The sequence below is a fragment of the Thamnophis sirtalis genome, unplaced genomic scaffold (genome assembly GCF_051295495.1).
Source record: "Thamnophis sirtalis isolate CommonGarterSnake01/CBP01778 unplaced genomic scaffold, rThaSir2_p1.2 scaffold_9, whole genome shotgun sequence".
In the NCBI taxonomy this organism is placed as follows: domain Eukaryota; kingdom Metazoa; phylum Chordata; class Lepidosauria; order Squamata; family Natricidae; genus Thamnophis; species Thamnophis sirtalis.
In genome coordinates, this window is record NW_028261389.1 from 34,106,645 (window position 1) to 34,350,864 (window position 244,220).

Genomic DNA, 244,220 nt, shown 5'->3' on the forward strand with positions numbered 1-244,220 from the left:
TGTACGGTATAGCATATTGATCTCCAGATAAATCTGAACATACTCAGAACATCCAGAAGAGACTTGATTCTGGATTCTAGTTAGAGTCAGAAAAATTGGGGAGTGGGGACTGGATTATCTGCAAGAGCTACTGCATGTCTGGGAAAACTCTGTCATTGGGAATAATAAACTTTTTTCAGGTAACAGATATTGGGTGAAGAGAAAGAAAATATATGTTGTAGGACTTACACTAAAAATTGAAGTTTCAGAGCAGGAATCATTAATTACAGTATGTCAACAGCCAACTGCTACTTCACACCAATTCTGAAAATCACGAAGAAAGGTGCCTCTTAAGCCAGGGGAAAGGTGGGGGAAAGAACTGTTGGGTTTCAATTTCATTACATATAGGAGGGCACCACAATCCTTCAATGACAGAAGAAATGAGCTACATAAGTGGCTTCCTTTTAGCATGTATTAAAGATTCTTATCTAACAGTGCTATGCTGTGTTGAGCTTCTAAGTAGCTTTTGTTCAGATAAGCTGGGAATCCTGAGTAATATGACAAGTTGGCAGACAAGTTGTATATGTGCCCTGAGCAATATATGCACCCTGTTTATATATCCTTAAGCTAGCCAGCTGCCTTCAGGTAGGGAGCAGCCAGCCAATGGTTGAAGGCAGACTCAACAGCCTGTCTGGCCAACTTCTAAATGAGGGAGGGTAGTGCCTTTTCTATTTGCTTTAGGCAGCAAAACATTTTTGTTAGCCTAAGCCATGAAGAGGAAAACAGGCAAGAACAAGCCATCCACTGCCTGAGGTAGAGCAGCAAATTCACATCTTCTGACTTGCCCGACTTCAGGGCAAAATAACCAAGGCCACCCAAGCTCTGGCAGCTGAGGCGGAACATTTCAAGCTCATTTCTCTCCCCCCTCCCTGATGGTAAGAATATACTGGTATGTAATAAGTAACAGTTTGTTACTTATTTCCATGGTACCCCAAAACTGATAATGCTCACTTAGGGTACAACCAGATGAATACCTGTCCTGTTTTCTTCCAGCCCACTAGACACAAAGTATGGCAGCACTAAATTGTTCTGTTTACATAGCTGATTTCTACCCTCACTCACTCTCACTCACTCGACGCCTCTTCACCCAACGTGGGTATAGGCGACTTCCATGGAAAGTTATGGCGATCCATGGAAGCTGTTTCGGCTGGATATACCCAAGGGGACGCCAGTCCCAAGGGTCAACAGAGCCCGATTGGTGGGAACAGGGGGCACCACGTGAAGGCCGGGTTGTCGTTTGATAGTGGAGAGGCTATATTTGGCGCATCAACTATCCTTGCCCCCCATTTCTACCCTATTATGGACCTGGGTCACTGCCTCATCAATGAAGCCGATGAGTGATATTGTTTTACCACTTTACTATGGGCAAATTAAGGTACAATGATTGATGGCTTTTCTAGGGCTGGAATTGCTCTGTCTACCAATTGCTCTCCTTTAATATCGCTGGAGACTGAGGCTGGGAGAAGTGAAAATTTGTAGATAGCTGGAACACTGCAAAGGGATGGGATGGTAGAAGCTTAACCGGCTTCAATAAAGTAACCAACTGTGAGTTCATGGCCTTTGGCCTGAACTGCTCTGCAAAGCAAACCTGTCAGTCAAGGATCACTCTGGGGGATAATGCAAACTCAAGTGTCTGCACTTCCCCACTGTGTAAATGATCAGTAATGTGAAATGCTGAACGGCATGGGCCCTTCGATCTGCTACATCCCATTAAATGATCTGATAGTCAGTTGGAGCACTTCTTTCTAATATAGGAAAAAAATCTACTTTTAGAGCCCCACCTTTCTCCCTGGCAAAAGCAGCCAAAAATCCAAAAAAAAAAAAAATGCAATCATTTCTTCTTTTTCTTTGTATCCATCTGAGTTTGTTATCTCTGCCTCCCTTGTTCCTTTTTTTGTTTTGTGTGGTTTTCTTGTTTTTAACATTTTTAATCATTTATGAACTATCTAGGATCACTAGGAGTTGAACAGCATATAAATGTAATTTATTATTATGTGGTTAATCTTTGGTGAGATTCACAGCCTTTGGGGCTGGTTGGCAGCTCAACAGCTCGAGTCCTAACCAAGGACCTGGGAACTATTAAGGTAATGTCAGAGGATATAAGCTGTTCCAAGTAGGGTGGTTTTTGGTAAAATCAGAATGTTCAAGTCTGATAAATTTAAAATTTCCAAATAGAGAGGTAGCCTTTTAGGTATTGCTCCAAGGGCTCCAATTACAATCGGGACAACACACAATTTCTTTTTCCACAGTTGCTCAACTTCAATTTGCAAGTCCCGGTACTTTGTAATTTTTTTCTTGCTGTTTATCTTCAACTCGTGCATCTCCAGGTATTGCAATGTCAATGAATCATACTTTTTTCTTTTCAACTATTGTTATGTCAGGTGTGTTGTGGGCCAAGTGCCTGTCAGTCTGAATTCTGAAGTCCCACAAGATCTTGACTTTCTCATTCTCTAAAACCTTCTCAATCTGATGTACTCAGTGGTTTTTGCTGTACTCAAATCCAAACTTTTGGCACAATTTCCAGTGAATGATCTTAGCAACGCAATCGTGGCATTGTAGGTAGTCAGTTTGTGAAATTTTGCTGCACCCGCTGATCAAGTGGTTGACTGTCTTGTCTTTCTCATTACAGAGTGACATTTGCTGTTGGTGGTAATATGTTGAATTTTTGCCTTCATGCAGTTTAATAATAATAATGATAATAATAATAATAACAACAACAACAACAACTCCACCGTTGCCAGTCCCAAGCCCGGATGAGAAAGGAGGAGGGTTGGGGTCAGGTTGGCATCTGGTCCCATAAAAACAAACCCGCCAACCCATACAATATGGTGAAAAAAACAAATAAGAATTCCATACCGCATCGGTCGTCACGCGGGTTAACAAGGGCCGCGGCGGATGTTGGGGTCCCTGGACATCCGTCGACAAGTGGGCTACAAGTGGACCAGCCAACAAAACGACAAAAATATAGTGCAGATGAAAATCGTGCTATAATGGCCTGTTACTACAACTCAGAGCCAAAAAAAAGAGGTTATTTAAAGCGAATGTATGAATTATGGAAAGAACAATATCCAGATTCAAATGTTAGTGAACAACAACTAGCAGATCAAAGGCGATTTATTATACGGAATAAAGTGTTTAGTGAAGTTGAACATGAGGAAATTCAGGCAAATTGCAAAACCCAAAAAACAATATCACAAGCGGAAATAACTGATATTCAAGACACAACTAAAGACATTATAGTAGAACTCCCAGAAGAAGCTCTCGGGGAGGAAATAACATCACCACCACTAGAACCAGTTATCACTGAACCAACTGATGAACTAACTCAAAAACAAAAAGAATTGAAGGATAAGATCATGGAGCATTTTCTGCTTAATGAGGAAAGGCAACGTTTACCATCACTAAAAACTGTGCCTAAGAAAATTTTGGCTACTATCATGAAAATGGTTAATGCAGTGTTTTCAACAATTGAACCGGGATCCATCTTGGAAACAAACCAGTTAATGTACAGCGCAGCTGTAATAGTCACTAATGAACTAGGCATTAAAATTAAAGTACCTAGTCACACAACAGAAAAAGCATCAAAGCCAAAGTGGAAAATCCGTTTAGAACAAAAAATCAAAAAATTAAGGGCAGATGCTACTAACTTAAAGAACATGCATGAGCAACGGCTTAAAAACAACAAAATCATAGATCGGCTAATCAGAAGATATAGATTGGATACAAGAAACATCAATGAAGCTGTGGAGATTGTAAAACAGCAGATAACAGCAACAGCTAGAAAAATTGAAAGATATGAGGCACGAATCATCCAATATAAACAAAATCAGCAATTTTGATCAGACCAACGGCGTTTTTATCAAAGTCTTAATGTGAATGGTGACACCAAAAGTGAAAAACCAGAAAAGCAGGCCACAGTTGAATTCTGGAAAGAATTGTGGGAAAATGCAAAGGATTACAACAAGAAAGCAAAGTGGATACATGACTTTGAGAAAAGTATTGGCAACAAACAAATGCAAGTATTAGAAATAACAACTGAGATGGTCAAAAATCGAGTTAAAAAGGTAAAGAATTGGGCATCACCTGGAAAAGACCAACATGGTTTCTGGCTCAAATATCTGACCAGTTTACATGCAATATTGGCCAGGCAACTGAATGAAATTTTACAAAAGGGCCAAATTGATGAATGGTTGACAACTGGAAAAACATACTTGATTAAGAAAGATGCAACTAAAGGAACAACACCTGAAAACTACAGACCAATAACATGCTTGCCAACAACCTTCAAATTACTCACAGGCATTATTGCAGATAACATGATGGATTATTTGGAAACAAACAACATCTTGCCAGTAGAGCAAAAAGGCAACAAAAGAAGGAGCAGGGGCACAAAAGATCAGCTTCTAATTGATAAAATGATATTAGAAAATTGTAAGAACACAAAAACGAACTTGAATATGGTCTGGATTGATTACAAAAAGGCATTTGACTCACTGCCACATAGTTGGATCATAAAATGCTTAGAAACAACTGGCATTAGCAAAAATATTACATCCTTTACTGAAAAGGCGATGAAACAATGGAGAACTGAGTTGGCAGTAGGGAATGAGATCTACGGAATGGTTAATATCAAGCAAGGAATTTTCCAGGGTGATTCACTTTCACCTCTTCTCTTCATCATCGCAATGATCCCACTATCAGTAATCTTTAAAAAAAATGAAATTAGGCTACCAAACAGCCAAAGAAGCTGAAAAAATTTCGCATTTACTATATATGGATGATTTGAAACTCTATGGAAAGTCAGAAATAGAAATCCAATCATTGACAAACACAGTCCGAGTATTCAGCACCGATATTTCAATGCAGTTTGGCATGGAAAAATGTGCCACTGTATCCATAAAAAGGGGCAAAATCACTGTATGTGAGGGAATTGAAATGCCCAATGGCCAATTAATTAAATGCAAAGAAAATGAAGCCTACAAATACTTAGGCATTCTGCAGTTGGATAACATCAAGCATGGAGAAGTAAAAACTATTGTCAGGCAAGAGTACACCAACAGAGTTAGGAAAATTTTGAAATCTAAATTGAATGGTGGAAATACAATCAAGGCCATAAATACCTGGGCAATACCAGTTATAAGATACACAGCTGGTATAGTTAACTGGACACAAGCTGATTTGGACCTTTTGGACCGAAAAACCAGGAAACTAATGACAATGCACTACAGTTTACATTAATGCCAAAATCGAAAACTCCTCTGATGATGCCAAATGCAGACTCTGCAAAGAAGTTGATGAAACTGTTGATCACATACTCAGCTGCTGTAAAAAAATCGCACAGACTGATTATAAATTGCGGCACAATTCAGTAGCACAAACAATCCACTGGAATTTGTGCAAAAATTATAATATTAAAACAACAACAAACTGGTGGGAACATAAGCCTGAAAAAGTCACCGAAAATCAGATGGTAAAGATCTTGTGGGATTTTCGCATACAAATGGACAAAATACTGGCACATAATACACCAGACATCACACTGGTTGAGAAAAACAAGGTTACAATCATAGACATTGCAATATCAGTTGATAGCAGGGTCGATGAGAAGGAATATGAAAAAATCGCAAAATATCAGGACTTAAAAATTGAAATTCAACGATTATGACACAAACCAGCAGTGGTAATTTTAGTGGTAATCAGCATACTGGGTGCTATTCCAAAAGCACTGGAATTACATTTAAAACAGTTAAAAATTGACAAAATCACCATCAGTCAAATGCAAAAACCTGCACTGCTTGGATCTGCACGCATATTACGAAAATACGTTACGACGTCCTAGGCCCCTGTGTGGGGCTCGACTAGTAACCAATGCCAAATCCAGCGAAACAACTGGCCGCTGTGATACAAACTGTTGTTGCGATAATAATATACCCTTCATCCAATATTCCAAATATCTAGGAAATTCTTGATTTTTCCTTTAATAGACTGAGAGCATTTTGTCTCATCTAGATTAAGAATCAATGTACTTTCTTTAATACCGTATATTATTGATATCAGATACCTCTTTTCAAACTTTCTTGGATAAATCTGTTGTTCCCAGAACAAGCATGTAGATTTAAGAATATCTGAATCAAAGGAATTAAATTTAAAGGAATGTAAAAATTGCAATTTTTTTAGCTGTTGGGGTGGGAGTGATTTCTCATCTATTTATATCTAAACCACTGGAAAAGACATTGCACAAAAAGCATCTCTTGCTACTCATTATAAGATAGCCAGCATCCTTTTCAAGCAAAAGACACATAGGGAGTCTGTTCTCTATGTGCGGAAGTTTCCAGAATTCATTTCCAACCTCTTCAGATATGACCAAGAAACATTCCCATTTGCTACTCTGAGCTGCCAGCGAGTTTCTGTGTTAGTAGGAATGAAAAAGAAAACTCATAAGATAGCTATAGTTGTTTTCTGTGTTGATGTACAAGTGTGGTACATCAAGGGTCAGATTTGAGGAATTTTTGAAAATTCCTCCCAGGTCATATTTGCCTCACGGAACAAAATATCCTGTGCCACTGCTGAGTCTTTTATGATCTTAATCTCTATTGCAGAGTTTCTCAGCCTGGGCAACTATAAAATGCCTGGACAACTCAGCTCCTCAAATTCCTCAGCTAGTTTAGCACTGTTCTAAACTGCATGATGCTATGGACGTTGACACTGACTAGATTGACCCTCTGTTAATCAAATTAAATGTGAGATTATCAAGATGAAAGACAACTAGGTTGGTGTTTTCTAACCAGGCTTATACTATTACAGCTGAAAAAAAGGCAGTCCTGTGCCTTGAATATAGAACAGGATTTGCACCAGTGGTGGGATTCAGCCAGCTCGCACCTATTCAGGAGAACCGGTTGTTTACTTTCGAAGCAGTTCAGAGAACCGGTTGTTGGAAGAAATCTCATTTTGTTTTTTCCCACTTTACAGGGCTAATCCTGTAAGGAAGGCAGGAAGGAAACATTCTGGTGTTGTTTCTAGCCTAATCGTTATTGCCCTGCTTACAGAAACTGCCTCTCCAGTTAACCCTTATTACATTGTAACACCTAAGGGAAAGTGCCCATCGGCCTGAGTGACGCTGAGTTGGCCACGTCCACCCAGTCACATGACCACTGAGCCCTGCCTACTCACTTGGTCATTAGAGCAGAGAACCAGTTGTTAAATTATTTGAATCCCACCACTGATTTGCGCATGCTGCATTGACCTGATTTGCGAGTCATATCTGCATCAATGCCCTTTTGCATAAAGTGTATTCTGTGTGCAATTGGCCTCACCCTGTAGTGAGTATGGCGTTCAGAAAAGAATCCCAGATGATGCTGATTTTTTTTCTAATCTATTCCTTGAACAGGAAAGGTTATTATGCATCCCAGCCCCAGAAAAGTCTCCAGATTGCTTAACCTTTGAGTCCCATGGTCTACAGAAAAAAAATCACAGGCATGTCAAAACAAGGCATGGATGTTATTTATCCACGAATACTGACATGTATGCAAAATGAGGGTGAAATTATGCCAGCCTGAGGCTACGTAAGGAAGGATGAAAGGGGGAGGAAAGTTTCTCAGCTCCTGCTCTGCTTTTTATCTGCTCATACAGATTTCCTTAATATTTTGGCTTCACTTTTCCCCCCCTCTTCTTAGCTCATTCAGCAATAAGGTATGAAAATTGTTTGCCAGATGCTCCTGAAAAAATGCAATCAAGGGAGTGACAAGAATTTGTATTATTTCTTTTCTAGGTTGCTGATTATGAAATAATTCTTATCTCCTTGTGATTCCTTGCACTTGGGAATGGGAACAATACGTGGTCCACAACTTACAGCCATTTGTCTAATGACCATTCAAATTTACCACAGCACTGAGAAAAGTAAGCTGTTCTGATCCCCCCTCCGTATGGTGAGGCACGCTGACACAAGATTACTGCTAGACAATTTATTCACAGTAAATTAACACACTGACAAGACTTTGGCAGCAACCCAGACTTCCAAGATAAGAAATACATATGAGAGCTTCTCCAGTGTTGGTATATTAGTTGAATCCTGCAAACAGCCTCCTCCCAAAGTCTCTCCTTATATACTCTCTTGGGAGGGGGCCTAATCACAACCACCTGGGCCCAATTATCTCCTTTGTCTCCTTAATTGCTGCCGGTGTTTATCCGCCCGCCTCTGCCGGGCATCCGGGACAAATTCCCTCTGAACCTCATCACTGCTCAAAGGCCTGATGTCTTCACCATTGCTCCAGGGCCTGACGTCATGGGCACACTCCCTTTGGTTTTCACAGCTGCTCCATGCTTCAGGTACCTCCTGGTGACCAACCAGCCTCTCTGGTCCCTGCTCAGAGTCTGAACCCTGTCCAGGGTCCCCCACATCTTCCAGAGCTGACCCATATGGCCCCTTGCTATCAGAGACTGTTTACAGCTCCAATGGCTCTTGCTGGGCCACAACAGTAAGCTATGACTGTTTTTCACACCTACAACCATTGCAGCATCCTCATGGTCATGTGATCAAAATTCAGATGCTTAGAAACGGATTCATACAGTATTTTTGATGGCTGCAGTGTCCTGGGGCCTAATGATCACCTTCTGCACCTTTTTGAGAAGCAAAGTCAATGGAGAAGCCAGATTCACTTAACAATCCTTTTACTAATTTAACAACTGCAGTGATTCACTTAATTGCAGCAAAAAAGGTCGTAAAATGAGGTAAAGTTCATTAACAACTGTCTTACTTAACAACAGAAATTTTGGGCTTAATTGTGATCTTAAGTTGAGGACTACCTGTATATTTCAGTGTATGTGCCTCCCAGTGGTGGGTTCTGGATTCCATTCCAACCGCTACGGCATCACCCACATGGACATGCACAGTGCACTTATGCATGGTGCGCATGCATCATACTTGCCTGCAACGCTTTCGCAAGCCTCCGCGACACTCCAGCTGCTCATGGAGCATCGCACAGGCGTTGTATGCCCCATGCACGTGCACGGAAGTGTGAAAAGCTTAAAGCTTAAAGCACAGGTAAGGAGCATGGGCTCCAGGCAGGATCCTATACGCCCGTACCGGGGCATACTGCCTGCAACCTACCACTGGTGCCTCCTGAAATGTATTTTGGATTAGAACAGTCTTTCAGAAAAAGGAATCAAGGTCTGAAAAGAGAAGACTATGTACACACAATCTAAAACTCTTCAACTATATCAGTTGAAAAACATTTTTCTTAATATAATAATAAATGTATTTACAGCCAAAGGATCCATGTAGGAAATTACAAATATAATCTAAAATTTGGCATTAGATAAAACAATTTAACAAAAAAAAGTAAGAACTGCACAAAATATTTAAAACTCTGGCTTATTGATATGTTATCAAAGACCTTGTTTTTATAGCTATAGTTAAAAATCTGTTGCCAATATAACTATAGGAATTTAATTTGTGAGGAAAATTAACATACTGAGAAATATCTCTTCTTGTCCTGATTTTGAAATAGGCCAGATAATGTCCTGCCTTGTAAACTCTTGTAAAACTCTTGTAAAATCCAAGTACAAAGAAGTATACTCCACTGTTTCAAGATGAATACCACTACAGGGACAACATCTTTGAGAGATAGGTTTTTTTTTAATCTATCATGCACCAAATGTTTTTTTAAGATTTATTGTGTCCTACTTTTATTATTTTTATCAATAATTCAAGGAAGTGAACATTCTTAATACTTCTTCCTATTTTCCTCACAACAAAAAACGTGTGAGGTGGGATAAGTTGAGAAAGAAAGTGATGGCTCAGAGTCACCCAGCTGACTTTCTTGACTATGGTAGGACTAGAACTCAAAGTGTCCTGACTTGCAGCCTTGTGTCTTAACCCCTACACCAGGGGTACTCAACCTTTTTATACTTACCACCCACTTTTGTATCTCTGTTAGTAGTAAACATTTCTAACTGCCCACCAGTTCCACAGTAATGGTGATTTATAAAGTAGGGAAGTTAATTAAATTTAAAAAAAGAAAGTGCTTCAGTATCGGACAAAACTCCTACCGCCCACCATGAAAGCTGGAACGCCCACAAGTGGGCAGTAGGGACCAGGTTGACTACCACTGCCCTACACCAAACTGGCTCTATTTTATCTATTTGATGGCAACCCATTTAATCTGGCTTTTGAAAAGGCTCTTCTGTATTTAATCACATGTGAACTAAAGTTAAATCTGGAGCTGAACAATATATTTGCAATTAATTCCAAAAGGAGATATGAGGGGGATTTGGTTGCAATGTCAGCCACCTGATTGAATGCCAGGGTTGATTTTTATTTTTTATTTGTTTTCTTTTATTAAGGAATGAAATGAAAATGTTTTACTAAGCCAGTTTTCAGCATCTGTATCCTTTCTCATGCTCTATAAATAAATGTAGACTATATGACTTCAGCAGCATCATTTGGCTGTTTTTGATGTTTTTTTAAACAACTTGTCTGACTGAGATTTCTGGGAAATCTGGAAGTTTCCATTTTTTATCTTGATTGTTAAGCTGCTAAGCAGCTGGCTTCAAAATTGTTCTTGGATAAGAAATTATCCGGAAATCTGAGAACTGTAGACTAGATTGGAAAAAATTTTAAAAATCCAGAAAGAAGGCGAGAGTGAACCATTTCTGACTTATTGCCAAGAAAAAAAATGTGTCCATGTAATTATTAGTTGAGCCCAATTCTAAGGAGTCTTTATATTAATAGCATATTCTAATGCAGAATAAACACAACAAACTTCATTTTCTTAAACCAATTTAAGGGACTTATGAGGACTTCATGATTACTCTGAACTTCCTAAAGATGTCTCTGCTAATGGGACAGTTTGTTCTGTGAATAAAAAAATATTTTATCACCCCTTTTGGCTAGGATGTAGCAGCAATTGAATTTGCCTTGTAATTTTTTATGTATACAGATAACAACACATCTTGGTATTAGAAAACACATGTTAATAGAACAATGGAAAATTTATGGTGATGAGCTGCACTCCAATGATAATAAATATGTAATATTTTAATAACGTGCTTTAACTTAACTGCAAACCAGCATGGGGAACCATTGGAAATGCTTCATTAAAGAGAGCCCCCAGGTGGGAGAAATATATGAGGTCCTTCATTGATAATGGTTTGAGGTCCTAGAAATCCAGTGATGCATTGGTGGCTATATTTGAAAGCATGAACCAGGACAAAACAAAAACTAAATTTAATATAATTTAAATTTCTTGTACTTATTTATTCCTAGTATTTAATAATTTCTTCCTTCTATAACAGTAAAAGTTACAGTTCACTGACAATTTTTGAACTATATTCACAAAATTGCTTTGTCTGGTCTCATTCCTAGATTCAAGCTATTATGCCAACCCAGAAATCTACTCAGTTTCCAAGCCCAACAATTGGGTCAGTTGTTCATTAAACCACTTTCTCTCGTTAGAGTTGTACAAACTAGAAATCCAAATACTTCTAAGCCACTGGCCTTCCATTGCCAGTTAAGAAATGAGGACCTTGCTAAAAAAGCAGCTGAAATTTTGTACTCATGCCATTACATAATGTATTGCAAAGACTAAGGAGCCATAGAAATGTTTTCCAAGCATTGATTGGTTGCAGCTTTCAAATATTCTCACTACTCCCAAGGGTGCTTTTTCCTTGAAGACATTTCACTTCTCCCGCAAGAAGCTTCTTCAGTTCTGTCTGTCAGAATATAAGCTTCTTGAATGAGAAACTAAATATCTTCAAGGAAAAACAAAGGTAGTTCAGTTGCCTTGAAAAAGCACCTTTGGGACAGCCATGACCAAGATGACTCAGAATTTCCATGGTCCTTCTTACTACTCACTGCCTGGCCAGTTTGGAAGGGTATGTTGATAAAATGAAGATCCACTTGTACTCTCTGGCACAAAGACTTGTGGGATATCTGGCAGGACTATTTCCCAAAATTGTAATCCTTGAGGCAGCCCACATTATTGTGTGCTGCTAGAGCCAATATAAAGGAGTTTACACTGAGTAAATAGCTGTGAGTTAAGCATATTGTGGGATTAATTCTTGAAACTATACCCAAGCTCTACAGTCTGATATTATGCACCCTTATGGAAGAATATTCTATTCCCTATAAAAGTTAATCAGAAATATTGAGAAAATACTTAACAGATAGGAATACATTTGTATGATTCCTGCTGCAGTACCTTAAAAGGACCTTTTATTTTATTTATTTAGTTAGTTTGTCAAACATGTATAAGATAACAGGTCTAAATATAAATATGGACATGAACAAAGGAAATGAGTACAAATAAATGGGAACAGTAGGACAGGGACGGTAGGCACCCTGGTGCACTTATGCACGCCCTCTTTATGGACCTCTTAGGAATGGGGCAAGGTCCACAGTAGACAGTTTAAGGTTGAAGCTGGGGGTTTTCAGGATGTAACAATGGAATCAGGTAGATCATTCCAAGCGTTGACCACTCTTGCTGAAGTAGTATTTTCTGCAATCAAGTTTGGAGCAATTTACCTTGAGTTTGTATCTATTGTTTGCCCATGTATTATTGAGGTTGAAGCTGAAATAGTCATGTCCTAATGTCCTATAAACAGTGTGGATTCCAAACAGATGAGCTGTATTTGAGAACTGGTCTGACAAAGGTTTTATATGCCCTAATTAGCAGTACAATGTTACTAGAGAAGAAGCTTTGCAAAATTAGGTGAACAACTCTTAATGCCTTTTTGGTAATGCTGTTACAGTGAGCTCTGTACCGACAGAGCAAGGGTTCTGACAGAGTGAGGGTCATCTACGAGGTCGTATCCACCCAGCTTGTATTTGGTGTTCTGATTTTTGTTGCCAATGTGTATCACCAATGTCAGCTGTGTTTGCGCAAAAGGTGGAGTGGAAAGATGGAAAACAACAAGAAGTTGTGGTCCTGCTAATTGACAGCAAACCAAAACAAGTGAGTCAAAAGATATATACGGAAATAAGGCAGGTTGAATTTTATGAGCAACCTCCCCCATGTCTGGCATCAACATTGCTCATTCTCAGCAGGGTTCGGTTAGGCAGAGCATATGCTTCATGTTGTATTATGCATAAATATGTGCTTATTTTGAAAAGCACACAGCTGGATTAAAATGTAAAATTGGATTCAATTTGCCTCTTTCAAATTTTTCCATTTCTGTGTTTTCAAATGCTTAGGAAAATATGAGCTGCACAAATACGTTTATAGTCATGAGTGTTGTATTCTGGATTTGTAACTGATTTAGTGAAGAAATAATGTGTTGGATATTTTAAGTTGAGTTAGTTTAACCTATAGGGTAAAGCAAAAATATAAATCAAGTTGATAATATGAACCAGCTGTAAGAATTTGTGGCATAATAGGGACAGAGAGCAACAGATATAGCAACTTCAGTCCACCTGTTTTTCCATCCTTTGCACTGCATATCTCCATATATAAAAGGCAAATACCACTCACTCATCACGAAATCTCCAGAACCGTAAAGCCTACAAACTTGAAATTAGGCATATATGTTCCTCTTGGCTTCTATCTTCCAAATGCCAGTGTCTTATATTAACATGCTCTGATGCTAAGGAGATAAACATTCTACTACCCCTCCCCACCTGAAAAGAATTCTGTTCCAACTGCCAGTTGCCTCACATTCCGTTACCTCAGTTCAAACTGGCAGATGTTGCACTCCTTCACTCAGGAGCAGTCGGGGGCTCCTTACAATACTAAACATCGGTACCTCATCAAAATGTCTACGCCTTCCACCTATGGAACGGCTTCCAGACTCAAGGTGGTGGGAGCGATATTCCCTTATGTGTTTCAATCACTGACCACCACTAAACCAACGGATTGAACCGGAGTGAACCGTATTTCTCCTGCATTGCCTGATCACATAGTTTCATCACAAAGCACAGGTATTCAGCTAGTTAAATACAAGGAGAATACTTTAGTTTCCTTTGCAGATCTAAATTGACATCTATAGTTTATGCACCATGTCATCTAACAACTCTTTTTTCTTGCTACTTTCAAACTGCTCAGTAGGGAAGTCCTGTTTCTTCTAATCTGCAGATCCTGCCCACTGGGCATTTGAACTTTTACAGGAACTAAACGAGCGAAAATCTGTTAATTCCCCCTCCACAAAAATAAAACAATTCTTTTTTTCCTCTCCCTTTTAACTGTTAATCCCAGTATTTATATGAAGCTACTTTGTTTACACTTGCAAAAGGGAAGAAAAGAAAACCCTTCTGAGAGACTGTTGATGGAGAAGGAAAATAAATAATTATAACATGTAAACAAATACCTCTGGATGGAGCAGCAGTGTGGCAATATAGTATATGAAACCTTCCAGGAGAAGCCTTCCTAAATAGCAACAAATATGATATAGCAGCAGCAAGAAAGCTGCATTCAGAAGCCCTCCCATGTGACAGCAAACCTGATGGTATTACTTTAAGCTGAATACAAAAAACTTTCTGTACCATTTAGGTGGCTCAGTAACTAAGACACTGAGCTTGTCAATCAGAATGGTTGGCAGTTCAGCAGTTCAAATCCCTAGTACAGGTCTCCTGTGTGAGCAAGAGGGTTGGACTATATGACCTCTAAGGTCCCTTCCAACTCTGTTACTGTTACCGAGATCAGAGAAAAGTAATGAATTCACAAATACCAATATATGGCTGCTCCATGAATGAGGAGGTAGATGCAATACTTTTACAGGTTCAGGGAGAGAAAATTGATTACATATCTGTAACCTACTGGTTACAGATGGAAATAAAATTCTGAAACTCTGTACAAGGGTAAGGATATATGGTTTCAAAGATGGCCAATAGGATCAGACCCATTTGAACAGAAGTGAGAGTTTGAATTGGTTTTCCATAGGGCTGCACTCCAACTGTGAAGGCCTCCTGGGTCCTGCCAGATGAGATTATTTTGTAGAGTTGCCGAGCCTGCTGGATGAGATAAACAAAGGCAATTGGAGATTGGAAATTCGGGAAATAATCTGGCCCTATGCCATGAAGAGTGATAGAGGTGATAGATAACCAGCAACTTGAATTTCATCCAGAAATCTATAGGAGGTAGTGCAGCCCACAAAGTAGAATGTTACATGGGCTCATTAAGGTACCCATAACTATTTAGGCCATGCAGTCTAGATCATTTGCAGCTTCTGGATAATTTTCAAGAGCAGATTCATGTTAAGAGCATTATAGTGGTTCAAATGGAAACGAGTGATTGTGGACAGGACTTCTTTATCTGGGTACATGTACAATTGGTGCTTAAGGTGGATCTATGCAAAACTCTTCCCTCCAACAGCAGTCAAAAATTCAAGAAAATCCCTAAATAGCATACCACTTCAGTTTGGGGGAGTGCAGTCCCATTCAGAATTAAAGGAGGAGATTCCCCTAAATAAGGCATCATAAAGTCCACAGCCACCTGATCTTTTCTATGCTTGTCTAAAAATGTTAATAATTTGTATGATCTTTTAAACATTTGTTTGGAAATTCTGTTTTGTATATTAAACAAAGGTATGTGTTTGGAAGTATCTACGTATAAGTATCTATGGATGATGTATGCATCCATATAAAATGGCAAGTATGTACAGTATGCTAGAATTATCAAATCTAGGCTGCAGGAATCTGGGTGATCTGCATATAGGAGTAATGATGTAGAATTTTCTGTATCTCTTTGTTACTGCCTCATGAACATCTGGATTTCTGCAGCCCTAATGTATACCATTAGGCACTTCCCTCAAAAGGTTTTCAATGTATCTCCTGTGCTCACGATCTGTAAATTCAATTTTTTTTAAGATGTAGATTAAATGAGGGCTGAAGTGAAACGCATAATATCTAAGAGAGAGGAAAGATTAGAAAATTGTAATTATCTGTTGAAGGGAAAGTCAGTAGTCATTATTTTTCATAACGTTAGTTTCCTTCCTTCCATTCATTTTTTATTTTCAATAAATTTCAATTTAAAAAAAGAATGCATGAGTCAAACTGCTAGGCACAATGGGAGTTTAATCTGCAGATCTTAAAGGCAGCCAGTTACGGAATATCACCTTATGGATTTTGTTAAAATGTATGACAGATTGGAATCTTTATCTTGAAATGTTAATCCCCCCCAAACATTCACAGCACGCAAGTCTTAAGGCATAATAACATTACATGGTCTGGACTCTAAATTTGTTTTTCAGTCACAGTAAATTCTCTGACACGGCATTAATGCATTTAAGTGGGGGGAAAGCATGAGTTGAGATTTGACTTTTACCAGTAGAAATAGAAGCTCTCTTTTTCTCAGTTTGGGGTTTTGGATGTTCTAATTTATTAAAGCAGGGGAGGGGAAAGATTAAATACAGTTTATATTAAACAGCATACACCCACATTTTTTTAGAACAGGATAAGTTTTCAAAATATTGAGCTTCCCGGACATATGACTAATATCAACTGATATTTTTCAGTGCTTTCATTAGGAGATCGTTTCCTCTCAAGTTCGGTTCAAGAAAACACATTGGAGGGTTGTTTTAATAAATCTAATAAAGTTTGTGTGCTTACCATTTGGGGTACCATTCAGAGGTAACATTTATGACTACTACCTTATCCTGAATGGCCCCTTCATACTCTATTATGACATGACTCAGTGAATATTATGATGGCAGATTTTTATATGGTTACTTGGAAGGCCAGAATTGTGTATATCTTTGACACTTATATATTTGTCAGAAATGTTAGTCCTGTTTTCTTTTTGTTATTTTTGTTATGGTGTTATATTGTTAGCTTGTTGTTTTTGCTTTTAAAGGAAGGTATGCCTTTACGGATTATGTGCCATCAAGTTGGTGTCCACTCACAAACAGATTTTCTCCATGACAATTTGTCCCTAACCTGGTCCTTCAGGTTTTCCAGAAGTGATGGTTATCCTCTTCTTCTCTAGGTATTTGCATAATATGTCTGAATATGTCAGGATCATTTGGACCTGGTCATTTGGACCTCAAGTGAAAATTCTGTATTACTCTGTTTTATGAACTGTTTGTTTCTTTTTCTTGGCTGTTGATGGTATTCTCAGGAATTTCCTCCATCAAAGTTCAAAAGTATCAATCTGTATTGTATCCTGCTTCTTTAAAGTCCCACTTTTGCTTCTACTATATCACAAAGAATATCATTGTCCGTTTTTTATATGTGTAGAAACATCGTGGCCCCTGAATATCTTTTTCAATAACTTTATGGATACTCTACCACATACTAATCTGAGGTTTATGTCTTGACTGCTTGTTTCTTTATTAATCTGCTAGTCAGTGTTGACTCCTGATTACTCCCTGGACTAGTCCCTGTAATTCTCATGGCAACATGTTTGGGAGTGAATTGCCCTTGCCTTCTTCCTTAGAGAGAGAGAGTAACTGACCCAAGATTACAAGGCTGTTTTATGCCTAAAGTAGAATTCACAGGCTTATTGGTTCCTAGCCTGATGTCGTAACCACTATACCAAACTGGCTGGTGGTTGATCCTAAAAAGCAGAAGCTATCTATCACTTCAATATGTTTGTTGTCACTTCTAAGGCTGGTTGTTGTGCCCGTTATCATTAGTTTGGTCTTCTTTGTATTAATTTTAGTCCTGTTTCTTACTGGGCTCCTTGACTTATTTCTAGAACTTGTAGATCCTTTGCAATTTTTGACTATTGGTGTAGTATTATCAGCATAATGCAAACTACTGATATTTCTTCTGTTAATTTTAAACCACGCCCCTCTTCTTTTAATCCAGCTTTCCTTCATTAATTAATTCATTATATGGGGTGAATAAATAAGAGAAGAGTATGCAGCCTTGTCTCCTTCCTTTTTCAGTCTACAGCCATATTCTGTTCATACTGTGACTTCTTGACCTGTAAATTAAGTTTCCCATGAGGACAATGTGATCTTCTAAGATTCCCATTTTTCTAAGCACTTTTCACATATAATCAACACAATCAAACACTTTTCTATTTTCTACTGACTCCTTTTTTATATTCTTTGGCTTTCCCAACTATCCAGCATGCGTCAGCAATAACAACTTATGTTGCTCTGCCTTTTTTTAAAGCCAGTTTGAACTTTTGACATCCCCTTTTCTGTGTAGACCTCTAATCTAATCTACATTGCATGATCCTAAGCATTAGTATGTTAGCATGTAAAACTAAGATTACCAAGTGACAGTTTGCATACTCTGTTAAATCTCCTTTTCTTATATTGGAATTTGACTTCTTCCAGTCTGTTGGCTATTGTGTTAATCCTCAGATTGGCTGCCAAAGCTTGATTAAAATCTTTACTGCCTCTTGGCTTTGTTGCTTGCCATGTTTCTGAGGATAGTCCATCAGTTCCTGTAGCCTTCATACTTGGTAATGACTGGATAATTGATCTAACTTCATCCTCTAGTACTAGAGGTTCTTGTAAGTAGGGAATATTTTTTTAACTATATCAAATGTTGATGTATTTCAGTATACTCCTTTTCCAAATCACCAGAGGGCAGGACAAGAAACAATGGATGGAAAGTAATCAAGGAGAGCAGCAACCTGAAATTAAAGATAAACTTCCTAACAGCGAAGACAATTAACCAGTAGAATAGCTTGCCTTCAGAAGTTGTGGGTGCTTCGTCACTGGAGATTTTTAGGAAGAGACTGGACAGTCACTTATCTGAAATGGTATAGAATCTCCTATTTGAGCTGGTGGCTGTACTAGAAGATCTCCAAGATCCCTTACAGCTCTATTCTGATGAAATTAGTATTTGTCCATTGGTATCTTTCAGTACACCAATTGAAGGTTGGAAACTTCTTCTGAGTTCTGATATCTTTGGAAGGCTTTCCTTTTTTTTTTCTATTTCATCTTCTATGTGTTTACATATGTTATTGTAATACTACTACTTGTGTCAGCATTCCAAATATCATGCAGAATTAAATCAGAGTCCAAGGCAAAGCTATCCTTAATGTTCCAATTTAATAAGACAGACATGTTGACATCGTGCTATGGAATCCCAATACTGGAAATGATATCAGAATTCCATCCAGTTAAAAGTTCATGATCTTGTCCCCACACCCACAATTCATCACATAGTCCAATCTTCTTCTTCCACGCTGGCATCCACACCCAGCTGCTTCCGGTCAGGTGTGCTAGTGCTGAGACAAAAGACGACCTTGGCTTCTAGAAAAGAATGATAACAATATATTCCACAATCTTACTCCTGTCTATTCCCCCCTCCCATCAAATATACTAATAAAACAGCATATTGAAATAAGAGAAAGTGTGGCAGGCCAAAATTCTAAAAGGAATATAATTGCAGGCCTGACAACTTGTTTCTTCTAACTGGTCTCAGAAACTCACTGTTAAGAATCTTCTTGAGATTTTTGTCTTTCTCGCCTTTGGTTTCTATTCCCTTCTTTACAATTACTATGGTTTGTTCAGACATCAGTTTGATTTCTTCTGTTTCTTCGTTTTTAGTATTTTCTTTTCACCTTCATGTTTGATAGCATCTTTAAATTTAGCCCACTATTCCTCTCATTCTCTATTAGTGAGGTTAAGGATGCCAAAGTGATCCATTATGTTCTCCTTGAAAGAGTAAGGATATGCTCAAGATCATATTGTGGAAACCGGTTGGCTTTTTTCCGCTTTAGCTTAACTTGGAACTTGCATATAAGCAGCTCATGATCTGTTCCATAGTCAGCACCTGGTGATGTCTTTGATGTTATAAACGAGTTATGTTTTTTATCCAGGTGGTTTTCTTGGTAAAAAAATACAGTAGTGGTTTACTATTGCCTTATTCCATACAAACAAATAAGCAAATGTTGTGTTTCACAGTGTGTTCTTCCTGTCACAAAACATCTTCATAAAGGAGAAGTGTGGGATGATGAGGCTTTGGCATTTAACCAAAGTGACCCCATGCACAAGCTAATGCATTAGGAAACTCCCTTGGGTCTATGTCACTTTTTCCCTTAAAAATAATTGCTATGTAGCTAAAGTTTTATTTTTACTTGCTGGTGCAGAATAAGGATCTGTTGTTTGACAACATAATGACACTTAGGAAATGTTTCTTCCTGTCTCTCTATGAGATTCTGGATAAATCACTGAATGTCTCCAAGAACATGTCAATATTGCATCATTTATATTACTTGTTTCACTTTTATATTCAAGCAATTATCGCTTGCTTACAATTCATTTTCAGCTAAATATTTAGTGTTCATGCATCCTTGATTTAATAGGGTAGTAGAATATCCTACCTTTTGTTTTAGTACAGTTTCTAGAATTATCAATCAATCATTCTTTTGACATAGAAAAATAATTATAAACAATCATTTAATTATTCAATATCTTTTTATTACTCATCAACTGAAAACCGCTAGAACATGAGACTTTTAGAATAGTTTTCAATGGCAACTGTAATGTATAAACCTGTAAATTTAAAGATGTTCGATATCCAAGACGTGGCCAGAAACAATCCAGCATGCTTTCCCTCTGGACGTTAGCATTCTGTTCTTGTTATAGTCATGAATTCTAGAATGACAGATCAATGTGTATTTCAGCCAACATTTTTCCTATGTTGGCGACAGCAACTTCCCTTTTGACTCCAATTTCTTAAGAGGTTGTTAGCAGTTTCAGGGCAAATGGTTAAGCAGAAAAGTGACTCAGGTTTGATTCTGCTAATTCTAAAATTGTGTTTATAAATCTCACATCATAAGAATCATATTTATAGGGATTTATAGTCTAGTATATTTCAGAATTGTAAATGGTGGCTAGCCTTGGACACCAGAAAAGCAAAAGAACCAATCTGTTATTAATAAATTGTAAGTAGAATTATCTAAGTGAAATCACAGGGATCATATTCTAGTTTTCTAAGAAACATTAGGAACATTAGTAAAGATTGAGATGAAAACTAAAATGCATAGAAAATTATATTCTTTGCTGCCATCTTGGAGTTTGGTTTGTTTCGAAGTCCAGATCCAGTAGTCATAGTGTTTAGATATTTGGGGACTGGATTTTGGATCTGCTACAAGACATAAGTACATTGTTCCTGTTGATTGTAGTAAAAATTAGACAAATTAAAAAAATAATGCAAGCTAAATTAGGTATGCACTGTGTACAGTTCTTACATTTTTTGTCCAGGAATGGGAATTTTAACAAGTAAATGTCTTAAAACAGGAGCATTTCTCTTTTTTCAGTCTCATCCAGAAACCTGAAAAAAGGTTAGGTTCCTTTGAAAAATAACAGAGAGATGCCACACTTGCACAAGATCCTCATCAAATGTCTGTTTTTTGAAGGACGCGTAACCTAAGTGCCTAGACATGTTGATTCCATATCTCAAAAATGCAGTTTTGAAATTCTTAAGGAATTCACTATCTTACTGCTGAACTCTTCATAACTATTCCAGTAACTGAAGGACTTCTGAGGACATCATATTATAGCCTTCTATATTTTAGTATTAGTTATGGACAACTATGTGGGAAGATTGGGGCCTTCTTAAACTGTGGTTCAAAGGTTTACTGTTTGAGATGAGCTCATCTAGACAAAAAATAGGGGAGGGGTAAATTTGCCAGTGTGCACAACAAGTGTCTTTAAAAAGTTGTCTCTATAATTATCTGTGTAGACGTGCAAAACAGTACTGTGTATAATTCTTCTTCCAAGGACATAAGCATAGCCACAGAACCCTATTACATTGTGTTTTATTTTTCCTCTACTTTGCGTGTCTAAAAGTTATTTTCATTATTATACATGAGAGGCTAATCAGTGAAGCTGTTCTACCCCTTCTTTTGTTAGGATGTAGCTCTTCTCTACTCCTTACACAATACTTTTGGCCAAGCCATTTCCCTATTTATAAATATTGCAAGTATTTCAGGAAACTCTGAAACATTCAGGATTCTTTCAACACCTAGTATTCAAATTGAGGAAACAATTTTAGCTTCAATGTGGAAAATATCCCACATGCAGACATCATTATATTAATAAAAGAGTTCACTACACTGTTGGATTAATTATGCATACACATATAGCCCTTTCTTTCAGGTGTTTGTGGTTGAACTGAGTTTGAAATTTCTCCAGGGAAAATAAAAAAAATTTTTTTTAACAATTTCTTAAGGGTAGGATTTTCTGTAGCACCACTGCTGAAGAAATCTAATTAAATGAATTCCTTCTTAATCTCTTTTCGTGGGATTTAATGGACATGAAGAAAGGATTATACAATAAAAGTCAAGCCATTCAAACACAGCCTTCAACTACCTGATAACAAATAATGTAGAACAGGGCTGTCAAACTCGTAGCCTGCAGACCGGATGCATCATGCGCTGGCCACACCCACACCCAGTTTAGCGAAGGGGGTGGGGAAAGGCATGATACATCACATGATAATTCCGTGATGACATGAGTTTGACACCCCTGATGTAGAAGAAAATCACAATCCACCATAACAATTTCTTCTTTGATAGAATTTCTAAAGCAAATTGTCTTTCCTCTAATTGAATGATAATTTGTAGGGTAAAGAAGGAGCATCATTTAACTGCAAAATGCTATTCTGCAGGAACATGAAGACTTCAGTGGCATGGTAAAAAAAAGTGTGAAAGCCTAATTTGTAATAGCAGGCATCAAAGTGATTTACAGTTGACAGATCTTCATAGCAACCTTAATATTAAATTGGCTTTAATCAAGTCACATCTGAAAGGCATTGGGAGAGGTGATCCAATTTAAGCAGAACAGCCAATCCAATACATTATACACAATATAGCTCTCTGTATGAGCCTTCCATCTGTCTCTGTAGCTCTTTTGAAAGTTGACTTACTACTTTTTAAATAGGTAAACTTGAAACTGATGTGAAAATTGTACTATTGGAATCAAAACATTTGAGTGTGGAGTATTTTAAACACTAGGTCCATGCAAAAGGGAGGGGGGAATCCTTCCAGATCAAAATTACTATTGGTTCCTCATGAGAAGGGTTATTTTAGTACTCTTCAAAAACTGAGCCTTGGACATCATTACTGTTTTCTTACTCAAAGTTCTACTAATAGATCCTGATCAATCTCCCAATCAATCTTGGTGCTTATTAGTTACTTATTAGAATAGAATCAAATAACACCCATTAGTTAAAAAGAGAGATATTTTCTATATTTTATTTTTCCATTTGGGGACCAGATTTGCATGTGATTTGTGTGACAGTGCATGCAACTGAAATGTGTGCCTATGTATATTGTTGGGTGTTTTTCAGATTGGATGCTTGGCATATTGCAAGAGATTTGCTTTGGCAGGTCTAAGCATTGAACAATCCACTCCTCAACTGTACCATTTTGATTCATGCAGCTCTGGCAAAACAGCATGATTTTGACTTAACAATTCTGTGTGTTGATTAGTTCAACTAAGAGTAGAAAAGTGAAGTTCTGGGATGAAAAAAAAATTAATGAGATAAAAACGAGACACCAAAAGCATAAAAGATGATGATTTTATGATTCCTCATTTTCTCTTTTTCATCCTAGAACTTCATATGGTAAGACAGAAGTTTCCTTCAGAACCATTTTCCTTACCTGGATTATTATCATACATTGATTTTGGAAACTTCAGGCATCAAAGATGGTGACTGAAGAAGATAAAGAGAACAAACCTGTTTTTTACTCTCAGCTCTGCTCTTTTGGCCAGTCACACACAGGAGCTATTTTATGATTTCTGCATTTGGCCATTCTGAGAAGTTCTCTTAAAGCTGAACCCTTTTCAAAGAGACAGTGTGGTGACTGATGGCAGTAGCAAACATTTGGGCTAGAAAGGGCTAGCCATTCATGAGACAAGCACCTTGGCATGGCTTCAATTGACTGAATCAATGTAAAGGAACAAAACTGGCTACTTAAAGTGCCAGTGACAATACTTTCCTTGCAAAGGGCTTTTCCTTTACAACAAAATATTTAAAAAGAAGGTGTTTTTACAGGACTCTGATTTCCTTTTTCTAAGAGCAATGTGTAAAAATAAACAACACCTCCTTTCATGATGGATATGAGAGAACAAAAAACCCATTTTTTATTTTTCTACTTAATATTTTCTATTATTTCTTCAGCCAAAGTTTTCATTCTGATAATGAAATGGTTCTCAATGGCCTTCCTTATTTGTTTGTTTGCCTTCTTTCGTATTTCTTATCCCCACATCCTTTATCTTTTGTATTTCATATTCATTTGGTTGAAATGTCTTTCTTTGATTCATTTATTTCATGTTAACTCAGAAGATTCCTCATCATGAAAAGTGTCTGTAAAAGTTCCTCACTTTTTAAAAAAAGGAGACAGCTGAACCTACATCTATTCCTCAAGTATTTTAGGAAGTTTTAAACAATTTGTGAGAAGGAAAATTTCCTATCATGTAGGCATGTTAATTGATTCTGTTGCAGAGTTCAGACAAGTTTATGGCATAAAGCAAAATCTGAAAAATGCTTATCAGAGGCAAATAAAACTTAGATAAATGCATACAAGATATGCAGAAATCCTAGTTCAAGCTATATTCAATATTCTGTAAAAACTATTGTCTATTTCTACCATTCCATATGAACATTCTTCCAATATAGTATATATTCCTTTTATCTCACAACTTTATTTATTCAGCAATGTAATATAATTTATTCAGAGTATAATGCAAAAAGTATGTAATATCTCAAAAAATCAAAATGAAAGAACACAGGATTTGAGAAAGCAGCCAACACTTTTATGGAAATTGATTCCAGAACAGAATCATAATCGGATTTAAATGACAAGCTCATTACAGAGAGGACATTTTTCTAGGTTGCTGTTGATTCCAGTAATTGCAGTTGTCATATTTCTGTTGCGGAGCTGAAAAAAATTCAGAGCTCCTCTCTGAAAAGGTTGTCCTCTGGTTTAGAAGTTTTTTTCTGAAACAATGCAGAATAAAGAGAAACACATCATATCATGAAGGAATATAGCTTGACAAAGGAGTTAAGCTTAAGCCCTTCCACCTCCAATTTATTTTTCAATTTTAGCTCAGTGTCACTTGTACAAATCAGAAACATATAATCCTAAAAATAAAACTACCTTACCATAAAAGTGAATCATTTCTTGTAGCTTAATGACAAAACAGATGTTATGTATTTCAAAAGTCCCAGATTCCGTTTCTATCATCACCAGGTAGGACTGGGAAAGTCTCACCTCTAAAAACTTGTAAAACTTTATGCACTATCCTTCATTACCTGGACCAATAGCCTCCTTCAGGAACAAAGCATTTTCCTCTTGAGTAATACATAAATAGGATATTGAAACTGAATTTTAATACTTTATAACAGGGGTCCCCAGAACCTGGGCCGTGGTGAGCAGTAGTCCATTCAGAATTGGGTTGTGTAAGTGGAGCTGTGCACATGAAATGGAGTTGAGCACACACACCTGCTGCTTACACAGAACCATTTCCTCTACACAAACACAAACACACAGCACACTGCTCCGCTAAGCCAGAAAGGTTGTGGACCACTGCTTTAAAAAATAGAGGTTTTTTAAAATTTAATTATCCTTATGAAAGGAATATATATCTTTCATGGAATCTTTCTCCTCTTCAGGACTCCATATTACTGAAAGTAAAATTATGTTTAGATTCTCTTAATCTTAGATAGGCAAATGCTGGACAAATGGGCAGATGCTGGAAAATATTCTTGTGCTCTGTTGATACTTAATCATCACTCAATTACATATTCCTTGATAGAAAGCAATTTCTTCCATTGTCCTCATGATGCTGTTCTCAGCTCTAAGTGTTCAGGTATTAAAGTAGTCTGCTCCCCCCCTCCCCATTTCAATACCATCCAACAACCGAGGGCAGATAAGTAAACGCTGGTAGGTTTTGCCACCTATTTAAAGAGAAGATATTCAGCTGAAGAAAAGTGGGTATGAGCTTGTCCAGCTGCCATTCTGTGACTTAAAGAGGTATATACTGGCATGTGCAATCTAAAAATAAAAAAAAACGCCCACAAAGAATCGAACAGTGACAGACAAAGCAGCCTCAGGAAGACAGAGCCTTGAAATCATACTCTCTCCATTTTGTCTCATAGATGGGTGTTTTTCTTATTAGCTGGTATAAAGTAAAGATGGAGGAGGACACTGCCAGAGGATTAAATTAGTTACTTTGCATACAAAAAGTGTTACAGAAAAAAGTAGAACGCCATTATTGGCAATGATGGCAGATGGAAGAGAGTGTGGCAATAGGAGCTGTATATTGCATGCCAATATTGTTTTCTGACAACTGAGAAATTCGTGGAGAGCAGCACTTGTGTTTAATAGTGGAGAAAGGGCCTAGGGTGTTTAATTAGCAGATTGTTGCCCTTTTTGGCTAACCGCCTAAGAATCTATGCAATGACTGCATTCGAATGATACATGGCATCTGATGTGCTGAAGTAATAGTAGTCATGAATCAACTGTTAGGCTGCAAAACAGGTTTGAAAACAATAAGCTAATTATTGCTCAAAGACTAAGTATTTTACAAAACTGTTAAGCCTAAGACTTTTTCCATAAATGGGTGGGCTCCTAAGTGTTCCTATGGTTTATAATAGAGACAGTCAAGTGCTGAAATTCAATTTTTTTTATACCGGTTCTGTGGGCGTGGCTTGGTGGGCCTGGTGTGGCTTGGTGGGCGTGGCAGGGGAAGGTTACTGCAAAATCCCCATTTCCTACCGATCAGCTGGAACTCGGGAGGCAGAGAATAGATGGGGGTGGGGCCAGCCAGAGGTGGCATTTGCCGGTTCTCCAAACTACTCAAAATTTGCACTACCGGTTCTCCAAACTACTCAAAATGTCCATTACCAGTTCTCCAGAACTTGTCAGAACCTGCTGGATTTCACCCCTGGCATCAGGGCTTTTGACAATACATTGTATGCCATTTCTGATTATTTACATTACAAGAATGGCTCTTGGTTTTTAGCAACATCACTAAGGTTTATAATTAATTCTTAAGATTGCTTCTGTCAAAGAAGTGAATCAATTTTATGCTTATTAATTCCCAAACCTTGCCCAAGGTCTGAAGTATCTGTACACACAAAGTTTACCACACTTCTCTATTTTTCCATGAGTCTAAAGCTTCCTTTCTCTAATCCCTAGAAACACATAAATAAACATAAACTCAGAATTTCCAGAAGTTGGAAAAACAAATTGTGCAAAGGAGAAAACATAAAGCACTGAATGTAATCATTCAAACTAGTCCAATTTGTATTACCTATTCCAATTCTAGAGTTTCAGGTTTAAAGATTAATAACTAATAGAACACGTCTAAATGTTATGGAATTGCACAGCTTTTCAAAAGGAGGAAGCAGTTCTTACATTAGCTAATGAGGTAACATTTTCATGTGATCATCTTTCCGAGGATGAGCATGAACTCCAAATACACTTAGGGAACACTAGGTGGGAAAAAGCTGATAGGGGATAGGAAGAAATGTTTTGAAACTCTATAGTTTTTTAGGCATAAATTTGGAAATGATGTTGACAAGAAGAGAAAAGCTAGCACCAAATTTCCAGGATGATGTCAAGGATATCGCAAGCTGTTGACTAGTCAAGGAATCATGTGTGCAAAAACTCATCTGTATACTCACTTCTCCCTTTTTCTCCAAGAAGGCATTACAAAAATCTGTTATTCTCTCCACAGAGACTTCATCCAAGAGCAGCACATCCTGCTCCTCATCAGCAGTGTAGAAGGCAGCCAAGGCAGGTAGCTGGGACTTCTTTAAGTGGAAATAAGACAGAACCCGATCATTACCCTGGATGTTGATGTCCACCAGGATAAACAGAGCCTTCAAAGAAAGAACAAAAACATAACTTTAAAAAGTTCATGGAGCAAATAAATATGATAACACAGATTTATCGTGATGAGGAATTAAAGGACGATAAGGTTTCACCAGAGTTGTCTTTGTAAACCCTAAGGCTTGTAAATTTATCCAAAGAAGTGTAAACCTGTTGCAAGTATATTCATTAATTTTTTTTATAAGTAATCATAAAGAGTATTGTAATTTAAATTCCACTAATGAAAAAAGAGCATGAGAAAAATATTTGTATTAGCAAATCGTGCATGCACCAAACTGGCAGTAATGCCAGCAGAAACCTACCCCTGCCCAGATACTATATAATAGAAAAGCTAAAGAAATATAAACATAGTAAAATATACCCTGGATGTGCTATAAAATATTCAATATTTTTACAGTCACAGTTGTCTAGCAATATTAAACAAAAATGATCCAATTAACTTTTCTTACTGCTGACAAAATAATTATCATTGTAGCATGGTGCCAGTAAATGGGTGGTGGAATGGAACAGCTGAATATTGAGCCTTCTTCATTGCATCAGCTTTCCTCTAGAAAATGTATGTGGATGGAGTATATGTTCCAAGTCTGTATTTACAAAAATTTGATTTCTGTTTGCTAACCTAGTTTTAACACACACACACACACACACACACACACACACAAATACACACACACTGAAAATATGATTAAGCTTATAATTTGAATTAATAATATGAAATGATAGAGAGAAAGAAAAGATTAAAAACTCTTAGGTAATTTTTCTAATCAGAAATGTGCACTTAAAATTGGGTCCTTCCAATTCCATGTATTTATTATATATAAAATCAAAAGTTTGCTGTGTCATTCTTAATTTGAGCGGGGAAGTGGTGGGGTTTTGTGCAGTATCACACTCACATTTAATCCTCCTACTTCCCCCATTTGTATTTTAATATATGAAATATGATGTAAGCAGAACTAGCACTCCCCAAAAAATCTTTTGTGGTATTGACTAGGAATATTTCAGACTTACCTTGCTTTGAAAGTCTACTGCTGCTTCACGGTACTTGTTAATCCTCTCAGTATGCAGTGGGGACGTCTTGTCACTGAACAGAAGAAGATGGGTCTGAACTGCACTATCAAAGAGGCCTACTGCAGTCTGTCATGATTAACAGATGAAGTAATATGTTGATTAGAGAATGGAAGCATTAATCCTCACATGTTCAAAATAATCCTCAGCCACGAGATAAATTTATAATCAGGGGTTGGAAGAGAATGCAACTGAGTTGAAGGGCTAGAGAAACAACAAAGGCAGATGATACTCAATATCAGAAGTAGGCATTGTAGAAATCACAAACACCTGTTTTGGTATCTACAAAGCTCCATTTTTTTAAAACTGTCCTTTAAATCACATTTACTTTTTTTAAAGTGGGAAGTTTGTGTTTTCTAGTTGAAACTGAAACTGTAAATAGCAAATAAAAATGGTGAGTGACTGCAGATAACTGCTTAGTTTGGAACTGCATCCACCTGCCCAGAAAAATGACACAGGTACATCAATTATAACAGGACTAAAAAAGTTCCAAGCATGTCTGCTAAGCTTTGAAAAACAGACTGAACTGACTCAAAATTGGTTACTCTTTTGAAGTTTGCCTGATGTTTGATCTGTTTCATTTTGTGGAATCTCTTTGTTTCTTTTTAAGCCATTTGCTAGTGGCATTGCTGATATAAACACAATTTCCAAATGATGTATTTAAGGCTATTGAACCAAGATATAGGGTTGGTTTCAACAAAATAAATATGGAGAGGAGGAAAGTATGACTAGTGTTGGCACACCTTCTACTGAGTAATCTGTATACCTCATCCCCTATATTTGTACAGCAAACAAGACATTGATAAAAGGACATGAAAGAAGTTGTGTCAAAGGCTAAATCTCCAACCTAGAGCCCTGATGCAATCATCACTGGAAGTGGAACATTTTCTTTAACTTTCATTTTAATGTTGTTGTTTTTTGTATTTGCCATAGTTGTTGCTATTGTACATCTAAATATTTATTTGAAGATTGCCACCCCTCCCTCCATTTTACTTTACTTGATACCTTAGTAGTACTCATCCTTAATTGGTTCCAGGAGGTGCAAAGAGTACCAAAAACAAGGAGTACTAAACAATTTTTTCCCATAAGGAATAATATAATGAGTCATAAAACAGCTGGCACTGACAAATTCTAACTTATGTGTTGAGTACCAAACAAATGATGAGTACCAGGACAAATTTTTCATGCCAAAATGCATTGAGTACCAAATTAGATGAATTTCAAAACAGTTGAATACCAAGGTACCACTTTACTTTACTTTACTTTGCAATTTAATAGAAAGAAGTTTCAATAAATTTAATGCTACATTTTTTCAGTTTCAGTTTTCTTTGTTTCTTACTCATTTAAATATTTAAATACCATGAAATTTCATGTCTCAGTAATTTTTAATAAATGGATTGTTTGCTTTCATCATGAATTTAATTAAAATGGCTGTATGACATGGTGTGCTCTTCTAAGTCAGAACAGAGTGAAAGCAAACCTGCTGAAAATACTGAAATGACCACATGTGTGTTCTCTCTAATATTACACTGATAAATTATAAAAACATAGCAGAAACCTGGAAAACACCATCTGGAACTGGAAGCCACAAAGTTGAGGCAGGTTGGGAGAGGACACTAAAAGAAGGCACACATCACCTGGGGGTGGGATGATGGAGCAGCACACACTAAGTCTCTGTGAGCAGCTTCCAGTCCCCCTTGGCATTTATTGCATAGTCTCTAGGTGGTAGATAATTTGTCATCTGACTTTTCCTTTCCCCTTTCTCCCCCTGACACTTCCTGAACTGCAGTTGCTGCTCCCACAAGCCAAACAGAGAACTGGAGAGTCTGCAGCTGAGCTGCTGCTCCCTCATGTGCCTCATAGAACCACAGTGAGAGAAAGAGAAAGACCTCTGTGTCAGAGACCCTGCCAGCTTTTACATTAAAAAAGAGGAATATGTGAGAGCATTCCAGAATTAATAAGAAAAGGTCAGTGAGTGCACTTCTTGAAGTACCTTCCAGCTCAGGCCACTGGGACTCTACATTGTGGGAGGTCCAGAATATTCTGGCCTTCGGTTTCAAAGCTCCATTTCTCTTTCCATGAAAATAGCTAGACTACAAAACTCAAGAAAAGACCAAGTCAGACATGGGCGATGCTCTGACTATTAACACACAACGGGGACAAAAAAGAAATCTCAGCAAGAGATGCATTCCTCACATGCAGAGTTGAAATGCAAAGATCTATTAAAACCTTCAATTATACCTGTGCAACTTTTTCCAGAGCAAGGACTCCAACTTGCTTTTGAAAGGCATTGCTTGCAGGTCATATTTCAAAGGGGAGACATTAGAGCAAGAAGCAGAAGAAAGTATGATGTTTACATTTAATTACAATTAAATATACTTATAGCAATAGCAGTTAGACTTATATACCGCTTCATAGGGCTTTCAGCCCTCTCTAAGCAGTTTACAGAGTCAGCATATTGCCCCCACAGTCTGGGTCCTCATTTCACCCACCTCGGAAGGATGGAAGGCTGAGTCAACCTTGAGCCGGTGAGATTTGAACCGACGAACTGCAGATAGCAGTCAGCTGAAGTGGCCTGCAGTACTGCATTCTAACCACTGCGCCACCTCGGCTCTCTCGCAGTTATTGCTCTTTTTTAGAATTGCAGTGGTATATTGGTGCTCAGCTGCTTTGAAATTCATTAACTTTGGTATATAACGCATTCTGACATGAACATTTTGTCCCATTACTGATGGTTTAGTGCCCAATGCACAAGCTAGAACTTGTCAGTGTCAGCTGCCTGGTGACTCACTACATTATCCTTATGGAAAAAAAATTCATGGTACTCATCATTTTTGGTACTCATTACACCTCCCAAAACCAATTAGCAATAAGTATTGAGATACCCTGTATTAGTCATTAATTTTAGAGGTCTCTGGAAATCACATGCAACCTAACTCTGCGGTCAACATAACTCTGAGGTTTGCCCTTTCTGCTCACATGACACACACCACACATATGCCACTGTGAATTGTTTAGGGTAACAGATAATCTGACATTAAAACTTTCCTTCTAATATATCAATTCTTTCCCTTATAACAATAAACTGAACCTATTATTATAAACTAAAGCTAGATCATTATAAACTCAGCAGTCAAATAAACTGTACTATTTAGCTTGTAGAAAATTCATTTGTTACCATGGGGTTGTACTCAGTCACCCAACGGAGTTCATTCATCCGGACAAAGCGACTCAACATTGCAACATCGACTTTATTACTGTCCTGGATTTCCAAATCTTGCCTTTTGTTATCCACCTGAAATAAAGCAAATAATCTTGCTATCACCATTGCACTTCAGCTACTGTTCTTTAAAACACTTGCAGAAAGCATTTCAAGGGCAATAAGAAATAATAGCCAATAATAATCCTTCAAGACCCAGACATTACTTCCCCACTTTTGAGCATTATGTTTTTTACACAGATATTTAGCCTTCTGCCTCTCTCCAAACTTGGCTTGGCTAGATAAATAGCTAACATAGATTTCTGAACTATTAGCAGTTGAATTAAACTAGCCTGGATTCTAAAAACTAAGGTGGATTATTAGGTGTTTGTGGGACTTTGGGAATGAGACCTTTTTTATTTAAAAAAAAACCTAATTTCTACTTTTTGCAAAAGTTCATCTGCTAATTTCATTACTTCTAGGCTTAATAAACACTGGCATAAGCATGTGTGGATTTCCTGGAAACATTGTGCAAGCAAGAACCCTTTCCAATAAATACAGGCATTTTTCCAGAAGATCAAGGAAAAATATTCAGACTCCAAACACTCCATTTTGGGGAACAGATTTCCCACTGACATTTTCTGGGATCTTATTGACAGTTCCTTAACAAACATGCAAGTAAGAAAAATTCAAGTAAGTAAGCAAATTCCAGAGGATTAAGTCAGTGCTCAGATAAATTTCCTTATTGATGTATATATGGCTCTACAGCAGAGATGTCTAACCTTTTTGTCCTTGTGTGCCGAAGTGTGCGCTTGCCAGTGTGCATGTTTGTGCCCACACCTATAATGCAATGTATGCACAACAATCCCCTTTTGGGCCCCAACCCCCTGCGCATGCACGCACAAATCCCCCATACAACCAGGCCCCTCATGCATGTGCATGCGACTCTTCCTCCCACAACCCATTTTGGGCCTAGCAGGCATCCCTGAAGCCTCCTTGGACCAAAATGGGATTCAGGGGGGCGTGCTGTTCCCCCCATCCTCCCTCTCGTCCTCCTGACCATGCGCACATGTGTCCTGCATGCGCAGCAGAGATCCTAAAATCAGCTGGCCAGGGGGACGCAAGCACGGTGGAGCTGAGCTGGGTGACGGCTCGTGTGCCCGCAGAGAGGGCTCCGCGTGCCGCCTGTGGCACGTGTGCCATAGGTTCGCCATCGCAGCTCTATAGAGTATAAGTGAATGATTTGTATGAGAAAGGGAGGGAGAGAGGGAGAGGGAGATCCTGGGCAATGCAAATCTCCATATTCTATTATATCCACCAAGCATATTTGTTCTTTTCTCCAGAAATACCTATCCCAGTCCTTTTTTTAAATAGAATCTGTTTTGACTTTGTTATTACTATATGCCTTCAAATATCAAAGCAGCCATTAATGTCAATTACTCTTTGACTGCTGTGGGAAGAAATCAAAAGTAACTCCATAGAAAATAAGGTACAAAACAAGTGAGAGCCAGAACACATAAACTCTTGAGATACTTCCAGTGACCATTGGAGTCAGTGGAAAAGCCTTTACTAGAGGTTGGAATGGGCTACAGACTGTAAAAACAGATCAGCCTTATTCCGACAGTGTACATATTTGTTGTTGCATAAAGAGTCTCCTATATCAGAGAAACAACATGTATATGTATGATCAGATAGACCTTCTTAAGGAAATTATTTGGGGAGGGTGAGTAACTAATCTAATGCCACTGGATTGTGCCTGGATTAGTGTGGTTAGTTTTGATTGCAAAACTCTGGTACTTATATGTCATCTTAATATATCCAGAAACCCAAAAGAATTTCAAGTATTGAACATAAACCCACCAAAAGTATTTAATAATCTACCCAGCTATCCCCAGTTTGATGTTTTCAACTTGTATAGGACTGTAATTCCTGTTGCCTTCAGTTTACATGTTAGCTTTATATAGTAATCCAATACAGCAGTTAGTTGGTTATTTATCCCTCCATCTCTACATAACAAGGGAAGTCCTCATTTGGTATCTGGACCTGGGACCAGCAAATTTATTACTAAGCACAATAGTCATGTGACCGTAATGGACTTACCATAAGTCATGGTTGTGACTTATGATTTTACTTCCATATTCTCCATTTATCTGCTTGTCAAAGTCATTTGGGAAGTACACAAATGTCAATCATTAGATTAGAGAATGCTGCAACAATCATAAATGCATATTTGTTGTGAAGTCCCTAAATGGCAATCTTGTGATTGTGGAACACTGCAGCCATCATGTATGTGAGGATTGATTGCAAGCTGTTGTTGTTGTAAATTCAAATGGTTAGGAATGAAACAGTCAGTAAGCAAGGACTATCTGTAATTGACTGGGTTGAACAGGTCCTCTTCAATAGTGGAACGGGAAAAGAGGCCTTCAAGTGAATCTTGATTTCTGGCAATTACTGTACATGGATAGGTCCATGCAGTGTTCTTGGCAACAATTTTGGAAATCGGCTTACCACGGCTTTTTTCCTAGAGTTAAGAGAAAGGGTCTTGTCCAATGTCACCCAGCTGGTCCATTCCAGCATCTTAACTACTATGCCACACTGGATGTCAATGGAAGTATTAATTGGATGTGTAATGGGAATTGATTTTTTTTATCAAGTAGATACATTCTGTAATAGTTTAAGATGATAAAAAGCACTTATTCAGACATCATACTAACTGGCCAAGGAAATCTGCTACCAGTATCTCTACTCAAAGTAACTTAAAGATTTTTCTGTACAAATCAGTCAACTGAAAGTTCAACTTAATGAGTGGGGACTGCATTTGTAATGCCTACCCTGTGCCTCAATAAGGAAATTGTTAGTTTAGCTACCTCTCAAAAGGGGGGAAAACCATACTTAATTTGTAGGTATGATTTATTTTCACTCTCTACCTCTTAGTATTAAGCCTAAAAACAGGGGGGGGGGTGTTAAGGTTTATACTAGAGAAACAAAATATGGTGAAGGCCCTAAAACACAGGTGTCAAACTCGATTATGTCACGTGATGGATTATGTTGTAACACAGTGTTTTTTGCCCTTGTGGAGCCGGAGTGGGTGTGCCCTGCACGTGATGTATCCGGCCATGGGCCACCCCTGCCCTAAAATATGCAAATGGAACATACAAGAACAACCAGACATACCCTGATTTCCAGTTTAACTGCCTTATTTTTTTTTTCAATATTGTTGGAATGATCTATTTTGAATGTTGAAATGTTGATACTAAAGTCAAAATAATGTTGGAACACTTCTGGTAAGACAGAAACAGCCAGTTGGAATAGGACTTTTTAGAACTGGGTCATTCCAACCACAAAATCTTTTAAAGCAGTAACAGACAGTGCCAGTCTTTTCAGATTACAGAAAAGCAATTGGCTTGCTTAATGCTTTTGCATGTTTAGACATACATACATACATACATACATACATACATACATACATACATACATACATACGTAAATACAGAAGCAATCCAAGCCAAACCTATCAAAAAGACATTTTATAATATAGAAATATGCTAGAATACTAGTGCAATAAATAACTAAATGTTATATTAGCACTGTAACTCAGCCAATCGTTCAACAAACTTGCTATTTCTCTCCCTTTCACTTTTCAAATTCTGAAGGAGAACATTTAAGAAAAAAGGTATTGTATGCTACTTTGGGTTTCATGGAGCCAAGCTGGATAAAGCAGGTCATTTATTTCTTCATAAAGTATATAATCTCCATGCAGTTTGTACAATTCTCCTGGGATGAAACTAAGCACAAATTCTCCAAGGTAAAATGGGGATGCATGGATTTGGGGGCAGCAAGACAATGAACAAGCATATTACAGAGAATAAGCACAGCAGAAATGCTACTATTTAGCTTTGGGTGGGGGAGTATAAATTACCCAAATGTATACAAATGTGTACTGATTAATATTATTTGATCTTGCTTTTTTCAATGCTGGAGTCATTCCAAAACATTCCACTGACTTTGAGGAGAGAAGTTCTTTTTTTTAAAAAAAAAGAAGGATCCCCATTGGATATCTTTCCTATGCAATATATTCATAATTTGTTTCTACTACTCCTGGAACCATCTCTTCATATCTCTATCTCTGCCTTCATGAAGGTAATTGCTTTGCCATGTTTATAGTATCTTAAACCAGACTCAACAATGCTGTTATCCTTCAGCTGTAACACTCCCGTTTTCCTAATGCATCATTTGCTATTTTTTCCTACAAAGGAGGAGGACAATATGGGATAGTTACAGGCTGTTTTTATTGTTTGCACTTAAGAGTTTTCCCCATTCAAGTACTCCTAGGTAAATGATCAGTGAAACACGTAGTCATGGAAACTTGTTTGACAATTGCAATTTAGGTAAATGAAGAGTTCATACCAAATAAGTTCACTCCTGCTTTTATCCCTTAAGTCCTTGTCCTTGGAGAATACTGTAAATTTTTGTTCTGTAAATAGTGCCTCCTCAATTGATAATATTGTTGTTTTTAACATTTGTTCTGCTTCATTGTACAATTTACTTGTTTTGTATTTGAGCTCTCTAGTTCTAGATACTCAACAAGTTTAGCTTTTCAGCTACTTGTTATAGTATCTAATACTACTTTGGGGGCTTCATTGGCCCATAAACATCCAGCTGGTGTCCATGGAAAAGGGAGGATTAGAACATGGACTTCCCTAATCTTAGCCCAGCATCCTAACCATTATGTCATGCTGGCTTTTATTCCTCATTGACATGATATAAACCATCAATATTGAGAAGGCATGATTCCATAGTTAACAGGATATAACAACAAGTTTTGTAATGAAGCATCTTGTGGTTTGGGCAACTCTTCACTCAGCTTCATCACTTTACCTTTGAGGACTGCCTGAGCAGGATGCTCAACAGTCCATTGAGTTTTTAAATTCATACAGCGCAGCTGAATCTAATGGAAGAAAAATAATTCAAAACTTGTCCTAATATAGATTAGGGTTAAAACTAATTTCGTCTTACTCCAAAATTTGTTGAGTTAGGAAGTTGCAAAACACTATCCTTGTGACTAACTCACTCAAGCTTGTTTTATGAACCAAACTTTAGAATATCATATAGATTCCTACATACCATAAATATGACTGAAGACAAGTCCCCATTTATACCTATTAGCTGTAACATTTAGATATTATTCAAGGAAGAAGCAGAACTGCAAAACAAAACCTACCATACGAAAGAGGGAGATGGTATTTTGGGTGATATTATAGTGAGAAAGAACTTGAGAACTGGTGCAGATCCCAAATGGTACATCTGGTATATTTTTTACCATGGTAAGGAACTCTAAGGCTTCGGGTTTTTCTGAATCCTGAAAAAATAATGAACAAATTGAGAAAGATTTTTGCAACACTATGACGTATATAGAGATTGGTTTTTGTCCCCAGAGCTATCCTATTCATAATTCTAGGAACAGGAAAGGGTATAAAAATTCTCTTAGAGCTTTTCCTGCAGTGCAATTTTACCATCACAGAGCATGTCCCACTTCAGAAATTTAATTTAATGCATTATTTAAAGAATGGTTTATCTGCTGCTATCATTCAATACTGAAGCTCTCAGAACAACAAGCAAATTAAGCAAAAGTGTATTTGAGGTTTTGCCAATTTTTTAAATTTATTTTAGGTACAAAGGTAGATGAAGAGGAGGAGGAGGAAGATACAGTAGATAGAAAGATGATAGAGATAGATATACAAACATACAAACATACAAACATACAAACATACAAACATACAAACATACAAACATACAAACATACAAACATACAAACATACAAACATACAAACATACAAACATACAAACATACAAACATACAAACATACAAACATACAAACATACAAACATACAAACATACAAACATACAAACATACAAACATACAAAAAGAAAACAATGAAAGAAAATGTCCCTGCATCCTGCATCACATCAAAGTTACCCTGATTATTGACAATTAGACAATCTGTGTCCCCTTGGGTCATCGTTCCACAGATACTTTATTATTAGATTTCTCCACACCTTCAACAGTAGCAGAGCTTCTAATGTACTGCCTTCACTGGAAAATTTCTCTAAAATTCAGGGAAATATTCAGACATATAGCTTTCTTGAAAATAGCCAATGTTGAGCTATGTAACATAGTCAAACATCTACAGTTGATTACAGAAAATATGTTGTAATCATTTTTATGTCGTAAAATGTTTTATAAAATTTGCAAAAATTCAACTCTCCAGGAGCCATGGGTCTGGGATTTTGGATACATTCTGTAAATTAGCCATTTGATGTACCTTAGTTCAAAAATTATTGCCTTGTGATGCACCATTTCAATCAGTTAAAGGTTACAGAGTTTAAATTATGTGTGTTGTGTATGTGCACGTGCACACACACATATACACACAGAGAGATTGCAGGAAATGGTGGAAAGAAACATCAACCTGCAACAGCCTCCCCCAATATGTGGTTATTCAGAGGGCCAGTTGGGAAACAAGAGAGTTACAAGCCAGCTCTTGACTATGCTTCAGGGGTGGGTTACTGCCAGTTCTAACCTCTTCTATAGAAGAGGTTCCACAAATCTACAGTGCCGTTTAGAACCAGTTCCAGCTCCCTCCCCCCGCCCGTCCGCACATCATCAAGATGAAGAGTGAGAGGAGGAATTCTGGGAGTTGAAGTCCACAAGTCTTAAAGCTGTCAAGTTTGAACATCCCTGGGTTTTGTTCTAAAGGGTTAGGGGTGGAAGGGTCTTATAACTTGACAGCTTTAAGACTTGCTTACTTCAAATGCCAGAGTTTCTGAGCAAACATTTTGGTTGCTAAGCAAGAGTGTTGTTAAGTAAGTTTCACCACATTTTACAAGTTGGCCATGCCTACCCAGTCACATGACTGCCAAGCCACTCCCACTCACTCACATGGCTTGCAAGCCACTCCCACCCGGTCACATGGCCGGCAAGCCACTCCCACAAAGCTGGCCACACCTACAGAAGAGGTTCTAAAAAAATTGAAACCCACCACTGCTATGCTTGTAAGAAAAGTTGCCCTATGGCAGCAAACAGGTTATCTGTGATGGCCCAGTTGTTGGTGAATTAGAACTTCCAGCATCTTCTTTACTAGTGGTTGTTATGGCAGGATTTGGTTGGCAGTTCAATGGTTCAAATCCCTAGCGCCGTTTAGCAGAGTGAACTCCTGTTACTTGTACCAGCTTTTGCCAACCTAGCAGTTCGAAAGCATGTAAAAATGCAAGTAGAAAAAATAGGAACCACCTTTTGTGTGAAGGTAACAGCGTTCCGTTTGCCTTCGGCATTTAGTAGTAATTCAGTAAGAATTTCTTCCATTTTGACTGTCTTTTACACTTAGCAGCAATTTAAGGGGAGAATGCTGACATCTGGTGGATATTTATTTTCACAGACTCCATTGAAGATGCATTTTAAGATTACTTAAAATATATAAAACTCCAGAAAGGTCTTTTATGTTTGTAATTTCTTATAATCTTCTCTAATAATAATGAAACAGCATGATTTAGAGAGTTAAAACTGGCATATTGGTTTATTACAAAGTGTTTATTATTGCTGTTGTATTTCTATTCTTAGAAGCGTTCTTGGAATATTTTATCACTGGTGTCAACAATATTTAGCTATGTTCAGATATAATATCCTTGCTACAGGAAAGGAGATTCCTGTTCCCCTCAAATAGCATAATGTTTTGGACTATCTTCATGGAAAGTTTTAAAAATGCCCTTTTAAAACCACAGTAGAAAAATATCTAATGTGATCACATTTTTGTAGGTAGAATTTACATGGGCCTTCCTTAATTTCACATCTGTTTGATAAATTGGACTATAATTATCATAATTCCCAAACAATGTGGATCAAGATTGTGAGTTGTAGATCAATCATGTTTAATAGAATTTATTGATGCCCTTTGAGGAGACTCCAGGGGAGACCCTCTTGTAGCTCTGGCAGCTGCAGGAGGGTATCATGTTCTCCAGCTGGCTCTGATTATGAGAAACAACCTTCAGAAAACATGTTGAGAAAATAAACATACTATGTGCCCTTGAGGTTAATTTGGCACTTATTCGATAATGCAGCCTTCCCTAACCTGATGCCCTCCACACTTTTTTGTCCCAGCATATCCTGGAGGGTAGCAGGTTGGAAAGTACGGCTCTCATGATTTTTAACTCAGATTTGTCTTGTGTCCTGTAACAGGCAGATTAATCTTTCCTGGATCAGTTAATATTACAGCATTTTATAACATGCTAATTACCGGTATACCTTTCCAACTTCCCACAATAAGTTTCTCAATTAGCAAAAAGTTGTCAATTTAAAAAACTTCTATGGCATTTTTTTTTAAAAAATCTTTAAAAATAGTATAGCATGGAGAAATAATAATATAAAACATTCATACAGAGTTTTCAAAACAATGTTAAAGTAGCAAGGACTGTTTAAAAGTTTGAATTAAAAAGACAAATCTTGATTCTTTTTGAGACCAATGAGGAAAAAGTATTTCCTGTGGGATTGAAAACTGAAACTGGCCACAAGAAAGATGGTCCCTTAGATCAGTGTTTCTCAATCCAGCAAGTTTAAGATGCATATTCTTCAATATACTATATATTATTATAAGGGACTTATAATATATGCAAAATAAATAAATGGGGGGGGATTGATACGGCATGCTAAATATAGTTCCCTTAAATATAGTTTATGAAATCAAACACATTTTTCATAGTTGACACAATGTGCTAAGCTATGAATCATAGGTAATAAGCATAATAGCTAGGTTCGACAAGTACTAAACCCAAAGCAGGCAAACCACAGTGCATTTTCTGTAAAACCAATTACTTAGTATCTTGTTGCATTTCAACAGACCTCAAAGAATCCAACAACTGCCACCTCAGCTCCATCAATGAAGGCTGCAGTACTTGGGATATCTTCCAGAAGCACAGGCTTCCTTTCCTCTTCGATAGTATCTGGAGGAAATAGAAGGAAGGTACTGTTTAACTAGCATCTTTTTATGGCCAATTTCTAACGATTGTCATGACCTGCTTTGAATTTTCATATTAGCAAATCTTCATCTGGACAAATTGTTCTTTCACATATTTATCTTTAAACACTGCCTGGGAATAACATAACCAATAGAAAAAAAATGTCCTTTTCTGGTTTTGGTGCCACCTGCCATTAAGCAAGATCTGTTGCAGCATGGAGCATTCTTGGATGAGGTACCTAATGTTTAAAATTCCACTTATCAAGTAAGGCCCAATACCATTGGATTTTTCAGATGGGGAAATCTGCTTGTTCATTTGGTTTTTAAGAGATGGATGGAGCTGAAGGATGACTAACTGCATTTAGGCTTCAACTCTTCCTCATTACAGATATATTTCCTCTTAGTGTTTCTTTTCTGCAGGTCAATTTTATTCTTTTTTGTTGTTGTTTTCAATACAAGACCAAAGCATGAATTGTTTTACTATGATCCATGGCATTATTTCCCATCATGAACAACTGAGACTGCTGTTTGAGTAATTTCATAATAAACAGGAATGAAAGAGAAATTTGGTTTACGGTGATCCCACATGATTATACCGATGAAGGGGGCCAGTCTGTTCTACAATCTCTTTTTTCAAGGTTTCCTAAGAAAATCATGCATTTGATTTTCCCTGAGTTTTTCCTAACCTACTTAGATACTGAAAATTTTGTTCTAGCTGGGAGTTGAGCCTGGTGCTTACTATAACAGCATCCCCACCATATCCCTCAGATAGGTTACCTTTCCTTAATCCAAACTAGTATAGTAACTATTTTTCAAGGCACCTGAGGGTAGAACAAGAAGCAATGGGTGGAAACTAATCAAGGAGAGAAGCAACTTAGAACTGAGGAGAAATTTCCTGACAGTTAGAACAATTAATCAGTGGAACAGCTTGCCCCCAAAAGTTGTGAGTGCCCCAACCCAGAAGTCTTTAAGATGTTGGATAGCCATTTGTCTGAAACGGTATAGGGTTTCCTGCCTAGGCAGGGGGTTGGACTAGAAGACCTCCAAGGTCCCTTCCAACTCTGCTATTGTATTGTATTGCTTACTGTAGGTGATGAGGGCAGGAATCCAGTACCTTTGAAGAGCACTAACTTCTCAAAGCTGATTTAAATGTTGCTGTCCTAGACTATTGGTATGTTTCTTGGTCTATTCACTATCCCCTTTTCTAAATTTGAGACAGGCTTTCTTACCTTCAGAGGAAGAATTTTTCTCTCCAGATCCAAAAAGGAACACACCACTGAGGAAAACTAAAAGAAAGGTAAGCAAGAGGGAGTTTTCCATTGCTCTGACTTCTTTTCTCCTTGTCAGCTCTTCTGTTTCAGGCAGAAAAAACACCTTTGAGCTGTCACTTAATCAGACGTGACAGCTTCAAAAACTGTGGGAGTGAAACAGTTGGGAATGGCCACCTGTACCCTTTTTTCCCTCTGATGTAATAAATCTAATTATTGTATTGTGCGACAAACTCCACTTTCACAGCTTAGCAAATAAAAAGCAAAAACACTGAAGTTCAGGTAAGTTAACATAGACAGAATTTGCTGCTTATTTCTGTACAACCGGGCTAGCATTAAAACCGTTTTTAAAAGTTTGTTTAATGTTTTAAAAATCACTATAGATTTTGAATTGATTAAATCTTTATATGTCATGAATTCCCACCCCACCCCCCCGGGTGCCTGGGGAGACGCAGAGGAAAGGGAAAGGGGGGGGGGTTTCAAAGATGTTTGCACAGATACTAGCATGTTGTCAAACATTAACTTTAGAACTTCATTATCTGTGAAACTAGATAGCAATATTTTAATTATAAAAATCAACCTGCCAATTTCACTACATACGTATTTTCAATTGAAACAAATATTTTCAATTGGTTAAATATTGCAGTTCAATTTTCATAGATGTTATTTGTACTTGTTTGCTGGCCTTTATTAATGCCACCCAGAAATCTTATGGACTGGAATTTAGAGTCTGGAAAATCTTTTTTTCTGAAACTTTGTTTTGTGGCTGTTTCATTTAACCTCTCTTATCTCATGTACATTTTGCCTGCACCACCTTCCACCGTTGTATTTTAGGTTTCTATTAAATGAGCAGTGGTTTCTCTTACAAATTTCTGCCTGTTACACAGAATAGCATTTGTAAATGGAACATTCTTCAAGTTATTTGCTTATTTATTTTGTTCCTTAATTCTGTGATTCTCAATATAGCCTTAAATCGTCAACTAGTTCTCATTTCACCTCACCTCCCAGATCAACTAGAGCAAACTGTTGGTTTTTTTTGTAGCAAAATGGTTTATATTTTAGAGGAGAGAATGTGACACAGATGCACTCACCTCCTGCAAAGAAAACTCCAAACCCTACAGGTTCAGTCATCATTGGCCATTTTAAAAAAGGGTGCTCCCCCAAGCAATATGTACTGCCTACACCTAACTTAAGCAAAGGAATAAAAAAAAATAGACCCATATACTGATGACAAACCATATTCTTCCTATAAAATGATGCAAAGTCTGGATCTTTGGGCGGGGGAGGTGTGAGGCAAGAACTTTGCTTGATAGTCCTAATGTGTAAAGGGGAAAATACCATATTTTTCGGAGTATAAGACACACCATTTTCCCTCAAAAAAGAGGTTGAAAATCTGGGTGCATCTTATACACTGAATACAGCATTTTTTGCCTCCTGAAACCCTGCCCTCTTCACCACAGCCTTTAGGAGGCTTTCAGAGTCCTCCTGGGGGCTGGGGAAGGCAGAAATGAGCGAAAAACAGGTCAGTTTTTGCGAAAAACGGGTCTTTTTTGCTCATTTGGGGGGGGGCATTCTCCCAGGAGCACTCTACAAGCCTCCTAAAGGCTATTCATGCCCCCTTTTTGGAAAAAAAACGGTCCCATTTTTACAAATGCAAAAACTTTTTTTTTTAATTTGCCTCTTCAAAATCTTGGTGCGTCTTATACTCCAGTGTGTCTTATACTCCAATGTGTCTTATACACCGAAAAATACTTAAATCTCTGTATTGTGAGAAACACAAGAAGTTCACTCTGAAGCAAAGGACAAAATTGGCTTTATTTTCAAAGACACTGTTATCTTTACAGGCCAGGTCAGGAAGCGCATCCTATATTAATAGACAAGGCAACTCCAAATGCAATTCTGGGAACCAAATTTAAACAAGACACTATCTGTTGACAGAACTTTTCATATAAGGCAAGGAGAAAGAGAAATTCTAAAGCCAACTTTCTTTCAGTCAACTGATGTGCCATGATAGCAATTGGTTAAAGTTGGTGACTATGTATCTTCTGACCAAAGGCACTTCAAGAATTGATCCTGTGCAACCAGAGAAATGCTTTGTCCCTGTTGATTTTTGTGTAATTATTTTCAAGGTAGAAGGAAGAGAGACAGATTCTCTCCAATAGCCTATACTGGCTAAATTTCTTTTCACAATAGAAGGGTTGGGTTATGTGGAAGAAGCATGGCATGCATGTGCCAGAAACTGACACACTTGGAATAAGCACAAGCAGCAGAAGAAGCAAAAAGAGAAAATCGGGCAAAATTCATTCTGTCCATTCCTTTTTAATAGCCAAGTTCCATTCCCAGGTGAGATGGTTGTGCTTATCATCATCAGTGAAGAGAGACTTATTGCAGTAGTTTCCTCGGGCCACTAAGCCCTTTGGTGCTTCCTCAATAGGTGTCATGAATTCATACTCTTCTGGCCGTGGCCCATAGCTACCCACCATGAATACAGCCTTATCCACTAGGAGAGAACAAGCCATAGAAAGACAATGTATCAGAAGGTGGGACAGAAATAGAATGGAACACAAAACACAAACAATTTTAAAATGCAATACAAACATTTAATGTAATAATGATTGGAGTTTTCCATCACCTGGATTGAATTCAGATTATATCATCCTTTAGTAGATTTATCAGCAGTTGCTACTGCAACTAACACTCAGAAAACACCCCAGAAAGGAATTTTAAACATTAATTAATTTATATTCTCTATATGATAGAAAATAACAACAATAGCATCCCCAAAACTTTCAAAATGCAGTTTGTAAAAAATGCCCCAAATCCTCCCAAGATTATTAAATGTTTCCACATTTCAGTGTTTTCACATAGGTTTTCAACTTCCCTCAGTTTCCCTAGCGATTAGATCATTGCTTCTTCAGAATGTCATTAAAACCTAACTGTTTCAAAGGATCATGAGAATGGACTTGCTGTGAGTGGAGAACTTCTGGTATTGAGAATCTGTTTTCTGCTTGATTATTTCTTTGGGGTGGAGGTTTATTGAAACGGTTTTACATTTTTTGTTTTATGTGGGTTTTCTTTGTTAATACAATTTATTGTGAGCTACTGTATTTTTCAGAGTATCAGACGCATCTTTCCCCCCCCCTAAAAAGGGTGAAAATTTGGGTGTGTCTTATACACTGAATGTAGCCAAACACACCCACCAGCTCCAACCTTTTGGCCTCTGTCTCCCAGCAATTTATCTCCTTGCAGCGAACGGAGACTTGCGAGGCTGCAATAGGCTATAGTAATCCCTGCCGCCTGAAACAGCTGATGATCAGGAGAAATTGAAAGTGAAACTTGCTGTTTGCTCCACTTGGCAAATTGCTGGGAGGCAGAGGCAGATTTTTTTTTTTCTTGTGCTAATCGGGCTGTTTGCTGCAAGGAGGTAAGTCAATAACTATAAATGCCTATAGAATGCTCAAATTATTAGACTTGAGCCAAGGTGGCGCAGTGGTTAAATGCAGCACTGCAGGCTGACTTCTAGATCAGCAGTTCAGCGGTTCAAATCTCACCGGCTCAGGGTTGACTCAGCCTTCCATCCTTCCGAGGTGGGTAAAATGAGGACCCGGATTGTTGTTGGGGGCAATATGCTGACTCTGTAAACCACTTAGAGAGGGCTGAAAGCCCTATGAAGCGGTATATAAGTCTACTGTTATTATTATTATTACTTATTTTTTAAAGACTGCTTTATTATTGTTCTAGACAGCTTAACAAAATGAAGAAGCTTTTTAAAATAAATGCTTGATTTGAAGAGGCCCAGTGCTATTGTATCTTCTTTTAAATAGCAGAGAATAACTATACTTCCAAAAAGCACATCAATTTTAACAGCATCTGTATAAGTATAGTCTGAAATGTAACACTATAAAGTGTATATTGTCTGTACTGTTTGCTGTTTATTGCGAGGAGGCAAATTGCTGGGAGGCAAAGGCAGATATTTTTCCCTTGTTTTCCTCCCCAAAGCTAGGTGAGTCTTATACTTTGGAGCGTCTTATACTTCAAAAAATATGGAATGTAAGCCTTTTAACAGATTTTTCTGAAACTTTTATACAGGGAGGGAGGGAGGGAGGGAGGGAGGGAGGGAGGAAGGAAGGAAGGAAGGAAGGAAGGAAGGAAGGAAGGAAGGAAGGAAGGAAGGAAGGAAGGAATTAAAATTAGGATAGAAGAGGCAGCCTAAGTTAGCTCAAGTACTGTGATATTATACATATAAGATAATTTTCTCTCTGGTGTCTGAGCAAACCATAAAAATTTCTCTAGATAAGGGGTTTTCAGGCATCTCTATATATATGCCCAGTGTTTACCCAGTGAAATATCAAGAGAATAATTTCTGCTCCTGTGGATTGCAGTCTCTGTATTATAGTTTAGAGGCAAAGGCTTTCTGCCATATTTGCACTGTGCAAAAAGGGAAAGGATCACTTTATCTACAAAGTGTGAACTGTGAGTTATTCAGTGCAATCGCATCAAGGTGATTTTTGAAAGAACACACAAGCAAGGCTATATTTATAGTAGTATCATCTACAGGTATTGAAGAGAAGAAAAAATGATTTCACATATTCACCTTTCACTCCTTTTCGGTAAGTATTCTGGAGATATTTCAAACCAGATACAATATCTTTGTTTACCTGCAAGAGAAAAACTGCCCATTGAGTGAGGTAATTCAGTTCAAATTATCAATACCCTTACTTTGGGATATTGTAGGGAGAAAACACCATTCTGTAACTAAACTAAACAATTTATTCATTTATTATTTCAGTTTATGAGGCTCCTGTGATTAGGAGACTAATCATCAAAACCTAAATTGAAAATACAGCAAAGGGTAAGTTTAACAGCCCAAATCTTCATAAACTCAACCATAAAGGACTGTAGTTCAATTTAAGATTCCTCACAGCAGCTTGGATAAGTCACATCAGATCTTCAGCTAGTTTTTATGTTGTGCCAACAAATGAAACTGCTTAACTGCCGCTATCTCTTAATGAGACATTTGGAATTTGAATTGATGTAAATATCAGTGGAAATGAACCGCTATATCTAGCTATTACTAGCTATTTTTGTCCAATTTTGGTTGCTCTTCTTTAAGAGGAGGAGGAAATAAAGCAGTTTTCAGCAATGTAGCCTTTCAGTGTGACCACTTCTGCATTTTGCCTAGATGACACTTTCCATTAAGGGGCCATTTTACATTATAGTGATCAAATAATGTTTGGGGGAATGGCATATTTCTGAACAGATTTTTAAAGACCAGCAATTGCATATATTCGGGATTAAATATATTTGGGGAACCTAAATATATTTTGGGACAATACACTTCTTAATGATATTTGTTGCAAATGCACTGTTCTGAAATATAGTAATAGATCTGTAACCTAAACAATGATAAATATTAAACTAAAACAATAAAAAAGCCAATTTAAGAAAAGTAATGGAGTACACATTTCTTTTCATTTTTTGCTTCTAATTAAGCTGCACAAGCAAAAAATAAAAACTTTTTATCACTTTTGCTGTATCATAATGTTTCATTTAAGTTTATTTTGTCTTTAGTGGAATACAATTAATTAGTCCAGTCAAAAGAATTAAGGAATACAAGATTCACTGGGAATACTTTCCTTTCTGCCTGTAGCTAAGGAAAATGTCTTATTTTGGTTAATGCTTTATTATTTTAGTTGACAGGTGTGACATTTATGAACCAGCAATGTACACATTTGCACGACAAGAGGCTGTAGTGAACATATGCAGAATGGAATGGAATTCAGGTCCGGAAATTTTCTACGAGAAAGACACTTACTTTGAAGTGGATCTTGACTCTATATTCAGCTCCTTCTTTTAATACAAAGGTCTCTTTCTTCAGAGCCTCAAGGTCCCCTGGAACAGGGAAAATGCCTTAATCAATCAGGTTAAAAGATGTGGAAGAGAACAGCTTTCTTCCTATGGATTCATTTGATTGCTGTACAGTGGAGTGCCATACATTCTGTGCATAAGCAGTGCTGTGCTGGTACACATTTAAATAAAGGCTTTGCTGGCTCCATTGCTACCACACAGCTTGTTACCAAATAGCTGATAGGCACACTAGGCACAGTAGCTCAGTTCTGCTCTCACCCAGCTGGCAAAATTCCAGAAAATCAGCTCTCACAAGCCAATAGGAGCCAGCTCTAGCACTTCGTTGCATATAAGCATACTTTTGTTGCAAACATCTGTTAGTATTATGCTTGTTTTAAGCAGCATGTGGTAGTTTTAAAATAAACAAACAATAAAGAAAATAACTTCACTCAAAGAATTCTAAAAAAAAATCACATGGAAAGAGGGTTTTTTTTAGTTCTAACTCCCAACTCTTCCACTGCAACATAATGTTTTTCCAAGGAGACAGAAGCCACCATTTTATGTTTAGTTTATTAAATATGTTATTTAGATGTACCAAATAAGTATGCAGTATCTTGCCAATGAACATGAAATGTGAACGTGCATGCATTAATGAACCAGAAATGTCTATAGAATGAATTGTGAATATGTGCAGAGGAGCACACTTGTATCATTCAACTAAAAAACACTATGCACTGGAAGCATTCTTGCATAGCTATCAAAATGCGTATTTGTGTAAGTAAAAGCTAGCAGCATTCACCCAGATTGTATAATGCATTTATCAACCAAGCATTTGTGGACTTGCTTCCCCTAGAGATTTCAGCTACAGAGGAAGCATCTTTGCTTTGCTAAGCCATGACTTCCTCTCTTATCAAGCAAGAACCCATATAAGGCAAACTGTGACTATTTCTTGCTGATGTTAGACTCCTGGGAACACAGACTGTTACTTAAGTATGCAGAAGGAATTATTGCACTGGTGCTGTGCCAACAATGAAGAGATCTAAGCAGGCAGCCTTCTGGCTGTACTTGGAACACACTAAAAACTTGATCTGTGAGAAAATTGACTATATCCACTACCACTATATTTTAGCTATTTAGTTCATTTAAATTATGTACTCTCTCAACATACAACTCAGGACAGTGTATAAGTAAAACAACAATAATGCTATAAAATATTTATTAGGCCAGAGGCAATTGAACAATCAAAGATAAACTCTCTAGGCAGATTCACAAAAACGCCTGTAAAAAAAAAGCTAGATCTTCAAGGTCTTACGAAAGGCAGGAAGGATCAGAGCTATCCAGTTTTCATAACATTTCTCAAGAGATATCTCAATTCTGTCAGAGATTATCAGAACAGACAGAGATAATCAGAGACAAGTGGTTCCACAAATAACTAGGCCCCATTGCATTAAGAGCTTTACCAATGATAACTAGCACATTGAGTTGTGTCCGGAAGCCTATTGACAACCAATGCAGGTTACAAAATAACAGTATAATGTAGGTAGCCTATAAGATGAGCCCATAATTCTATGCCATTACATTCTGGACCAACTGTTAACTTCAGAGTGGATTTCAATGACAGCCAAACACGCTAATTCAAAGAAGAGAGGATGAAAGCATGAGTGACTATGAGTTGGGAAAGAGATTTCTGCAAAGGGCCTCTCAATCATGATTTCCACCTTCTCTTCAATAGATGTCATGAGTTTATAGGTTGCTAGCCTGAACACTGGATCTGTCTGGCTGAAAGCAATTCCATTCAGAACTAAAGGTGGAAGATTTCCAGGTTCACCATGCCTCAAAATCTTCAGCCACATGGATTTGTTTAGGATTAAATTGAATCTGTTCCTCCTCATACAGATACCAGAACCTACAAACATTGAGTCAGTATCTTGAAAATATTGCTTCGGCAACTAGAGGCTGAGATGTATAATTTGGTATCATAAGCATATGGGCAGTACCTAATCCTATGCCAAAGCAGTGGTGAAATTTAATTTTTTTTACTACCGGTTCTGTGGGCGTGGTAGGGGAAGGATACTGCGAAATGTCCAAGACAAGACTGTTAAATTGGGTATCAGAGCCTTAGGAAGTTCTCCAAGCATTGTCTAAAACCCAATGGGGTCCATAATCAGATCAGTGGTGAGTTGCCAATTTTTTTACTACCAGTTGCATGCACACACACAATGCTTCTGCCCATTTGCAGAAGTGTCCAGGTGGGTGGGCAGAGCCAGTACTGGTTTGCCCGATCCAGACCAAACCGGGAGCAACCCACCTCTGAATCAGATGCCTGAGACAGACAGTGGGTTTCAGAGACTGCCTGGGAAAGTTCCTAAGGTGATTTGAACTCCTAAACCACTTCAGACTCTGCAACTAAGGAAGTTAGGGCACAGTCTTCCAGTACCATAGGTTTAGGAAACTCCAACCCCAGTCAAAGCAACACAGCCAAAACAAAGCCACAACACAACAAGGAGGCTAGCATCAGCAATAGCAATAGCACTTAGACTTACATACCGCTTTGCAGCCCTCTCTAAGTCGTTTACAGAGTCAGCATATCGCCCCCAACAATCTGGGTCCTCATTTTACCGACCTCAGAAGGTTGGAAGGCTGAGTCAACCTTGAGCCTGGTAAGATTTGAACTGCCAAATTGCAGGCAGCCGACAGTCAGCAGAAGTAGCCTGCCATACTGCATTCTAACCATTGCGCCACTCATTGCCAACAGCAATCCCATCTGTTCTCTGGAACCCAGCTAAACAAACAGGGTTTCATATCTAGTCATCTGTGGAAAACAACTTCTGAAAGCCACGAGGGATTTCCAGACAGCAGTATCCATCCTCCTATCCCTACCTGGGAGATGTAGCTGGTGAGACACCCCAGGCCCAATTGATAACATTTCTAAGAGCCCCATTCTCACCCACTAAGTCTCAGTAATACACAGCAGGTTGTCTCTGAAGAGCCTTCATTTCAGGCAGACCTGGCATTAAGCTGTTATAGCTTAAGCCAAGGACTATTGAGCACATAATATCCAGGCATGGGAGCTAAGCCAAGGAGGCTAAAAAGCAATATCAGTGCTAGCCACTAAATGCACTTTCCCAGAGAGTGGCCCACCATGCTTCCTACCTTATCTCCCTCTACCCTTCCCTACTGAGATGTTGCTATGTGCCCCCACACACCAATCAAGTCAGCATAATCCAAACCTTGTCCCTTTTTCCTAGTATATGACCCCATCCCATCCAACAACGATATGTCACCAACCAATTCCAACTAATCCCATTCTAGCTGGTCAACCACCATAGACACAATCCCCATTATAGCATTCTAAAGTTAGAAAGAGCTACAAAAATGCAGCTTTAGAATCTCTAACAGATGGCCATCCAGCATCTACTTAGATACCTCCTACACTTCGTTAGTTCTTTTTAAAGTTTACTTTTAAATCTTTTTTTTAAAGGAAATAACTCATGGTGGCCAGAAGAAATAAGAATATAAGGACATTAGATAGGTTAAAAGTCAGAAATCCCCTGTTCAAAACCTCTCCTAACTGGTATCTCAGCAAACAGGCCATAAGCTGTTTGTAAGATTCATCACACTCTGCTCCCAACCCATCTGCAACTTATATAAATGCTTAAAACACCTTCCTTGTAAGGAAAAAAATGAAGAATTAGTGTTTTAAATTAGTTGTGAGAAAATGTGGAGCAGAGACTTCTGCTAGAAGTTTATATAATTACATAAGCTAGACAAAGTGAAATGTTTACTTTTCTCTCATAATTATTAGACCAACTTAAACTGGTTGATAATGGATTTAAGTCCCTGCCACAAGAACTGTTCACTGTTGATGATGTAAGGCAGGGGTCCTCAAACTTTTTAAACAATTCACGGTCCCTCTGACTGTTGGGGTGGGGGGGCAGACCGGTTGGGTGGATGTGGCTAGGTGGTCATGTGACTGAGTGGGTGTGGCTAGGTCATGTGATTAGGTGGATGTGGCCAATTTAACAGTCTATTGAACAATGCACACAAATTGAACTTTGTTTTGCTCCTCGGCGTGTTTTATTTGCTTTGTTTGCATGTTGTTCTTTTGGTTGCCTTTTCTTCTTACTAGATCATTTTTTCAGTTGATTAGGAATCTAGTGGTTCATTCAGGAAACTCAGTTTCCCAGCAATTCTTCTCAGCCTAAGGAGCTTGAGAAGTCTCTCCCTCCCTCCCTCCCTCCCTCCCTCTCTCTCTCTCTCTCTCTCTGTATATCCATCTCTCTTTATCTATGTTCTGGAGGCAGGGGAGGTGCCTGTTTTTTGGCCTCCTGAGGTGTCTGTGTATCCCGTTTTTCACCCCACCTCCAAAAGCATTCTGCAGGCCACAAAAAGGCAAAAACGGGCCATTTTGCCCATTGTTGACCTCCTGGGGTGTCTGTGCACCCCATTTTTCACACACCCCACACACTCACACCTTCCCCACCTCCAGAACGTCTCTGCAGGCCAAAATTGTTGGCCCTCCCTTCCAGTTCCAGCCCACAGGGCTCACAAAGGTAAGTCCTGCACTTGGCCAAAGGGGGGGGGGCAATGTGGGTGGGGAAACCTTGTGGTCCTGCGCAGAGTGGATTAATGACTTTGCCAGGCCATATGCGGCCCACCGGCCAGAGTTTGAGGACCCATGATGTAAGGCACTGGACTAATAAATTTTCTGAAATTCACAAGTTCAGTTTTGTACTATTTTTAGATATTAGTTTAAGGGGAAGAATGATACAGGCCAGGAGGCTACCCACTCCTGCCTTAAATTCCCTCCCTCCAATTGTCCAAGAACCTCACATTCTTTCACGTTACATCACTGAATCACCAGTTTACCTTAAATAGTCTTCCAGAAGGTTGAGGACTATAAAAATCTAATACCTAGAAGATATCCATCCCAATCCTATTTTACTCAACATTCATAAAATCAATTTCAAAATGAAGCGAGCCCCAAGAATTCCATTCAACCTGCTATATAATGTGGAGGAAATGTTTCCTACCAGTGAGGTCCATGGTGATTGGTCCTGGAGCAGTGTCACATACAAGAGTAAGTCGAGTGACAGTCACATTCGGAAGTGTTGGGTCTGTGGTGTTAGGAAAAGGATAAAATGTTTATTAACCAAACATTGAGAATCCTGGGGTGCTTCTTTTTTTTATTGCAAATGTATCTTCCTACAGCCTTTATGTGCACAGGAAATTAGCATGTCACTTAATAGCTAATATAAACCTTTTTTCTGACACACTAATAGTTTCGGTCATGCAGGGAAATTCAATCAGATTTCACTGTTACCACTCACACCCTCAGGAGAGGGACCGTAACATTACCTCTCTTCTAGTTTGTTTCTTTAATAAATTTACAAAGATGTCCTATCTCTGGCTAACAATTAAAACAGAATAAAAGCAGAATGAAAGCACAACCTATAATTAAAAACATAAATAATATGACACAGCGTAAACTAGCTGCCAAAAATAATCAAATAACTTCCAAGAATAAATATAATCAAATAGGTAGCAGTCAACATAACCAAAAGGTTATATGAGTTGCATGAATTATCGTTGCTGAAATATAGACCAGGGGCAGTAAATTAGTAATGCTTCAGGTTTTGTTGCTAACTTCAAATATTAATAATATAAATATGTCTCAACTAATTTCTTCATATGCTAAGGAATAAGTGTCTACCTAGTACTGTTGTCAACTTGACTGGTAACTGGTAACTTTGACTAGAAGACTCTCTCAGCATTGTTGATTTGATCCTATTAAACTATGTTCTTGTTCCTATGCTGAATAGTGAAGTCCTCCACCCAACTAAGAGCACAAAAGTAGACTTGCGTACTGAAAATAGAATCTATGTCACCTTAAAAGCAACATTGAAAGTTGATCTTCAATTATGGTAAAATACACTCAGATCAACACAATACAGCCACCTACAATCGCTTTATCAGTGAGATGGCAGCACAGGAATTAAATAAATAAATAATCACTTCTCTTTCATTTTTAGAAACAAATTTAATATTCTCCATCACTGACAATATTAATTTCATCACACAGCAAATACAAATACTCCCTTCTTTTTCTACCCCAAAATATGGTTCTTCCAAAGGACCTTTTCCCAGCTGTACCTGCAACCACTGGTGCATCCCCCAGCAAAGACTTCTTGTACTTTGCAAGGCTTTCGTCATCTTTGTCCAGCTCCTGTAATTCCTGAAGTGTCTTTTGAGGTGGAGGCTTGTAGTTTAGTTTATCATCCAGCTCATCATCATCCTCTTCCACATGCACCTCAGGATCTTTCTCAGTCATGACTGTTGGCTGGGGAAGAAAGATATGCCAGTTACTGTAAGGATACTGAGTAAGGTACTGATTACAAGGTTTGTAAATCCTTGGCTGGCTCGCTTTCTACTATAAAAAGAACAATTGTGGGAGTGAAGGTCACAGGCACAGCCATTTAAATACTTTTACAAGCAAATGGATCCAAGACGTTTAACCTGGCAATAGATATTTTGTCAAATTCTGATATCCAGTAGCTGGACTGCTTTTTTCTGCTCAGGAGAGATGCCATTACTAGATGGAAGGATATAATTGCTCTTAACTATTAGACCAAGAAGAGCCACTTTGCTGAATATTCTCCTCACTTGTAATTTGCTCATCCCAGATTTGTGACATTGGCTGTAATAAAAGAACCCAAACTAATCCTCAGAATTTGTCAATTATTCCAGCTCTCAAACACTTTAATGGTGGGGGACATAGCAAAAAAGAAAGCACCTGATCTGGCCACTGAAACAGCCACTGATATTCCTGTCTTCCCAAAATAGATATAATCAATAACTAAAGCAAGATAATTTTTAAATGATATTCTCTCCCTTTCTGTTTACACACACACGCACACACGCACACATAGATTTAAAATGCTGTACATGCTGAGTTCTCTTAACAAAGCAATATGAGCTATAAAATATAACCATTTTAAGAGGTGTGGACTCTAATTCCCAGAATTCCCTAGCCACCATTTTCTAGGTTAAGAAATACTATACTAGATTCATGCATCATGAAGAAGATTCCCTCTAACCTCTGGACATCCATCACCGCCTCTTTTTCTTTACCATTCACACCTATACCTATCAACAGAAAGAGCAGCAGAATCTCAACTGCTGCTATAAAAGCTTGATTATATTTCTTGACATTTATATTTGTGCTACCGTAACCAAAAAAATAATTCCCTGCTCTCTGTGAAAGTACAGATTCTGGAATATGAGCTATTTGTCCTCATCTTATACAGCAAACATGATTGCATACTAAGGCATCTTTCACAATCTTGTATCTCTAGACGTGTGGAATTTCAATTCCTATATTCCTGGAATTCCATACTGGCTGAGAATTCTGGAGAGGGATGCTAATGTGCGTTTGTACTTATATACTTCCCACAATATACTCACCTTCTCTCTATGACATAAATCGAAACATAGTCAAACATGAGGATTCACCCTGTGGGTAACAACTGAGAGCTCTAATTAACCAGCCAAACCTTTATAGGCTAAGGATGGAAACTAGATTCAGTCACATTTTTAAATACATGCTAGTATGCTGGGTTTGAAGTTCTTGAGCAGAAAAATAAGTACATAAGCTTATTATTTGTATCGGTAACAAAATGCTTCACACTGCGTCCACAATGACCAGCAAATCCTCCAACTGAAGAACCTCTTTGTGTCACATTGACAAAGACAAATAGACTTTCAGAAGCCAGAGCAGCCCCATTACTGAACAATAATTATTTCAAACCTTCATTGAGACGGCAGCAATAGAAATAAATTGAACAGTTCATGCAATACCATACAGAGATTTACATCAAAAGCAGACAATGAAGGAAAATACCTGAATGGAGCTTATTAACAATTTTTTTTTAAAGCTGATCAGTCCAACTGCAAATATCATGTAATTTCCCAACTGCACAACATTTAAAATAGCTGTTGTCTGTGTGGGTGACCAGGTCCCCTTCTCATGCAGTAAGGAAACATGTGCCTTGTTCCTATGACAACCCATGCCCTGGCTACAGACTCCAAGGAGCTACCACAATCTGTAACATTGAAACTTCTCTGAAATTGGGGGAAGTAAGACAAAATTCAGTAAGCAATATGCTCACAAAGGACTTAAAATGAAACTCCCTTTTCAGCACCAGAAGAATCAGTCTGCTGTTAGGTTCTTGGCCAAGGAAGGATAAACAAAATACAAAGTAAAGAACATGAAAGCCGAGTAGAAAATTATTGCTAATCCATGGCACACAGTATCATGTTGCTCTTGTTTTTAATCTGAGGTTCTTGAACAACTACAATGGAAGAGACATATGGCATTTGGCTCAAGAACAGATGTTCTGTTCTAATATCCCCCAACCTCACACATTCCAGATGCATCAAGGTAGCCAAAATTCATGCGTGCAATGTTAAAGAATAGCATAAATTTTTGCTAACCTTTCATGCCTTTGCATGGATAACAGGAATAATAGATAAAAGCAAAATATGGCAGCCAGCCTATTTTGCTCAGAAGAACATTTACCTTTCTGGCTCTATTGCAGTCCAGGTTTTGTTATTTGGATGTGGATATTTTTCAGTGCAGATCATAACTTGAATTATGGCTAGTTTAATGCAAGAGTTATTCATGAACCATACTAAGAAGTTGGTTTATTTGAATCCTTAATTTGTCATATTCAAGCAATACAAAGTAACTAATCTAAGCTAGAAGTAAAATTCTCAAACCTGCAAGTAAATACAAATTCAGCAACTTACAGGATGCTGAAAGTTGTAATTCAATAATTCTATTTTACTCTGATAGTAGCGAACTTAGTATAAGACTCCAACAATTATAATCCTCCAGCTTCATCTTAATTATACGATACTTCAATACGATACTTCTTTTTCATTCAAATAGACCTAATATGATGTTATGGCTTGCTCAACATCATAGAGTGACGCCTAGCCAAGTTCTGAAGAACCTGTTATGGTCTCATAAAAATATAAATCTGAGATCTCACACAGGTCAGTTTTTTGTTATAGTCCAAAGTGAGTTTACTAAAAAAAACTCTTTTTTTTAATTGTAAAAACAAGATAAAGGGATTGACTCATGGTTCAGAAGATATGCAAATGAAGTTCCTGTTTATCTAAAGCAGATACTTTCTGAAGAGAGGGGATTGTGCAATGATAGATAGGTCATTAAAGTGTAAAGAATGACAAAAAATATTAAGAAATTAATTGTGCCTCAGATAGTGCAGACAGCTGCTGACCCCCTAGTGATCTCATTTCAATGCCTCCATCCTGCTTCTCCTCGACCTCTCGGCGGCTTTCGATACCATCGACCATGGTATCCTTCTGCGACGACTGCGGGAGGTGGGGGTGGGAGGCACTGTTTTGCAGTGGTTCTCCTCCTACCTCTCGGACAGGTCGCAGTCGGTGTTAGTGGGGGGGCAGAGATCGACCCCTAGGCCCCTAACATATGGGGTGCCGCAGGGTTCGGTCTTATCCCCCCTACTATTCAACATCTACATGAAACCGCTGGGCGAGATCATTCGGAGGCACGGGATAAGATACCATCAATACGCGGACGATACTCAGTTGTATCTGTCCGCCCCGTGCCAACTCAATGAAGCGGTGGACGTGATGAGCCTGGGTCTTGAGGCCGTTATGGACTGGATGAGGGCTAACAAGCTTGTACTCAACCCGGAGAAGACCGAGTGGCTGTTGTGTTTTCCTCCCAATGATTCGATCAGTGTTCCATCGCTCAGGCTGGGGGGTCAAATTTTATACCCCTCAGAGAGGGTTCGCAACTTGGGAGTCCTCCTGGATCCACAGCTGACTTTCGACCACCATTTGACGGCTGTGACCAGGGGGGCATTTGCCCAGGTTCGCCTGGTGCGCCAGTTGCAACCCTACCTGAACCGGGAGGCCCTCACAACAGTCACTCGGGCCCTTGTGACCTCTAGGCTGGAATACTGCAATGTGCTCTACATGGGGCTGCCCTTGAAGAGCATCCGGCGACTTCAGCTAGTCCAGAATGTGGCCGCGCGAGTGATTGTGGGTGCATCTCGGTTTGCCCACATAACACCTATCCTCCGCGAGCTGCGCTGGCTACCTGTTGATCTCTGGGTGCGCTTCAAGGTGCTACTTGTCACTCATAAAGCCCTCCATGGTAGTGGATCTGCGTACTTGAGAGACCGCCTCCTGCCAATTACCTCCCTGCGACCAATTAGATCGCATAGATTAGGCCTCCTCCGAGTTCCATCTGCCAGTCAGTGCCGACTGGCAACTACACGGAGGAGAGCCTTTTCAGTAGTAGCTCCGACCCTTTGGAACGATCTCCCCGTGGAGATTCGTACCCTCACCACCGTCCAGACCTTCCGCACAGCCCTTAAGACCTGGCTAGCCCGTCAGGCCTGGGGATAAAGATAATTTGTCCCCACCCGAATGATGAATGAATGTTGCTTACTATTTTACTTTTATGTATTGTTTGTGTCTATTGTCTGTACCCTCCCTTCCTTATTTTGTGTAAGCCGCCCTGAGTCCCCTTAGGAAAAAGGGCAGCCTATAAATACTAATAAACAAACAAACAAACAAAAAACAATGAGTGCAGAGAAGAGCAACAAAGATGATTAGGAGACTGGAGGCTAAAACATATGAAGAACAGTTGCAGGAACTGGGTATGTCTAGTTTAATAGAAAGAAGGACTAGGGGAGACATGATAGCAGTGTTCTGATCTCAGGGGCTGCCACAAAGAAGAGGAAGTCAAACTATTCCCCAAAGCACCTGAAGGTAGGACAAGAAGCAATGGGTGGAAACTAATCAAGGAATAAAGCAACTTAAAACTAAGGAGAAATTTTCTGACAGTTAAAACAATTACTCAATGGAACAACTTATCTCCAGAAGTTGTGAATACTCCAACACTGGACGTTTTAAAGAAGATGTTGGATATCCATTTGTCTGAAGTGGTGTAGGGTTTCCTGCCTAGCAGGGGGTTGGACTAGAAAACCTTCAAGGTCCCTTCCAACTCTATTATTCTATTCTATTCAATTATGGAGGATTTTGGGACAGCTGGTACAAGCAGAGTACTCTGGGATCTCTTTGAGTCAGATTGCATCCAAGCACGGCTAAGTACCAATAGGGTTTAGGATTTAAGTTATGATATGGATTGCTCATTGCCAATTATTATGAAGGAAACAATCTTTTAAATTAGAAGGTCTGGAGTAACATGCCAATTAGTTAGCATTTGGAAGCAAAAGAGTAAACAAAGATAATCTGAAAGTTTATAGATTTTTAGTAACTGTTGGTTACAAAAATATTTTGAATTATTTTAAATTATTTAGGACATGACAAAAATCTAAATTAGAGGTAAAATATATGCATATGCTTAAATACTATGAAACTTTAACTGCAGATAAATTATTCACAAGTTACTTCTCTGCTTTTTTTAGTTTTCTGTTAAAATATTTTATATACATAAGCAAATGTTTTCTTTCTTTCACATATTATTTAATTGTTTTTACTACATATCTCTTGTAGTGGTTCTGTGTTTATACTCTCTATTTTAAATTCTGAACATAATACCACTATGCTTTGATGTTCCCAGATTTTTTTTTAAAAAAATCTTAAACAGTTACTGCAAAAAAGGAGGAAGATGGAGCTAAATAGGAAGAAAAAGGTACCAGTTTCACAGGTAGCAGTTTCTCAAGAAAGATAAATTCATCCACTCCCTTTAATTAGAATTCCATAAATTAAAAGCACAACAAAAGAACAGCAAAATTCTCATTCTTCTTGTCATAACTATATAATCGACCATAGTATCCTTCTGCGACGACTGCGGGAGCTGGGGGTGGGAGGCACTGTTTTGCAGTGGTTCTCCTCCTACCTCTCGGACAGGTCGCAGTCGGTGTTGATTGGGGGGCAGAGATCGACCCCCTAGGCCCCTAACATATGGGGTGCCGCAGGGGTCGGTCTTGTCCCCCCTACTATTTAACATCTACATGAAACTGCTGGGCGAGATCATTCAGAGGCACGGGATAAGATACCACCAATACGCGGACGATACCCAGTTGTATCTGTCCGCCCCGTGCCAACTCAATGAAGCGGTGGATGTGATGAACCGGGGTCTTGAAGCCGTTAGGGACTGGATGAGGGCTAACAAGCTTGTACTCAACCCGGAAAAGACCGAGTGGCTGTTGTGTTTCCCTCCCAATAATTTGGCTAGTGTTCCATCACTCAGGCTGGGGGGCCAAATATTATACCCCTCAGACAGGGTTCGCAACTTGGGAGTCCTCCTGGACCCACAGCTGACCTTTGATCATCATCTGTCGGCTGTGACCAGGGGGGCATTTGCCCAGGTTCGCCTGGTGCGCCAGTTGCGACCCTACCTGAACCGGGAGGCTCTCACAACAGTCACTCGTGCCCTTGTGGCCTCTAGGCTGGAATACTGCAACGTGCTCTACATGGGGCTGCCCTTGAAGAGCATCCGGCGACTTCAGCTAGTCCAGAATGCGGCTGCGCGAGTGATTGTGGGTGCACCTCGGTTTGCCCACATAACACCTATCCTCCGCGAGCTGCGCTGGCTACCTGTTGATCTCCGGGTGCGCTTCAAGGTGCTACTTACCACCCATAAAGCCCTCCATGGTAGTGGATCTGGGTACTTGAGAGACCGCCTCCTGCCAATTACCTCCTTGCGACCTATTAGATCACACAGATTAGGCCTCCTCCGAGTTCCATCCGCCAGTCAGTGTCGACTGGCAACTACGCGGAGGAGAGCCTTTTCAGTAGTAGCTCCGACCCTTTGGAACGATCTCCCCGTGGAGATTCGTACCCTCACCACCCTCCAGACCTTCCACACAGCCCTCAAGATCTGGCTATCCCGTCAGGCCTGGGGTTAAAGATTATAATCCGTCCCCTCCCGAATGATGAATGAATGTTGCTTCTCTTTTTAATTACGTACTGTTTTTATATGTCATTGTGTGTACTCCCTTCCCTATACGTTGTAAGCCGCCCTGAGTCCCCTCAGGGAAAAGGGCGGCCTATAAATAAATTTATCTACATCTACATCTACATTAGCAATATTATGGAAAAAGTACTATGTTCCAGAAATGCCATTTTACATCTCTGCTACTTACCATATTTTTCGGAGTAAAAGAGGGTGAAAATCTGGGTGCGTCTTATACACTGAATACAGAATTTTTGGCCTCCGAAACCCTGCCCCATGTATCCCATTTTTCTCAAAAATGGACACACAGAGGGTTTGGGAAGCCTGCAAAGTGTTCTGGGGGCTGAGGAGGGCAAAAATGAGTGAAAAACTGGAGTTTTTGAAAAAAAATGATTTGTGCAGAGGGTTTGGGAGGCCTGTAGAGTGCTCCTGGGGACTGGGGAAGGCAAAAACAAGTGAAAACAGGCCCATTTTTTGTGAAAACGGACCCGTTTTTTGAAAAAACGGAGGGGGTGCCCTTCCAAGCCCCTGGGAGCACTCTGCAGGCCTTCCAAACTCTCTGTAAAACAGGTCCATTTTTTGCTCGTTTTTGCCCTCCCCAGTCCCCAGGAGCACTCTACAGGCTTCCCACACCCTCTGCATGCCCCGTTTTTGCAAAAAACGGACCCGTTTTTCACCTCCCAAATCCCCCACGTGTCACATTTTTGCCCTCTCCAGCCCCCAGGAGCATTTTGCAGGCCTCCTAAACTCTCTGCATGCCCCAATTTTCACAATAAAATGTTTTTTTTAAAAATATACCTCTTCAAACTATTGGTGCGTTTTATACTCTGGTGCGTCTTATAGTCCGAAAAATACAGTATCTGGTTTAGGACTCATCAAGCAATTCTTGTATCTAGAATGCTCTTGAAGGTTTCTATTTCTGTAAAGCTTCAAAATATGCAGCTTACTTAATACAAGAATATATTTTAGTATGATTTCCTGTGCAACCAGCCATTAACACACTTGCTTATTATCTACAAAGCATGTGCAAATTGTGGAGCTGATTAAATTACTTCTTCCTCCCAAGAAACTTGACCACATCTTGCATATGTCAGCAGTACTTTTTAAAATAAGGAGCAGAATCTTTCCAGATGAGATACTTGGGTTATGGGACTTTTCATTAGCAGTTTGATGAGCTTTTATAATCATTCTTTAGCCTAACTAGAGCCGTACTACTTCTCACCTCTGTTAAGAGCTTTCTGATTATCCTCTTATTGCATTTCTGCTTTAAATACTAAATTTTGGAGTTCATTTAGCCAAGAGAAGGGAAACAAAAATTTATATAAATTCATTAAATATATATGGTTTTTCTCTTGGCCAATTATTCTTAATGGTGAATATCTAAATTCCTCATTCAGTATTGTGAGGACCTTGGATAGAATACATGTTCTTAGAAGAGTCAATCCAGAATCCATGTACTTGTAACTCACATCTGTGAACTGTCAGGAGTCAGCGCATCTCCTAAGTTACAAAAGCTAAAATCTTCCACAGAAGACTGTCTTTACTGTCAGTCAATAAGCCCAGTTAAGGAGCTTGCACCATCACCTTCCTCCTGATTACATGCTCTTAAGCTTATTATGTCATCAGCGCTTATATTAGCTGCCATTTGGAGCTTCTCAGACGTAAAACTTATTGTTATCACTCTTGGTGGTCATAAATTATGGTACACATTATCTAAAAATGCAACTGCTTCAGATTTGGTTGTCACTGTATGCCAGTCATGATGGGAAGGAAGGATGAGAAGGCAGCAGGCACTTGCTAACCAGACATATTGGTTAAGAATACCATAGGAAGTCAGCCACACCCTTAATCCTTTGCAGCCAACAAGCAGCTACTGCTTCCTGCCTGAAATTCAGATAAGAATGGGCAATAAATTGTCACATTTCTCAGCCCCTGTAACTCTAGGTTATTTGTTCTGGGCTTCCTGGGACCTTGGTGACTGCAGGACTAATGGCAGTTGCAGCCCCAAATATCGAAAGGTCACCAGGCCACCTATTATTAGCCCATGCCTGAATATCACTGAATATCTATAAAATAATGGGGGAGGGGGGGGAGAGAGAGAGATTCATTCTATAGATATGCGCAGGAATAGGATGCGCAATGGATTTTTCCGTGGGTAAGGGCTGCTCCTTTCCCATCCCCTCACCCTCAAATTGTAGATCAGGCAAAAAAAAAAGAGGGGGGGGGGTTTGCAGGAAAGACGCCAAGCAGAGCCTTTTGCAACCTTCCTTCGGCCGTCTCTCCAAAAAGTGACACCCCCACCCCTAAAGCAGCGGATTGTGCTAAAGCTTTCCCTGCATTGCAGAGCCATCGCCCTGAAGGCGCTGCTCCTCCTAACCTCCCCCCTCCCCTTTGCTCTAGACTAGAGCCACCTTTTCTGCCCGGTTTCCCCGGTTTAAGGGAACCCTTGCAGGGGGCTGCAGGAGCCTCTCCCCATCGGGAGTGCTGGGCCGCCCCGCTTTTCGCTTTCTTCTTCCACTTGCCCTGATCGTACTTACTTGCTGGCGGCTGCGTCCGGGGTTCCTTTCTGTCTCAGCGTTGGCAGTTAAAAGCAGGAAGGAAGTTGGCTAAAAAAAATAATAATCATTTGCAAAAAAAAAAAAAAAAAATCCGACTCGAAGAGGAAGCTGCGGCGTTGCTAGTTGTTCTATCGCGCAATTTATTTACAGCCCCTCTGTTCCGGGCACACATACGCACAAAATACAATAAAGCATAAAAGATAATTAGCTGTATGTGTGAACTCCCTAAGTATCCTCGCTTGTGGTCCTTAGGAATTCGTGCGTTATTTCTCCTTGCTTATGATATGTATGCATTCCTTCGGTATGTAGATTTTGGAAACTGTACAATCAATGATAGGTGCCTTGAATGATATTCATGTTTGGCTGTGATGTGACCGAGGTTTCTAAAGGACGCTATTTCTGGGAAGAGAGGAATTATTAAGAGTAAGAAAAAAATCCCATTTTCTCATTTTCCATCCGCTCCATTTAAAAAGTCAGTGTTTCATTTTTATGCCATCTGGATGTTCTGCCTTGACTATAATCACACACTTGAATCAGAAGTATTAGGTATTTGGAGAGGAGAGCTATGTTTTTTATTAAATCCTAACCACAATAGGAAAATTATTTTATTTTGTTTATGTCTCTATGTGCAAGCTACTTCATGAAATTGTTTTGCAAACATCTATAGAATCTTAAGGGATGTGGTGGCTCAGTGGCTAAGACGCTGAGCTTGTTGATCAGAAAGGTTGGCAGTTCGAATCTCTAGAGCCGCCTAACAAAGTGAGCTCCTGTTACTTGTCCCAGCTTCTGCCAACCTAGCAGTTCGAAAGCACATAAAAATGCAAGTAGAAAAATAGACCACCTTTGGTGGGAAGGTAACAGTGTTCCGTGCTCCTTCAGCGTTTAGCCATGCCAGCCACGTCTTCGGAAAGTGCTGATTCTTTGGCTTCGAAACGGAGATGAGCACCACCCCCTAGAGTTGGGAATGACTGTCACATATGTGCGAGGGGAACCTTTACCTTTATAGAATCTTAACTACTTTATGGGCTGTATTTCAACAATGCCCAGTCATGTATTCTTTCATTCTGAATAAAATTTGAAAACAGGAAAATTATTGCTGAAAGACCTGGTAAATACATCCCCAAAAAGTAAATCTGCTATTAATTGCAGTGGTACAGAAACTTGTTTTCATTGAGATCAAGTGACATCAGAAATTCCTTATAGAGGTGAGTCGAACTTTTTTCCTTAGGGGAAAAAATGGACATCTGTAATGCTGTACACCCTAACAATCTGGGTATTAATTCATAAACACATTCTATGCATTTTTGGATCTTATTGAGAAGAATAAATAAACTTATCATGTACAGATTACGGCCAAGATTGAATACTTCCAGTCCTTGACTAAAACAATCTTAAGAGTGTTTTTTTTAATCATATCAGTATTAAAGTAATGTTTCTACCCCAGGTCAAGAGCATCCAATGGCAGCCAAGAAATGTATAAAGTTAAGATCTGTCACTCATTATCCTGAAACAGAAATCAGGGGAACAGCAGTGTGTGATAGCAGAGCTGAGCCTAATGGCTGCTTCAAGCTAATGTGGACATGCCTTTCCCCTCTGGTCACTCATCTGCCAACAATCTCTTGTCTCCTAAAAGAGATGGACACAGCCACCTCAGGCCAATGGTCTGTCAGAATGTGCATTAGCAATTGATTGCTCAGCCAGCAGTATTGCACATGCTCTAGTTCTGTGGCCACAAATGGTTAGCTCAAGGCGGAAACAGTGCAATAACAGGAGGACCAAACAATGTGGAAACCAGCATTTGTTGCATATAGAATGGGGTTGGGGATCCTAAATAGCTTTGTAACTCAATTTCCTCAAATCTTTTGGGAGGTTATGATGGCTTGGAACTTAAGTACCTAAAGATCAGTGACAGAACCCTGCAGCCAAAATCTTTCCATTCCTGCCAAAGCACCCAAAGTGATGGAAGATTTTCCCCATTCATTGTTCATATATAGAAGAGGGAAGACAGCAAATCAGAGGGAATCAAACAATTGCTTTGCTTATCATGGGCTGCACATACCAAACCAAGAGAAAACCATTCAACAGCAAGCCCAAAATTCATTAACAGAGGCAAAGTAAGTGTTGCTAATAGGCACAACAAATTTCATATACATATAATTTTTGGTTGACTCAATGCGGGATGGATAACATTCAGAAGGAGAATGTTTATTCACCAGACATGAGGTCACTTTGAAATAGAAGTCCTTCTTTTTTTAATTGATATATTCAAACAAACATAAGTGCAGAATTTCTGGCTTTCTAGCCACTGTTGAACAGTAGAAACATCTGTAGTGGGCTTTGATTCTGTCGGTGTGGACAGTGTCCACAGATACCTCATATTCACAGCATTCATTATTTGGTCTCATCTATGAATTAAAGTGAATTGATGTACAGTAAGAGACACCAAGGCTCTTGCATATTTAACAATTATAGAGAAGATATTTCAGTTCAGCTATTTCCCTGAAAATAAGACCTCCCTGGATAATAAGCCCTATTGGGCTTTTGAGCGCATGTACTAAAATAAGCACTTCCCCCAAAATAATCCCTCCCTGAAAACATTGCAACACAGCAGCAGCCATGAGGTGACCATGCTCGCCATGTCCTGCACCTCAAAATAATAAGACCTCCCGAAACATAAGGCCAAGTGCTGTCTTATTTTGGGGGAAACATGGTAGTGTACTGTAGGTTATCATATACCGGTAAGCTTTTCTAAAAATGGAATTTATAAAATGTAAAAAATGCAGACTGATAGTCTAAAAACAGACTTTTAAAAGTAACTTCAAAGAATTATGACTGTTATTAATGTAAATTCCTTGACCTTGAAAAAATTAGTTATGCAGTTGTTTTGGAATGTTAATAATTTCCCCTAAAAACAGCCTCAAATTCATATGAAATTTCATGGTCATTCTCAATTCTCAAAAATAACCAATATTATATATGTAGTTTTTTATATTTGCCAAATGAGACACTGGTACTATGTCTATCTTTTCATCAGTAGAATGATTTTTGGAAGCTAAACAGAAGTGAGCCAAATTTGGTGTGGAGAAGAGAAATTGGCAAAGGAAAAATCAAGTTCAAAAACAAATCTGCAGAGGGGAAATGGGGCAGAGCTTGTTGCTGATTCCTTCATTCTAAGCCCCTTCCTTGCTACTCACATGACCCAAATAGAGCTATTTATTATTAAAAGGTTGGAAGACTTCCAGAAGTTATACCCTAACACTTTCCTTCCTTGTTTGCAAAACACTTATTTCTAAGGCTAACTATTATGATTGCCTCACACTGAGATTTCTTTGAGTTCTTTGAAGTTGAGTTCATTTTCAGAAAAATAACTTAGTGATATGCATCAGTATGCAAGCTTCTCTTATTGCTAGTTTCCTGTTGGCAAACTGTACAAATGATTCGTAAAATACAACAAGCCTACTCAACTCTTGGGAGGTCCTTTTGAATACATGTACATTTAACCTCCCCAAAAACCATATAAGAATCCCTTATATATGTATTTTGAAAGGCAAATAGTGTATCAAATTATTTTCTAGTCACTTAGCAGTTGATAACTATGTATCTTATTTAATTACCAGTTTAATACTATTCAATCCTTAGGATATAGCACAAATTATGTTCAAATGAAGATTGGTACTGTGATGAAACTGGTGCTAACACATGTATACTAGATACATGCTTAAATATACCCAATAAAATAAAATAAATAAAGGCTCTTGAATGCATTCCTGTCATCTACATTTTATATACAGCTCATTTAATAATTTAATAAATTATTTATTTAATCTTTATTATTTCAAAACCGATGGGCTAACTTGCTTAGTTTAATTTTTCCTGAGTACTCACAATGCATTGAACTACATCTGAACCCTAATATAAATTTCCTTTATGGTTTAGTGACTCATGCAAACATTTAAAAATGGATTAATTCAATAAACAGCTCATTTCACAATGAGTTAGCAAATTGACAAACACCAACAACATATCAGTCTATAATGTATGGATTACATGTAATGAATAAATCCTCTTTGTTCATCATGTGATGCACACAGGATGGTGTGAACCTGTTCAACAAACAATGAAAAACAAACAGTATATGAACCAAGCTACTGATTCTGGTCTACAGACTTTAAGAAAAAATATGGTTTTAGCTATACTCTAAAATGTTTCAAATAAAATCTCCCAAGTTCAACAACATATTTTCCTCAGTCATGCACTGTAGATCTGGCAATGAAAGAGGAGTCATCTACCAAGAAGTAAGTATTCCCCAAACATCGAACTTAAGTACTTTTATCTAACTGAAAACCAAGATATTGTAACTGAACTTTTGTTACAGAGAAAACTGCTCTATTTTGGTGACAATCTTTGATTCCACGTCATAGTTGCAGATGTTTAGCCTCTGATTCATGCCACAAGGCAGCTGCTTAATTCATGTCCCTAATTTAAAACTGAGTAAAATTCATAAGGTAATTTACCCAACAAAAATTTTGGTGAATATCCTTTTTGAAAAGTTGTTTGGTTCATTGAATCAAGAGCATTATGGAGGGTAAGAATCACTGCAGTCTTTTACCTCTCTAAATAAAGTGGAAAGATCTATTGATTTTAATAGAACATGCTTCCAAGTAGACATACCGGTATATAGAACTTCAACCTTATTATGTTCTCTTGCCATATACAGTATTTAAACCTTATTCTCTTCCTATTAAGTCTTGTATGGAAAATATTCCTTGTTTCTTCATTCCTAGATATTGCTTCAGTAATTTTAAAACTGTTGATTCTTTGCATTTTAAACTTATTTAAACTTATACTATGTTATTTTAAAATTTAGTCCATGCAATTGCAATATAAAATTCACATTTTCTTCTAATTTGAGTTATTTTTATTGGGCAATAAAACTCATGCATATTGTTTTCATAAATACATTAATAAAACTTACCAAGAAGATTGGTAAATAAAGAAGACAAATATGGAATACATAACATAAATTATGTTGATTTGTTAATTTTTATTTTATTTTTATTACTGAACATATTCAGATTTTACAACTGCAGTAAAAAACAATAGGTACTTTTTAAAAAAAAATGTCATCTGTGTACTGTGTGTGTATGTAGCTACTGCTAACTGGAGAAAATTCTGGGTATGGAAACAGCCATCTAACCAAGTAAAACTGGGATTTTGAACAAGAACTATTTTAAGCTTCCTTTCTCCCATATAATTAATCACGGGCAGCAAGCTCCTTGTCTTGCAAACTGCCATTTCATTACAGCAGCTTTCAGCTTCTGTATAAATCAATCTAACAAACCTATATTATTATCTAAAAATAACATGCTGCTGTTGCTAGTACTAAATGCCGGATTGGTATACAATAAGGATCCTACATCCATGATTTAATAGTGGAGAAGGCCAACTTGGCATGGATAAATGAAATCTGGTAGGGCATAGAGGGAGATGGAGCTTTACATCTCTACACTGGGCTGGTGATGTCCTTTCCCAGTTATCTGGAAGGAGGGGAGATTTAGATGGGAAAGAACCAATGGAGGACTAGTAACTCTGGGGTTTAGGGCCTTCCCCCAGAATGTGAAGACTTCCACTCAAAGGAGATTGTCTCTCCTAGATTTAACTGGTGCACAATTTAGGACTTTTCTTCCATTCCCATCTTCTGAATGAAGGGCAGGTGGAAGCCATGGCTAAAGGGCCTTGGAATAAGTCCATTATGTACCTCATTTGCACCTATTTCCTGGATCCACATTTAGATGGTTCCAGTCAGTGGTGAAATTCATTTTTTTTTACTACCGGTTCTGTGGGTGTGGGTTGGTGGGCGTGGCAGGGGAAGGATACTGCAATATCTCCATTCCCACCCCACTCTGGGGCCAGCCAGAGGTGGCATTTGCCAGTTCTCCAAACTACTCAAAATTTCCGCTACTGGTTCTCCAGAACCTGTCAGAACCCGCTGAATTTCACTCCTGGTTCCAGTCTGCTAGCCTTCTGAAAATAAATAACTGATGTTTCCATAGTTTGAGTTATACATCAGTTATGGCCTTTTCTGGACTGGGGCCCTGCCAATGGTCACTCAAGCCCTCTTGACCTCTAGATTGAACAATTGCAACATGCTGTACACGGGGCTGCCTTAAAGAGTGTTTGGGAGCTTCAGCTGGTGCAGAATGCAGTAGTGCAAGCAGTTAATAGCAATATGTGACACCACCACTCCATGAACTGCATTAGCTTTCTGCTGGGGGCAATTTCAAATGCTGGTAGTATTTTAAAGTCCTTTAGGGCTAGAGACTGGGCAACTATGAGACCATCTCTCTCCAATTGTTTTTACCTGGTCCAGCAAGCAGGGCATGGTCTGGGTGCCATTGGCTGAGGAGTGTCAGCTGGCAAGGCTTAAAATGAGGATTCTTTCTGCAGTGATGCCCACCGTGTTTAACACCATTCCTCTTGAGAGTAGATTAGCCCTGGCCCTCCTTGTCCAGGTGTGCAACAGAGCCCATCTCTTGACTTTGTTCAGAGTTATTTTATAAAGCTCAGCTGCCATGTGTTTTTATTTTATATTATGTATTTTATTTATGTTCATCTATTTTATTGTAACCTGTGTAGTCACATATGTGAGACAGGTGATTATATAAATTAAATAATTCCCCTTACAGCTCAATGTTCTGATGAGCTTTTCAGTCATCTTACAGGGATGCTTTAAATTCCTGCATAAAACAGGATGATGAAACTAAATGCACCTTTACAAATGAACATTCATCTGAATGTATTAGGCTGTTCCTGAACAAAGCAAATTTGTAGGTGCTAAAAGACAAAAACTGTGCAATCTTAATATTAAAACAGACTCTTGCAGTACGTATTTGCCAACACCATGGTCTTAATAATCCTTTTGGTCACACAGCAGTGAGACACTTTCAGTGCTTGCTATATACAAGCATACATTTACAAAGAAACTGCAATTTTCTCACCCTGCATGTGCTATAAATATTAGGTTGACTCTCAAAAATGTAACTAGTGAAGAGGGAAGAAATGATAGCTAGAATCTATATCACACAAAAGTTAATTTTGTCCTTCCTGCTTAGCTTGAGCAAAATGGCTTATAGACTGTTTGAATATTGTTAAATTCTTTATTAAAGTGAAATTTGACAAAGATAAAATAAAACTGGAAGATATTTTGCATATAACAGCCCACTCCTACCTCAGGAGAAGTCTACGCTGGCTTCCAGTTTCTTTCTGGGTGCAATTCAAGGTGTAGGTCATCATCTTTAAAGTCCTGTATATGGCACATGGCCAAGCTATCTGCAGGATTGCCTTTCCCTAAGGACACCTATCTGACCTATCAGATCAGATAGAGTGGGCATGCTCCTAGTCTCTTCCCTTAAATATTGCTAACTGATAGGAACTAGAAAGCATGTCTTTTCTGTGAAAACCTTAGCCCTATAAAATACTCTGAATTACTTAAAATTTGGCAGCCTCTACCCTCCTAGTCTTCCTTAAAGCTTTGAAGACCTGGCTTTTTCCCCAAGTGCTGGAATAAGATGGAATAATTGTATGTTAAAAGGTTGACATGGCTCCAGGTTTTGTTGTTTTTCTATTATATATGCTGCCTTAATTTTTGATTGAGAGATGGGTGGGTATGTTATTTATTCTAAATAAATAAATCTCAGATACAACTTGCAAATTTTCTTTAAAGTGGAATATTCTACAAAGATCAAACTACCAAGGCAAGAGTTTTGAATGTTAGTCCTCATATAGCGCACCTGAAAGGATTTATTTATTTATTTATTTATTTATTTATTTATTTATTTATTTATTTATTTATTTATTTATTTATTTATTTATTTGACTTATATACCACTTCATAGGGCTTTCAGCCCTCTCCAAGCGGTTTACTTTTTTTTTTTAAGCAAATTGAGTCAGCAACTTGCCCCCACAGTCTGGGTCCTCATTTCACCCACCTCGGAAGGATGGAAGGCTGAGTCGACCTTGAGCCAGTGAGATTTGAACCGCTGAACTGCAGATCACAGTCAGCTGAAGTGGCCTGCAGTACTGCGCCCTAACCACTGCGCCACCTCGGCTCTTTTTAATTAATTAATTAATTCAAAAATTAATCCTTTAGAGTGTGTGTGTGGGGAAGTGGGGTGTTCAGTCCAGTGCCTAAGAGAATAATTTAAGTAGGTGTTGTATTAGTAGCTCAGTATCAGTGGTGGGTTGCAGATGGTACAGCCTGGTACAGGCGTACCGGAGCTTGCCTGGAGCACCGGGTACCGTTCCAATATGGTGCTCCAGAGGGCCCACCCACCTGCCCGAGCTCCTTACCTGTCCTTTAAGCCTTTGGCACATACGGAGCATTGCAGAGGCTTGCGGAGGCATTGCAGGCAGGTGCGACACATGCACACGTGCACCGCATGCATCCATGTGGGCAATGCCAGGCCCGTACTGGTTGGAACGGGATTTGGAACCCACCACTGCTCAGTATATGTAGCAGTTTTAGTCACATCGCTCACCTTTTTGATGTGGAATATATTAAATGACAGTAGGACACTAACACATAAGCATGTATTTTTCTCTAAATCGTCCTTAGATATGATCTTCCATTAGTTTTGTTGTTTGCTTTTGCTCTTTTAGCCAAGTAAAAACTTTCCTCAATCTTGTGCTTCTTTAGAAAGCTAAACAGCAAAACTTGAAATGATTAAGAAAAATAATTATTAATGTCATTGTTTTTGCTTTTTATTTCTTTAGTTACTACACTTTTGAAAAACTGTGTCTTTTGGGCAGCCTGTGAAGATTAAAAAATTCCCAATTGTCTTGGGCTTTGAAATATAAATTCTCTCAAGGCTTTTCTATTGGATAGCTTTAAGCCACATGACTCCTGGCTAAAAACTGGCTGGGAATGAATCCAGTGTCAGCGTTCCAAATACCATGTAGAATTAAATCAGAGTCGAAGGCAAAACTATGCTTAAAGTTCCAATTTAATAAAGCAGGCATGTTGGCACATAGCTGTGGAGATACCAACTCTGAAAGTTACATCAGAATCCCACCCAGTTAAAAGTTCATGATCTTGTCCCCACACCCACAATCCATCACATGGTCCAATCTCCTTCTTCCACGCTGGCATCCATGCCCAGCTTCTTCCGGTCAGGTGTGAAAGTGCGGAGACAAAGGATGACCTTGGCTTCTAGCAAAGAATGAAAAACAATACATTCCAAAATCCTACTCCTTCTAATCCCCCTCCCACTGACTATACTTAAAGAAACAGCATAAGAGAAGTGTGGCAGGCCAAAATTCTAAAAGGAATATAAATGCAGGCCTGACATCCAGCTTAAAAATTGCCTTTCATCTTCAGCCCTTTTCTCTAGCTACAATGATCACCCACTATTCTCTCTGGACCAGCTGACCAGAGTTGATGATCCCTGATCCTTTATCCCTCCCACCCATTCCAGGAGAGCAAATAATAGTTGCTCTCTTTTCTGTCCTTTCTAGAAGAAAGTTTGTATGCACACCTTTAAGTGAATCCCCTTCATATCGTCTAGAGCAGGGGTCAGCAACCTTAAACACTCAAAAAGCCACAAAGGTCCTAACCGGAACCACCACCATCATCGCGGTTCAATTCTGGAGCCAACTGGAAGTCCGGTTCTACCACCATACAGTCTTCTCCTAGCGCATCATCCTATTTCTTCTACCAGTCCTAACTGAAAGCCCTATCAATTGTGGAGCCGACAGGTGACAGGGAGCGCAGCAGAGGGGTGATAAAGCCACATGTGGCTCCAGAGCCGCGGGTTGCTGACTCCTGGTCTAGAGCATCTACAAATAGACCCATAAAAAGTCTTTTATTATTATTTTGGTACAGTACTTGAGTTAAAAGAGGAAGCTGGCAAAACTCTTGTTAATTTCAAGGAAGAAATGAGTGACTCAGCATTCTATTATTTCATGTGTGAACTTGTGCAAAAAAAACCAGAAACTCACTGGTCAAATCAGTTTTGAAGTCTAAATTTCAAGAAATTTGTGGTTCAAATCATACTACATTGGGCAAGCATAAGCATTGCATCTGATGCAGTAACTTGGGAATACTGTAAAAAGACTTAAGCTTCCATAGTTTAGTAATAGTTGCTCTTTCCCTTATGGAGTATTTCATGAAAATGGATAAAAATGAACTGGTGATTTCTTAATTTACCATGGCTGTATATGGGAAGAAAGGAATTTATGTAATTACATAATGTATGAGGGAAAGTGCTGTAAAGAAGATTGGAAATCCCTTTTCAAGTATGCTTTTCTTTTTCTCTTTTTCTTTTTTCTGTTGTTTTCAACACTTTTTATCTTTCCTATTCTTCTATTTTTTTCCTGTTTATCTTTATTTTTTTTAATAAAAATTATTTAAGAAAATTATATCAAATGATCTTTCCATGAACCAGAAAAATGGTCCTATTGAACTGGGGGGGGGCTGCGTGAGTAGTTTTTTCAAGGCAATAAATAAAAAAAAACATCAGAAACATCTCTATTTTGTCTAGCCTTGTTAAATATATCAGCCCAAGGATCTAGTTTGCCTCTCCTAAGGGATCAGAGATTAAAACTGAAAAAAGAATAGATTAGGAAGAAACTAAATCCAATTAGAATAGAAACATTCCTATTTACAAGTCAACAAATAGGAGGAAAGAAGGACAGAGATTAAGATAGAAGTAGGTTGCATCATGATAAGAACCTTCTAGGGACAGATTAAACTAGGTAAAATTAGCCATCAACGCAAGCAAGATGGATTGACTGCTATGCTAAACAAGGATATGTCAGAGGCAATTACACTGAGTTTCACGTTGAGAAGGGCAGAGAAAAGTGGGACGAGAAAGAACATCATTTGTACAGTAGTCTTCAAGTCTTACTTCACTGCTATTGCTTACATTGATTTGCTCATCATAGGATTACTTTTTCCAAGAACTGTGAGCAATTTTATTAAAAGAATCACTTTGGACATTTCTTGAGTAAGGTAAGATTGTAAAGAATTTTTTGCTTAAGACATTGAAGGGAAAAAATCCAAACATAAATAGGTAGGCAAGTGAGGGGGTGGAGAAGAAGTTCAGTTAGTGTTAGGCACCGGATGTCTTATAGTGATGTTGAACTCCTAAATAATTTATTTTAAAGTATATAAATAAAGTGTAGTCTGTTTTGATGAAAGCTACATACAAACAGATTCATTGATTTATAATAAGACAAGATCATTGTAGAGAACTCATGGATGTTTCTGGTTTTGGTAGGAAAAGATTGTTATATGACTTGAGAATGTGAGAACCTTTTGTTATGGATGAAGGGTTTTTTCTTACCGACTGTTTTTCATGTGAAGACAAGCAAAATAAGTTCATTTTAATTGTTCCCATTTTTTGCCATTTCTTTAAACAGCATGTTCACATACAAAGAAAAAATTGTGTAGATCTTGAGATCTGTTTGTGCTTATAAAACTGGCCCTATAAAGGCAGTCAGGAAATCAGGAGTTTAACTAAATTTTTGGTTCTGCAATAAATGTCACTGTCAGCCTGTTTAATGATTTCTTCTCACCCTCCTATTTGCAAAAATTACATATTCCTTAACTCAGGAATGGGTTCTTAAAGCAAAATACAATATATAACTAAAATTGCTAGTCCAACATACAACAATGATTCAATATCTATTTACTCACATATATATGCATACATATTTACGCTCATACTGCTTTTAACGGGAGTTCCAAAGTAAAAACAATATTACTTTCCGATTAAATCCCCACTGAATTCAATATAACTTTTTTTCTGAGTGAACAAGCTTAGAATTTTATACAAATGATATGTCTACCGGCAAAATTTAATTGCAGATATGGCTCTTAGGCGTATAGTTATAGGAGATGTAAACCTAAATTGTATGAAATTGTATGCTACATTTTCATGATTCACTTTGGCCCATGACACAGCATATATTTTATCAATACAATCAAATATACAAATGGGTATGGAGATTTTATGTTGCAATACATTCTCTCACTTGACAATTGCTAGAATATCTGTTTTGTCCAAGTGTGACACCCTTCTTCTGCCACATGTCAGTAATAATAAGAATCAAAAGAACAAAAAATAAACGAAAATATTACGTGGCCAGTACATTAAAAAATAGCAGGCGAACTAGATAATAACAAGACCTGGTTATGGTTTAGAGTAGGAAAGTTGAAGAAAGAGAAAAAGGGGCTAATTCTGGTGGAAATAGAATGACGGTGGCAAAAGAAAGCAAAGGCAGTAATAATAATAGGCACTTTGGGTGCAATCCCAAAACAACTGGAGCACTATTTGAATACCATTGGCACTGACAAAATAACCACTGGTCCATTGCAAAAGGCAATTGGAAAAACTTATATTCTGCCACAATACCTTTAACACCATATAATATCAGCATCTGCCTATCACAAGCCCTTGAAAAGGACTTGCTAGTTTGCCAAATTCAACTTAAAACATCTGGTTGATTGTGTGATGATCCAATAATATGTTATTAAATATATGTGCAAACAAATTCCCACCAAGTGAAAGACATAGCTACTAAGATGTGCCCCAGTGGTTTTGTAGATGTAATTTTTATTTATGAATATTCTCAGTGCTCTGAATGATGATTTTTTAAAAACTGATCATGTGAAAAGAACTCAAGACTGTATTAAGAATATACTGTTATGGTCTGATAATAATCATTCATTTTAAAAAATAGCACTCCCCCTCATATTTCTATGAGTACATACAAAGAACAAATAAAAGTATAGAAATCAAAATACTTATAAGGAGCAGAAATTAGCAGCATGTGACCTTCCATATATGAGAGAGAAAAGGTCAAAGACAAGCACTTTTCTTGGAGGCACTTGATAATACATAGTATTAAGATCATTAGCAACATAATGTTGTCCTAACAAACATTGGTCTTATTCTGATGTGAAATAAAAGAATCAGATATGGAAGAGGAGGAAGTGGAGGGGATTACATTTATGTAAGCATAAAACCTATAGACTGCAAAGGAACAGATTGTTATCTGAGCTAAAGAAAAGAACTCTAATTAGTACATTTATTTGTATTTAGTAAATAGACTTCCATAAATTTACTGAAGATAATTTAAACTCATTGCAGCATTATTTTATGAGTGTGTTTTTAAATATAAAAAAATAAATTGGAGATGAAAAAATATAAATAGACATAACTTCTCTTTTTGTCAATGTATTTCTATGACCACATTAATCACTATGGCATAAACTATCCATATTAACTGCTCTAAAATTTTGTCCATTTTTTAATTCAGGGGTCATTTTATCAATGATAAAGAAGAAATAAAGATTTATACATGAAACAACACAAAAAGGAAAACCAGATTCTCTGTTTCGAGTGGGTGGGAGGAAAGAGAGGAATAGCCTTATGTAACAGTATTAATTAGTCTATCTAGCTTGAAGTGTATAATGACTCTGTACTAGTTAGAATTTTCAATCTTTGTGGCATCAACTGTTATATAAGACCCTCTCTTCTCCAACTTTATTAACCACATTATTTTCTCTTTTAGAAAGGAGAATCTTAAAAAATCTCACTGTAACTCAAGATGTCTGATAATGCTGCAGCTACTACCCTCAATGCAAAAGAATCAACAGGGCCAACTACCCCACGTAAGGGCCCTCCTAAGTTCAAGCAAAGGCAAACAAGACAATTCAAGAGCAAGCCTCCTAAGAAAGGTGTAAAAGGGTAGGCGTTATTATCCAGAAATCAAATGATTACATATCTGAAGATTCTGCAACAGCCTTCTCCAACTTGTTCCTTCTAGAAGACTTAAATTGTGGCTTTCTTAATTTTCTTTTCTCAACTGGTCTAGTCATTGGCTTTTTCAAAGACTTCTTGTGTCTGGGCTGTCTGACATCTTGATAATGCCCAATTACACTTACTAGAGTATAAGTATTTAGTAATTACAATTACTAAAGGCATGACCCTAATATTCCCCATTCTCCATTATAAATGATCCAGTACATACCACCTTAGAAGGTTTTTGAGTCGTGAAACTTTCAGATAAATATGAATAGCAGTAAAAATGCACATTCTTGGTGGGAGGGAGAATATGCATATAAATTAATAGGTTTGTATGAGAATGTGTGGGTGTGTATTCTTCCTTCATTTATTGCTGCCTTTAATTTTCTTCTTCGTTTTTCTTGTGTTAATTCTCATTTATAGATGATAGATAGATAGATAGATAGATAGATAGATAGATAGATAGATAATACATAGAAATTATATTATATTTCAAACCATAGCACACGTTGCAAGTGCTACAACTATCTTGGTGTAATCTTAATGATGTGCAAGGGAATAAGCCTCATGATACATAATGGTGTTTATTTCTGAGCATACATGCATAGGATTGTATTGTAAATGGAATTAGTAAGTGTCCTGTACTTGGTAAGAGCTGGTCAACATAGTACCCCTTTCAGAACTAAAGATATAAAATTAGTTCAGTTTCTTGGACTGCTTATAAAATGGAATGATGAAATTTTCTGAATTATCAAATTGAATAACTACTGTACTTGCCAAAACCAGTACACTAGGACTATTGGCTTATATATTAAATGTGTACATATATAATTATATTTAAATGGGACATTTGTCTATGTTTAATTGTTTTATATTTTAGGCCTTAGGTAAGGCACCTGTGATATGTGCATAGACATCTATGTTAATAAAGTCAATCAGGGTGGCATGATGACAGAAATATTTTCAAATGGCTGCAAGAATTATGTTTATTTGGTCTTTGTTTCTTTTTAATTGAAATAGCATTTCCTGTTCTGTTCTGTTATTTCCTAAGGCAGCCAACCTGGACACTGAAAGTTCATTAGATATTAAGGAGTCTTTAATGCCTCTGACTTAAACAATTAGCATGTAACTTGTTTCAAGAAATAGATTACATCTTAGTTTATATTGTCCTTCTATTTGTCCAGACAGTCTATATTTTAGATCAGAACACTAAATGGCAAAACATGATAATTCAAATGTAATATGCTACTGAAAGCCACATTCAAGTCCAATAGTTGAAAGAGTTCTGACATATTAATTTTTTGTCATTCAGCTACTAGGTAAAGAAAAAAGTATTGGTGTGTGTGTGTGTGTGTTATATTATATATAATTGTGTGTTATATATAAATGTGTGTTATATAGTATATATAATTATATATATATATAATTTTTCCCTTCCTCTCATTCATCTTCTTTCTCTACTTTCTTTGTCCAAAGTTTTGGAGATGATATTCCAGGAATGGAAGGACTTGGAACAGGTAAATAATTGTGTTATTAAATATTCTTACTATTTAATACAGAGAATAATATTATGACTTGGTTCATTTACCTAATTAATCTCCTAAATATAATCAGTAAATTTTGCACCAGGCAGCTTTATGATAAATTGACCAATTGGTTGGTGCAGGTCACTGTATAGGGCAGAAACAAACTGGCAGTTTGATCAATCCTTTATCATTGTACGTGCCACCATTTGAAAAGTCTCTGATTTAAAAACAGTATTTGACTCAATTCTTATTTATGCCATTATCAGCACATATATGGAGTACTGCAGTGCAGTGTACATAGAGTGCTTTTCCAATCAGAAGATACAAAATGTTGTAGTTTATTTCCTATAGGTACTAATGCCCAATAGCCTATTAAACTTTTGCTTAAGGCCTAGACTGGATGCCAATAAGCTTCTGAATGAAATTTAAAACACTAGTTTTGCCATATGTAACCTTCTAAATTTGGCATCAATGCATCTGCAATATCATTTTCTTAAGAATCTATCCACACAATATAATCTAAATTATTAAGGATTTTGTTAAATTTCATGTTCTTCATGGACTTCATGTTCTTCATGGACTTCATGTTCTTCATTGTACTTTCAGTTCTTTATTTCATTTGAAATCTAGACTAGCCCTTCTAGAATCATACATGTAGCTCACTTATTTCAAATTCTGGCTACAGTGTTTTAATTGATGGTCTCCTTAATTCCTTTGGGGAGCGTTCCATTATTCTAGAAGCTACTGAATATGATCTAATATATTATGAAATCACAGTGCAAAATTTCATCGCATATAGTTTTGAAAGCATTAAAATGTAACCAAGTATCTATACCACAGTTTAGCTGAAAGTACAACACTCAGCTATTAAGGAGGTGATCGATCTGGAAGACTTTTTATTTCAGCCAATTATAACCTGTGTTTGCCTTACTGGCAAGCTTTTTGTTTGACCATGTTAATGTTCTCAGTCTATATTAATGGAAGGGAAATAAAATAAAATAAAATAAAATAAAAGCCCAATGAAAGTTTGTTTACCCACGCTTGCTAGGAAAAACTGTGATCTTTATGTGTGTATCCTAAATGGCCTGGTAGTGCACAAAGTTAATGATACTCCTTTATTTAATAATTTGGTAGGCCAGAAAAAGAGAACATTTGTTTTACTGCATTTGTCTGTGAAAAAAACCTTAGGGAACTATATCAGTTGTTACAAATAAATAAATAAATTATTATAATTCTATATATCACTAAGAGCTGATTATTTGTGCCATATTTGGTATACTATTTCATGAGGCATATAAAAGATTCAAGTACAATGCAAAAACTGACATAATTCACTAAAGCTGGACTTATGACTCTAACAGAACATCTGCATGCTACAAAAAGATTTTGATAGGATTCAGAATTGCCTTTAGCTATTTTTCCTAATTGCCTTCTTTTGTGAGGCACCATAAATAAATAAATAAATAAATAAATAAATAAATAAATAAATAAATAAATAAATAAATAAATAAATAAATAAATAAATAAATAAATAAATAAATAAATAAATAAAAGAAATAGCCACAAAAAGAAAATAAATGTAATTGGCAAATAATTTATATTGGTTTTAGAAATGAAATTTCAGACCAGAAATAGAACAAAGTAGCCATCAATTCTTAATCTAACTAATAGCATGTGTTAGATTAAGGGCTGCTTCCTTGCATTTCATATCCTCCATTTTCTGTGTAAATGTACACTTTAAAGTCACTTTAGAAATGTCTTTCAAAAGAATAGCTAAATTCTTCTTGAATGCCATTACTGTTTGTCACAACATTATTTAGTTTTCCTTGTTCCTTTTTTGTTTAGAAAGTTATAGATCCTCAGAGCACAATTTTAAGACTGTCATTTTCTGATTTCACAATATTGAGTAAAAGACAGTGATAATTCACAAATTTATATTCATTTATTCATATCAATCTTTCAAGAGCTATCATTTCAGTAGCCAACCATTTTAGTTAGATTTGAATTAAGTCTCTTACTGATCTTTCAGTAAGACAAGCAACAATTTGTTTTAGTAAGTAAATTAGCTTAGAGCAATTTTTGCTTTGTTATACAATACTCCATTTTATTTTTATTTTTTGAAGTTATACTGCTTTAGTCAGACTATAATAATGAAGTTAACTACATTTTAAGAAAAAAATGTTAATGTGAGATGTTTTTGCATGAAGTTTCAACTCACAGATATCCTTCTTATATGACCTTGTTATAGTTTGATCAGTTGCAGAAATTTCTTTGTCTCATTTGCAGATATCACTGTGATCTGCCCCTGGGAAGCTTTCAGCCATCTGGAACTTCATGAATTGGCACAGTTTGGAATAATATAATCACCCAAAATTCCTGCTTGGCTCTGATGGCATCTGAAGCTCTTATATTCGTTACATACAATTCTCGTTTTCATCCTTCCATCTAAAATATTAACATTTTACACAGCAGATGGTTTTGTAAATAAGGGTCAGCAATGTGAAACTTTGGTCTTGGATTCATTTTTCAGAAAATTATGAAAGTCTGCTGAAGTATTCACCTGGTTAATCAGCTAAGAACCTTGAAAGCTTCTGTTTCCTATGAAATAGCTTGCATTTTTTGTAAAATAAAATTGTTAATATAGAATTTTGTAATCTAGAATTCCTCAAGCATGGATTCATATTTCCTAATTTTGTACATTTTGTGTTCTGGGCATATACATACACACACACAAACACACACACTCCTTGATTTGAGCCCATGCATTGAACTCCCCCATGCATGTCGGCAAATTTGATATGCTAATCTCATAATCATTCCCTTGTGCTATTGCATCTCTAGATGGAAATTTCCAAAGAATTAGAAAACTAGGAATCATTTTGGGAAAAGAATTTGTAACTGTTGTATGAATCACAGCACCAGAAAAAAAAAACAAGGGCTTTATAATACTGTAAAATTTTTGGCTTGGTTTAGACATAATATGGTTTGGTTTTGCCTTAGTTTTTCTTGTGAAAGGGGTTTCTGGCAAGTTATATATGTGTGCTATGTATATATATAACACAATCTTGTTTTCATGAATGGAATATTTCAAAGAAAACTGGTTCAACTATTAAGAATACTGAAGTGGCCACTTCGCACTTCAGATATTGAAGAACACAGAGTGGCAGTAATTTAGATTACACAATCTGTCCTATTTACCTTAACTTTCCTTTAGTATAGAAGAGGCAACCTGCATTTAAGTGAGAATCAGCTGATAGTTTAGTCAGTTTTTGTAGATTGAATGGTGGTGGAGTAGGGACCTATCTTAACTTTTCCTGATTTCAAAACTAACTAGTTTCAGATATCATAGTTTTACTGGTGGATTTGGTTGGTAGATTTTACTTAACAAAAAATGATGGTTCTGAAATGAATTAATAGTTTTCTGTACTTTTTGATTCCAAAATAGGATGAATTCTCAGTAAAAACTAAGCATCTTTCAAAAATATTGAGTTTTCCAATAAAGACTATAATTTTAATAGCTGTTTTTATTAATAATGTGTTTTCCAATACTTGATTTTAGAGAGAAAATCTTTTTGCCCTATCAATAGTGATGATCACTTAAGTTACCTTACTTTACTACACCTATTCAGCATGAAATAGAATTTTGCATGGTTCTGATTTATGGGTTTTCCTCCCTTATACAACTCAAGAAAACTTTATTGTGAACCAGCTAAGCTGTGTAGTATATACGGTAGATTCCGATGGTTTCAGTTTTTTTTATTGGTGCTTCCAGACACAGCATTTACTCTCAAATGGCTGATTATATTCACATAATGTTTTGGTGGATCTATAATTGATTGTTTTTAACTCTCCAAAATTTGTATGTCTTCTTCCATCTTTTTCCTTGCCAGAATGTCATTAAGAAAAGGAAAAGCAGAATAGTGATACAGTGCCTTTTTATTGATAGTATAAAATCTATCCATTTGGACCCTCCAATTATTTATGGAAGCACAATTATTACCCACGGTTTCCTCTAGCTTATCTTTGATATCTCATAGCTGCTTATATTGTTATTGCTGTTGCTCATCTACTCCAATTTACCCTTGCTATGGTGTTACACAATTCCAGTAAATATTACTATTTATCTGCTAATTATTATATATTCCCCCAACTCTATTCTACCACTAAGTTTTACTGTGTTATTGTTTTTTTATGCTTCATTGAGCTCACTTGGAATAGGCCCAGAAAGTTGAAAATGTTACTGATTTAGAACTCCCAGAATCCCTCACTATCAATAATGCTGATACAAGTTCTTGGGAGTTGCACTTTAGAAATATTTGAAGGACAGCTAGATTTCTGTATAGTGTAGTAGGATTTCATCTTTAATGTCTTCTATATGATATTCAGGATGAAATATGTTATAATATTTCACTGTCTCATATTTTGGGGACAATTTTTCCCTTTTACTATTGATTTTGATTTGTATCTTTTAGAGAAGTATAGGGGTTGTCAGAGACTATTTTATTTACTTATTTATTCATCAAATTACTACACAGTACATCTCATCTAAGTTTACAAACAGCGAGCCATTAATTTGCATATACAGGACTACTTCTGAACATGCATCTGTGATTCGGTTATTAATTGGCTTCAAGGCAAAATTTTCTTGCATTTTTAAACGTTTTTGTTTTCTAATTATTCTTTTTCCCCCTGAAATTCCTGGTTTCTCTGCTCCCTGAATCCCATATTTCCTAATATATTTTTATATGGCAACCCAGACACACACTGAAATGAATGGGAAATCAGTCACATAGATTGGAAAATAAAGTTTTTTTTCCCATAAATGTGTTTAGGATTATAGTTCAAATCATATTCCTCTGCAAAAATAAATAAGTAAATAAAATTCCTTTCTTAATTCTTGTTCTCAATTTCCTAAGAGGGAATGGTGTCTCAGTCATGGCTTCATCTTCTAATATTTATAAATATATTTAAGAATATAAATACGCCTTCGTTCTTTTACTATAAACCTGTTTTAAAAATTGCAGTAATGCTTGGATTGAATCTTCTTTTTAAAACTGATACATGCTTCATATCAATAACATTCCTGGTAATTAATTCCCAAAAAATAGTTCCGATAGGAATGAAGAAGGTGGGGTCAGAAAACTGGCTGCGGGTATCCTAACATATAGTAGGTGTTTAATATGCTTCACCATCAACTTCCATTACAAGCATCTTATGAAAGCTTACTACTGCAGCGTGCTCTACATGGGGCAGCCCTTGAAGAGCATTCGGAGACTTCAGCTTGTCCAGAATGCAGCCGTGCGAGCGATCGTGGGTGCACCTCGGTTCACCCACGTAACACCTATCCTCTGCGAGCTGCACTGGCTGCCTATTGGTCTCTGGATACGCTTCAAGGCGCTAGTCGTCACTTATAAAGCCCTTCATGGTATTGGACCTGGGTACTTGAGAGACCGCCTGCTGCCAATTACCTCCACTAGACCGATTAGATCCCACAGATTAGGCCTCCTCCGAATTCCATCCGCCAGCCAGTGTCGACTGGCGACTACCCAGAGGAGAGCCTTCTCTGTGGCTGCTCCGACCCTCTGGAACGAACTCCCCGTGGAGATTCGAACCCTCACCACCCTCCAGGCCTTCCGCAAAGCCCTTAAAACTTGGCTGTTCCGACAGGCCTGGGGCTAAAGAGCTGTTGCCCCCGTCTCGAATGGTATGACTGTTGTGTGTTTTAAATTATGCATTGTTATGTTTCGTTTTTTAATTTTTTGTCTGTATCCCCCTTCCCTGGTTTGAGTTGTGAGCCGCCCTGAGTCCCCTTTGGGGGGAAAGGGCGGCATATAAATATAATAAACAAACAAACAAACAAACAATACTAAGAAATTTGACACAATTTCAACAGAGATCTTCAAAATTAATCAATGAATGCTATACTATTTATCTATTAGTGTATATATAATGGATATCAGATCACAAGTTCAGTATAAACCAATATGAGTATTTGTACACAAAGAGATACAATGCATTGTCAGGCTCCCTGGAGTATCTTATGCCATTAGTATAAGTGTATTACCATAGAAACCACCAGTGTTAATATAAATAATTTATAAAACTTCCTCCTTAACCCCTTTTGTACTGTATATATATATTATCCAACAGTGTGTATGCTAAAGAACTACTGAAATTGTTTTCAGTCTCCCTAAACTTGAGTTCTCTGGATATGCTTCCCATAATTTAGTGGTTATTACGGGAATAATAATTTAACATGTCTAGAGAATGCCACGAAAGAAAGAAATATCTATATTATAATGGCACATGCAAAAATATCTTCACTGAACTGGTCTCTGAACTATATTCTATGATAAGAAAGCAGTACCTCATCGACTATGCATCCTAAACTGACCTCAAGTCACAAATTCTGCTAGATTCCAAGAGACAGAATCATTCAGAATCCCAAATGAGCAAATTAAACACTTGTGTTTGCATAGGGAACCAAAGTGGATTTGATTTTACTGTTTATATAATATATGATCAATGTTAAAGCTGTGCGATTAATGATTACATTTTAACAATCTTTTATAAATTGAATGTGAACTTGTAACCAACTATTCTCAAAATGTTCATGAGCAGAATAAGACAGCTCCTATTTCTTTTCATTTATTGAAAGCCATGGATTACTGATTCACATTTCCCATGGATTGTCTTCTGCACATGGAAGGGAAGCTTGGTAGATTCTATATTTCATAATTTGTATTTATTCCTTTGGCAGGCTATGTATAAGAACAAGCTGCAAAGATCTTTAAAAACACTTTTCCAACGATACATAAAAATATGATTTATACTATTATAACTCATTTGTATTATTTATTCATTTGCTAATTTTTTCCTATCCTTGCTTCTCACGCCACATTTACATTTTTGAATCATAAGCATTACATCTTTGTTGTTCTTTTCAATGATCCATACTAATGCTTAGAAACATAATTTCCAGGATTGCTACAGTAAGCAAGCAAACCACACTACTTAAAGCTGAATTTAACATTACTTGTTAAAGATATTTAGTATATTTCAAGAATTAGGAATCTTTCAGTTCACAATCTTATTCCTATTCAATTTAGCTGATTTTAAAATGTGATGTAAAATTATAAGTGCATAAAAAGACAGCAGCAGAAACAGCAGCAAATTTACTCAACAGTTCTATGCTTAGCAACATTTCCATGTAATCAAATTCCTTGCTGTTCCCAAATTTAATTTAGTGTTGGGAAAAGACACAGCCCACACTCTCTCATTTCCCATATATTATATAAACAGTGAAACCAAATCCACACTTTTGGGAAATGAGAGTTTGTGGGCTGGTTCAAATTTCTTACATATTCTAAAAAATATGTCATATGTGATATGCTTATAGGTGTACAATTGGCAGTGCAGACATGCCAAATGCTTCCAAAGTCAGAACCAAAATACATATATAACCAATTTTTTTCTCCCATAAATTTTCAGTTAATGTACCTGTTCAAATATAAAAGCATGATAGGCTCTGTGGCCGATTATGTCAGTGTGCAGAAATGTGAACAACTACAGCCAGAAGTTGCAAGCCTTTCACTGTATGGGGGATTCAGAGCTGAGATGAACTTTTGTCAATCTCTGCCGGATCTTTCCAGGATAGGAAGGCTGGGAGGGAAACTCACAATCTTCACAATGCCACCATGCAGGTAAGCGTACTTCTCGGCAATCTTTTCCCCCCTTTTGTGCTCCTGGGAAGCGATTTCACCAACTCTCTCTCAGTAAGTAGCAGAGTTGCGAACAGGGCGAAGTGCAACCAAAGAGTGTAAGCTATTAAGAAAAAGACATTTCCCTCTTTTCTCCTTCCGAGTCCTACGCCCGTTTTCGAAGGGAAAGCGGAGGCATCTATTTCTCGCCCCTCCTGCCGCGAAAGCGGGGCTGCCTTTCCAAACCTAGGCGCCTCTCGGGAGAAGGAGCGGAAAAGGCGAACGATTCTAGGAAAGAACCGGGTCGCTCGGGGTCGCCATAGCAACGCTCTCCTCGTTGGAATTCACGGCCGCCGCCGCCATCACAGGCCACGAGAGAGTGCCGAGGCCACGCCCTGGCAGCGCAGCGGTTTGACATTGCTGCGGGCTGGATGCTGAGGTCGAAACTGAAATTTAGCCATGCGTGGTTAGGGATTCCTCTTCTTTGCCCGGCACTCGGGAATCAGCAGTCACGCGTTATACCAAGGTAAAGGAAGAGAGAACACAGAATACAGTGGAAGTGTGCATCGCTGAGCTCGAATTATTCTAAGTGTAACGGAAAAGCATCGCAGGCAGTGGGTTACGTTAAGGCGATAGCTTTATGAAGCCAAGCAGATTGTCGGCTAATAGCATGCAAGATTTTGAATTCTTCAAAATGCAAGTGAGAAGGGGGAGAGATAATCTGATTGATGGATTAGGAGGAGATAATTTCCAGACTCATCTACTGAATTTTGAGCCATAATCTTCCCCGTTCAACCAAATAGGACTTGCGATGCCTTCAAATTGCACTTTGGACTTTCTCTAGAGCTCCTGAAATAATCACAGTACAGAGTTATTGACCTCCTGAAAATCCCCCATTTTGATGTCATAAATCCATCTGTTTAATTGGATCAGTCTCCATTTAGCAGAAACTGCCTAGAAATTATTTAACTAGTGTTTCTGCAGAGTTGATTTATTAAAGAGGAAAACCTTAGAGCAGTGTTGCTCAGTCTTGCAACTTTAAGTGTGAACTTTTAAACTCCCAGAATTTCCTGGAGAACTCTGGGAGTTGAAGTCCACATATCTCAAAGTTACTTAGATTGAGAAACATCTCCTTAAAGTATGTGTCTGCATATTGCTTTCAGTAGAAAAGAATATTTGTAGCTTACCTTTGAACTGTGATGTCCTTGGTGCCTCTCTGAACTTGGTTGTTTTTCTGCAGATGTTTCATTACCCAACTAGGAACTATGTACGTTGATAAACAAGCTAACCGTAAACAAAAGTCTAATGAAGGAACCATCAAGAACACTTCCACCAACACTGACAGGGCAAGCCACTAGTATATAAATAGAGAAAATCCCATTCCCTTCCAGCACTGAAGATGTTACCTATTTGGGTAATGAAAGAAAACAACCAAGCTCAAGAGAGCAACAAGAGCCCACATACTGTTTTAATGTGCACTAGGAACAGATACTTTAAGGAAATGTTTCTCAATCTAAGTAACTTTGAGATACGTGGGTCTATGTTGACTTTTTAGCTTGAATAACAGCTTTTATCAGCTACCACAAGCTGGGGATTTAAAGGGTTATAATTTCAGATGGAATAATTATATACCCATCCTTGGGCCAAAATACATTTTTTTCCAGGCAGAAAAATTGCTTGCAGATACAATCATGTATTGTAGGCTGAATAACACAACTCTTTAAAGCTGGAATGCTCTTTTAAAAAGTACCCACCTTTCTCAGATACTTCTCTGCCTGCCTTCTAACTGTAGCTTAATCAAAGACCATCTTTAAAATACCCAAGACTCTGTTGGGCTTAGCTGTCACAGGGCCAGGGCAGTGCAGTCACTAGAGGCAGGGGAGGTGTGGCCTCACCAGTCATGAGGAAAAGAAAAGAATTGTAAAGAATTTTTAAAATAATTAAAGCCAAGGTAGTTGCTGCCAGATCACTATGACTTGGAGTTTGCTTAGTGTTAACTATTGGAGGAGGCGAGAGAAATAGGGGCCTCCTGTGTATAAGCAATTTTTCACCTTTTAAGAGTTAAGCAAGGGTTAAAAAGCAAAAAAATTCGTATGCAAAGGAGGCACGGGTTCTCTCGCCTCCTGTAGAGGGCATTTTTAGAGGCTTTTTAGAGTTCTCTGGGAGCGACTAGCTCAGTCTGACTCACAGCTCTGGCAGAACCACGTTGCCTTTTCAAACACACACACACACACAGAGAGCTGGATAAAAGTACATAAGCCCAGCTTCACTGATTACAACGTCATTCACCTGCAATCAAAGGTTCCAATCAGAACGCAGCAGGGGAAGGGGGGGTATGGCAGAGGGGCTGCTTTCAAGCATTTGGAAAATATATCCAATTCAACTTCTGTGTTTGTGTTTGTTTGAGAGTGAGTGAGTGAGAGAGGGGTCCAACTTCTCTGTGTGCGTGTGTCTGTTTGACAGAGGGGGGAGGGAGGGAGAGAGGGAGGAAGGAAGGGGAGGGAGAAGAAAAAGAATGGGAAAACTTATTTTGCAAGGGGGGGAAATGCTGTCACTTTAAATCGGAACTGAGCATGCCTGGCTGTGGAATTCTGGGAGTTGAAGTCCACAAGTCTAAAAAGCTGCCTCACCAGCCATAAAGCTCACCGCACATCACTGCACAGGGCCTTTCCCAAAATTGCACCTATATCAATACAACAACCTTCCTTTTCTTGTCTGGTCTTCATGACAATGATTTTGAATTCTTCAAAAGATTTATCTCACCCTCAACCAGTATAAATATATAAGGTAACCACAAGACTAGCAGCCCTAAGTTCTTAGACTTTCTAGTCAGTTAGTTGCACCTTCAATGGATACTTATTCTTGATTTATGTTTTACTGTCAAAGGATAAGATTACTGGGAGGCAATGGAAATTACTAGCTTTTTCTTTACAAATATATTTAAAAGTTAAATTTTTATAGCATTATATAGTAGATCTTAAGAAATTTTACCAGACAGCAAAAGTGGTACAGAAGAGGCAGTCACTGTGTCATACTTTTCTGTTCCTATGTTGGTACACCTCACATGGCATAAAATAAAATAAAATAAAATAATAACAACAACAACAATAACAATAATAATAATTTATTACCTGTATACACTGGTTGGCTCCCAGCAATTCTGAGCAGTTTACAAATTATTTAAAACATTAAAAATAAGAAACCAGAAGAGTAAAGATGGCAGGATGACAAAAAGGTAAAGATAAAGATAAATTATAATTAAAACACAGTCAAATGTGTCCTCAATTGAATAAATGAAAAATGTGGAGGGATATTTATCCTTTCCTCAATTTTAAACCCATTAATATATCAGTAATGACATATTTAAATAAAGTATGAATATTATATAAGTGTCCGGAAAAACATATATGGATAGAACTGAGACTATAGTTCAAATTACTGTCAACAACAAAACGTGCAAGTGACTGAAAATTATTAATATTTTTGGTGGAGAGTATTGCAGATAATTTAGGGCTATTACAAGATTGTTCATGGGGCTATCTGGATATTTATGCAAAATATTTAGGTTGATACAAAATAAGACAGCTAGAATACCAAGTGGAATTGTGTATTATCATGGTAAAGACAGTACATATTTTACTTATTGGTTCCCAGTTTTCTTCCAGTACGATTATGTCTTGGGGCTTCACTATGGGGAAGAACATCTGCAACATGTATTCCTTTTTAAGTCCTGAGATCATAGAGTAAGGCCCTACTCCCAATGTTTCAGGTGCCTACCTGGGTGGGTCATTTGAAGTAGGTATTCCAAGATAAGGAATGCTGTTTCCAGAAGTGTCCATGTAGCACCTATTGAGTTGCTATTTAACCCTAGAGCTTTTTAATTTCCTAGAACTTCATCTGATACGTAGTACTTTTAATTAGTCTGTTTCAGTGGTATTTTAATGATTGCTTCTTTAAACTGTACTTTTAATCTTTGATTTTTAATCATTTTATTTGTGTTTTTACAGTATGTTATACTACTATACTGAAAGCTTTCAATAGCTTGACTAACATGTTTTTAGAAATATTAACAAAGGAGACTGTATATTTGCAGTGTTCAATATAATAGATTTTGATTATGTTTCAGTCTGTGGAGGAAAAATAAAGGGCCTGGTTTCAGAAGATTATGTCCGAAGATTCAAATAAGGTCAAGCAGTACATACAACAATTAACGAGTGAAAATTACAACTCAGTATGTTTAACCTTCAGTTTTGTATATTCTTCTAACATTTAATTAATTAATTACTGGGTTTGTATGCACTTTAAACTTAGCTAATTCTAAGCTATATAGTCCATTTATTTGTTAAAGGAAATATACAGTAGATAACTATTCCTCTCCTACTTGTATATTTCCTCATACGCATTTAAATTGTATTTGCCTAGGCAGTAGATACCATAACAATTATTTAAAATATACAGTGTGCACTTCCTTGTGTTATCTGTGCAATATTTTCTCCACATTACATTTTTTATATCCAATATTTTTTTAAATCTGCAGTTATAAAATCCAAACCTGCTAATCCCAACATTGTACTGCCTCTTACGGAAATGTATTGCATTTAAGCTATTATCGAATACATGTAGCCATTCTCCTAGCCAAATGCCACATATCCAGACACAGAATCGTTTTCCATAAATAATTATCACATTTCCTAGTGCTTAATAACTTTAGTAGAAAACAGCATCTATTCATATTTACTTCTTTACTACCATCATTTTTATGTACCTCCATTCAAGTCTCAAGGCAGTTCATGATCTAATAGAAACAACAGAATAATAAAGCAATTATCTAACAAACAATATAAATTTATAAAAATATATCTCAGTCATTCCTTAGCAGCCCAGACGTGAGAACTTGTTTGGAATATTCCGTTCCAAATACTATACAAGACAGGATCATCTTTATAGCCTCATTAATAGGCCATAATGTCAATAGCCTTTTTCAACCCAAATGATAAAATGTTGCAGGGGAAGGAGCTGGCACTGAGAAGGTCTGCTTCTAGACCAGGAATGTCAAATTCTTGTCATCAAGGCAATGTCACGTGATGTATTGGGACTTTTCCCCCCATTTGGTAAACTCGGCATGGGCTTGGCCAGCATGTGATGCATCTGGCCTGCGGGCCGTGAGTTTGACAGCCCTGTTCTATACCTTCAACCTCCTGATATCTAAGAAAGTAACCTCAACATCCTCTCAGCCTTTTCGTACCAGATGGGTAAAATCTACCAGACGGGCAAAATCAAATATAGTATTTCAGAGACAGAAATCTTAATTCATAGTAATCTTGCCTTATCCAATAATATAAGATGTATTGAATTACATTTCCTTCCCCTACCACTCCTATGAGATGCTGAGACTACTGTGATATGAATTGTAGTCTATTGTGTACAACTAAAAGATATGCATAGTTTGGCTTAAGTACCATATTACTCTCTGCTTTGATCTCTAGCAATCCACGCTGTGTTCTTTACCAATGGTACACTGGGATTAACCTGTATTTATTTATCTAGGAAACATATGACTACCTTATACATGATAATCCCAGGCAGCTCACAATAACATTGAATAGATATATAGCTAATATAGCAATACATTTCTATAAGAATTCCACAACATATTTATATGCCACAACATCCAAACAACTTTACATTTATAATTAGATTAGCTGTTCTCATTCCATCCTAGCCCAATACCTGGGTAAAGAACCAAATCTTCATTGCTCTCTAGAAAGCTAATAAAGTGGGAGCCCTCTGAATCTCAAAGGGGAGATTTTTCAAAAGGGCTGGGACTAACATGAAAACATGTCTGAGATCCCACCATATGGCAACATTTAAGAGAAAGGACTGGAGCACATTCACCCTATTTGATGCCATAGGACAGGCCATCCTAATATGCATATTTTCCATATTGTATTCCAAAGCCCCGAATCTATTTTTCTTTTTACCTCATTATTATTATTTTTTAGTTTTGTCCTACAAAATTAATAATAAAGCATGAATTTTAATAGTTATTTTTACCAAATTGTTAATTTTCATTTTGCAGGAAAGAATCACATTTTCTCTTTTATTTTATTTGGATTTTAGGATGAGGATTCCTTTATCCCATACGGAGCAGAAGATCTTGAGCAGTGTGCATTTGTTGCAGGTCTGATTAGTCCTATTTCTTGCAAACTGAGGGTACATAAATATGGGTAATATTAAAAATGAATTGCCATGTAGGTGTAGCAAAAGGTTGGCATACATAATGCCTTCTAAATATATTGGAACACATCTGAAGCAATTGTGTTCACTTTTTTTGTGGATGAATTATCTCTTATACTAAGAAATAAACATATCTATATGCTCATCATAATTGGAATTTTAATTAGTAGCCCAGAAAAGGAATTAAGAAAGTATAATCTACATATGTTAAACCATCAGATCATAAGAAAATATATCGAATTCTAGTTTACACAACAATATTTACTGTCTGTTGTTATTTTATTATTTATACTTGTTAAGTACACCATTCCTATTGCATTCTGTTTCAATTTTTCTGATATATCTAATATCTAGTGGACTGGGAGTGGAAGTTTGTTCTACTTCATTCAGCAAACATTTATTCCTTGCAAAAACCATGTAATTCCTGCTTTCTGCCAGCATTTGTACATCTTCAGATTTCCTCAATTGTTTTTTTACCTTAATCAAACAATTCTGCAAGGTGTACACATCTATTTCATCTAGCTTTAGCCATTTATGTAGCATATGGAATAATTCACTACATTTCCCCTGACAAAAACTACCATATTTTTCGGAGTATAAGACACACTGGAGTATAAGACGCACCAAGATTTTGAAAAGGCAAATTGGAAAAAAAAAGTTTTTGCACTCTGCAGACCTCCCAAAAAGGCCCGTTTTTTGTCAAAAAAAAGTGCATGCCAAGCCTTTAGGAGGCTTGTAGAGTGCTCCTGGGGGCTGGAGGGGCAAAAATGAGCAACAAATAGCCCATTTTTCACTCATATTTCCTCTCCCCAGCTCCCAGGAGCACTCTGGAAGCCTCCTAAAGGCTATGCACAGCCATTTTTGCAAAGGGGGCGGAGTTTTGGGTGGCCAAAAATGCTGCATTCAGTGTGTAAGATGCGCCCAGATTTTCACTCTCTTTTGGGGGGGAGGTGCGTCTTATACTCCAAAAAATACAGTAATTACTATAGTATTTGATACATTAATTTTCAGAGTTACATGTCTTGTTATAAATTGATATCATCCAAGTTCTAAAAAACATAACATCATCTGCATTAAGAGATATATGTATATTCACATTTCCAACCAATACACCTCTAATGTGTCAGATTCCAAATGCCAAGAAAGGCACACACAAGTTTTTCTAAGCAGTTTCCTTTATCATTCTCATCCTATAGACAGAAATCTTGCCAAACTAAAGCAGACTTACTTGCACTATTAAAATATACTCTGAGAACTCTTGGGGATGAACTGTTTTAATTCTCTCTCTCCCACACAAACTTAGTTTTCTTTTGCTCCTCTGGAATGCACACCCTCCCTCCGGGGAATCTGGGCTACATTCCCCCACAAATGTCACCAAAAGCATTCTGTCTATATTTACTTATAAATCCATTAAAAACTATTACATATCACATGCACTACATTCAGCAGTTACCATCATCTCCATTGTTAGACAAAACATACCAAAATTCAAGCTTATTATTATCACATATTTTATCTGAGTAAACATGTGCACAATTAATTTCCTTTCTCACATTGCTACATTTCTCAGTGACTTGCTGGGGGAAAAAACATGGCTTGGGTACAAACATACACATCCCACAAAAAGGCTCTTTCTAACATTCCATCATTTCAGTTTATCACTTTTAATTCCATTCATTCCACTTATGGTTCCTAACTGAAGATTTCTTTTCCATACTTCAATTTTCATTAGAATAGTTCTAAATTTTCTATGCCCCTTCATTTTCACTATTTTTGTTCTTTTTACTGCATTCTTGGCAATCTTTTTTCTGCAAACTATAAATATGTTACTACCATCCAGTATAATTCCATCATTGCCTCGCCTGTTTCATCATTCTGTCAGGTTTCCTTTTTCATACTTCCCATTCGAAGAATAACTCCACGGTCTTCTGTGGCACTCTTAACATTTTTTTCATTCTTTTTTCACTTTTCACAGTTCTTTAAGTCCACTTTCACTCATTCTGCTGGGAGATTAATCTATATTCTAATAGCTTTTTCATACTTACATGTTTTATTCCTGTCATTTCCTTTCCACTTTCTTCCTTCAAATTCATTTTTCTCAAGTTCTTGGACTACCAAACTGGTCTGTTCCACATTCAGAACTATTCTTGTTTGGGTCTTTAAATGTTCCAAATAATACAATCTGCATTAGATCATCTTATTCTCATTCATTTATTCATGTTACATTACAGAATATTTTCTCCTAGTTGTATTGATTCAAAATGTTGCAACTTCAGTCATCTTTATTTTTCCACTGCCACTGTGCAATTCTCATCAAACAAGAATTATTTCAAATATACCCCCATCAAACTAGATAATACCATATAAATGTCTAACCCTTCACTCAAAGTCAAGCCTTATAAATTCTGCATTTGTTTTGTGGAGCAGTTTTTGTTGCTATTTTGGCTAATTTGCAGCTTTTGCAAAGTTTGCAATATGCCACAGTCATAAATAATATTTTTATTTGAGATATAGAGATGACAAGATTTTTGATTTGTTTGAGAAATACAATTCCAAGATTAAAAAAACCTCAAAACTAACAAAATAAGAATTTATTACCGTCTAAGATCAGATCCTAAAAATTAAATGCAATCTGCCACAACATCATAATGAATAACTTACTTCTTTTGTCAGATCTGAATGTGGAGGAGGCTTATAGCATTTAACAATCATATAAGTGATTTTGGAGCACTTAAGTTTTAGGAAAAAACATTTGAATTCTATTAGTCAGATCAATTTATTTCTACTTATTCATAAGTCTATGTATTAAGTGCTGGGTTAAGTGTGAGAACACAATTCTATAACTGTTTAAATCTACCACCCATGATTGCAGAGGGAAGGGTATTGAAACATCAAGCTCAAAATTGATCTGTGATCAACATATGCACATATTTGTCTTACAGATTCTTTTTGTGATCAACTTTTGCCACGGACCACACAGATTTTATTGGAATATAACTCTGGAAAATGGGTGCCACGACTTCGTGAACCACGAGATTTATATGGCCTTTCTTCTGCAGGAGATCTGCACTTAGTACGCTGGCCACATCAGTATGAAGTTATCAGAGAAAAAATTAAGCATATTGGTAAGTAATAATTTAACCTTTTCTAATGTGACATTTTATTGATAGGTAGGTCACAAAGAAATATTATTTCCAATAAAGCACTCTCTGACTTGCTGCAACCAGTTAAATATTTTTTTCTTGATTCATCACTTTGCATTGCTGCAGTTAATTCAGCTTTCAAATTTAAATGTAAACAAATGGAAAACTCAATTATAGGAGATTTGACATATTAAAAGAACAGTTTTAACAATTGACTATTCAACTACATTAAGCTTAAATATTCTCAAAATTTGTATATCTTTTTCTTGTCAGCAGAGCAATCCCATCCTCAGTTACAGTTCTATACTAGTTGGAAGAGGATAGGAGTGCAATTGTGCCTATTTGGATAATCCAATATTTATGAATGTGTTATTGCTCTGTGATTTGATCAACTTAACATTTCTTTGAAAAAATTGCAATGGCAGTGAAACACTGAAGTTAGACAGGCGGATGGGTTTAAACCATTGCAGTCGATAACAGCAGAGACTTCATGATAACACAAGCATTTTCTGGGATCACCAACCCTAATTTCCTTGCTCCAAGGACTTTTTAAAGAGAGAAGCATTTGCTCCAAAGGGTGACTGAAATAAGGAGAGACATCTAGAGAGATAGAATGTAATGCCATTGTTTTAGCCTTATCATCTCCGGCAGCAGGCCTCCCCTACAAAGGGAACTGTCCATGGCAAAATGGAATACTAAATGAATACTTTGTTTTGGGTATCTTCTTTTAATTTAATTTCAGATACAGCAAGTGGGAAAAATCAAAATTAATTTAATACTCTTAAGATGACAAACCTGACCTTTTATTTTGAAGACTAGTCTGCTTTTGTGAATCTCCATTTTTTGTTGTGATTATAGGCCAACCTTGATAACTGGTTTTGAGAAGCTAAGAAAAGCCAGAATCTGTTCAATATTTTGATTGTGAACACCAGGAAATTTCAGAACAGTAGATGGGGAAATTTTCTACATTGAAGCAATTAGTGGCAAATTGCTTCCTTATTATTCCAACTAAACGATATGGAAATGCCTATCTATCTACTTCCTAGAAATTGTGTTGGAAAGAAATTTCTATTTGTTTAAGGTTGCATTGGGCCTTAGCAAAAAGAATTGTGCAGGGTTTTTTTCTGCTAAAGTCTTGAGTTCCTCTGATGACACCTTCTGGCAAAAGAAGTCTTTTGCTATTTAAGATAAAATTGAATAACTTGAAGGTAGGTTACATAAAGCTACCCCTACATATAACAAAGGAAGCATGTATAAAAAAAATATGCTAACATATTTTTAGTGGAATGAAGTCACTCCGTTTAGAAGCTCTTGTGGCATGATAGAATATTCTACCAGTACAAATACACTTGATTTTTTTAACTGGTCAACCAATATAACAACCAAATGTAAATGCACTGTACAAAATTTTACACAAGTATATAATTATTATATATTTCAGTATAATTACTATATTTTGTTATGGTTTTAAAAATTTCTACAGATTCTCTGAAAAAAAATCTGAACAGGAATATAATTAAAATAATTAATTAAAATACATTAAACCTATTTATAAAATACAGATTAAAGTAATAATGAAACCATAATAAAAAGTAAATACAACAAGATCATAGTTGCAGAGTTGTACACACACGTTTCCCTGAAAATAAGACCAGTCTCATTTTCTTTTGGGCTCCAAAAAAAGCACTAGGGCTTATTTTTAGGGTGGGGTGTCTTACTTTCCCCCCCATGTATAGGAGGCCCAATTCTGCTTGCTTGTGGTGAGGCAGGAGGCTGCATGGCATGCGAATGCCGCTGCCACCACGAGGCAAAGAGGCGGAGCTGCCCCACATGCCCATCACCACCTTCCCTCAGGGTCCCTGCCACCAGGTCACCCACACCCCGACACCTGCATCACCTTGTGGCGGTGGCTCCAGCAGCCTCGTCCAGCAGGAATCCCATGCAGCCACTTCTGCTTACTCGGGGCTGCAATGGAGCAGAAGGCTGAGCAACATGCTGGTGCCATGGCCATGAGGTAAGGCAGGGTGATGGTGGGTGCAACTGCCCTATGCGCCCTGCACTGGCTTACCTCAAGGCCCCCATATTTATGCCATGCATGACTTGAAATGCCTCGTGGCTGTAGCATCAGCACACCACTCAGCCTCCTGCTCCGTTGCAACCACAAGCAAGCAGAAGAAGTGGGCCGGCAGCCATGTGGACTCTTGCTGCACATGGCTGCTGGTGCTACCACCGTGAGGCAGGTGTCAGGCTATGGATGGCCTGGCTAAGGGGGCCCTGAGGTAAGCCAGTGCAATGTAGTGGGGCAGCTCAATCACCCCTCACCTTGTCTCGTGGCCGTGGCACCACAAGGAACCAGACGGAATGGGTGGACGGCCATTTGCACAGGTTGTTCAGTAAAGTTGATTTTGGGGGTAGGGCTTATATTAGGTGCACAGGTAAAAAAAACCATGCTAGGTCTCATTTTTGGGATAGGTCTTATTTTGAGGAAAACGGGATATTTTTATTTTTGGTTTTTAACACATCATTTTAAAGCTATTTTCTTTCTTTTTCTTTCCAGAATGGATTCCATCTCATCCGGAGCCTCTCTATAATCCCACAGGTTTAGAGATCGAGCCTCCGTGTCCAGATTCAGGGGAAGGTGCTGTCGTGTATTTATCAGATGAAGGTTTGACCACATTTTATTGAGAACACACATATAACTTAATTATTTACATCTTTATTGTACAAAATAAAATAGAATTCTACATGCACATTCTAATACAAAAGGCAAAAAAAGCTCTAGAATTTAGAATCATAAATTTAGCAGCATAATCTTTGTAACACTAAATGTACAATTCTCAGCATTTTCCATAATCCATGCCACAATTCTTTTGAAGTATATTAGTTTTAACGAATTAATTTTCTTTCTGCCAGAATTGGTTCTTTTCTTTGGTTATCCTTTTAGTTAATGTAACAGATTATTACTTTTTAAAAGGTTTTATTGTGCCAAGTAATAGGATCAGTGTTTTTGAAGATAATTCATACCCTGTTATCTCCTTAAGAGTTTAATCCAATCAAAACTATGGCTCTATTCCCTTTCCTTCCTTCCTCTCCCCTCCCTTGGTCTCCCCCTTCCCATTTTTAAGCATCCTCGGGATAGTGCTCTCTTATATATGTTTCTTGGCTACATTTATCTTTCTGCCATTGTTCTTATTGCTTCACTGAAATGATTTTAGATCTTAGATTTTTGAAGGATGAGAGAATAAAAGAGTAGTGGTGAAGATATGCCTTACGCAGTTATGGCTAAGGTGCTAATCAGTTTGATAAACAACCACATTCTGCTTTAATTATTCAAGTATTTTGTTTTTAAGCACTTGGCTTGAATAGAAAAATTGCATTTTTGATTGAATGCAGTGAAATATCTCCTTAGCTTTTCCTGTCTATCTTCTACTCCCCCTTGAATTACTGTATGTCTTGAGCCCAATTTCTTGAAGTTCTTTTTTCCCCCCTTACAGGACCTTTATTAATCTAGAAGACTTTCCTTGTCATTATGTTTCCAACCAAATACAGTCCTGAGATTTCTTTTGCCAAATGAGCCCACAATACTTGCTGATGTCGTCAATCCCTCTTGTTTTAGGTCTCTTTCATGGACACTTTTTATCAAAATGGAATCCATTTTATGACCACCTGGCGTCAGTTCTCTTGCTATGTGATCAGTCCATTTCCATTGCAATTCTTTTACTCCCTTGGTGATATTACATACTTTTTTTTGTTCTTTAATCCATGTTCAGGTCTTTCTATCTTGTATTGTAATGCCAAGTGTTCTGACCCCCCTCGTTCCACACCAAAACACACTCCGAGCCAAAGATACTTTATGCAATTTATTAACAGACAGACATGTCCTTGGCAGCAAACCAGCACAGACAAGCTGGTCAGCAATCCAGCACAGAGAAGCCCTGGCAGCAATCCAGCCTGCCAAGCTCACAAAAATGTTCTCCAACATTCATTCCTGTGTTGACTTCTGCAAGAGGGGCGTGTGCACAAGCAGTCTTTTTATACTCTGGAGAGGAGCCTAATGACCCCCAGCTGAGTGCAATTACCTCCTGTAACTGCACAACTGTTCCTTACACCTAGTAGCTCTTCGGTGCCGGGCATCCAGGAACAACTCACTGCTGACCTCAGGCTCACACTCCCTTGTCTCCTCCCCACTGGTCCAAGGCTCAGGTGCTTCCTGGTGGCCAACCAGCCTCTCTGCACCCTGCTCGGAGTCGGAACCCTGTCCAGGGTCCTCCACATCCTCCAGAGCCGACTCATAGGGCCCCTCACTGTCGGAGTCTGGTGGCAGCTCCAATGGCTCCTGCTGGGCCACAACAGCCAAGCATGTATCTTTTCATGGTTCTTTGCACCACTTTGTAGCTTTTGTATCTATTGTAAGGTTAGTGTCGTGTTTCACTGGCCTATGCTAGAGCAGGTAGTACACGCTGATTGAAAACTTCTCTCTTCAGGCATAGGGGAAGGTTGTTCCTGAAAATGCTTAGCTTGCTGACTGTCTGCCAACTACATTTAAGTTGCTGCTCAATTTCCTTCCTTGTATCGCCTTCTATTGAGATTCATAAATGTAGTCGTCTACAACTAATTATTCTCCAGATATATATTTTTTTCTTTCTTTGATGAATTTATTAAACATAATGTGGCACTTTTTCAGCTTTATTTCTAAGACAAATGGTTTTCCTTCTTCATGCAGCTTGTTATGGGTCTTTGTAGTTCTTCTCGGTCTTGTGAGAAGAGAACAACATCATCCGAAAATCTTAAGTGATTTAAATAGATTTAAATAGATTTTTATTCCATCTTTTTCCCTTTCTAATGCGAAATACTTCTTCAAGGCAGGCTGAGAAAAGGATAGGTGACGTTGCATTGCCTTGTTGGTTTCCACTTTAAGATCATTAAGGGAAATTGTTGCCATTGTTTTTTTATATTGATTGTAGTAACTTTATGTAAGCAATGTCTACACCTTGGTTGAGCAATGCATTAATTATTGCTTACTGAAATACTGAGTCAAAAGGCTTTTCATAATCAATAAAATATATTAAGAAAATGTTTTTTAACAATAATTTGCCACTGAAGATTAAGTATATTCTATTCTTCTCAACAGCCAATAAGGACCCCAACTTTAGATATTCTCGAATAGGGGGAAGTTTCCCTTCAAAGCAAGTGCTTCCTCAAACATGGAATGACTGGGATAATACTTTGATCTTTGAAGCACGATTTGAAAGTGGAAATCTGCAAAAAGTGGTCAAAATGTAAGTTGCTTCCCATTTAATTTGCAAAATAGTCCATTTTTCTGAGGCATTAAGCTAATCCTTGGTAGACCTTGAATTTAGACAGCATGAAATAAGATTCAAAGTCCAATTCACTGTTTTAGGAAAATAGTCATTATTAATAAATTGTACTTCATATTTTCTTCAATGGTCTTTTCTTTGCTGATTTCCTGGCTGTCACAAATGAAGCAAAAAATTATACCTGCAGTCTAGATATGCATTTATAATACAGATAGTCCTCAACTTACAACAGTTTATTTAGTGACCAAAGTTACAACGGCACTGGAAAAAGTGACATGACCATTTTTCACTCTTAGAATTGTTGTAGCATCCCCTTGGTCACATGATCAAAATTCAGATGCTTGCCAAATGGTTCATACTTATGATCATTGCTGTGCCCCAAGGTCACGTGATCACCTTTTACCACCTCTGACAAGCAAAGTCAATGGGGAAGCCAGATTCATTTAACAACTATGGCAAGAAAAGTCATAAAATCAAGCAAAACCCATTTAACAAATGCCTCACTTAACAATAGAAATTTTGGGCACAATTGTGGTTGTAAGTTGAGGACTATCTGTATTTTAATTTTTTTATTCCATATTTTACATTTTTATCTCTTGGGCTTTTAAATCAAAATATGATGTGAATGTGCAATACGATAAATAATCTTCAATGGTAATTTAGCAAATACTGCCCAAGTACAGGATTGAAGTATTTATTACATCAATTTATACACAGTTCCATTTATGAAGATTCTAAATAGATTCTAAAATAATATAAGAACATTAAAAAGAAAAGAAACATTTAGTACAGTTACAAACGCACCATCATCAGTTTTCCTCTGTAAAGCATAAGATCTAGCCAGCTGAAGCACTGTAATTTCTGCTCATATTATATGGTTTGACAGGCATATTTTGTGCCTTCTGCCTATTACACCTGTTATGCTGCACCCTCGTCTTTTTCCACTTTTCTCTCTGCATTCATTCTCCCAACAGTTCAAGGGAATGATAGACATCCCATTTCTTCCCTCTTTGAACTTCACTGCATCCATCCAAAACGGTAAAAGACAGACTAGAAATAAAAATTAAAATAAGCAAGAAAATAGTAAGAGAACACCTGTCTGACCTTGATGAATATAAATCATCTGGAGCTGATGGATTACATCCCAGGGTTCTGAAAGAGCTAGTAGATGTTTTCTCAGAACCACTGTATCATATCTTTAAAAAATCTTGGAGCACTGGGGATCTATCAGAGGATTGGAAAAGGGCTGATGTGGTTCCCAGCTTCAAAAAAAAGGGGGGGGGGACAGACCCAGGAAACTACAAACCAATCAGCCTAACATCAATACCTGGGAAGATACTTGGGGGGGGGAGGGGACAGATCTGTAAGCATCTAGAAACAAATAAAGTTATAACTAGTAGCCAGGTTTGTTAAAAATGGATCTTGCCAATCCAATCTTATTTCATTCTTTGACAAAGTGACTGAATTAGTAGACCAGCAAAATGCTGTGGACATAGTATATTTAGACTTCAGCAAGGCATTTGACAAAATAGACTACAACCTTCTACTTGGTAAGCTAGAAAAATGTGGGATAGACAGCATCACCACCAGATGGATTTGTAACTGGCTGGCAAACTGTATTCAATAAGTAGTCCTTAATGGTACCACATCCACATGGAGGGAAGTAAGCAATGGGTACCACAAGGTTCTGTTCTCGTACTCTTCAATATCTTCATAAATGACTTAGATGAGGGAATAGAAGGAGAACTCATCAAATTTGCACATGACACTGAACTGGCTTCAATACCCCAGAAGACAAGCTCAGGATCCAAAAGATCTTGACAAATTTGAACAATGGGCCCTATCCAACAAAATTAAATTTAATATGGAGAAAAGCAGACTTTTACACCTGAGCCAAAAAACCTAAAGGTACAAGTACAGATTAGGAGAAACCTGGCTTCAAAACAGTAACTGTGAGAGGGACCTTGGGGTCTTAGTGGATGATCACTTAAATATGAGTCAGACGTGTGGAGGAGCAGCCAAAAAAGTTAATACAATCCTTGATTGTATAAACAGAGGCATAGAATCAAAATCACATGAAGTTTTAGTATCGTGTAAGGCCTTGGTAAGACCACATCTGGAATACTGCATCCAGTTTTGATCACTACATCACAAAAAATACATTGAGATTTTGGAAAAAGTGCAAAGAAGAGCAACTGGAGGCTAAAACATAGAAAGATTGGAGGATTTGTGTTTGGCTAGTCTAGAAGGACTAGAGGTGACATAACAGCAGTATTCCAGTATTTGAGAGGCTGCCACAAAGAAGAGGGGGTCAATTTATTTTCCAAGCACTAGAGGGCAGGACAAGAAACAATGGATGGAAACTAATCAAGGAGAGAAGCAACCTGGAATTGAGGAGAAACTTCCCAACAGTGAGGACAATCAATGGGACAGCTTGCCTTCATACGTGGGTCCTTCATCTCTGGAGGTTTTTAAGAAGAGACTGGACAGTCACTTGTCTGAAATGGTATAGGGTCTCCTGCTTGAGCAGGGAGCTGGATTAGAAGACTTCCTAAGTACCTTCCAGCTCTATTCTGATTCTGAATCATCCAATTATCGCTTTGGAAAAGTCAGTATGAGCAATTCATCCATCTACATATGAGAATGCAATCCATTACAGCCCAATCAACCTTCCTAACCCCCTATATACTGCTCTTATTTAAGTAAAAAAAAGTTTCCCCACAATTATTATTTTAGAGGGGGAAACTACTACTACCCCTTATAACATCAGCATTTCTCCCAGTCTAATCTACCACAAACTCCAGTTCAGCCATCAGACCCTCTTCAATTCTGTATTTTCTCCTCCCAACAAACAAATCCATTACCTTAGATTTTGAGTGACCTGTAAAATGAATTCTTATCCACTTCTCCTTGCTTCTATTTCTGGAGTCCAGGAAACTGCTGACCTAATTCCTTGACTACAGTTACTCCCTTTACTGAATGTCTTCCTGGAAGTAAGAAAGGGGTTGCCAGTGACAAACACAAATGTCAGATTCTGAGAAGACCTTTTAATAGCTTTGGGAATCAGCTGATGTGCATGCAGTAAATGTTAGCAATGGTAGCAGCAGTAATTCACACACAGCCCCACTAGACTCCAAACTGCATTTATAACATCAGCAATCTTTTTTCTTCTCTAAGACCACACCTGGCAGTTTCAAACAAAAGATTGTCCTTTTGAATCTCGTCAGTCACTTTATACTGCGTGCCCTCATACGAGCCGTCTTGCTTTTAATGTTCTTCTACATCAAATTTCCCTTCCTTATTATTTATTTCCATTTCTCCATCTCCAGAATCTTCTCTCCATACTTCTCTCCTTTCTGCATGGACCCTTTCACTTTTCTTGCCTTCACCTTCTCTGCATTTTGTGGAAGAAAGCCCAATTGGCTTTCTTCCACAAAATTCTCTTATCTCTGTTTCAACCCAAACCATTTTATTAATTTATTTGATTAAGCTTTATCATGAGCAGCTTAGTTTAAAAATTATTTTTCTTCTGCAGCAGTATACCTATTGAGCTGTCAGTTCCTTTGGTACTAACTGCCAATCAGTCTATTTATATGCTTTATAAGACAAAGACAACAGCTAGTTGTCAGGAAAATAATGTTGTTTTTTTCAAGTACAATTAACTCTGGTTGGCAGAAATGCTGCTCTGCTTACCAAAATCTTTGTAAATGCTAAAAAAAACAACACCTAAATTAGGCATCCATATTTTCTTGTAGAACTATTCCAATCCACAGCAGGAGCAGGAACATACATATTTATATTTGCTATACTTAGTATTTTAGAGGGAGGAATGAATATTATTTAAATTTTTAAGCAATTCTGAACTGGTAATGCACCTGAAATTGGATCCCAAAAATAACACAAGGTATTTGTGTATAGTTTGCACCACTACTGAGATCTGAGTGTTCACATTTGTAAACTGTTATCTTTGCACAATAAAGTAATAAAGCCTCCCATTGAACCTTGTTTGGGCATGGAGAGAAACTTGGATACCTAATTACTTCCACACAGATGTCAGCTTCTCTCATCTTTTTCAATTCCCTGTAGTACTTGGCATGTATCTCATTGTTCACTAACATCTACTGTTGCTCCCTCCAGCTGGCCAGCTGGACTTTTAAAAGCTGGAAGCAACACATGCTTTGCCCCTGCTGTTCACCTCGCTATAATTAGCTTTATATTAAAAAAAAAAAGAATCATTACTGTGGGAGTGACAGTTATTTATCCAATCAATAATAAAGGACAGACGAAGTCAAGGCACTTTAGCCCCTTGGCTTCTGAAAAAGGAAAGAAACCCAGAGGTGGGTGGTGGAATGAGGTGGGAATTCCTGTCATTGGGAAACTACCCTACCCACCATTCTAGAGGACCTTTTGAGACTGACATCATAGCATGAGAGCCAAACTTATTAATGATTTGGAGAGGCAAAAATATTATGGAGATAATTAGCTCAACTTTACAAGGTCCATAATGTTGTGAGGCATTTATCTCAGATTGGAGGGGACCTTGGACATTGAACTATAGATCAAGACTGGGCTAGTGAGGGCTGATAACTACTCATGAATTTCAAATATTCAGCTGGATTTTTTAAAATATGGGTTTTATTTCTTTATTTTTGCTTTCATTGAGTTGATGTATGCCCAGGTTGGGTATTCTAGATTTTTACTTATTTATTTGTATCCCATATTTATTATTTTTACAAACAACCCAAGGCAGTGAATATATCCAACACATTTTCCTCCTTCTATTTTCCCCACAACAACCTTGTGAGGTAGGTTAGTCTGAGAGAGAGTGACTGGGCCACGGTCACCCAGTTGACTTTCATGGCTAAAACAGGACTTGAACTCACAATCTCTGGTGACTTAGTCACTAGACCAAACTTGCTTATGGAACCATATAGATTTGTAAATCACATTTGGAGGGTACCAAATTAAAAGCTTATTTTTCAAGTAAACCGTTAAAATAATCTCTGCCCTGAATTTCCACATGTATCCAAATTCTAATATTAAAACAATTTCTTGACATTTGTTATATAATCGAATTAAAAATGCCATTCCTGGGAAATTTAATACCTACATATGTATGGTTTCACATCTGTAGCCTGTTTTACTTCTAGTAAATTCAGGACAGCAAACTTTATTTTTCTTTTTCCATTTATCCTTTTGTAGCAAACTTTATTTTTCCTTTTCCATTTATCCTGATAACTCTGCAAAGTAGATTAGCCTGATACATTGCAATGGGTTCCAGATTACTAAATGAATTTTGTGCCAGAATGAGGTTTGGATCTCTCATCACCCTCAATACCACTCAGTTTGTTTGTAACTCAGTATAAATGTTAGTGCTTATTTTTAAATGTTAAAATATGTCCATAAAAAAGTTCCATTCAAAGCTGAAATCAATAATTGACAATGGGACCCTGTAAATATAATTTCAAATAAATTTGGCTTTAAAAAAATATGTGTCGTTAAAAGGGATGAAGGAAATACGAATGGTCAAATATGAATAAATGACACAACATAAATTACGTTCTATGTATAATTTATATTAAAAATATTTTTCTCCTTTTTCCCTTGCTAGTAATGATTTTGAATACCAGTTGACACTGCGTACTGATCTCTACACAAATAAGCACACCCAATGGTACTACTTCCAGGTTACCAACACCCAAGCAGGAATGCCTTACCGATTCACCATTGTCAACTTCACCAAGCCAACAAGTTTGTACAATCGTGGCATGCGCCCATTATTATATTCAGAAGCAGAAGCAAAGATCCACAAGGTGGGGTGGCAAAGGACAGGAGATCAAATCAAGTACTATAAAAACAATTTCAGCAATGATGGGCACCAATATTTTTCCTTGACATGGACTTTCCAGTTTCCACATGACAGGGATACTTGCTATTTTGCCCACTGCTATCCATACACTTACAGCAACCTGCAAGACTACTTGTCAGCCATCGCCAGAGACCCAAGGCGCTCCAAATTCTGCAAAATCCGTATATTATGTCATTCTCTGGCTAGGAATATAGTCTATGTTTTAACTATTACCAATCCCTTGAAAGATTTTAATAGGGAAAAATGCAAGTCAGCAGTCATTTTGACAGCAAGGGTGCATCCTGGTGAAACAAACAGTTCATGGATGATGAAGGGCTTTCTGGATTACCTTCTGGGGGATTCAGATAATGCGCAATTGCTCCGAGACACTTTTATTTTTAAAGTGGTACCGATGTTGAATCCAGATGGTGTGATTGTGGGCAATTATCGCTGCTCTTTAGCCGGCAAGGACTTGAATCGCAATTATAGATCAGAACTTAAAGAATCTTTCCCTTCTATTTGGTATACCCGCAGCATGATCAAAAGGTAAAAAGGTAACACAATCACTTCTATCTGCTTAATACATTTATTCTCTGTTCAATATTAGTTCACTATTAATGAATGCATGATTTTATTATCCAACCTGTTTCCATTTTAGTTCAAAGATTACTGGTTTTTTTCTATATAGTATGTAATTTTTATTGTAACTATTATTTTTTTGTAATTTACATGTGGAATGAAAAGACCAATTTCTGGAAGAGAAGAAAAGAATAGGTACTATATATAACAATAAAAGTCATACACTGAGCTTTAATTAAGTTATATAAAATGATGAAGCTCATACATATGATTTAATTTAAAAATATTAACCTGCTATGGAGACAGCATTTTAATATTGTATATTTAATATTTCCAAAAATTAAGGGAAATGTGACAAGGAGATGATGAAGCTGAATCTCCAGTATATACAATGAAAAAGCTTCTGTTGAAACTGGATCATTACTTGTGGTTGTCATGCCTACATATAATGGGTAACCTAAAACCTAAACTATCTTAAAATGATGCCTACAATCAGTGGTGGATTAAGGCTCATTGGTGCCCTAAGTACTGACAAATCTTGGTGCCCTTTTGTACATACTGTACAAATCTTCATTGGTTTCTTTTTTCTTTCTCAACTTTGTGATGCCCCCTTGAGCCTGGTGCCTTAAGCACGTGCTTAGTCTACTTAATGGTTAATACACCACTGCCTACAATTCCTAGTGTAACCCAATCAGAGTATCTAAGTTTCAATAACCAAAGCTCTCATAATGTGATTTTGTCTCTTGTAACAGAATAATGGAAGAACGAAATGTTCTTCTATACTGTGACCTTCATGGTCATAGCAGGAAAGAAAATGTCTTCATGTATGGCTGTGAAAAAAAAGAACAAGATGAAAGGGCATGCGTACTCCAGCGCATTTTTCCTTTCCTCATGAGCAAAAATTGTCCAGATAAAGTAAGCCAACTTTTAATATTATATCTCAGATTATTAATCAAATCCCTTTGCATATTAGTTTAATATTATACTGTAATGATTGTAAACTCAGAATCAGTCTGTCCCTCAATCTAATATTTTAAATGTAGATTTCAGATATATCATGTTAACTATTAATTCTATTAAGATATAAATGCATAACTCTTTTCATGTTTGGGACAATACTCAGTCTTTGAGTGTACTGTACTGGGCGGTAGTAGGATAAGGAGAAAAATGTATTTAAAATTTAATAAATTAAACACTGTAATTGTATATTAATAACTTTTCTTTATAGTACCAACTTTTGAACAAATATGTTCAACATGTGAACAATTTGCCCAAACCTTTGAGCAGAACTTTAGGTTGTGCATCTCTATACTAACGACAGCTTCATAAATCTACCTCTAGAAGTTTGATCAGATTTTACAATTGCAGTGGGATTTTTAGTTCATATAAAACAATAACTACTGCAGCTGCACACTATTTTCTCCCATATCTTAAAAGCATTTTATTTTGGCTATGCTCTGCTGTTCACATTATTTTTATGCATTACTCCAGTTTTTTCTATAGGAGCAGAATGTTACATTATACACTTGCCTTTTTCTTTCAGAAATGATGTGAATTATGCAAAGGAACGACATGAACTGATAGCTTGATATTATAGCTTGCATATTGAAGGGAGAGCATTATCCAAGGAGGTTGTTTTAAATCATGTCTGTGTATCTGCTCTGTAATGAGTAATTTGTCTCTTTAGCAGGAATTCCTAAACTTTATTTCATTTCTTATCCTATTAAGTTCTCATTCCAAGATTGCAATTTTAAAATGCAGAAAGGCAAAGAAGGAACAGGTCGAGTAGTTGTGTGGAAAATGGGCGTCAACAACAGCTATACCTTGGAAGTAACCTTCTGTGGCTCTAAACTGGGTAAAGGAAGTAATATTACTCCAGAATTAATAATTAATGTATTCAATAGCAGCTCTTGCATTGGAGAGATAATTGCTAAATAAAGATAAGATAATCAATTCCTGGTGTCCAAATGGACATGTTCTCTCTTGGCAAACCATGAAAGTGGTGTTGCCTTCTTTGAATATTTTTTTTCCTTAAATTGCCAGCCTAGCCTGCCAAGTACTAAGCAGATCAAACCATCCTCAAAATTGGCTAGGTTGAAAATAGATGTTTACAAAAGTGTCTTAGAATTTTATTTAACTAAAGAAAAAATAGTTATGAATATCAATTATCACAGATGAGCAATTATGTTTCAATTACTACAGTGTGCTACTTTTAGCCCTATGAGTGAAATGGGAAAGCTAGCAGTTCCTAACAAAATTCTTAATTGCCAGAAGGTTTGGAGTAGAGTCAAGAAGTAACCATTGTGCAAAATGAACAAAGTAAAGACACTTTAAAATATAGCTAATTCTTCAACTATAGTTTCAGCACTTTGTACAGATTGTACAAATTCAACCAAGATCCATCAATGATTTATAAAATGTATAAGAATATTTTCATAATTTTTTTATTTGATAAATTTGTAAAACAGTAGCCAGAATTCAGTTTTCTTATGTTCTCCAGAGCAGGGATGCTTAAAAGCCTGGAAATAGCAATGGACCGGCCCGCGGTACCTCTGGCAGCCAAAATGGGGCACGCCCCATTTTCAGCCTGGACAGTCTCCTGCAGCATTCCACTGGCCAAAACGTGCATCTTGTTTTGGCCAGCAGGATGCTGCAGGAGGCGTCTGTCCCATCTCCCTCCCCTCCTCCTGGTTGGCCCGTGGAGAAGAACTACAATACTGATCCAGCCCTCGAAGAAATCCAGTTTGACACCCCTGCTCCATAGTATATAAAATTATTGCTGGACAATTCTTTTTTCCAATATGGTTTCCCTTTTGTATTATAGGAAATAGAAATGCTACCCACTTCAGTGCTAAAGATTTGGAGTCCATTGGATACAATTTCTGTGATTCATTATTGGCATTTTGTACTGAAAAGAAGAGCAAGGTAATACAGAGGAACATTTTTTTCCTACATAACTGAATAATAATAGGCACTGACTTTCACTGCTGACTCTGTGATCTCTCCTAGTACAATGAATGCCTGAAAGAATTGGAGGAACTAGTAAAACAGGATGATCCAGCTGCCTCTCTCAATGATATAGGAGACAGAGGAGATTCTAGGTAAATGGATTGTTTCTCCAAAAATATTTCTAATCGTATTAAAAAATGAAATCATTAGCTATGATATGTTTCCCAGTTCTGTTATCTGATAAGGTAATTAAGTATTGTTATAAGAGTATCTTATTGTTCACAATCCTGTAAATTAAAATAACATACTTGTTTTCTTTTGCAGTTCAGACAGTTCGGACTCTAATGAGTTTACTGATAAAACAGAAGGCCAGGTATAGTAAAATTATCATTCAACTATTTACATCACTTTTATACTTGAAATGTATTTTCTTGGCATTTAATATAGAGATAAACAAAATTGTTGGGATATATCAAAACATTATCATCTCCCCTCATTTAATTTAGAAACAATGTCAAAATAAAGTATATGAGACAAAGTGTGTGTTAAAAGTAATTTCAAACATTTATATACCTCCTACATGCCTAGGATTGAAGCTGAAGGATATCAGTGATTTTATTTGCCTTGTTTGATTATTAGCTATTGGCTAAAAGATTAAGAATTCTATGGTATCATGCTTTTTTTTACAAAATAATGTAAGGGAAAGCAATACTTAAGATAAACTGTTGCATGATAAACTATTGCATTGACTAATTTGACAAAAAAAATTATGTTCAACCATAATCTGACACTAAATTCAATAAACCAGAGGATGCAAGTTACCCAATCCAGACTAAGAGAAGTCTTTTGATCTTCACAAAAGCCACAGATGATAATTCCCATTCTTCTAAGATGGAAGTAGCCATAACTGAATAAATTACCTTTTTAAAAGATCTTTAAAATGAAGGGACCTTTTAAAGGTCTGAACTTGGAAAGCCATAAAGAACAATAGGGTCTGAAAAGATCCATTAGTGAAATGCAGCTTCCATATTGTCTCTTTGGCCTGGTATAACAGAATAATAGAGTTGGAAGGGACTTGCTGCTCAAGCAGGAACCCTAACCATTTCAGACTAATATTTGTCCAATCTCTTCTTAAAAAATATTGTGCAGAAAATTAGATAAATCATTTATGGCAGACAGGCTCTCTGAGCAAGTTACAAGTAGCTAATTTACTGTACATTAGACTTTACTCCAGTTACCTTGCTATCCAGCAACAACTTTATCTTTTGAAAGGCACTGCTATCATTGCAATTGAGCGACTGAGAGGAAGAAGTATCTGCTGCAGGCCAATAATAATTGTTATTATCCTATATTATGTATCCATTTCATGTTAGTTGCAAACAGGCCAGAATGCAAAAGTAGCCACAGAAGCCAAGAAAAAGAGATTCCCAAGTGCCAGTGAAAATGATTTTATTAAAGCTGAATGCAGATCAGAAATATAATCCTTTCTCAAGGATACTCTAAAAACATAAGTGTTGCCAGAAGGAATAGGCATTCTGTTAATTAATGAGTAAATGAAACACAAAGTTCACTTTGTACTTTAAAGAGGAAAGATATATCAAGCTCTGGGTCTATGTACATAGTTATATATTGATAGACACGCTTGGGAAGGAACAGAAGTCAATAACAAGCAAGCTCTATCTTAATGAGTGTTGCAAAGAAAGAGCAGGTCTCATCACAAGTGACTGCAGCACGCAGAGGGAGCCAATGAGAGACCGCCTTCTGCCGATTACCTCCCTTCGACCGATAAGATCGCACAGATTGGGCCTCCTCCGGATTCCATCTGCCAGTCAATGTCGACTGGCGACTATACGGAGGAGAGCCTTTTCTGTTGCAGCTCCGACCCTGTGGAACGATCTCCCCGTTGAGATTCGTACCCTCACCACCATCCAGACCTTCCGCACGGCCCTTAAGACCTGGCTCTCCCAGCAGGCCTGGGGATAAGCTTTTAAATTACCCGCCCGAGTGTTGACTGTTGAATGCAAGTTGGTGTTTTATTATCTATCTTGTTTACTCACTGTTTGTCTTGTATTATTGCACCCCCTTCCCGTGATTGTAAGCCGCCCTGAATCCCCTCAGGGAGAAGGGCGGCCTATAAATCGTAATAAATGTAAATGTAATAAAAAAAAATGAAGCAGGCAAAACAGAATCTCTCCCAACTGTAGTAATAAAATCAGAAAAGTTGGGTGAAAAGCAATGGAAAACCCATAAAAGTAGTCATTAGTGACAGAAGCAGCAATAAATAAATTAGTAGATCCTGGCTCCTTTTCCTGCCTTAAATCAACTTGTGCTAGTGCTCTTTTAAAAGTGCATTTGACTGATTAGAAAGCATAATTTCAGTCATTTGCAAGATGACACTACAGTAATCAGATGTCCAATTTCTTCTAGGAGCAGAACCAAAATACCCAATACCCTGGAGGCAGGTGCCAAAAACCAAAGCAAAAGAGGGCATACCTCAAGTCTAAAGCAGTCATTAGAAACCAGGCAGATCCCAACTCTTGGTCATATCAGCCACCTATAAAAATGGGTTGGGAAAAGAGTGAAAACACTATATTGAGTTGCTTCAATTATGGGTGGATATGAGAGCATTGGAAAAAGTTACCCAGGCATATCAGAATAATTATAACAATTTGGAAATTGTGGGAGTTGACAGAGATGTGTCATATTTCTTATAAGGAATAGGAATAAGTTTATTTATAGGCCACCCTTTTCCCTGAGGGGACTCAGGGCGGCTAACAACTTATATGGGAGGGGGATACATACAGTAACATATAACATAACACGTAATTAAAAGAATAAACAACATTCATTCAGCATTCGGGTGGGGGCGAATCAAATCTTTACCCCCAGGCCTGACGGGATAGCCAGTTCTTGAGGGCTGCGCGGAAGGTCTGAAGGGTGGTGAGGGTACGAATCTCCACAGGGAGATCGTTCCAAAGGGTCGGAGCTGCTACAGAAAAGGCTATATTTCTTATAACATTTGTATTTGCCTTTAAATATTTTGGAGATAGGGATGGTATAGTTTAATAATTAAAATAGACTTAAGTAAATATTCTACTATCTTTATCTTGTTAAGCTTAACTAATTTAATTTTCTCTTTCTTGGCAGACAAAATCAAAGAAAAAATATTTGAAAGTAAAGAAGGAAAGAAGCTTTGTTTTGGAATCCTCAGGAAGAAGATATTCTAAACATTTACATGAACCAGTGGTAGATTATATAATTATTGTATAGTAACTATTCAGTAGTTTGTTGAGTCTTACAGATGTTCACTACATACCAGTTATGCTATTTCCTTTTGGGATAAGAAATGTTAGGTGGAATAGAAGTAAGAAATAATAAGGCAAAAAACGAAGTCTTGAAATAAGGAAAAGTAAAGAAAAAGTGCAGAACATTGTTTACTATCACTATCAAAGCACTGTTGCTTCCACTATATCTGTTTTCTTTTTCATAAATGTATTCTTTAAATTTCTTATGTCCCTCAATTCAACCATGGCTTTTAGTCTTTTTAAATTTTTTATTATGATTTCCCTACATAATGTAGATATTCGCATTTCTGTATTATATTTAAAAAGGGAAAGAAATTGGAAGAATAAACAATATTTGCTGTAGTTTAGAAAGAACCAGAGGTGGTATTCAGCAGGTTCTGACCAGTTCTGGAGAACCGGTAGAGGAAATTGGTGATTTTACAGTATCCTTCCCCTGCCACACTCACAGAACCGGTAGTAAAAAAATTTGAATCCCACCACTGGAAAGAACTATAAGATTAGTTCAGACTATTTATTAGCCCAGTAAATGAACCATTTCATAAAGATACATTAGTGCTGTTGCTGGGATTACGTTTTTTCATTTCGTCTACAAAATTCTCCATCATAACATCAGGAGAGGTTTTAATCAAGGGCAATTTATCTCACAGAACATTTAAAAAACATACTTATAAATTTAAATACAATATTTTCCTATTATGGGATACACAGTAATTCAGAAAGATTGTATTCTGAACGTTTTGTTCTTCTGTGGAAATAGAATTAGAAAGGAAACATAGAGTCTTGAAAATCTGGAAATAGTTATATAATATCTTGAGTGATCGTTCCTTGCAGTGATAATTTTTTTCTTATTTAGAATGAATCCAAAAAACCAGAAGACCTTTCTCACAGAGTTTCCAAGACTCAAGAACAAATAATTAAAAATGTAAATATTTTATTGTATCATTAAATTCCAATATAAAGCTCAGTAATCTTGTACAATAATTCTACAGAAAATAATAATTGACATAGGAAATATTATGTTTGCAATAAGTCATCCTAGCCAATCACATTTGTTTATTTTATTTTGTTGCACATTTCTGTCTATGCATAACAATATCAAATGAAAACATCTTAATTTCATTGATTTTTTTCTGAAATATTTTCAACTGTCCTTCAATAGTTAGACTAATAAGAAATATAACTGATAATTTATCCAACCATAATTTTTACAGCATGATCGTAACTTGTGAGGTAACCTTGATATAATTTAAAAACTGCCTGAGTAATTTTCTACAAGTCATTAATGTAGAAATGAACAATTTCTGAATAAGTTAATTATTGTTAGGGGAAATGCTGTGTATAACTGTTGCTACAAGTAATATTTTTATAATTATAAAATACAGATACTTCATTCCAGCTAAAGACATTACAGAATGTTTTTATTTATTTATTTAATTAGTTAGTTAGTTTGTCAAGCATGTGCGAGTTAACAGGTATAAGTATAAACGTGGACATTAACACAGGAAATGGGTGTGAATAAATGGGGACAATAGGACAGGGATGGTAGACATGCTTTTGTGCTTATGTACGCCCCCTTACAGACCTCTTAAGAAAGGGGTGAGGTCCACGCTAGACAGTTTAAATTATGGGGGGTTTGAGGATGTAACAACAGAGTTGAGTCGTGTATTCCAGGCATTGACCACTCTGCTGCTGAAGTCATATTTTCTGCAATCGAGTTTGGAGCAGTTTATCATGTATCTACTGTTTGCTTATGTATGATTGCACTTGAAGCTGAAGTAGTCATTGACAGGGATGACATTATAGCAGACTAGCCTTCCTCAGTGAGTGCTTTCCAGCTGTGTTTGATTGTAACTTCATAGTTCCTAACAAACATGGCATGTAGGTACAATTTATAGAAGTTGTAGTCTCTATTTCTAGAGACATTGGTTTTAAGTCTTGACAGTCAATTGCCTCAAAAGCAAGATTCTCACAGAAGTCTCTTTAATCAGATTTATTGAAGCAGAAAAGGGATTAGGTTACAGAAATCTCAACACATGGATTGTTTTCATTTTCAGGATTCATTTTATTTCCCAGCCTTCTAAGGCAGAAATCTCAGTCTCTTAACTATGGCCTCTAAGTGAACTGGAAAAAAGGCATTAAAAAATGTAAGAGAAGAATATCCAGGTGTCCAAAAGGGAATCTGTTTGAGGCACTGAACATAACATTACATCCAGATTGAATTTTGTCAGTGATTTGTGAAGTAATTTTTTTTTACCTCAAGCTTTCTTTCTGTTATTGGTACATGTTTAGTTCTGTACATTAAGTATATTTGTTACCCATTTATTTTTCTCCACAGGCCCAGGTTTTTCAAAAATTAAAACTGATGGAATTACAAAACATTGAAAGAGAAAAATATGAAATTACCAAGAATGTAGAGAGTTTTTCTAGAACAACAAATGCAAAAAAGGTTTGGCTGTCATCTTAGTAGAATAAATTTTGCAACATAAATAAGAGAATGTTGACTTCTTTTTTCTATATACTTTTAAATCTTATTGCTTACACTGTTGCCATTTGCAAATATTATATTCATGCAGTGCATCATTTAAGTTATTGCTGATGCTTAAATATATGTTTAAATTACTGAAATGGAATTATATTGTAGAACCAATTCTGCATTTCCCATTTCTTGCTTTTCCCATTCCTGATGTCATCATAAATGCTGTAGGAAGTGTGTGTGTGTGTGTGTGTGTGTGTGTGTGTGTGTGTGTGTGTGTGTGTGAATGTTGCATTGTTTCTGTTAATTGGAATAGTACCATTATTGTTCCTCTCTACAAAGATAAAAATAGCAAAATTAAATGCAAAAACTAGGAGGTCACATTGGTATGTTTGGGAATGCTGAAAGCTTGGGATAACCATATAAGGAATGGTTAAATGACTTAAATGGGATTGGTTGTCGATTTGAATATATATGTATGTGGCTGATGGCTAACAGTCTGAATCATTTGCAGTGAATATTGATTATATGGTTCTGAAAATTAATGTACCAAATTAGTGGATTTAACAGCAATTGCAAGTTATACATAGTGAAAAGCAGAGCAATAATATGAATATTGGTGACTTTATAGAATTTCACTAATATGTAAACTAAAGTTGAGGAACTAAGTGGAGAACTGTAAAGATGTGCAAACACTGGTAGAAGACACCGCTACAATAGTATATAGGCTATTGCAAGGAAATATAATATGTGACTAGCATATAAGCAGTTGTGTGTTTTATTGCAAGAATGTTGTCCATGATATTGTAAAAGAAGGTGACATTTTTATGTTTAAGAATATACTTCTGCCTGTTTTGTTACACAAAATAAAAGCTGGTTATACCGGGAAGAAAAGTAAATTGAATGCATTGGAAATGGAGTATTTAACATGTAGGTATGGAAAACAAGAAGAGATTTCAAGAAAGATGCGAGCTAAGTGAATTAATGTGGATCTCGTTCAAAAATGACCTGTGTGCAAAAAATGTGTTCAGGTGATTTGATCATATACCAACCATGTATGTCAATCAAATTGCAAAACACACACACACACACACACACACACAAGTGACTTTGTAAACTAGACTTAGTGTATAGTGTTGGTGTAAACTAGATTTGGCTTTTTTTCCCCTTTGCTCATGCATCCTGGTCTTTTGCCTTAATATTTCCTACTCCTTTCCTATTCTTTTCTATTATTGTTCTTCATTCCAAAAGAGCATGGTATGTGCATGTGCATGTATTAAGGTTAGTTTTTATAATTTTGTGGAATAACTCAATTATGTCTGATTAGAAATAAAATAGATGTGTTTATGCTTTAAAATGTTGACTTTACGTGCAGAGAGAATATTTCATCTATAAGCATTCCATTCTTTAAACCAGTCTTCCTCAGCCTGGTACCCTTCTAATACGTTAGCCTTCACTTTCTCACATTCTCTTAATTTAGACTACAGCATCTACCTACATAATTCATTGGAATTATGGCCAGACATAATGAGGAAAGATGCAGCAGTATTTAGCATACCCAGACTACTTATAGTCTGTGCCATAAAACTATTTATCACAGATTTTAATTAGTCTTTACATACAAAGAAAGAAATTAGGGAGTTCAGTAATGTGGAAGAATAATAATCATGCATTTGTCTCTGTTTTCTCTAATAGTCAAAGACTTTAGCAGGGGTTCATGAATTGTTTAAAGAAACTAGTTCCATTTTAAAAAGTAAACCAGATCAAATGGCTTTTCCCTCTAAAAAAGGTAAGAACATTTTATCAGCTTGTACATTTTGTTAGTTACATGGTGCATTATAAATAGGGTATGTTCTACATTTTATATAATCTTCCCAGTCCTGTATAATGTCCTTATAACTTCCATGGTCTATTTTAGCCGTGAAGTAGCTGGTACCTGCACTAGTGACCAACTTAAAATGTATTAAAGATTAGATTAGAGTGACTTAGGTTAGATGACTGGAGTAGAAGTGTGAGGAATAAAATAAATTGCATACATACAATAATTATGGTTTGAGGGAAGGAGTTCCACTGGTAGTTACAACTTAATCTGAATGAATGGGTGAGTATAAGTCAAGCATATTAAAAATAACACCTATAATAAAGTAAACTGTTTACTCATTTTATGACATTAAACATTACAATATTAAAAATTCAAAATACACAGCCAGGAATTGTTAAATGCCAGTTTAAAAAGATAATTTTTAATAGCAGTAGACTTATATACCGCTTCATAGGGCTTTCAGCCCTCTCTAAGCGGTTTACAGAGAGTCAGCATATTGCCCCCAACAATCTGGGTCCTCATTTTACCCACCTCGGAAGGATGGAAGGCTGAGTCAACCCTGAGCCGGTGGGATTTGAACCGCTGAACTGCTGATCTAGCAGTAGCCTGCAGTGCTGCATTTAACCACTGCGCCACCTTGGCTCAATCTTTTTAGAGCCTGATCTTGTTTGCAGATTTAATGATACGGTGAGAGGATGGAGGAAATTTTTTTTTGGTGATAAGATATCTGTAAAGAGATTTGATCATGTGCTCTAACACTATACTTGCATTGGACAATTTAAAAAAAATAGCATAGAGGGAACTGGTCTTTCATTCCCTTTGGACATTTCACTCTCACTTTAAATTCCCATCCAGCATAATTGCAGGCAAGGATTAAGGAAGAACTGGAATTTATTCTCAGATTAGATTGTTTCTTTTAGAGTCCGAACAAAGACTTCTTGTATTTTATATTGTTCACTTAGTATATCTACTGGGCATTTTCTGTGTTCCCAATTCTGTATTTTAATAGGAAATTAAGTGTAGAAACTTTATGTAAAAAAAATATGATTCTTCCAACCTGCCATATAATTTCTGATAAACTCATGGTGCATATAGACATGCTAGACATTCTGGATACATTCCAGTTCTACAAAACACTAGTTGAGCATGTCTTGAGGTCTGTCATTTCATTTATTCTTTAGTGAACCTTAATGTGTGTATGTATGTGTCTACCACTTTCTTGAACTTTTTATATTTGATAAAAAAGACTTTTTTTCAGAAAAATCTACTACAAGAAAACATTTTTAAAGTTAGCATTAGGGTTATTTCTGGTCTCATAGATATTTATACAATAATACAATAGCAGAGTTGGAAGGGACCTTGGAGGTCTTCTAGTCCAACCCCCTGCCTAGGCAGGAAACCCTATACCATTTCAGATAGATGGCTATCCAACATCTTCTTAAAGACTTGCAGTGTTGGGGCATTCACAACTTCTGGAGGAAAGCTGTTCCACTGATTAATTGTTCTAACTGTCAGGAAATTTCTCCTCAGTTCTAAGTTGCTTCTCTCCTTGATTAGTTTCCACCCATTGCTTCTTGTTCTACCCTCAGGTGCCTTGGAAAATAGTTTGACTCCCTCTTCTTTGTGGCAACCCCTGAGATATTGGAACACTGCTATCATGTCTCCCCTAGTCCTTCTTTCTCTTAAACTAGACATACCAAGTTCCTGCAACCGTTCTTCATATGTTTTAGCCTCCAGTCCCCTAATCATCTTTGTTGCTCTTCTCTGCACTCTTTCTAGAGTCTCCACATCTTTTCTACATCGTGGCGACCAGAACTGAATGCAGTATTCCAAGTGTGGCCTTACCAAGGCATTATAAAGTGGTATTAACACTTCACGTGATCTTGATTCTATCCCTCTGTTTATGTAGCCTAGAACTGTGTTGGCTTTTTTTGGCAGCTGCTGCACACTGCTGGCTCATATTTAAATGGTTGTCCACTAGGACTCCAAGATCCCTCTCACAGTTACTACTATTGAGGAAGGTACCACCTATACCAGTGATGGCGAACCTATGACACGCGTGTCAGTGCTGACACGCGTAGCCATTTGGGGTGACACGCACAGGATTTCATGCGATTCATCCTCGGCTCTGCACGGCCGCCGAGGATGAAAGAATCTGTGCTGGAGGAACGGGGGGGGACGTGTGATCTCCCCCGCCCACACTCACTTACTGTATCGCCGCCGCCCCTTTCTGAGCGCAGGGGCTGCTGGTAAGGCGTGCGTGCCGTGCGCACACACGTCATCAGCGTGGCGAGGGAGGACCCGCAGGAGAGGAGCGCGGGAACAGTGCGCGCCTCTCTCCAGTCAGGCCGGCACAGAGAGTCTACTCCTGGGACTGTCGGTTACGACCGCACCACAGCAGGGAACAGTGGAGTGCCAACGGGAACTGTGAGCGCCATTAGCAGCAACTATAAATTGCGCAAAATTATGTTTTTGTTGAAGTGACACACAACGCGAGTTATGCTCGATTTTTTGCCGATTTTTGACACACTACGCCAAAAAGGTTGCCCATCACTGACCTATACGGTACCTGTGCATTTCGTTTTTCTTGCCTAAATGTAGAACCTTACTCTTTTACCAAAGTGTATGCATTTTAGAGAGTTAGAATGTGACCTTGAATCTAAAATTCTGTTAAGTCACAAAATCTATCATATGTTTTAGGCTAATCAGTTACCCGTCTTAGATTATTATACCTTAATTTAATAATTGTAAATATGAATACAAATTGCACTGTCACATCAGTCCCTACTTTTCCTCTTCTCACTATATCATGACTAATTTTCAAATTATTTTGTTAAATGTCGATTGTCTTTGCATTCAAATATGGAAATTATTATTACAAAATCTTTAAACTGTAATTTAACATTCTGGATTATTCCAGATCTGGTAAACATAGTTTCCTGGTGTACACATAGTGGTATAAATGCAATATTTTATATTATTATGTTACAGTACAGTACTGTATACATCTATACCGTATACTTTGAGATGAGAATGGGAAGGAGCAATGCCAGGATAGAAGGAAAACACATAAGCCTATTGCTTGTGTTAATTTATTTATTGAAATAAGATTTTTTTTTCTTAGGGTATACTAATTAATATTAATTCCATGAAGTTATATAAAAACTATTCCAAATATCTCTGTTTATCTCATGAAAATCAAAGCAAAATAGACATACTTTTAAACAAACTTTTCTGGAGTTTACATTTTGTGGGCATCATCATCATTATCTGTTAAATTTATATGAAGCCCAACTCTGCGCCATTACCAAATTTTATCGTACCTTAAAAGCTAACAGATAAACAAATGTCTTATCATATACAGTAAATCTTAATAAACTACGGTATAATTCAGACACATGAAGTTATGTTTGAGCAAGTGTAAACTGGGAAAGGTTGAGGATACTTATTGATTGCTGCACATAAACAACACAACAAGATAAACATTATCATACAATAAAGGACGTATCCATTGGTCTCTGTCATATATCCTACTCTATAAGCATTAGTCACCTTTGCCAGTGAACAAGATGGCTCATTTTGTTCATTTATCTGTTTTATTGATACAGATAAAAGCAACAGCCATAGGCTTCTATGGTGATGAGGAAAGAAATGAAATGTGTGCAATGACATCCCAACACAAACTTTGTGAATCATATTTTTCCTCCAATATTAGGATACAAGTACAAGAGATAGGATGGCATTTTTTATCATCATGAATGTCTATGGCCACAATAAATCCATTACTGTTATTGCCTTTTATATCTTCAATTTCTTTTTCTCAGATGCTATACCGAATGTGCCAAGTAAATATACTCTTCAGTATCTGAGTCATTATTTCCCTGAGCAAGGATTAAGTGAGTAATTCATATATAAGTACAATTAAGATAGAAATGCATGTATAAACAGTTTATTTACAGGCAGCGCAGTATAGTGAAATTATGTCTATGTCAAGCTGTTTCAACAGTGCTTATTCCCAGGTCTAGTCACCGTTTGCAACAATAAATTCTTTAATTCTGCATTTTATTACAGTGGAAGTGGACTGTGCTTCTTGATTTCCTTAGGCAAATTAAGAATTAGATTCCATTGTGACAAATTAATACTATAGAGAAACTACTGAAGAGTAAATATTGTTACAGAAACATAAACAGTAAACATACATAAAAAGTTCAAATGAAATCTAATCCTTAAAATGCTGACAGCTAAAATGTCCCTAACAGTCTTTTGGTTAAAAATTATCTTGTCTGAGGTTGGAAGTGGAATGTGGTGTGAAAGAGGTGAAAGTGTTAAGTGTTTGATACTATTTTTATGGCCAAAGACAGACTTATAAAATCAAGTTGACATTTGCCATAATTCTTTTTGCGATTTTGCGATTCTTGATAAAATAATTACGCTTCCAGCTTTTATGATTATGGAAAACTAAAAACAAAATATGATTATAGTAGTGTTTTACAAAATAAATTCATTAATGTGATTTTTCATTTTTCTTAATATCCAAGCTTAGTTATATATGTCAGTTCACTTAATTGTATAAAAATGTGCACACATTCTGCCTTTTGTAGTTTATATGATTGTATATACAGTACGAGAGAGAAAATCTAGGCACTTAAGAGCTAGATAGGTTCCTTAACAATATTTGATACAGTCAACTTTTATCATGTCAAGATTGTATTACAGTACTATGTCTGGGTTTGGTCTTTTATACAAACAGATTTGGGATGGGACCTAACCCACCCTTTTAAGCACGTTGTTTCCCAGAGACTTTTCCTACCTCCCACTGCCCATAACCAAATGTGCAATACACCAAGGAAAAATAGTGCACTTCTGGGTTGCCGATTTCCTAGAGTGGAAAATGTGAAGAAGGAAGTAAGCATCCATCAAAAAAGTTAAGTATTGTAGCACAATATTATGAGATGGAGGAGGGGGAGGCAATGCATAATAAGTGATCAACCATGCAGATATAGTAAATATATAGTAATTCCTTTCATATACAAATCTGATGGTAGTTATAGACAGTTTTAGAAGCCTTCTGTAACCTGACACCCTTCAGTTGTGTTAGGACAGGGGTATCAAACTGGCGGCCTGTGGGCCGGATGCGTCATGCGCAGCCCATGCCCACCCCAGCTCTGGGAAAGGGAAAAAAGTCACAATACATCACTTGATGGCAACGTGACACTGCAACTTTGACACCCGTGTGTTAATGCTATGACTCTGTTTACTGGTTCTCAGGACACCCAAAAGGAAGACCAAGTCATTTTACTCAGAATGATGTAGATATTAGAAAAAATGTAGATATTAGAAACCATCAAACATCCTAGAGGTGCTTAGAAATTTTTGCATTTTTATCTAGACCAGGGGTGTCAAACTCAAGGCCCGGTTGCCAGATCTGGCCCACAGAGTGCTTAGATCTGGCCTGCAGAGCCAGTCTGGAAACAGCAAAGGACCAGCCCGCAGTGCTTCTGCTAGTAAAAATTGAGCTTGGGGGGGGAGGGGCTGCGTGTATTCACTAGCAGGAAAGGAGAAAGGGAGAGAGGAGAGGGAAAAAAAGGAAAAATGGGAAGAGAGCAAGGAAGGAAAAAGAAGGAAAGAGGGGAAGGAAGAAGAAAAGAAGGAAGAGGGAATAAAAAAGAAGAGGAAGGAAGGAGATTATAATGAGAATGAGGGTCTCAGGGAAGTCCTGCCTTAGCACTTGGCCACCATAGGTGTCCCCAATATGAGTTCTGTGTCATGCCCACCATGGCCATGCCAACATGGCCACGCCATACGCTCCCCCCTTGGCCCTCCAAGGTCAAACACAAACCTTATGCAGCCTTCAATGAAATCAAGTTTGACACCCCTGATCTAGACAACTATCCAATAAAGTGTGCTAAGTTACAACTTGTCCAACTCCTAGTGTAGAGTTTAAGACTAGATAGGGTTTTGAATTTCATCTTATTTCATCAAATATAAGAGGCTTAACAGCAAAACCATTGCCGGTTGTTAATATCTGGCAATCGTTAGGGTTGGAGTTACACCATACAAAAATAAAAGGTTATCCTTTCTTGAATATTACTTACTTATATCATTGTAGAATAGTTAAATATACAAGACCTCAAAAACAAATGTGCTTAATTGCTTGAGTTCTTCAACAATAATCTAAAATATCACAGCAATAATTTTGATGTTCACAATTTTTATGAGTTGTTTTTTCATAAATTCTATATTTTTATATAATCATAGTTGGAAGAAACTATTTAGGCCATCCAATTTCGTTTTGTTATAAATCATTACTAAAATCAAATTGCTTTTTTTAATGATAGCAGCTAACATTTTGTGTTAAAAGTTGATTATTTAAAATAAGAGGCCATCCCATCTGCATAATTTGAAGTGTCCAAATAAACAAACAAAAATAGAATTATTTTCTTGTACAAAAACTACATTAGTAATTGAAAATATTAATGTGGTTCTCTAATGTGGAAGAGAATAATGATTTTCATTCTTAACATAAGAAAGGATTGAAATCCATGTAGTAAATAAGGACCATTATTTTTAATTATATCATATGCCATCTTTGTATCTTATTTGTAGCATCACTCATACAAGTGGACAGTCACCCAAGGTAGGAAAATATACTGTATTTGTTATTAGCGATTTCTGAAATCCTATTAAACCTTGGGAAAAATCTCACAGAATTTAATTTAATTTAATATGGATCAGTCAGGTATATAAGAGTGGACATGTGCTTTATAAAATTATTTTCTTTAGTCTTTATTTTAGTTAATATCATTCTCTCTTACAATAAATTTTACATTGCATGTTTCGATGCCAGTACTATTTAGTGGATTTATTTATTTTAATCAAAAAATTCACTCTAATTAACTGAGCAATATTTTTTAAATAAGTAATTATTAAAGAAAATCTGCCAAGGGTAAAACATTGTTCTAATTTCTTCTTTTTCATATTGAAGGTTGAAATGCTCTCTTCTGGGAGAAAGCTTGCATGACGCTTACATATAATCTAGAGAGAGAGAACACTTCTTATTTTAGAAATGATATTTTATTAGTTCAGATAAAACCAGTAGGTTATTCAGAAGTCATAATTTCATATTTTAAATGGATTGTAGCCCAAGTGGTAATATCTAGATTTTAATTTATTCAGCATTTTAATATGTTTTATGATTCTACCACGATAATACGTTTTCTAATTCTAACCTGAAAAATACTGAATGCTATGAAGTCATTTTAGTGTTTATCTATACTTTAAGAATCCACTTATTTAAAGTGAATTATGGAAAATTTGCTTATAAAAAATAGAAAAGAAACATTTGCCAAGAATTCCTGGAAGATCAGAAGTCAAAATTTTTCAACATCAAAATTTTCATATCCAAATATAGCATAAATGTAAGCATAAGTACTATTTCACAAAATGGTTGAGTTGACTGTACTGTATATTTCAGAAGCCGAAACATTTTTGAAGTGTATCTTTTTTGTATAGCATCTAAAAATTGGTTCATTTTGCATGTTATTTTCTTTTGAGTTTTGAGATGCTTAATTTTACTTTGTGTTTCAGCTCTTTATATCTGTCTCAGCCAGAAGAAGAAAATCACTCTGAAGGGGGCTGTGTCACGCTACAGTTGGAAGAAAAAGAACTACAAAATATTGCTCTAGCTCAAGAAATCCATTTAAATGCTCCATATAACAAACCTGTAGTCTGGAGATTAGAAAAGTATCAAACTGGAAAGACCAATAGTTGCAGAGAGAAGACATCTCCAGGAATCAAAGGTTATTTCTCATATTGGAAATTAAATCTTTATCAATTACAAGGGGTTTTATATTCTCATCAAAATTTCTAAAATATATTGGCTAGTTACTTGTATATTAAAAAGGGCTGGACCTTACAGTCTTTCAAGTCTCAATGAGCAACTTGTTACATAAAATATTTTAGTCGATTCATTATCTTTCTTAGGAAAAGGAACACTAACTTTAATGTAAGGATTTCTTTTTAATTGATGAAGAATATTTTGATAGATTAATCAACTATGACATAAAGGCCAATTTGAAATAGATTTTTTCCTAATTGAGTATAAGAAGATATACACTCACATGACTACAAGATCTGAAAGAAGGATACTGCAGGGTGGAAGATAATTTTTCTTCTGTAGAATAGGTTAATGTGAATTTATTAATATATCACAGAAAAAAATTCATGTAAAAGGGGTTAGGACTGAATTGTTGAATTTTAGGTTAAAGTGATCTTTGGAAAGATTGTCTCAAATTTACTAGCACCTCCCGCCCCCATCATTGGAATCGACGTTCAGGTAAGTACCAACATTCGTTTTTCATCACAGGTTTCCTCGAGGCACAAAAAAGTATTTTACCTGGAAGCAAAGAGAAAGTAAAGGAATTGTCACCAGCAAGGAATGCTAAAACTAACAAAATTGGTGGAGGGAACTGTGAAGGTGGTCTTAAACTGAACAGGTCTTCCATTAATCAAGATTTACTGCTCTCCCTTCCTTTGATGTCTGAGGAAAAATACAGTCAACCCACTGAAAAATATTTGAGGAGTGAACGACATCTAAAATCCTTGGGCCGACACCGGTAAGTAAAATGTAGTAGTATCCTGACTTTTAATGCTTCCATCCAAAATTGTTTTGTGATTCCTGTTTTTAATGAGAAAAGCAAGTTTGTGTAACAATGGGTAAAAATAGATTCAAACAGAAAATTTAGCAAAACTGTACAATTCCAGATCAGAAAACATTTCACTGAAGCAAGTTTCAATTAAATTATTTTGAAAATAATATAAATAAGTATTCTGAATTCACTGAATAAAGAATATGGCCACAGCAAGTCAGGAAGAAAAAATATACTTCTAACTATTTAGCCTTATAGATAAGATTTTGTACTTTTTCAAAATAAGCAGCTTCTAGTCATCCATGTTTTACATCCTGAACTCTGATTCTTAAAAAAAAAACATGGTCTCTGTTGTTGTGGGCAGCCTGGACAACAAGCATGTTATGAACCATATATACTGTGTAACTAGCAAAATAATTTTAAAGTATTGCTCTTTAAAATTACTTCGTTTTGCTTATTTGTGCAGACCACGCCTGGCTACTTTACTGACTACAAAAGGGTCCAACAAAACAATTTTAGTGAAACATTCTGAAGAGGATGAAACATCCAGCCCTCTACTACAAAGCAGGCCAAAAATGCCACCAAGAAACCTGCTTTGCCAGAGTGAAAACAAAATTTTTCCTAAGAGATGTAAAAGTGACAGACCTTCAGTGCAAGATCTTCCAAACACAACTGAGAGGATTTCTTTTCATGCGTAACACGAGATGCCGTTTCTTTTGTACCGTTTCAGACGACCCAGCAGTGATACCATCTGAGCATACTGCTTTACCTCTTTAGACATCATATTGGGAAGATGTTGCATGCAGAGCAGTTGCACTTTCATAAGATTGAAATATTGAATACAAACTAGCTGTCATCTGGGAGGAAGGTGGCTGTGAATAATATAAAGAAAACTAAAATATGATCTGACTTATTTATTTATTTTTATTGTTAGCCAATTGCCCAGGGAAGCAAGTTGAATCATTTCATTTCTAAATATAACATTTCAAGAAAATGATCTAGGAAAAAATGAGATGGGAATTGGGATTCTCAGTGCTGAATCATATTAAATATAAAATTTTCATTCCATAAGGAATCTAAGAGGGAAAAAATCTATAAACTTGAATGGTTTCTCTTTGGGGTTTGTCTTAAGAATGCATTAGAAGAAGTAAGGTCACTTTTCCAATTTGGAACTGCTGTCATTAACTCCCTGTTTCTTATGAAGAGGCAAAATATACATTGCTGTATATAAATGTCTTGGACAATCCTTATAATTAGCTATTTTCCATTTCCAATGAACTCCAGCTTAATAATGTCAAATCTACAAATAGCTGCCATGTGACCAATTTTGTATTGGACAGCACCAGTTTTTGCTGATCTGCTGTAATTTCCAAGTATCAATAATTATGTGTACCTGCCAGCTGATAGAGCCAGTGAACCAAAATCCCATCCATGAAAACTTATGTTTTAGCACATATAGTTGCTTTTAAACCATGCTCTTATTTTTTGTCACTTGCTAAGGCAATGCTGATGATAATGTTATCCATTCAGTCAAGTCCGACTCTTGGCGATTCTATGGGCCAGATCTCTCCAGATCGTCCAATCTTGCACTACTTTCTTGCGTTGTTCTATGCTGTGGTTGGTATCATGTTCAGTGGTATCCAAGCACTATGTTATTTGGTGCTTTGATTTTCTTTTTACTGCTAAATCTTCCAAACATAATTGTTATCACCAATGAACATGTTAAGGCATTGCTTTTGCAGAATTACCTAGAATTAGAAATAAATGGAAATTCCAGTCAGCATTTGATTAAACTTCTAATAGCCAACCAAAGGCTTCTGAATAGCCAAGATCCTCCTAAAGTAGGAGCAGGTTATTAATTTTTCTAAGGAGCTACATGGGAAAATGGGACTGTGGTGAAGGGCCACCCACCTCCATATCCTGTCACATGGCACTGCCCCACCCCTATCCCCAAAGTCTGTCCTAGAGTGTTCATGCACAATTAAGTTCAACAATGGATTTTGGAATTTTCAATGAAAATAATGACTATTAGTTAGCCCCATTCCTTCCTATTGATCCTTGCTAGGATCATTAACTTTTTGTTAATTTTCACTTGAATTCCTCCTCTCTTCCCATTGGAGCATTAGTGATTTTTTTCTTTCTCTTTAAAAAAAAATATACTTCTACGTTACTATAAAAAAAAGATGAAAAAATAATCAATAAAAGAGACTTGAATGAGGAGGAGCAGTTAAGATAGTCGATATTTGAAACATTTCATCACTTATGTGCTGCTGGAGTGGCTCAACAGATGCCGATAGACTAGAATAGTTTTAAAATACAAAAATTTGAAATATCAGTAAAAATTGAAGTATTTTTGTCTGAACAGGATGCTTTTCAGATTTTTTTAGTTAAGATAGGAGGGAAAATCAAAATTAAATGAATCCCATTTCCATTTCTATTCCCACACACAACAGGAAAGTGAACTTGCTCATTTTCAGATATAAAAGTATAAAGAACACCAAAATTTCATCTTAGCAGGTGCTTCTATGCTGGGTAGACATTATACCTGTAACAAGAAAGGAATCCTTGCTTATCGACTTATTCAGAGGCTGTTCATAGTTACGCACAGTGCTAAAAAAGATTTACGACCAGTTGCCAAAGTTCTCCCCATAGTCACATGATCACCATTTGCAATCTTCACAGCAGGCTTTGGAAAAGCGAAGTCAGTAGGGAAGCCAGCAGAAAAATACAAGTTGTAGTCCAGTGACATGCTTAACAGCGGCAGTTGGAACTGGTGTCCTATAATCATCATAATAACGTGATATTTCATTCTATGATCGTGTCACTTAGCCAAGGAATTGCCAGATCGAGTTGTAAATGAGGACTAGCTGTATATATACATTAGGCTGCAAGAATGGATCACTTTTAGATTTTAGTAAGTTTTTTCGGATCTTATGTGAAAGGATCCTGAACAATAAGATAGCAATGAAATATTCATCGATGAAAGCATTAAAAAAATCTTGTTAGTTCAACTTAAGAAAAACCCTGATAAGAAGCCAAGCAACAAAATCCTAACCTACAAAAACAGAAAATAGGAAGGAAGCCTACAATTACAACAGTTATAATAATAACTGCCTAGAAACAATGTACCTTATGCCTTGCATTACATTTTTGTAGATGTGCCCGAAGCCACACTATTTCATAAAGGTCTCTGCTCTCTTACTATTGGTGTTTGGAGACAGGTGCTTGTTCTGCTTCTAAGAGGAAATCTTTTAAGAAGTGCAATGTGTTAGGAGCGATTGCGCAACGCATCCCAATCTCTACCACCTCTCCTGGAAAGTGTCATCAGCCCAGGAATACTGGAGTGCCTTACTTAGCGGGGCCATTTTAAAAAGACCATGTTTCTCGATTTCAACAACTAAGATGCGTGAACTTCAACTTCATACAGACTGAGGAATATTGGGAGTTGAAGCTCGCACGTCTTAAAATCACTGAGGTGGAGAAGCATTGGCCAAGACCTCCGCCTAACAACAAATGACTTCTGCTGTCTTCTGCAGGGCCACCGAGAGGATTAAGTGCTGGAACAAGACTAATATGGGCCCCCAAAATGCAATGTGCACGCACCCTTGCACATGCACACCCCCACCCCACCCCCGTGCATGCATGTGTGACACCCCCCCCCCCAATGTGGCCCCTGCATGCTGTGGGGGATGAGGCATGTGCTGGGGGGGGTGTATCACTGCTTTGCCAAAAATCCATGAGGTCATTGTTTCAACCTCTGTCAATATCTGCAGTTATTAAGTGAATCACATGGTCGTTAAGTAAATCCTCCTTTTCCCCTTCGTGGTCCACCTTTGAGCTCCATGGGCTCCAGAACAATGTCCTCGGTTGTCACCCCCCTTTCCTCAGGCCTGCCTCTCTGTATTTACAAAAAACGCTTATAACAGACCAGCTCTGAAATTTGGAGTGGTTGGCTCTTCTGTGTTTTGCAAAAGCCAGGAAGGACGAAACAAAAGCGCCTAAAACAACCGGACATTTCTGCTTTGACGCCTAGCTTTCACCCTCTAATAGTTAGAGCAGAGGTCTTAAAACTTGGCAACTTGAAGTAATGTGGACTTCAACTCCCAGAATTCTCCAGCCAGCTATACTGGCTGGAGAATTCTGGGAGTTGAAGTCCACAAGTCTTCTAATACTCTGTATTAGAGTATTCTATAATTCTGTAAATCTTACAGAGGCGTGCCTACACTGTGAGGTAAATATTTAAAAAGCGTGTAAACAACAAAATGTCAGAGTGTTTCTGAAAGATGACTGGATTCAGTGGGGAGATGCACGAAAGCAGCCACGGGACAACAGACTCACCGGCCTCACCCACTGATAGGAAAGCACCCGACTGCGGAGAAACATAAAAACGAAACCGAAAGGGAAATCTGCGTGATCCGAAAAATAAAAACAGACCACGCAGTAAACAAGAGTGAAAGTGAGTGAGCCCGACCTCTAAGGAGGATCGATTCCCAGCTGTGGGACTTTAATGCCTTTTGATTCGCCGGCAAGTATTTTAACCTTTTTACTTTAATTATTAAATTACTACTACTCCTAGCTACTAGTTTAAGCGTTCACGAGGTGTATGGCCATTGTAATGCGGAATTAGAGATAGGCAAGATGACTCTTTAATTCTTCTCGGTTATTTTGCAAATAGTCTTGCATATTTGGCAGCCCCCTGCCTCCGACGCTTCCCGATTAGGGCAAGAGAACGGAGGCCCTGCGGGTTTTCCAATTGACTTGGCTTCAACGGCGGGCACCCTAAACGAAAGCAAAGCGGTCTTACGCCCCTTTCCCTTCCTTTTCGTACTAAGTCAGAAGATTTCGAACGAGGTCTTTCACCCAGCCTTCCTAATGCTCCGCGGATGGGATGGATTGCGCGTTGCCTGCGATTCTGAATATGTTCATCAGACTTTCCAAACAGTAGATTTGTTTTTCTCTTAATGCCTATGACTAAAGTTGCCTTTTTAAGGCAAACTTAATTCACCCATACATCTTATCCACAACCCAAAGGGCATTCTTTGCCTACTGGATTTAAAGGAAAAGGGTGTAATGTTGTATTACAGGGTGTAAATATTGTACACATGCTTATTTTACTTTGCAAAGGAAGCATGTTTAGTCAATATCCAAATATGAGAGCCATAGAAGAAAGCCAATGATTGTTATGATTTGCTTCAGCTGCTCCTGGTGTAAGGGGCATATTGCCTATGAAACTGGAGGTAATATATAACTAAATATTGCTAGAACTATTATCTAGGAACTTGTATAATTACCACTTTAAAACATTTTCATACTGTCAACCATTAGTAAGTATTGTAGTGAATTCCATTTTTTCCAGGCATCTTCTGAGAAAGCATATTTTGTTGTTGTGAATTTTCTACTGTTTATTATTACAATCTTCATAATGTGCTAGACTTGTTTTCTTAATCCCCAGCATATCAACTGACTACAGACTATGATGGTTAAAATTCAAAATAGGACTATGAGTAACACCAGTTTAGGTTATTTGTAATATCAGATTATGAAATATGAGGGAGAATACCTATTTGTTTCTCCTTAACATGCATAATTTTATAACACTGTTCCTTTTCTGTTTTTACTGTTCCTCCCCTTTAAAAAAATTATCTCCAACAGGCTAATATTTCTTACCAGGTTTAGAAAAGGAATTGAAAAAAAAAGACTCCAACATTACATTTGAAATCTTCTGTTAACATAGTTAACCTATTTAACTTGGTCTTTGAAAGATCTGTTGGAAGCATGTACAAGCAAATTAAAAGCATTCAAGTTCATTCCATTTCTACAGTATGAAATTCTTTTTTATCATTTACAAATTATAACTTTTGAAAGTCTCAATAGCTGCATTCAAACATTTCCAGGAGGAGCTGCATCCAAACATTTCCAGGAGTGATATATGATATATGATATATATATTTACCAACTGTAGATTGTAAACCATCACATATGGCTTGATATTGTGTGAACTAGGCAAATTGTAATTTTAAAAAAAACACTGTTGATAGTAGAAACATGGTTAGAATAAGGTTGTTATAACATTGTATAGAACTGGTCCCTAAGACAGTTGGGAAGTATTTGACAAAGTGGAGATATAGTTCCTAGAAGCCAACCTGACTGTTTATTTTCTTCTGCTAGGTATTCAGGTGAAAAATGCAGCTGAAGATCCAAGAAACCATTGTTGAATTCATTAAAGGGTTCAGAGAGACAATCCACAGTTCCTTCCTCTTGTACCTGAGTCATTTCTCCCTTGCCATTGGTTATAATGCTTTGCTATTTTATGCCCTTGTCTGGGAAGCTGGGAATATCGTCAACCTTCCCACCAAAAGAATTGGCTTCTACAATTTCTGTTTGGGGAATCAGGCGGCACAACTGGACTGCCTCATGATCGAAGAAATAGAGAAGCTGGTAATCAGCAAGGTTGCACTGGTGCTATCAAGATTCTGTGTATACATCAGCCCGGTTTTGTGTCTCTTCAGTGCCAATACAATCATGCAGCAGGCCCTGTGTTTCAAAGACAGAGATGGGTGGAAAGTGGCTCAGATTCTTCTGTCTATTAGCAGTGTGAGTTTGCCTGTTGGTCTCCTTTTGTTTACCTTTCCCAGTCAGAAATGGATTACAGTCTCTGAACTCAGTGAGGGATTTGCAGCCCTAGTTGGAGCTTACATTTTACTTCTCTTCCACCTGCTCATAATTACCCTCTATCTTGCAAAGTACAAAGACACTCTTCATAAGAGACCTTTCACTGCTGTCTAGAGCCTTCCGTAAGTTTTTGTTCAATTGACACATTGAACTGCAAAATAGACTACAAGAATTGGCCATGCAACACTGCTGTCTAGCAGTTCAGTGCACTGCACTCTGTTTGTTTATGGTTCAATGAACTGTGTGTGAATCTAGAAAACTGAGTTCAATAAATCTTAGTTGGATAACTTCTGTGACAAATGTGAGGCAGCATCTGAATGTAACACGCATACTGTAATGAGTTGAATGGCGGAATCAGTGCAAAAGCACCTTCCAAGGTCTGAATATGTTGAATTCAGAGAATGTTTTCCAACGTAAGTGAACTGGAAGGGAGGTAACACTCTTAACACATACACTTAATGCATAGCTTCCCCTGTTTCAAAGGCTGGAAGATCAACTAAGCTCTCTCAAGAGGAACCACACTTAGATTTAAGAATGTATGAAGTTTGAGGAAAGGATTAAGGTAAAAAGGAGTAAAGCATTTGAAGAGTCATAAAATCCTCCCACAAATGGTTTTAGTCTCTTCTATTTTTGGAGCACAGTGCTTGCCATAGGAAGCATGGTATGGCCTGTAAACTGAGAGAGAGAGGGAGGGAGGGAAGAAGGAAGGGAGAGAGAGAGAGAGAATTTCCATTGCTGAAAAGGATTGTTAGTTGAAATCCTAGCACATAACAGAAGACATATTCAGTTTCCACAAATAATATAGGTATATCTCAATATTTTGTTATTGTACAAATAAAATGGTTGTAAAATTATCTACAAACCAATGCATTGCCGTTAATCCTAAAATGGGAAGTTTTGCTTTCTCCAGCGTTCTAATTGCATATGAACAATGCTATTAATTAAAACTAAATTGCTTGTATTTTTATGTTAGTATATGGGAAGCCCATCAATCAACTTTTTGATGGAAACCAAGTAATTTGTAAAGTAAATAAAACGATTTCAATTAATAGATGTGTCAGAGTTGCATTTGTAAATAGCAATAGGTCTTAGACTTATATACCACTTCACAGTGCTTTACAGCCATCTCTGGTTTACAGAGTCAGCATATTGCCCCCAACAATATGGGTCCTCATTTTACAGACCTTATAAGGATGGAAGGTTGGGTCAACCTTGAGCCTGGTGAGATTTGAACTGCCAAATTGCAGGAAGCCAGCAGTCAGCAGAAGTAGCCTGCAGTACTGCATTCAAACCACTGTGCCACTGCTGCAGCATGTCAAGGATGTTTTTTTTCTAAATAGCATTTTTATAGCTTTCCCTGTCTGATGGATATTAGCACAATACTTTTTAAAAAAAGAATATGTCCCTGATCTGTGGTTTAAAGCTACCACATGAGTAAGAAATGCACTGAGATCATTCCTCGGTTCTTAGTCATAACCCAGCTAATTGTCAAATAGTCTGAACATTAGTGGAGAAGAGACACCTATTTAAAGAATACATAATAGAACCTGATCCAAAAATACATGTCTCCAGGGTACTTGAGCACTTAGCAGATTTTTCCTATTATTGTATTATATTCTTGCATCATAGGAGTTTAATCATAAATTAAAATACAGGTAATTCTCATTTACTGACCACTCATTCACCTACTATTCAAAGCACTATTGCGATGGTGCTAAAAGAGGGGCAATTACAACCGGTCCTCAGAGTTCTGGCTGTCACAATGCCTCCATGATCACAATTCAGGTGCTTAGCAGCCAGCTTGCACTTAACAATGGTTGTAAGAATCCCAGGGTCACATGATCACCATTTGCAACCAGCCCTGCCAGCTTCCCACAAGCAGCTAATGAGAAAGCCACCTGCCCAGGTTTTGTGGCTCCCGGTGTTTTCTGTAGGAAACTGGTCTCTCTCTCTCTCTCTGCCTCTTTCTCTCTTTTTCTCTCTCCCTCCCTCTCCTGTCTCCCCCACCCTCTCTCCCGTCTCTCTCATATGTCTCTCTCTCTCTCTCCTGTCTCATCTCATGTCTCCTCTCTCTCTCATCTGTCTCACTCTCTCGTCTCTCATCTCTCCCCCCCCCCTCTCTCGTGTGTGTGTGTCTTGAACCATTTCCAAAAATGGGAGGGTTGGTTGAGGTTTTTTTGCTGATGTTCTTTCTTCTTCTTTGGGTGCTTTTTACCATGATTTAAATCGAGCCCTTGTGATCTCCCAGGAGCCAAGGTGGCGCAGTGGTTAAATGCAGCACTGCAGGCTACTGCTAGATCAGCAGGTCAGCGGTTCAAATCTCACCGGCTCAGGGTTGACTCAGCCTTCCATCCTTCCGAGGTGGGTAAAATGAGGACCCAGATTGTTGGGGGCAATATGCTGACTCTCTGTAAACCGCTTAGAGAGGCCTGAAAGGCCTATGAAGCGGTATATAAGTCTACTGCTATTGCTATTGCTATTGCTATCTCTAAGCTGGAATACTGCAATGTGCTCTACATGGGGCTGCCCTTGAAGAGCACCCGGAGACTTCAGCTAGTACAGAACGCGGCCGCGCGAGTGATTGTGGGCGCACCTCGGTTCGCCCACATAACACCTATCCTCCGCGAGCTGCGCTAGCTACCTGTAGATCTCCGGGTGCAATTCAAGGTCTTACTTACCACCCATAAAGCGCTCCATGGTAGTGGATCTGACTATCTGAGAGACCGCCTCCTGCCAATAACCTCCCTGCGTCCCATCAGATCGCATAGAGCGGGCCTCCTCCGTATTCCATCCGCCAGTCAGTGCCGACTGGCGACCACCCAGAGGAGAGCCTTCTCAGTTGCTGCTCCGACGCTATGGAACAATCTCCCCGTGGAGATTCGTACCCTGACCACAGTCCAGGCCTTCCGTACAGCCCTCAAGATCTGGCTAGCCCGTCAGGCCTGGGGATAAATTCTCTTGCCCCTCCCGAATGCTGAGTGAATGTTGTGTTTTAGTACTTTTTAGTTATTTCACATTTTTTTTCTGTATTTTGTCTTTCACTCCCCCTTCCTTACTATTGTAAGCTGCCCTGAGTCCCCTCAGGGAAAAGGGCGGCCTATAAATGCTAAATAAAAAAAAAAAAAAAATCAAGAATCACTTCAGGTTCCCAGATAAATGAAGTTCTTTCATCCCTCTGCTATAGCTCCCTGTCAGCTGAACCCACCACTGGCTGCCCCTTTCCCTTCCCTCCCAGTCTGACCTGAGAAGGTAAGGGCAATGATGGGTGATGGAAATTCCCTCCATATTCTAGAGCAGAAGCGAACAGCCCCTGTATTTGCCTCATCTTACGGGTGCTTCTTCTGACCCTTGTTGGTGCTGCATGCACCTCGGTCGCTCAGCGAGGCGCACAACTTTCTCTCTGCCCTGAAACACTGGCCCGGCCAGGCTGCGGACAATGCTCCATGTCGTAATGGGCTCCAGGATGAGACACCATCTCCCCCATTGTGAAGTGCACTAAATTTAATTGTGCTGTGTAAACCGCTGTGAGAGCAGTGGGCAGGCCATAGGGACGGCGAGAGCAGCAGTGTTGGCTACAACTGGGCCAGGCCAATGTTTCAGGGCAGAGAGCAAGTCGCATGTCTCTCAGAGCGACCAAGGTGCATGCAGCACCAACAAAGGCTGAAAGAAGTGCCCGCGAGATGAGGCAAATACAGGGGTGCTTTGCTCCTGCTCTGGAATATGGAGCTAGTCTCCATCCCCTGCCATCACCCTTACCTTCTCAGGCTAGGCAAGGAGTGACGGGGAGGGGAGGGGCCAGCCAATGATGGGTTCAGCCGACAGGGAGCCACAGCAGGAGGTCGAGTCACATGTAGCTCTGGAGCTACAGGTTGCCGACATCCGCATTACGTCATTAGCATTCTTGAAACCTTTTTCTTCCAGAAATCTCATACTTTGTCGCATGTGCTCGAGACACCCCCTCCCTGTCACCAGGCCCCCTGTGCACCCTGCCCCATCCAGAAGAAGTCACCTTGGCCCTGCCACACTCACACCACAGCCGCCATTTGTTGAACTGTTGGCCTGTTTGCAAGTTATCTAGGATTTCCCAATGACTTTGTTGAAAACTGACAGTAAGTTGTGAGGGCCTGAATGACAGCAAAAGGGACTGTCAGAATTGCCATCACCAAGCGATGCAGTCATGTGATGTTGCCTTTTATGACTGCATTACTTTAGCGCTGGAAATTCCAGTCCTAATTACTGTTGTTAAGGAAGAAGTACCTGTTTACAAAATGTAACAGTGCTGAAGATTGGATATTTTGCTTCTGGGAGTCCAAAATTAGAAAAATAATTTTCTGAGTCAGGAATTAAGTCAGATACTTAAGGAAGCTGGAGGTGAACACTACTCTTTCTATGACTGGATTCACACAATTTGCTAAGCCAAAACATTTGCTTGTCTGTAAGCTGGTATAAACTTAGGCACATATACACTGAACTGCAAGTAAAAAACTGTAGCTCTTAATTTGTATGAAAATGGCCAGTGTAAAGAGAAGTAAGAACTACTTACATTTATTCTTTAAATACAAAATTCAAATCTTCAAAGTCAAGAAAAAAAAGTGCTTATCGAACCAGGGAACCCAGTGGGATATTCCTCCATTCTTCTCCCAATGCATCCCATTAAATCTCCAATTATAAAAGTAGTTTTCCAGAGTCCCTTCTCCTGATCAGTTATTTCATGAAATCCTGCCGTTGTGATTCTCCATTACTTCACCTCTGGTATATAAGCCACCACTACCCTAGCTGTATCTCCTATTTATCAACTTAAAAAAAACTAGATGTTGCTTATAAATGTTAAAATTATGTAAAGAAAATCTCCCTGACATATTTTAAGGAGTCATCATCTTCCTCCAGTTTGGTCTCCTCACTGCTACTTGAAGAAGCTGACTGATCTGGAGGTGTGGATTGTACAGGAGAATCCTTGGCAATGTTGACAGCAGTCCTTGGAAGGTGACCATCTATCGATTCCTGTTGACGCTCTTGAACCTTATCTTCTGATGAAATCAAGTCACCTTCTATAGCCTTGCAATTCTAAAAAGGAAGCAATCATATTTTCTTTCATTTTAGGATCAAGACCAAGTTTCTCTCTCTGCCATCTAAATCAGGATAAGTGAGGCTCGATGCCTAGTAGAATATCTACAATCATGCCTGGTTGATAAACTTATAAATAATTCTCTGTGGTCAAAAGAAATGTGCCCAAATGTCCTTGAACTTATAGGTGAGTTTGATCACCTAGTACAATTGGCTGTACTTAGGCCCAATTCTTTTTTACAATTCTCAGAGAAGAAGATATTCTGGCAAAAATTAAACTGAAGAGCTGCAGCCTCCATAACTGCAGGTAATCAATCATATGGAAAAAGGAAGAAGTTGCCACCTGGGCAACATCTTTACATTGCTCACCTCAGCTAAAATACAAAGAGCCATGTCGACCAACTCAGCTTCATTCATACAATACACAGTTTCAGTCCTATAAAAGAAAATCATATTGTAAAGTAATGTACAGTAAGAAGGAAGATCAACCCTCCCTTCAGTAAATATCAATTTATAGACAATCAGCAGATATCAGAAAATGCACATTAAGTCTTGTCAAATTCTCTGTAGCCTTATTCAGTATATCTATCTATTTCAGTATAACTATATATTTTTAGCCCTGGTGTCAGGAAAAATAGCAAAGACCAATTCATACATCAATCATTTTTTTTAAAAAAATTACGGTCAAAGACCAGCATATAGTATTACAAAATTTGGTGGCATTCAAAGAAACTATTTCATACAATTGATAACAGCAGTTGTAGATAAGAGATCAGTACTTCTCAGGTATTTTATTAGGTGAGGTGCAGTGATGGGTTTCAAATTTTTTTAGAACTTCTGTAGGTGTGGCCTGCTTTGTGGGAGTGGCTTGCCGGCCATGTAACCGGGTGGGAATGGCTTGCCAACCATGTGACCGAGTGGGAGTGGCTTGCCAGCCATGTGACCGGGTGCGAGTGGCTTGCCAGCCATGTGATTGGATGGGCGTGACCAACTTGTAAAATATGGTGAAACTCACTTAACAACTCTTGCTTAGCAACCAAAATGTTGGCTCAGAAACTCTGACATTTGAAGCACCCAAGTCTTAAAGCTGTCAAGTTACAAGACCCTTGTACCCCTAACCCTTTAGGGAAAAAAAACCCAGGGGTGTTCAAACTTGACAGCTTTAAGACCTGTGGACTTCAACTCCCAGAATTCCTCCTCTCGCTCTTCATCTTGATGATGTGTGGACGGGTGGGGGGAGGGAGCTGGAACCGGTTCTAAACGGCACTGTAGATTTGTGGAACCTCTTCTATAGAAGAGGTTAGAACTGGCAGGAACCCACCTCTGGTGAGGTGTTACAAAGTGAATCAGTGAATCCTCATAGAAGATACAGTATAGCAGGACATGAGCTGTAATTCCAATGGCCCCTTGTCCACTGGGGCAACCATCTCGAATATTTCAAAGTTCTTTCCTATATCTCAAACAGCTTTTCACCATGATCTGCCTTTATTTTTGTGTAACCTGTCTCCCACAATTTCTGGACTGTATAACAAAATTGTGGCTGTTGTTTATTTTTAGTTTCCTACTCTTCAAACTGTAGAGGGAAAGCTTTTTAACATTTAATCCTAATGTAACCTCAACTGAATCTGAAATATAGTTTCTCACAACCAAACTATTTATGTAACCACTAAGAGTCCACACTGATTGGATGTCCCCTAGCCTATCAATAGCTCTACACACACAAGATAAGAGTTTAGCTATTTGGGATGACATATTCTGTAAACAGTAAAAATATAGTAAATACCTTTTTAATTAGTCACAAACTGATTCCATGGACTATATTGGATGTGTGTGACTATTTAAGGGTATAGAAACAGAAAGATAAAGCTGAAATCAAGAAATGTGATAGTTCTACAATTATGGAGAAAATCTATTTATGTAACCACTAAGAGTCCACACTGATTGGATGTCCCCTAGCCTATCAATAGCTCTACACACACATCACACAACACACACACACACACACAAACACAAAAAACCCTCATCCCAATTTGGCCTTTGGGAGTAAAAAAGGAAGTTTAGAACAACCCATTCTTCTCTGATTTTTAAGAAACAGGTAGGCACCATACCTTGCTAAAGCTGTCTTTTTTCTTCTCTTTGACCTCATTTTTGTACATTCTTCTGGTTCAGCTACATTCTTGGTCATCCATGCTGGGAGGATCCTCTTCTTTGCTGCCTCAGGGGAGCCCATTTCTGTTAATTAAAAAAGAACAACAACAATTTGTGCAACAAGAACACTTGAAATTAAACTTTGGCAACTGAATTAAGGGTTCCATGCAGCCTATTGTTCCTCTCCAAGACAATGTTTACACATCTCAGCCATTTGGTACTAACCATAGGCAATAACTGAACTGGCAGCAAACAAAGGAATTGAAACTACTTTTGGTGCATCAATCAAAAAACATACTGGCTCATCTTTGCCATAGCTGGTCAGCTAACACTTTATTTTATAAATATTCTAATAAATAAATAAAACTATGCAATTACACTCCGAGATTGTGGGAGAAAATTAAGTATCACCCACTCCATCTTGTGTCCCTCATTTCAATAACTTGAAGGTACAAGCACATATGTAGAAAAAGTAACAGATGGAGCTAGACAGTTTTAAATATTCTAAACAAAGGACAAGCACTGAAGGTTTTTACGTTGCTTTAATTTGCTTCCGCTCAGCCCCTCCCTCCCACCCCCAATGTTCATCCTTGGACCAAAAGATCTACAAAAGGTTTTCTGCTTCTGGCTTCTTCTACACAAGCAGCTCCTGAGCCTCTTGAATTAAGAGTTAAGGAGGCAATCTTTACCCTATAACTCCTTACCTGTAACAATCTGAATTTAGGGATTTATAGACACTTGTGGGTCATTCAATTCCTAAATCGGGCCAAATCCACCCAGTGTTGGAACTTGTCCAATAATAAGGACCTCTCCACTATCTCCCATGGTATTATGCTGCAAGTCTAAATAGAAAGAAAACAAAACAAAACAAAACAAAGAAAAAGAGTGGGAGTTCTGGATGAGAACCAACATTAGATTTTTCAGGCATCGAATATTTCAGAGATTTATCGACATCACTAATCACAACAGGCAATTTTACTCGTTTGCATTATCTATTTGGAGCCATAACGACCAGGCACAAGAATAAAATTAACAGATTAACAGAGTTGAAGGCACCTTGTAGGTCATCTAGTCCACCCCCCAAGCAGGAGACTCTACACGATTTCTGATGGAAATATAAAGGCAGGCACGAATACTGTTGTGCACTAAATTCACTCTACTCCATGATGACGCTTATTCTCAAACCACTTCACAAGACTTCAGGCTGAATTCAATCGCTCCTACTTCCTCGTACGAGAAACTATGCAGTTACTCTTTTAAATATCCGAAGCTAGGAGGATCCGTAAAACCAATAAACCCGTTTTTAAAACAAAGAAAAAGACCACGGGGGCGTTTACTCGCCCTGCGAATCAAGATGCTTCGCGTCGCTCGCCGATGCCCACCTTGGAAAGCCGGAGTAAGTGCGGGGGCTTTCCTGGAAAAGTGCTCATAGAAAAAAAAAGGGGGGGGAACCACCTTCACCCAGCATACCTCTAAGCACAAAGCAACGGCATAAACAACCACTTTCTGCTGTCAGGCGGGGGGAGGGAGAGGGGGCGGAGAGCGAGATGAGCAGCGGCGGGAACGAGGATTTACTCCGTCACGTGAGTTGCACACCAGGAGCTTCTTGAATTTCAAGGAGGCAACCGGAAGCAGAATGAGACCTGTGTTGCGTAGACTAGACCAGTGATCTCCAATCTTGGTAACTTTAAGACCTGTGGACTTCAACTCCCAGAGTTCCTCAGCCAGCAAACCTGGCTGAGGAACTCTGGGGATTGAAGTCCACAGGTCTTAAAGCTGCCAAGGTTGGAGATCACTGGACTAGACTAGAGCTCTTGGCGAAAAGGGAGGAAAAATGATCAAAACCAGTTCCCCCCCCCCAAAAAACTCGGCCTTTAAGATGTGTGGACTTCAATTCCCAAAATTCCTTCAAGTCCACACTTTAAAGGTAGAGTTTGAAAGCTCACGTGTGGTTCCCCCCCCCTCCTTTGAATAATTGCCAGTTCCTCTTTTGTATCATTTTTATAGTTGATCTCCAAAATGTCCACATTTTTTTCATTTATCAAAATTCTATACTTTTTAAGTGATAAAAAGGGTTTTTATGTGCAAAATTTTTAAATATACTTGATTTTTCCTCTTAAGAAATCTGATATGCATTTATTCTTTCCCTTAATTTCATAAGCTGTTTACACAAAACATTAAACTACACAATAGCTATACAGGTAATCCTCAATTTATGACAGTTCAATACGGCAATGAAAAAGGTGACATGTTCACATTTATGATCTTTGCAGCATCCCCATGATCATGTGATGCTTGACAACTGGTTCATATTTATGACCCTTGCTGTGTCCCAAGGTCATGTGTTCATATTTTGTGATGTTCTGACAAGCAATGGGGAAGCCAGATTCACTTAACAACCAGGTTACTAACTTACCGGTATCAACTGCAGCGATTCACTTAACAACTGCGGCAAAAGGTCACAAAATGGGTCAAAACTTTCTTAACAAATGTTTCACTTAGCAACAAAAGTTTGGACTCAACTGTGGTTGTAAGTCGAGGACTACCTGTATTTTAGACTAGGGTTTTGTTTTAATGAAATTAATGTGGTTGGTTCATGATTTGGTGTGCAATGTCAAGCCATTAATAAACCATAATTGTTAACCATAAAGCTTATCATAGGAATGCAGCCACATTGCACTCCACATATGAGTTTTGATTTACAGGAATGCTTAAGTATGGAAATTGCATATCCAACTGAGATTTCAAACTGTTGCAGTGTGGATGCTGCCATTTGAAATTCTATCAGCTCAACCCTTTTCCTCCAGTGAAAAAGACCTTACCAATAATGACAATATTCAGCCTTAAGAGGATCATTCTGGGCTCCCCTCCCCCGCTTTTTAATCGATCTATATCGCACTGCCATAAGCATGCTATGGTTGCAATGGTGCCAACTCATCTATCTCTGCCCTAACAAAAACAGAATGATTCTAAATTGTTATAGGCTGTAGGCCTGAACTTTTCTCCATTTCTTTCAACTATCTTCAGTACTTGCCAAACCACATTTATTACAGACACTATTGTTCACCTTCTGCTTGGAATTATTGTGCTCAATCTGTTACAGCTGAAGGCCACAGCTATGCCTCCTTAGATGTATTTCTAAGAGTAACTGCATGTGGTGAACTCAGGATGATGACCAAGAATACTATTCATGACACAAGTACATCTAAAAAATTATGGACTGACATAAAAGCAATTCCAAGGTATCATATGCTGGTGTTTGTATGTTTCACTGTGTACAATGTGTTCTTATCCTCTCCAAACAGGCAAATTGCTAGAAATATAGAAGAAAGCAAGCTGAGAGTTCTATAAAACTCTCGGCTTTCTTTCGTAACAGAACTTAATTAGGATGAACTGATTAGTAAGAAACAGATGCCATTTCATAACATTTTACTATCATATGCTTTTTGTAGTCTATATCAGATGTCCAAAACTCTAAAGGAAAATAAACAATATGAATTATATAATAACTTTTTTTTCTTCTAGGAGCATAGCACGGAATGTTCTTCAAACAATCAAAGCAACATAATGTAAATGCAATCAAGTTTTCTTCTAGTAAAAATGCAGTCAATACTGTTAAAAGAGTTTTGAATAAGACTTCCCTCTCCATCTCCCACCTGCTAGATCCACAACAAATTTGTACTCGGTCTTGGGACCAACCCAGAGAATTATGGCTGTGCGCTAATTAGGACCAAGAGGAAAAATGGGCTGATCCTTATTGAAAGGAACTTGATGATCAGGGAATGTTTAATATTTGTTGAAATGAACTGTTAGAATGTACTCTTCTAAATGGCAGTAGTTTGGCAATTAAACTTAACTCCTAACTTAAAAAGAGATGATGACATTAAGACAAATGATCTCCCCACCCTACAAAAGTTTGAAGCTAATAGTTAATACTGATAATTCATTCTTCTGTAAAAAAAAAGTTGTTCACATCTTGGAGCACAGTTTCATTCATGACTTCTGTGCAAGTAGAGTAGTTAGTTTGATCTTCCCATCCATGGATGCAGTGAGGCAGGTCCCACAGTCCATGGCTGTGCACCAGTCCACAGTGACCACTGGAGCCCTGTGTCCTCCAAGGGAAAGACAGCTCTCTAGTGCTTTGTCATTGCTATTCAGCTGAAAGAGAGAAAACATAAATCAAAGATTAGCAAGGGTTTATGGTAGAAATAATTTACCAATTTGGGATCTAAAAAATTCTGGGACAGGGCTGTCAAACTCCCGGCACATGGGACAGATGCATCACATGCTGGCTACACCTATGCTTGGTTTAGCGAAGGAGAAAAAAGTCCCAATATGTCATATGATGTACGCGGTGATGACGTGAGTTTAACACCCTTGTTCTAGGACAACTCTGGTCCTTTTAAAAAATTAGAATACTACCCTGGACTTTAAGCCATAGAGCAGAGCTAAGACAAATAATGCCAGAATGATTATTAAAGTACAATATATACTAATGTCAACACAGGTTACGTGGATCATAAAATAGACCAAAATTTCATCACTCTACTTCTCAAAATATGCTGCATTTACTCTGTCCCCACTTATGAGTTTCCCAAACCCTTTAACTTTAACAAGATATATGACCATAGGAAGACCTATCTGATGTAATTAGCTGTTTCCAATATCTATCCAGATGACTACTATAACCCTTCTGATCTTCTTTGATGATTCCACCCAGAGGCACTGTACGTAGTCAGATTAACATGTAATATTACATTTCAATGTGGCTATTTGGTTTTGGCTTAGACATGTGATTTTTAAATTATTTATGCTTTCGCAAGTTATGCAAGTCCATCAAATTGATACTTATTCATAAATCATAGCTGAAGGCCTGGTTTAGAATGAAAAAGTATCTGTTCTTGTTACAGAGACAGCATGTAATCGTCTTAACCGATAGCTTGTACCTTGTAGATAACACCTCCAGTAGAAGAACAGGTTAACATGTAGTTTCCTTCAGAATCAAATGCAAAGAGCCTTCCACGTGGGAATTGGACTTGTTTGTATCCGCTATAGCCAGACAACACAAAGGGCCCAGTGGCATCTTTAGGGAGACTAAATTCAGAAATTTTGCATCCGCTTTTATGGATATTCCATTGAATAAACTACAATGATATAACAGATCCCAGTAAGATATACAATACAGATGCATTCTTTACTTTGCAATAGCACCTACAGATACAGAGAAAAAAAACATTGATACTCGAAAAAACATAACCAATGGGGTCCCTATAAATTAGGACATCTGCTAGTTTTCAAAATGATTTACAGATTCATTGGATTAACAGCTTTCAGATGAAACTTCAGAAGATACAGAGGATTGCATGGTCTTTTCCAGATAAGATGACATTAATTACATATAAAGATAAAGGTTCCCCTCTCACATATGTGCCAGTTATTCCCGACTCTAGGGGGCGATGCTCATCTCCATTTCAAAGCCGAAGAGCCAGCGCTATCCAAAGACATCTCCGTGGTCATGTGGCCGGCATGACTAAACACCAAAGGCACACGGAACGCTGTTATCTTCCCATCAAAGATGGTCCCTATTTTTTCTAATTGCATTTTTACATGCTTTCGAACTGCTAGATTGGAGTTCGAACTGCTAACAGGAGCTCACTCCATTACACGGCACTAGGGATTTAAACCACCGAACTGCCGACCTTTCTGATCGACAAGCTCAGTGCCTTAGCCAGTGAGCCACCGCGTCCCTCTATAATTATAGTTACCAGCTATTTTGAGGGCTAAATATATCTCCAAATAGATAGATGATAGATAGATAGATAGATAGATAGATAGATAGATAGATAGATAGATAGATATAGATAGATAGATATTGATAGATAGATAGATAGATAGATAGATATTGATAGATAGATAGATAGATATTGATAGATAGATAGATAGATAGATAGATAGATAGATATTGATAGATAGATAGATATTGATAGATAGATAGATATTGATAGATAGATAGATATTGATAGATAGATAGATAGATAGATAGATAGATAGATAGATAGATAGATAGATAGATAGATAGATAGATAGATAGATATAGATATTGACAGATATTGATATAAATAAATGTGTTGCAGTCGTATATGTCAGTTTGGCCACAACTTTTTAAAACCTACCTTTCCATCTTCACCTATGCTGTAAACAGCATTCTCATCATAGCTGAATTCAACAGAATAAACCTCTCCATCATGGGCCTTCCAGCTCATAGCACACTCGTGCTGCTGCATATCTGGAAGACAGAAAGGAAAAAAGTGCAGGTGGATTACCTTTACAAGCTTCCAAGTGTCTGTCTTGCCAGCCCTGTTGATATTCTACAGGAAAGATTTGTGCTGGCTGGTATTATAACGGGATGATTTCTCTAGAGGAAGGAAACAAAGGAGGAAAATAATCTTTGCAACAGTTAAAATGGTGTTCAACATGACTAATTCTACTAACCCTCCATCTCTGTTCTATTAAAAGGCGATAGATGCTCTGAAGCTTGGAAGACAGCAATTTGGCAACCTCCATTGATTTTGGGCACAATATGTACATGTATTTGTGTATTTCCTTGTTGGCTTTGCTTCGGGAGAAAATGGAAGTTAGAACTTCATTCCTACAAATGTTCCTCCTCCCTAACTGAAGCTACATGCAACAAAAAAAGACCAATTTTGAAATCTTAACAAACTCTACCAAAACAAAAACAATTGTTAGTCCCGTTTATTCCAGTATGAGGTAAGAAAGCAGGGAGAAAAGAGTGAATTGTGATGGCGAATGTATGGCACGCGTGCCAGAGGTGATACACAGAGCCCTCTCTGTGGGCACGTACATCATCACCAGCTGGTCTTCTGGTTTCCAGTGCACACATGCACACTGGCCAGCTGATCATACATGGCGGAAACCCGAAAACCCAAAGACCAGTTGGCTGGTGCATATCCGTGTGCCAGTCACCTGGTCTTTGGGTTTCCAGTGCTCTGGCAGGTGCGAAGACCAGCTGGTGTGCCGGAAACCAGAAGACCAGTTGGCTGGCACACACATGTGCACCAGACAACTGGTCTTTGAGTTGCTGGGGCTCTGGTGCAAGCGCATTCCAGTTTAGGCACTCAGTGCCAAAAAGGTTCTCCATCACTGATCTAGTGGTTGAAGCATCAGGCTAGAAAGCAGGAGGCTGTGAATTCTAGCTGGATGACCTTGGGCCAATCACTCTCTCTCTCAGACCCAATTCACTTCATAGGGTGTTGACATGAGGAAAATAGGAGGAAGAACGTGTGCTGGATATGTTTACCACCTTGAGTTATTTGTAAAAATAATAAAGGTGGGGTACAAACAAACAAACAAATAAATAAATAACTGCCTGCCAAGTCCTAACATGAAACCTGATATAGAGACCCTCACTCAATGTTATACATATACAGAACAATAACAACCTCTCTGAAAGTGCACTGCATTGTATCTATTAAAATGAGGGATCTAATCAAAAGTAAAGGATTAAATGAGAATAACATCACTGGTTAACTTTTGTCAGTGTATCAGCCTTTGGCCCATTTTCTTACTCCTGCTCCACAACAAAATGTCTGCTCAGTAACTGGAAATCCTAGGACCTACAGAATTTAAAATGGAAAAAAAAGGAAAAAACCATTTACCAAAGAGGCGAATTATGCCATCTGCTGCTCCAGTGACCAGGAGATTCCCATTATGGTTGAAGGCTGTGCAGTTTATAGCAATGGGCTCCGGTTCAAGAGAAAATTGGAGCTGAAACAGCAAACAAAAAATAGGGAATACAGAATTTAAATTGTTTGTTCTTTCCCAAGGGAGCAGTTACTCTGAGATATCCATCTGAGAATTGCATTAAAACGAGATCGGCAGCAAATAATTCAAATAAGTAAGTAAATAAATAAATAATCCAGTTATTCAATCGAACTTACATCTTAGTTTCTTCATCTCCCACTGTATTTTGTAAATATTAAATGGACACAAGGAGCTTTTCATATACTAACCTACTTTTCCTGAAAGCAGAAACCAGCTATTTATAAAATGAAAAAATTCCCACCGAGAGGTCTAAATATAACTTCTGATTAGAGAGGGAGGATATTCTCCTGCAGATTCATTGGAAGAGACATACTTTTCTTAACATATTTTCTTTGCTGTTAAAAGTGATTCAGTGCTTAGTACAACTGGATCTTTTCCAGGAAGGATGTAAGCCCTGTGTCTTTCAAAGCTGAACAAAAGTACATGTGGCCACAAAAGCCAAGTAGGCATCCTTGAGCAACATTGAATCTAGAAACTGACAGTAAGCAAACAAAATAATTTCGTTAACTTAGAATTAGCTCACATCAACATTAGAGCTGCTATGATGTCAATTATTCAGAAATATATGAAGGATCTGTTAAAAACATCAGTTAAGTACCTTCTTTTGTTGAGCTACAGATTAAGAAAACTTTTATTTTTATCAAACAAGCTCAAGGGTGGGAAAAACACATACTATACCTGCTGCTTCATAGTTTTGGTATCCCACAAAAGCAATTTTCCAGGAACTTGATTGATGCCCTTTCCTCCAGAATCTGATGTAGCATAATCTAGCTGATTGACAAGGCCGGATGCTGCAGCTGAACAGACAAAGGAAGCACCACTTGGACTACATGCAAGGGACAATATCCTAAAATAAAGAGACACAAAATTTATTGTGGCTTTCCATAGATACGTCAGAGAACCAAGGAGACCAATTACTACTGGCAGTGATCAGAATTCTGCATTCTTTTTTCCTAACACAAAAACATGCATTTATACTCACTAATACCCTCAATATTATAAATGTAAACATACTATCTTCTTCATTGTCTTCTCCAATCTCCAAAGATCTCTTAAATAAATGTAAATGAATAAGAACAGGTATGGCAGGAGTGGGCTTCAAAAATTTTAGCAAGGGATTTTTCTGCCCAGCTGCTGGGTGGGCATGGGCATGGTGGACGTGGCCTAGTCGGCCTTCTGCACCATGGTGGTGGGAGGGGTGTTTTTGCCCTCCCTGGGCTCTTGAGTCTCCAAAAGGGCGAAAACAACCTCCCCAGACTCTGGAAGCCGGCAACGGGCCCGTTTCCAGCCTTCCCGAACTTCCGATAGGCCCGTTTTTCGCTCTCCCAAAGCCCAGGAAAATCGTTTGCTTCCCTCTGCAACTTGGCTTAGCCCTATGTCTGACCATGGCACCACCCTAGAACTGTTGATATAGCAGCATTGTACTTTAACTTAGGCGCTGACTTGCAACCCAAAGTGGAGAAGGGGGCTCGTCACACTTACCAGAAATGGTAAGTAAAATTATTAAAAACTTATGTGATTCCTATGACACAGAATTTTCTTATGCAGAGAAGTCACAGTATCTAAAACATCCCAAATACAGCATTAACAACTCCTCCGCGAGACTGTTAAAATGGCACAGAAGTGACAGAAGCAAAGCCGAAAATACACTCATGGTTTCAATAAATATTTGTAGCTCAGAGTTGAAATGAAGGGTCCTTGTTGCTTTCTGAGCTTGGTTGTTTACTTGCAGATGTTTCATTACCCAGCTAGGTCACATCATCCAACCTTACTCTAGCTTGGCTACAAGAAAACAGCCAAGCTCAAGAGAGCACTAAGGATCCCATAGTCATGATTCCAATTCACAAATAAGCAATCAGCTTAAGCAACAATCAATATTATGTCATGGAAAATAAGTGCAGATCTCAAATAGATGCCACAAATAGCAGTTCTATTCTTATTCTTGTCAGAAAAATCACCATCACTCTAGATGAAATACAAAAGCTTATACCTGGGCATATCTTCATCAATGCTAATTTCACAAAGATTCTTCTTGGCTTCAGTGTCATAGAGGCGAACAGTACCAACTCCACTGCCAAGCAACAACTTCAAAGAAGCAACAGAGGAAAAACAGAGATAAAGGATACGATTGGTATTCCTCCGAAAATTAACAGATTCTGTGCGCGCGCGGTGGTGGTGGTGGTGATTTTATCATTCAGTTTTGGCCATCTACAGTTTGCTAGATAGTATGCTTTCTTAAAGTTGGATTACATATATTTTTAAAGAGGCCTGATTGGAAGCAATGCAGTGTCTTGGCAGCTAGGGCAAAACCAGATCCTAGCATAGTAAATAAATAAATCAAACTTTGTCTTTGTTCTAATCAACCCTTCTTTGACTAATCTTGTCCATAGCTTCAACTCTGAGATACTTCATGAAAAAAAGGAAATTACCAGACATTGTCTGAAGGGTAGCCTTTTAAAATCTTGCAAATGTAAGGAAAATGGGAGAAATTCGAGGGAGGAAGGGAGGGATCTGAGTATTTCTGGATTTTCCTGGTATATTATTGTAAGGCTGTAAGCCATTTACCTCCAGGGAAGATAGGCAGCATATTAAGTTTAATAAAAAAAACCAAAGTATTATTGCAGACTTTCCCCTGTTCTTGCATGCAAGGTATTTTTATTCCAAGAATTCTATAATAGCAACTATGGTAATCTCATCAACTATGTATTTAACATGAGAATGCATTGTATTTATTATTTATTTATTTATTTATTTAATTTATTATTTGTGTATGTTTTATTGATGTTATTATAATTTGTTTACTTGCTGTGAGGCGCCCATGGTGAGTGGCATGTAAATTTAATTTTTATTATTATTATATGGTCACACAGCAAGATATTTAAAGAGGATTTGCATTTTTATCCACCTGAGTCCTTCCCAATAGGCAGGTGTTGTTTGATGGTGTTAAAGGTGTCACTGTAAACTGTTCCAAGAAAAGCTCCCTTTTGCAGATTTTGTCAGTGCCAATGGTGTTCAAGTGGTGTTCCAGTTGTTGAGAAGTATTATATAGTCAATTCAATGATTTGGGATAGCACACATTTATAATAAATCACAGCATCAGCCAAGGAATACAAACAAGCTGTAAGAAACGATCAATTGGGTAATCAAAATAGTTTTAAGCCACCGAATATTCCCAGTTCAGAGATCCTTGTGCAGAAGAAACTCAATACTGTTCAGCAACAATAATGAGCTGATAGCTGTTACACTGATGGAAGACTTTGGAAGAATGCTTGTTAGCCTAATATCCAAGCTACAATATTTTAGTTTCACTTTCTGAACTTGTTTTCCAGAAAGCACCTAACACATAAAATTTGGGTTCTGCAATCCTTTTCTATTAATTTTGCTATAACCCTAGCATTTGTAGCTTCATCAGTGAACACGAAGATTATGGATGTCTACTGCAATGCCCTAAAACCATAACTGCCACCAGAGCCAGATATCTTAAGGTATTTTATGCCTAGCAACATCCAAGCAAAAAGGAAGGTGGCTTTAGTACAACTTCTTCAATACGGTTCCCTCCTCATGCACTGGACTAAAAATCATCCCCGGCCAAAATTGTAGTCCCAGTAATCCCCCCCCCCCCAGTTACTCACCAGCCTGTCCCGTTTAGTTGCCCATTCCAGAGAAAGCAGTGGAGACTTGGAAATTGAAGATGCTTTCGTCTGCATGATAGGGTTGAAAGACCACACCTTGATGACTCCATCCACATCTAAACTGGCCACTCTTCGGCCAGAGCAGTCCACCCTGCACACAGAAAGAAAATACGCTTTTGCATTGATAGCGTCCTCTTCATCAAAATGATATGGATTTCTATTACCCATTTGATCTTTTACATCTATTAAACCAGTGTTTCTCAACCTTGGCAACTTGAAGATGTCCGGACTTCAACTCCCAGAATTCCCCAGCCAGCATCTGCTGGGAGCCAAGAATAAATGTCCATGATTTGGTAAGTTCACGAAGATTTGGATTCCACTCCATTGAGATGATACTGACAAATATGACATTCAGTTTTCTAATCATTAGCCAATAGTTACCGGCAATGCATGATGGATGAGTGGTGTTCTCCATATTCCTCTTGACTCAGAACAATGAAGGGCTGCTCATGCCTGATTCCTCCAGCATCCATGCCAGTTCCAAATATTTTTGTCTGATTTTCCAGATGTTCAGCATGAAGCTCAGGGAATGGCTCTGTTTCAATGGCAGAAATATCCACTTTCTTCTCAGCATTCTGTCCCTAAAAAGACACAGCCCACTAGGGAAATCAATTAAACTCTTCAAACCTGCCTTGTCCTAAAGTAGGTTTTAGGTAACTAAGGCTTCAGATTTGTATCCTATCAGCAACAACACAAATATTGTGAAAGTTACAAATGGCAGAAGGAAATGTTTTTGTTCATTTGAACTATCCACTCTCACAAACGTCATCCTTGGGAGAAAAGCAAATATTGAACTATTTTAACCCAATGAAATTAGACCCTGTTCAGGATCCAGTCTATAAATGCCATCTCATTCACAGACTCCACTGCACGTCAGACCATTGCTTAACTTACTATATTTAAAAAGCAAACTCCCGTCATGCAGCTGGCAGAAAAGAAATTCTGTATGATCGACTATAATATCTGATCACAGGCCTGTGACATTATTTATGGCATTTAGGAGGATGTTTCAAACTGGTACTTTAAGATCTCATTATTAGAAGATTCAAAGTGTAGATTTTTGAGATTTTATTTTTCAAATAGACAATTAACCAATTTGATGACTATCTAGGCTAGGGCTGTCAAACTTGATTTCATTGAGAACCACATCAGGTTTGTTTGACCTTGTGGGGCCAGGGTGGAGTGGCCAGCTTGATGTCATGTCGGGGGCGGCTGTGGCAGCCAGAGCACTCTGCCAGCTAAAACGGGCTCCCAATCTCCGTTTCCGGCTGCGACGGCCTCCAGCAACCCTCTGCCAGCGAAAATGGAGCTTGGAAGTTTGTTTTCACTGGCAGAGGCACCGCAGGCCGGTCGCTTGCTGTTTCCAAGGTGACCCCGTGGGCCAGATCTAAGCACCCTATGGGCCTGATCCGGCCCACGAGCCTTGAGTTTGACATCCCTGGATCAGAGTGTATTTAAAGTGGTTATATGTAATAGGACTGGGCCATGTTATATGGAAGACACAAAAAAAAACCCTGCTCAAGTATTGTGTTAGAGGTTTCATATATATTCTAATGATCTTAAGACTTATTTAGTCTGCTCAATTTTTTTTCCAGATTTATTGGATTCCTCAGTAGGTATTTAATAAGGGCTGATTATACACATTTTATGGTAGAGAAGTGAAAAAAACAAAGGTAAATTGTATCACATGACTTGGTTGTATCTTCTGATTAAATATTCATTTTTATTAAGGATTCAAGTTTCAAACGTGTAAATATATTATTATATTACAGTCTAAAAATTTAGAAATAATCTATTTAGGAGCCATCATGCTTGGATGGTAACAGAAGTTATTAAGTGTCCTAGGATATATATAACAGAGACCAAAAAATTGGCTAGATTAAATGTGTGCTCTCAGCTTTCAAAATGTTTCCTTAGCGATACAATAAAAGGATTGGACAATATTTTTGCCTGTGGTCAAGATTTAATTTATTTTTAAAAATTAGGCATTATTTAATTCACTTTCCTTTTTGTACTTTATATGTTTTCTATTCTATTAAACCATTTTTTAAAAAAGAAAAGCAGTAAATATTAAATGATGAAAAAATGGCTAAATATTAAATACTCTTCCATAAAGTATATTGCCATTCCCAAAATGTAAACTTTCTAAGCTTCAAATACAGCAAATGGTCCCATACCACCTTCAGGAACACAAAAACGGGAACTTGCAAAAAAATCACTTCTGCATAGTGCTAGCTCCATGCTACAGAAGCAAAATGATTTTAATCAGTAATCACATAGATTGAGATCATGTTGCATCCACATATTTATGTTTGTATACAACTGCAGTCTGAAAGGATTCCCAATGGTGTACACTATAACAATGCAGACAGACAAATCAGCATCCCCCAGGGACATGAATAGTCTATAAACATTTCGACCCTTTTTCAATATGTCCTTAACCATCTATTTTGTTTTTAGAATATGATTTTATACTACAGAATATTTTGCATATCTACAAACCTTACAAACAGTACCCTGGGCAATGTAACATTTCTTAATGCAATGACAATTGCCAAACAGAACATATTTTTTGGTTTAGAGAAGATGATTATTGCCAAACTGAACTTGACATTCAGACACAGTTCTCTAAGTTAATAGCATTAAGCAGGATTAGACAGGAATATTTAGTAGTTGCCATTTCCTCACTGAAAAACAGAACCACTGCACAATTTTGACACAAACAGAAAATAACATACTGTACAAAAAGAGGAAAATTATAAAGCACAAGCAGACACATTTTTTCAACCATCACTCACCAAGCAAAAATAAACCAATCAAATGTTTTTGTTGAAACAGTTGAAAATCAGAAAACAGAGGGCAAAATTATGAAATATGAAAGAAACCAGACTGTTAGTTCCACATTTAAAAATATTCTACACAAGAATATTTAATTTAGATTGAGGAAAGCAAGGCTTCTTCCAATATTGTAATAATATTTGACAATTATTAACAGCAAGACTAAAAAAGTTCCAAAAGAGTATTTGGCACTTTTGCTACAAAATGGCTGATAAAGCTAATTCATTTCATATGTACATGCACACAAACACATTCAGCAACAAATTCAAAAGTTAAGAATTAATTCTTAACAGGAACTTTAATCTTCCTGAAGAGAGATCCAACAAAAAGCAAAAAAACAACAACTAATGAGACACATTTAGAATTACAAACACTTAGGAAAAAGATTGAGAACACCAAGTGCATAATGTTGTAATCTATACTGAAAATATTGTCAATGTTCTAATTACCCAAGTTAACAAAATATTGAAGGGCAATGAAGAACCTATATTCTAAGTTTATTTCTAAGGGTTCAATTTGAAGGACATTTTGTTTCTAAAATCTGTGCTGTGACAATATCTTGTGTTCCATGCCTTAGTAACATGTTATTTGCCATTAGAAGGGTAACTGTAAAAAAATACATCACATCCAGTCAGTTCTAATAGAAGAGGCAACAGTTAGCAACTTTCTACCATTATAGAAATAAGTAATTGAGGGCTTATCACAATCCACAAGAAGTGCTCGTATAAAATGCAATTATATTTTCTGACCCACAGATCACAATGCATCTTTTGGTCTTTAATAATCAAAAATTTAAAGAAACTTCTGTTTATCTCTTTTCTATCAAGGTTCAAAAGCTGAGAAGGCCTGCACAAGTTCTTCCCCTACGTAATGTGCAGAAATAAACAGCTGACTAGTCATAAGGCAAAAGGCCCACATATACTTCTGCTGTTCAAACAATTTTCTAGGCAAAAAAAAACAAACCAGAACACTTTGTCCCTTTTGTTCATAAGAGAACTTCAGCTGGCAGAAGAAATAACATTGATGCTTCACTTCCCCAGTTCAAATAGATGAATCATTAAAAAAACCAAACCCAAACAAACAAGTAACAGCTCAGAAGCCATGGGTCATTTTTCCTTACACCAATCAGCTGGTTATGAGCAGAAAGTCACATAATTCACTTTACTCAGAAATACTCGGGAGAAGGAAAACTTGCCCTATCCACACAAGACAGTAACTGCACTACCTGGAAAGTTATTTTAGATCCAAACTCTTTTTTTTCCTTCCCATGATCCTGTAAACGTCTCTGATTCTGTTGTATTGAGGTAGGCTCCATGGAAACCACACCACTGATGTGACTTTTTGATTCCTTGACTCCAATTGCTGCCTCTTTCCCTCTGGGCACCTAAAAAACAAAGGGGAACATTTGACATGATTTTTATTCTCCAAAGCCCCATGACTAAATTAATAGTTCAGGTACAAAACAGAATAGCAGATACAGAAACATTACTGTATTGTGTACTCTTGATTCTTACGTATCACACAGGGAGAGAAACCACAATTATTTCTCCTCACCTGATGGTTTGGCAGCTCTTTTTTGTTTCCCTGTGTGGTCCCCGTCTGTGGTGAGCTGGTTGCTATTGACTGGGTTGCTCTTGCAGGGCCCTTCTTGCTCTGAGGTAGCAAGGAAGACAGGAATCCTCCTCGGGCCTGTAGAGAATGTGAAGTGCTTCTCTGGCTGGATATCAAGTCACTAAATGAGACACAGGCAGTAGTGGTGGGGAGGCAAATTAATGGTGGTGAACCCTAAATCTCCATACCTGACGGAAATTCCATTTTCCAAAAGAATTTTCATTTATGTTACACAATGTTCATTTTCAGACAGAGTCCTTGAACTACACTTCTCCAACCTGCCTTGTTCAGAAACATTTAAAAAGATAAAGGTTCACCTCACACATATGTGCTAGTCGTTCCCGACTCTAGGGGGCGGTGCTCATCTCCGTTTCAAAGTCGAAGAACCAGCATTGTCCGTGGTCATGTGGCTGGCATGACTAAATGCCGAAGGCACACAGAACGCTGTTATCTTCCCACCAAAGGTGGTCCCTATTTTTCAACTTGCATTTTTTACGTGCTTTCAAACTGCTAGGTTGGCAAAGCTGGAAAAAGTAACGGGAGCTCACTCTGTTACGCGGCGCTAGGGATTCAAATCTCCAAACTGCCAACCTTTCTGATCGACAAGCTCTGTGTCTTAGCCACTGAGCCACTGCGTCCCTTCAGAAACATTATAGGGTTGCAATTTTCAGAATTCCCACTCTTGCAGAAAGCTAGCTGACAATTTATAGCAATATATTCCCAGGATTCTTCGAGGCACCCAGTTGGGGGATGCTTTCTTACACGAACTGTATTTAACAACACATGAAGCTTTTATGGGGGGAAAAGAGATACCTAACCATCAGTTCTATGAGAACGTGGAAAGCCAAGGAGAGGGAGAAGATGCAAGACAAGCAATAATTTTCAAATGTTTCCTTATCTTTCTCTTCCATAGATCTATCTATGTCTCTAGGAAAGCTGACTAAGTAAATCATGCAAACACTTCTAAAAGGTCCAAGATTTCTCTGGGTAATCTAATTGTATGTTCATTGATCGGCCTCTCACATACACTCACAGCTCTGAGTCTCCCAGATGGTCCATATTAACTACATATGAAGGAAGCTTATGATTAAGTGTCAAATCTTCCTCCTCCTCCTGTAGTTCCTCTTTTTTTATATGGGAGTATTCTGCTTGCAAAGCAAATAACTAGAAAAAATGGAAGAAAGAATAAAAAATTAAATTGCTTTCCGTCTGTATGAATGCAAGCCATAGAAATGGAAATTAATTGGTCATTAATTTCAAAACAGCAATTATATCACCACAACGTATTAGGCAGGAATCTTAGTTTATGAAACTACAGCATGAATGGGCAGCATGCACAAGCATGCTTGCAAGGCACAAGGGAACATTTTTATATAACTCAAACATTTCAGGATAATCTAACAAGCACTACTTGAAATTTGGTTAATAAATCCTAACTTGATTGATAGTTAATTCAAGTTCATATTAGGAAGAACTATTCTTTCATGGTTTTTCCAACTACATATAGTGAAAGTTTGAACAATATATTTCAGTGCCAGAACTGGGACACAAATCTTAATATACAGGTGCCATTCTTACCTTTTGACAAAGGATTTCATTTCTTTCTTGCAGAACATTGTTCCGCTGACATTCGGCTTCGAAGTTCAGAATTACTGGCAGAGGTAATAAAGGTTAAGGATAAACTTAAGATATTTACAGACCTCTTTCCTTTGCATATACACCAAAGTTTTAAGAACTTTCTAAGAACCTTAGGAATTTTTTGGGAAGTAATTTTGCCTTCCCTGATGCTGCTCTTGCCCTATGAAATATCATCTCCTTCCACCCAGATCCAACATTAAAAACTTTTGTGCCAGAGCAATATGTGATCCCATCTGAATGCTAGTTTATAACAGGAATGTCAAACTCAGGGCCCACTGTCCGGATCCGGCTGCGGGTGCTTACGTTTGGCCCACAGTGAAGGACTGACCTGCAGTGCTTCTGGCAGTGAAAATGGAGTTCACGAGAGCCACGGTTTCAGCTGCGACGGCCTCCTGCAGCCCTCTGCCAGCAAAAACAGACCTGGGAGGGCCCTGCGTGGCCGAGCTCCATTTTCACTGGCAGAGGGCTTACAGGAGGATCCCCCCCCCAATCAGGCCATCACAGGTGCCCCCAATACGAGTGACGTCAAGCTCCCCCAACCCCCGAGGTCAAATACAACTCTGATGTGGCCCTCAAGTTTCACACTCCTGGTTTATAACAAGAATATCTTTCTCAGTAAACCACACAGCTATTTCTGAAGTTTATCCAAAATTACATGTAGTTGGGTTTCTAGCATACAGTTCTAGCATGGCAATGTGATGGATGATTATTTGAATCATGAGAGAATATATTAATTCATTAATTATAGAAGCAGTTGTGTTGGAATGCAAAGATGATTCCTACTGCCCTCATAAAAATAATTATTATTTTCTAACAAAAAAGAAGTAAAAGAAAACATGTGCACGGAAAAGCAGTTGATTCAGGCTTACAATATTCTTCCATATGGAAAAGGATATGCATGCACTGAAATAAAACACTGAGAAAGTTATGTAGAGAAACAATGAAAATATCTATCCATCGACGGGAAAAATACATGGCAAAGTTAGGGTTTGCATCTGGATTTGAGATAAAAGGCAAAACAAACCAGTCCTTCCATTCAGTCTGATTTTGAAGTTCAGAGGCTTGCTTGAGAAAGAATTCCTGTATCTTATCATTTCTGTTTGCCTAAAATGTACAAAAAGGAGCTTTAGATATCACTTTTTTTCCCCACAGCAGCAACTGTTCAATCTTCAGTAGCTGAAAATACAATTTTACAGCTCTCTAACAGAATAACAGGGATATATTTCCCACTAAACCATGCAGCTGTTTTCTGAAGAATTATATCAATCGTGTTTTGACAGAATGCAGATAGTCCTTGACATACGACCACAACTGAGCCCAAAATTTTGGTTGCTAAGCAAGACAACTGAGTTTTGCCTCATTTTATGATCTGTATTACCACAGTTGTTAAGTGAATCGCTGCAGTTCTTAAGTTAGTGACATAGTTGCTAAATGAATCTGGTTTCCCCATAAACTTTGCTAGTCAGAGGGTCACAAAAGGTGATCATACAACCTCGGGCCACTGTCATAAATATGAGTCGGCTGCCAAGCATCTGAATTTTGATTACACAGCTATGGGGATGCTGCAACAGTCATAGGTGTGAAAAATGGTCATAAGTCACTTTTTTCAGTGCCATTGTAACTTCAGTCAATCATTAAATGAACTCTTGTAAATCAAGGACTACATATAAGTATTTTTAACTATCCTTATTCTGAAGCAAGCTTATTAAGTTGATACAAACCTGCACAGCGTGAATGAGATAATAGCGATATAAACTGATTTTCAGCTTGTTCACTGTAGGTCGATACATATCCTCCAGTCGACTGAAAAGGCGTCTGTCAAGGTAACTCCAGTACTCTCGAAGGGCAGCTAGATCATAGTTGTGAACAAACTGCAGAAGCTGGTCCACTATCTTGTCCACCTAATTAGAAACCCACCAAACTAAGTTATATAACCAATAACTTCAGCCATCAAGAAAAAACACAGCAATAATTATAGGGGAAATTATCTGTCACAGTATAAAGAAGGAAAAAAACAAAATCATGTATGTTGACCATGATTTTCCATGCAAATGCTTGCCTCCTTTATAGAAACAAGATTAAAATACATATAATTAAAGTACACTTGACAGAATTTAATAGTTCAGGGAAGGACAACAGTCCATATTAAAGGGGCAGTATAGTAATACATGTGGGGCTGTCTCTGTTACCCAACTTCACATGGGCAATTTTTCCCAATTTCCCTGCTTCCTCTCCATAAATATTGAGGTCTGATAGTTAGCCTAGCTAAGGACAAAATTTTATGAAATACATGTGCAACATTAAATAAATGGTTAATAAAGATTAACATCCCACGATTAGCTCCTTTCCATTTAAGTTTTTGTACATTAGTTTCATATTCAAGACTTTTTGATGATTTGTATCCAATACAATAAGCTACTAAAAAACGAAGACAATTGTCCTGAGAATGTACAATAAAGATTGCTTCCAATTTCTTTGTTCCAGGATGAAATAACCATGCAGTAGTATAAACAATGCAGTTGAAAAGATGTGTCTCCAATTCCAAATGAGTCAAATATTTGAGGTAACAAGATGCATATCTGGGGTCCAGGATGCAATTCTTAAAATGTTTGAAGAACTCCAGCAATCTGAAATCTTTATAGCAACAGACCTAGGAGTCACAAAGCATTTGCTTGATTGTTTTAACTTTGAAAAAAATAATGACAAACAGCAAGTAACTGGCACATGTACCAATATTAAGTAAAGATAGGGAAGCTTAGAATAGTTCTGGAATCTCTTTGGTTGCTATCTGGAACAATCCTCATTTGCTCCCTTCAAACACTGAAAAGTACCTCTAAATTCTGATAATCTGATTTATTCTCCAACTATCTTTAACTCTATTATTGAGAATACCATAACCTTTGTTTTGATATACAGATAGTCTTTGACTTACAACGATCCATGTAGTGGCCACTTAAAATTACAACAGTACTGAAAAAGATGATCTATGATAAGCTGTTTGGTTTACAACCTACAGCAGTATCCCATGATCCCATGATCAAAATTTAAGTGCTTGGCAACCAGTATGTATTTATGACATTTGCACCATCTCAAGGTCACATGATCACCATTTGAGACTTTCCCAGCTGGCTCCCAACAAGCAATGTCATTGGGTGAAGCCGGAGTCACTTAATGGCCACATGATTAAGTATAAGTATAATCTTTATTGCCATTGTACTTAAATACAACAAAATTGGTTAGCTTGACAACCATAGGAAAAAAGGTTGTAAAACTGGATGCAGTTAACTATTGCCTTGCTTAGAAATTCTGGTTCTAATTGTGATTGTAAGTCAAGCACTATCTGAAATTTGTAGCCAATTTTTCTTCTTTATAACACCCTGTCTCAAGTCAGCTATAAAGGGAATGTCAGATTACTGGCCTGTGAGTAGAGTAACATACAGCTATTGTCGGCTAAAACCCATAGAAATAGGAAAGAACAGGTCATTTCAAAAAGAACTTGAAACAGAACATATAAAGAAAAACCAGAGAATATAGAAACATTTATTATAATATATACAGTAACTTTCCAGACAAGAGTTGCATCTGGTCTTTGAAAGTTGGGTTAAGATGGTGCAATCCAAATATTAGTTAGTAGGATCAAGAGAAAAATATTTTATTTCATTTACCTTTGCCATTCTTTATGTTTTTGTTTCATAATTTCCCCCTTCCATCATATTTTAAAAATTACAATTTGATACAAGTGTTCTGCATATTGGGGAAGAGCTGGTTGGGACAATAAGGATACAGTTATGAGTTGGGTATGTAGTTTTTCTTAATTCTATTTTACTATTTCATTCTTTTCTTTTTATATTGGCTTTACTGTTTGTATTTCTAGTCATTGTTAACCAAGCAGAGTTGTGGGCCACATGGTAGGTAGCTACAGAGTTTTTAAACAAAATGAATTTAAAAGATCTATTATGACTGCACTCTGGCTTTAAAAGCATTTATTTCAGAAATTACATCTGTCCAATGAAATATTAAATCAATTTAATAGCTGTTAAACTTTTTTATATGAGATATGTCTGGACATGCTCTTTTAAAATAAGAAATCCTAGTGCCAATTATTTTATTTTGATTGATAATCTACTGGGCAGATTCAATAATAGAAAAATGTTATATATAAACAGAATGACAACATCTAAACCTAAACTAGATGCGGGAGCGATAATCCATGATGCCTATAGACTATAGCAGTCACTCAGTTTTGAAAGAGATGCACTCTACACATGCTCATCGTCTCCCGTTCTCTGGGAAGACTGGTTCTAAAGAAAAGCTGCAAGGGACTGAAACTGGATGCCTTCTAACTAACGAATTGGAAGTAAATGCCAAAACCATTTCAAACCAGCCCCTGCTGAAAGGCAGGCCCGTCCAGCCAGATACCACCGTTCCGGCAAAGACGCTCAGAATTCCCGGGCACAACAATGCTCTCCCTGTTCCTGTTTCTGGCGGCGGCCAGTCAAGCATGAAAAGGAAGACCGGGGAAGGACTAAATGCCCTCCCCATCACCTAAGCCTCCTCAAACCAACCCAGGCCTTTCCTCCCTGCAATCCTCACCCGGAAGCCTTTCTCCTTGTCTGCCTTGATCTCCGCATCTAGTTGTTTCAGCGTGGCAGTGAAGCCACGGAACAGCAAGTATTCCCGCACCAATTCGTCAACGCGCTCAACCGCAGCCGCCATCGCGCCCCCGGCTCGCCGACAAGACGAAGAGACGCCCCGAGTTCCATGCGCCGCCCTACGCTCGCTTGCTGCCCCAATCCTCCTCCTCGCTCCGCCCCTGGGTGTTCTTTTCCTTCGCAACCCAACTTTTTTTTTATTACGAATGAATATTGACATTTGTTTACAACTTGTGGCTTTTGTTTTGCTTAGAAAACTGGGTCTGAGCCTTAAAGCATTGATATCCTCAAAAGACGTTCGTTCTTTTGACTGATTTCTGGTTTAAATATTAATTTATATTGCTATTACATACATACATATTATTCCATGTATGATGCGCTAAATAAATAAACCCTTTGAGAATTGGCAGCGCTGTTTAGTAAAGAAAATTCATGATTTTGGCACAATTCCCCCTATTTCAGGTTTTAAAGAACCTAGATGTCGCTTAATTAGTTTACTTAAGTTATGAAGCGTATGCAAATAAAAAATCCTTCATGTGGATGGACCCACCAACTTTATTACTTATCCTGTATATTAATGCTGTTAATCCTGTTATATATTTTGTTAACATGCACATGCAAGGCCTTTTTAAAGCAATTGTCCAGGAGGAATGGTTGGGTGTTATTCTATGCATCTCAGTGTTGACAATGGACTAATATTTTTCATTCAAAACAACAAAACTAAACTAAAATATAATAAGGAATACTTCAATTGTTTGCCCTCTCAATTACCGGGCTATTGGTGCAATTGACACAAACCAGTGGAGAAAAAAGGAATAGGATGCAACAAAAAATTGGGCATGGTACTTTCAGCTTTCAATTTCTGGGCTTCTCAATCTTAAAAAGGTTCTGGTAGTGCTCTGTGAATACATTAACATCTAAATCAAGTTTTTAACAGACTTCAGAACTTATTGGATCATGGTTACAAAAAGCTACTGTAGACCATGGTCTCCATCCAGTTAAAGTGGACTTACAGAAATGGAAAATGAACCATCAGTACAATTTCAAGAAAGGTAGTCATACTGATGTACTTAGGTCAACATTTTTAAGTTAATTATGCAGTTTCAATCTGCAATATCTATAACAAATCATTACTTTGTTACTGGCACCAGGATATTTTTCAAGTCAGCAATGATACCTGGTTAGAGCAAAACTTACCCTACCCCTTAAATTGAAATTATCCTCTTAAAAAAAGAACTCTGAAATAAGTGCATTATTATAGGTGTTCTTAGAATCTGTATGCTAAGCTCAAAATTTTCAGTACCTCCGTAAACAAATGAACTATCATCAATTGGGGAAGATATAAGTATGGTGTATTTATCTAGACAATTAGTAATTTGTCCTAAGCAAATTTGTTAAAGAAATAGGGCAGAGTAAAAGTAAATGCCTGCTTCAATCTGAGAACTGGGTCTGTTTTTAGGCATCTGATATTTATATGAAATAAATTATCAGTTGCTTTAGTACTACAAGCAAGTAGATTCGGATTAAATTAAATACTGAGAGCACAACACCCTTATTTGATGACACTGTACAGTACACACTGCAAACAGCTAGAAGCAAATACGTAGAACTCTCCAGGAGCTTAAAAGTACGGTGTGAAAACAACCCCATTATATATACTTAATATATAATAAACAATATACAAATCAGAACTATTTCTTTTCCAGAAATAGTTGAAATCTCCACTTTCTCTTAACTATTCGCTTCGCCTTATCTTTCCCGCGTTTTTGTTACCATTTCCGGCATCACTTCGGTCAGAATCGCTTGCTTAACATTCGCGTCTTCCTATTGGCAGTTGGCGAATTCTCCTGCGATGTGATTGGTCATGTTATGCGCCGCTAAGTTAATGCTATGGTGAGAGCGTGTGCAGGATGGTAGGTGGGCGAGTAGAATGTATGCAAGGTGGAATGAGCGGTAGGACTTGGGAGTAACGAGTGAGTGAGTCGCGTAACCCTGAAAAGTGTAGCTTTCGTCTCTCCTATTCCAGGGTTGAGTCTGTAAAGACGGGAGACTGTGGAGTGAGGAACTGGGAGCATAACGTGGGGAAAGAATTGCACTCCTAAGGAAGGTTAGTCAGGCACGGTAGAAAAAGATGGTGAAAAAAAAAGGGAGTTCTACAGAAGGGGACGGGACAAACCCTGAGAATAGCTGGACGCAGACGCTGGTAGACACATAGAGTGGCTGATTGGTTGTATAGTTAGTTAATAGAAAAAGTAGTAAGTTTCAACCTCTTTTATCTTTTGAAGTCAGGAGGGACAATGATACTTGTAGTTGAAAATCCAGGGGAAAACAAGCTGAGAAAATGATAAACGCTGCTATTTCAAATACCAGAGATATTCATAGAATGTTGCCATATCAGTTCATTGGTCCTTCCAACTTATCTCTGCAGTAGCAGTAACTCTCTGGGATTCAAGCAAAGAAATCTTAGCTTTTTTGCATGCAAAGTGTATGGCTGACCTATATAAGAGCTATTAACCCCCCACTTTTTAAAATGTCTTAAATAAATATATAGTCAGAAGCAAGGAATATTTCTCTTTCAATAAGACATCAGAGCAAAAAAAGGGAGGGGGAATGGACCCAACTGAAGCTGCAAGGTGTTTTCTGTTGCCAAATACCAATAAAATAACAATTGGAAGCCCCTTAGCAAGAACGGAACACTGCTATTTAACTAGTAGCCATAAATAGCTTTATCACATCCTGTGCTAAGCACATTGAGCTGCAAGCATATTCCACAGTTTTTGGAGTCTGAATAAATAGCCTTATTCTCCATTAATTTATCATGTTTAAATCATTCATTTGAACTAATATTGTAGATGTATTCATTGAATATGTAAGAAGGATGATTTTTGTAGTCTTCCTCGCTGCAGTAAATAATTTATGTTAAAGAATTTATATACAGAGATACAGAGAGAAGCCTTAAAGTATAAAGAGACAATTCTGCAATAGAATTATGTATTTTTCAAGTCTCAATATCTTTATTTTCATAAATAATAAAAGTATTACATGCATTTCAAATTGGCAGAACTAGGAGACATATAGTGTTCCCACTTTTATTGTATTAAAATGATATACTTTTATTACTGTATATAATAAGGCACTTCTGACGTTTTCATATGGACTAGCCCTATTCATAACAGTTGGCTAGATAGGCCATATTTACATAAAAGAATTGTGGGTCAAATAAATATAAATTTGAGAAATAAGGAAAAACATTGACCAGTTCTAGCTGGTTTTCTTCTAAGAGCTCACTGGTTTTGTATTGTAATAAGGCATGACCAACATTCGTCCATTTAAATTGATAGCAAACCATAATTTACTGTATAGTTGTAAGCAAATTAACAAAGTCTTGAGTATGTCTCTCTGTCTCTCAGTTGCATGAGATTTCCACCTCAGACAAACAGAATTGCAGTCAAACGTGTTGAACAGACATTTCATGTAGGACTATAAGTTTGGGCTCCAGGCTAGGACCGTTTGTTTTCACACAAACATATTTCTTGTTACCTCTGGGTCAGCAGTATAGCCTGACAGCAGGATTATCATGATTAGAATGAAGCCTAGGGTTGCCTGTATTCATATCCATTTACTGAGTTATATTATCAAAGTAATGTCTATTTGCCCAATTTTTATAATGAAATTGTTGTGTGTATAAATTCTGTTGTGTCATCTTGAGCCCCCTAACAGAAATACTGAATTTAAATAGAATTTCATTCAAAGACAGCAGCAGATGTTTCTTTACTGTCTCATGCTGTGGATGGAAATTTATATGGTGAATGTTTCTTCATAAAAATAATGAAAATTTAATAAATACTAGTTTAACTAATAGCACTATGAATAATAATTCTTTAAAGCATTGGAGTCAATATTATTTGGCATCAAGATATAACAAAATGACAAAATATTAACATGAGGTAAAGTTAAGCACTTTGACCTTTATAATAGTGAAAATGTTGAACATATTTTCATCTATTTTTGGTCATCTTATTTGTCATTATTGCATAAATATAAGCAATTAAAATGAGGTTTGATCTAATTCACTCAGTGATGGGAAAACATTAATACAATAAGAAACAATAGGCTTCACATTATGCATATTTAGTTCAGGTATTATCTTTCAGCTTTTGATGGAGATACCTGGAGACTTCAGCAGCCCATATGCCAGAGTGACTCCTAAATACCATACTCGTCTGCAAAGTATAGAGCCACAAGTGGGCAAAAGACGCTTATCTCAGGCACGTCATAGAGCTACTTTGACAGGCCTGTTCAACAACTTACGAGAAACTGTATTTTCACAGCAAGAAAATTCTGTCTCAAAGGTACAGAAATAAGTATGTGAGTTTCTAAAAGTGGAAAAAATTAAATACAGTAAGAATAATACTTAGCAATAAATAGTAATAAATATTATTCTTGCTGTATTCACATGTTGTTACAATTGCTATTTTTAAATTTTATTTCTGAAATTAAAGCTGTCATGGAAGTTTGATTTAGTGCTTGTTCCAATTTTGTCTGTAAATGTAGGGATTTGTCCTCTGGGTGCTAGAATTTTATTTCTGAATGAGAGCAGGCAGCTTTTTAAATAAATAAGTCAATACCATGAGAGAGTGCCAACTCACAAAAATCTTGCCATAACAGACATAGCAATCCATTTATTTTTAAATTATTTTTTATTAATTAAATTTATTTGCCACCCATCTCGTTTCAAAACAACTCTGGGCTTTACCACCACTAACATCCATTTATCTAAAGGAATCCCACAATTTCTCTTTTCAGTGTCAAACTTGCTGCAAATAAATAATATTACAAATGACTGCTTTGCTTTACTTTGCAACATGTCAGCTTCTTATTTTACTTAGTAAAATAATCTTAGTAAAATAATCTTGGTGGACACCAAGAGTCCTTCTTTTGGCTTAGAACCAGCAAGCTGTGGTGTAGAATGTGATATGGAAATAAGAATGTGATATGGAAATAAGGATTATAAATTGGTTTCTTTCTGGTCGATAACATTTTGGTATTATCTTAATTTATAAGCCTGTTACATACTATTTCATGTATTATTTTTTTAAATGACCGAAAGACTGATTTATCCAGTGCACTTAACGCAATAAAAAAATGTTAGGAAAACAAATATATACCCAGGCACAAATATACATTTTATTCTATTGCTGAGATTATTGAGGTACGTGAAAAGTCAAAGCAAAAACTTCAGCCTATGAAAAATAGCTACTTCAGAGAACTCACATCTCTACTGAAAGAATAATTAAGGTTTAATGAAGAGACTATTTTTTCTGATAAAAGTATCTTCCCATAGAATGAGGTTTCCTAGAAAAATTAAATACATATTAAAGCAGCTCAGGCTTTTTTTACAGGTATGCTATAAATACAGGGAGTCCTTGACTTATAACAGTTCGATTAGTGACTGTTTGAAGTTACAGCGGCACAGAAAAAAAGCGACTTGAGCATTTTTCGTACTTTTGACCTTTGTAGCATCCCCACAGTCACATGATCAAAATTCAGATGCTTGGCAACCAGTTCAGACTTATGACCGTTGTTGTGTCCCAATGTCATTAGATCTTCTTTTGCCACTTTCTGAAAAGTAAAATCAATGGGGAAGCCAAATTCACTTAACAACCATGTTACTAACTTATCAAGTGCAGGGATCAGTGGTGGGATACGACCGGTACTCCCTGGCTCGGGTGTACCGGTGCCTGCTGGGAGCACCAGGTACCGTTCTGGTACAGTGCTCCGGAGGCCCTGCCCACCCACCCACCCGCTCTCCTTACCTCTATTTGAGCCAACTGGGGCATTTGCGCACGCACATGGGGCGTAGGGCGCCTGCACGACTTCTCCGACAGCTGGAGCGTCGCAGGCAGTGGGTTCGCATGCGCACGCTGCGCACATTCACATGGTGGATGCCTGGCCCCATTGCAGCATACCGGTTGCAACGGGAGCCGGAACCCACCACTGGCAGGGATTCACAGCGACACTTAATAACGGTGTCAAGAAAGGTCGTAAAATGGGGCAAAACTCACTTAACAAATGTCTCACTTAACAGAAATTTTGGGCTCAATTGTGGTCATAAGTTGAGGACTACCTGCGGTCTGTCCTCCCAAGCTGTTTTCAAGCCTCTTGCTTCTCAAGTGGTAATTGCCTTCCTGATTGATTGATTTATTATACTTAGTGTAGGTAGATTAGAATATAAGTAATGCTTAACCTGCAACCATTTTTTAATGTTCTAAACTACAATGGCATTGAAAAAAGTGAATTATGGCCATTTTTTCAACTTACAGCCATTGCACCATTCCATGATCAGAATGTCAAAATTTGAAAACTGGCATGTATTTATGACGGTTGCATGTAATCACCTTTTGCAACCTTCTGACAAGCAAAGTCAATGAGGAAGCCAGATTCAATTAACAACTGTCACTAACTTAACAGCTGCAATGATTCACTTAACTGTGGCAAGAAAGTCCATAAAATAGGGCAAACCTCACTTAGCACAACAGAAATTTTGGACTCACTTGTGTCGTAATTTGAGGACTACCTGCACATTAATTGCCATAAGAAATGTTACTCTTTCCCCACATGGATTTTGATTGCATGTTTCATGATTTTCACATGGGAGATGCTTTAATGCCATGATATTATCACATTATTTGATATTATATGGAAAATATGAATCCAGGCCTCAACAATCAGTCAATATAATATGTAAACCTGTATAGCAGCACTGGTTTTCCTCTTTTAACTTTTGTTTCTTTCTCCTCATAACTTGATATATTAAATTTTTCAGAGTAGTCTTCCAGATCTTGCTAAAGTACAGTCCCCAAGTGACTGTAGCCAATGTGAAGGGCTATTGGGAGCTATATTTTAGCAGTTTCCATAGGCCAAGGGTTCCCCATCAGACAGGAGCAAAGGCCGACTAGGAAAGCAAGGAACATATATGTGCCTGGGTGTTATTCAAGTTGATGTTTATCACCTATAAATCCCTTCATGGTATAGGACCTGGTTATTTGAGACACTGAAAAAAGCTACAGAAAGCTATCTCTCTCTGATAGCTATTTGCATGCCCAGTAGGATTTGGTAGAGTGGACATGCTCCAAGTCCTTTAAATTAAGTGTTGTCGCCTGTTGGTGCTTAGGAAGCACACCTTCTCTGACATGATGCCTGTCCACTGGGACACCTTGCTCCCAGACATCTGTACAGTTATTCTACAATTCTTTCAAAATCTGGCATTAATTTTGTTGTTTCATACCTTTAAGATGGAAACCATTCAGAACTATTTGAAAGTTGGCCTCAAAATCCAGTTAATTAATTAGCTAACCAATTAAATGAACACATGAATATTAGCCTATTCTGAATGCATACAAGTGGCTCTTTTTTGTTGTTTGTTTGTTTGTTTAGTCTCAGGTCCTATGCCAAGCTAAGAATTATATCCAGGAATTGGAGAAAACTTTGGAAAATCTGTTGAAGATGAAAGGTACTATATGGAAGTTCTCACTAAATCTTTTTCCTCTGCTGTGTCCTTGTTTCTTCTTTAAAAAAAATAGATTAGTGGCAAAGTTTAGGCTGGAACATCAGTATAAGGCTGGAACATAAGAAGATGAATCTTTTCCATCTCATATTTACTAGCACAAGAGATCCTTATGAAGGAAATCCCAACAACAGAATTACCAGAAGGTGGGGAGGGTGTGCTTAATCTCTAAAAGTTTTCACATAAATTTCCTTCTATGTTTGATATTCAGTGAGCATTCATAAGATAAGTCTTCGACTTGATCTCACTGTGGGGAATTTTACAGACATACCTACTGAGGTTTTCTTGGCAGCAATATGAAAGTGATTTGGCACTGCTTTCTTCCAGAAATACTTTGAATTCCTGATCTAATTCCCTCAAGTCCTGGCTTTGTTATCAGGCTTGGAGGTCTCAGACAGATAGGGTCTTGAGACTGCTCCATTGCTGATTGAATCTCATGTGTGTACTATATGACTGACATACTTTTTATACTTTTTTCTGCATGGCCAGAGCTCTTTCTTCTGACAGGGCCATATAAAATAAATTAATTAATCTATGGCTTTGAGATTTTTTTGGGGTGGTCTCCTACCCAAAAACTAATCTGAAGAATCCTGTTTAGTCCTTTTTGGATCAACTTAAAATTAAATAGGTGCTGAACTTAATATAAATGTATATTTATCCAAGCCAGAAAAAGGAAGCATCAAAATATCTGTTCAGTGGAATGGACAATTCTGAAAGGCAATGTCATTCATTCATTCACTCAATCAATGCCTCTGAGCAGCTTACAATTAAAAAATATTTTACAATTAAAATACAAAAAACATTTTAAAACTGTATCCTATATTTGTTATCTTTAGCTGCTATCCTATATTTGTTAAAATGTTCCCCATTGTTTAGATCAGACCCATGTTTCTCTTCTTTTATATGATTCAAATCCAGACAATATTATAAGGTGGCAAAATTTGTCTTTGGCACTGTGCTTACCAAGAAAGGAATGATGATATAAAAGTTGATTTATAGATTAAGTCCAATTTTTCTGCTCTGTTTTAAGTCTTACATTTTTTGTGCATTTTGTTGTTTATTGTGTTTATAATTTTATATATATATATATATATTCCTAGTTCTGGGCTGAAATAAAATATCTGTTTCTCCCATTGTCAAATAGGTTTTATTAAATGTATTGTTATATTTAGATCAAAGAGAACTCTATTCACTTCCTTTTTTCATTATGACATTCAATTCATTGCTCATGTCATCATTTTCCAGCCTAATTTTCCAGTTCTCCAAGCTGCTATTTATGAATGATTTGTTTATCTATTCAAGCATCACACACTGTGATTGGCTTTTGCATCATCTATTACCAGGTGGTGTTAGCTGAAAATATAAGGAACTGAAACTTCTTCAGAGAACATTTGTGCTTCATCAATGAGCTATAGCCCCTTCCAAAATAGAGCTAGGTGAACTATCATTATCAATAGAACTTTCTCTCTTGTTGCTTATATAATGTTTATTGCCATTATATTATCTGTTTTCATTTTGTTATATCGGTTGAAATTATAAGTTTGGATTATTTTATTGACAGATACTTCAGGTATTGTCTATTGTTTGGGCAGCAACACTATATTAATAATACTAGTAGTGATAACAGTACAAATAACCAATAATAAAGAGAATACCTCTCTTTTTAAAAAACATTTTCCTACAATACTTTTTTCAAATGCATTTGATTATATTCAAATGTCAAAATATGCCTATTAGTAACAGATGTTCTTTCTGTTGCCAACAGAAGTTTTAAATCTGGAAGACGGCAATCCATCCAGTTTGGAAGATGTAAAGGAGGAATACGTCAAGATGTATTTCAACAATCATAGGTTACAAAATTTAAACTTTCTGAAAGCACCCCTTTTAAATATCTCAAATAAGCCTGTGGACTTCAGAAAATGATTACATTTCTATCCTATGAAATTTGCATGGACTTGCAGTCTTTACTGGGTTGCAGAAACAACAAGAAGGAAAATTAGTGTGAAATAGAGATTTTGAAAGTGGGATTTTTAACACTATGAATTTCAATCCCACCTTTTTATGCTTGTTTCACTTTATTCTCTTTGTTTATATTGCTTCTCCATGAGGCTTCTGTAGCCTAGTGTATTTCTAGAAGAATAATTAACGGCAAACAAAATTTGTTGACTTCTCAATTCATGTTCCTGACAAAAAAAATATATGGATGTAGGTAATCCCTCCATTTATTTTCTAGCATCATACATTCTTCAGATGTTTTGAGTCCAAATGGCACCACAGTCTGGTACGTGATCCAAGAACATGAGAAACCAATTGTAGAAGAAGATGTAAATCAAAGACTAACACAGTCTTCCACTACCTCGTCGCCTGATCTCATGGAGTTTGAACGGTACATGAAGAAATATGATATTTCTCCTTTTGAACTGATTCAACAAATAAAGTTATATAGGGTTAAATTGCTTGAGTTAGTATGCATCTGAATGAATGAGGACATTTTATAGTTTTTAGTACCTGCAAGATAGAGGAAAGTAAGTGGTGTTATATTTCACATCACAGCCTTTAAATGATGGAATAATATTATCCTATTACCTTATATTTTGTTTCTTGTGTAGCAGGGAAAGAGTGCACCGACAGCACAATTGCATCTATCAGTGCAGTATAATATATAGTATATATTGTATATCTGTAGCTATAGTATAGCTTAGTGAAAAGGTTCGTTTGTGTCACATTATTCAATAATCATAGTCAACAAAGTTGTTTTAATTCAGAATAAAAACAAACAAGAACCAATATTGAAGGGAAAAAAAAATGAGGGAAGAAAAAAAGCAGAAATAAAGGTGCAGAACTGAAAGAAAAGAAAGATGTAACAATAACTCCAAATAAGCTGGAAAAAGTGCTTATTGTTACAAATTGCAAGTCACTACTTAACCTGACCTAATTCTGAAAAATACATGTTCTGTTTCTGCTCTTCTTAAATGTGCCTATCACGTAGTACGACCCTGTGGACATGGCATAATATGTTTTACAGCAAGCTACTTTTTACTGAGAAGAAGTAGGGCAACATTGTAAAAATAACTGTGGAATATGACCAGCAGGTGGTGCAAACATATTTCAGTTACACAACTTGAGGCATTTCTTCATTAACCTACTGGTATCTATTTTTTCAGAGACAACAAAAATCAGTACAACGGTTTGTTTTTTAATACATGACCTATAAAATTATTTTGTGATTTCTTGTCTCATTCCTTCCCTCTTACAGTGATACTTTCAAAGCAATTCTGATCACTTGTTTTTATAATCAAATTGTTCATATTCTTCAAGATTTTACTGTGAATTTGCTTGTATTTAATTTCTAATTCCCCAGTCTCCTAATTAATGTAAGAAATTAATTCCTGTTCTTTTAGGTTATACTTAATCAAATAAACCCAATGCCATCCTACAAATCATAATTAGTTTAATAATATAACAGAAAGCAAAGTAAGAATCATGACAAAAAGTTCATATAGAAGGAATTCCTTCCTCATTTGATAAAGTGCATTAACTCAAGGATCTTGTCTTCAATTTTCAGATGATTTTTGTAAAAGACATCTATCTGCTATCCTAAAAAAAAAAAAAAAAAAAGACCAAACAGTCTTGATGTTGGTCATCCTTTTCTTTTTCCTTTCCATTTATTCTTCAAGTGAGAACTGTGGATTTGTTTGTACTATGATGCATTTATTTGTTTTCCCAGCTATCCATAGTATTATTGAGTTTTCTCCAATATAAAAAGCACCAATACTTTTTATTCTGTGTCAGTACAAATTTGGCATCTATAGAGTATCACAAAAAAACCTATTGTCATTACAATTCTAATCTTTATAGGTCACAGTAAATGTAGATATTGGGGAAGAAGGAGATGGTTATCAGGCCTCTGAATATCTTTTCAGATTTTAATTGTTAGGTGCCACCTAATATATTTGTAGTTGTTTGACTGTTGGCAATCAATCCCCAAAAACAGAAGCATTCCACCACTTCAACTTTATTGTCAGTTCTAATGTTGGTAGCTGTGCCTGTTGTCATTAGCTTAGTCATTTTTTTGTATTTAATCTTAGTCTATTATCTTTTGCTTTGTGGCTGACTAAGTGAGAATTTCAAGGTTACCTCCAGTGCCGGGAGGCTGTCTGTGTTTGGATGGGGAAGAACCATCTCCAAGTCAGCTCTACAAAGGCTGAATGTGGCTTGAGGGGGACGGTGTCTTTGAGCAGCCCAGATTTTGAATATTCTATCTGTGACCTTGGCTGGATTAGATGTAATTGTATGTGACAGGCAGGGAAAAGAGATGCCTCCTAGGGAACACTCAGACACGAGAGTAAAAACCCCTTAGTAAATTAGAGAAAGAAACAAGAAGGACCCACCCTAAGTAATCAGGCTCCAAAAAGATTGTGGGAGAGTTGTATTTTTAGATATGCAAGATTCTGTTAGTGTAGCCTTACAATAAAGTAGAATTAGTTGATGAGGTTGTGTTTCTTGTCTGGTTTTCCTGAGAGAACTGACAAATGGTAAGCAATTTGGGGATATTCCTTAACTCACAGCTCCTGTTAGCCTTTTCCTACATCAGGGCCTCTTCATTCAATCATCCAATCTCACAATTTAACCCCAATATATCCTATGTAGGGATGCCCTTAAAGACCACCCAAAAGTTTCAGTTGGTCCAGAATGCAGTGGTGCAGGCAGTGATAGTCATACCTTGTTATCCCATGCAACACTTAAGCTTTGGGTGCTGCACTGCTTGTCAGTTTACTTCTGGCTGTGATTCTTTGTGCTGATCACTATAAAAACCCTGCCTAGCATAAGGTCTGATAACTTGAGGGAGTTCCTGCTACCCATAGTATCTGGCCAGTTGATTTGATCTGGCTTGGTTGGCTTTCTCTGTTTAGCGTGCTTGATTAAACAAGAGCATCTGTTGGGATCCAGAAGCATGGCTCCTCCATAGCACTGCCCACCTTCTGGGATACAATTCCTCTCAAGATCCAAACAGACCACACCCTGATGTTGTTTCAAAGGGCCTTGAAGGCCCAGCTCTTCATCTAGGTCTTTAGCAAGGATGAATTAAGCTCCGTTGCATTATGTGGGTTTGTTTCCTTTCTGTTCCTGTCTGGTTCTTGTCACATTTACCATTTTTACTATTCATGTGTGTCTCTTGTCTTTCTCTTGTTTTTAATGTTTTATTTGAATACCCCCTCCAAAGCTGCTGGGAGTCTCGTGGCATATAAATGTAATAAATTATTATTATCCCCATTGTTGTACTGTGCTCTTTTATCATCATTACTAAATGTTGCAGATCATTTACATTTTCAGCTGTCAGTTTGAAATACTTTAGAATTTTATGAAAAATAAATGCTGGCAATTCTGGATTTTACTTTGGATATATTCATTTTGTGAAATTTCATCAGAATTACATTATATTCTGTATAAATCATGGTTGTAAGGTATGTGTGTTTAGCATTTTGAGTTTGATTTTATGTGGCAAGCTGGTTGTTTCCATGAATAGCAAATATAAGAAATGGCAGCTCAAACTTTGTGTTTAAAACAGGAACTCAATTTACAGCACAAGTTATCTTGATTTTCCTCTTCCATGAAATGTTGTAGAAAGCAACCTCTTGAATGTCGATTATGATAAAAGCAGACACTACCATTTTCTTCTCCTTTTATTCCTTTGCTGTGGAACATTAGCAACAATGTTAAGATAGAATATTAAGTGGTTTAATTAAGGATGTGATTATTGGGTAACAATTTTCTGCAGATATTGCCTTGTCAGGCACTCCAGATAGAAAATAAATTTTCCAAATTTTTTGATCATTCTCATCAGTTTTGTTCTCTTACGCTTTATTTTCTGTAGTTAAGCTATTAAGCTCTGCACCCTTGCAATTATTTTAGAAATGCAGTTGAAGTAGCGATCTACTTCGTCAGACCTCTAGTATTTGTGACCTCTAGTATTTGGGTTGAGACATTGAAGATAAATTATTATTAATCAACATGTAGACATATTCATTTTGTATTATCTTTTTACCATTATGGAAGCTGTCCAGAGTCGCTGTGATAATGAAATAGGCAGAATATAAATTTAATAAATATCAGATTAGTCTCTTCAATAATAGTGCAGGTTATTTCTTCAATTTTAAAACTGCACACATCTTCTAATGCCGCTTCTCTCATTATATTTTCAGATAACGAGATAATATATAGCCTTATCTTATTATTTTGCCAACTAGAGCCGGTCTGTTTCATCATATTCTGTGGCATCCTGATCTGTGCATAAATTTTGCATGAGGATAGTGAAATGTTCTGTTAATCCCATTTTTCTAAAGACAATAAACAAGTTGATATGGTTGACACAATCAAAAGTCTTCTATAGTCAAGGTACATTGACATTTTGGGGGTGTTCCTTTATTGTTCTTATTTCTTAAAATACATCTGCAATAATATCTTCCTCTAATCAATTTGAACAACTGAATATAAGACTCTAATTTGTATTGGATGATCCTAAGCATTATTTTGCTAGCATGTCAAATTATGGTTACTTATTGTGTGGCAGTTGTACAATCTCTGAAGGATCTTTTCTTTGGTACTAATATGTAGCCTGACATCTTCCTACCAGTTGGCCATTGTGTTCTCCGCATTTTTAGCATAGTTCAATTAGAACCTTTACTGATTCTTCTCCATTGCTTACCATGTTTTTGAAGATATTCCATCAATTCTTATAGCTTTCCAATTTAGTAATAAGAGTATTGATTTAACTTGGTATTCTAGTGTTAGAAGATTATGTAAGCAGGGAATATCTTCTAAGATGTCTTGGATGTTGACATCTGTATTGTACAGAATTTCAACATACTCCTTTCTTATATGTTTAATTTCTTTGAATCTGTTTGTTGACATCTTTATTAAATCAGTTAGACATTAGACCCTCTTTCTAGTTTAATAAATCTTTTGGAAGACTTTCTTTGGTTTTCCATGTCTTTTTCCATCTTTGATATCTTTATAGATATTATAATACTATTTCTTCTCTAGGCCATGGCAATATTTGATTAGAGCCTTCCAGAAAGTTTTGTCTTTCTTGGTTTTTGCCTTCTCTTTTCAAAAATTTCTACTGTCTGTTTCAAACATCCAGTTCGGTTTCTTCTTGATAATAGACAGTGTGTTTTCACACTTTTTATTAACAACTTATTTGATTTCATTCCACAGTTCCTCTGGCTCCCATCAATAAGGACTTCAAAGTTCTCCTTGAAAATGGTGGGTATACAGTATTCCATATCGTATTGTGGAAACTGGTTGGTTTTCTTCTGTTTTAGCCTTATCTTGGAACCTGCACACGAGCAAAAAGCCCCTCACCACACCTTTGCTTTTGTAACTGAACTTTTCCATCTACTTATCCCAATAATGTAGCAAATATTTGATCTAGTGATGTTCGCTAGGCCATATAGTCCAACTAAATGTCCTCCTTACTTTTTCCAGCTTTAGAATTCCACTTTTCAATCATAAGCCGCATATCATGTATGCATGTTCTGTCAGTTTCTGATAAAATGTGACCATAACGTTTGTCAACTTCTTCTGCCTCAGTGATTGGGCCAAAAATAGAATAACCCTCATATCAAAGAGTTGTTCATGAAATCTATTTAACTGCATTGTACCAAAGTACTGTCTTTGTACACTCTTCATGACACTAAAAACAATGGCATCCCTTCATCATTCTTCATGTTCTGAGCAGCAAACAGTATGATCTTCTGACAATGTGCCCAATTCCCATCCATTTCAATTCAGTGATGCCCAAAGTGTAGTCAGTTTATTACTCTCTGCCTGTTAGATACCATCCAGAAGATATTGTGAGAGATGTCTCTTTTCCTGTTTCATTCCAGATACTTGTATTTTTACAAGCAGACTGTAGACTTGCTGGTTGATAATGCAGTGGTAAGCCCAGAAGAAGTTATGCTCCCTGTGGTCTCCACAGCTGTTTCCCATCTGTGGCAGGGACTCCCAGAAGACAGGAAGGACAGTGTTTTGCAGTACTGTAGTCAAAGACAGAATTTCATCTCTGAGTTCAAGACAGCTTCTCAAGAACCTGCCTGTACTGACGAGAGCAGTGTGAGGGACAGTGGAACCAATAGTCAGGAAGCCAGCGGTTCAGTAGCATCCACACCAGAGGAGGTGAGAATTGGTGTCTTCTACGGTTATAGTTGAATAGTTAAGTGTATAGTTCTAACATTTAGAATTGCTGAGAGCAATATAATCATTTCTAAAAACACCAGGAAATACTATGGCTAAATTAGCAATAAGTATAGATCTTGACAAGAATGTTCAGAAATTGTTCAAAAATAGCTCCAATTTTTTTTTAAAAAAAGGATTTCTCTAGAGTAAATAAAATTGTAACCAAGATAACCTATATAATATAATAATCTTAATTACAGCACAATCACATTTGGTATTTTCAGAATGTAAGCTCATGCTATGTCATTGCTTTATTCAGCAGTTGACTCATATTGGTGATAACTAAAACATGTTAGGTACCAGATGAGATATGTGATTGGTAGATTAGGTGGAAAAACTACAAAGCCTCATTTATCAACTAGTATTTATGTGGGTTACTCCACTAAATCCATGGTAGATAATTGGCATTGGGGAAGGATATGATTGTTTTTTAATTAAATAGGTTCCAGAGAAACTAATTCCTGTCCTAATGTCTTATGGCTAAGATGTTTTGACAGTGCTTTTTTTTTGTTACACTAGCAAAGCAGCATTTGTGGGGTGTCACTGTAAATAGCAGTTTCAGAAAAAGAACAACATCTAGTAAGGAGGCTGAGAGTAATTTACAGTATTTTTTGGAGTATAAGACGGGCCTTTTTCCCCCCCAAAAGAGGATGAAAATCTGGGTGCATCTTATACACTTAATACAACATTTTGGGCCTCCTGAAACCCCACCCCCTTCACAAAAATGAACATGCAGAGGGTTTCGGAGGTCTGCAAAATGCTCCTGGAGGCTGGGTAGGGCAAAAACGAGCAAAACCTGGGTAATTTTTTGCTCATTTTTGCCACCCACCCCCAGGAGCACTCTACAAGCCTCCTAAAGGCTATGCATGCCTTTTTTTTTCTTTTTTTTCTTTTTGCAAAAAATGGGCCTGTTTTCATGGAAAAAAACAGACCATTTCTTGCTCGTTTTGGGGGGACAGCCCCTAGGACAGTGATGGCGAACCTATGACACGCGTGTCAGTGCTGACACGCGTAGCCATTTGGGGTGACACGCACAGGATTTCATGCGATTCATCCTCGGCTCCTGCACGGCCGCCGAGGATGAAAGAATCTGTGCTGGAGGAACAGGGGGGGGGCGGGATGTGTGATCTCCCCCGCCCACACTCACTTACTGTATCGCCACCGCCCCTTTCTGAGCGCAGGGGCTGCTGGTAAGGCATGCGTGCCGTGCGCACACACATCATCAGCGCGGCGAGGGAGGACCCGCAGGAGAGGAGCGCGGGAACAGTGCGCGCCTCTCTCCAGTCAGGCCGGCACAGAGAGTCTACTCCTGGGACTGTCGGTTACGACCGCACCACAGCAGGGAACAGCGGAGTGCCAACGGGAACTGTGAGCGCCATTAGCAGCAACTATTGGGGTGCCATGGACTTGTAATTGCCCACAATAACTGAGATAAGTGAGGGGGAGGTTGTGTTAGCTTGTTAGGCTAGTTAACCCCTAATTGGCTATCTATAATTCTATCTGCTGTCACTGGCCCACTGATGGAGCACCCAAAAAGTAAAAAACAAAGGTTAAGTAAAGGGAGTGGTAGTGGCAGTGGCCGACCCTTTCAAGAGACATGGAGCGAGATGTATGGCATTATAGAAAAAAATGGCAGATCATTTTGCGTTCTATGTACTGAAACGGTAGGCAGGTTAGTTAAAGAATTCGCCCTCCCCCTCACTTATCTCAGTTCACGGCAGGGCTGTGGAGTCTGCTGCTTCCAGCTCCACGTCCTCATCAACATGCCGCTCCGGCCCACCCCCGCTATGAATATTCATATTCTTCGCCCTCGCGTCACTAGGAATATTCATAGCAGGGGCGGGCTGGAGCGGCATGTTGATGAGGGCGTGGAGCTGGAAGCAGCCGACTCCACAGCCCTGGTTCACGGCACCCCAAACAAGTTCAATAATATCAAGGGCAACATACGAAATCGACTGATGAACAAAGAAGTTACTAAGCAGGTATGTTAAATAATTTGTTTTTGGTTTATTAAATACAATTATATATTGCAATTATACATTTTTGTAGTTTAAACTATAAATTGCGCAAAATTATGTTTTTATCGAAGTGACACACAACGCGAGTTATGCTCGATTTTTTGCCGATTTTTGACACACCACGCCAAAAAGGTTGCCCATCACTGCCCTAGGAGCACTTTGCAGGCCTCTCAAACTCTCTGCATGCCCCATTTTTCACAAAAAATGAGGTGTGCAGAGGGTTTGGGAGCTCTGCAGAGTGCAAAAACTTTTTTTTAAATTTCCCTCTTCAAAATCTTGGTGCGTCTTATACTCTGAAAAATATGGTAGTTATTCCCTTACACTGTTAGATTCTTCTTGAGCAATCTTAATTAGAACCAAGCTCAGTGAGAACATAAATAGAGATTAATAAAGTATACTCCTTAATAATTAGAAATTATCCTAAACTATAAACCATAAAAATAAATGTTCTTGGGCAAAAGTTATTAACTTTTTTAAACTTGAGTGCTAAAAAATTAGTGCATAACAATTATGCATACCAACCAGTTTCATCTTAGAATAACTAAGTGCTGCACTTCTTACTTAATTAGGAATCACTAGAATAAATGCTAGTCAATAGCAGGAAATTAAAAAGAGATTTCTTGTATGATGCTTTTGGATATAATGTCCAGAATGCTTTCTATTTTAGATTCTCTTTGAAGATGCTTTTGATGTGGCCACTAGTTTCCTTGATAGAAATGAAACACAAGAAATATCCAGTCAAAGGTAACGGTTTTATCTAGATAAATTGCTATGTTGCTATATAAGGCAGACTAGAAGAGAAAGAACACTTAACATCTTCTGGAACATTAATAATTAGTGCCTAAAGCATTTGCCTGTTTACTTATCAGCTTGAAATTCAAGCACTGTCTAATCAAATGACCATAAGTGAGAGAATGGTACATAATCTAGATGAGATGTTTTAATAGGACAGGGATAATGTGAAAGTTATAAATTTATAGAACCCATTTGGAAGTAATTAGTGTGACTGAAGACTAAAAAACGGGGTCCGTCTTTTTCAAAATACTATAAGTGTTTACTGACTTTCTCTTAAATGTCATTGTTGAGGTGAAGGAATAGATGTTTCTTGTGAGACTATAACTAACAGATTGCCCATGACTGCCAGGACTACTACTGTACGTTTGGTATGTAAAGGTTCAGTGTTATAGACCGATACTAGCCATCCAAGTTGAGGATCTTGCAGTGTATATGAGGGGCTCTGATTTGGGGAATATTGCATTACTGGGATAGAGATGACAGGGAGAACTACAGTGGAAAAAGATGCACTAAAGCAGGGGTGTCAAACTCCTGGCCCACGGGCTAGATGCATCATACACTAGCCACGCCCACATGCCACTTTAGTGAAGGGGGAAGGTCGCAATATGTCACCTGACGCCACCGTAACAACGCGGGTTTGACACCCCTGCACTAAAGGGAAGAAGGAGATTTGGAATCACTAACTAAGTCAGAATAACTATTTGCCCATATCTCTCTGGGCTATTCATTGCCTTGGTCAACTTCAGGTCATACCTGCATAATCTCCTGACCCTACTACAAGCACTTCCTGCTCCCAGTCTATAAGTTCTTCTACCTTTGCCTGTATATCAAGGCAGCCTATAGCTGGGGTAGCTGAAAGAGGTTTTCTGGTGTCCTATTCTAGAAGTTATGCTGTGTGTAATATTCTGCCTCAAGACTCCACATGCAGACAACATATGGCACATGAATGCTCATGGGGAAGGCAGTCTAAAATTACATGTTCCAGCTGGTTCCACAAGTTTTCCTTGGTGGTGCTGTGGTTAGAATGCGGTATTGCAGGGAGAGTCTGCCCACTGCCAGGGGTTCAATCCTGACTAGCTTAAGGTTGACTCAACCTTCCATCTTTTTGAGGTCAGTAAAATGACCCGGAACGTAGGGGGAAATATGTTGACTCTGTAAACTGCTTAGAGAGGGCTGTAAAGCACTGTGAAGTGGTGTATAAGTCTAAGTGCTATTGCTAGTGGTATTGCTATTTCCTGTTGGACCATACCCTCTCTGCCCCTCAGTCCTCTTTTTGCTGTGAAGGTAATTAATCTTCCAGCTCTAGCAACCATTTTTATTTCCTTTAATGGACAAATTGCTTGACTAGTTGCCGACATCCCCCAAAGGTGTTGGAGTGTCAGAGGTTGATAAGCTGATCACATACAGAGGTTACACATTTGATTATCCTTATGAAGAGAGATACACACACAAAAAACCCTACATGTTGATTGTGGCTTTGTCTGCCATCAGTTGTGAACTCTGGGGTGGCAGACTGAGGGGGCAGTGATGCAGACCTGCTCAGGTGGCACCACAAGGAACTCTTTGGGAGCAGCCCAATTTCAGGAGTCACAGTTTTTCCATTAGTTCTGGCACTGCAATGAAAGCAAAGCTAGATAATTGTGTGAATTTCCTTTCAGTCAAATCTGTAATCATACAGGCCTTTCTTTATATGCATTTTCTTAAAGGCTTGCTTTCTCTTCCACACAATTGATAGGGAACCTCAGTATAGATTATTTTGTTTGCAGCTCAGCATTCACAGTCTGTGCTTCAGATAGTCAAGAGGATAACCATCGTCTCTACTTGCAGATCATCAGCTTCTTGAAAAACCTGTTTTTTGCTAGCACACAACCGTCACAGGTAGGATTTTGCAATGTGCTTGAAACTAGCTTTGTTAGGACCATTTCTTATGTTGTGGAAGAAGCACAAGCTCTGTCACAAAGACATTGAAGCAGTTGGGAAAAGTTGAAAGTGACTAATGCACAGTGATGATAAATCACTTTAAATCTACTTTCAGAGTTCCATAATTATGTCATTTCTCAGCTACTCATGTGGTAACAATTTTCAACTGAAACTGCCCTAGGTTAGGATTAGGTTTGGTAATTACATGTATATGGCTATGCAGTTTTCTTGGCAATAGTAATGACATGATTTACTGTCACTTTGTGGGATTTACCCCACCCCACCACACTTTAGCCTACAACCTTGAAATCTCCTGGTGATCTCTCACCCAAGTACTAATCACTATCAAACCTGCTTATCTTCCAAACCTAAAAAACAGCCAAGTTCTGCCACCATCTATGGCAACATTTATTTTTTCTCTGTCATTCCTTGAGTTGTAAATTGAGACCTTTCTTAAATCTCTGGAGAACTGTAGCATAATTAAACTGAGCATTTTGAGAGGAAATGGGGTTGCCTAATGCTCTGTAAGTAGCATAAAAAGTTGAAATTTGCTTGTAGTTGTTGAAGATCTCGTCACATATGTATTTCATTGATAAAATACTCAATCCCTGGATCTTTTAAGGCATGGCTGTCAAACTCCCAACCCGCAGGCAGGATGCGTCATGCGCTGGCCACGCCCACATCCAGTTTAGCAAAGGGGGAGAAAGTTGTGATACGTCACGTGATGACGTGAGTTTGACACCCTTGCACTAAAGGGAAGAAGGCATGATGCTGCTGTGACCACGTGAGTTTGATAGCCCTGTTTTAAGGCACACTCTTCATGAGAAAAACCACAAAAAATGAAGGAAAGCAAAATTGTGTAAATGAAAGTATTTAGTAAGGGGAAAAAGTAGAAGTACATTGGTGTGGTTTACAGCAATTGGCACCTGATGCCTAAATATGTGGTCATTTGATTAGGTCTTATGGGCCTCTGACACACCTGGGACTCATAAGATGACATTATTTAATGAAGGGATCCTGTATATGTGCATTTTATTCAAGTATGTGGAATGGATAGATATTTTGGGGAACAGGCATCCCACAAATTACACAATCCTATGTCCTAAAAAGGCTTCATAGGTGATAATCAGGCACTCTGAACTGCAATCAAAAACTTACTGGAAACCACACAGCTGGTAAGGCAGAAATATCACATGGCCACAATGCATTTGTATCTTACCCATGGCATTGCATTCTGGATCATTTATGACTGCTGGGTGGTCTTCAAAGGCAGCTTCACATAGAGCAGTAATGAGTAATTATTAGCAGTAAATAGAGAGTTTTATTATAGTATTATATTATTATATTATTAACAATAAACAGAGAGTCTTATTTATAAAAACCAAATAGTACAGCAATATTATTTCATTTCTTGTCTTTTTTACCTAAAAAATTAATCAGTACTATTTCTAAGCAAGTGAATTTAGTCCAAATATGTTTTCTCAGTAGTAACTCTGAGCTTCATATCCAATAAGTGTGTTTAATATTGCCAGACTCTTACATACTTTAAATACCATTTTGTTCATTAATAATCTGCTGAAGCATTTTTATTTTGCGCATCTAAAAGCTAGTTAACCAGGACCAACACCTGCTTTCTCTCTTTTAAATATAATTTATTATCATATTCAAATACATTGCTTTTCATCTGGCTGTGTCTGATTGCTATCAGATGCTACCTAATTTCTACGCAAAAGAATTATGTAGGTCGATTTCAAAACAGGATGGATCACAAAATGACCACCTATTTAGATCTGTTTGATGAAGTACTGTTTTGATAGTAGATATTTTGCTTGTGCCCTCTAGTTTCAGGATCAAGCATTTCCCCTTAATGAGGTGGAAGAAAAATAACACAATAAAGGGATGGCCTTCACACTTCTAGATTTTTTACAACTTTTCTAGATTCTTGATGCAAAACATTTGATAGACATTTTGTTAATGTTGAAACAAGGAATCTAAACAGCTCATATCACTGGCATACTGTCTGTAAGACAATTCTTATGTTTCACAGATTTGAAACATATTGGGTAAATGTAACAGTTAATCTTATTATTTTATTATTTCTTACAATCTGGAACGTTCAGAAAATGATTTAAAGCATAATTTTTGGATATTGAAAAAAGGTAACTGTCATGAAAAGTCGCAGATTTATAAAATCAGAAATGGCATGCAAATTAAAGCAGGTATGTTAACCTTCAAAGTGAAATTGACCTAGCTTTTCATTTTTTAAAAATATAAATTTCTTTATCCTACATACTAATGTGCAATTAGTGTTAAGTATAGATAATGATTTTCATGAAGGCTGGTGGTAGTATTTGTTAAGCATGTATTTTAGAAGCCAGTTGGAGCCCCTGGTTTTGTACAAACACAACCAACTGGAGCGGGGAGAGAAAATCCATTCATAAATATGTTGGAAATTAATGCATTCATTAAGTCTATCAGCTTATACTGAACATGGAACATAAAGGTAGATCTTCTCCAGGATAATATGTCCCTAGACTGGTCCTTTACACCATCTCTTCTCTACGAAATTAATGTAGAAAGTTTGAAAAAAGAGAGAAATTGAACAAGATTTGTGTATGTGTTGGATTGAATTTATGAACTTCCAAACTATTGGCTAATAGGTACTAGATTGAATGGATATTTAGGGCACTTCCACATCATTGCTTATTTTATGTTAAGCTGAGTTTGACTTTGGCTTGACTGTTCTCACAATATTGTTTGAGGAAATTGATATGCTTGTTGTCCGTGTTTCTTTTAATCTCTGGGAGACTACAAATTTGTGGTTATCTGTTTTATTAGTGGGGAAAGGTGCCTTACTCAGCCATGGATTCAAGGCAAGACAGCCATTAATCTTCTTTGTATCATCCCAAAGTTCTACATCTTATTCCCAGACCTTTTCCCTAGCTGTATATTCTGCTTGGAACATATCTCTTCCTTGTTCCAATTAAAGTTGAAGAAACATGCAACCATTCTCATAACTATTGGGCAAAGTGACTGGTTTCAAATTTGCCAACAGGCTGTTTCTTTCCAAACACTTTCCCGATATGGAATTCATAGGAGTTTTTAAATGGCAGCAAGTTAGCTGGGAATATGCTACAGGAGGATTTTAGTGCATTTCTGTGTTTATTCTTCACCATCAACTTTCTCTCTGCCTAGCTACCCATCACAATAATCTCTCTAATTTAGTCTGCCAAACTACCAAGTACTGAAAAATGATGGGATGGGCAGTGGGCACTAACAATTTATTTAATTTCCTTTTGTGTGTAGCAAGGGTGGGGGAATTTGTATTGCTCCATGACTAATAGAAATGTTCTTTAAAGTCTCTTTTTGTTAGATGTAGGGTAAGCAATAATCAGCTTGTGGGATTCTCTTTGTGTTCTCAGTTTTTCAAGGCTGAAAGATTTGAAGTTACTTGTTTCAAATGGATTTATAAGGAATGACAATTTGGGTGTTGTGGAAACACTCATACTGTAAGCCTCCAAATTAAAATAATGCCCACAATGGTTTAACTTTAATAAATGATGGATATCAATATAATTTTATGTAATTTGCTTGTAAAAGAATGTGAAACTATGTTGAGCAATTTTATTATGGCGGCGTCCCACAAACTGATATATCCTGATATGCTGGCATTGCAACTCCTCAATTTCCAGTTAGTTTCTAGAGAATAACATCTGCATTATGGAAAAACAATTTAAAATCCTTCCAAATCCTAGTATGAAAACATGAATTTAAAGAGGAGAAGAATAGCACCCGTGGAAGTGGAATTGCTTAGGAGAATGACTTAAAAAATCAACGAATAAATCCCCAATGCAGGGAACTCCAGCAGTGACCTCCAGGGGCTTCCCATTCTAATGCTTACTATCTCTATCCTAGTACAGCTTATGTATAGGTTGCTATACAATCTAGGTAATGAACCTTAACCAAAATTAATCACCTACAAGTTTTTCTTGATATCAATGAAATGTAGATGTTTCTGTTGTTTAAAAAAGTATATTGAATCAAAATCAATTCAGTAGTTTGATTGAGAGGAGCTAATATATCGTACTTTATTTTACACACATCATTTGCAACTTATCCTATCTTACTCTTCATCTGTTCCTTCTGAATTTGACAGTGTTGTGATGATAAACTAAGCTTGATGGATGGCAATAAATGGGTATTTATATGTTTCATCATAAATCCCACAAACTCAGTAAGCACAGTGTGATTATATTAATCAGCCTTTAGTATCTTTTCTACATTATTTTTAAATATTTTTAGAATGTTAATATATGAGTTTCCCATTAACTCATTCTAGAAATGAGTTCTAGAAATCTGAACACTGCATTTAGCAAAACAAAAACAGAAATTACATTAGATACCAAGAGACATATTTAAAAGAAAACGTCTAAGAGAATCAGTTCTCTGTAAGTTTGACTGTGTTTGTGTATTTGCTTTTGACTGCAAATCAAAATTTCTGCCATAGGGAGAATTTGTTTTTTCAAACTGAACAAAAAGCTTGTCTATTTAGTAACGTTCTTCCTTTAATCTCCACCTTTTAAAAAATGCACTTTAGGATTAGAGCCACTCTCTAATGGGAGGTACAGAGTTAATGTGGGATTTTGTTTCAAAATAGTATTTGAATAACTTTTTTTCACATTATTGTGCAATTTTTTTTCTACATCTTGATTTAAATTTGACTTAGACTTAGACTTGACTTGCTATACTTTTGAGCTATGAGATAGCCAGCCCGCCTGGTAAGGAAACCAGCTGAAGGGACAGCATTCACATCCATAAATCAGCAGACTCTGATTAGCATCTGTCACAAAGTCATGCTGCATTTATGTAAAAACACAAGTAAGCTCAGTATATTGAGAATCTGGCTGCCAAAAAATTGTTCTGTAGGTCATTTAAACTTGATATGGGATGTTTATTCATTAACTCCCAAAAATAGTCCGGCTTCTAATAGAACTTTAATTATTCTTCTCCCCATCTTTATTTTTGGCAGGAAGAAATTCTTCAGTTAGACTACGAGACTGTGATGTTGCGATGCACGGAGACATTTGATGATGATGTATAACTGAACATGTGAAGTGCAGAAATATAGCTGCTGTTTAACATTTTCCCACTTTCCTTAAAAAGGGGAAAAGAAGCATTACCACGGGAGACGTTATTACAATTTCTCATCATACATCATGTTACAAACAGTTCTGTTTACGTTGGCTTTGCAGTTTCTCAGCAGTTACTTTATATGTATCGAAGTTTAACATTCATAAAGTTCTTTTTTAAATATGTGTCTTCAGTGTTGCCAAGTGTCATGTCACAGTCTTCCCACATCCTATAGTTAAAATTAAAAACTAAGGGCAAACTACATGTGATACCAATTGTTTCATTAATGAAAACAGCTTTGTCTCAACCTGGTGCCTTTAGATATGTTAGAACATATTCCCAAAATTCCCATCAAGCAAGGGCCCAAATTAGTGAAAGTCCCTTTAAAATTTAGATGTTTTCTGTACTTCTGACATCATCTCAAGGAAAATTCACAATAAAACCAGTATAATATAATAGTTAAAATACTGGAACTGCATCTTCATGGAGGGAAGTATGCAGTGGAGTACCCCAAGGCTCTGTTTTCGGTCCAGTACTCTTCAACATCGTCATCAATTATTTGGAAGAGGGAATAAATGGGGAACTCATCAAATTTGCAGATGACACCAAGCTGGCAGGAATAGCCAACACTCCAGAAGATAGGCTAAAGATACGGAAGGATCTTGACAAACTTGAACATTGGGCACTATCTAATCAAATGAAATTCAATGGTGAAAAGAGTAAGGTTCTAATTTAGGTAACAAAAATGAAATGCACAGGTACAGTATAGGTCAGCGATAGCTAACCTTTTTTGGCTCACGTATCATAAGGAGGTTCGTGTGCGGGCGTGCTGCATCCATAATGCAATGTGTGACACACACCCCCAGTGCGCATGCATGCGCTACATACATGACCCCCCATTTTTTGCAAGCTCCAGAGGCTTTATAGGAGTCTGGGGAGGGCGAAAACAGCCTCCCCTGCCCGCCCGGAAGCCCTCCGGAGGCTTCAGGGACCTTCAGGAGGCTTCCCTGAAGCCTTTGGAGCAATCAAAACGAACCTCTGAGCAAACCGGAAGTCCATTCCCGAACTTCCTGTTTGCACGTGGGGCCGGGTTTTTGCGCTCAGGAGGCTTCAGGGAAGCTCATAAAGCCTCCGGAGGGCCTCTGGGTGGGTGGGTGGGTGGGTGGCTCTTTTTGCCCTCCCCAAGCTCCTATAAAGCCTCTGGAGCCTGGGTAGAGCGAAAAATGGCTTTTAAAAAGGATGAACTCAGCTAGCCAGTGCGTGCATGCACGCTGGCCAGCTGACAGGGCAGCACCTTGCGTGCCCTGACAAATGGCTCCATATGCCAACTATGGCACGCGTGCCATAGGTTTGCCATCACTGGTATAGGTGGTACCTTGCTCAACACTAGTAACTGAAAGGGATCTTGGAGTCCTAGTGGACAACCATTTAAATATGAGCCAGCAGTGTGCAGCAGCTGCCAAAAAAACCAACACAGTTCTAGGCTGCATAAACAGAGGGATAGAATCAAGATCACGTGAAGTGTTAATACCAGTTTATAATGCCTTCGTAAGGCCACACATGGAATACTGCATTCAGTTTTGGTCACCACCAAAACTGATGTAGAAAAGATGTGGGGACTCTAGAAAGAGTGCAGAGAAGAGCAATAAAGATGATTAGGGAACTGGAGGCTAAAACATGAGGAACGGTTGCAGGAACTGGGTATGTCTAGTTCAATGAAAAGAAGGACTAGGGCAGACATGATAGCAGTGTTCCAATATCTCAGGGGTTGCCACAAAGAAGAGGGAGTCAAACTATTTTCCAAGGCACCTGAGGGTAGAACAAGAAGCAATGGGTGGAAACTAATAAAGGATAGAAGCAACTTAGAACTGAGGAGAAATTTCCTGACAGTTAGAACAATTAATCAGTGGAACAGCTTTCCTCCAGAAGTTGTGAATGCTCCAACACTGGAAGTCTTTAAGAAGATGTTGGATAGCCATTTGTCTGAAATGCTATAGCGTTTCCTGCCTTGGCAGGGGGTTGGACTAGAAGACCTCCAAGGTCCCTTCCAACTCTGCTATTGTATTGTTTTGGAATAGGGTGATGCAGTACTCTTATCAACTGCTGTTCCATCCAACAGTTAAAGCACCTGGTCAAATTGTATCTTTCAATAATCACTAGATGAGATCACAGATACAAACTACAAAACTGCAGCTAAATCAAAACTGAAACTAAATGAAGAAGCTTGCATGAGAAGCAAAACATTTTCAAATAAAAGAAAGGGTTGTTGTTGTTGTTTTTGTTTTTTTTGAAAAAGTACCTTTGGGACAACCATGATCTGGATGAACATTTGAAAACATACTTAATGTAAATAGGCTTCAAGAACCTGGGAAAGAGAATGGTGATTTGAAAAATATTATAAATGCTGAATTTCTGTACATTCGTTTATCAAAAAAAAGGCAAAAACTACCCCATCAAACAGTGATTAGCAAAAGGATCAAGAGCTCAACACCCTAACAAACTTAAAAGATAAAATGGGTACTAAAGTCAGTGTACTCAGTTGCTAAATTTTCTGTAACCCAATTCCTTTTCCCCCCCCAATAAATCTAATTAAGCCTGCCGCGGTTCGCCCACGTTACACCCATCCTCAGCGAGCTGCACTGGCTACCTGTCGGTCTCCGGGTGCGCTTCAGGGTACTGATGACCACCTTTAAAGCACTCCATGGTAGTGGATCTGGGTACTTGAGAGACCGCCTCCTGCCGATTACCTCCCTTCGACCAATTAGATCGCACAGACTGGGCCTCCTCCGAATTCCATCTGCCAGTCAATGTCGACTGGCGACTACACGGAGGAGAGCCTTTTCTGTTGCAGCTCCGACCCTGTGGAACGATCTCCCCGTTGAGATTCGTACCCTCACCACCCTCCAGACCTTCCGCGCAGCCCTCAAGATCTGGCTCTCCCAGCAGGCCTGGGGATAGGTTTCCAAGTTACCTGCCCGAGTGTTGATTGCTGAACGAAAGTTGTGTTTTATTTTTTTCTTTGTTCACATTTTGTTTTGTCTTTTGATACTGCACCCCCTTCCCTTGTGATTGTAAGCCGCCCTGAGTCCCCTCAGGGAAAAGGGCGGCCTATAAATCTTAATAAATGAACAAAATGAACAAATGAACAAATGCCAAGAAAACCTTGCTTTTTGGTTATAAACTAAGAGACAATCATCAATCACTTTTTTATGTGCAACTATTTGAACTTAATAGAGAAGGTATCCACATCAGAGCTTCCCTTGTACAGCCAGGATCTGCATGGAAGAGTTACTGTAAGGAAAACACTTCCCACAAAGTATTGTTCAAAGTATGAACAAGAAAACTTCAATAAGCCTGAAAAGTTTTACAACAAACATTGAACTGTCTGGTTACAATCACACAAGATGCATTTGGAGAAAAAGGAGTAAAGCATGTGAAGAAATGGACACCTTGCAAACCTTGAAACACAGAGGTCTCTTATATTTTCGGCTTAGATGGCAATCAGTGGCACATGCAATATTGTGCAGGTGGAATGAAGAATGGTTTCAACTATATATCAATATATCTGGAAGTTAATGTCAGAAACAAAACAAGGCCACCTATCTTAGCAAGGCAATCTAAACTACCTCCAAATTAATTATAAAGTATATACAGGAAAGAAAGCTAAACATTCTGGTATGACTTTCACAGTCTTCAGAATTAAATATCAACAATTTATGACGGGCCTAAGAATATTTGTGAACTTAGAGGAGTTATGCAAGAAAGAGTGAGGAAAATTTCAAAAAGCAGGAATGAAAGATTCTTAAGTGGTTAGAGCAGGGCTGTTGTTACTCCCGGCCCATGGGCCAGATGTGTCATGTGCTGGCCACGGCCATGCCTGGTTTAATGAAGGTGCAGGGAAAGCCCCAATATGTCACCTGATGTTTGACACCCTTGAATTAGAGGAAATGTTGGAAAGCTATTATTTCTGCGAAAAGTGGAATTAACAAGGTACTAACTGAAAAAAAGTATTCAAAATTATCCCGTATTCAATTTCCTTACTTTGAGTCTATTAACAGCTGCACATATTTTCTAAGTATGTATTTAAAAGTACACTTACAAGACCATGCTGTATTGATAGAAGGGGATATTTGTAGCTCAGAGTTGAACTGGGGCACCCTTGATGTCTTGGTAGTTTTCTTGCAGACTATTCATTACCAAATTAGGTAACATCCTCATGTAATGGCCATGTTATTTAATGATGATGTTACCGAGTTTAGTAATGAAATGTCTGCAAGAAAACTACCAAGATGTTGTGTTTAACTTTGTAGCATGTAAAGGCTGTGTCAACTTCCATTCATGTGGAGATTCACCAAAATCCACTATTTAGCTAGGGGGTACCTAAATCTTTTCTTACATTTGTAAGGAAGTACCCTGGAGAACTTTATGCTAGTTGTCATCTCTCTGGCCTCTTATGGGGAAAATTGGAGACAGGAATGCATTTGTAGCATCCTGAGTTTCTGAAAGAAAGTTGAGATGTAAATCTAACAAGTAATAGTAATACAGCGGCCACCAGAATGATCTGGATTAAGAATATGGCAATTTATTAAACTTCTTTCAGATGTCAAGGATAGACATTTCTAGAATAGGTCCAAAATATAGTAGTCTGGTAGTACTTTATAGTACTTTTTTATAGCTTCTGTAAATAAACTGGAGAAGGGCATCTACTACTTGCAATCACGCAGTAGTGTTATGCTGCAAGGAAAGAAAGCAATTAAGGGCAGCTATTAACAATCTTCCCTTATTCAGCAGAGTTACCATATGGATATTTTTAGAAGTGGGACAGTACCATCTGAAACTGTTAAAATATGCATAAATGGTAATTTATTCAGTTATTAATGCTATTCAATCCCAACAAACATCAGCAGTGTATTTGTTTCTGTTCCATTCTTCCAAGTCATGATATACCCAAGGCAGTTTACAAAATTTTTTAAACCTATCAGTTAGTCTAAGATATAAAAAAGGGGTTACAAGCTTACATATGCCGAATGCCATATACAATACAGCTTCTGATTGCTTCTCTGAACTAGTTTCTGTATTTCCCATCTGCATGAGATCCATTCCATGTTTCTTCTTCATTTGGAGCATCCTAATCAGTTATGGAAAACACGAGGTAAGTGAAAGCCAGTTTCTCTGCAGAGATTAAACTAGACAGAATGTGATTTCCTGCTACTGAAATCATTGGTCTTGTTTCTCTATACAGTATACTTATTTCAGCCATGCACCAAAGAATTACTTCAAGATTTGAAATGTTAAGCTCAGCTGCCAGTTGCTTGCCAGCCTGCAGATCAGCAAGCTCTTTTGCCTTGAGTTACAGTATTCTTGCCAAACCTCTAAGTTAGTGATGATGGCTACAAGGCAGGGCACATACAGAAAGTGGCATTCATTTTAAGCACATTCTGGATAGATTAGATCTGGATCCAGCACAAGAATGACACACCTTTGTAGTCCTTTCTTTTTCAAATACCTGCTCAAATTAGGATGTTCATTGTTCTCCTAAACAATGTTTGTTTGTTTGTTCATCAAATTCCTATCACTGCTCATATCACCTCAGTGATTCTGGGTGGCTTAAAATTTATTGTTTTAAAAACAATTTACTTAGAGTGGTATAAATCTAATTTTGGTCATGACAAAGTCTAACACAATATTTCATTTTAAAAAAAACTATCCAAGAAACCTTTTTTCATATTAGTTATGAAATTTACCTTATCTCCATTTGAATGACTCATTAAGCATAAAATTAAAAGCAGTATGGCATAAAATTAAAAGTAATTTCATTAAGTACACAGATTAAGGCAAATTTAATCTGGTGAAGGGTTTTGTCCACTAAAAGGTATTCTGATATTTGTTACATATCTACCTAATTACTTTTGCGTAACTAACTATACAGAGAAAGTCTGGGCACATATACGGTACATCATGCATTTTTATTTACATGATGCATGTGTGCCATAGAAGGAATCCGTGGAAAAGAGCATATTCTATAACTTTGCTTTCTTTGTCTGAATAGAACAAACTTTTCCTATTCTAATTTCTTCACATGACCAGCAACTGCCCCATGCCAATTTGCTCCTTGGAATGGGGAGGATCTTTAAGCCAGAATTTGTCAGAATCTCTTATTTATAATTATACAGCACATTCTCTAGTTGGGCATGTGTCTACCTACCTTGGTTTATTCCATTCAAACTATTCATATGTATGTATGATGTATGTATGTATGTATGTATGTATGTATGTATGTATGTATGTATGTATGTATATGCTATGAAGAAAGGCTTCCATTCATATTTCCTAATAACCATGTAGAGAAAGAAGATGCAATTGCTAGGTTGAGAAATAGTGTATGTAACTTATCCCTTTGCTTAATTCAGAGTAACGATACTCAAAGTTTAAAACCAGTATTAAATCCAAAATGAAGACTGAAGAGTGCACATACAGGTGGTATGAAAAAAGGAGATACAACATGGAAATAGAATATTTTATGTGGCACATGTAATTAGATACATATAACAGGAAACTGAAATGGGCAGAAAGGGCCTGATTTGGCCTTCCATAATGCCCTATGGTTAATCAGATCAAAATCCCTTTTTTCAGAATTTTAGAAAATATTGATTTGCAATGCAAACCCTTAATGTGATATGATGCAATTACAAACAAGACATCAGTGCAATCCTCCCAAAATCAGAACATAGAAAACAACTGCCAGCATTAAGTAGGGCTTATTAGTAAACCAAAATGGCCTACCCACAAGAGACTGATCGAAAGTGTTTCCTCATGCATATCAGATTACTGATATTTTTCTTTGGATACAGTTTAAAATAAGGGAGAACATTATACAGACAGATATTTATCTGGATAAAGTACAGATAGTCCTTAACTTATGGCTGGTCACTTCGCAAATGTTTGATGTTACAAGGGAAACCCCCCCCCCAAAAAAAGGCACATATGACCCAGATTCAAAATTCTGATCCCCCCCTCCCCCCAAAAAATCACACGGATGCATTTTAAGGGCCTGGCAACGCACTGTTTTATGGCCATTTGCTGCATCCTGTGGTCATGTGACGATTTACATTTTTATTGGAAACCCAAATTTATTATCCTTCAGAGCTTTTATAAATCTAACCATTCTGATGATTTAAAAAATAGGGAGATACCAAAAGTCCAAAGCATGCAAATGTAGGGTTTGCTCAACTGCATCCAATCAGTTCAGCTGGCACAAAGCTTGAGGCTGTATTTACCAAAACCTCAGATAGATGCTTTAGGATTCGTTTATTCATATTCCCAAGAATTAGGCTCAGATTTTCTAGGCAACAGTTTTCCATCATGGAAAAGAGAGTTCTTTTCCATGACCCACACCTGTACTTTCCAATCCCTAAATAAATGATTTCCTGAAATGATGCCATAAAGAAATTGACATTCAGGATTCTTCCAGTCGGGGTAGGGGGTAAGTGGGAGAGGAAATCATGGAACTGTTTTTTGGACATTAGTCTTGAGCCACACACAACTCAAGGGCCGCAAAACCCACAAAAAGGAAGGTGGTTTTTCAAAACCTTAGGAAAGTGGGTTTCCCTCCGCTTCTGGGTGCAGATTTAAACCTTTGTGTTAATATCATTATCAGAGTTCCTTTCAAAATCAGCTTTGTTGCTCTTCAGTTCCTTTGCACCTTGAGTTGCCATTTGCTTAGGGCATATTGGAAGATATTTAAACCAGTTAGCAACACAGAACCTGGAACCGATTCCAAATGGAAGGTCATAAATGTGCAGGTTATTCACAGCGCCATCAGACTCTTCACTATCATCTTTTCTCCAAGCGAGGAGTCCTCGTTCTTCTTGGCTTCCTGCAAAATGGAAGTAAGATGGTGAATAGCAGGACCCCTCAACTAAGTTATGGTTATTTGCTGTTTCTGGTAAATGCTAGTACTACTATCAGAAATACTAGTATCAGAATGTGTGATTTTAGAAAAGCCCACATAAAAGGTCAGGGGAAGTGGAATTTGACCACCTATCCATCCCAATTCTGTGGCAGAAGGAATTTTCCTTGTACTCTTTCTCCTCGATACAATAGTTTCTGCCCCCCACAATTCAGCTAATTTAGGATAAACACAGTGTTGATTTGAGGAAAGAAATAACTTGCATCACTTTTCTCCAATATGATAGATTATCTGTTACTCCTTCAACTAGCTGACCACATGCTATCACAGTTAGGAAGGGAGCTTCTATACAAAAGCATCTGATTAGGAGGCTTCCAGTATTGGCAGGAGGGAGGGGGGAGTGTGCAACATCTAACAGCTGCAAGCCTACCTGTCCTTCAGGAAGAGAAGATTACAATAAATATTTCCCATAATGTACTTGATCAGTGATAACAAGTTGGTAAGTGTCAGAAATACGTTTCTCACATTCTTTCCAAAATATGTAACATGAGACATGCACAAATCCACAAGACGTTCTAAATAGAAATATCTGTAAACCTGCTCAACAATGCAACACTCCTGCTTTCTTCAGGTGACAACGACAAGGACACTAAGTGGTTTTACCAAGTGGGTAAGGCCAAATCACATGACTCTTTCCTAAGGAATTGGCATGAATATTCCTATAGGCACTGACTCACTGGTCAGAGTGTATGCCAGTGGTGGGATTCAACATTTTTTACTACTGGTTCTGTGGGCATGGCTTGGTGGCCATGGCATGGCTTGATGGGCAAGGCATGGCTTGGTACACGTAGCAGGAGAAGAATACTGTAAAATCTCCATTCCCACCCCACTTCAGAGGAAGGATACTATAAAATCCCCATTTCCTTCCGATCACCTGGGACTTGGGAGGCAGAGAATAGATGGGGGCGGGGCCAGACAGAGGTAATATTTGCCGGTTCTCCGAACTACTCAAAATTTCCACTACTGGTTCTCTAGAACTGGTCAGAACCTGCTGAATACCATCTCTGGTGTATGCATGAATGTAATTATATAATTTACTTTGCACCATCAATAGAACAACTTCTGACACAGCTAGGTAGCATCTCAATCTTATCTTAAGGGGTAGCAATTAGAAAAGTATAAATGGTTTTCTATTTTCATGTCACATAGTACTGAACAGCTTGTTGAAAATGTTTTGTACTGTCCCTGATAATGGGATCTAGCCGGTTCCAAAACTAAGTATTTAACACAAAACAAAAATTAAATTCTGCATAATTTCTCTGATTTTACTTACAATTAAATACAATTTTAATTAAGCTGTTATGTTTTAAAGCAAGTGTATAAATGTTTTAAATAAAATAACTGAATTAATATTTGGTGGGGTGATCATTGCTTACTTTTTATTACTTCTCCCATAGCCATTTAAACATCATAATGTCTTGGCAACTTCTACAAGAGCCCTTGGAGTATAATTGAGGGCTCTCAAGAACCACTAGGCAGCCCTGGAGTAAGAATTTTTTTTTATCCATAGACAAATTCTCAAAATGCAAGTGTAGCCTTTACTCTTACTGCTGTACTACATACAACCATAAATGCTATCATAAATTCAAGGAAGATGAACCATGATCAAAGGTTACCTGGAATAGTGTTATCAAGAAAAAAGCCCAGGAATCCACCAACAAACATGCCAGTAGTTAGCAGCACTTGGATCACTTGGTCTAGCTGTAAAGTTCCTAGAAAGAGAATCCAATGAGTATCGGATCAAATCACAACCTCCCAATCCTTTCCTAAGGGAAGAAAGCTGAGTCATTTGAAATTAACAGATTAAGAGAGTTGGAAGGGATCTTTTAGGTCATCTAGTCCAAACCCCACCACTCTGATCAAGCAGGAGACCCTACTCCATTTCTGACAAATGGCAGTCCAATCTCCTCTTGAAAGTCTCAAGTGATGAAGCCTCCACAACTTCCAAAGGCAAGCTATTCCATTGGTTAATTGGTCTCACTGTCAGAAAGTTCCTCCTCATTTCTAGGTTGAATCTTTCCTTGGTCAGTTTCCATCTATTATTCCTTGTCTGGCCTTTAGGTGCTTTGGAAAATAGCTTGACCCCTCCCCTCTATGGCAGTCCCTCAAATATTGGAATACTGCTCTCATGTCTCCCCTGGTCCTTCTCTTCACTAGACTAGACATGCCCAGTTCCAGTAACCGTTCTTCATATGTTTTAGTCTCCAGTCCCCTAATCATCCTGGTTATTCTGCACTTTTTCTAGTGTCTCAACATCATTTTTATAGTGTGGTGACGAAAACTGGATCCAGTACTCTAGGTGTGGTCTTACTAGGGCTTTATAGAGTGATATTAATACCTCACTTGATCTTGATTGTATCCCTCTGTTATTGCAATCCTAAATTGTCTTTTTTGGCTGCTGCTGCACACTGCTGACTCATATTTAGCTTGTTGTCTACTAAGACTCCAAGATCCCTCTCACAGTCACTGCTATTTAGCCTGGTTTCACCCAGTTTATATGTCTATTTTTGGTTTTTCTTATCTAAGCGTAGGACTTCACTTTTCTCTACATTTAATTTAATTTTGTTAGATAGGGCCCTGTGTTCAGGTCTGCCAAGATCCATCTGGATCTTGAGCCTATCTTCTAGGGTGTTAGCTATTCCTGCCAGCTTAGTATCACCTGCAAATTTGGTAAGTTCCCCTTCTATTCCCTTATCAAAGTTGTTTATGAGGCTATTGAAAAGTAGTGGGCCTAAGACGGAACCTTGTGGTACCCCACTGCTTACTTCTCTCCATGTAGACTTTGAACCAGTAAGGACTACTCGTTGAGTATGGTTTGTCAGCCAGTTACGAATCCATCCAGTGGTGAAACTATCTATCCCACTTTTTTTTTAGCTTACGAAGAAGTGTTCATTAAAAAAAAAAATGTTTTTTTCTCTTTTAATAATCTGGCTATGGCATATACTTTACACTAAAAACATTTGGAGTCCATGCGAAATGTTCATTTTGTTTCTGTCTTCTGTACAGAAACCCTGGTATTACTGCACATTACTGTATAAATTATCCATGTAGCCCTGTGATAAACAAGCAAGGAATATAAGAGTGTAGGTTTTTGTTTTGCAGCTTCACATCAATGGACCATTGACTTTAGCATCATGAATGGGATGCTTTCTGAAGGACTCAATTTTCAATACTCCAATTCCTTAATTAGCTCTTATCCAGCAACTGGTAATTTGATTGCTATGATTCAACCAGTTCAAGTTGCTAGTTCAGTCCTTTTTATGTTAATGCTCTACTAGAGTTATCTAATAGGAAATCATCCAAGTCTGAGCAATGTTTTAGAATGCTGTAGTGTACAAGATATGTGCAATGGTACTACTCAGTAAATTTCTCAAAATGTTGTCACAAAGGTTCAATTGAAGCTACAGTTTTGCAACTTGAATTCACTAGAGCCAAATTTCAGATCTGTTACAAACTGGCAGCTCAAATATAGACTTGCGTGTATAGATTTCCCAAGGAAAGTTAAGTAATATCATACAGTAGGATAAATAAAGAGTGAATAAATCAGAACTGGAAAACCTTAAACTATGTTAGATACTGATAATATCACTTCCTCATACTTGACTACACTAGCTAATATTTATTGTAATATTACTAATAGCCTCCGAACTTCTGAACTAAATCACAGCATTTGCAGTCATATTCTCCTCATATAGCCCACATGTAACAATATTTTTGGATATACAAAAGATCTTTTAGAGTAAGAAAACCTACAGTGTAGAAGACTAATATATGATCATACTTCCCCATTATTGTTGTACTTCTAATTATTGCTCTGACTTAAACCTTACTTTAGATGAAAGGCAATAATCAAAGCTGTTGTCCTATGTACCTGTTTTTAGTTTTTCTGCATTATTTTCCACCCAGTGTGGAACAGTCAAGCCAGCAAATATAGAAAATCCAAAGATGAATATGTTTCTTGAAGAATTCATGTCTGTGTACTGACAAAGAGGTATAATTGAAAGAAAATGTATTGAGTTACGCCAATGATTTTACATGTAAACATATCAGCATTATTATAACATACTAGATACTCTGAGCCTTACCTGGCCAAACTTTGATCCCCCCAGTATTAATCAAGATTAGTATCGATTGATACTAAGAAGGGGAACCTGCTGTAAATTCCCAGATTGTTGTGACAAGTCTCCATGAAAAAGAGACAGGTAGTCCTCAACTTACAACCCCAATTGAGACCAAAATTACTAAGATGGTTGTTAATTGAGTTTTGCACATTTCCCGATCTTTCTTGCCACAGTTGTTAAGTGATTCACAGCAGTTGTTAAGTTAGTAATATGGTTGTTAAGTAAAACTGGCTTCCCCATTCACTTTGCTTATCAGAAGAACACAAAAGGTGATCATATGACCCAAGGACACTGCAATTATCATAAATATTTGTCAGTTGTCAAGCATCTGAAATTTGGTCATGTGACCATGGGGATGCTGCAACAGTCATGAGTGTGACACAAGGTCATAAATCACCTTTTTCACTGCTGTTGTGACTTCAAATAGTCACTAAAAGAATGGTTTTAAGTTGAGGACTCTCTGTTAGTAGCAAATCGGTTCCACAATGCTGCCAAGAAAAAATTGCATGAATGCTGTTTCCTGCAATCTAAATTAATTCAAGGACACTTGAATTGCTTAACTTTGCATACTCAGGGTGCCACAGGACAAGTTCCTGAGCCCAAGAACATAGATTCTGAAAATCCAACACTGAGTAAACAAGAGGCAGGAGAGACAGAAGTAAAGCATGTGTTGTAAATGAAGCATATACAGTATTGTAAATATTCTCTTCTACTGTTATAGTAAAGCATCTATTTAAAATATAGTAAATAAATTGGGTTATGGCAAGACATGAGAATTTGGTAGATAAAGTAAAGACTTAATAGGAAAGACTGAAGAAGAGAGGTAGTTGATAGTTCCACAATAGGTAAAGGTAAAATTTCCCCTCCACACATATGTGCTAGTTGTTCCCGACTCTAGGGGGCGATGCTCATCTCTGTTTCAAAGCCAAAGAGCCAGCACTGTCCGAAGATGTCTCCATGGTCATGTGGCTGGCATGACTAAACGCCAAAGAAGGGGCACGGAATGCTGTTACCTTCCCACCAAAGGTGGTACCTATTTTTCTACTTGCATTTTTACATGCTTTCAAACTGCTAAGTTGGCAGAAGCTGGGACAAGTAACCGGAGCTCACTCCGTTACATGGCACAAGGGTTTCAAACCACCAAGCTGCTGACCTTTCTGATTAAAGAATTTTGACTGGAGGGGTCCAGGAAGAGGGCATTCTCTGTCATTGTCCTTGTCTTATGGAATATCTTTCTTCTAGAGGTGAAGCATCCCCTCCCTCCCAGCCTCTTGAAGAAGTCTGAAGACCTGACTGCCAATTCACTTGGGGCTTACTGAGCAACATGCAACCTTGAGGGTTGATGGCCCTGTTCCTACGTTTGAATTTCTAAGTTATTTTATTCTTGTTTTATCTGCCTCTTTTATTGAGATACGGATTTTTATATGGATTTGGGGTCTTTATGTTTTCTGATTTCATACTTCTCAGAATCACTCTGAGCGAGAGGCTAGTATCTAAATTCAACAAATAAATTGGACTAAATCCCTATATGTGGGTAGATTTTCAATACAAGATTCCTACAAGTCAATACCACTAGAATTAGCATGGCACATTAAAACATCATAAAAAGAATCAATTGAACACATTCACAAACTGAATATTGGTTGTGATCATCCATGTAATTTGGCATGTGAAAATACCAAATGATACTCAGCACATCTCAATTTGTAAATCATCCTACAAGTAATTTTCCCATTGCTGTCTTATCCATGCAAAATTATCCTAGAAAAAAGAATCCACTTACCTGTAAATTAGAAACCCCCACAGCCGTGATGATACCAAACATCACAAGAAACATTCCTCCAATGATGGGTGTTGGAATGCTGGCAAACACAGCCCCAATCTTGCCAAACATGCCAGTCAAAAGCAGAACAAGGCCCCCAGCTACAATGACCATTCTACTACCTACCTGTGGAGAGAGAGAGAGAGAGAGAGAGAGAAAGTAATTACAAGCAATGAAAAGAGGAGAAACCTGACCTATGACAATTGTCAACTTTGATAGGATTGAAAGAAAATTATCTTTTACCTGATAATATGCCATAGAATGCCATATTGTCAGTATGCCAGGGGTGGGTTCCTGCCTGTTCTAACCTCTTATATAGAAGAGGTTCCATAAATCTATAGTGCTGTTTAGAACCAGTTCCAGCTCCCTCCCCACGCCCGTCCACACATCATCAAGCTGAAGAGCAAGAGGAGGAATTCTGGGAGTTGAAGTCCACAAGATTTAAAGCTGTCAAGTTTTTTTTCTAAAGGGTTAGGGGTGCAAGAGTCTTGTAACCTGATAGCTTTAAGAGTTGCGTGCTTCAGAGTTTCTGAGCCAACATTTTGTTTGCTAAGCAAGAACATTGTTAAGTGAATTTCACCACATTTTACAAGTTGGCCATGCCCACCCAGTCACGTTGCTGGCAAGCCACTCCCACCCGGTCACATGGCCAGCAAACCACTCCCACAAAGCAGGCCACACCTACAGAAGAGGTTCTAAAAATTTTTGAAACCCACTACTGCAGTATGCCATAGAACAGTGATGGCGAACCTTTTCGGCACTTGGTGGGCAGAAACATTATGCGTGTGCTCATCAGGGCCACACTCCGGAAAAGCTGAACTTCCGAGTTGTAATGCACATGTGAGCTTGACAATCAGCTGGCTGGCGCACATGCTGGTTTTTGGCATTGCAGCACGCATGAAGGGATCGCATTCTGGAAAAGCCGAACCTCCGGGTTCTGGCATGCATGTACACCCAACAAATAGCTGGTCGGTGCACATGCGTACACTGGCACTGTTGCACACACAAAAGACAGCTGACCTTTGCACGTGCATCCATGCCAGAAACCCAGAAGACAAACAGGCAAGCCCACATGCGCCAGGAGACATGGCTTCACATGCCACTTTGGGCACGGATACCACAGATTCGCCATCATAGCCATAGGACTTTCATTTACCGATGATCTCTGGAGAGCCAGGGATGGAGGCCATGCGTCCATCCTGGTTCTCCTTGACCTCTCGGCGGCTTTCGATACCATCGACCATGGTATCCTTCTGCGACGACTGCGGGAGGTGGGGGTGGGAGGCACTGTTTTGCAGTGGTTCTCCTCCTACCTCTCGGACAGGTCGCAGTCGGTGTTGGTTGGGGGGCAGAGATCGTCCCCGAGGCCCCTAATATATGGGGTGCCGCAGGGTTCGGTCTTATCACCCCTACTATTTAACATTTACATGAAACCGCTGGGCGAGATCATTCGGAGGCAGGGGATAAAATACCACCAATACGCGGATGATACTCAGCTGTATCTGTCCGCCCCGTGCCAACTCAATGAAGCGGTGGACGTGATGAACCGGGGTCTTGAGGCCGTTAAGAACTGGATGAGAGCTAACAAACTGGTACTCAACCCAGACAAGACCGAGTGGCTGTTGTGTTTTCCTCCCAATAATTTGGCCAGTGTTCCATCGCTCAGGCTGGGGGGTCAAATTTTACACCCCTCAGATAGGGTTCGCAACTTGGGAGTCCTCCTGGACCCACAGCTGACTTTCGACCATCATTTGTCGGCTGTGACCAGGGGGGCATTTGCCCAGGTTCGCCTGGTGTGCCAGTTGCGACCCTACCTGAACCGGGAGGCCCTCACAACAGTCACTCGAGCCCTTGTGATCTCTAGGCTGGAATACTGCAATGTGCTCTACATGGGGCTGCCCTTGAAGAGCATCCGGCGACTTCAGCTAGTCCAGAATGCGGCCGCGCGAGTGATTGTGGGCACACTGCAGTTCGCCCACATAACACCTATCCTCCGCGAGCTGCGCTGGCTACCTGTTGATCTCCGGGTGCGCTTCAAGGTGCTACTTACCATCCATAAATCTCTCCATGGTAGTGGATCTGAGTACTTGAGAGACCGCCTCCTGCCGATTACCTCCCTTCGACCGATTAGATCGCACAGATTAGGCCTCCTCCGAGTTCCATCCGCCAGTCAGTGCCGACTGGTGACTACGCGGAGGAGAGCCTTCTCAGTAGCAGCTCCGACCCTTTGGAACGACCTCCCCATGGAGATTCGCACCCTCACCACCGTCCAGACCTTCCGCACAGCCCTTAGGATCTGGCTATCCCGTCAGGCCTGGGGATAAGATTCTAATTCGCCCCACCCGAATGTTGAATGAAAGTTGTGTTTTACTGTTTTATTTTTATTTATGCACTGTCTTGTGTTTTTGTTTTGCACCCCCCTTCCCATGTATTGTAAGCCGCCCTGAGTCCCCTCAGGGAAAAGGGCGGCCTATAAATCATAAATAAAATCCTAAAATCCTAAATCCTAAATTTAACAATTATCAAGCTAAACGTGTCCCCTTTTCAGTCATTTTGAATAATGATTGTAAAACATACCAAATAATGATATTTTTGAAAATAAAAGAATAATACAATGTACTTATAAAATATAATATAATGGGTCATATAATGATACAGTTATCATTAATATGTAAAGATATGATACAGTACAGGTGAAACTCAAAAAATTAGAATATTGTGCAAAAGTTCATTTATTTCAGTAATGCAACTTAAAAGGTGAAACTAATATATGAGATAAGACTCGTTACATGCAAAGCAAGATAGTTCAAGCCATGATTTGTTATAATTGTGATGATTATGGCTTACAGCTCATGAAAACCCCAAATCCACAATCTCAGAAAACTAGAATATTACATGCAATCAATAAAACAAGGATTGTACATAGACTAATATCAGATCTCTGAAAAGTATAAGCATGCATATGTACTCAGTACTTGGTTTGGGCCCCTTTTGCAGCAATTACTGCCTCAATGCAGAGTGGCATGGAAGCTATCAGCCTGTGGCACTGCTGAGGGGTTATGGAAGACCAGGATGCTTGAATAGTGGCCTTCATCTCTTCTGCATTGTTCGGTCTCATGTTTCTCATCTTTCTCTTGGCAATGCCCCATAGATTCTCTATGGGGTTCAGATCAGGCGAGTTTGCTGGCCAATCAAGCACAGTTATCCTACAGTCATTGAACCAAGTTTTGGTGCTTTTGGCAGTGTAGGCAGGTGCCAAGTCCTGCTGGAAAATGAAGTCAGCCTCCCCATAAAGCTCGTCTGTGGAAGGAAGCATGAAGTGCTCCAAAATCTCCTGGTAGGCGGCTATGTTGACCCTGGACTTAATGAAGCACAGTGGACCAACACCAGCAGATGACATGGCTCCCCAAATCAACACAGACTGTGGAAACTTCACACTAAACTTCAAGCATCTTGCAGTGTGTGCCTCTCCATTCTTCCTCCATACTTTGGGTCCTTAGTTTCCAAATGAGATGCAAAAGTTGCTCTCATCAGAAAAAAGGACTTTGGACCACTGAGCACCAGGTCTGTTTTTCTTTAGCCCAGGTAAGACGCTTCTGACGTTGTTTGTTGTTCAGGAGTGGCTTGACAAGACAAATACGACATTTGAAGCCCATGTCCAGGGTCCGTCTATGTGTGGTGGCTCTTGATGCACTGAATCCAGCCTCAGCCCACTCCTTGTGAAAGTCCCCAACATTTTTGAATGGCCTTTTCCTGACAATCCTCTCCAGGCTCCGGTCATCCCTACTACTTGTGCACCTTTTTCTTCCACACTTTCCCCTCCCACATAATTTTCTATTAATGTGCTTTGATACAGCACTTTGGGAACATCCAACTTCTTTTGCAATTACCATTTGAGGTTTTCCCTCCTTATGGAGGGTGTCAATGATGGTTTTCTCCACAACTGTCGGGTCAGCAGTCTTTCCCATGATTGTGATTCCTACTGAACCAGACTGAGAGACCATTTAAAGCAGTGATCCCCAACCCCCGGTCCGCGGACCGGTGCCAGTCCGCGGAGTACCTGGCACCGGGCCGCGCAGCGGCCGGGGGCCATGATCGCTGCAGCGGCCGGGGGCCATAGTTTCTTTCTGTATGCAAATTAGGGCTAACTGGCACAAGGGGTGTTACTGGACCGCTGGTGGCACTCTGACATCACCAGCGGCCCACTGCCCCCCTGTGTCCAGCGCCGGCCTTCTCATTCCTTTTCAGCGCTTCAGCGCTGGCCGATTCCTGAAAAAAACCTAAGAGCGCCTGCGCAGCTACGTAGGGCTAGCGTAGACAGCGCTAGTAGCGTAGCCTCGCGTAGGCGCAGTTTGTGCTACGCTATCTACGCTAGCCATACTGAACTGCGCCTGCGCAAGGCTACGCTACTAGCGCTGGTCATCGACGTATTCCACCGAAACCGCGAACAACGCCCCCCCACCCCTGTGCGCGCTCAGCGGGCCACGGTAAAATTATCAAAGGCTGACTGGTCCGCGGCGATAAAAAGGTTGGGGACCACTGATTTAAAGGCTCAGGAACCCTTTGCAGGTGTTATGGCTTAATTAGCTGATTAGAGTGGGACACTTTGAGCCTAGAATATTGCACCTTTTCACAATATTCTAATTTTCTGAGATTGTGGATTTGGGGTTTTCTTGAGCTATAAGCCATAATCATCACAATTATGACAAATCACGGCTTGAACTAGCTTGCTTTGCATGTAATGAGTCTATCTCATATATTAGTTTCACCCTTTAAGTTGCATTACTGAAATAAATGAACTTTTGCATGATATTCTAATTTTTCGAGTTTCACCTGTATAACTAGAAATACTGAAATGTTATTGCAATTTATTTAAAAATGGAAAGTAAAGCCTTTGAATGCTAATATCAATTTAAAGCTCCAACTTGCTCAGAGAATGTCTAAATCCCTTCACCCAGGGTTCATTATTATCTTCAAAATCTGGAAGCTTACCAAACTCTGTGGTGTGCTTTGAATATAGGAGAGCAGAATGGCATATTTGCAATCAGTTGCTATTTTTAAAGGCTGAGGAAGCACCCACTTTCATCCACAACTGTTGTGTGCCAACCAGAATCACACTCTTGTGAAATAGGTGGCCCCATAAATATGCTCCATATATTTTAGTTAAAACTATACCAAAACAGTGTCATTGGTTTCTGAGTTTATAAAACTCAGGATTCCCTTTGCATTCTTCTCTTCCAACCAGAAGAATGTTAGGGAATTTAAATCATGGTCTCAGATCAGATACAAAAATGTCAATGCCTTATAACTGAAGCATATGCATCAGTGGTGGGATTCAAAATTTTTTACTACCAGTTCTGTGGGCATGGCTTGGTGGGCGTGGCAGGGGAAGGATACTGTAAAATCCCCATTCCCTCCCAATCAGCTGGGACTCCAGAGGCAGAGAATAAATGGGAGTGGGGCCAGTCAGAGGTGGTATTTATCGGTTCTTCAAACTACTCAAAATTTCCACTACCGCTTCTCCAGAACTGGTCAGAACCTGCTGAATACCACCTCCAATATGTATCCCAAAAATGCCCCCAAATTATCTCCTAAGCTAAGGTGACCAGATGTCCCGATTTCAGTGGGACAGTCACGATTTATAACAATTTGTCCCATGTCCTGGGGCGTTTTTAAAAAGTTCCGATTTTCTGGCTTCATGTTGAAAGCCCAGTGGATTTGCTTAAGAAATCCTAACTGGAGCAAGACAAAAGACACTCTGTCTAACCTCTCTCTCTCTGTCACAGTACTTTCATTGAAGATATTAAAACTTTAAAGCAAGAAAACGGACCCCCTGCCCCTTTTACTCACTTTTATAAGAAAAGATGACCCAGTACCATAGAGCTCCAGGAAATACTTGGCTAGAGAGGTAGCAAGTGTTCCTTCCTGGATTTTCCGGAGGGGAGGGGCACAGAGGTTGGAGGTCAGCTCGTGTGGAAAAAATGGTGGCAAAGTTTCTTTGAAAAATATTTCCCTGACTAATTTCACCATTTTAATTTGCTCAGTTCTTTGTATTAACATCTACATCATTCTGGATTGACTTGGAATGCTCACTTGTGCCTGCTGGTAAGTGAGCTGGGTTTTTTTTCTTTTATTTTTTAATGTATTTTAAAATAATATTTTATTTATTGTGCATAGGATTTTTTAAAAGTTTTATTCTGTGTGGATTCTTTTTTTAAATTGTCTTAGACTATTTAAAAAAAGATTGTATCCAAAATACAAAATACCAGCTGCAGTTATTCACTTAAGAACTGTGGCAAGAAAGGTGGTATAGTGACCAAAGTTACAATGGCATTGAAAAAAGTGACTGATGACTGTTTTTCACACTTAGCGACCATTTTCACACTTAGCAACCGTTGCCGCATCCTCATGGTCACGTGATCAAAATTTTGATGTTTGGCAACAGTTACAATTTATATTTGTAAATTATAGTTATGTTGAAATAAAAAAAATATCGCAATACTATTTTTGCGTTGTATGAAAATGTTTGTTGCTCCGTATAAAATTTTTAATCACCCTCCCCCCCCCGGTCAAAGGTGTCCCTCTTTACCAATCTGAAAATCTGGTCACCTTATCCTAAGCAGAAGATGCACTGGAATTTTCTTCAATTGTTTCTAGTCACACACGGCCACTTTTGGTTTTGATCATTCAGAATCAGACCTACCCGAGTGATCCCCAAAGCTCCAACGTTTTCACTGTAAGAAGTGGTGCCATTTCCTGTTCCCCAGGCTCCAGCCAGAAGGCAGCCAATCCCTTCTACTCCAATTCCACGATTGATTGCGTGCTTGGGAGGGGGTGGAGCACCAGACAAACGAGCACAGGCATAGTAATCTCCAACTGACTCCACCATGGAGGAGATCACTCCAGCTAAGATGCCAAATACACCAGCCAAACTAATTGTGGGCACTCCCCACTGGCCTAAATAGAAGAAACAAGCATGCTAAAATTGAAGATATGAAACTGATAAATTTACCTGCAGTTTTTGATTTGCAAAATTCAGGAAAGCTAAAAGCATGTACTGTTAGCAACTCCTTGTAAATAACTTGTAAAATCTTATATCAGTATTGTACCCTAGTCTCATGTATATTCTTGCATTTAAATAAAAAGATAAGAGATTGTTCCAACAGTTTATCTAAACACTTTTTGGGAAAACTCTATACATCATAACAATCATATTTTTTAATGTCCAAAGCAAAGGCAGATCCAAATGGGAAGCGGAAAGATATTAGAAAAGTGGTTGAGTCTCTTTGTTTCTTATCTGCTTCTGCACTGGGATTTTTTCATTGTTTAGGATGCTTACTTACAGGAAGTAGTACGGATCAAAAATTACTCCCAAGGAATGCAGACATTTAAAAAGGTCAAACAGCTTGGACATAAGTGATGAAGAAATTGGATACAATGGGGAGCTCCAGATCTAATGGGCCACAACATAAACATATTTTTGCATAGAAGAAACTGAGAATTTCTCCCGTTTTTTTGCTATGCTAAACAGGAAAGAGCATCATCATAAAAATACCTGGGTAAGGAAATCGAAACCAGGGTGCCTTGCTTATGACATCACCTTTGCTGTCAGTCCGAGCTAAATAACCATAAGCTCTTGTATCTGAAGGGAAAACGTTGGTGATGGTCAGTATAAAACATAATAGCCACGTAATTGTGAGAGCAAACAGCACCTATGTGTTACAAATGACAAGGAATTTTTGTTAGCACAAAGCATAATAGCCACGTAATTGTGAGAGCTAATAAAGGAATCTTTATCTGTTAGCACGTAACTCAGACTTCAAAGCATAAAGTTCTATGGAAATAAATAAAGGCATGTATTACACTTCAGAGGTGCCATTTTTAGGAGGTTTGCAGAGTGCAAAAACTTTTTTCCCCTTTTGGAAAGCTCTCTAACTAATTGATGAGAATTACATTGATCAAGTGATGTGCCAGCAGAAACAAAGTCTTAGGTGCTGCAGATTGTCAGCAATTTCCTTCTCCAGCACATGGATAAATACACCTGAAAACATCTACCTACCTACCTACTCTCTCTCTCTCTCCCTCCCTACCTACTGTATTTCTCTCTCTCTCTCTCCTCTCTCTCTCTCCCCCCCTCTATCTACCTACCTACCTACCTACTCTCTCTCTTTCCCTACCTACCTACTGTATTTCTCTCTCTCTCTCTCCCCCTCTCTCTCCCCCTCTATCTACCTACCTACCTACTCTCTCTCTCTCCCTACCTATGTACTGTATTTATCTCTTTCTCCCCCTCTCTCTACCTATGTACCTACCTACCTATTCTTCCTCTCCCTACCTTACTGTATTTCTCTCTCTATCCCTCTACCTACCAATCTACCTACTCTTTCTCTCCCCCTACCTATACTGCATTTCTCTATCTCTTTCTATTTCTCTCTTCCTCTACCTACCTACCTAAACACTCTCTCTCTACCTACCTACTGTATTTCTCTCTCTCTCTCTCTCTCTCTCTCTCTCTCTCTCTCTCTCTCTCTCTCTCTCTCTCTCTATTCCTTTATCTACCTACCTACCTAACTAACTAACTACTCTCTCTCTCTCTCTCCCTCCCTACCTACTATATTTCTCTCTCTTTTTCTCCCCCTCTATACCTCTCTCTACCTACCTACTTTTTTAAAAATTGTCTCTTCAAAACCTTGGTGCATCTTATACTCCGGTGCATCTTATACTCCAAAAATACGGTACTCATATATCATTAGAGTTTACTCACTGGAAAGATCTGGAAGAGGTAGATCTTGGAGAAATGGCATTTTTTGCTTTTTGTGTAAGATGGTAGTGGAACAGGCACATTTTTCAGATACTGAGAGAATAAAACTATGAAGAAAATTGTTCTAAAGTGATAAAAAAGAGAAAAAAGGTTTCCATTAATAACATTCCGATTCAGAAATTAATGTAATACCTTTACACTTAATAATTTCATTGCTGATGTTTGCAAATATTAATGTATCAAACACTTAGTTAAAAATAGAATGTCCATTGTCTACACAATGGAATTTCCTTATTTAATTCATGTTTCTTGTAATATTCACAATATGATGGAATATAGTCGAGTCACATGAGGGGGAGGGCTCTTTTCCAGGGAGTAAAGGGACAACATAGCTTGGAATTATTGGTATGCAAGAAAAGGGCAAAGTCATACCCTTCCCCTCCACATATCTAATAGTTATTGCAGATAAGTGCTTTAGATCAGCAAGATTCCTGTCTATAGGAGAGAACAAAAAAGAAACTATTCTGAAGCAACTCTTCCTAACAGTCTTGGTTCCTTGGTTCCATTGACCTTGCAAGACTAAAGCAGTTACCCATGATAACTATCTGCACTGGAGACAAGTGTGTTTAATTACACTTGCCCAAATAAAGTACTTTATATATCCTATGAACTGATGTGTGTGGAGGGGTGAGGGGTTTCACCTTCAGCCTTTTCCTGTATATCAAAGATTCCAAGCTATTGTCTCCTTGCTCCCTGAGGAAAGAACCCTTCCCTTCTTGTAATTCTGGACTACATTCTAATAAAAAAGCAGCCAATGCCATCCTAAATTGCATTAACAGAGGTATACAATCAAGATCAAGTGAGGTACTACTAATACCACTCTATAAAGCCCTAGTAAGGCCACACTTGGAATCCTGCATCCAGTTTTGGTCACCACACTATAAAACAGATGTTGAGACTCTAGAAAAAGTGCAGAGGAGAGCAACCAGGATGATTAGGGGACTGGAGACTAAAACATGAAGAACAATTACAGGAACTGGGCATGGCTAGTCTAGTGAAGAGAAGGACCAGGGGAGACATGAAAGCAGTGTTCCAATATTTGAGGGGCTGCCACAGAGAGGAGGGGGTCAAGCTATTTTACAAAGCACCTGAAGGCCAGACAAGGAATAATGGATGGAAACTGACCAAGGAGAGATTCAATCTAGAAATAAGGAGGAACTTTCTGACAGTGAGAACAATCAACCAATGGAACAGCTCACCCTCGGAAGTTGTGTGGGCTTCATCACTTGAGACTTTCAAGAGGAGATTGGACTGCCATTTGTCTGAAATGGTGTAGGATCTCCTGCTTGAGAGGGGGGTTGGACTAGATGATCTATAAAATCCCTTCCAACTCTGTTAATCTGTTAACCTCACATTTATTTAGCACATTAGATGTATCAACATACAAAAGCTAAGATTTTTCTTTTTTAATTAATCCATAAAAGAAAAAGAAAAAAGCATTATATTCTCAGTTTACATTACATCATTTTGGTCATTAAAGGAACATAAAACTTACATGGCTGCTATTCCCCAGTGTTCTCCAGCATCTTTTCCTGCTGAGCTAAAGAGAGGCAGTGCTACCAAAGTTATGGTTGGAGCAATAGTCAGAGGGCCAATGAACCGCATCAGGAATCCAATGAGACCCGAAAAGCCAACAAAAATTTGGAAGCAAGATGCAACCATAATTGCTCCCTGCAACTGAAACAACAAAGGCTGTAAATGCTTTTTATTCTTATTTTTATGGAAATCCTTGTAATTAAGTTGCAAGTGGTGACGTGTGATTGACAGTGGATGGTAGTTGATCAGGTTAATGGAATTGGATGTCATCTTCATAATCCTAGCAAAATTGCCATATACTTTATATTTAGTAGGAAAACTAATCAATTGCTTTTACTAATTTGTCTTCTGAATGGTTAACAAATACTGGAAAGGAAATATCTTTTGGATGATGTTTCTGATTTGGAAGAAATTAAAGTTAAAGATAGGAAGTGCAAAGTGGAAGCTTTGTTCAGGATCCATAAATATTTCTGTGGGACTGTGATAGATCCTCTGAAACCTAAGAGACAGGCAACCATCATGTCATTTTTATTTGACAGGCTGCTGTTCTGGAGGAGGGGTCTCCAACTTTGGCAACTTTAAGCCTGAAGGACTTCAACTCAGCTTTGCTGGCTAGGGAATTCTGGGAGTTGAAGTCCTCCAGGCTTAAAGTTGCCAAGGTTGGAGACCCCTGTTCTGGAGGACATTTAGCTACTATTCTCAACATTATTTAGGAAACCTAAAAATTAATAACAGTTAACTCATCCTGAAAGAAAAATAAAATCTTCTCTCCTTGTAGTTGATCAAAAGCTATTTGAAAGGCAAAGTGGTATCAACTCTCCTACTACCTTGTCTTTTGAAGAAAGAGAAGTTACACAAATTTGTCAGGTGCACCACAAAAACAAAAACTGTCCACAAAATAATACATTTATACAAATATCCTTGGTAGATTATTACCTCTCTCATTCGAACCTGCCATAATTCAGTGAAATTTGAGGAAGTAGGATCCACCATGCTGGCATTACTGGTCCAAGCAGGGCACTTCCAGGAGGGCAAGCTGAGCATGGCCAGTGAAGGCGTTAGAAATGCGAAGGTTCCTCCTTGTAGAATAGGTAGCCTGTAATGAGGAGGGAGAATTGGAGCAATGCGTACAAAATGCATCATCTACTTGTACACACACTAGATGGCACTGCCGTTTACTCACACAATTTAGTATGAGTCTGTTTTCCAAAGGCTTGTTAGAACAACCAGGTTTTGACAATGTTCTGGAAGATCATAAGGAAATAGGTTACCCTTACCTCTGGCAGCAAACTATTCCGAGAAGGGAATTCCTGTATATAATTACCATTCTGTTCCCCCTTCCATCAAACAACTCAATAGGAGTTCAATCAGCATTCTGCATGCAGTGGGGGGTTATAATCAATTTAGATTCAGAAAAGAGAATTTTGAAGATACCAGGCCTCAAGCCATATAAGCATTTATAGGCAATAACTAGGACCTTGAAATGCACTTGGAACCAGATAAGTTGACAATGCAACCTCACCCTATTGGTGTTATGAGACAATACTGTCTGTCTTCCTTTATCAGTTTATTAGCTTGTTACTACTCACACATATATGCTAGTCATTCCTGACTCTAGGGGGCAATGCTCATCTCCATTTCAAAGCTGAAAAGGCAGTGCTGTCTGAAGATATCTCCGTGGTCATGTGGCCGGCATGAGTAAACGCCAAAGGGGCACAGAATGCTGTTACCTTCCCACTAAAGTGGTCCCCATTTTTCTACTTGCATTTTTACTTGTTTCGAACTGCTAGGTTGGCAGAAGCTGGGACAAGTAACAGGAGCTCACTCCGTTATGCAGCGCTAGGGATTCGAACCACAGAACTGCCCATCTTTCTGATTGACAAGCTCAACGTCTTAGCCACTGAGCACTGCATCCCATACTTCACCTTATACACCACTCCATTTCCTAAGCTTCTGAGGGGCACCCATTTATGCCCCACTATTGCATTCTGTATCCACTGAAGTTTCCAAGTGCTCTTTAAGGACAGCCCCTTTCACAGTATGTTGCAGTAGTCCAAATGAGAAACTATGGGAGCCCAAGTGATGTGAGTAGGGATCCTCAGTGTAGGAATGGGTACAATTGAAGCACAACAAGAAGCTTTGCAAACGCCCTCCTAGCCATGACTGCCCCTTGCTTTTTCAGCAGGAGCTGTGAAACTAATCTTGGACAACCTGCCCATTCCACCTGACTCTGTTCCTTTGTCCCAAGAGGGGTTGGAAACTGGATTGAAATTGTCCAGGTGCAGCAATGGCCTCTTGAGGAAGAATGTACCACTGGGCCCTTAAATGATGTCAATATCCAAAATGGCTTAGAGGATATTCTATACTTACAAGAACCTCTAGCACTAATTGCTGAAGTTAGGCCAACTTTGATCATTACCAAGACAGAATTGTCAAAATATCTATGAATATATGGGGGGGAACAGAAAAAGGATCAGTAAAGATTTAAAGCTAGTAAGTAAAGGTAAAACTAAGCTATGCCAGCAAATCTGGAGAAAAACAGAATGGTCAACAGATTGGAAGAGATCCATTTTTTTTCAGGGAAGAACAACAAGGATGATAAAGGGTCTGGAGGCTAACCCTAACCCTATAATAAATGGCTAAGGGAACTACCAGTAGGAATGTTTAGCCTAACAAATAAGAGGCTTATGAGTGACATAATAGCCATGTTCCAATACTTTAAAGGCTTCATAGGAAAGAGGGGGTTGGTTCATTCTTCAAAGCACCTGAAGGCAGAACAAGAAGCAATAGCTTGGAAACTTGTCAGAGGGAGATTCAACCTGGAGCTAAGGAGAATTTTCCTGCCAGAACGATTAGTCAGTGGAACAGTTTGCCTCCTGGAGTTCTGAGTGCTCTGTTGTTGGAGGTTTTCAAAAAGATATTGGACAACCATTTGTCCTAGATGAAAAGGACTTCTGCCTATTGTACTAGAAGACTCCAAGGTTCTTTCCAGCCCTATGATTCTATCATTCTTTTCTAAAGCTAGATTGAACATCTGATATCTCCTTTTCTAAATGGAACTCTAATTTGCACTGGTTGAGCATAAGCATTATTTTCTAATATGTGAAATTAAGGATATTGTAGTCATAGTTTGCACTCTCTGTTAAAGTGTTCCTTTTTTGTGTGTTTGCATATAGTCTGATCTCAGCATCTTTTTTATATCATGGTAACTAGAACTGGATGCAGTAATCCAAGTGTAGCCTTACTAATGCAATATAGAAGGGTACTATCACTTTTAGTGATCTTGATGCTATCCACCTGTTTATGCAGCCTAGGACTGCACTGGCTTTTTTGGCAGCTGCAGCACACTGCTGACTCGTACTTAAGCGGTGGTCCACATGGACATCTATCTCTCTCTCACAGGTTCTACTATTGAGCCAGGTACTGCCAATTCTGTACCTGTATGTGTGGTTTTTCATGCCTACGTGCTGGGCCTTACTTTTCTCACCACTGAACGGCATTTTGTTGGATAGGGTCCAATATTCAAGTCTGTCAAGTTCCTTCTGAATCTTGACTCTATCTTCCAAAATGTTAGTAATTCTGCCCAGCTTAATATCATCCGCAAATTGGATGGACATGCGTTCAATATCCTCATCTAGATCATTTATCAAGATATTGAAGAGTATTGGGCCCAAGACAGAACCTTGAGGTATCCCACTGCATGATTCACCCCATATAGATGTAGTTCTATTGAGGACTGCAATCTGATTATCATGGATAAAATCTATTTGCAACTAGTCCTCACGAAATGATTGGTTGCTTAGTGACCATTTGAAATCACAATGGACCCCCCCAAAAGGTATTTATGACCCAATTGTGAAGTTCTGATGATCTCATATACACACACCTGCAGTCATATAATTGCATTTTGGGTACTTAGCAAATGACTTGCATTTACAGTCATTTGCAGTGTCCTGCAGTCATATGACCAAGATTTTTGTGGTTTTTTTTTACAGGTTTCCAGAATGTACTTTTGGTTTCTGGCAAAAAAATAATAATGCCCAATGTGTTTAATAGATTTGGTTAATACCGTGGTGTTTGCTTAATGAACAGCGCACAAAAGTAAATTTGGGTGAGGTCACATAGTGATCCATTTATTGACTGCCACAATCTTCAATTGTAATTCTTGGCTCAATTACAGTTAATGCACCAACCTTCTCCTGTTAATATTTTTCTCTGAAATAGTTGTTACTAAGGCTAAACGTTTACATCACACATCCATTTAGATAAGAAAACCGTCAAGAAAATAAACTTTTAAGGGTGTTTTTTTTTCTTTAAAAAGACTAACAAATAAAGAGTTTAACCATCCCCTTTCTTCTCTAAAGCAGAAGATCTATTTCTTAGGGCAGGTTGCAAAAACGTAGCCTTGTAAGACTTGGTTAAATAAAGTACACTGTGTAACGTATTTGAGTCAAACTGAAATCAAACTTGTAAATTTGCTCCACAACACAAACTGCTCCTTTTTTCTTCCTTCCTAAAAGTCTTTTGATCTTAGTTCTCAAAGAATGTTCTGCAGAAATAAGGACATCATTGGAATGTGGAGGCATATTCAAGTAATCTCTGTTTTTTATGCCCCTGGAGACACATTGTGCTATCATACAGTGACAAGAGGAGAACACAGATCTCTCACAGAGGGATACGTAGGCTATGTAATTAATCTGGAATGTTGTCATGAACATGTCCAGCAGTCCCACACTGAATGGGCTCACAAAACACACTGATTTGGAGTCTGTAAAGCAGTTCCATAGATACCTGCCCAGTACTTCGGATGTTGCAAAGAAACTGCACCAAAGACACACAAGGGCCCCTAAAATGTACATGTAAGGCATTTACTAGAATCTTCCAACTCACGGAAACTAAACAAGTAAATATTAGATTACATCTGGGGCATTCATTAAAGTGTCCTAGGTGTGGAGGAAATAGGATTCCTGAAAATATTAGCATTTTCATCTGTTCTCTTTCACTTCACGGTATGGTGTTGCTATTTTCTCAGAGATTGAGAGAACTGTAAAGCAAAATAGTCTTAGCACAATGGAATTCCTCTGTCTTTATAAGTTTACATCATAGCTTCATAATCTGCTGTAGATGAGCTAAAACTGAATTTCACAGTAAAAGCCACAGCTTGAACTTTAACTGATATTAAAAAGAATTCCAATAAATATTTTACTGATTACCAAACAAACTGAAGGGACTTATAATTTACAACGGAACTATTAGCTCATCCAACAGGATTGCTTTTTGCATACTTAATTCCCACCCAGACTTCCAGTTTTCCAATGTGTTGGTTATTTGACCAACACATGAAATAAAATACATTTTAAAGTGCAAACATTACCAACTTAAAAAAATGTATTTACAACAGCAATAATTATACCTAGAAAGTAAATCTCTCATTTTACCTCAAGGCTTTAGTACTGGGCTTTAAGTGCAGCAGAAGAATCACTGTTTCATAACTGGTGTGTGATCACTATTCATGAGTCAGACCCATGATGATCTGGGGTAGGCCCACGGCCGCGAAAGTGGTCAAGAACTGCTGGGCTGCTTCTGAGGCCGAAGGGATGGCAAGTGGAAATCCCTCAGAACCATTAAGTAGGGGTGTTCCACTTCCAGACCTGAGACAGTCTCCAGGAGTTCAGGCAGGGAGGTTGCCACACAGGGTTCACCAACAAATGCGCGCTCGACAAAAGCGCGCCGACAAAAGCGCGGGGAGAAAAGCGCGAGTTCGAAATCATGCCAAAGAATGAGCACAGAAGCGTGCCGACAACAGCGTGCCGACAGAAGCGCGCTCTAAACCTAACCCTAAAGGTAACCCTAAAGACAACCCTAAAGGTAACCCTACCCTAACCCTAAATCTAACCCTAACCCTAACCCTAACCCTAAAGATAACCTTGAACCTAACCCTAAACCTAACCCTGAACCTAACCCTAAACCTAACCCTGAACCTAACCCTAAACCTAATCCTTCCCCTTCCCCTAACCCTTACCTTAACCATAATGGCGCTTTTGTTGGCGCACCTTTGTGGGCACGCTATCGACATCGCGGTTTTATCACCGCAGTTTTGTCGGTGCGCTGTTGTCAGGCACGCTTTTGTTGGGTCACGGCCATGCAGTAGGGTGGCTGGTACACTAGCAACAATCCCAGCTGATCCCATAAGCCCAGCTTCAGAAGTTGAGTCTCAATATTTTCTCCCTCATATTTTTGCTCAAATGCACAGACTAAATTAATGGCCAGACCCTGAAGGGTTAATTTCTTTCAGAGATGGAGCCTGGAGGAAATGGCAACAGCACTTAGACTTAGATACCACTTCATGGTGTTTTACAGCATTTTCTAAGCAATATGTAAAAGGCAACATATTGCCCCCAACAATCTGGGTCCTCATTTTACCGACCTTGGAAGGATGGAATGCTGAGTCAACCTTGAGCTGGTTCGGATCAAGCTCCAGGCAATGAGCTGAATTAGCCTACAATACTGCAATCTAACCACTGCCCCACTATGCGTCCATAGGCAAATCTACATCAAGATACATTCTAAAGCAAAATGCCTTCGGATATATGTTTGAAATCCCATTTACCATTTATCAAAGTTTATCTCAGCTCTCTTTGAAGTTATAAGATAAAATAAGATAACCTTTATTGTCATTTTTTACTGTGTGCACACTGGCTCACATTCAGAATATCCCACACCCTTTTATTATGTGACCATTAAGAATCTTGTTTTTTTATATGACCTGAATGATTGAGAAACCGAATATGAGATGCTCATATTGATAACATTTTCAAAATGCATTTATTTATTTAAAATATTTTGTAACTTCCCATTTTATAGCCAAATCTGAGCAGCTCGCAATCAAAAGTTTTAAAAAACCCAATAAAAATTACAGTAGAACTATAAAACATTAATGATTAAAAACAACAAAAACCTGGCACCAAGTCAATATCTCTTATCTCAGCACCTGGCTGAAAAGATGTTCAAAGTTGTGTAAGGCTAGGCAGATAAAGGCCTGCCAAATCTCAGGGGTCAGAGTGTTCCATAAGTCAGGGGCTGCCATGGAAAAGATGTGCTTTCTAGTTCCCATCAAGTGACAATATTTAGGGGAAGGGACTATGAATGTGCCTATCCTATTTGACCTGGAGGATCGGCAGTTTCTTTAGGGAGGGGCATTCCCACAGATAATCTGGTCCTGTGCCATATGCAGCTTTAAAGGTGATGACTAGCACCTTGAATTGTATTCAGAAAGAAACTAGAGGCTATTATAGTTTGCACAAATAAATTGTTTTTACCCCAATGCTGGACAGTCCTAGAATCATCTAAAAAGAGTATACTATAGATATCTTGATTCAAAATTGTTGCACTATAATGCATCATTTGGGATAACTTGAGGATATAAAGAGACAAACAGATAACACAAAGGAGTTTTAGTAGTATATGAATTGAAAGTCTCTCCTAATTGTTGGGTGCGTTCACCAGCTTTATTCCTCATTCTGTAGCAGAGGCCAAGTCTCTTGTAAAGTATATTCTTTGCATCTAAGTAAGCAGTTGGCAAAACAGATTTAATTTAGTAGCTGTGGCTGTGGTTTGCAATTCCTAGCAGAATCAAAGGGGTTATTGTGAAATTGAAAATCTCCTGAGAGGGTGAGGAAGGGAAAGGAGTCTTAAATAAATTAGAATCTTGCTTTATTCTACACAAAGGGCATTTGTTGCCCAGTTCTGAAAGTTTCATTGTTGGGTAGAGGAAACACTGTTTCAGAGAATTACTCTGCTGTGTTTCTTCTCTTTAACTCTCAAAAAAATAAAGATGCATACAGAGCAGCACATGTCCCTTTCAAAAAAAAGTCTCATGATATTCTCTAAAAGTTGTCCAACTCTGAAGTTGCTCCATTTTGGCTAACCGATCTGTTCTAATACTACTTGTCAGACTCCTAATATTTCATTTGCGGTTGTTACTTGGAACCCTGACACTGAGTTAACATTGCTATTTTTGTAGCAGATGCTTGATAGAAAATTGATATATCAAAGAATTTATAGAGTTGAAAATACATGTAGTCTTGACTTATGATCGGTCACTTATTGATCATCTGAAGTTACCCCCCCCAAAAAGGTACTTGCAATCCATATTCAAAATTCCAATGGAAGGCTCCCTCCAGAGTCACGAGATTGCATTTTAGGTGCTCATATTTATGGCCATTTGCCACAGCCCATGGTCACGTGGCCACAATTTAAGACATTTTCTTTGCTGGAAAGTGTTTATTTTCAGTTTCCAGCTAAAATCTCCCATTGTGGACAATGAGTTTACTTAATGATCCCAGTGTTCCCTTAATGACTGCTGCAAAAAGGTCGTAAAACCAGGTCAGTCATTATGGATGCCTTGACTCATGGCAATCATGATGTACAACAGTAATGCTGGGTTTCTTTATTGTCATAAATCAAGGACTACCTTTAGCCATTTAGGCCTTTGAGTCTAATCCCAGTATTGTGCATATTGTATATCCAAATTAAAGTTCTATCTCTAACCTTTTATTTCAATACAGCTACAATATATAATTTTCTGCTGCTAGAGTCAAGAAACTGAGATAGAACTTTTTGCTTCATTTGGCACAACAAGATTTTGAAAAGTCTCCCTAATAGCATCCAAACAGAATTCCAGATTATTTATTTCAAAGTATTCCTCAGTTAAATGAACTGGAAACATCTCCTCAGTCCCAAGAGCCTATTAATCTCAGGTATAAATGCATAGTTTAGTTAGGCTGTCTGCTCTGATTTTGTTTAGAACTGAGTGAGTGACTGTTACCTTTCATTCTCTTCTTGTGATTCTAGTTCCCAGCAAATTTGTGGTTGTAACTACAGATATAGTTTCATTCATTTAAAAAAGGAAATTTTCATTACAAAAATTTATTCATAGATAGTTGCCCAACTGCCCTTATGTTTCTTGAGTTTGTTACTGCCAGCTTTTCACTAGAGAATCTTTTATTCTTTGGATGAAAAATTATAGCTATAGGGTAGATGTAATCAAAAAGAGACATCATGCTGTAGATATATATGACTACCTTACTCCAAAGATAACCTGAAGAAGAGTGCAGATCCCTGAGACGAAAAATATGGTGCTGATCAGGTGACTTTGTGTCAGAGTGTCCAGCTCCAGACAAAGTGATTTGGAAAGGATCAGAGGAATTGCGACGAGACCTCCAAGTGCAGTCAGGTAATGCTAAGAAACAGAGAAGAGGGGAAGAAATGCAATTAAGAGATAAAGAGTCCTGCTTACCAATTGTAATGGTGAATGCATAAAACAATAATTTTTGTGTCATGGTGCCTGTATTATAAAAGACCATCTTAAAATATTATAAGGTCCTCCTCCTTTAAGCCTCAAATATGGTACCGCCAGACTTTTGATGTGGTTTTTTTAAAATTGTCTTTGTACTTTAGCCTGTTCTTGTTTTTATGATCAAGTTTAGTGTTTAAATTAGTTTACTGCTTTTGCAAGCCTCAGTGCATTTCACTATAAAGGAAAGTGAAGTTTAAATGCCTACAATCTAGGGGGAAAAAAGAAGAGAAATCTTAAACTATCATAGAACCCAAGGCCACACCAGTAGCTAGCATTCATTCTGCCTGACCTGACATTCTGACATTCCCTCAATTTGACAAATCCATGTGTTATTGCAGTAACCGATGACAATGAAATCAAGAAATATATCTACCAAAAGTCCTATTTGCAAAGAGAGCAAAATTCATGTTTTTGTATCTACATTTCCCATCCAAACTATGCAATGGAGTGAATGTCCATGTCTTTTGGGTGGCTTCTGTCTCTTATCTTAGCAAAGGACAGATCTGACTATCTGCCAGAAGTCCTCTGTCCATATAAAAACTGACTCAAATAAATTTTAGCTGAGAAACTGATATCTATATTTCAACTCAAATGGCAGAAAGTACTTTGAAGGATGATGGGCTTTCCTTCATATAAGATTTTGAACCACAGGTAGATGTCCAATTATTGATTATACCATGCAAATATTCCTTAGACTAGCATGGTACTTTGCATTAGGTTAAATTCTGAAGTATCTCCCAAATGGAAGGTGATTCCTTGCAGAAATCTCTACATTGTGGATGTTCCTTTGCTTTTGAGCAGCTCCCAAGGAATTAAGTTTAAATAGGCCATACTGTGAAACAATAGGTGTTTTTCTTTTCATGTACACTCCTGTGAATTGCTTCATAAGTTATCTGTAGTACTTAAATTAGGTAATCACTTATGGAGTCCTTGGTGGAACCTCTATTTGATTTTTGAAATACATTTACTCAGTCTAAACAATAAATTTACCAGTACTCAGTTGGAACTAGAATTGATTTAATTGTTTTGCTAACTTGAATTGCTTACATTTAATCTATCTAAATAATTTAGTGTCTTTAAGTATGCTTCTTTCTCCATAAGTACACATTTTCTAAACCCGCTTAGGGTGTGATTAGCTATGAAGGGTGACGTCTAGTGGCACTCCAGAATGAGGAAGGTGTAGAACGGTCAACACTCTAATCACGAATCCCTTGTTCCAGGTTCAGCTTTCACACTCAGGTTAGTGTGAAGAAGTGATTCATAACAGAAAACTGCTTCAAAGAACTGGTTAATAATGCTTTGCCAGTAAGCTGGATCTACTAACATTTTCTTCTTAAATAAGAAGAGACAAGTGAAGTATTGTCAAAGACCTCAGGCAATGGAGAGATAGAACAGAAACCCCTATGCTCAGTTATGCAAGGCATGACAGTTGTCACACTTCATTGCCTTAGACAAAACTAGAGTTTCTCTTCTGGTGAAGATACACGGTCAAAAATAAGGGAACAACAATGAATTAGAAGTGGCCTTGGAAATCCAAAAATGTTCATTTTCTAAAATTTATTCATTAAAATTCATTATGTTGTCCATCTCACTATTGAAGCGACTGACAGGATTTTGCACTAAGTTGACAGGAAAATCTCTGCTCCTATAAATTTCATACTTTGTAAGGGCAAATAAAAAACTCCCAGATCCTTTTATTTATTTATGTTTATATTTAAATATTTGGGGTACAGGTTAAAGGTTGTGGACTGAAAACCAGGAGACCACGAATTTTAGTCCCATCTCCAGCATGATGCCAATTGGGTGACTTTGAACCAGTCCCTTTATCTCAGTTCTAGGATGAGGACAATGGCAAGCGACTCCTGAAAATCTTGCCAAGAAAACTGCAGGGAAGAGATAGATAGATAGATAGATAGATAGATAGATAGATAGATAGATAGATAGATAGATAGATAGATAGATAGATAGATAGATAGATAGATAGATAGATAGATGATAGTAGGCAGTAGACAGACACAGACTTTCTGACAGACATCCTTATATTGTGTTAGTTGACTCACATTTTTATTCACCTTTTTGCACAACATACCCCTGCCAAGAATTCCCAGCTAACTTGTTATTTGAAGATTTACCTGAATTCCCAGGAAGATGCAAAGATGCCATGGAGGTATATCTGTGACAGTGTATGCCAGCTTGTTACCACCTTTCCTACTGAAGTCTTCTGGTTTTCCTTCATAGTCTCGAACTGTAGCACCGTCCTCAGTGAAGTTACAATGTTTACCATCATCAGTCTGCAGAAACAACGAATCTTTTCATACCATGCTCATGGTCAGCTGACACTAACCAAGTGCTTCATTACCACATTAACAAATCAACCTCCCACAAGAGGAGCTATATAAAAGCAGTATTACAAAGAACATCAACCCACTAGCAACCCAGAACATCAAGAAAAGGAAACAGACCATCTATACAATATCTTCCAATAAAATGAATATCCATGCAACTTTATCAAAAAATGCCTGACCACTCAAACAACTACCAGACAGCTAATAGAAGCTATAAAAAAGATTAACACTATCATACATCAAAAACATGAAAACAACTATTACATAACAACACTGTTGCACACACTCCAACTAACACCCTCCAAAATATCTTAAGGAAATCAAGACTCAAAAAGAAAAAATATGCGTCATCCACAACATAGAAGGTAAAGTTTGTAACAGCCACTATGTAGATGTCAATAGACACATAGAAATAAACCCCATTGACAGATAATGTAAAAGAGACAACAAAAATTTAAGGAGGAAATAAAAATGAAGGAAATAATTAAATTCAAACTATAAGTAAATAGCTATAAATGTAATACATAAAGGCATGTAGGAGTAGAAAAAGAAAGAAAGAACGTGCAAAAGGCTATAAAACTATTTCAAGATTTCCTTTGATGAGAAGTGGTATTTAAAAAAGCCTCCAAACATATAATGTGAAAGCCTCTTAAATTGTAACATTATATTTGTCACAGTCTGTTCTATTTCAGGTAGACTGTGAATAGCAAGGGGAAAAAAACGAGAAGGAAATTACAGTATATGATTCAAAGTGAATTAATAACCTGACAAAAATAGGAGGAACGGCACATATTAAAATGAATATCAATCCTTTCTCCTACTTTTTTCCAGAATAAGAAAAGGGAAATACAAGCAGCAAATGTTATAGCTTAGATATGAATGTGCTAAATACCATTCTGTTATATCTCAGGAGAAAAAGCATATTTTTACAATAAACAGATCAAGTGATGGCATATGACACCAGCTATTGTCCACCTCATTCTTGCTCTTTATTTTTATGTGATTGAAACTCTTTTATACAGATATTTAATTTAAATATAAACTTACAAGAAAAGTGGGATTGTCTAATCCATTTGCTTCTTTTCCAGCGTTGGTCATCTCCATTTCATAGGACGTCCTTGAATAAAGCAGAGAGAAAGCGGAGATGAGGCCCCAATCAAACCTCATGTTTGCCACCCTGAACAACAACAAGTTGCAGGAATCCAAATTTCATTTCCAGGCATTCATGTGAGAGTAACTATAGAGTAATTCCTCCTTCTCTAGTCTGCTGAAATCATTTACTCATGTTCAGCTCAATTACACAGCAGCATAAAGCTTTGAAAACTTTTTTAAAAAAAACATTATGCTGCTTGAGCAATAATGGATCAGTAACTGAAAGGGGGATTCTTTCTGCCAATATCATGGATTTCCTATAGCAGATCTATTGATTTTTCTTTTCCTATACAAAAAAATGTTTCATACTGAATAGCAAAATTTGTCTACTTCTTAGACTACATGTTATTATTACAGGTAGTGCTCGACTTACAACCATTTCTAGTGACTGTTCAAAATTACAATGATACTGAAAAAATATTTCTCACAACCGGTCCTCGCATTACATCCATTGTACCATTCCCATGGTCACATGATCAAAGTCTGGATGCTTGACAACAGAATTAGTGATGGTTGTAGCATCTCAGGGCCACAGGATTGCTCTTTGAGAACTTCCCAGCCAGCTTTTGACAAGGAAAGTCAATGCAGGAAATGATTCACTTAATTACCGTGATGTGATTCACTTAACAGCTGCAGTGATTCATTTAACAACTATGGCAAAAAAGGTAATAAAATAAGGCCCAACTCATTTGCTTAGCAACATAAATTCTTTTTTTTAAAATATAATTTTTATTAAACATTATTACCTTTAAAAAACAGGAAGAACAATACAGCGACATAAATACAACGACATAAGCAAGACAAATCATACATAACAATATAAAGTAAAACATACAGATACAATGCCGTTTTAAACATACAACCCCCCCTCCCCCCCACGGTGACAGTCATTCACAGCCCCGTTTTTCTTTCTTTCCTCATTATTAGGTCTCTAAGCCACATCTTCCCATTGCAAGATTCAGGGATCTATTACGGTACCTATGTTAACTTTCCCCATTTTAAGTCCCTGCTGTTCTCCTAGTCGCCCACATATACCATAGGTTCCAGCTGAGATAATGTTCTGTTTCTCCTTTGTCCCTCAGCCAACCCGTCATTCTGTCCATTTCTGCACATTCGTAGATCTTTTTAATTATAGCATCTTCCGGCGGTATAGTGGTGGATTTCCAAAATTGTGCATAGGTTATTCTTGTGGCCACAATTATATGCAGGCTCAAATGCCATATTGAACTGCTTATGTTATCTGGTTTGATGCTTAGTAACAGGTTCTCAGGTCTCCATTCAATGTTTGCCCCGGTAACCTCTTTTAACCATTTTTTAATCCTTTTCCAATATGTCGTGGCCTCAGTACAGGACCACCAAATATGGTACAATGTGCCATCCTTTCTTCCACATTTCCAACACAATGGAGATAACCCAGGAAACATCTTAGCTAACCTCGTTGAGGGGAAGTGCCACCTATAAACCATCTTGTATATGTTTTCTTTGAATGCAGTAGATGTTGTAAGTTTAATGGTCTTACTCCATAGATCCCACCATTTGCCCATTTCAATTTCATAACCTAGGTTTCTCTCCCATACTATTAGAAGGCTTTTGTCCATCTCTTCATTAGTATCTTGGCAGGTCAAAAATTGGTAGATCTTCGATAACATTTTCTTGTCTCCACCAAACAAGATTTTATCTAGCCCCTGAGGGTTTGGGTAGATCCCGAAACATGCCTTATCACTTTTAAACCTGTTTCTAACCTGTAAATATTCCCACCATTCCAAATTCCTGCCCTGTTGCTCTAATTCCATCTTTGTTTTTATGTTGCCCTCTTCTGTCATGATATATTTATATGTTATGTTTCTTGTAACATAAATTCTGATCCCATTTGTGGTTGTAACTTGAAGACTACCTGTACAACTATGATGATTGTTACTATTTTAAAAAGCACATTTGCTTAAATGAAAAAAAAAGCAAAGAAGTGTTAAAATTTGCTTCCTTAATTAAATCCTATCTTTGCTGTACTAGAAATAATATTATTGTCTTATCAGGCTAGTAAGCCTTCATTTTTACTGTTATTGCCTTTTTATTGGCCTTCTATATGCTTTTTAAATACTAATCTCTTTCTTCCTCCATCCCAAAACCCATATAAATTCAGTTCTGTTTTATATATATATAAATATCCATAGGTATGTTTGTGTGTGTATATGTATGTCTGTGTGTGTGTGCGTGTGTGTATGTATGTATCTATGTATGTGTATATATATATGTATATGTATATGTATATGTATATGTATATGTATATGTATATGTATATGTATATGTATATGTATACGTATACGTATACGTATAGGTATGTATATGTATGTATGTATGTGTGTGTATATATATATATATATATATATATATATATATATATATATATATATATATATATATATATATATATAGACACACACACACACACACATACATACACACACGCACACACACACAGACATACATATACACACACAAACATACCTATGGATATATTGCGTAATGTAGTTGTAACTGTAATGTAAATGTAATGGTACTATTTGTTCTGAGGTTTTAACAATGAAAATGAATATTTTATAGATAAATTAGAAGTAATTCTATTAGATGAATAGAAACAATGGTGTTATTTTAATTTATTTATTATTATTTTTTGCATCCCATCTCACCAAAGGCTACTCTGGGCAGAAAATGTAAAATTACAACAATTGAAAATTTAAAACATACTAAAAAAAACACAATGAAACAGTAGAAAACAATGAAAGTACAGCAATATGAATTAAAAGATGGCAGAGAGGGAGCAGGATGCATAGGAAGGTGGTGGGGTTTGCTATTTGTCAAATAATCACCTCCATGTGATGCTCTTCTTTCTCACCCAAAACTGTGGAAATATTTAGGACTAGAATTCCTATCAATAGCAACAGTGTTTAAAATTGTAGCCAAACACATTCATAAGGCACTAGATTGGAAACCCAATATACATTACATCAATCTGCAAATATATTTTTTCTCCAAACTCTAGTTGACTGTAGTCTTCCAAAGGTCCAAAAGCTGTTTGTAACAACAAAAATCAAGCGACCTGATACCCTCCAGATGCTTATGTCTTTACCACCTGTCAGTCCAGTCTTCATGGACCTAAATAAGCACCAAAACACCTAGATAGCACAAGATTACTGGAACCCTAATATAAAGTAGTGTTAGATTTGTTCAATAATATAAAAAGTCAGAATTCTGCACTTAAAAAACCTTCACTGGTGTTCTGAAACAAGTTAAACATAGTTCTGGATAATGATGATAGGGATTGTTGTTGTTAGTTGCAAAGTCGTGTCTGACCCATCGCGACATTTCTCCAAGCCTTTCTGTCCTCTATCATCCTCTGGAGTCCATTTAAGCTCACGCCTACTGCTTCAGTGGCTCCATCCAGCCACCTCATTATCGTATGTATAGCAATTGAAAGCATAGTCAGCTAGTCACTTTTCTGATATTTAATGACAGTTATGATGACTCTACCTTATGTATGAATCCAAAAGCTGAAGATCACTTCTTCCCTCTCCAAAGTTAAATATCTCTCCTTTTCTGTTTTTACAGGTTTATGGAATGGCTTTAGTACAGATTTTCTTCAAGCCCATTATTTATTAATCATGAATAGTTCACTGTGTAACTAACATTTTTGATCAATAATTCTCTCAAGCATGATATATTGTGTCTCTACAATTATTAATGGAAGCATACCCTGCCTGGAATTACTGTCTTTGCCATTTTGCTCTGTATTAACTCAAGAAGTTCTTTTTAGTTACTGTGTTCGGGCATCACACTAATCATCGGTTATTGTAACACAAACTAACCTAACTTCCCCCACTACTCCAGCACAGCTGCATATCAAACTGATTTATTTGCCACTGATTGTACCTTGCTATTCATTTCATGTACAGTCAACAAACTGATTACTTGAAAAATAGAGACGATGTAAAAATAGAAACTATAAGAACGGTATTAAGTAATGAATGTAGCCTAGAGGCAGAAACCAATAACAAATAAAATAAATGTGCACCTGAAATCTTAGGCAAGTAATCAATAGTCAAACCAGCCAGACAGGTTGTAAGCCCCAGCAGCAGCTATTTCAGAATAAATTCTCCACTCAGATATTTATATTATATAACTGCCATTATTTCTGAGAAAAATCCCAGAAGATGAACAGAAGAAAAAGCAGGAAAAGGAAAGGATGAGTAAAAAAGAGTGTATTCAGTTTGTCTGCTTTGACCACATGGCCATCTCATCCCAGTTTATTATGAGGAGACCAAAAAGGGCACCCCCTAGTTCTAAGGTTTTAGGAAGGTGATAATCATGTAAGACAATATGAATTTCAATAGTTTCACTTTTAGACCTTTTTAGATCTATTAGACCTATCTTTTAATACCTGGGCAACTTGAGATATATACATTTGTATGCGCAGGATTCTCAAGAACAGCAATGAAGACTGGAAATTTGGGATGGGGATTGAATCCCTCATGACTGGAAGTTTAGGAAAAGAAGTGCTAGACAATCACAGTTCATCTCCATAGCAAGGCCATTTATTTTGGAGTACTACTGATTTCTCTGATAGATTATGAAAATTACTTCTACTGATAGTACTACTGGGTAGTTTTAGGAGAAAATATGTCTTAGAAAGAAATGACTAGAATATAAACAGAATTTTAATTTTCTATTATTTTAAGGATTTGTTAATTTTATTTTTATGGTTTATGTGAAACTATCATTTATTGTCAGGCCTTTTGAATAGAATAGAATAGAATAGAATAATAGAGTTGGAAGGGACCTTGGAGGTCTTCTAGTCCAACCCCCTACTCAGGCAAGAAACCCTACCCTATTTCAGACAAATGGTTATCCAACATCTTTATCCACATTTCTAGAAGTGGTACATCAAGCAATCTTAATTTTGAAGATAATAATAATCAATAACTGACTATTACATATTTATATATAAATATCTGTGTTCTCTGATAAGCAACAGACCTTGAGCTTTTCAGTTATTTTCTAGTCATTGCAAAAGCAATTACAATACTCAAAAGAAACTTACAACATTCAGCAAACAAAATCCTTTGGGAGGTCAAGAAGCCACAAGTGGCCAATATAATTATATGAGTAATTTATTGGGCAAGACACAGCCTGAGTCTAAAATGTATCATAAATATAAAACAGTTACCAATTGATAATTGCTTGGTTATGGATGAAGGTCCACTTAATCTCAAAGTACTTGGTTGGCTTATCGTTTTCTTACCAAAGGAATTTTTTTTAAAAAAAGTCATAATATTGATACAATGAGAAAATTATGAGTGCAATCTTGAATAAAGTGACAAAATATGTCTAGGGAACATTAGGAAAAATCACAACATAGAAAGCACAAAGGAAGAGCGTGTATCAAAGATAACAAGTTTCCAATACGATGGGAAAGGACACTTGTAACGGCTCTTGGGAGTATTAAAATTAGTTTTCTTATCTAAGACTACCCTGTAGAGTGTCCTCTGATCCAGTAAAACTGCTTATCATAAATATCTTGGCCATTTATATTTTAGTGGCAACTATTCTCTGATTTAGCAAATATTAGTACTCGTGTAAAAAAAGAATAATACAATTATTATGAAGATTCACCAAACTCATGAGGAGGAACTTGGTTTAACCTAGGTAAAGATAAGCAGTAGAATGACTGTAACAGTTATGAAAAATGATGAGCACCTTTTCCTTGTTTGAGAAAGGCACATAGAATACTAGAATAGTCCAAGGCAAACATCACTAATTCAATGGTTGTTCATGTCTATTTAATGAAACATCACCAAAGAAACTGGAAATACAATTTAGTTATTAACAGAAGGCAGCTAAGGCTTTCTACAAGGATTATTAGCTATACATTAGAAACAGAAGAAACTTTAGAAATAAACTTTCTCTTTCCTATTATTTGGAAAATATAGCTTGCGGGGGATTTATAGTTAGAATAAATCAATAGATGAAAAGTGATAGTTTTAATCATTTTTCCATTGAAGGATAACCATCTATTACCGTAAGTAGGATTAGTAGCTGAATTTAGACTTGTTACATTAACATTTAGTGACAACTTGGTTTGGAGCTGCAGTATTTTTAATCCTGGAAGCATCTAGGTAATTATTAAATCCTATGACACAAAAATCCCTACAATTACCGGTACTCTTTATGAAATTCTGCTGGTAATGAATCCATTTCATGGTAGGACCTTAATGTTTGAAGATAATAAGGACTTAGATTTGTATTTTGTCTAGACAATGAAAAGTGATAGTTAATACCAAACCTATATTTTCAATAGTTTTTAGATTCTATTTTATTCAAAACCAACAAGAATGTTTCAGACTGGACTCCACTGTGTTTATATAAATCTATGCTTATAACAACAGACTTCAATAAATTGATATTTCATTCAAGATGCAATAGCATTACAGTAATGCTATATTTAAATGCATATTTATACAGTGATATAGTTTTTCTATTTTTGAAAGAAAGTTGTTACATGCAGTCTCCTAAGTGTGAGACAGGCTTTAACATTTTGAGTTTTACATACTCTTTTTAAGTATGTTCTTGCTGTATGGAAATTGACATTTGGAGAACAAGTGGATCGACATTCCCTATTAATTCCTAAAAAAATTATTCTTCAGCAATAGGGTTAAAGAACTCCTAATAAATCACTGTTGTTGTGGAGATTAATATTCAATATGTCAATTTCTGTCAAACACTACAAAAACACATTTTAATGAAAAGGGCCAACAGATCTTTTCACATAAATCCTAGATAAATATAGCACATATGGTTATTCTTCAAGCTACTCAGTTCAGGGTTCTTGGGTTTATTTTGGCAGCTATCTTTCAATAACAACCAGACTGTTCATTAGACTGAAGTATATGTGCATATATGATTGTATTCTACCTTTTGTATAAGAACATATTTATATACATCTATTTTCCCTCAGAATAATAGCCCTTTGAAGTAGGTTGACTAAAAGAGACTGCTTTCCCCAGTCACCCAGTGAATTTTTGTGTGAACTATAATCTGGTCTCCTGCTCCTACTAAATCTAATTACTAAACTATATTTGCACTTACATGCACACTCCTTAGAGGAATTCAGGTCACATTTAATCTTCACTACAAGAAATATGTAAGATAGTGGAACAAAAGAAAAAGAGTGTGAAACTACATGAATGAATACAGAAACAGCCAAACTAGTATAATCAAAACCAGACATACAGACCTAGAATAAGTTTAGGTTAGCTCAGCTAACCTAAACCATCAATCCAATGGTATAACTTACTGATGATGAGCTTCAGACCTTTGAAAATGCTTTGCTTTCTGTATTAAAACTGTTGCTCCAATACCACCAAAGTCAGTGTATATGCTATGAACAAGGAGAAAATTAAAATAACTGAAAAAAGTTAAAGTTTAACTAATTCTATGGATTTTATTACATTCTAATCATCATTATGAAGATTATTTTATACAATAAGATAACATAAGAAATTAATGATGGTGAAAAGAGCAGATTGCGTAATAATTCTAGTCAAATTAATTTTAACAAGCAAAAATGAACACTAGAATGGTAATAGCAATGTGTCAACAATGAGACAAAATGCAAAGGTTACAACTGAAGAACTAGAGTTATACCTTATTACTTCACTTGGAAGTAATAAGATAACATTTCATTACCAGTCTATGACAATAAGATTTGCATCGCTTGCATATTCCTTTGTAGACTAGCGATGAAGCAAGACTCCATTTAGAGCATAACCCAAGTCTTTGGTAAAACCTGGGCCAAAATGGCAGGGACCTAACAGAGGCAGAAGAAGAGGTGGCAAAATTACAGAGAAGAACTTTACAAGAATGAGCTTAACGTCCCTGATAACCATGATGGGGTGGTCACTGACCTCAAGCCAGACATTCTAGAATGTGAAGCCAAATGGGCCTTAGAAAATCTGAGCAACAACAAATCTAGTGGAGGTGACAGTATTCCAGCTGAGCTATTCAAAATCTTAAAAGACAATGCAGTAAAAGTGCTACACTCAATTTGCCAGCAAATTTGGAAAACTCAACAGTGGCCACAGGATTGGAAAAGGTCAGTTTACATTCCAATTCCAAAGAAGGGCAATGCCAAAGAATGCTCAAACTACTGCACCATTGCACTTATTTCACATGCTAGTAAAATCCTACAAGCTAGGCTCCAGCAGTATGTGGATCGAGAACTACCAGAAGCATAGGCAGGATTTCAAAGAGGCAGAGGAACTAGAGAGCCAATTGGCAACATATGCTGGATCATTAAGAAAGCTAGGGAGTTCCAGAAAAACATCTACTTCTGCTTCATTGACTATGCTAAAGCCTTTGATTGTGTGGATCACAACATATTGTGGCAAGTTTTTAAAGAGATGGGAGTACCAGACCATCTTATTTGTCTCTTGAGTAATCTATATGTGGGTCAAGAAACAAGAAGCGAGAACTGGACCACTGATTGATTCAAAATTGGGAAAAGAGTCTGGCAAGGCTGTATATTTAACTTATATGCAGAACACATCATGAGAAAAGCGAGCTAGGTGAATCAACAGTTGGAATTAGATTGCCGGGAGAAATATCAACAACCTCAGATATGCAGATGATACCACAACCAAGTGAAGAGAAACTAAAGAGCCTCTTGATGCAGGTGAAGAAGGAGAATGCAAAAATTGGCTTGAAACTCAACATTAAGAAAACTAAGATCACAGCATCCAGCCCTCTCAATTCCTGGCAAATAGATGGGGAAGAAATGGAGGTAGTGACAGATTTTATTTTCCTGGGCTCCAAGATCACCGCAGATGGGAACTGCAGCCAAGAAATTAAAAGACGCTTGCTCCTGGGGAGGAAAGCTATAGCAAATCTAAACAGCATACTAAAAAGCAGAGACATCATCCTGTCAACAAAAGCACATATAGTCAAAGCTATGGTATTCCCGGTTGCAATGTATGGCTGTGAAAGTTGGACCATAAGAAAGGCTGAGCGCCAAAGAATTGAAGCCTTTGAACTATGGTGCTGGAGAAGACTCATGTGAGTCCCTTGGACTGCAAGGCAATCAAACCGGTCAGTCCTAGATGAGATCATCCCTGACTGCTTTTTAGAAGGTCAGATCCTGAAGGTGAAATGCAAATACTTTGGTCACCTAATGAGAAGGAAGGACTCACTGGAGAAGAGCCTAATGCTAGGAAAGATTGAGGGCAAAAGAAGAAAGGGACAACAGAGAATGAGGTGGCTGGATGGAGTCACCGAAACAGCAGGGGTGAGCTTAAATGGACTCCAGAGGATGGTAGAGGACAGGAAGGCCTGGAGGAATGTTGTCCATGGGGTCGCGAGGGGTTGGACACGACTTCATAACTAACAACAACAACAACAACAAAGCCTGGAGACTGTTTTCAAAGGTTTCAAATAGTACCTTTCAAGTAATGGCCAAGTTTCAGCTGCTGAGTAGCAGAGTTTTGCAGTTATTTATATCTCTGACCCCTTCCTCTGTTTTGTTTATTCTTAACAGTGAATATAAGATGATCCCCAACTCACACATTATTATTTAGAGGAAAGAAGACTTTTTGTCCTGATATTCCTACTTTTTTCAGTGTGGTCAGATGGCATGACGTTAAAAGGTCAAGTAAAGCCTTGGATTGAATAAATTGAACACCTTTGCTTTAAAGTAGTCTTCAGAATGTTCAACCTTATATTTACTGACTAAAACCACAAATCTTGAAAAGTATGTGGTCAATGTATAGAAAAACATTACTTAATTTGGAACATCAGAGATGCTTAAGCTTGGTGAGGTCATCATTCATGGGCACTACTTGAGTCAGCCTACAATGGTTGTTAATTTGGGTTAAAACACGACATCAGCCACAGGTGTGAGCTTTGACTGCCTTGACAGAAACATAGTGGTGAAGAGGTCCTAGAAAACATTAAATCCCTCACTCAGGGCAGAACAACTTCTTCAATTTCTTATTTGTATGTTTATTTTTACTTCTGATTCAATGGGTGAAGTTTATAAACGTCCTTCAGTTTCAGTTTGTTACGGCATTTGCCTAATAAAGTAGATAAGATCTTACCTGAGTTTCTTGTTCAAATATTTAGATGGATATAATATATATTTCTCCACCTAAACACTGGTTGGAGAGTCAACAGAAACTTCCCACCTCATAATTTGTTATTTCTGTTTTGTGTGGCTGTCAGGAATTAAGGTGTAAAGGAAAAGAAACAGGTGAAGTGCAGGATCTAAAACTTGTGAGAACACTAATTATTTTGTTCTATTCTAGTTATGAATGTATTTTTATTCCAGAAACATTAAGGTGAAATATGCTGCATTTCAGGCAATATTTTGACTAGCACTAAATAAATCCAGTTGCGGCAAAATAAGCTTTGAAGTCGAGTATTTGAATCCCTTGCACTTAGGAGACAGTGATTATATTCAGCACCTATTCTTACCTCTTGAATATGATGCTTTGTGGGTATAATGAGGACTTTTAACATCAACGTCATCTTGTATCTTCAACCAGCCATTTCTTAGAAAGCAGCAGGAAACTCAGGCTCTATATAGTGCATTCATACTTCCTATTTTTCAATTTAAGATTGCCAGCAAATCTAAACTGAATAAGAGTGCCATAATTTCCCATTGATTTCTAGATCAATGTTGCTTTAAGACTTCGTTAGGATGGAAAACTTGTTTAAAATGCCACTGTTTATCCTTCTGGTGACATTACCAGCTCAAGGTTGACTCAGCCTTCCATCCTTCCGAGGTCAGTAAAATGAGGACCCAGATTGTTGGGGACAATATGCTGACTCTGAAAACTGCTTGAAGAGGGCTGCAAAGCACAATGAAATCATATATAAATCTAAATGCTATTGATATTGATATTACAGGTAGTCCTCAACTTATAACAGTTCATTTAGTAATAGCAATAGCAATAGCAATAGACTTATATACCGCTTCATAGGCCTTTCAGGCCTCTCTAAGCGGTTTACAGAGAGTCAGCATATTGCCCCCAACAATCTGGGTCCTCATTTTACCCACCTCGGAAGGATGGAAGGCTGAGTCAACCCTGAGCCGGTGAGATTTGAACCGCTGACCTGCTGATCTAGCAGTAGCCTGCAGTGCTGCATTTAACCACTGCGCCACCTTGGCTCTAAAGTGACCGTTCAAAGTTACAACAGCACTGAAAAAGTGACTTATGACCGTTTTTCACATGTATGACCATTGCAGCATCATATGATCAAAATCCAGATGCTTGGCAACTGGTTCATTCCTATGACGATTGCAGTATCCCTGGGTTATGTGATCAGCTTTTGCAGCCTTCTGACAAGCAATGGGGAAGCCAGATTCACTTAATAACCATATTACTTACTTAATAAATGCAATGATTCATTTAACAACTGTGGCAAGGAAGATCGTAAAATGGGGCAAATTCATTTAACAGATGGTTCCCTTAGGAACAGAAATTTTTGGCTCAATTGTGGTCATAACTCAAGGACTACCTGTATTATCCCAAAGGTGCTTTTTCAAGAGGCAATTGGATTTTCTGGTTTTTCTTTGAAGGCATTTCACTTCTCATCCAAGAACTTTCTTCAGCTCTGACCGGATGGTGGGGAATGGAAGGATTTATACTCCTTGCAGACACCTGGTCATTTGCATTCTGTTATCAAGTCATTAAGATCACCTGGAAGTTTATCTGTGTCATCAGGGTCACCTGAGTGGTTCAAATTGGTGTGGAACCTTCTTGGAACTGTTGAAAGGACTGTGTTGTGTTCAACAGTTCCAAGAAAGTGACTCTGATAACATAGATAAACCTTCAGGTGGCCTTAATGCAGTGTTTCTCAACCTTGGCCACTTGAAGATGTCCGGACTTCAACTCCCAGAATTCCCCAGCCAGCATGAAGTCCGGACATCTTCAAGTGGCCAAGGTTGAGAAACACTGCATTAATGATCTGCTAAAAGAATGCAAATGACCAGCTGTATAAATCCTTCCATTTCCCACCATCCAGTCAGAGCTGAAGAAACTTCTTGGATGAGAAGTGAAACGTCTTCACAGAAAAAACAGAAAGTCCAGAGTTCTCAACTGACTTTCCAATGAAATGGCATCAGGCCCTATAAAACCCTTAATTCTTGGCTAACCAGAAAAACAACCTGTTGTAGTAACAATGTTCCTTGTTTGCCCCATTTTGCTTTTCTATCTTTTACTCATTATATAAATAACAGCAAATTAGTCCAATCAGTGCCTCTCCTTCATTAGTCAGAGAAGCCTCACCCCAAAAGGAAGTGTCCATAAATTTGGGGGAAATCCAGGATTGGCGGAAATATAAAAACATGTTCAGAACATTCTGAGTAGAATTATTCTGAGCTATATTTAAACCAAGTTCTTCTAAAAACAGGGTAAAAGTTTTAAACATTGGATAATAAAGTTTTCTATTTCAGAACAAATTGTATCTATCTATCTATCTATCTATCTATCTATCTATCTATCTATCTATCTATCTATCTAAATCTGTGTGTGTGTGTGTGTGTGTGTGTGTGTGTATTCTGGATCGCCTTGAGCAATTTCAACCAAACTTTGTACATAGATGACTTACTCTCTGGAAATGAATACTGTGGGGGTAAGACACCCCTAACACCCCCGGGGGGTGGTGTTCTGTTAAGATACAGCCTGTCATGCCTTACAATGGCTTCTACTGTACTGCTGTAAAATGACTTCTATTGTATAGCACAGTGGAGTTGCCATGGTAACGGCTTCACAGTACTCCACAAGGGGGCTCCCTCTGGTAAGGGGGAAAATCCAACATTGGAAATTATGCTTCTGGGGGCAAGGGAAAACATTTTTAATTACTTTAATTGTCACCAAAATCAGGGCTCAGGGAGAAGTTGCTCTTGCCATTGTCTCTTCAGAAATTGCGGCGACGTTAATGGAAGGAGGCCCATTCCGCACTTACCGCTTAACATCGCCATTCCTGTCTAATACCAGACTGGGATAAGTAAATACCTGAGCAATGCCAGGTTATCAGCTAGTAGTAAAATAAATCAAAGACATCTCAAATGGTATTATAATCTCTGTCATAAACCAGTTACATTGATCACTCCTTCTGTTGAAAAACTTCTCTCTGCCTAAGCTCTTTTCAGCAGAACAACTTTCAATAGTGGAGTTGTCCCAAATTTCCCCGACACCATTTTTTATGCATCTTTTAGGTTACAGGCGTATGTCACATATCTGCTGCCTTCTTTTATAAATAAAAATGAAAATGCTAAGAAAAGAGAGCAAAAACACATAAGGAACTCCACAGATACAATATGAAAACTGTTTTAAAGCTGCAAATGGCAATTTGAAAGCATCAATACTCCAGTAATTAATTACTGGAGTTCATTAATCAATATACTGCTAATCTGGTCAAAAATTCTCTCTTCCCTATCTTTTCTCTATCTTCAACAATATGCAGCTTTAATTATTAAAGCAACTATATAAACATACTGAGCTCTGATTAATAGTTTCCTCCAATGTGCATCTTCTAGGAAAATAGTGCATAATCAGAAGAGACCAGAGGTGGTATTCAGCAGGTTCTGATCAGTTCTGGAGAACCAGTAGCAGAAATTTTGGGTAGTTTGGAGGACCAGCAAATATCACCTCTGGCTGGGAGGGAATGGAGTTATTACAGTATCCTTCCCCTAGAGTAGGGTGGAAATGGAGATTTTGAACTATCCTTCCCCTGCCATGCTCACCAAGCCATGCCCACAGAACCGGTAGTAAAAAAAAATTTGAATCCCATCACTGGAAGAGACATAGCATAGAGGAGAATGCAACACGATTTTGAAATTGAGAAGAGAATAAAAAAAGGAAGCATTTTAGTACAATGTACTTTGAATCAAAAACCTTAAGTGGCTCAAAATAGCCCACAATTCAACTCTGAAGGAATCTAATAGAAATCCAACAAAACCAGATGTGTGCCTACTTGCTTCTAAACTTTCCTTATTCCCCCCCCCCCCAGAATGTATCGTTAATGTAGACAACTTGGTTGAAGTCTTTAGTACTTCTTTTTAACTTCTTAAGATACTGCTAAACTCTGTTCTTCCTACTGAACTGGACAGTTACATTTTATATCTGAAACAATAATGCTTTCAAAACAGTTACGCAAGGCTTATTTGCCCTGTAGCTGAACCATTAAAGTACATGTCAAGTAAATTTAATTAACTATAATACCACAGCATTTTCTTTTTGCTTAGGTACTATACCTGAGTCCATACAATATATAATAATAAATTAAAAACCAGCAAATTGCCTAGCTAGCACATATAATTGTCAGTTTATTGACCAGTATCTTTTAAAGTTAAAAATTACAGGCTTTCATAGCCTTTGAAGTTTTTCAAATAATTATAACTATTGTTGGATCAAAAGTGTTTGATAAAATATAGGCACGGAGTTTTTAAGAATATGGTATATAAAAATATCAGGAATAAATCAATTCAAATCCTCCTTGTACAATATAATTCTCAATTAAAAATAGTTTATTACAGAGTCTATCTTTTCCCTTTCATCTTCTCTAGTTCTTTAATTAGTAATTTGTTGCAACTATCTATTTTCAAAGTAATCAACAACATAACATGGATGACGAAATGTGAATAGTGCTTATTCAGGTAGAATAAGGAGGTAGCGCTGGCCAACACAGGTACATGTGAAGAATTGTGAACAGATATATGTTTTTAATAAGAGTATGATTTCTATTATTCTGGCAAAGGCATCCTATTTCACAGATGTTGAAAATAAACTTCTGGGTTTATTCAGATCATATACTAGCTTTGTGTAAAGTTGATGGTTAACTTGATAGCTCTAAGTTTCATCCTTTGAGGAGGAACATTTACAGTTTTCATCCATGTTTTTCAATTTATTGGACTTTACCCTTGTGAATTCTCAACAATCATGTTTTGGAAGCTTGTAAACCAAACTAACAAAAACATAGGTAACAATCTGGGTGACAGATAAGATTTAAAAATTAGGAAGGCAAGAGTGTAATGAGAGCAGAAAATTGAAATCTCACCATCACAATGTAATCTTATAAACCTCTTAATCATTTCTTTGTTCAGTTTCAAAGTCTTAATCACTGCCATATTTTATATCCCAAATATTGCTACATTCTTATCTCTTTCTTTTCTTGATTCCTAAATGTAATATGCAATGCTTCTACAAAACACAAAAGACATTGCAATCAGTGTGGGTTCCTAACCGGTATACTACCAGTTCACTGAAAGGGCGTTTTGCAAAGTATATTGTCAAAATTTTTGAGTGAAGTTGCTTTTTCTTGCTGGTTTGGTGACTTGTCAAGAAAGAGGAATTTTAAAAAAAATGTATAATGGGCATAAGCTGAGGCAAAGTTTTCCTTAGTGGCAAATGTTCAAAAATACATCCAATTTTAATTAGTTTACAACGAATTCATGTACTGTAGTATACTTTAGCACTTAGTGTAATCTTTAAAGTATCTTCTATCTCAAATGCCAAAAAAATTAATTCAGAATAAAAATTTAGACACTGCCCAAAAATTTACTACACCAAGCAAAACATAGGGTCCATGCCTTCCAAATTATGTTGCATATCATTTCTTATAGAGATTGAATCTTAACAATTGACAAAGTTTTTCTATAATTCTACAGAGAAGAACAGTTTCCAAGATCCAAACCTACTCTATTACCTATCTTGATTATATACCAATTTAGTTTTTTTTAAACACATCTAGCAAGTTATCTTATCATTCACCATATCTGGAGATATTATTTCCTGCCATTTAGATCAAAATGTACTATTAAGTCATCATTATGGTAAAAAAATATATCGAGAAACATTTTGACACTTGGTTGCAATATAGTAATAATGCATCAGAAACAACCTATCTTTTATTAGTATAAAATTAGTTTCATTGTGCAGGTTTTATCTATAGTTCTATAGATTTAATTATCACAATGGACACTGTTTCTAAGCTATATCTCTACCACTAAATTGCAACCACTAAACAACCATTGATTGTTGTTTACTTTCACATTTGATCAATTAGATTGTCAATTGTGTAGCAACAGGACTCAATTTTTCAGAGGACTTTTTGGTTTCTAGGATTTTTAAAAAAATATTTAATGTTCTATTTAAGGAAGTTAAGAAATGGTACCTTAGCTCTTCAGTCCAACTGTACTTTCCCCCCCAAGATACTGTAGTTGTCACAGAGCCAGTTGCTTTCCTTCAGGTTGAACAGCTTCTTAAAAGTCACTGAGTGCTGAGCTGGAGCACAAGAATAAATTGAAGAGCTGCCAGGATGTCAAAACCAGGTAATCTCTATGTGGGTGTAGATGGCACCGAGACAATAAAGGAGAGAGCTTTAAATAATTATATAATGTTAAATAATTACATATTCCACCTTGTTTATTATTAGAACGGACTGGTGTAGATTTATATATATTCTACCCTAAATAAAATAAATAATGCCATTCCTTATATATCAATGAAAGCAATGTCCCCAAAGTTGGTGCTCTCCAGGCACGTAGTATCTAGAATTTCTACTCAGCAGAATGAGCACATAGTCCAAAAACATCTGGAAGATGGCAAGGTGCAGAAAGTTATATTAGATGCAGGATAGAGGATCTCACAAATGTAAAGCAGAGTTGCTCCTACAGCAAAATGGAAGCAACAATCATCATTAATATGTTTTGTTGAATTAAATATGGCTAATCCATCACACACTGAATTTTTCTAATGCTGAGAGCAATTCACACGTTTGAGACACTACTAAGATACCTAGACAAAACCGTGAAATCAAAAGAATGTTGAACTGTACTGCCATTTTGTAATTTTAGGTAATCATTTTTCTTACAGTTTATTCAGAAGTTATTTTAAAAACCTAGTCTGCAATAAATTGATTTATGGTATTGCCTGTAACTTCCCAAAAAATTACATGCTATTTTCACACCAGTATTAGTCAAGTTTTAACCCACATTATAAATTTATTATGTAAATATATCGTGTTCTGCAGCAACATCCATGCCTTAAGACATTTGTCCAAGAAAATTTAGTAGAGCTATCATTAAAACTAGGAAAAACACTTCCAAAGGTGTTTATGAGGGAAGGCCTGGCACATGTCTCAACTTGATTTATTCTTTCAGTACTGCCTGCTTATCTAAAAAATTTTCACAGACCCATACAGAGATCTTTCCTAGGCTCATTGTTGTACAATATCTTGAACAATAGATGATAAAGATTGAATCTTGGCTCTTTTGTCATATTAAGTTTTTTCTTTAATTGACATCCAAAACACATACATGAATTACTCTTAACATTTTAACCAATAGCTCAAAAAACCCAAAACCAGAACACATAAAAAGTAAATTTTTAAGAGTTAAACTTAGAAATCTCAAATGTTAAGATTTGATCAGATTTCTCTATGATTTTATGACTTTTCAATCATTTTATTTGGTGGGATTTGTGTGTGATGTGAAATATTTGCAGTATTTGTGTGTTGTGAGGATGCAAATATGAAAGGCCAGGAGTCGCACCTTGCTTATTTTGTCTTTTTGCATCACTGCAAAATGCCTATAGTTACTGTATTATATGTACACAGGCTATGTTAGCACAACATGTTTAGGCATGTAATGGTTTTTATTCCTTATGCATTAATTTAGCCTCTCCTTGTCCCAAAGGTGCTTTTTCAAGAGGCAACTGGATTTTCTGTATTTTTCTTTGGATGAGAAGCAAAACGTCTTAAAAGAAAAAACAGAAAGTCCAGTTGCCTCTTGAAAAAGCACCTTTGGGACAACCATGACCTGGATGACTGAGAATCTCTATAGACATCTAGACTCTCCTTATTCTCAACTTATTTATTCATATTATTTATATAGCTATCCATCTCATAATATATTGACACTAGCCAGCAAACAATTAAAACCACAGCAAAAGCACTTAAACCATAAAGAGACACAACAAAACAAACTTAAACATAGTGTGCCAGTTGTAGTGAAATTGCTTACTCCACAGTATATAATTGGAAATGCCTTGACAAGAGTAGATATTACCTTGTACAGAACAATTAAGTCAATGATCAGAGGAGATTTGTCAACTGTAGCATATAACAGTCAAAACTTGCAATTAGCTTCAGGATTTAAATCTTG

At 37.7% G+C, this 244,220-nt stretch overlaps 8 protein-coding genes across 17 annotated transcripts; 4 read left to right on the plus strand and 4 right to left on the minus strand.

Annotated features, from left to right (window-relative positions):
- Window positions 1-24,674: 24,674 nt before the first annotated feature.
- Window positions 24,675-63,839, minus strand: ARHGDIB (Rho GDP dissociation inhibitor beta). 4 transcript variants are annotated; one of them, XM_087723282.1, is made up of 11 exons: window positions 63,681-63,839; window positions 54,321-54,507; window positions 53,201-53,284; window positions 48,136-48,212; window positions 46,915-46,978; window positions 40,938-41,038; window positions 37,265-37,402; window positions 32,023-32,139; window positions 28,788-28,913; window positions 27,572-27,769; window positions 24,675-24,880 (listed from the first exon to the last, which is right to left on the minus strand). In XM_087723282.1, the coding sequence occupies exons 2-11, from the start codon at window positions 54,496-54,498 to the stop codon at window positions 24,833-24,835; spliced, it is 1,131 nt and encodes a 376-aa protein (XP_087579408.1). In that variant the 5' UTR covers window positions 54,499-54,507; window positions 63,681-63,839; the 3' UTR covers window positions 24,675-24,832. The 4 variants fall into 4 exon arrangements, with proteins under 4 accessions (XP_087579408.1, XP_087579407.1, XP_087579409.1 ...); XM_087723281.1 differs by lacking the exon at window positions 63,681-63,839 and adding an exon at window positions 56,068-56,087; XM_087723283.1 differs by lacking the exons at window positions 46,915-46,978; window positions 48,136-48,212; window positions 53,201-53,284; window positions 54,321-54,507; window positions 63,681-63,839 and adding an exon at window positions 42,282-42,440.
- PDE6H (phosphodiesterase 6H) lies at window positions 58,809-82,548 on the plus strand. Of its 2 annotated transcripts, none has more exons than XM_014052236.2 (4): window positions 58,809-58,879; window positions 77,277-77,452; window positions 78,986-79,026; window positions 81,322-82,548. In XM_014052236.2, exons 2-4 carry the CDS (start codon window positions 77,313-77,315, stop codon window positions 81,396-81,398), a joined length of 258 nt encoding a protein of 85 aa, XP_013907711.1. In that variant the 5' UTR covers window positions 58,809-58,879; window positions 77,277-77,312; the 3' UTR covers window positions 81,399-82,548. The 2 variants fall into 2 exon arrangements, with proteins under 2 accessions (XP_013907711.1, XP_013907710.1); XM_014052235.2 differs by lacking the exon at window positions 58,809-58,879 and adding an exon at window positions 74,534-74,709.
- Window positions 82,549-87,100: 4,552 nt separating this feature from the next.
- Window positions 87,101-127,961, plus strand: AGBL3 (AGBL carboxypeptidase 3). Its single transcript, XM_087723284.1, has 22 exons — window positions 87,101-87,261; window positions 90,862-90,966; window positions 92,856-92,916; window positions 95,915-96,097; window positions 98,673-98,780; window positions 101,247-101,394; window positions 107,045-107,827; window positions 108,613-108,775; window positions 109,589-109,715; window positions 110,685-110,785; window positions 110,870-110,961; window positions 111,134-111,182; window positions 113,957-114,055; window positions 114,968-115,036; window positions 116,450-116,560; window positions 118,283-118,376; window positions 122,234-122,305; window positions 123,160-123,333; window positions 125,016-125,046; window positions 125,997-126,208; window positions 126,775-127,024; window positions 127,524-127,961. Exons 2-22 carry the CDS (start codon window positions 90,901-90,903, stop codon window positions 127,753-127,755), a joined length of 3,225 nt encoding a protein of 1,074 aa, XP_087579410.1. The 5' UTR covers window positions 87,101-87,261; window positions 90,862-90,900; the 3' UTR covers window positions 127,756-127,961.
- A 3,324-nt stretch (window positions 127,962-131,285) lies between these two features.
- On the plus strand, window positions 131,286-134,774 carry TMEM140 (transmembrane protein 140). The gene is made up of 2 exons (XM_087723285.1): window positions 131,286-131,582; window positions 133,226-134,774. The coding sequence occupies exon 2, from the start codon at window positions 133,241-133,243 to the stop codon at window positions 133,841-133,843; it is 603 nt and encodes a 200-aa protein (XP_087579411.1). The 5' UTR covers window positions 131,286-131,582; window positions 133,226-133,240; the 3' UTR covers window positions 133,844-134,774.
- Window positions 134,775-138,248: 3,474 nt separating this feature from the next.
- On the minus strand, window positions 138,249-142,570 carry CYREN (cell cycle regulator of NHEJ). 3 transcript variants are annotated; one of them, XM_014070517.2, is made up of 5 exons: window positions 142,412-142,570; window positions 141,646-141,783; window positions 140,902-141,025; window positions 139,163-139,229; window positions 138,249-138,793 (listed from the first exon to the last, which is right to left on the minus strand). In XM_014070517.2, the coding sequence occupies exons 3-5, from the start codon at window positions 141,021-141,023 to the stop codon at window positions 138,563-138,565; spliced, it is 420 nt and encodes a 139-aa protein (XP_013925992.2). In that variant the 5' UTR covers window positions 141,024-141,025; window positions 141,646-141,783; window positions 142,412-142,570; the 3' UTR covers window positions 138,249-138,562. The 3 variants fall into 3 exon arrangements, with proteins under 3 accessions (XP_013925992.2, XP_013925993.2, XP_087579412.1); XM_014070518.2 differs by having other exon boundaries at window positions 142,324-142,516; XM_087723286.1 differs by lacking the exon at window positions 142,412-142,570 and adding an exon at window positions 141,998-142,246.
- A 1,783-nt stretch (window positions 142,571-144,353) lies between these two features.
- WDR91 (WD repeat domain 91) lies at window positions 144,354-163,326 on the minus strand. 2 transcript variants are annotated; one of them, XM_014070528.2, is made up of 15 exons: window positions 163,156-163,316; window positions 160,284-160,463; window positions 159,459-159,666; window positions 158,503-158,585; window positions 157,958-158,088; window positions 156,868-157,045; window positions 156,539-156,697; window positions 152,857-153,056; window positions 152,416-152,566; window positions 150,774-150,868; window positions 149,462-149,630; window positions 148,618-148,726; window positions 147,115-147,227; window positions 145,888-146,085; window positions 144,354-145,099 (listed from the first exon to the last, which is right to left on the minus strand). In XM_014070528.2, the coding sequence occupies exons 1-15, from the start codon at window positions 163,276-163,278 to the stop codon at window positions 144,935-144,937; spliced, it is 2,262 nt and encodes a 753-aa protein (XP_013926003.2). In that variant the 5' UTR covers window positions 163,279-163,316; the 3' UTR covers window positions 144,354-144,934. The 2 variants fall into 2 exon arrangements, with proteins under 2 accessions (XP_013926003.2, XP_087579413.1); XM_087723287.1 differs by lacking the exons at window positions 144,354-145,099; window positions 145,888-146,085 and having other exon boundaries at window positions 147,220-147,356; window positions 163,156-163,326.
- A 1,849-nt stretch (window positions 163,327-165,175) lies between these two features.
- Window positions 165,176-189,063, plus strand: STRA8 (stimulated by retinoic acid 8). Of its 2 annotated transcripts, none has more exons than XM_087722525.1 (9): window positions 165,176-165,321; window positions 167,369-167,566; window positions 170,652-170,727; window positions 172,547-172,631; window positions 173,015-173,167; window positions 178,671-178,959; window positions 181,705-181,781; window positions 183,599-183,710; window positions 188,782-189,063. In XM_087722525.1, exons 2-9 carry the CDS (start codon window positions 167,375-167,377, stop codon window positions 188,851-188,853), a joined length of 1,056 nt encoding a protein of 351 aa, XP_087578651.1. In that variant the 5' UTR covers window positions 165,176-165,321; window positions 167,369-167,374; the 3' UTR covers window positions 188,854-189,063. The 2 variants fall into 2 exon arrangements, with proteins under 2 accessions (XP_087578651.1, XP_087578652.1); XM_087722526.1 differs by having other exon boundaries at window positions 183,660-183,710.
- Window positions 189,064-195,904: 6,841 nt separating this feature from the next.
- LOC106552293 (solute carrier family 23 member 1) lies at window positions 195,905-242,372 on the minus strand. Of its 2 annotated transcripts, XM_087723289.1 has the most exons (13): window positions 242,231-242,372; window positions 225,902-225,971; window positions 224,642-224,800; window positions 222,235-222,392; window positions 214,088-214,247; window positions 213,111-213,292; window positions 211,559-211,679; window positions 210,350-210,506; window positions 209,494-209,751; window positions 202,756-202,916; window positions 200,723-200,831; window positions 198,468-198,563; window positions 195,905-196,758 (listed from the first exon to the last, which is right to left on the minus strand). In XM_087723289.1, exons 2-13 carry the CDS (start codon window positions 225,956-225,958, stop codon window positions 196,511-196,513), a joined length of 1,866 nt encoding a protein of 621 aa, XP_087579415.1. In that variant the 5' UTR covers window positions 225,959-225,971; window positions 242,231-242,372; the 3' UTR covers window positions 195,905-196,510. The 2 variants fall into 2 exon arrangements, with proteins under 2 accessions (XP_087579415.1, XP_087579414.1); XM_087723288.1 differs by lacking the exon at window positions 242,231-242,372 and having other exon boundaries at window positions 202,756-202,920; window positions 209,498-209,751; window positions 225,902-226,542.
- Between the last annotated feature and the right edge of the window lie 1,848 nt (window positions 242,373-244,220).

Bases quoted from the DNA above. Each gene is read 5' to 3' on its own strand.
- ARHGDIB (XM_087723282.1), bottom strand. From the start codon at position 54,498: ATGACTGAGAAAGATCCTGAGGTGCATGTGGAAGAGGATGATGATGAG. The intron at 28,914-32,022 runs GTAACAAATGAA...TAATCATGACAG, and splicing joins TGACTGAGTACAACCCCATG to ACTGCAGTAGGCCTCTTTGA. The intron at 27,770-28,787 runs GTAAGTCTGAAA...CTTTCTTTGAAG, and splicing joins CAGTAGACTTTCAAAGCAAG to GCTCTGTTTATCCTGGTGGA.
- TMEM140 (XM_087723285.1), top strand. From the start codon at position 133,241: ATGCAGCTGAAGATCCAAGAAACCATTGTTGAATTCATTAAAGGGTTC.
- STRA8 (XM_087722525.1), top strand. From the start codon at position 167,375: ATGGAGATACCTGGAGACTTCAGCAGCCCATATGCCAGAGTGACTCCT. The intron at 167,567-170,651 runs GTACAGAAATAA...TTGTTTGTTTAG, and splicing joins AAGAAAATTCTGTCTCAAAG to TCTCAGGTCCTATGCCAAGC. The intron at 173,168-178,670 runs GTACATGAAGAA...GTTTCATTCCAG, and splicing joins GATCTCATGGAGTTTGAACG to ATACTTGTATTTTTACAAGC.
- AGBL3 (XM_087723284.1), top strand. From the start codon at position 90,901: ATGTCCGAAGATTCAAATAAGGTCAAGCAGTACATACAACAATTAACG. The intron at 96,098-98,672 runs GTAAGTAATAAT...TTTTCTTTCCAG, and splicing joins AGAAAAAATTAAGCATATTG to AATGGATTCCATCTCATCCG. The intron at 127,025-127,523 runs GTAAGTAAAATG...TTATTTGTGCAG, and splicing joins AAATCCTTGGGCCGACACCG to ACCACGCCTGGCTACTTTAC.
- CYREN (XM_014070517.2), bottom strand. From the start codon at position 141,023: ATGGGCTCCCCTGAGGCAGCAAAGAAGAGGATCCTCCCAGCATGGATG. The intron at 139,230-140,901 runs GTATGGTGCCTA...TTTCTTTTATAG, and splicing joins AAAAAGACAGCTTTAGCAAG to GACTGAAACTGTGTATTGTA. The intron at 138,794-139,162 runs GTGAGCAATGTA...CTTCCTTTTTAG, and splicing joins CTCTTTGTATTTTAGCTGAG to AATTGCAAGGCTATAGAAGG.
- LOC106552293 (XM_087723288.1), bottom strand. From the start codon at position 226,021: ATGAGGTTTGATTGGGGCCTCATCTCCGCTTTCTCTCTGCTTTATTCA. The intron at 224,801-225,901 runs GTAAGTTTATAT...TTGTTTCTGCAG, and splicing joins TAGACAATCCCACTTTTCTT to ACTGATGATGGTAAACATTG. The intron at 213,293-214,087 runs GTAATAATCTAC...TTGTTGTTTCAG, and splicing joins GGCAGGTTCGAATGAGAGAG to TTGCAGGGAGCAATTATGGT.
- WDR91 (XM_014070528.2), bottom strand. From the start codon at position 163,278: ATGGCGGCTGCGGTTGAGCGCGTTGACGAATTGGTGCGGGAATACTTG. The intron at 159,667-160,283 runs GTTTGTATCAAC...TGTACATTTTAG, and splicing joins ATCTCATTCACGCTGTGCAG to GCAAACAGAAATGATAAGAT. The intron at 156,698-156,867 runs GTGAGGAGAAAT...TTTGTTTTTTAG, and splicing joins AAGAGCTGCCAAACCATCAG to GTGCCCAGAGGGAAAGAGGC.
- PDE6H (XM_014052236.2), top strand. From the start codon at position 77,313: ATGTCTGATAATGCTGCAGCTACTACCCTCAATGCAAAAGAATCAACA. The intron at 77,453-78,985 runs GTAGGCGTTATT...CTTTGTCCAAAG, and splicing joins CCTAAGAAAGGTGTAAAAGG to TTTTGGAGATGATATTCCAG. The intron at 79,027-81,321 runs GTAAATAATTGT...TCTCATTTGCAG, and splicing joins AATGGAAGGACTTGGAACAG to ATATCACTGTGATCTGCCCC.